We start from the raw sequence: 224202 nt of genomic DNA on the forward strand, positions 1-224202 counted from the left end.
GAATTATCCAACTGTATTACATTGAGTTAAATCCTCAACGCAGTAACGTATAAGTTAGATGATGCGATTTTGTATTTTTTTATTCAATAAACAGCTTTGTATTCATTATTATGTTAGATATATTCATTAGTAAAACAATTTCTTATTTTTTTATAGGATAAAATATGTTATTCATATAGTGTTATTTCGTACCACACACGTTGGGCGCCAGATATAGTGGGCAAGCTAGTCGGTATAGCAATTTAAAAGGCATAAGTAGTTGCCACAGTATATATTGCCACACACAAGAAGAATGTTGAGGTACACAATTAACAATACAAATTGTTTAGGTATTAAGGTACAGGCGAGAACATGGGAAAAGAGAGTATATGCACGCGTGCGTAAAACGGAGGTAAAACGGAATCGACTGACGCAGCGAAGTCGCGCCGGGCAAACCTTTGGTAAAATAAGTACCGCGCAGACGCATGCGAAAGCCACGGATTATGCCACACGCGGTAACCAATGGCAAGGCTTAGGTACTGGCATCGGTGTAACGAACCAGCAACTGATCACCGTTAGGATATCTTCTAATATAATGACTGCGTCTTGCTACGAATATATATTTTAAATTTTGATACGTAGTACTGAATTTAGTGAGAATATAATATATATTAAGTTTAGGATAAAAAAAATAAAAAACCCGCTTGACTAGAGAGACTATGTTTAAAGATCACATTGAGGTTAAGGAAACTGCCAGTAAGTCACTTTAAACTACGGTTAAAAAATAGTTACTTGAAAAAATTCAATTTACTTTTTAAAATTGAATACTTCAATAAACTTATATAAAATAATGAAATGTACTTATTCTGGTTAAATAATTGACACAATATTGTATAAATATTGATCTACAATTTTAAATTTTGATACGTAGTACATATATTAAGTTTAGGATATAGACAGGTTGATGGATCATCTACATTATTTGTTACTACCGTGAAGATGAAACTTGACGCAATGCAGTCGGGTAGTTATTGAACTATATAATAAGTTATCGGTTAACATACGTTATCGGTTTGAACGTTTACCGTCTGCTCTTGCCAACCTGTCTACCAAGCATGGCAACTTCTAGCAATCCTCCATGGGGGAGGTCTATGTCCAATAGTGGTCAATTAACGACTGGAATAATTGATATGATAATTAAATCTATTTGATATGATAATTAAATCTATTTGTGTTAACAATTAAATAATAAAAGTATGATGTACGGTACGGAAGTACGGTTTAGGAAGAATTATACAATATAAATTGAGAAAAAAGTAACTGATAACACATCTTGTCCTTTTTTTGTTCATTATATTAATGTAACCAGGAAAGAGAATTTATGATTATATGATATATAAGAGACTATACTAAGAAGATTTTTTTACGATATTAAGAAGATTTTTTTATAAAACAGATAACAATGTAATAATATAGGGTAATCAATTAATATAAATATATATAAGTACAACAAGAAAACAATTCTTATTTTAATATTTGTCCAAAAATGTATTTATAACATTATTATTTCTTCATCGCTAAATGATTAAATGCACTGATTTCTAATAAACTATGGATAGTTTATATTATTTATACTTTATTTGGAGTCAAATGGCATTTTTGACTTATCAAATGAAATTTAATAAATCAATATAAATTAATGATTTGAAGATTAGTACACTATTATTAACGTTATGCAACTAAAAAGAAAAAAAATATTCGTTTACGGATATCTTTATAATCAAGCCTATAGATTGCATAATCTATAACTTTCTGTCCTTGTTTCTGACAGTAAAGCTAAAAATAGATTTCTCTCTCTTTGTGTTGTCTAATTTGTGTACCTACTTACCTACCCAGTTTATTGTGCATTTCGAAATCGAATCTCCTTTCTATTTAAAAATTATTCAAGAAAACAAAATACGTATTAGTGATTTTATTATTTGTGTCAACAATGTCTGCTATGGATTTTGATTTGTAACATCGGCAAGAGTGTTTGTACGTTTAATGGACAACAAGTGACGCGCTCCCTAGTGTAGAAGGCAATAAACAAGCTATAAATAATTTGCTGCATTAGCAATTTGAAAATTCTAATTTCTTTCCTATTTGTGATGTTCCCGCATTCCATCAGCGCGGACGAAGAACAGAAGACGATTCTTATTCCGAGTGTGAATCTTCTACACTCAAAAAGAAAAGGAATATTTATACACCCGTCTGCTATGTACAGAAGTAGTGCACCGAGCTGCCAAAGAATATTATTGCTGCTGATAACGAGAAGTTTTAGTGGTTAAATTGTTGGCAAACAATTTTAGACACCATGAAACTTCTTGAGAGTGGACATTTGGAGGCTCTCAGTAGAGCGCTTTCGATCCTCAATGGGGACAGCGCTGTACAAGGTAGGGTAGAGAGCTACAGTTGCAAAATGGCTGGAACTGAGAAAGCTTTCTACAAGCGATTTACGGCTGATGGTGAGACCACTCATGATCTTCAAGCACTGTCACCTCCAGAAGGTGTTTCGTACAGGTACATTAACATTCACAGCACTATTTATGATATGGCATAAAGAACTCCAATTATTATTAGGTGCAATCCTATTCAGTCAGTGTGTTTGCCTACAAAAACAAAATTAATCAAATTAAGTTTATATTGCATATAAAAGTATGGGAATTAAATATAACAGACAATTAGAATAACAACATTAATTGAATATAATTATTCCAGAGACAAAATTTTAATAAATATAAATAAAATGCTTTATAAATAAAGCATTTTCTTAAATATTATTATATGTGATACTAGTATATATAGATAAATATTAGTTATAATATGTGATACTATGTAATGTTAAGATCATTGTTACTAAACAAAAAACCATCCCTTATGGACATGAGTAGTACTATGGACATAACAGTATACTGTTACGCCTATGATAACCCCCCCCCCCCCTTCCCCATGCATTGCTGTTCTTTACGATTAAGCTGTTATTCCTCTGTACCTTGTAAATTCACTTGGTAATAATGCATGGTGTGAAACCACTATTTTGATTCTATTAGCTACTACATGTGTGGAGTTCAGAAGTAGGTAACCAATGATATAGATTAACAGTATCAAGATAATATACACCATATTAAAATCTAACTTAAAAGTTAGATCCTTACAAACACAATTCTGAATCCAATTTGGTGTAGTATTTTTTGTGTAACATCAGAACAAACATGCAGACAGACAGATAAAATTTTTAAAATTATTGTTTTGGCATTTATTAGTCCTATTAAGACCCCTCATATTAATTTTTCTTAAATATCTTCCATATACAGACATCTTCTAGTTACAATTTTATTAGTAAAATTTATAAATAATAATATTTTAATCAATTTTCCAGTCGCAGTCTGTCTGGAGATGAAGATGGCGTTCTATGTGATACTATATCAAGGAAGACATTGTTCTATCTTATTGCAACACTGAATGCTGCATTTCCAGATTATGATTTTTCCATGGCAAAGGTAAACATTTTTTATCTATTTACATCTTAACATTAGGATGCACCAGCAATAAGATGAAATGACAAGAATTCCATTTCTAAATATGTATATCATAAATTTTTATGAGAATAAGAATGGCAAACAAGCTGAGACCAAACTGATGAAAAGTGGTTACTGTTAGCTATAAACATAAATAGCACTATGGACATCATAGAATAAATTGTGATGTCTACGGCACTGCACATGCATTACCATTCTTGAGGACTAAGGTTATACCTCTGTACCCTGTAATTTCACTTTCTTTATTTTGTACCATAATTTATTGATTTAATGAGTGCATATAAATTATACATTTTACATATTTCATAGTGTAATCAGTCCTATATGTTGTCTTTGCTATATAAAATCATATTACTTGTTATTACTATTAAAAAAATTAATAGGATTTAAATGCCACCTTACTGTTAGATATTGAGTTTTATACAAAGTCTGCCTGTTGATGTTTATTTATTATTTCATAAAATAAATTTTGCCATTATAGAGCAGTGAGTTCAGTGCTGAACCATCACTTAGCTGGGTGCAGGGCGCAGTGGAGGCTGCACTATCAACTGTGGGCGGCATGCGCTGGCGACAACTGCGTCCAGCTCTATGGGCTGCCATCGACAAAGAAGTGCTATTACCTGAATGCCGAATTTACAGTTACAATCCTGATCTGGCCAGTGATCCATTTGGGGAACCGGGCTGTTTATGGGCTTTTAACTACTTCTTTTATAATAGAAAGTTGAAGCGCATCGTTTTCTTCACATGTAGAGCTATGAGGTATGTTTATGTGTTATTTTATGCCAGATACAGATCAATGCAATCTATTATGAAATTTATCATTCTGTGTTTCAATGCATGTTTGCTACAAACGTAGGCGAACCGCGCGCCCCGTTCGTATATTTATTAATTCGTCAGTTTGTATATATATAGTTGTGTGCACTACGAATCAGTTGTCCACATTAATACCCTGCGCGCCGATAAATCACAGATCACTCAATGCGCGATTTGTAACGCCTGTAGTGTGCGCGGGGATGCTTATTCAGAATAAGAGAATTTGTTACAAAGTGTGTTTGTTATCTTTCATGATAAACAATCGTCAATGTGGATATTAAATTCTTTATGTCACCTTACATTGCACCTGTCTGTATGGTATTATGTATTAATTAATTATCTGTAATATTCATATTAAGGTTATAATTTATAGTTATAGTGGGCAAGCTAGTCGATAAAGCAATTTAAAAGGCATAAGTGCTTGTCACAGTATATATTGCCACACACAAAACAAAGTACACAATAACAGGGGGTACAAATTGTTTAGGTCGCAATAAACAGCCGAGAACGCGGAAACAGCAAGTATAAGTATGAACGCTTGCGCATACGGAGGTAAAACTGAGTTGACTGACGCAGGGTATTCGCGCCGAGGACACATTGGGTAAAATATGTAGGTATCGCGCATGCGCAGCGAAAAGGCGCGGATCAGGTACTGGCATCGGTGTAACGTGCCGGCAACTAACCACGATTAGATCTATGACTGCAACTTGCTTACTATGTGGCATGTAGCTTTTATTTCTTCTATTATTATATTTGTAATAGTGATGTCATTTCTACTTATATATTAATTCTAAACTTTATATATTTAATAAGTGATTTCTTATTTACAGTCCTGTGTGTGCTGTTGATTCAGGCGTAGACTTCGCAATGGACGAAGATGAAGAATATAATTAAATTTGAAAGGAGAGAATTTTATTGTACATTTTTTGCACTTTTTATTGCAATTATTAATTAATTTTTATATAAATTAATGACATTAACAGAAATAACAGCTACTTTATAATAATTTCTTACTAGTTGAATGACATAAAATTGTAGTCTGTAGAATATACAAAATGTTGTAAATTTAATGAAAAACATGTGAACCAATGAAAATAGCAATATATAAATATTTATTTTATAGAGTCATACATCATAAACATTATTATAATTATTTAATACCTATCTGTATATTACCTCTCAAATGTTTCCTTTTATATTTATTAATTAATAAAAATCCTTTATATCTCGTAATGGAACTCTTGAACAAAAATATTCTTTATCTAATATTAATATATTTGACTGTAAAATCCGTTAGAACAAACTTGATGTATTTTAATATTTTTTTATTTAATCTTATTTTCATCTGTCTTTATCTTTAGAAGGTGCTCTTCACGCACTGAACTTCATAAATAAACTCTTGAATTTACTAAAATTACTGTAATGTTAACATTCAGGCATTACATCATTTCAAAGATTAAATTTTTAATAGACCATTGAAATAACAAATATCATGAATCCTATACATATTCCATAAACATTTAGACCTCTCATCTACTGATAGAATCTGCTAGCAAATAGCACAATATGAACATCCATAAACGGTGAATCAAAAATTTTAAATTTAGAATAGTTATTTTCAATATTGTATTTAATTTTCGTTTTAAATATGGTCGTTTTATAGAGTATAAATGTATGTAACGGTATCGAGGTGTAATTTATATGTTTATCTATTCAACTTCGTGCATCGTATTCTTATATTTAAGGGGTGCGCAAGCAAATACTAATTCCACAGAGATATGGAGAGTTAAATAGGAGAAATACTAACATTTCTGTGTATGAAGTATGTGTAAGTGTGCGGTGTATTCAAAACACTGCATTTTCAAAAATATACTTCATCATATAGAGTTTATATCAACTTTAATAAATAAAGTGATACTTGCATAAATCGTGATTTTTGCTTGTACATATAAATATCAACCCTTACCAAAATGTATGTCGCAAACATGGCTGAGAGTAGGCGTCTGTCAGGCCTTTCGAGCGCCGTGACCGATCACTTTAACGGACTATAACATCTTATAACTGGTGTATTAATTTACTATTTTATTTAATTACATCTTACTTTATAATTCCAAAAATAATTTTTATATGAGTTATATAATATTGTACTATCACAATCCAAGTATTAATTTCTACTCGGTTTATATACACAAGATATATTGAAATGTAATTTACAACTTATTATTGGCAAAAAATTTAATTATCTATATGGCGCGTTGGAAAATCTGCAGTGATTAATGTTTAAAATACTATAATTAGTAACTAACATTTAATTATTATTATTCATTATAAGTGACTTCATTTACCTACGCCATACTTCATGGTGTTAGCGTAGAACCTAATGTATTTATAAATTAATATTGATTATATGTTCCACTCGCTTAATTATTCGTATTGAACACAAGAAACATTTTATAATTAGACTAGATTTTAAGAATTTGTTTTAGATGTATTTCATGCAAATACTTATTGTGCACTGGTTGACTTCTTTATTATTGTAAAAATTACATATTCTGTATTTTGATATATAATATTTAATTTTATTATCAGAAACAGAATATTGTCGGATGGTAATTAAGATAATCTATTCACGTATGTGTTATTGGTTTGTGATCTGATTTATGAAAAACGAGATTTTGTGAATAAGATATAATAAAATAAATGCAATTTTATAAAAATTTCGGTATTGCCAAGAAAATGGTTACATGTTGTATATGCCTGTACTTTGATTGATTAACTCACTGTCTAGTCTGGTAAGAAGCATGAAACTGCACAGGTGTTCCCTATGGTATATATTTAATTAGTACTTTTTGTTAAAGTTCTTAATTTAAAGAGACGAGAATTTAAAAAATAAATTAAGTTATGAAAAAAATATTAGCAATGGGGTCAATTCTGAAACGACATTTGTTTAAACCTATCTCTAAAATTAAAATCACAGCGAAATCTTTATTGTAAGGACCAATATGAAATCATTTTCTCATAGAATAGAAAAAAGTAAAACAATTTGAAACCATATATCTTTGTGTGCAATATAATAAAGTATAAATATAATATATATTTAGATTTAAGTCAAAGTTATTATACTTTTAAGATGGCCAAAAAACAGTAATTTCGCGAAATTGTCAAATTAAAATTATTAGGTTAGTAGATAAGTTTAAAGCAATGGCGCATCAGAATTAACCCAATGAGGTTGATTTTGCGGTACTATTGTCTCTTTTATGTTATATTTAATTTTTTTAATTTAAGAGACTGGCTTTCCCCAGTAAGATACTTATTCTGAACTATGATTTTTTTTAAATTGTACCAAAAATATGTGAATTTAAATTTAATTACAGAATGTAAGTTTAAACTATAAACATTTTTATCCTCTCTAAGTTTTTAACTAAAAAAATTTGAGAATAACAAAAATTGTATATATATTTTTGGAAATGTATCTTCTAAACTCATTGTACCTTTTACTCAGTGCTATTTTTTTTTACTATAGGAGACTTCTTTACCGTTATATTTATATATGTTTTCTTAGTATTTTTTGATATTTTCTATCGCTATAAATCTGTACGCTTAAGAACAAACCGTTTTCAATAAATATTTTATTATACCTGATAAACCAGCTTATATTTAAAATTGGAAACATTAATGGTATAGTTTTATGTAAGTTCATGCAAGCAAAACATGATGTTTGAATTGTAACATTAACCACGTTTAATGTGTAAATAACTAATTTAGCACTTCGAATTAATTGTTAGGTATAAAATGATTGGCAGTCTTTTTTACTATCTACTATCTTAATTGCATATGGATTTATAGAAACAACTCAAATTGTAATATTGCAATATTGCTATGTAACTACTTAAAATGTCGGGCATTTTCTGATCTCAATATTGTTCATTAATACCTATATTTAATTCGAGAATTGACAGTGTATAACTTCTATCGGTTATAAGTATCTTAAGTAAGTTACAATTTTCTTTCAACATTATTTTTCAAAATAATTTAAGTACCTATGTATGTACCAATGTAGAAATGACCACGCAAAGAAAAAAGGACTCATGTTAGTGGTAACTGAAGTTATTTAGACCATATCACCATACCACCTTGTCTTTCGTTTCGTTTTTCGTTTCGCTAGCCCATGAGTTAAAACTCAGTCTTCAATAATCAAAGCTATGGTCATTTTAAATTACTACTCAGTATCTACGTAATTCCGAGTCCGCGATTGATAATAATGTACACAAAGTAATGTTTTTATTATAACCTAATTTAGGTATAAATAAAAATGTATTACAAGTCAATGAAAACAAATAATACTAATTCTCTATTCTGTCCATCTCGTGGTGAGTTAAGCATGTGCTTTATAAGATTGATAGATCTGCTGACAATAGTATAGGATAACAAAGCGTCCGAGTCTTAATCAAGTTTTCCAAAGCCATATTCAGTTCCACATCTAGGTATTTAGATTGTGGCTATCATTTATTAATTTAAGATTACATACTGTTTTTAAATTGTCTATTTAAGCAGGTATATTAGTTACAATTTATTGTTATCATTGAAAATCGATGGAGTGTTTAATTGTCATGTTACTTACATTCTCGTAATATTTACACGAAGCCTGTTTTAAACAATCAAATAAATTAATTAATAGAATCCAATGAATTTGTAAATTTTCTTTATTAAAATTAGCGTAGTGTAGGTAGTAGATACATTAATTACGAAAATAATCCGCCTATTTTTTTTTTCAGGGCGTCGTTTTAAATACTTATTACTGAAATTGTTAGTGATACAAATATATTTTGCCTTATTGAACTGTTTTTTTTTTATTTCTTTTAGTAAGCTTGAATAAATAAACATAGAACAAAGGGCAATTGAAATTGGTGAAGAATCTACTACAGATTTAAATATCATGTAATATGCTAAAAGTTTTTTACATGATTTAAACACCTCCTATTACGCTTATTATTATTATACACCTTTTTAATAACAAATGTATATATGTCGACTGGGCAGCGTTCAGAAAACGACGCCACATCTCATGTAAAATACCTTACCAGAGAAGACCTATGGAACTGAAACATGGTCCTACAAGTTTGCCGGTATGTAAAGCTTCAAATTACTCTGCGAGTTATGAAGAGGGCTATGTTTGGAAGTTAGGATTACATAACATGTCTCCATACAAATGGTTCGAATAAAGCGGGTCAACTTTTTCATACAACTGTGTACGTGACGGGGTTACCAGATTAGAAATGATTATACTAAGGTAAATAAGTGAAGCTCGTAACTTAACATATTATGAGGATTAAATAATCCTTTATAATATTTAACTTTATTTATATATTTAATTATAGATTTATTTTTTAAGAATAATGCTTAGATAAAAAATAAGAATTTGATAGAATTTTATAATTCTTTCAAATTGCTCTAAAAATTAGTAAAACTTTTATAGCATTAAATTAAAATATATACGGATCCTTAGATAACGATCCGATATTTAAAGTATACACGGATTTTGATTTTGAAAGCAATTGATTAAATAATAAAGATCCTTTGGTAATAAAATATATATAGTGGAATTTAAAATCTCTTTGAAACTATATTATGTAAGAGAAAATAGCACAAAATATAAATAATAATTAAAATAATTCAGTTCTTATTGAAAAAAATTACGAGGAAATCTTAGGACACTTGCAATATTAAAAATGGTGCGAATTTTTTTTTAAATTTGAATATTTTTAATTGTATTTATACTTGAAATTGAAGATATTTACCGCTTATAAATGATTCTTTTATGAGTTCTATTTTTAGTCACATAATTTTTGCTCCTTTTTAAAGCTCAAAACATATTTATTAAATAATTCAATATAGATAGTAAATCAAGATAGTTCACCTAACAATAAGTATTTTTAGGTAATATTCTAATTAGTAATTTTGTTTTAAATTATTCGTTTATAATTTTGGTGGCTTGTAGTTGCCAAGTCATTGTCAATTATTATAAAAATAAAGATATCTAATATCAATACGGCCTCTACAAATGTTTATAGGCAATTCATAAGACAGTTGTTGAAAAGGTGCTTTGTATAGTCACTAAGATAACTGACTCGGTTTTACATGATACCTTACAAGTTTTTTTAATAGATGAACTGCGTTGCGAGCTTGGTATTTTGTTACTTTTTATGTTTTTGATAAGATATGCTAATTCTTGGAGGCAAAGTCAAAGGTTACAAGTAAACTCATCTACCTTCACAAGACAATTAAGACATTTTTAAACAGTTTTGATAATTTTAGATTTTTATGTAGATCCTTCTACTAAATATTTTCATTGTCTTCAAAGACTTACATGTAATTTCTGCGTTCAAAAATAGGCACCGTAAAATATTCCTTCCTTATTTTCCTATATAATTTACAGTACAAATGTAGAGTGGTTCGCATAATATGTAATTTTTAGGATCATTTCTATGTTGAAAAAAAATCCAAAACTTTACTAATATGATGATGACTATATATATAAAACTTACCAAAATATGCTGCCACAGGAACTGGCTGATAGTTAAACGTGGTACATTTACTATCCCAGATAGTACGATGTCAATTAAACAAAGTAGGGTTTATTCAAAGTGTTGAAATTAAGGAGTAAAATTTTTTTTTAAAAATATAATGATAGACATATACATAAACAATCAAATAAATCTTTATCCAACTATACAACAGAATTAAAGGACTCATAAAAGAATTTATAAAAATAAGTAGACAATTAAACGATTCCGAAAAATCTATATACATAGATTCAATTTGCACAACTATATACAAGTTTGGCCCACTATGCACTTCATTATAAATTCATCATGTCACATTTGATTAAGATACAGTTGCATTATCACTATTTCTCTATTTAATATTGACATTGCTCAGATCACTTACCAAATGGAAGATAGTGGAAAGATGTTCTTATTGACATTGTGCGCTAGCTACGTCTGAGAAAACGTCGCTAAAACTTCACAGTTCATTTCAAAGTTATTCACAGTACATTTAAACATCGAAAGTTTCCTCGGCTTCATACAATATCACCAATGTGCACCATCCACTGCGTTCGCCGTCTGTTACATACATTTGTCTATGTGTATGTCATTTCACTTACATAACATGTATAATAACATCGAGTAATGACACCTGTGAAACTGAACAATTTTCTCCGAGAACCGTAGGTTGAAATACGAAAATTACTTTCATCAGATTGCGAAAAACTATTTTCTTATTTCTTTCATAGAAAATAAAAATATATAAGCGGTTAGAATATACTACTACAGCAGATTTAATACGGCAACCCTAACGCAAAGAGATCTTTCGAGGCGACCTCGGAGAATGTAATTGTCAAAAAGATAGGTTTGCTAATAAAATTATTCAAGTTCACGAACACTATCACTACAATGGCTCGCCAATCCAAAAACCTTGCGATCTGATTAACCAATTCCGACAATGAAATAGTCAGTACAGGTCACCCGATTTTCGTTTCGTTAGATAGCCTCGCCGTAATCAATACGCGAACACCGCACCGAGGAACGTTCCGATAGAGGGGACTTAGCGCTTGTCCGGCGGCTGGTGCGCGAGGTGCGCGGGGTGCGGCGAGTGCGCGGCGTGGTGCGGCGTGGGCGGCGCGGGCGGCGGCGGTTCCGTGTCGGCGGACGGCGCGTGCGGCGCGTGCGGCGCGGTGGGCGCGTGCGGCGCGTGCGGCGGCGGCGGCGCGGGCGAGCGCAGCTTGGCGCGCGGCCGCCACGCGTCCAGCAGCGCCTCCACGCGCTCCTCCGTGGGCCCCCAGCGCGCGAAGCCGGCCGCGTTCTGCAGCCACACCACCACCGTACCGCCGCCCCACCGGAAGTACACCTCGTTTCTGCGCATAATACCCATCTTTATTTATTTATTTCTTTTATTTGCGATAACAACAGCTTTTTACAAAATTGAATTACGTTATATATGAAAATATATTATGAAATACATTCACTACATATTAGCCAATTATAGTCATACATTTACAGTTTTGTAAGATATACATAACGATCCTTCTAGTATCATTTTCTCTTTTTTTTTTATAATTGACTAATGATATTAATTTTAACTCACTTTGGAAGTACATGCTGGAACCCATGTCGATATTCATGTTCGAAAGCTGGTATCACAACCTAAAAACAAGATATTTAAAGTACACTTTCAAATAGCATCATAAACAAGAATACATGACACTTTTTACAATTATATTTTACTTTTGTCATATTGAGTGATATTAGCTAAAAACTTGAAGAATAAATATATATATATAGAAAACGTAATATAACTGTCAAACGCAAGATTTCGTGTTTGTTATATTTAGAAATTGATATCATGACTTGTGCAATTAAATATCAATTTCTTTATATTTATTCCTTCATATACTTAGATAATGACCAAAATATTAAATAAAACAACCTGTTAAATCTGATAAACATACAAATGAAACAGTGATCGCTAGAAATTATAACAATAATTTCTAGAGATCACACAGTAGACGTAAGTTACCATCCAGTCCCAAACTAAATCAAACTTATACCTGATAATATATATTTATTATTTAAAGACTGACTTTTTTCAGCTCGGTTAATTCCTATCAATGATAGGAATTTTAAGACGTTTTTTGTAACAATGTTTTATATTTCCTGAGGATATAAAGTATATTTTCCAAAGGAGATATATCGTTTATGTATGAGTGGACTACAACCATAAAATTAAATGCTGCGACATTTCTTCCTCATTATGACAAAATCTGCAAACACTTTTTGAGCATAAGCCTAATTGGGCCATATGCTTGTTTAGTTTGCAGTGTCCCTTGTTATTATATTCACATATTGTTTTTACTCAAAATAATTTATTTCTTAGAGTAATTTTTTTTATACAACTTAGAATGGCAAACAAGCTATCGGCCCACCTGATGGAAAGTGGTAACCGTCGCCTATAGACATGAGCAGTACCATGGACATAACAGAGTATACTGATTCGCCCATGATACCCCCCATGCGTTGCCATTCCTGAGGATTCAGATGTTATTCCTCTGTACCCTGTAAATTTACGTCATATCTCACCCTTCAAAACCGAAACACAGCCATGCAAACACAACTGCTTCACGGTAGAAACACGAATGGGACAGAGGTACCCAAGCAATCGACTTTTGAGTGATTTAATCCTGGCATCAAGAGCCAACTATTTGCAACTTCTAAGTTTTCGAGTTTGAAGTGTCTGAGCTTTGGGTTTCGAGGTATATCACATTATTATTACCTGATAGACAAACCTACATTATTTTTAAATACATAAATATTACCTATAGATAAATAGAACAATTCTAGAAATATTAAAAATATAAATAACTTATATTGCGTGAAGATAGATCCTTATGAGTTTTATCGACAGGCGAGTTAAATGTGAAAGGTTGTAAATTGATCTGGATATACCTGTTTTCTCTTGAAATGGCTAGCCTGCAACTTGTGCAAAGCGTGTGTCTGACGGTCGGGCCACTCGGGCAGCACCACAACGAAGCTGAGTGGCTCGGCTGAGTCCTGTAGTAGCCGTTCCATGTGCCGCAGCGCCGCCTCCAGAAGCTCCTCGCAGTACGGCGGGTGCGCTACCATCGATCCTGACACCGGCCGCAACTCAAGGAACGGCCTATCACCAAGCACGTGTATGTATTTGAATAAATATTTTATACAAATAAATTATATGTTGTACAATCTTCACTAAAGGGAAACTGTAAAAAAGTCGTTTGCTTGAGCACTTCTGTCCCATTCGTGTTTCTACCGTGAAGCAGTTGTGTTTGCATGGCTGTGTTTCGGTTTGAAAGGTGGGATATGGCAGTGAATTTACAAGGTACAGAGAAATAACACCTAAGTCCTCAGGAATGGCAACGCATGGGGGGTATCAAGAGTGAAACAGTATACTCTGTTATGCCCATGGTACTGCTCATGTCTATAGGCTACGGTTACCACTTTCCATTAGGTGGCCTGTTACCTTGTTTGCCATTCGAAGTTGCATAAAAAAATTTACACTCTTTGTTTTGTAGTTGTATAGGGGGATTTAGCTTTGAAGAACAGATAATATCGATAACAGTCTCGTAGTTTTATAAGTGGAACTTTTCGTCTATAGCATCATTACCTTTAAAATTTCTATAAACTAAATATATAAAAATAATATTTTTATGACTTTAAAATAGGCACGAGTGGTGCCGATTTTAAAATCATAAGAATATGAATGAATTCAATGATTGAATGAATTACAACACTACAATATCATTGCGAAATTCGAGCTGATGTATTCATATTTTATATTTACAGGGGGCAAACGAGCATGCGGCTCACCTGATGGTAAGTGACTACCGCCGCCCATGATCACCCACAATACCAATGGCAATGCAGATGTGCTGCCGGCCTTTTAAAAAGGAGCTCTTTTCTTGAAGGTTATGATGTCGTATCGGTTCGGAAATACTGCTACTGGAAGTCGATTCCAAAGAGTGGTTGTGCGTGGAAAAAAGTGCCTTGAAAAACGCACGGTGGAAGACTGGCACTCGTACAGATGGTTGGGATGAAACTTTAGTTTATGGCGGGTTGTACTGTACGGTGGTGAAAATTAGCAGCAGGTATCAATCCGAACAATTCCTCAGAACACTCTCCATGATAAATTTGGTAGAAGATTCACAGAAATGCAACATCTCTGTGCATCTTCTACCGTATAATGTATATTTATATTATGTTGTCTTCGCTTTGTACTAAATTTACCTATACATTTTATAGTGAATTTATCCAGCTATCTAGTTTGATCCTCATACAAAGTACTAAAAAATCTATTGATTAAATCGTTTCTAGCAAGTTTATGAAATAGAATAAGATGGCAACGTGCGATGTCTTATCCTATATTATATGAGGTTGCAGCAGCGGTTCTGTCAGTACATTCGTTTGTATCTTCTCTATAAAAATTGGCCGTTTTTGCAATCAGTCTTAAAATATACCAAGTCGCATTGTGAAGAACATTCCATGTAACAACAACAAATATATATATATATATATATATATATATATATATATATATATATATATATATTGTAAGTTACATATAAAATAATGTATTTATAAATGTTGTGAGTAAGAGTGGACTTATCTCAGTACAGTAAGAAAGTATTTCGTTAGCGGGCAGCTGAAGTGCCACAACTATTGCACGACGGACTGGTGGTGTAATAATCTAAACCGGGAGCGGAGCTACGATGGAGAATTGGGGTTATTGAGAATATTATAAAGGAAAGAAAGGATGTGCATATCATGTCGAAGTTGGATAGGGAGCCACTTTAACTGGTAACTTTACTTTAACTTCAACATAGTAATCTGTCAATCTGTTTTGTATTTGTACAAGGCTTGTTTCGGATTCTTTTCTAACACCTGACGTACTTATTGCATAATTATCTAATAGGTCCAATAGGTACACAAAATACAATAGGAATATCCATTGAGGAACCGTAAAACAGAGTTCCATTATTGTTCCGAAATTCCTTCAACGATAAACATGTTAATAATTACTTGGCTCAGATGGATAGTACGTAGATTAAAAAAAATTTTCATTCTCCTATTAATAACACATTAAACGAATTTCTGTTATTTTGCTTTTTGAAAAAGGTATACAACTTTCGCCCGTTTGTTATAAACTTTCGAGCTTCAATAAATATTTTTAGAGTTCCAAAGTTCCAAGTAACAAGACATTGGATGTCATTTTTTACAAGCATTTTGAAGAACTAGCAAAACATTTGTTATTATTTCGATGACGAGATGGAGAGTAAACAAAGGCAACACTGTTGGAAACTATTTAAACCTTTTTTTTGTTAAATATGTACTTACCCGCGCGAGCCAAAGTAGGAGTCGGTATCGGCAAATGCAGAACAATACTGGCGGAAGTAGCAGTCGAGCGGACTGGCGAAGCACTCGAAGGTGACGCCAAAGCAGCGTTGCAAGCACTCGAGCACGGGCACGGGCAGCGCCATCTGCGCCAGCTGCGCCTCGCCGCCCGCGCCCACCCACGCTGCGTACCGCCGCAGCAGGCACCACACGCGCGATAGGAACTGCTCGAACTTCTTGTCGTCGAAACAGCTATGTCTGTACAGGCACTCCTGCAACGTCATCGCCGTGGAATTAAGTATATAACACGCCCTTGTCTCCATTGCATGCAAATTTTTACTCCAGTAAGGTTTGAGTTTACTCGGATTCAAGTTCAAGTGTATTAAATTTACGTTGAAAAAAACAATTAATAAACAATTTTAGATAGATTTCTATAGGAAATTGAGTTTACTGTAAGAGATTGTTAGTAAAGCGTCGTAGCGGTCCTATTGCTAGCTATATACCCTGTCGGGTGGACTTCCACATAGTCGTTCCCCCTGAAAATCTTACCAAGTTGGGTCAACTGACCTGCCTTAATTCTCACCTGTCATCCCTTACTGGGATCCTATCAATATACCTGTAGTTAATTTTAAGCTTTCGCGTTTGTTTACACATATTTTAAATACACTATCAGGACTTAATTTTTTTTTATTGCACCACGTGGTGTTGTTATCACGACGTGATGCAATCCACGTCGAAACGTCGGCAATAAAGGAGCAGATATGTAGATACTATTTACCTGTAAAAATTGTTCATTGCTTTAAGTCCTGATAGTGTATTTAAAATAAATTTACCTGTATATCAATAGCGTAGACGGGGTTACTATTCCATTTAATATAAGAAATAAAGATCTTTTTTTTAATGTATTTTTTTACAAATATCTCAAAGAAATTGCTTACTAGTTTTTGTAGATACGTAGCATTGAGAATCTGTGTCTCGCCGAGGTACCGTAGTAGCGCCTGATCGCGATCGAGAAAATGTTCAACGAGCGGTGGTCGCGGCGCTGGCACAGCAAACTGAACCGGATAACACCACACTTTTCGTAATGCCGCCTGCTGCAGCGGAGCTGGCATCTCCTAATTATCGATTTTCAAATTGAGAAATAAATTCTTATTAATGTCCAACCGAAACTGATTGTATGGCTGAAACTTAAACTTTTTTCAAAATAGTTGTTTTGTACAATTTTTAAAGCTTCTGTTAATTTGAACTATTTGGAAAAGTGTTTATATAATGGAAGTAGGTAGTCATTTTGTAAAAATATATATTCCCTTAAAAAAATGTAAAAATATTCTATTCCTATATGAGAGAAGAAAAGCAATTGTTTCTAATAAAAAAATAAAAGGACCAATCTAGCAATAGTATTTAATTATCAATCGAAATCACACAATTCCATTTTTTTTTTTTGATATTAGACAGTTAGGTGCGTCGCCAATTCAGAGTGGATTATCTCAATTATTTCTACTTTCGATAGGGTTTATTCACGTGAAGGTTGTAATTTAATTTAGTGACGATTGAAGTTAATTTACTGTGGCTACTATTTTTCTGCAACAAAAAGCTGCGAATTGCGAGTTGAAATGTATAAATACGCGTGTTCACATTTTAGATTCCAATATTTCCAAAGATTTACCTATGAAAAAGGTTTTTCCAAATTGAAAAAAAAAAAATATTATATATATATTCTTTATTGTAGTCAGAAATACAGTAATAATAACAATTATTAAAAAGAATGTGAGGAAAGGTGAATTTATCTCTTAAAGATTATAGATTTAATATTATTTTACTATACATAATGTATGGTCAATATTAAATCTATTCGACAATAAATTATACTGCATATAACACTTAAAATAATAATTAATAAATAGAGTATATTTTAATCAGTGTACAACAAATAAAAGTTCTCGTTGATTTCGAATTTAGACTCACATGATGTTACGTTACGTTAATAATTTTTTAATTCGTATATATATCTATTTTCATGTAGAGTGAACACTCTACTCGAAACTAGATAGTTTTGAAAAAACATGCCAACCCTAAGATTTTTAATAACCTATTTCGGAATTAAATGAAACAGCCAAACTGGCAAACAAAAAAAAAATATAAACATATTGTAGAATCTACAATGTTATAGTTTCGATATGTTTGAATAGCTTGAATGATGAATAAACCTTATTACATAGTAGATAGATCTTGCCAAATCTCGCAGCTTTCTCTGCACGAATCGGTCAGTATATAAAGTAGATATTCTATATGTTATATATATATATATATACACATACATTTGTTGTTGTTACATGGAATGTTCTTCACAATGCGACTAATCTATTTCAGCGTATTTCAGGTAGCAAACATACAAACAGTTCTATAAACTTTCATGTATAAGATGAGATTGATGTCAATAGCTCTTGTAAGAGAGCTCCACCGACAAGAGCGCAGCTCTTAAATGGGATAGATAGAAGATGTCAATTTCTATAAGACTGAAAACTTAAAAAATATTATACCTGAATGCCATTCTCTTTTAGAAGAGTACTGTGTTTTTCTCTTATTTTACGAGCGTATTCTGCAGACAAGTGATATATTTTCAAACAAATTCCTTCCACTGAAGCTTTAACAGTCTCTGCTAAATGTGGTTGACATTGTCTCTGTAATAAAACAAATATGATCAAAACACACTACTAATAACAACAAATAATAGCAAAATAATCTTAAGAGCGTTCGAACTTTGTTTTTCCGAAGTGTGGCAATGTAGCAATTAAGTATCTGTCAACTTTTAAGAACACCTTCAATAATTCAGATTAATAATTTAAGTGTTCTGTTAATGAACTAAAAAAAACGTTAACCATATGATAATATTCTTATTAAGGTGAAAGTAAGGGAAGATTTAAGCACAGTATAAATAATTAGTACTAAAGTACAATAAAAACATTCTTCCCTCCCGCCCTCTGCGACTTGACCTGGCTCTGTAATACGCGTAAGCGCCCATACTCTAATCTACGATTCAGGTACCGCCGACGTCAAAGCAAGTTAAAGGACATATATAATACTGTGATCAAAAAGTAAGGTGAAATTGTCATTTAAAACTCCCGGGCAGGAAGCGAATAAAATTTTTTCTCGGTTGGTAAGACTGTCTATAGCATTTTCCAACATTACGTTACACGTGTTTTTATAAAACAACTAAAAGTGAATTTTTCGATTTTTTTGATTTTGTGAATTGATTTTGTTGAGTAAAGAACTTACTTCAAATTTTGTTTGCGGAATGAATATTCTTGTGCGGACATGTTGAAAATGTTACGAAAGGCCTTTGGTAATCAAATTATGGCACAAAAAAAAACGTTTATAAATGGTACAACAAGTTCAAAGCGGTCCGAGAACGCGTCAAAGACGAACCGCATTCTGGACGACTATCAATCTCTACCCACGACATCCAAGTTAAAAAAATCAAAGATTTGGTGCTTGGAAATCGTCGATTGACAATTAGAGACCTCGCTGATAGTGTTGGAATATCATTTGGCTCAGCCTAAACCATTTTGAAGAATAATAAAAAAGATAATAAGATATAAGTAAGATATAAGAATAAATATCATAATCAAGTCTCGATTTGTACCAAAATGGCTCAATTTTTGCTGCGGTTCTTCACGAATTTTTTGTCAAAAACTCTACACATATTGTTTCGTAACTACCGTATTCGCCTGATTTGGCTCCGTGCGACATCTGGCTATTCAGCAAACTTAAAAGGCTAATGAAGGAACGCCATTTTGACACAATTGAGGAGATAAAAATTGAATCGAAGGTCTGAAGACTGTACCGGAAAAAGACTATTCCGACTGCTTCAAGGACTGGAAAAAACATTGGCTAAAGTGCGTTTTATCGGACAGGGATTACTTTGAAGGGGATGAAATTGATTTGGAAAAATAAATAAAGAATTTACATTTTATAAACAAATTCACCTTACTTTTTGATTACAGTAGTATATTAGAAAGTACCTAGGGATATATATTTATATTATTGCATGTATTTCATCTCAATATGTATTAAAAATAACAATTTTCATCGTGCCTTCGATCAAACTGTCTACTGTGTGTGATCGCTGTTAGCAATAAGACCGTCTAATGTTTTCTCGGTATGAACATTTCTTGAAATTGTTTGTATATATTCATAATAAGTTTACTACTGTAATCTTTTGGAGGAAACAATAAAGAGTATATATCTATATAAATAGATAAAGCTCATTGTTCTTACTTATTAACCTATAGTATAGTTGAAAAACTATAGTCCATTGCCACATACATACGAATACCTCTAAGAATACTCGAACCGTACTATCAATCTTGTATAGATCAAGTATCCCCCGGAACCATGAATAGGGATCGGCTTTTTTATCGAGGCGGAAAAGAAATTTCGACGATTTCGCTTAACCACGTAACTAGCAACAGCATATATGAGGAGCAGCTCTTTCGATCTGCGACTACCGCCCGTATATCCGTTTTGAACGCTAGACATGATCTTATTTTCATACACATGACGAGAGAACTTAGCGCTTAGAACAGAAGTTAACATATTATATATTGTTTGTTAATCGTCGTGGCACGGTGTCATACAGTTACGCCTTCAAAGAAAGTTAAAGCGCAGTGGTCGAGCAGTAAAGTGAAGGGGCGGGGCGGTATTTAGATGGATCGTCTGTCTTAGGAACTAAATGAATGATCCCGATTGTATGGAAGTATAACAACGTCCTATTTTCAATGGCACTCTGGAATTGCACGCCTAAGGTCGCATTTTTTTTTTATATTTGTCCTATGGACTACACTTTTACGCGCTTCTCATAAAAGGTGATTCTGTTAATAACCAACCCTTTTAGAGTAGTCGGAGTTGCTTCCCCCATGCAACGATCTTCTGCTTCAGATCGATGCGCTCCATGGGTTTTTACCAAAGTTCGCCTGGGACAAACGTAATAAGAAGCTTAAAGCATTCGAAATGTTGACATGGTCCTCCATGTCCACAGTTTAAGTCCAGCTTTTATTTTATCCATTCTCCTGAATGGATAAGTTGGACAGAAAAAGTAACAAATGAGAAAATTTTGGAAAAAGTATATGAGAAAAGAACATAAATAAAAACAATAGAGAATAGAAAAGGCACAGACATGACGATTTTTGAAAGAGCATACTAAAAGGAAAAATAAAGGGCAAACGAGTAATGAGAAAACCGAGAAATTACTACATGGAACAGATAAAGGAAAAACTAGATGTTATGTCGTATAGGTAGGTCAAAGATATGACCTGAAATAGAGCTAGCTGAAAGGAAATACAAGAATTAATTGCCCAACAAGAGGAAACTCTTAAATAAAAAAAATCTCAGACGTGTATTGCTCTTCCTGAAGCAGAGCAGTCTACCAATGAGAACCTTTACTTGGGTGATACCATTCTTAATCCTTGTTTTGTAGGATAGTTTTACGATATCTGTTAGGATAATTTGGCCATCGCAGAGTTGCGCACGGCCATCGAAAAGGCCAACTCTTCGAGGGGAGTTCTTCTGTTCTCCAGAATCGACGCCTCTATGCTTCTCATACGCTCTAGATTGCGAGAAGTTTGTTACTCCTTAGCAATTTCCTCTATTGCGCGTTTGGGTAGATTACTCTACGATTACGAAGTCTGTTTTTAGAACAACTTCATTTCGCAATCGATCGCAAGTACTTTCTGAATCTTTTGTGGAAAAGAGCTATTATTTCGCTACTAAATTATTATTAATTCTAATGTTAATAATTGTAGTCATTTTTCAAATGTTGGCAGTCTTATACATAATAACAGTTGTTGAATTAATCAAAATAGTTCTAATTAACTAACCAGTGATATGGAGTGATACTTAGTTCAGTAACATCTTACGAGAATACATGCTGATACCAGCAATACCTTCAATTTGATATGAACCCAGAGAATTCTTTCATTCGACAGACCAAACGGAAAGATAAATGTAAAATTAGACTTATTTTTAAACAAAACTAACACGTATATACCATGATAGTGTTATAGGTTCTATTGGGGAAGACTTTAAATCTTTTGAAATTGACCATTTCCAAAAATATTTTATTTTAAATATATCTTAAAAAAATGATAGTTTTATTGAACTATACATATAATAATTTTCTTCTTCTTCGTTACCCATGGGTGACTAAGAGAATTTAATAATCGAGGGTGGGCAGCAGTTTCCCTCTTAAAATATCACTAAAGTCTAACTGTGGATGTCAACCCGCCTGCCAAGCGTGGCAACTGCTGGCAAAACTCCCCTTATGGGAAGGTTAATTTTCAGCAATACGCGATTAAGCAGCCGGATTTGTGAATTGTAGAGCATTAATCGTTGATATGGCGTGAAGTAATACTTCGTTCTATTAAGCACATCGAATTTTTTGGTTGCCAGCTTCACCTTATCTTCGAAGTGGCAACGGAACTGAGACTGAGAGACTACTACTAGAGATGTCGACACCAAGAATCCCAATGCTTTTAGAAATATTTAAAGACGTGCCTTAGAATTTTGGAGCCACAGCAAATGGTTTTTTAGCGGTGAACACTAAAGCTTGTGTCTTGTTTTTTTCGTTCATTTATCGTCCCCAATCAGAAACTAGCTAACGTTCTCTCGATATCAGATACAAGCTGTTCACGATAGTCCTCCACGATGGAACGAGGGACATTGATACGACCCGTATAATGGGCATCCCCAGTGCTATCATCCGCATAACAATGAATGTCGCTTAAGGTTAACATATCATTAAGCAGAAACAGCGTTGGAGATAGCACAGAGCCCTGCGGAACGCCATCATCGGAGCAGCAACCATCTACAACGGTTTTTATGTGTCTGCCGGACAAAAAGCTGGCAATTCCTTTACACAAGATGTCGGGAAGTTAATAGTAGGGCAATTTCGATAGAAGACCCCGATGCCAGAACCTGTAAAGTGCTTTTGCAATATCAAGACTAACAGCGAGCCCCTCACCTTGACTCTCAATGGCTTATGCCCATCAGTACGTAAGTTATACCAATTGTTTTCCCCCCATTATGTATCTATAATTTTCAATACACAATCAATTTTCAATGTGTTCCTGAATAGTTTTAATTTTTCTTTAATTTTGGACAAAAAAGTGCTTGCTCCATTTAAAATACTATTTTTTATATCCTTATAATGAGAGAGTTAAGCTCTAGAAGCAAAGCAAGCATAACAATTTCTTAATAAAATTATAAATAGAGCCTACATGTTGCATCGATTCGGAAATACTGCTGTGGGAAGTTGATATCAAAGTGTGGTTGTGCATGGAAAAAAAAGTGCCTTGAAAACACACAGTGGAAAACTTCCACTCATCCAGATGGTTGGGATGGAACTTTAATTTGTAGCAGGTATGGTGGTGAAAATCAATAGCAGGTATCAATCTGAACAATATCCTTTAGCTTTGAACAACTGATGGTATTGCACCAAGATGGCAAATAGCTGAATATAGAAACATAAGATGTCCTGACAGTGAGATACCCACTTCAACACACCTGCTTGTTAATTTCTTGCTTCAAAGAAAAATTTATAATTAACTACCTGACCTAACAAATGATGTCAAACATCTTTGACAAAACAAGAAAAATCAAATATAATATTAATGAAGGCATTAATATATGCAGTTATCAATTTTTTGGATCAGTTTGTATGGGAAAAAAGTGGTTCTCAGGACCTTCTGGTCAATTTTCCAATTTTTTCCTTTACATTTAACAAACAGCTAGAATCTGCTCTGTCTTCCTTAATTTCTGGGAATTTTTAGGGGAATTAAATAAACATGAATGTATAGTATATTTAAAGCATTGTCACTATAATAAAAATTTATTAGACAAATTATAACAGTATTTATTAAAATTTAGTGTTTAGTATTTTTTATATGTATGATATTCTGTCAAACATTCACCTTTATGCAGTGGAAAAATGTAAATCTACAGGGCCCATTAAGTGTTAAGAATCTTCCTTGAGCATCAATGAACATGTAAATCAAAAATAGCAAAATTGGTTCAATTCTCAAGTTTTGCACTTAGTTACACATTTAGTAATAAATTTTTTTTTCATATACATTTAGAAAGTGATAATGAAGAGAGTCAATACTGCAGAATTTCTTCTACAATCTCCATTATAGTAAAAATTAAATATTTTTAATTACTACATATTATTTTTAAAATGTCAACAAATTGACCCTGTCAGAGACTATATATTTTATTATCATAAATAGAATATTTATATTATATTATGAATATCTATATTATGAATCAAAAATTATTAGAATTTGAAATACATCAAGAGTACTCAAAGTTACTATTTGATCATTATAGTAGTAAAAATTAAATGGCACTATGATTAAAGAAAATTAATTAAAAAAGTAAAATCAACTTACAACTTGCATTGCTATCTACTAACATCAGTACAACAACAGAAATAAACAATTTATGTAATGCAACCTTTCTGTATTTATACAAAAAAATTATCAGTACATAAAAATATGCCTAGACAATAACTACTAGCTCTTGTGGTTTTTATGATCTTATACAGATTTAAGAGGACACAAATTTTAGTTTCATTTTAATGGTCTATTTACATGGTAAAATATATAGTATTCTATCATAAAAAAGTTTAACTTATGATAGACAGATGTTTCATACATGTTTAGATGTCTTACTACAAAAACATGTCTCAAAACTGTTTATTTCTAAAAATTTGTTTAAAAACAGTAATATATATATATTTTTTTACATTAGTTTATAGATATAGTCCTCAGGAATGACAACACATAAAGGGTATCATGGATCATACAAAATATTTTGTTATGTCCATGGTACTGTTTATATCTATAGGTGACGATTACCACTATCTATTAGATGGGCTGCTAGCTTGTTTACCATTCTAAATTGCATTAAAACAAAAATTAACTGATTTGAATTTTTAACTAAACAATGTGTAATCACTTAAACAGTTTTGTTAAATGCTGTTTAAATAAATATGTAAATTAAAATAATAATTTTTTAATTTACATATTTTTTTGTGGTAAGACTAATATTTTCTAACCCCCTAAATATATATTTTTTTATCAACCTATATAAATATTTTTAATCACCTTTATATTTATGCATTCACTTTGGTTAATTGAATATATTTTATAATTAATATTCCTTGTGCAAACCGAAATAATTGCTTAGAATTAACCCATAATGATAATTTCTATTTTATTACCATAAGTTTATATAGTTCATAATTCTTTTGTGAAAAATGCATACCAAAAATATTTCTTATGTAAGTGCTTTTACCATATTCTTCTAAATCACCTGTATCTTAAATAGGTTCTGAGCATTTTTCAAAAAAAGATCATGAAATTATGTATAACAATTTCTTGCAGAAACATAGACTTACTCTTAAGTGTGCCAGTCTATCTTGAAAGTCATCATATGTGGCACCAACTGTGCGTCTTAACCATTGAAATGTATCTTCAGCATTCCACTTAACCACTTTACGACTTTCTGGAGATGCATTTCTAGATTCAATCATTTTTTTAGCTGCTTCTGCATATCGTGACAACTGTTTTCTAGCATCTCCTGTAAACTTTGGATGTGTCAATTTAATTGGTATATCATTCATAATCTCTTCATACATAGAACGAGATATTTCTGGAAAACAATGACTGGGCAGTAAGGGATCAGAACCACCCTGATCATTAACTTTTCTTTCCATTAGCCATCTATTAAAGGAGTCTTTGGGTGCATCAATACCTTCTCTTGTGTGACATAACTCTTGATAACATTGTCTCAATTTATTAGCTAATGTAAATCTGAAACCTTCTATTTCAGGATGGGGGTGCGGGCAAATTGTAGGGGGACGTTCATATATTACAACATTAGTTGGTACTTCTATGTCCCAAGGACCAGCTAACACAAATTTCTTTGGAGGGGGACCATTGTCTTCTGATGGCCGACGTTTACTAGCACCAGGGGTCATGTTGCCTGCGTTAGGAGGACCTGTATGACAAATGCCAAGAGGGTCCGTTATGGGATCAAAATCTCTCTTTACTGCTGGCAATTCCCACATTGATTCGCCTGAAAGTTTATTCCAAAAGTAGGGTCTATTTTCCCTTTTTGACCAATATTTTCGCCAACCCTGTTGTAAGAGATCTGGATGTAAATCAGCGGCAAGATGTGGAGCAAGCGGAGCAGGCGCCCCTGGAGTCTGTGGTGTGTCACCACTTCCACTAGGTGATGATTGAATTTCAGGCGATGAATCGCTGTGCGTTGCAACATTTTCCCACGACGAAGAACCGGCAACAACTTTATCACGAACATCATTCATGTTGACAAATTGTTTGTAATCAGGTTTATGAAAAATCACAAGAATGAACACAATATCTGTATACAAAAAACAATGTATGTCTAAAAGTTTTTATATCACTTAAACTCTTAAGTTTCTTATATACATATTATTTTTATTAGAAGCAACAGTAATGTTAGCGCCAATACATTTATATCAAAGAATATTCATTAATATAAAAGAAAATCACTATAAAATATTCCAATTGTTACTTTAAAATTAAAAATTATAAATTAAGTAATATTTGTGTAATAAAAACAACACATAAACACGATAAACTATGTTTTGTGAATAAAATAACATAGCTCCCAAGCACCGCCATCACAGAATGACAAATTTTATTTGACGTGACGTATTGTATCATTTATTTATACAAGCAAGTAAAGGAAATAATATCATACAGTCTAATCTTTAGGTCTCATAAAATCTGAATTGATGCCTTGGAACCGTTTTCATATAATAGTGAACATTACGATAGCCGAAAATCGCAAGATATTTGAGTCTTTATTTTAAACACATTTTATATAACCTAAATACGACTAGGTAAACATTGCTGTAGTGTTTCTGTAAAAGAATACAAAGAATATAAATGGGTTTAATAAATAGTTCTGTTATAGGTATCTATGGTTTCGCTAGATTTGGCGCTATTTATCGAAAAGAAGTGCAATTTAATTCAATTAACTATTAAAAAGCAATCACATTCCATTTACTTTTTTTACTTAGCAATCATCATCTTATACTTATATTTATAATCAAGTGTTTATTTCATAGACGTTGGGCAAAGAGTATACGATCAAGGATGGACGGAGTGTAACATACTATAATGTAAGGTTTATTTAATTTTCAAATGCGCTGATATTTATTTTCTTTAATCATGGATATCCTTAATCTAAAAAGAATGGAATAAAACAACAGTCAGCAAATGTCAAATGCTATCTGAAGATCATACTGTATGACTTAGTTCCTTTGCCATTCCATTGTTGAAAATAAATTCTTCTAATGTGAAAAAAATTCTAACAATTGACTTTTGTCAAATATTATCTTGATTTTCAATTTTTATTTTACTAGTTTGTCATTTTGACAATATTCTGAAAATTCCAGACAAATTATCTATCTTAGCCTGTTCCAAACGGAACAAACGTACTAAAAAAAAAAAAAAAAAAAATATTCTGAAATATCTATCATACGGGTAGAAAATATTATGAAAATGTTTCTTGAGCTTTAGATATTTATTGAATCGTGGTGTTTATTTTTAAACTATGAAAGAAATTGAAATTGAACATTATGATTACACATTCAAATTCAACTACGACGATTGTGTTTGTATGGAATTGAACATTAATGAGTTGCAATATGAACATTTCTTTCAAAATTATATGCAAAAAAATATACCTTGCATTATTAAAAACGTCAGTTCAACTTGGGAATGCGCAAAAAAATGGATAAATAATGGTATAATAAATTATGATCACTTCAATGTTAGTTATGGTAATTTAGAAGCACCTGTCGCAGACTGTAATAAAATAACATATAATGCACATTGTAAGAGCATTATGAAAGTGAATGATTATATAAGTTATTTAAAGAAAAATGAAAAAGAAAAGCTTCTTTATCTTAAAGATTGGCATCTGAGAAAAATAAAACCCAATGATGGATTTTATGAAGTTCCTTTTATTTTTGCATCTGATTGGCTCAATGAATATGCTTTAGATCATAAAGAAGATGACTTTATGTTTGTATATATTGGTCCAGAAAAGTCATGGTATGTATTAGAATTATCATTAATATATGAAGTTTTATGAAATTACTGAATTTGAGAAGGTAACACTAGAAATGGAAAAAATTAGAGGAACCATGGGTGCCAGAGAGTATCCACTGGCCATTTATTTTGTACTGTCTATGATGCTATTCATGTGTACAGGTGGTACATTTTCCATCCATTAAGATCAACTCATTACAAATTGTGTATAATAAATCAATGTATAAAGATTTACTTCTTTCTATAAACAACTAATTAATAATGAATTAAAAAGGTTTTATATAGTTAAAATTATTGTTACAGGACGCCTTTACATGTAGATGTGTATAATTCATATAGTTGGTCAGTAAATATAGTGGGTAGAAAAAAATGGATATTATTTCCACCACAAGAAGAAGAAAAACTAAAAGATTCATTAGGAAATTTACCATTACTATTCAAATATGAAATGTCTGAAGGTATAAAATATTTCGAAATAATACAAGAGCAAGGTGATGCATTATTTGTGCCATCTGGTTGGCACCATCAAGTAGTTAATTTGCTAGATACAATATCTGTTAATCATAATTGGATAAATGGATGTAATTTAGAACTAGTATTTAAAGCACTACAAAATAGTTTAGTTTCTGTAGAACATGAAATTCAAGAATTTAGAGATACTTCTGAATTTTATTCTCAGTGTCAATTGATATTGAAATCACTGTTTGGTATGGATGTTACTACTTTCCTAATTTTTTTGTGTAATATTGCTAAAAAGAGACTTACTCAAATTGGTGGTGAAAATGATATAATATTTGGAAAATATAAATTAGGAAAAAAACATATAATGTTTGATTTAAATGTTATATTAAAAGTTATAAATACAATATTTGATCAACACACATTTTTAAATAACTATGTATCACCCAGTATTATTAAAGATTTTCTCTATATAAAAAACTTAATTTCACAACATCCAGATTCCATTATGTCTTAATAATATTATTCATGAATAAATTAGCATTGGAATTTATAAATTGGACTTCTGACTAGCATAAACACAGCCTTGCTTAATTAAATCATTAATTACATAGTCATCATACCCCAATTCTTTTAACACTTGAATTGTATGTTGCCCTGGTTGCGGCAAAGGCTGCAAACCAACTGATATTCCAGGCGTATTTGATAGCCCTGGGGCTGGCTTGGGTACAATTGTATTATTTGCATTTCTTTTGAATAAATTATCAGAAATGTAATATTTTTCATTATCAATGCTATCAAAATCTAATACAGGAGTCACACAAGCATCTAAATTATCAAATATCTGGCACCACTCATTTTGTGTTTTCTGAAGAAATACTTCTTCAAATATTTTCATATGATGTTCAATATCTTCACCTTGACTGTAATCATCTTCAGACAGACCTAAGCCTTTTAAAAAGTTTGAATAAAATTTTGGTTCTAAAGCTCCCACAGCCATGTACTTATTATCTTTGGTTTTATATGTCCTATAAAATGGGGCACCACCATCTAAAATATTTGTACCCGGCTCTCCTGACCATATAGGCAAATTTCTTGATCTAAATAACCAAGATGCAATGTAAGCTAGACCTTCAGTCATACTAGCATCTACTATTTGACCTTTTCCAGATTTTGTGCGTTCAAATAAAGCTAATAGAATTCCAAAGGCACATAAAACACTACCTCCTGCAAAGTCAGCTAACAGATTAATTGGTGGTCTTGGAGGTTCTTTTTTATTTCTTAATAATGAGAGTACACCAGATACTGCTGCATAGTTTATATCATGACCACCCTTCAGTTTTAGGTTCCCCTTTTGACCAAAACCAGTTAATCTAGCATAAATTAAACGAGAATTTTCTTCTAAAAGTGAATTTGGTCCTAGGCCAAGTTTTTCCAAAACTCCTGGTCTAAATGTATCCAAAAAAACATCGGATGATGCACATAATTTCCTTAAAATATTAACACCTTCTTTGGTCTTTAAATTTACCGATATCATCCTTTTTCCATTCGACATCACATCAAATGGAGAAGGTTCTATCTGAAAAACAAAATTTACTTATTAATATTATGTTAGTATGTAAGTTTATGGATGAATAATGTTACTCATACCTAAGTGTGAAAATAAGAATTTTTTTTTAATTGAACTTGAAACTAAATATCTATATAGACTCTATATCGAAAGAGTCTCAATATATGAAGGTTTTAGGCAAAATATGAGAAAAAATAAAGAAGAACAATAATATCAGATTTTTTTGTAACAGATATTCATTATGTTTATTGATTTGAAAATTATAATAGTATAATCTTGTAGTTTAATGAAAATATAAACAAATGCAGAGATATATTTTAATGTAAGAACAATCGAAGTTTGACTAGTCGAGTATTCTGGACTAAAATAAAAATAGTAGTCCCTGGAAGCGTCCGAAACGGTCCACGAAAACAACAGAAAAAGATTAAATAAATGACGAGTCGTTACGACGCCTGACGCTAGTTTTGTTGCAACATGAAAAATAATGCCCCCTCCCCTCTCCTATTATCTTCAATTTGAATAAAAATAACTATTAAGATTTATTAATTAACAAAACGAATTTTATGTCAAAAATATTAAATATTATCACTATTTGAGATGAGTACCTAATGGTACACATAATGGTAATAATAATATTATTATGGAATAATATACCTTCTGAACGACGGTAACGCTAGCTCCGAAGTCGGCTAATATTGATCCACAAAATGGTCCCGGAGCCAATCCCATCATCTCAATAACTTTAATACCTTTTAGGGCCATTATTAGCAATGATAGCGTCTGAAAATTAATTATTATCAGACCATAAGTTGGTGGTGGAAAGGCCTTTTTTGCTAAATAGAATTCCCCAAGAGTCTAAAGCAAGTAACTTAAAAATGAATCTTATGAACAAAACGACGAACTTTCATAAAACTACTTTCTGCCCCGAGTTAAACCATATATCTATAAGATAAATTTCAAATACTTGGTCCCTTCATTCCATTTACCAGAACCTCTATTCAGAATGTTTTTATAGTAGTAACAAGGCCGGACCCATATTATATCTAATGATATTGGTTTCTTGGTTTGATCTGGGTATGATCAATAGAAAGATTCATTGTGACGAACTAAACAGGACTGGACTGTAATATGAATACGAATATTGTTTCTTACATCAGACTGAGAACGAACCTACAACATCGTCACAAAATTAAAATGAAACTAGGTCCTTTGTGTAGGTACATTATTATTATTATTGTGAAAACCGGTTTAGAATCGGTATTGTATACGTAATGTACACGATTACCTACAACATTCATCATTATCACTGCTGAACATAAGCCTTCCCCATAAGGGGAGTTTTGCCAGTAGTTGTCACACTTGGCAGGTGGGTTGGCAACCGTAGTTAGGCTTTTAGAGATGTTTTAAGTGGGACGCTACTGCTTATCCCTCAACCATTATGTTCTTTTAGTCGCTTCTTACGACACGCACAAGGTAGGAAGGGGTGACCTATTCTATACCGGCACCACACGCAGTGGTATAGCTAGGTAACCAAAGGCCCTGGTGCAAAAAAATAAACTAGAGCCCCAACTAAACTATTTAAATTCGTTAGTTCCGTATTCGTCGTGTTTCGAATTCAACATACTTCAGATTTATCATAATCCAGATTCATGACAAACGTGCGCATGCTGTTGAAACGCGCTGTTCGATGGTGCGACTGTGAAACTAACCAAGGAATATAGGTTCGGAAATTCTGCTATATTTTTCCAAACAAGTTGCCATTATTATAGCCGCGTTCCTGGAATCTGGTTTATTTCTATACCGAATGTGGGAGAAATTTTCACTATAGTTTAATTTATGTAGTTTGTCAGAGTCCGAGGGGCCCCCTGAGCTTAAGGCTCCTGGGACACTGTCGCAGTACAGCCCTCCGAGAATTACGCCACTGGCCATGCGGCATTGGCTTTTTTTTAATGGATGATAATGGAATGATAGCGCACCAATAATACCCCACCCGCGCTATTGGTATACACCGGTGGGGCACCAGTAAAGGATGATAGGTGAAGATGAAATAGGTCAGTTAGCCCATCGTGATGAATTCAACAAGAATTGTTCACGATGGTTTCCAGGTTCCCCCTGGAACCCTCCACATGGAGGTTGACCTAATAAGGCATATTGCTAGCAATGGGGCTGTCAAACTCCACTGCTAACAATCCCTTTCCCCCCAGCCATCGTGGTTAATCGCAGTGGAATTCGTCACGATCACTAGTGCCTGTCTATCACTGGTGCCTCGCCAGCGTATACTGATAGCGCAGGCGGGGTTACCATCCCATTACCACCCTTTACCACCATTAATGATTCCTAAGTAGGTATAAATTTAAATTTGTATTTTTTTTCTTTAAGATTATTTGTCTTTTTAGTAACTTTTATCGGTATGCGCCAAATAAATATTTTCTTTTTTATTAATTCATCAGTACCTACTTAAATTTCATTTTCGTCATTAAAAAAAAACTAAGTTAAAACCAATTACCTCTGTAGAATAGTTAAGCACGTAATATAATTCCATATATTTAACTGCCACAGGTTTAAAAACCAAGGTTAATGAGTGTTATGTGAGAGGGAGGGGATTGATAGTAATGAAAATATAACCCGATTGATCCTATTGCGATTTTATTTTTCAATAGATGTTAATGGAATGATAATCCCAGTTCCGTTCATAGTTCAGGATGAAAAGACAAGTCAATTAGCTGATTTTGATAATTTCACCTAGAAATAATCACGATTATTTCCAGGGAGAACCGCAAGGTCAACTTAGGTTTTTTTATGATAAAAATGGAATGACTACCATGTCTGCGTTAACGGAATACGCTGGTAGGGCGCCAGTGAGTAGATAATAGATGAGAATGAAAACAGATCAGTTAGTCCATCATGACTAATTCATCAGGAATTAACCACGGTGATTTCCAGGGAATCCTTCTCCCCCCCGGGGGGGGGGGATTGTTAGTAATAGGGTGTAATGACTTCATTACTAGCAAAGTACCCTATCAAGTCGAGCTCCACGCGGTTCCTCCTGAAAACCATTGTGATTAAGTCGTACTGAATTTGTCACTATGGGCTAACTGACCTGCTTTCATCCTCACCTATCATCTCTCACTGGTGCCCCGCCAGTGTATACCGATAGCACAGTTGAAATTACCGTACCATTTTCACCCATAAAAAATAAATACTCAAGGGGGAACAGATTGTTAGTATTAGGGACTACCTGTCCCATTGCTAGCAATATACTCTGTCAGGTCGACCTCCACGTGGTTCCCCCTGGAAACCATCGTGCTTAATTCCTGGTGTACTCATTACGAAGTACTCACTGACCTGCCTTTTCATCTCACTTATCACTCACTGATGCCCCGCTCACGTATACCGTTAGCATAGGTGGAGGTACCACTCCTTTGTCATCCATAAAAAAAATAGACCTGCTTCATCATCACCTATCACCTCAATGGTGCCACACCAGTATATACCGATAGCGCAGACGGGGCTACCATTTCATTATCATCCATTAAAAGACTCGCCTTTTCATTCTCACATATTCCCTGTTCCCATTATTATTAATCCCTTCCCCATATACTCTATCAGGTCGACTTACACGCGGTCTCCCCTCCCCCGGAAATTACCGTGGTTAAATGCCGGTGAATTCTTTAGAATGGACCAATTCTCAATTCATTCCTTATACCAATTAAAATATACTGATAGCCTAGCCTGGGTTATTACATGTTCATTTAAAAATACCCTGTATACGGACGTAAGTGGATATGTACTTTAACCAGTTTCATTATTAACCTTAGTACATTTATATATATATCACTTTTTTACAATATGATATATATTGTAAAAAAGTGATAAGTTGAAATAAATTTCATCAAACAATGTAAAGTATGTGGATTCATACTCATTTATCTAAGTAGGTACTGTTAATTATAAGCGTTACGTCTAATTATGTAAAGATGTATTAGTTATAAGTATGACTTGTAAAATAATGTAAAGTAGGTAGATGCCGAGCTCGGTAGTTACTATTTTAGGTATTAACTACTTAAATTACACATATTTAAAACTTCCTAACAAAAGAAGAGGTCGGTAAGTACTGTAAGTAGATATTTTTAGGTACCTTTTGTAGTTTGTTTGTATTTTCGTAATTTAAGAAAACTCGAACTTATATGTACAATTATAAAAATACACCTAAATATGTTATTAAATTATCAAATACACAGATTATAGACTATCAGTATTGCCATATAAAACGGACCGGAATTGGTCAAAAATTAGACCTCAAGTAGTCTAAAGTCGCCTAAATTTTTTTGTTCCAAGGTAGCATAAAATCATCCAAATCTAACCCCACACACCCGTAACGTGTCTGTAAATAATTTAAGATTGAAAGAACTGACTTCAATTGTGCCAAAATTCTTTGATTTCAAAACAAGTGATCCGATTTTGAAATTTAAATCAAATTATGACCGACAATAAAAAAAAAAGCCGAATTGAGAATCTGATTAATAAGCTTGATTCATATCAACCGACTTCAAAAAGAAGGAAATACAACGTCGGATAAATTCACTGTTGGTCTAACATTATTATGTAGTACATTGTACTAAGTGTTTGTGTCAGAAACAATATGTGTATTCATATTACAGTCCAGACTCGTTCTGTTCGTCACGATCAATTTCAAAGTGACTACTACTTTACTATTGACCAAATCGAGATTAGATTATAAAGTATATAGTTTGGCAATGTACGAGACAGAAAATATACTAACCTGTATGTTAGAGTGAGAGAGACAATAGAATAATATTTTACACACCATAAGCTCGAAGTTGTTTTGGTGGGAGTATGAACTGAAAAAGAAATGGAATATAGTTCTTCTTTTTTTTTTCAGTTGTCTAAAAATTGTTTCGAATATACGTTGATACGGAATAATTCTTTATCGTATTATTTCGTAAAATCACAAATAATATCTAGTATTTTTTAAGTATTTAATTAGTTTTAAATTAATGAACTTAGAATTAAGTGTGCTTTACCTGAATTTCATGCTTTACGTTTAAATATGCTTGAAACATTTTACTTATTTAAATATAATATTTAGAACCATATTTTGCATATGAATCGACAGAGAAAATTATCACATTTAAACTAGTTAATACCTTGAGAGCTCAATGAAGGTATTCGAATTAAAATAATAACAAATACGTGAATATTCACAAATTTTAATTTCAATTCCCTAGAGATTGTCAATAAATTTCAATGGCTGCTAAATTTCAATCGATTGTATCGATTGAACAAGTTGACAAAGGCAACAGGCCATTATATATTCAATCATAATAACTATATATTAATTTGTTATATAAATTAAAACAAATAAATAAAAAAATTTGAATGACCACTGACGCAAAAAATAAAATGATACCATTTTTAATCTTTTATTGGTCGATTTTAAAAGAATAAATCAAAATATACTTTTTTTGTTGACATGAATGTTTTTAATTCGAATATATTTTTTATATGTATATTATACAATATCTTTGCTAATTATGAGCCGATTTTGATAAGTTTTTTATTAATAGAAAAAGTTATAATTCTGCATTTGTCGTATTATTTGTGTTTCGTTTTAGAGGGTGGGACATTTTTTTTTCAAATTAGCTGACTAGTTACTTAATTAAGAGTGAAAATCATCACTCTGTATCTGTATGAACAATACCATGTACATAACACAGTATACTATGTCGCCCGTGATACCTTACATGCGTTACCGTATAGCTGAAGACAAAACTGTTGTACCTATACCTAATTTTATTATTATATCAAACCGAAACATACACAAATTACTTTTGTGTAGTCTCCCTCTGGTAAAAAAAAAATGTGGAAGTATAACACCACAGTTTTAAAAAACGGCAATGTATTCACACATTTATCGTGGCAAACCAGTTATATTGATTTAAAAATCAAACTATTGAAGCGATTATAACAAAATTTTTATGGGACTATACGAGTATATCAGATAAAAAAAGGATATTTCCAAATTGGTTTATAAATAATGGAGTTCTAAGGTAATAAACATAAAAAAATCCAAATGAATTGCGACCTCCTTCTATTTTTAAAGTCGGTTAAAATACACTATTATATATTTAATATATAAAATCCATACAAATATTTGGTTTCTAAAAATGTAATTATTTTATAGCACAATTATTACATAATATGTATATACTACGTACTATTTATTACATGTGTACTGAAGTTTAATAAATAAATTACATTAACTTTATAAAATACCAATTATTAAATAATAATAAAAGTTTTGAATTTCGATTTCTAATGGATGAATCATGAATACAGAATGATACAGAATCGATGAATTGTGTAACAATAGAATTTGCATGGTGCAGCACTGTTCATTGTTCACATTTACATTTCACGCACACAAATGTAATCACATTTTCGTCCCGTTTTTGTGATTGCATTGCCAGACTGTTAGTACGTAGTATACTATACTAAGTCTATGAAACTGAGACCGGCATTAGTGTCGATTATTACTGTTACTACCTTAGATTGGTACGTTATAAAAAAGAATTAAAATAATTTATTATAAAGCATAAGTTAAAAGTATGAGTAACATATTTCTTTTTTACTACAGTAAAATGAATGTTATTATCTTTTTTTTGTCATGTGTAATAACACTCCGTCAAATTATACACCAATGCACCATATTGATAAGCTATATAAGCTGCATGCTTAAATTATATTAAACACTGAATATTTTATTGGAGCCAGGTCGACGTCGGCCTGACATAGTATATTTCTAACAATTGAGCTACTAATCTCCATCCCAGTCAGTTGGTTCTAAACAACCAATGAAAAAAAAGAATAAAAAAAATATCTCGACGTCGTTATTACTTGTCAATTTTCAGAAGAATTAGTTTCCGATTTAAAAAAATGCTCTGCCTATGAACTAAAACGTTAATCACAGAATACATTGCATATAAATCTATCATTAAAAATATGTACCTACTTTTAATGATAGATTATTCATTAAATGTTATTCATCAAACATCAAATCCATGATGTTTGCCAAAGTTTGTAAATAAATTACATAGTCCTCTCGTGAGAATGTTTACCGAGAGGACTAGATCATTATATGTGATTAAGGACTAACATAGTTTTTTTTTTTAAGTACACTTAACAAAAATGGATCCAAATTGTCTAAAACATATAAAATTAAATTGAATTTAATAAAACAAATTAAAATTCGACTCGTACATCAACGACTACAAATGAATGATATTAGTAGTCGGCTATCATTAGTAGTCGATTAAATAAAATTAGTTGTCAAATGATTTGCTCAATCGAATAAATAGTAGTCGGATTAATAAATTCGCGCAACGCTAACTGTTCTTAAAAAATATTGTTTGTCTTGTCTATGGTCCATGGGATTTCATATAACTTATTGCCTATTCTTATTTTTTGTTAGTATACTTTTTAAAATCTCTGAGACTGAATTAAGATCAAGAGACTGATAGTATTTCATGTACTGTAAATAAAAATTGATTGGAATATTCCACAATGTCCGTTGCTTTTGCACCACGAGGAAATAGACCCCCTTTAAGTCCGGCTCAAGTACAAAAGATGTTGGATGAAAATGCTCATCTCATACAAACAATTCAAGAGTATCAAGCGAAAGGTCAAGTTATAGAGTGTCATCAGTACCAGCAAGTCTTGCACAGGAATTTAGTTTATTTAGCTTCAATTGCAGACCCGAATCAAAATATGCAAAATTTGTTACCGGTAAGTGTATATTTTTAAGATTTTGTGTTACTTATAAGGTTCTTTTATAATCTGACCATTTTGCCATAACAGATATACCTAACAGAAAAGCAAAATGTATGCTATTGTGTGAAAGTTTTCGTGACATTCATATATTAACATTTATGGTCTTATTTTTTTTTCTACTTAATGTTTTGGTGTGAAAATGAGTTAAAAAATTCAATCTTACATATATTTGTATATACACCAATTTACCTATGATTAATTAAAAAATGAATAATGTTTTTGTAGTAAATCTTTTATTCATATTTGTAATAATAAAACAATGTTTATACCTAAAAATACTAATAAATGAATTTACAAAAGTATCTAAGTCTGATAGATTTGTTTTTCAAAAGTCAAACCAAAAAGTACATCATAAATAAGAAATCTTTCATCATTTTCAACTGATCATAACTAAACTGAAAAACACAAAATGAAATCCTAGTTGTTTTTACAACTATACCAAAAAGATGATGTTAGCTGTTAGAGTTTGAAATGCAACATGCTTGAAATGTTCAAGTTTTTTATTATTTAAATGAAGTAAACTTTTTTTTTTTTTTAATGTACCCAGATACATTCAACTTATTGTAAAATAATACTAGTTTTAAGAAAAAGACAATGTTGATTAATTAGATATTATGCATCTTATTTTTTATAGCAAATAGAATAGTAGTACTAGATACAAAAGTGTTTATTTTTTACATTTGTTTTGTGACATAAAACTCAATAGTGAAAGTAATTTTTTTGGTTTTACTTTTTTTATGCAACTTAGAATGGCAAACAAACTTTAAATAGAAATAAATATTTTCTGTATTAATTTATTTATATTAACTTAATTTATAAGTTTATATTATTCTTAAACTATATTAATATTTTAATTTAGCTTTATTCACAGTAAACATGTTTTGGTATAAATATTATCAAAGTGTTTAATATTTGTTGTAGCCACCTCATCAACTTGCTGCTGGTAATCCACCTCAAGGATCACTGAACCCGCCGTCAAGTGGAGCAGATGGTGTTAGTCAGCAGCCTTACCGTCCACCTTCTGGAGTTTCTACCACCCCTACACGACCAACACAATCATATGGTCAAAGACCTTATCCCCAAAATCAGTACCAAGGTCAATATCAGGGTGCACCTGGTGTTTATCCCCCACAAGGTGGTTATGGGCCACCAGGCCAAGGGTACGGCCCTCCTAACCCATCTCAGCAACCACAAGGTTATCCTCCAAACTCTACTTATGGCCCTCCCATCACTACAACACCTAGCAATTATCCTCCTTCTACTCATCCTGGATCAGGATACCCTCCTTCAACAGTGCAGCAACCATATGCCCCTCCACCTGGTAGTCCTGTAGCTGCAGGATCACCCTATCCAGTTCGTGTTGCTACTCAACCAGGATACACTGGTAACTCAACATATCCCCCACCACAATCTGGCCCTAACTATCCTAATGTAGGTGTTAGTACTTACAATTCAACAGTATCACAACCACAACCATATCAATCTCAACCATTTCCTAATACTACACCTACATCTGCTTATAGTTCAACTCCCACATCCCAACCAAATCGATCACCTCAACCTCCACCTAGTGGATATACATCACAAAATCCAACAAGTTCAGGTTACGGTTCTCCATCTGCACAATCACCCACATACAATTCAAGTTCTCATGGCAATAATGCTCCACCAGCTACAGTGGCTTCTGGGACTTCAACTCCAGCAGGTTCTACTGGACAACAATATCCTCCACCTGGTCAACCTTCACCATATCCTCCAGCATCACAACCTCCTTATTCAAATCCTTCATCACAACCTGGTAGTCCAGCACCATCTGTGTCTACGGCGCCTCCCCCTCAAACTTCTTATCCTCAAACTCCTCAGAATTACCCTCCAGCTGGTGGAGCATATCCACCACATGCTTATCAGCAAGGTTATCCTCCTGCTCAATATCCTCCTTCACCTTATCCTTACACGAGAGCTCCTGCACCTGGAGCTCCACCACCGGGTGGCCCTCAGCCATACCCTGTTTATGGTTTTCAACCGCCAAATCAACAATAGAATAGAAATAATTTTTGATGTAATTGATTATCATTAAATAGATTTACGTCTTTGTCATATGTATTAATTGAATTAGTTCGAAGTCAATGAAATGAATATTTTACGTAAATAACCAATAAACAATTAAATATTATTAGTATAAATAAATAAATTAATTCCCCAAGACCTTGTAAAGTTAATAGAAAATTAATAGGGTTGTCTTAACTACTCTCATTTTATACGTGTGTGCTTGTAGCGATTGGAACGTTTCATAATACCCAGTGCTACATATATATGTGTATTATCTAAACCAATATATAGAAAAACGTTTACCATAGCAAGGGAAGGAGAGGAATTGTTGGTAACGGTGACTAGCACCCCTATTAGAGGGGAAAGGGATCATTAGTAATCTAGTCAAAAAGCCCCATTGGTAGCAAAATATCATATCAGGTCGATCTCCATGCGATTTCAACTGGAAACCTTCGTGGTTAATTATTGTTGAATTTATAAGACACAATTTTACGCATTCATCGCTAAAAAACCCATTCGCTGTGGCACTTCAATTCCAGGGCACGTCTTTTAACATCTCTAAAAGCATTAGGATCCTTGGTGTCGATATCTCTAGTGATGTACAATTCCGTGGCCACCTCGAAAATAAAGTGAAGCTGGCATTCAAAAACTCTATGTGCTTAATGGATCAAAGTATTAATTCACGCCGGATCAACGATTAATGCTCTACAAATCGCAAATCCAGCCCCACATAAAGTATTGCTGTCACTTTTGAGCGGAAACACCTAGATACCAGCTTGAACTTTTCGACTCGGTGCAATGACGAGCTATGAGAACTGTCAATGATCCCAGGCTTACAAACCGTATCGAACCCTTAAATCTTAGGAGTGATTTTGCCTCACTCTGCGTGTTCTACCGCCTGTACAATGGATTGTGCTCAGAGGAAATGTTCAATATGATGCCCACAGCCACTTTCTACCATCGTACGGCTTGCCATCGACAGGGAGTTCATCCTCATGACCTACAGCCTCAATGGTCGTGTTCTGCATGGCTTCAAAAATGTTTCCTCCCACGAACACTCAGGTTGTGGAATGAGCTCCCTGCCGAGGTTTTCCCAAGAGACTACAGCATGGGGTTCTTCAAAAAGGAAGTAGAGGTTTCTTCAGGGTCGGCAACGCACATATAATACACCTGATATTGCAGACGTTCATAGACTGCGGTAACCGCTTACCATCACGTGGGCCATATGCTTGTTTGCCACTTCAGTGGTATAAAAAGAAATTCCTCACGAGGGGCCAACTGAACTGCTTTTATTTTTACCTATCATTTCCCACTAGTGGCCCGCCAGCGTAGATATGGCGGGGTTATCATTACATTTTTACCCATTAAAATGAAATGTTTGAAAAAAACTTAATGAAATGTTAAAGAAATTAATAATTGATTCGATCTTAATAGTCTACTGATGTTCAATAGTAACAAGTAAAAAACTCGTACGATTGATTGAATTCATTTAAGGCGTGTTTCTGTGATAATTTTAATAAAATTTTGTTTCTTTTTAATTAAGTTCTATTGAAATTTATATTATTATTATTTATAATGCAGGCGGGATTACCTTTTCATTTTCATACTATTAAAAAATAAATTAGCAAACTTTTTCCAGTAATTCTTACTAAAAAAATTGGTCATATACGAGTATATCACATTACAAAAAAAAACTAATATTGTTATAACATTTATATTTTCTTAAGCAATTTATTATTAATTCATCTTATTCTAATAGATTTTATTAGGCGTCATCCAAAGTTATAGTAGAGTCATCAAACGGATGAATCGATTCATCGTAATATTCTAAAGGTAGATCAGACATTGGAGGATGTGTTGGAAAGGGTGGGGCCGTTTTTAATTTCTTCAGTGGTAGCACAGTGTCATACAAATAGCACATTGCACCGGTTTCACCCGGTATTGCGACTCCAAGAGCCCATATAACATTATATTTTGTGTTGATTCGAAGAATTTTTACACCTCGTAAAATCCTCCACCTGAAAAAATATTTTTTTATCGTCAGTAAATAAATGGAATGCAATTTTTGAGGCAGATTCTATTACAAAGAGACTTTATTTATAACTGCTAACATACAGATAGCAACAAATACCTTAGCCTTATACACCAGCTATTGATTTCGGCTGTAGGTAACCAATTCTAAACGATTTATCAAGAAAAAGACAGATTTTTAAAATTAGGAACACAAATGTGAAAACTACATTCAATTTGGTGCATAAGTGATCCAGGAACAAACATAGAAAGACAAAAATCCCAAAAATTATAGTCTTCTATTGCGCTTATTAAGATATTTTATATCAATTTTTCTTAAATATCTCTTATGTACATACATACAGAGTGAGAATTTTATTATATTTGTAAAAAGCAATATATATTCATTCCTAAGATTCTTAGGCTTAAACTATGTATATATGTGTGAAATCTGTATAAACTAATGGAATATGCGTTTACATTCCTGTTTGTACGTGTAATATCTGTTACTTTTATTAGTATTCACCAACCTGTTACCCATATGTCCAGGCATTTTTGTACCAGGCCAGACACGGCCTTTTTCTCCACCTCCACCGATATTTCCTGGTCTTCTGTGGGTCTTAGTTACACCATGAGATGCAGGCATACCCTTAAATCCCCATCGTTTTATAACACCTTGAAAACCTCTATCAATACTGAAAAAGAAAACGCTACATAAATAAATGCTACCCAAAATTTAACCCTATGAATATTAATCATAAGCTTGACCTCCTCCATATTAAGTCCTCCATATAAGTCGCATAGAACGGAAGTTTTTAGTTGGTTTATTTATTCATAATAAGTTCAGATAATTGAAAAATGACGCGTTAAAAATTATCTATGTAAAAAAAAATATCCTCATTTGAATTTGCTGTGTACAATTAATCCTATATTTATTGTCTATAATCAACTTGCACGTAGTATACTTTAATGTTTTTATTACATACAGTGACGTTCAAAAGAGAACCGTGATCATATGGCACTTACACTAACAAAACAACATCAGAGAAAAAGAAGAGTAGTTAGTTTTTTCATAAGATGGGTACCGAGCGCAGTTAAAATATGTGCGTGTCAGTACGTACGCAATGTATGTGCATACTGTTATAATGTCTCGTTGCTATTGAGTACACAATCGAAAGGGCTATTGTTTGTCGCCTATGTGCATACTCATTCAGCGGCCAACATTAATTCACGCTAAACTGCATCAAATGAATATTCGAGTAAATATAATTATGTATAAATATGACCAATTAGGTGGATAATTCAAAACAGTTTATTAAAATATTTTTTTAAACAGGTAATTTAGAATAAATATTAACAAAACAATCATATCAGACAATATTACAAAGTAATTTGTTTATTTTTACACTATTAATTTGTGTTCAACAGAGGGAGACTTTGTATAAATGTCATTTGCTTGGGTATCTCTGTCCCATTCATGTTTCAACCGTAAAGCAGTTGTGTTTGCATGGCTGTTTCGATTTGAAGGGTGAGATATGGCGTGAATTTACAGGGTACAGACGAATAAGACCTGAGTCCTCAGGAATGCCAATGCATGGCCCCCCATATTATCTGTGGGAATGGCAACTCATGGGGGGTATCATGGACAAAACAATATACTCTGTTATGTCCATGGTATTGCTCATGTCTATAGATGACGGTTACCACTTTCCATCAGGTAAGCCGTCAGCATGTATGCCATTCTAAGTTGTATAAAAAAATTAAAAGACATACCAATTATATTTTCTTAATTCGAATATTCCTAAGTATAAAAAATTACTCATAACTTAGAAAATCACAAAATTGCAAAGCATTTTATCATAACATTATTTAAATTCTAAAAATATGGCCCTAATGATGTAATTGTTGATCTCTTAAAAAAGCTAGCACAGAACAACATATACAATAAAGTCTCTAAATGACTGGAGTTAACCTACTCATCTGTTCCTCTGCTGTGAATGTTAAAGGCAATCCTTGCAGAAGAGTAACAGTTTCATTTTTTGTTTTTATCACCTAACCCTGAAGTGAAATTCAGAATCAAATATGTGCATGGATCAAATGGATTAGTGATATGGTGTGTGTAATTCTTTTAAATTTTAAAGAGTACTAACGTTTTTGCTCGAATGTCTATATAATCTCCAACTCTAAAGTGTGTTGCAAACAATGGAGTTCCAGTGGGCAAGGCAGCTTCTGGTGAAATTAAAAATCGGCACAAATGCTGTTTTGGTAGCATTCCAACACTGTCGAATATACCACAATAATCTTTGGTCACAGTACTCGGGTCTATAGTTTGTGAACCAATTAATAAACATCCATGTCTTTGTGTTCTTATACCACTTTGCGTTGAGTTTCTCATTGGCTTATATTCTTCAGGAGGAATATACTTTATAACATGATTGTCAACAACCTGAAACAACAGCATTAACGGAATGTTAACTTTTAACCAAATATAAGTTTTTTTTTTTAAATAATGATTTAGCATACCTGTAATAAAGTAGTCTGTAATTTCTTTCCACTTTTATCCCACACAGGATAATTTCCAATTTTACGTGCTATGAGACCTGTTCGTTTGATAAATGGAGACCACTGGACAGTTTGTTGCACATCACCTTCAACTAATGGTGATTTCATTTCTGTTTGCATTTTAAGCTTGTCCTTCATCACTTCTTCAATAAATTGCTTATTTTCCTGAGTTACCATGTCATCAGTCATCTGTATAATATAAAAAATTAAATGTATGATTATTAGTTAAACATTGTAATTTTTTTTAATGGTGTCATTGATAACCTAATATAATAAATTTTTATTATTTAAGAAAAATTGTTATAAGGGGATAAAATCCAAAAAATAGAAGCCAAAACAATAATGTAATACAATTTTGTTTGTTTATATGTTTGTTCCAGTATCATGCAAGAACTATTGCATTTCATTATTATTTCAGTATCATATAATACTACATGAAAATGAATATGGTTTTTACAATTGTTTTCCAGAAGGTTAGAACTGTTTAAAAATGGTGTAATATCATTGATTTTACTACTTCTGAAATTCATACTTATGATGAAGTAGACAAAAGCTGGTTTATATTACATGATTGAATATTGTTTATGAATATTTATGAATCTGATAAAATAACCAATTATGCAATGCAATAAGCAATGGCACCATTGTGACTTCTAAAGGATCATTCAAATATGGAATTTGAATGTAGAAATTAATTAGTTATACAAAAAATACCAACTAAGTATGAACGGTGTGGACTGCCGTTCGGTGAGCGTGGACTGTAGGGGCGTTGGTTCAGGCTGGAGTGAAACACAGCGATTACTATTCTGAAGCCTCCGGTACCGTCTGAAGAGAGTATTTTTTCTTCTTGTCCTATTTCTTCTCGAGTGTAGTGCGTCGCTGCCCGGAAGCGAATGCCGCTCGACGGGAGGCGGCCTATCTTTATACCCGCCCGCTCGCACGATAATGTTTCCAACTCGCGATAGCGATCTGTGCGAGCGGGACGGGGCGAAAATGAACGAGACGCGTGTCTCTTCAGATCGGTACTCTATAGCGTCTATTTATTTATTTTATTTCAATTTACAATTTCTTAATTCTATTTATTGTTACAATTTCTATTCGTAGGTAATAACGACAACACGCAAAGGAATACTTTATTTAACTTACACTATCTTAAATCTATGTAAATCTATATAAAATAACAGAATACAGAAACGATTAACTAGGGACTTAACAACTATAAATTACGATATATACAAATAATGTCGCGAACATAATCTCCCGCCGCAGCTCTCGTAGCTGGAGTTAACTCGTGTTCGCGTCGCTCGATGTCGATGTGGGCAGTATGATCAGCTTCTTAGTGGGTCGCCGTAGGATGCCCTTGTTCGTCCGCACGTCGACCGCTCGAACCTCGCCGTCTGGTCCAGGGTAGGTCGCCACCACCACGCCTCGCGGCCACGTGTTGCGAGGCAAGGTCCCATCAGCTATCAAGACCAGGTCGTCCATTTTGATGGCTCCGTGTGTAGCTCGGGGCTCCCGCCGGTGTTGCAACTCGGGTAGGTACTCCTTCACCCACCGGTTCCAGAAGCAATCAGCTAGCCTCTGGCTGGCACGCCACTCCTTGTGTCCCGCCGCGTCGCTCTCGGTGAAGCTGCCTGGCAGTGGGACGCGCGATGGACCGCCCAATATGAAGTGATTGGGGGTTAGGGCGCTGTCGTCGTCTGCCGATGTTGACACGTGGGTTAGCGGTCGACTATTGAGGGTGTGCTCGACCTCGACCAGCAGAGTGTGGAGGACTTCTTCCTTGGGGGCCCGCTCGTTCAACGTAGCGGCTAGTGCGGTCTTCACACTACGCACCAGCCGTTCCCACGCACCTCCCATGAAGGGTGCGCTCGGGGGAATGTAGCGCCACCGGATGAAATGGACTGATGACTCTTCTTGGATGGCTTCCTCGGCTGCTTTCTTCAGTTCGACGTCGGCACCTTTGAGGTTGGTGCCTTGGTCGGACCATAGCTCAGTGGGACACCCTCTGCGGCTTATGAAGCGCCGCAGGGCCATTATGGCGGAGTCCGTGCTGAGGCTGCCGGCGATTTCTAGGTGGACTGCGCGCGTCGTTAGGCAGGTGAAGAGCACTCCGTATCGCTTCTGGTGAGTGCGGCCCACTGTCACGGTCATAGGCCCGAAGTAGTCTAGGCCGGTGAACGTGAACGGTCGTTGATGATGCGTCAGCCTGCTCTGTGGATGGTTGCCCGTTGACGGCTGCGCCGGTCTTGCTCTTCGTAGGCGGCACAGCTGACACCTCTTCAGTTCACTGCGGACGGCGTGTCGTAGGCGCAACACCCACAAGTGTTGTCGCACCTCGTTCGTGGTGATCTCGAAGCCGCCGTGGTGAAGTTTCCGATGCACCCATGCGATGTATAGGCGCACCCAGGCGTGGTTTCCGTCGACGATGGGGGTTCTCGTTGCTCGGCTGACAGATCGGCGGCGGCTGCTATTCTCGATCGAAGTCGCAGAATGTCGTCGTTGTCTATGACGACTGACAGCTGTATGAGTCGACTGGATGACGGCAGCTGTTTCCCTTGTTTCAATACTGCGATTTCGTCGCCGAACGCCTCTTGTTGTATCGCGCGAATCCATAGCCGTCGCGCGCGATCTAGGTAGTGTGTGTCTATGGGGATGAAACACACAGATGGACTATTGCTGTTCTTGATTTTCATCTTCGTCTTCTCTCTATCGACTTTCTTCGTGCGGGTCCAAGTGGGGTCGGCGCTCTCTTTCTTCTTGTTTCTTTTTCGGATGGCGGTACAGCGTTGACTGGTCGGTCGCAGGAGGTCGATGAACTGCAACACTCGTGCTGAACTGCGAACAAGTTTCAACCAATTAGAAAAACGTGACGGATCGGGTAATGCTATGGATAACTGCGTCGCGTTCTGTAGCTTGTGTACGCGTTCTTCTCCCGTTTCCGCTTGACTATCGTCGCTCGTACTATCTTCACGCGGCCACTGCTCTTCGGGGAGGTACAGGAAGTCCGGCCCACGGAACCATCTATGCTGCGAGCCGAAGTCCGTCGGTGGGTCGCGTGTGGCGTCGTCTGCTACGTTGTGCCGCGTCGGTATCCATCTCCACTCGTTCGTCTTCGTTTCTTCGACGATCTCGGCGACTCTATGCGCGACGAACGGCTTGTATGCGCGAGGACCGGTGCGTAGCCATGCGAGCACGGTGCGTGAGTCCGACCAGTATACTCGGCGAGCGGGCTTCAGGTCGTGTTCTTCGACTGCCGTGCGCGATAGGCGACACCCGAGGACGGCCGCTTGCAGCTCCAGTCGCGGTATCGTGGTCACCTTGCTGAGTGGGGCCACTCGTCCCTTTGCCGCGATCAGCGACACGTGGACCTCGCCGGTCGCGCTTACGGCCCGCCAGTACACGGCACAGGCGTACGCGTCCGAGCTGGCGTCGACGAATGTATGCAGCTCCGCTGTATCGGCCGTGGCTACCTCCGGGTAGCACCGCGGCACCTCCAGCGCGGACAGCCGTCGCACGTGGTCCATCCAGCTCCGCCAGGCGTCCGCTTCCCGTGGTTGCAGCTCGGTGTCCCAGTCGATACCGGTACGCCACGTCTCCTGCAATATCTTCTTCGCCTGTATGGTGATGGGAGTGGCGAGGCCCAGTGGATCGAACAGTGACATAATCGCTCGTAGCGCTTTCCTCTTCGTCGGCGTCTGTTCCCCGCTGGCTATCTGTGGCGGAAGCTTGTGTCCGTTGAAGTTGAAGCCTAAGGTGTCTTCAGAAGGTCGCCATACCATCCCCAGTATCTTCTCCGCGTCGAGTTGTACCACGCTGTCCCCGCCGGTGTCGGAGAACGCGGCGCGCACTTGATGCGAGTTCGACGCCCACCGTTGGAGATAGTAGTTGGCTCGACCGTGGATCTGTGCGACCTGTCTTGAGACGCGTACGGCTTGCTCTTCCGTGTCGAAGCTGGCGAGGTAGTCGTCGACGTAGTGGTTCATGACCACCGCCGTTGCTGCCTCCGGGAACTCTTCCTTGTACTGTTCTGCGTTCTTGTTCTTGACGTAGATTGCTGTACACGGTGACGATGTTGCGCCGAATATGACACTCTTCATCCTATATTCCACAGGTGGACCCTCTCGTCGATCTCCTCGCCACAGGAACCGTTGCATGTCCCTATCTTCTTCCCGTATGGTGACCCGCATGAACATGTCCTTTATGTCCGCCGCGACTGCCACCCGTCGTTGCCGGAACCGCATGAGGACCCCCGGTAGCGATTGAAGTAAGTCGGGGCCCGGCAGCAGCATGTCGTTCAAACTGATGCCCTTCGTCTTGGCTGCTGCGTCGTGCACGATCCGCAGTTTCCCCGGTTTCTGCGGGTTGATGACGGCGAAGTGTGGCAGGTACCACACCCGTTGGGAACTCCGTGGCGGGGCGACTTCAGCATACCCGTTCTTGAGTAGTGTGTCCATTTGCTGTTCATATCTCTTCTTGATTTCTTCATTCTTGTCGAGTTTCCTTTCGACCAGTTGGAGACGTCGCATTGCCGATTCGTAGTTGTCCGGCGGCACAGGGTCGTCCTTCTTCCATAATAACCCCGTCTCGTATCCTCCCGCCGGTAACGGACGAGTTTTCTCCTCTAAAATGCGTAGGGCGCGACGTTCCTCTTCATTGTAAGACCTCTTCGGTGCGATTCCCAGCGATTCGAGCGCGAAATGTTGCTTCATCATTTCTTCCATCGATTGTTCCTCTTCATGTGTCGTCACTATGTGGCTGATTCTGTGCACCTGCTGTCTTGTCCTGCCGCGACTCGTACCGTGCAGTACCCATCCCAGGTCGGTGAGTGATGCGACCGGCTGCGTGTCGGATCCTCTTCTGACTTCGTGGGCCAGCAGTAGGTGCCAGTTGTCTTGCCCCAGCAGTACCGTCGGTTTGCCCTCTTCGTAGACCAATTCCCTCTCTATGTCCCGCAGATGTGGACAGCCCTTGATGACGCTGCGTGGTACCGACTGCGGTGATAACTGCAGTCTGTCCATCGTCCGTGCCCCCACTGTGTATTCTTGTGAATTCCGCCCGCGGATCTTGAAGTGAACACGCGTCGATTGAGCTGCGTTGATCCGCGCCCCGGCCACACCTTCCATGTAGAATGGTGCGGGGGGACCCGTAGCACCGATTCGCTCCGCCACCGTCGTCTCGATGATGGTGCAAGTCGACCCGTCGTCCAGTAGCGCGTAGGTGTCGCACGTTCCCGTGGGACCGGTGACTCGTATCGGCAGGATCTTCAGGAACGCGATCTTGTCGTTTTCCCTTGCCGATGCGGTGACTGCGGCGGACTTGTCCTCGACGACGTGTGTCGTTACTTCATTCTCCGGCTGTTGTCGCGTGGTGTGCAGCAGAGGGTGATGAGTCTGCGTGCACTCATCTACTCCACATCTCTTGCTCTTGCAGGCGTGGCGAAATCTTCTTACTTTGAGGCAGCGGAAACACAGCCTATGAGTCTTCGCTAACTCCCATCTCGCCGATGTGTCTGCTTCCTTCATCGTCTTGCAGTCCGATGGAGCGTGTCCCTCTCGTCGACACATCGGGCACGGTGGTGTAGCGGGTTTCTCCTGCGTCGTGTATGTCTTCGCCGTCTTCCTAGGAGCGGACTCCCGCCGGTCTTCGGACGGTATCTCCTCGGCGGGGGCGAAGTTTCCACATCGTGCGGCGGTCCTTTGCAGGAACTGAGAGAGTGTTATGAGGTCCGGTTGTCCCTCCGGTTGGTCGTTGGCGAAATCGTAGTACTTGAAGCGTAGTACCGACGGCATCTTCTCTGTGACGTTTCTCACTATTTCTTCGTTGTATAGGTAGTGACTCTTGTTCAGCGCTCGTATCGTGGCGACGACGTTCTGCACCTTGCTTGCGAAGAGGCAGACGTCTCTTGCGTTGTCCGAGAGTCGTGGTAGCGCGCGGAGTTTGTTCAGTTCGGCTGTGACGAGTGCTCCAGGGCGGCCAAACCTCGCGGCTAACATCTTCATTACTTCTTCTGCGGTCGTAGACCCGACGAATAGGGAGCGTGTCGCGTCCTTTGCGGCCCCCTTCAAGCTTCTGCGCAGTCTTGCTAGGTTCTCTTGTTCTGTGAGTTGACTTGCGCTCTCTTCATAGGCCATCTTCCATGGTAACCACTCGCTCGACGATCCATTGAAGACTGGCAACTCGGTGACTCTTGACGCTGTGGAGGGCAGTATGTTGCGAGCGGCCATCTGCATGGCGATCGCAAACTCATTACAATCGATGCCCACCTTCAGCACCGGTTCTTCTTTCTTCATCGACTGCATCGCTGCTGCTATCGTAGGAATGGCGGCATGTGGGTCAACGTGGCGTGCGTGGTCCCGGTGAAGTGCGTCGCTGCTCGGCTGTGGCGGCGGCGCTCTCGAATCCTCTTCAACGGGTCTCGATGGGACGAACCCCTGACGCTTGCCGGTGACTTCTTCTATCTCTGGTACATGCGGCTCCATCGTGAGTGCTAGCGTGCTTCGATGAACCCAATCCGACGTTCGTTCTCTTCTGACGGTAGCGTCGTCGTCTTCTACTTCCTCGTTGTCCTCTGATTCGGCTTCCAGGGCGGCGACACGTGCGGCGGCCAATTCCACCTCCTTTCGAAGTAGCTCCTCCCGTGCCTTGGCCAGAGCCTTCTTCTTCTGCGAGGCCGTGGTGCGAACCGTGCGTGCCGTGCCGTGCTTCGGTTCCTTCTTCCTTGCTGTCTCCTCTGTCGTTCCTGTGGCTTCGGTAGTCTCCGTGGCTCCTGTGGTCGTCGTATCGCCGGACGTGTTCGTAGTCGATGTGGTGGCGGCGGTAGACGACGTGGCAGCGACAGAAGGCATTCTGACAGCCGCAGACGACGTGGTGGCAGCAACGGACGGCGTGGCAGCGACAGACAGCGTTCCGGCGGCCGTAGTCGACGTGGTGGCGGCGGACGTTGTGGCTTCGGTGACGGCGATTTTTTGTTGCGACGACTTCATGTTTCTCGTAGTCGGCATTTCAGCGATCCGGCTTCAGAATGGTCTTCCTCCAGCGATCCGGCTTCTCGATGTACCAACGGTGTTCCTCCAGCAATCCGGCTTCTCGAAGGACCACGTTGAACGGTGTGGACTGCCGTTCGGTGAGCGTGGACTGTAGGGGCGTTGGTTCAGGCTGGAGTGAAACACAGCGATTACTATTCTGAAGCCTCCGGTACCGTCTGAAGAGAGTATTTTTTCTTCTTGTCCTATTTCTTCTCGAGTGTAGTGCGTCGCTGCCCGGAAGCGAATGCCGCTCGACGGGAGGCGGCCTATCTTTATACCCGCCCGCTCGCACGATAATGTTTCCAACTCGCGATAGCGATCTGTGCGAGCGGGACGGGCGAAAATGAACGAGACGCGTGTCTCTTCAGATCGGTACTCTATAGCGTCTATTTATTTATTTTATTTCAATTTACAATTTCTTAATTCTATTTATTGTTACAATTTCTATTCGTAGGTAATAACGACAACACGCAAAGGAATACTTTATTTAACTTACACTATCTTAAATCTATGTAAATCTATATAAAATAACAGAATACAGAAACGATTAACTAGGGACTTAACAACTATAAATTACGATATATACAAATAATGTCGCGAACAAAGTATATTGTTCTTCCACACAGTGTCCTTTATCAGAAATACATTTATGTTATCAGGTTCTAAGCTTTTTAATTCCATCAATGAAGACAGAAAGTTGCTGCTACAGCACTTTGCACAAATATTCTTTGAATGCATTATCACCTTGAAATGCTTTTTCAATGGGTCAAACACAACAGTTCCATAAGTAACACATTTTGGACAATAAAGTGTTCCAGATATTCCTATGCAAATACTCTAGCAACAATTAAAAAAAATTCTGCACTCTTTGCCTCAGTGGTGGTGAAAATGGAGGTGATTGTGAAGAATTGTAGAGTTGAATACTTATGGAAAAGTTTATAGAAACTCTGTTATAAAAGGAACATAGCGCTACTTCGAGGAAAAAAAAGCATAAACACCAAAATAACGACTTTATAGGAGAAACAATAAATGTGAGTCAATAAAATTTTGACTCAAAAATATTTGCACAATTCCAACAAATACATACAAGGAATTGCAGTAGAACTATTGACATTTTTTAAATTTTATTATTATTATTGACATTGTTTATATTGTTATAAATTAAATTAAAGTTACTTTAATTTTATATTGTACATGCCGATATGGTAGAATGTGGAATAATGGACATGTAATTATTATTTTCATCTAATGTATGTACCCATATTCGTGCAATAAATGATTTGAAAAATTTGAAACTATTTCTTATACCCGTTGTATTATTTGATTAAATTTGTACATACCACTCTATCCTTAGGCATATACCAATGTGGAGGGCGATACCTTGGCTTATAGTATGAATTAGATCTTGTTACCATGTTATCTAATCTGTAATAAGGTAAATTTAAATCATATAAGTAACTTATATAATTCATTTATAAAACTAATTTTAACCTCAGGTTTTATCTGTACAATGTAAAAGTAATGGTTTGTTTACCTCAGTTTGCAAAAGTTACTGCATAACAGTTTAAGGTTAGATGTAGTCATGATTCCAATTGAAGTTTATTATAGATAATTATTATCACAATTCACACATTTATAAACATGCAAGAAAAGCAAATAGAAATAATTTTAAATTATTCACATAAATAAGTATAGAATAGCATATAATATATTTCAGAGTAAACAGAAATTAATTTTTTCAATGATGTTTGTTTTATAAGCAAAAGACAGGCTAAGGTCAGTGATTATTCTGCCTAAAGAGATTCATATAAGTGACTTAGACTAGTGGTGCTCGTATTTACTAATCCAATTATCAATTATTCAACTGAATAATTTATTCTAATTATTCTAATGATTTTCAAATCATTTGACTACTAATTTCATTCGACTATTAATTTTATTCATTATACATTTCTACTAATTGTTAAAATAATTCATTTGTGTTCATGTGCGAGTCGGTACGGACGTAGACGAGATCCAATAATTATCCACAACTTTGATATATATTTTAATTAATAATTATAACTTACTTTTTCAGAAATACGAATATATTATTTGTATGCATTAATAATTATATATTCTGTAAAAAACAAACTACAACTAAAATAAAAAGAATGTAAAATCACATACAAATTTTGCAATTTAGCTCTGTAAGAAAGAGGTCGTACAAAACCATAGACCTACAACTTAATTAATTAGAAAAATAAATACTTTTGTCTTGCCACAAAAATATTTTCTGTAATATCGTACGTAATAAAATATTTAAATATAAAATAACGTTATTGGTCTCCTGTAAAACTCCACATCCATCAGGTTATGGGCCCAGCACACTTCCATTATCCAAACATATCGATATCCGCCAACATTTTATAAGAGATATGGTGCAACAAAATATGGTGTAACTTTTATACCTAGGAACAGGGGATATGACAGCGGATATCTTTACAAAAGCTTTGCCTCGTCCTAAATACGAATACTGTCGCCAAGAACTGAGATTCCTACAGTAGGTAGATACTATGCCGTGAGGAGGAGTGTAAGAAAGAGGCCGTACACAGCCATAAACCTACAGCTCAATTAATTAGAAAAATAAATACTTTTGTCTTGTCACTAAAATATTCTCTGTAACATCGTACGTAATAAAATATTTAAATATAAAATAACATTATTGGTCTCTCGTAAAACTCCACATCCATCAAGCTCTACAACTTCCAAAGTACGTTTTCATATAGTTTGAAATATATTTGACAGTTAATAGTTATAGCTTTCAAACGTTTTTACTTTACTAAAACATAATTTGTATGATATAACGAGCACGGTAGATATAGAAAAAAGCTTTAAAATTTGCCATATTTTTTTCTATTCACCAAGCGAATTTTAATTAACCTCATTAGATGGTAACATACACTGACATATATGTCTGTATTACACAGAATAATATTAATTTCAAATAGTAGTGTACGAATCCGAATGTATTTGTTATTTGAATAATTAGTCATTATAGTACGGCCGCTCAGATATTGCGTTCCTGACACCTGTCAATTTGTCATGACTAGTGATGTACCATAAATAACATTAATAATACTTAGTAACGTTACTTATTGTATTCATTATGCATATTTATTCAATTTAATATATATTTTGTTATTTTTTATAGAAATTATGTTTCAAACACAATGTTAATTAAATTGTTAATGAATGAATTAAATTTAATCGTAGTTTCTGAATGTAACGTAGGTAAAAAATAAAAATACTGTATTTATTGGAAAATGTATATTAAGAAATACATCTTAAGCCTTAAATAATGAAGACTACGTCAAATCAAAATTTTATCTGACACCAATTCGTTTGAGGATTTACTGTCATCTTCACTCACATGTATTATTATTGTCAATCATAGTATCTATACAGATATCCTGGTCTATACAGTCATCAAATATAATCTTTTAAGTTTTTTCAACCACCTTCATACATCTCTTGTGACTTTTTCGCATACTTCTTGTAAAAGTGTCTTTATCTTTTTTATGTTATACGGTGAAGAAGTATTAAGGCGAGCTGCATAACCTTTAATTTAAGCCCAGATTAGCTCTATGGTATTGTACTGGCAGTGGTATGGAGGAATTCGAAGAACGCAATGACCGTACTCCAGAGCCAGCTCATCTATTTTATATCGAACATTTACCGGCTTATGGTCATTGACTAATTTCATCAGCTCTTCTTCTAGCATTGACATATTTGCGTCAACGCCACTTCTTTGCAGCTAAATCACCAATTCTTCTTTTCTATTAGCTTGGGTAGGTGCTTTATTTATTTGCACCGAATGATAAGAGGCGTTATCCATTAATATTACTTAAGAATCTGGAAGACCAGGTAGCAGCAAATCCTGCAAACATTTCTTGAATACAGCTGCATTTATTTCTGCGTGGTTGTCAATAAATATTTACATATTATAAATATTTACGTGGTATCAATAATAATTTTATCCCAAAATTAATACATTTATTATAAGTTAGCATAATTATTCAATTTTAAATGTTGTCACTTGTTATTCTCCTCCAGTCGGAAGTTACATAGCCTATTCGATCATGACCTGTCAGAAACGCAATCACTAAGCAGACAGACTATACTTACTTTATATTTCGACTACAAAATTAGTATACTAATTTTTGTGTACGAATGATTTTATTATTCGAATAATTAGTCATTACTAATTTTATAATTCGACTACTAAATTAGTAATATACAAATTTTCATATTCGAATGACTTTACTAATTAATAATTTGATCTAAACCACTAATAGTGAAAACAAATTTTAATTAAATTTACCTGTGTCCACTTCTTTACTAATAGCTGATAATGAATAATGATTGATGATAAAAAAGTAATATCTCAACATCCCATATTTAATTTAAAATATACTTCATAATCAATCACCACGAATTTGCTTTGATAAGTATCAAAGTTATTGATAAGTATCGGATTGACTCGATTACATTCATATCGACTTGTACATGAACAACTACTAATAAATTATTTTAGCAATTAGTAGTAACGTACAGCGAATGAAATTTGTAGTAGAATGAAATTAGTAAACAAATGAAATTACGATACACGTGAAATTAGTAGTCAGATAAAATTACTAGTTGATTGATTTGAAAATCAATCAACTAGTAACGGATTATTAAAGTCGCTTATTGTTAATTTCAAATTACATTTTAGATAAAACAAGCATACAAATTTACTTTTACATTTATTATTACTAAGGATTAATACATAGATCGACTCCTTGATTCTTGGGGCTTTACGACGACGAATCAGAATCAGTCGCATTTATTAAATGCTCACCGTATATACATATAGAGGTCAAAGAAGTATATACATATAGAGGTCAAAGAAAATGGAGTAAATTTTTTTATGGGTGATAATGGAATGGTAACCCCACCCGCGCTACCGGTATACACCGGCGAGGCACCAGTGAAGGATGATAGGTGAGGATGAAGCAGCTCAGTTAGCCCATCATGACGAATTCAACAAGAATTGTTCACGATGATTTCCAGGGGGAACCAAGTGGAGGTCGACCTAATAAGGCATATTGCTAGTAATGGGGTTGTCAAACTTTATTGCTAAAAATCTCTTTCCCCCAAAAATAAAGTATATTATGTCTAAGATTTTGTTTTTATTTTCACTATTGGTGTACTCACGTACTCGCAAAGGTAAGTAAACGAATGTCATACATTATTTATTTTTATGGTTATAATTTTAAGTCATCCAAGTGTTTATATTTATAAATATTCCGTTTTAATGTGTCATCCAAGAATAATTATTGTTATTTTATTTATTTATTTTTATCTAATATATAAAATTCTCGTGTCGTGTTTGTTTTTTGACAAATATTTTTATTTTTATTTTATTATGATTTAGCATTGAAAAATACATACAAATTCAAATTTTAACGCTTTTACGATTAACCCCTATTATTTAATCGCAATTTTTATATGCCATAATAGGGTTGCAAGATGACAATAGAATATAATAATTGTAGTACGATATAATTTTCATGTATAGTTTTAGAAATAATATATATGGTAAAACAACGTTTACCGAGTCAGCTAGTAAAGTTATATATTTTATGTATATCTAATCTTTTAAAGAATTTATAATTTTCGAATTATCTTAGTATAACGTTCTTACGTACTACGTGTAGTATTACTATAACGTAGTGATTATTTGTTCTGTAAGTATTACGTGTTTAATACTCAGATTAGTAAGTACATTATATCAAGTCCATACTTCAATATATGCATAACTAATGAATAAAATAAAATTAACGATTTTTCGTTAACTATCTATTTTAGATGGATTTAAAAGTAATTAACACAGACTAATTTACTTTTTTCATATGGCAACCTCATTGTTTACATTTTTCATTTCGAATTCGATTTCCATGTAATCTATTTAGGTGCTTATGTAGTTTTTAGTTAACTTGAAATACCTACATAATTATGATTTCGATTCGTAATCCATTATTGTTATTATTAATGTTACATGAAGCTATTCAGTATCACGACGGCATTTATGGACCTGGATTACATCCTAAGGAAGTTGTTATGCCGGCTAGATACTTTTTTGTTAATATTACTTCGATTGTCGGACAAAAGTAATAAGATCTTCACTATTTCAACACCGTAATATTAAATTTTAATGTATAGCCATGTTCTCTAATTATTTGCAGATACACTTCTAAGTTAAACAACGACTTTGCGGTAGAAATAGAGGGTACTTCAGCTAAAACACACTACTGTCGCATTTGGGTAAACAAATTAAATAGAAAAGATGGTACATTTATTGTACGATATAAAGTTTATGAAACTTGTAATGATTTATCCATCAGTTTATATTATAAAAGTAAGCATATAGGAGGTTCTCCATTCACATTTAAAGGTAAGTTTAATGTTTTTCATATTAGGTGCTAATTTATCTGCGATAAGGTATTTTATCTGCGACTTTGTCTGCATGACCAGGATAAAAAGTAGCATGTGTCCTTAATCTCCTATAGTACACATACCATAGCCGGAAAGGTGTCAAGATTGACAAATAAACTCATTACTACATTTATAATATTAGTAATGATTTGGTGCTGTAACAGTTTAAACAATCTTCATAAATAAAGGTCCAAACATAATATTTGTTATGGAGAAAGATGTCCACATTTTGTCTTAGTGAACCCCATCCACACAAATAAACTTTAAAGTAAAAAATTAGTTTCTAATATTTTTGAATTATTATAAAAGTGTTTTTTTATTTAAATAATTTTTTGAAGAATAAAGATTTTATATTCAAGTGCATACTGTGTGTACATAAGTGTGTACTTCTTCATTGATTTGTCTTTAGTAATTCTATCAATAAGTTTTTTCTAAATGCATTTCAATTGTAAATGACTTATCTGTTAGGTAGAACCCTATTTAGATTTTATAAACTTTTTGCCTGAGTACACACTTTCATAAAAATAGATATTGCCCATCATCAAGATTATTTCTAAACTAAGCTAATAATCTAAAGTTGAAAGCTGAAAGGATGTAAGTATTTAAATTTCTGTCTTATCTTGTTGTTCTAATTATTATTTTCATGTAAAAATTCTTTGTTCGATATTTGCATTTAAAATTATTCAGTAAAATTATTACTTTATTTTTCTTATGTGGTCAGTCCCAAAAAGGAAATATCTTTGATCAAAAGTGGGTTTTCATAATATGAATATATGGCTTAATTCATGAATTCTGTCTCTGAAACTATTTTTTTTTTTTGTTTTTATGTTTATTGCAATTATTATTAGCTACTAGCTAATCTAGCACATATTATTTCCCATTTTTTCTTATAAGAATAAAAACAATTTTAATTTAAGAGAAATTGGAACAACCATAATTTTAATTAAAAATGGTTTCAAAGATTAGCGAGAATGAAGATTAAAACACAAGTTTTTGTACAGGTGCAATCAAAATTATTAGCCATAACATAAAACTAACCATTTATCTGTGCTTAAGAAAATATTAGGACAAAGATGCTGTGAATCAAAAATAACACAAATCTTGAGTCTTCTATGCTCATAGCTGGATGAGCTGTTAATATAGTGGTCCCAACATTTTGCTTAAAATGTTCAGTTTCACTGCAGAAAAAACTTCTTTAAAAGAATTTTAATGATTTTGATTTAAATTTTATTTTATTAAGAAGAATGAGAATAAATTTAAATAATAAAATTAAGCACAAACTACTTTATATTTAATTCTAGGTAGTCTCTATACAATCTAAGACTTTCCATTTAAATCCATCTTATCATTCTAAAACCTAGTCAATTTAAAACATTCATTTTAGAAATAAGTTCAGAGAACTCAATGATAATTATAGATGATTGGTAATATATTTCAGGTCCTATTCTACCTGATCAATGTTATTGCCCAGAGAAGAATTTTGATAAATGGTTTAAACAGTATGATTGTCCCAAATCATATGACAAAGTTACTCACGATCTTGAGCTGTATGGAAAAGTTAACATGAAAACTCAATTAAAAAAAATAATTCATAGATTTCATAAACCAGAAAGTACTAGCTTTTGTCATTATGTTGTAAAAAATAACAAAATATACAGAAACTGCTATGGAAAACATGTTGGGTTTAATATGTTTGCGGACAATATTCTTCTATTTTTGGCCCGAAAAGTTGTCCTACCAGATATCGAGCTTATTATTAATTTGGGTGACTGGCCTTTGGTTCGCAAGGGCACTGAACCACTGCCAATATTTTCATGGTGCGGAAGTGATGAAACCGTGGATATTCTGATGCCTACTTATGACATAACTGAGTCTACTGTTGAAAATATGGGACGGTGAGTCATAAATTTTATTATCAAATTATACTTATAGATAAAATTCTACTAATATTTTAATTTCAACACTCTAAATGTTTGTTACTTATATATGCTTGAAGGCTGCATAGGTATTTAAATAAAATTTGGTAATTACACAGATCCAAACCAAGGATTTTTTTTTAATAGGAGAAGATCGAATGGTATCCCCGCCGAGACACGGTTGAGGATGAAGTTTTATAATGGCTGATAATGGAATGGTGTTCCCGCCTGCGCTGTCGGTATACGCTGGAAAGGCATCAATGGCAATAGCAATGAACCCTATAAGATCGATCTCCGCTTGAAAGCTATCATGGTTAATTCTTAATGAATTCATTACGATGGACTAACTGGCCTCTTTTTATCCGCACTTATCGTCCTTCACTGGTGGCATTATTGCTAAGCCAGCGCATACCGATAGTAGCGCAGGTGGAATTACCATTCTATTATCATCCATTAAACAATTATCCTTAATTTGGGGAAAGGAATTATTAGTATGGCGACTAGTGATTCCACTGCATTGTCTTTACTTCTTGGTAATCCGTTCTGATGGACTAATTGATTTGATTTAATTCTCATTTCGAAGTTTCACACCATATTCATCCCATAATCTTTAATCCATGAAGAAGATAATCCACCGTCTTATGATTGTCGCCAAACAAACAAATAGTCCTGTTCAATTCAAGACTACTACTACCTACTACTACAGTCCTGATTGACCTCATATCTCCATAGATCCATGTTTAGTTATAAAATTGTTTTGAACTTCTAATAGTATTATTTACATTTTCAGAGTCACATTAGATACCTTATCTGTGCAAGGTAGCATCGAGAGAGACTGGTCCGAGCGTGAATCCAAAGCAATTTGGCGTGGACGCGATTCACGTATTGAACGACTCAAACTTGTTGATATAGCACGTGCGAATCCCGACCTCTTCAATGTTTCTCTAACAAACTTCTTTTTTTTTCGCGACAAAGAACAAGATTATGGTCCTAAACAACCCCATATTTCATTCTTCAAATTTTTTGACGTGAGTATTTATATTTGTTTTTTTTTACAATAAACTATTAGATAACTTAAAATAGTTACCTGTAACAGAGTTTAAATCCAAATTTTACGGAATTTTAAAAAAGACTTTGCAAATATTTTTTATTTATATACCTAAAAAATGTGAAAATCGAGTACAAGTAAAAGGTAGTATTTAGATTGAACAAGGTCCATAGATTGCTTTTATAATGGTTAATTAATATATCCCGGTCATCCGGACATCAGGTAGAACTTTTAGTAATGTAATAATAAATATAAAAAATAAACAAACTTATACTACAAAAAAAAAATCTAGATGGTATTATTATCAAGTAAATACATTTTTTAGGAATTATTTTAAACACCACGCAGTCGAGTTCGCGTGCTCAGCTAATAATAAATACGAGTATAATTTAAATTTACAGTATAAGTACCAAGTTAATGTAGATGGAACTGTGGCAGCGTACCGATTGCCATACTTATTGGCTGGTGGAGGAATGGTATTGAAGCAAGATTCGCCATATTTTGAACATTTCTATGGATTACTCCAACCTTGGAAGCATTATGTACCAGTTGCAAGAGATTTGTCCGATTTGACAAAGCGTGTGAAATGGGCGCTCGCAAACGACAATGAAGCACGCACCATTGCTGAAAATGCGAGAAAATTTGCCAATAACAATTTATTGCCACAACATATTATATGTTATCATGCAGTTTTGTTTTCGGTTAGTACTTATACGCTTTTCATTATAAATAATGAGTGCCAAGTACCCTAGGGTTTTATATAGTTTTTTTTTTACCACCAAGGTGCCAGACAAGTATACAACAACCCGTCTGATGGTAAACAATCACTGTAGCCTATAAACGTTTGCAACACCTGAAGAAGAAATCTTAATATATCCATACTGTAGTCTCTAGGGAAAACCGCGGCAGGGAGCTCATTCCACAGCTTGAGCGTTCGCGAGAAAAAATCCTTTGAAACCGCACTGTACGGGACCATTTAGGATTTTTTATATGAATAATTGCCGTTTCTGATATTTATCTATAAAGTATTATTATATCTTTATTTTATGACATAATATCATACATAACGTGACTTTAAATAAAAAAAAAAAAAAACAGGAGAAAGTTTAAAATTTTTCAGAAAGAATTTCCTACTGTTTTCGAAAGTTCAGTGTTTCAGTTTTTGCCAAACTGTCACTTACGCTCTGTATATAACATAAAATAACTTTTATTCCATTTCTTACGCCAAATAGGCACCTAATAATTATTACTATTCATATTAAAATTTGTATTATTTTGGGTAAAAATAGGATAAAATTCTGGGTAAAAATTAGACCGGCATAACTCAGTTTTTTGACGTTTTATGTTAATTTTTCAAAATAACTAGCACCAGTTACGAACATTGTTTTATTTTCCCTGTAATATTCACATACACCTATATAAATAGTTTATTATTTCAGATTTTTTGCTTTATAAACTTCAGAGATAAGGGGAGGAGAATGTTTTTTTTTCTTATATTTTTGATCATAACCGAAAAACTATATAAGCATATAATAAATACGTATAAATGGGTTTTAAAAAAATGCAAATAAAGCCCTTTCACCGTCCTTAGACTTGTAAATCAATTTAGAATTTTTATGTATTGATTTTGAAACCTCTAGTAAAGAAAATAAAAATATTTTTTCAATTATTTTCATTATAATATGTGCGAGCTAAAGATGTGTAAAACTATGCTAAATTTCAAATCAATAGCATTATTAGTTGTTAAATATAACCTGTGATAGACAGACGGACGGACGTTTGACGGACAAAGTCGCATCGTAAGGATTTCTTCGTACCTTTTTGGTATAGAACCCTAAAAATTATAAGATTAGTGCGACGCAACGATGTTGATTTCTAATTTTAAATAGCTGTCCATGTCGATATAAATTAAGACTATCTACTTATCCTCATCATACTTCGTAAATATTGTATCCCCAATCCTTCTTTGATATCTGCTGCAATTGAAGCGTAGAATAGAGACATCCACTATAGTTTGTGTGCTGACGCGTATTTGAGAGGGGATAAGGTCAAATCGCAAAGGGCGGCAGGAAGTGTCCATACTGTATTAATACTAATACTGTGCCGTAGGAATGAGCATGCAGTTGCCATTGTTATTCATAAACTTAATTACAGTCTATTATTTTCAGGAATGGAGTAAAAGAATAGATAGTGAAATTACAGTAGACGATGGAATGACTCATGTCCCACAGACGCCATTTACATGCGACTGTAAAACTGACCAAAGGCGAGAAGATCATCAAGAATTATAATGTCTGTTATATTTTAGACAGACGACGTTGAAAACGTTATAATGCTGAAGGAATCATCTGTATTATTATCAAGAAACGATTCCTAGCAGCACCCTAGTGGAAAGTGTAAATCACTGAAATTAGCAATGTATAGACAATGCTTAAAAATCTATGAATAATAGTCTATTCTAACACTAAGATTTAATTTAATAATAGACTGATTAGTGGCGAAGATATTTACATTGACCTCGTCACATAGTGCAGTTTATGAAAACAGAAGTTTATTTCAGAAATTATATTTTTACGTGAACGGAGACATAGCTTTATGGTGACAAAAAAAGATATCACACTAATAAATTTGGTCCAGAATATTTTGGCTGATATTTGATAGTTTTAGTAAGAGAAGATGTGATATTATATTTCTGTTGTATATCATAGTTGTCATGGAATAAAAAGAAACATAGGTTTGAAAATAACTATTTATATTAGTAATAAAATATTTTTTAACATATAAATTACAAAAGTGTACTAAGTACAAATATGAAACTATTATTTGCATTCCTTTATTGCACTGTTAAACATTTATATACATATAATATGTGCTACTATATATTACAATATTGTTGATTTCTACTAACGTTTTCTTTTAATACTAGATGACCCGATAAACTTCGTATCACCTACAATGCCATATAATAAAAGTAATCTGAAGTAGCAATTCCTATACAAAATAATCTATTTTTAATTTTTCAACTAATCTTTAAAAATTTTCACACTTATTTCTTTTAAATCACCTCTGTATTATAATGAACAAAGTAAAAAGAAATATTCAAATCGATCAAGCCTTTTCAAGTTTTAGCGAGACTAACGAATAGTAATTGATTGTTATATATATAAAAGATAGATACATAATTAGAGGTGTGTCAGCTCAGTATGCTGTATGTTTTTGTCTGTATTGTAATACTGAAATGTTGGTTTTAATAGTCATATCTCGGTAACTAATCAAAGATTTAAACCGACGTTCATCGTGACGATCGAGCATTAAACCTGTTTAAATGGTAAGCAATAGACTATGTCCACACCTTATCATTTAACATTACAATTAATATACAATTGAGCATAAGACATCAAGACATGTATTTACAATCTAATACTTGGTAAAAAGTATGAGTCCATGTATATTGGTATGTGCCTATTGCTCGAATTAAAAGACGTTATTATTATTAAACCTATTTTAAAAAGCTGAATCGGTCGATTTCATACAAATACAGCTCCACTCCTTATTTAGATTTACATGGAAATAAAAAAAATCCTTATAACGGAGGGATGCTCGACAAGAGAGTGTATTCCGGTTTTGATTTCAAATTCTAACTCTTGGTCTTTTTTTTTTTTAAAGTAAATTCTAGTACATCGATCTCTAACTCATGGTGGTGCGTCGTGGTGGTGCGCGGCGGGCGGGCGGCCGGCGGCTAGCGGTACATGGCGACGTCGGGGCTGCGGTAGAAGCACATGTAGCCGTCGGCCAGCAGGCGGCGCGCGTGCGCGAGCTGGCGCGCGGCGGGCGCGGCGGCCGGCGGTCGGTACATGGCGACGTCGGGGCTGCGGTAGAAGCACATGTAGCCGTCGGCCAGCAGGCGGCGCGCGTGCGCGGGCAGCTGGCGCGCGGCGGGCGCGGCGGCCGGCGGCTAGCGGTACATGGCGACGTCGGGGCTGCGGTAGAAGCACATGTAGCCGTCGGCCAGCAGGCGGCGCGCGTGCGCGGGCAGCTGGCGCGCGGCGGGCGCGGCGGCCGGCGGCTAGCGGTACATGGCGACGTCGGGGCTGCGGTAGAAGCACATGTAGCCGTCGGCCAGCAGGCGGCGCGCGTGCGCGGGCAGCTGGCGCGCGGCGGGCGCGGCGGCCGGCGGCTAGCGGTACATGGCGACGTCGGGGCTGCGGTAGAAGCACATGTAGCCGTCGGCCAGCAGGCGGCGCGCGTGCGCGGGCAGCTGGCGCGCGGCGGGCGCGGCGGCCGGCGGCTAGCGGTACATGGCGACGTCGGGGCTGCGGTAGAAGCACATGTAGCCGTCGGCCAGCAGGCGGCGCGCGTGCGCGGGCAGCTGGCGCGCGGCGGGCGCGGCGGCCGGCGGCTAGCGGTACATGGCGACGTCGGGGCTGCGGTAGAAGCACATGTAGCCGTCGGCCAGCAGGCGGCGCGCGTGCGCGGGCAGCTGGCGCGCGGCGGGCGCGGCGGCCGGCGCTCGCCCGCCCTCCTCGCTCAGCCACGCGCCCAGCGACTCGATGCACACTATTTCCGGAATGTTGTAGCCGTTCCGCTCGCCTGCCAACATTGCACTACTTTAGTACCAATATACCGTTAGGTCGACTTCATCATTTCATCGTTCACTGGTGTCCCAAATACCATAGTATGTGCGGGTGCGTCATTCCATTTTCATTCATGAAAAAGAAAAACTAATCCCTTGATATTACTTGTCATATTTATATGTGACAATATACATTTATTTATAATTGTTAAAATAGCTTCGATAGTTTATCTGCAAAAAGAAAATGAACAGGAACTTTCGAAAAAAAGCCACAGATTTTTCCACACGAAATGCCTGTCTGCCGTTTCTTCTGATATGAAGATATAGAAATTCATTAGTCCCTTATCAATCTCAAATCTTTATACATGATTTTTGACAATGTTAATTTCATTGACTATTTAATTAAACAATTATTCAAATATTATTTATATTCTTTAGTAAAATATAAGCATACCTTTTCTATCGGCCATAGAATCGAAGAAGCACCACGGCGCGTCGTGCCCCACTCCTGCCTTCACAAAGGCTACATAGTGACTCGTTTCTATACATAGCACTGCAAATAGTTCCATATAAACTCTTGGAATTGGGCAAGATTCGAGAATATTTTCAAATTCTTCACAGACAGTTAAAGGAGTTGCCTGTAACAAAAAAAAAAAAACATTGTAACAACAAATATGAGCGTAAGTAAAAAAAATGTAGCCTACTATACTAGTAGGCTACATTTTTATATATCTGTGACCTTAGTCTATCTAGTGCCGCTGAGAATTTTTTTAATGGCGCTCAAAAATACCATAGGTTATGCTGAGTTATCCAACCATGCTACTAGTAGAAGGATTCGTTGATTGCACGATTTGTTTGTGCTCGAAGCGCGGCGCTGCAACTGCTGTCACTATGCAAGCGAGTTTCGCACAGTTGCAAGTGCGCGGCGCTTACAATATGTTTATTTCTAACAATATACCCAACCAGGTCGACCTCCTCACGGTTCTCCCTGGAACCTATCATGGTTAATTCCTGATGAATTCATCATGATGGGCTAATTGGCCTGCTTCATCCTCACCTATCATCTTTCACTTGTGTCCCGCCGGTGTATACCAATAGCGCGGGTAGGGTTACCGTTTCATTATCACCCATAAAAGAAAAAAAAAACATCTGAGTCCTCAGGAATGGCAACGCATAGAGGGTATCATGGACGAAACAGTATACTGTATTATGTGTATGGTACTGCTCATGTCTACAGGCGACGGTTGCCACTTTCCATCAGGTGGGCCGTCAGCCATTCTAAGTCGTATAAAAAAAATACCTGATGGTTGGGGCGCGCGGCGTGCGTGAGCCGCAGGCAGGCGGCGCACAGCGCGCCCGCCTCGAGCGCGGCGCCGCGGCTGCACTCGCCGCACTCCCAGCGCGCCAGCGAGCCGCACACCGTGCACTGCCGCGGCACTGCGCACACACACTCTCTCTCTTGTATATTACAATACACGATACACTCGGGGGGAAAAGGACTGGTTTTTTTTTAATGGACAATATTGAAATGGTTACCATTTCAATATTCTCCCGTTTACGCTATTGGTATACACTGGTCCCCGCCAGTGTATACCAATAGCGCAAGCATCAGTGAGAGATGATAGGTGAAAATGAAAAAGCAGTTAGCCCATCGTGATAATTGCACCTGGAATTCAGCTCGATGGTTTCCAGGGGGGACCATGTGGTGGTCGACCTGGTTGGGCGTATTGCTAACATTTGGACTGGTAGTCCGCATTACTAACAATCCCCCCCCCCTAAAAAAGGACTGTTAGCAATAAGGACTAGCGGCCCCGCAACTAATAAAAAAAAACCATGTCAGATTGACCTCCACGTGGCTCCCCTTGGAAACAATCGTGATTCAATCTTGATGAATTCACCACGATGGGCTAACAGACCTACTTTAATCTTCACCAAATCATCCTTCACACCAGTGAGGTGAGGGATGATTATGATCGATATAAGTATAGTATTATTAGAATTTAGAAAAAGAGTGCACATACATCCTTCGATGAGATCAGTAACGTCGAGAAGCGGTGACGGTAATACTCGTTGATAAAGCTTATATTGCTTTCCAAATCTGGGCATTTGAATTATGAAAGCTGCTGGAACCTGAAACAAATGGCACAGAATTGGACGTCTTGCTATCAGTATAACTACATTACCTAATTAGGTTAGCGTTACATTAGGTCGATATTTCGACCTAATGACGTTCGACGAATGATGGTCGACAACCTTTTATTTGTTACAACACATTACAGGGGAGAGAAAGGATTATAAGTTACCGAGACAAGCAACCCCATTGTTAACAATATTACTCTATTAGGTTGAACTTTACGCATTTCCCCTTGAAAATCATCATCGCAAATTATTGTAGAGTTTGTTACGATGGGCCAACTTATATCTCCATCCTCACTTATCATCCTTCACTAGTACTTCGTCAGAATATACCGATAGAGCAGACGGGGTTACCATTCCATTATCATCTATTAAAAACATATACATTGCAAAAAATTTATAATTATAAAAATACTAACTTCACTAAGTTTTACGCCAGATGTAGCAAATGACTGTTCCAGTAGCTGCTGAACAGTGGGTAGCGAGACATGTTCATCTTTTTCCACAAATAGTTGGTAACAATATGCTTCCTGCCCTGAAGACAATTTTAAAAATGGTTCTGCCCGTAATATTTGTGCTACCAAACCGTTTAAAAATTCTTCAGGATCCTGTAATTAATTTATACAAAAAACAATTTATTACAGTTACCTAGTTAGAACAACTTTACGTAAATAATTCCTCGATGATAATTTAAAAAGTACTATCATAACGGACATTTTAGATAAGTAGATGACAAACTTATATTGATAGACTAGCTGAATGCTAGCTATTGGGGGGAAGGGATTGTTATTAAAGGTGTTGTTTAGTCCCCATTGCTATCAAAATACCCTATCAGGTCGACCTCCACGCGGTTCCCCCTGGAAACTATCGAGACTAATTTATCATTGAATTTGTCACAATGGGCTAACTAACCTGCCTTTTCATCCTCACCTATCACCGCTCACTGGTACCCCGCTAGCATATACTGATAGCGCAGGCGGGGTAACCATGCCATTTTCACGCATAAAAATGCCAGCTACTTTGTACGCGTGGATTTCAAAAGTAGAAAAATTAATTAAATAGACCACTTTTTTTTACGCAACTTCGAATGGCAAACAAGTTGACGGCCCACCTGATGGAAAGTGGTAACTGTCGCCTATAGACATGAGCAGTACCATGGACATAACAGAGTATACTGTTTCGCCCATGATACCCCCATGCGTTGCCATTCCTGAGGGCTCAGGTGTTATTCCTCTGTACCCAGTAAATTCACGCTATAGATTTATTATAAGTATAGATAGATAGATAATATAGTTAGTGGACGTACGACACCGACCTTCTCCTCGGAGGTGAGTCCGGGCACGTCGGAGAGCCGCTCGAGCAGCGTGCGCAGCTTCATGACGCGGTCGGCGCGCACGTAGCCGTGCCGCCGCAGCGGGTTCACCACCTCCTCGCGCAGCACGCGCTGCACCTCCGAGTAGTGCGGCGAGTCCTGCCCCCTCACACCCATCCTTACTTGCACTTATGACCACCACCCCAGCGCAGTCGTATATAGGCGACTGTGTCCACTACAACGTGCTGCACCGTGATCGTAAGCGTATCGCCACCATTTTATTGGTGACGATGCGCTCTGAACATGATATGCGACATTGCTGTATCTACTACGAGTGATTCATGGACTGATTAATTCAGTAATGTTGAAACCATAACACGAATTTGTATGTGAAACCATATATGATCAATAATGTAATATAATGGTAATACAATAAAGAATAGAAATAATATTTATTCAAATAAACTCGTTACGTTGTTATCTACTGAGCAGAAACCGCAAGAAACTCAACAGTCCTTTTTTAATCGTTTATGTACCAATAGTGATGATCCATTATAGTGGCCATATCCATCCATATAGCATACCAGTGTTGGCAATGCTTTTTATGTTAAATACTTTCCTAAAACGACCGTAGATTAGTACGATATAATGCGCAGAGGAACATAGGCAAGTTGAGTAATGACACCTAGAATTCTATTCTCAATCGAATCAAATTATGAAAAAACTTATCTATATTGACTTGAGTCTAGGTGGTCTGAGTTGGTCCTCCAAATAGTCATAATCTGGTTTCTTATAACATTAGATATTCTAACCTTTATTTGTAGTACTATTAAAAAGCTTTAAGTGTTATGTAATGTTGTATACCAATTATAGGCCCTATTACGGTAGTTATAAATCAAGAAGTCTATGAGGGCGCAGAGTAAATAAATGCGATAAACATGATGCACATGTCTTAAATATTTGATAAGAGGACAAAAGAAGTAGAAAATAAATTAATGTAAACACGTAAGCCCAGGTATGCCAACTGATATTACTTGAGAGCAGTCGCGAAATAAATATCCGACTATTGCAATAGTAGCGAATGTTGCTTTCAACTTACTCAGATCTCGCTTAGCATCTTATAATCATATACAAATTCAATGTGTAATAGGCGAGCTTTATCAAGATTAGTATTTTTTATGGTGTAACTAATTACTTGTAATAGCGTAATAGTCTGTAAAAAATCTTTGTACTTTCTTACCTCGGCCTCCGGCGGGCGATAAAGTAAAGCATCGAAAACGCTAGTGAAAGTAAACATGGCAAACAATGTTGCGTCCAGGTAACACGAGTTGTGATGGCCCTGGATACCGCGGTTCTTGCCGGCCAGTTCGCCCAGTGAGCTCAGCGGTGGTACAACGCCCGGCACTACTGGACAATCGGGCTGTAAAACAAAAGACAGTAAGTAACAATAAAAATCCTGAACCTACTACAATTATTCAACGTGCAACTATTGGAATCTTACTTGCTCAAAGTCATTCGTCTCATGGAGGTCGGCACGATCTGGGGGCGGAGTGTCTCGGAATCGCGCATCGCGTCGGCATAAGGGCAGCGGTACGAAGAGGGCGCGACCGGGCGCACATGTAAACAAGCGTGTCCCACCTTTTGAACCGTCGCCTAATCCTGAGACATTCTGTTCCAACTCAACACCCGCCGTCGCAGTATCTGCAAATATGTCCCCCCATTTTAGACATTTGATCACTTAGACCAATATTCGTGACTATAATTACTATAGAATAGTTGATTGATGCGTTTACAAATAAAGAATTGTATAAACACATTATATATTGTAACACATATATTGGAAATTGATGTAAAGGGTTTATATTTGGTTCATAATTTTTGTGAACAAGATTTAAACTACCTTATTCATAAAAATTAAAAACTACAAATCTGCTTTAACTAACATTTACTGTTTTATCACTTTCTTTCAAATTAGGAATTTAGTGTAATAGAAAGAGACAAAATAGTTCAATAACTAAAATACGTTTACGAGAGGTTTGACATTTTAATGAATAAGGGAGTAAGTATTTATATAGCAATTACGGTCGTTCCATATAAAAGCGACTTTTGTAGCCGGTTACTCACAGTTAACTTTCAAATAGACGCGTGGACATTAGCAGCGACTTTGGCAACATGCTGGCGATCAAAGTCGCTACGATTTGGGGCCAGTATTAAGAAAATTAAGAGTTTTTAAACTAAGTAAACAGTTATCTCTAGCAATAATCATGCAAATTGCACGTTTTATAATAAATACTTACCATCAACTATGCCAATCCACCTGACAACTCCATAATAATGTTGATCAACATCCGTTGCCACTTCAACTAAGGATCCAACACCAATTTCTTCTTGTAATTGAAGTGGAGATGTCGATGTTGGCGCGACTGCTCGAGGGGACCCCAGTGCCGGTGTGTCGTACACCTCCTCCGACGGCGTATCGTCACTACGGACGTCTGCACAAAAAATATTTTTTAATGATAAATGCTGATTTTCCATATACATATATTATGAATCGAAAACATACTTTGTCCCAACTCAAAAACACATAACGGTACTTCGTCGAGGTCTAACTCCTGTAAATACGCGTAAGACATAATATTATTATTTTCGAACAGCACGATGCGTTCGCGCACGATGCAGAGCTGCCAGCTTTCGGACCGGCTACCGTCCCATATGCCGGCAACTAAATTTAGAAACTAGGAAAGATAAAATGGAACAACCTATAAACAAATGTGTAAGTGTGTAGGTACAGTACAGAGACGTCCATCTTGTATTAGAAACGTATTATCTGTTTACAAAATACTTTCTGTTTAACGTAACAGTGGAATTATTTGTGCATCATCCAGGATTTATTTAAAAATGGTAATTACAATAGAGCAACATTTATATAGGTAATTTTTAAATTAAGCACGATATAATCTATGTTTTATATAATGTTTACATTTTTTAGATGTTTTTCGCAATACGAAATGCATTAACGTTATCATCAAACAATACAGTCGTTCTAGGTACAGAACACCTAATGTAATTTTATGAATACATATATATATTTTTTTCAATTAGTGTAACAAAGTACCTCGTTGTTATCTTTTTTACGGATCCTAACTTTAAATTATAGCACATTAAAGCTAATAAAGCTAGAAATACCCAATTTAAACAGTAGATTGCTTTCATGAGTTATATAAGTAATAAGAAACGATTCTTTGAAATCCTTACATAAAAATAATGATCCATCCCCTAATTGTGATCAATAAGATATGAAAGTTAAAGTAAAAAATACTTTTCTACATTGATTAAAGAATAAAAATAAGAAAGTAATTGTTTTCTGATTCATTATTATTATCATGAAATCAGGGTGAAATATTTATTAATTATTAATTTTTATCCTCACAACAAAAATGAAATTTGGTACACAGATGGCCTTATCCTAACTTAACACATGTGTAGGCTACATTATACCGTTATAATAATAATGATGTATATATTATGAAGAGGAAAGATTTGACAGTTTATCTATAATGTATAAATTCAAAAATTACTTAACAGATTTCACCTATAAAAAGCTTCATTATTACCAAGTAACATATTTTTATACATATAACCTGGACGGATCATGGAGCATGCCCCTGGTTGAGAAGTTCTGCCTTTACAGTATTTTAATAAAACTGACACTACTTTTTAAATGAAACAAGAGCTTACCAACAAGGATGCAAGTACCAATTTTCTTAGGTTCTTGTACCATTTTGGACTTCTGTCCAGAGTTCTGTCCGACTGTTAATGGTGCTGATGTGGATACAGTTGGCTTATTGCGACGTCGTTCAGGAGCTAGATGAGCGAGCAAGTTCAAAGACTTTATTCGTTCATTAGGTGAATTATGCTGCATAGTGCGATTATGAGTTCTAGGGACTGACCCATACTCAAGTCGCTCAGGTGCACGGGGTGCTGGTGGCCAGCTCCCACCAATTAAGTTATATAGTTCAAGCTGTAAAAAGAGATACTTTTATTAATAAAAAGGAATTATAAAACTGTATTGTAAAATGTTTATTATACATAATTTACATTAAATTCATTAAGAGATTTAATATGCAAATAGGAAATATCAAACACAAAAAGAAACAATGGTATAACATAAATTTAATATTTATATGTTGAGTTACTGAAAAAAGCTAAGTTCAACTACAATATATCTAATAGTTTAATGGACAATAATATTCTTTATTAATATTATTCTTTATTAGATTGTCTTCTAAAAATTGTCTTGTTAGGTTTTTCATTATTGTTTAATATTATTTATAGTATTAATTTTAAATGACCAATTTTAACATGTCAAAATTACTAAATATAATGACTATAAAAAAATTATAAACAACAGTTGACCCCAGTTCAGCATTTTGACATAAGAGAGCTCACTAAAATTTGGCTTTTAGATAGTGTACCACAATAAAACATGTTTTAGATTGTGGAATGTCAAATACTTAAAATGTTCCAGATATGTAGAACACTTATAGTAGGCATTTAATACTGATATTCAAATATTTTTGCATAACAATTCAGAGATTTTGCCTTGTGAATGTGTAAGTAATAGTTTGCTATTTAATGGACTTACCTAACTCTATGAATTATTTCATTCTCAAATGTTGGGCTGTACACCCAATGTGCAATATAATCCACAACATCTGATATGGTTTTAGCCCACAAAGATTTGACATTTAGATTATTTTTTGTGACAAATTCCTGAGTGTTTAAGACTTTTAAGTCGGTCGAATGTCAAGCTTTATTTTGTACAATGTAATGTACATTCGGATTTACCAGGATATGGTAGTCAAAGACACATCTCATTTTTATAGATTCTTTATTTTTTATTATTATGTTTATTTTATATTTAATTTATAATAAATTTGAAAATTAGGTCCTAAAGATTAGTCAGTTATGAATATATGAGACTGAGTTTAGTATCATATGTCAGCAACAATTTTTTTAATAAGCATTTAGCAAAACAAACAAAAGTAAAAAAATATATATTATAGGTAAACATTTTTGCTTTTAATTATTATACACCTTAGTATATTAGTATTAATTAAAGTTAATAAAAATAAATAGTTAATATGAAATGGAATTTAAATGTGCAGCCAAACATATTAAAATGTGGAGTTAGATTATTAGTGGCACAAAGTAGTTTCAACAAGGTAACCTGAGCTTTATCACTGCAACTGGTATTGTCATTTTCTTGATGATTGTTATTAGTATTACTGTTCATTCTGTTGATACAGGTTGGCGGGCGAAACTACATTATTTGCTTGGTAATTTGGTATTCTTTTATTTCTAGTTTAAAATATTTGAAACATTTAAATACACAAATTAATAAAAAATCATTTCTATAAAAATATATATATTTAATTAGACACCTGTTTAGTAATAGAAAAACACTGCACACTTGTAAAAAAAACTGCAAATGTATACAATTTTTATCAATAGCAGAAGCAAAAGGCTGCAGAATGAGCATAAAAGTCTTGTATAATCCTAATTAGATAAAATACAATCACTACATGTTACATTACTATCGACAATAATACCTTAAGTTGCAATATTTAACAATATATTTTTTTCAATTATTAATACCTATAATCCGGGTAATTAATAATTTATATACATATAATAAATCGTGAAAACAATAGTGATTAAATAACAATTACCAGGTATAGAAAAGTGTTCTTGAATGATTACTGATTCATTGAAAACTAGTAAAATCAAAATAAATTGGTGAATAATAAGGGAATAAACAATAAAATTTTAGATTGTTGATTTGACAATTTAAATGTGTAAAGGAAAAGTAATCAAATCATTACGTCATTTAAGAACCAGCACTGCTCCTATATTAACGATACTGGAAAAATAATGTATGCAATCACCAAAAAATAATAAACATTACAACAGACTGCTTTGCCAGTCAAGGCCAAATACTGTCATATCAACAACAATAAATACCATGTCATGACAGTTAATGACAATGCCATGTGTAAGAAAGAGATCGTACACGGCTCAATTTATTAGAAAAATAAATACTTTTGTCTTGTCACTAAAATAATCTCTGTAATATTATACGTAATAAAATATTGAAATATAAAATAACATATTGGTCTCCTGTAAAACTTCACGTCCATCACCATGTATAAAAGGATTTGCTAAAATAGACAATACAATGCACAGTCAGAAATGTAAAAAAAAGCGATTAATTTAATAACTTGTTAGCAAGAGTTACCATTGTAATTGAGGCCTATAAAATCAAAGACAGTTAAATCCAAGATCCAAATCTCTGATTGGCGGGCATAATTTTTAGCTATATATGATTCTTAGTGGTTGGCATGTATTTGATACTAATGTTAGTTTTTGAACTGAATTTGCTAGAGATTTTGCTGCATTTGTTAGTAAACTGAATATACCGAAACATGTTTAACTAATTACACTAGATGGCGCCACAGTTAACTCATTTTAAGATTTTATGGCGTTTAGCTGCCTTTAATTTTATACGCCTCAGTTTTCGATTAGTCGTGATGTAAGGGATCATAAATAACTATTTAAAATAACAGCTTCTATATATTTTTAATTTCAAAATAACTGATATTAAAAATAAATATTTATATACCACAAATAATTTTTCGAATAAGTTCGTTGTATAAATTATTATAATAAAATAATGGAGTCGATTCTGAGACGTCGTTTCTGTAAACTTCATTGACTACATACGTTAGTGTACACTGTATACAATAAAGATTCATCGGTATCGTTGTATTCCGTTAAATTGTTTATATGTCGCTGTGTTGACTAACCAGAGATATCTATTATTTATTTGTGTTTGCGTACCGTTTGATATGTAATTTTTAATTATAAAACCAAACACATAATGTTTGAAATTATATGTGACTTATATCGCTAATGCATAACAGAAAGTTTTATGTACTTTCAATGTTTGTATGAAATTTTTGCAACTAGATTACTGAATTTGAAAATTATCTACTGTGAAGTATTTGTTGATATCTTGGATATCATGGTCACACTATTATAAATAATAATATAACACCATGAACATTCATTTATTTTAGTGTTGATACTTTTACTTGTATGCACAGCTTTTTTCCAGTTTCATAAAATATAGGTCAAGTGTCAAGTCTGAAATAATAAAGTAATTACTTTGTGACAGTAACGTCAAAATACAGAATAGCATTGCCAGGTTGGATATTTTTGCAATTTAGGGTAAAATATTTTTGTTTATAAAATTTTGGAAAAGTGAAATTATTGGAGAAATTTTTACGTAATAATAAATTAAGCACGAAGAAATCTGGGCAAGTTTTACAACAGTCTTGGTATTTGTAAACCGCATAATAGTTTATAAATTCATAGAATATACCAGTGAAGGTAGTATAATACTGTTCTGAAGGTAGAAACATGATATGAAGAAATTAGGCTTCATTAGGTTTATTAAAGCGTTGTGTAATGTATACAATCCCTTGGCAAACGTAGAGAAAAATAACGCAATTTTGTGTAGATTTTGCTTACGTATTTGAAGAAAAAATATTTGACATTTGTTTAAAAATAAAAAATCATATCAGGCAACATTGGAAACATCTTTCAATTTATAATTTCATTTTTATTTTTATTATTTTAATGAACATTTAACTTTTAAATGAATACGGACGGAGTGTGAACGTAAGTAATTCAGTTATTTCGTGATTTTGTAATAAAATAAAATAATTGGGTATTTCTCTACTTTTTAGACCTATCAATTCCCTAATTTTACATTGTAGTAAAAATATTACTCGAGTTTATTGTTTCTTGACTTCATAACAAAAAAGTTTGGTACCCATGTGTCATGTTTAGTTTTAATTTTTATATCTAAATCTATATAAATCTAAGAACAAGGAATTACTATAATTGTATTCCGAAAACTTTGATATGAATCTCACGGTCTTAACTACAAAAACACAGTGTTTTACTATTTGTCTAAATTACATTATAAATTTTTCTTTGTTATCTCTCATGTACTAATGTAGTCTAGATATAATTTACTATGTTAATAAGATACAGAAAAAGCAGTTTGTAAGTCATTCTTGATTAAAATACTATATAAAATATTATACATATATATATATATTATTTTTAAATATTTAATTGTTACCATAAACATGAAGCAAGTATGGTGTATTGAGGTAGAGAGACATGATATGCAAGATTTTTACATAACTGATCACAGATTTGAGAGATTATTTGACCATAAATTGATATTGAATTTGAAAGTAAAAGTGTCTTTTTATAGATAATATCATCAACAGCAAAATAAATTTTTTTAGGCTATGAAGTTTTGCTGTGACTTCTTATGTATTTTAATAATAATATAATATGCTGATTGTGTATAGAATATACCTATTAATGTTCTTTTCGTCATTTTGTAATGTTATAGGCAGATATCATATATTGTTTATTAATTTAAACTTTATTGACCAATAAAATGTGGTACAACAGGCGGACTTAATGCTACAGGCATTTACTAGTCAACCTTTAGGATGTGGAGAGATATTTGATATCTATTTTTTTTATATGAAAATAATTCGTATATTGTCATTTCTAGACATCTGCTGATAAAATGATTCGACATGGCAGCATTGATGATGTCAATGCTCACCAGTGCCTAAAGATTTCAAACTATGAAGATACAGTTAGACAATTGGATATTTACTATGCTATTGGTTTGTATTTTTTCATATATAAATAAAAATTAAGATTACTTATTTACACTATCAACATTAGAAATTAAAGGTGCCTATCATAAAGGCAAGTAAATGCACAAAATGAAACAATTGAAGTTATCTGACCATTAATAAAATTGCTACGTTAGGTTTGTTTAATTGGATTAATTAGATAAATTTTTATGAATGAATTTAACTGACTATGGTATATGTGTAAAATACATTAATTCCAAGTGTTTTGTTACAGTAAAAAGACAATTGCTGAGGTTCCAGAGTCCAATTACAGGACTTTTTCCAATGCTGTCTTCTGATCTTCACATTGGCAGTGTAAGAGATAGTATATATTGTGCAGTGGCAGTATGGGGTCTCTATCAAGCATATAGGTAAATTTATAATTTTATTAGCTAAGATTGTTACATGATTAAATTTTCAAAAAATTTCAAGTTTGTTGAGATTGCAGTAACAGAATGCAGTCATATTTTGTATAATTACTAATATTTGCTATAAAGTTACATGTATATTTCTTTAATTTGCCTAAATATGCAGGCGTATAGATGATGATAGGGGCAAGTCACATGAACTGGGACAGAGTACTGTTAAGTGCATGCGTGGCATCCTCGAATGCTGGGTAAAGCAGTCAGCGCGCGTGGAGGCTTTCAAGACTCGTCAAAGTGCAGCCCATGCGCTTCATGTCAAGTTCCATCTCACTACAGGCGAGCCTGTACTGACAGACGAACAGTACCATCACTTGCAGATTGATGTGGTTTCACTCTATCTAATTTTTCTTGTGCAGATGATAACATCTGGACTACAGATTATATATACACAGGTAATTTATATACTATAGAATGGGGTTATTATATCCTTATTTTATTTATTTTAGTGTGTATATACATATCAGATAAATCAAATAATAATCCTAAATAGTCATTTGGGAAATCAAAAGGTTCCAAAACTGGCAAATTGGAACCTTTGAGGAACTGTAGGTTGTGATAAAAATTATTTTTAATCATATAAATTCATCACACAATAATTTAAATTTATAAAATTTTTTAAATAATAATACTAATAACTAGTTATAGTCTCGCAATGCCATTTTTGGATTGCCAAACTCATCTTTTCCGCAAAGTATTTACCAGCTCTTGGGTCACGAGTAATCTCAATGAGGCGCGTTGCGATCGTCCGATAAAAACTATGTAATTTATGAAAGTATATTTAATGTATGAATAGAGGTCAGTTTCACCTTTATGCTTATCCTCTTAGGAGCCTGGCTTCAGATAACCACTAAGACTAGGGGGAAAGGGATTGTTAGTAATGAGGTCTAATAGCCCCGTTGCTAGCAATTGACCTTCTCAGGTCGATCTCCACGCGGTACCCCCTGGAAACCATCATGGTTAATTCTTGTCGAATTCATCATGGTGGGCCAACTGACCACATTCATTCTCACCTATCATCTTCCACTGGTGCCTCGTCGATGTATACCGATAGCGCGGGCGGGATTACCATTCCATTTTCATCTATAAAAAAAACCACTAAGACTGCAACAATAAAATCACCTAATGGTAGATACTATACCTATAAAACAGACTCACTTTTATGAGTTTTATCCACCACAACTTGTCAAACTTGATCACGCAATATTTTTCAAAGTATTTCGAACTACACATTATTAACATAATGGATAATATAAATAAATAATGACTATCTTTTAACTTGGACTTTCAATTTGACATTCTTTACAGGATGAAGTAGCCTTTGTACAAAATTTGGTGTACTATGTGGAACGTGCATATAGAACTCCAGACTATGGTATGTGGGAGAGAGGCTCTAAGTATAATGATGGCAAACCAGAGATTCATGCATCTTCTATTGGTATGTTATACATTAAACTTTTTAATTTTTAATCTAGCTCTTTAGCTGCATCTGAAAAAATCATTCAATTAATAACATATAAGTACATAACGTATAAATGAAAGTTGGACCAGTGGACATTAGAATTAAAATGTAGTGAATTTAATTTAATTGTAGGTAATTAATTCTACATTATGTATGTATATCATGATTTTTATTTTGATGAGTGAAAATGAAATAGCAACCCCGCCCTCGCCAACAGGATACGCCGGCGGAGCTCCAGTGAAGGGTGATAGATGAGAATGAAAACAGGCCAGTTAGCCCATCATGATGAATTCATCAGGAATTAACCATGACAGTTTCCAGGGGAAACCGCGAGGAGGTCGACCTGGTTGGGTATATTGCTAGCAATGGGATTCTCAGTCTTCATTACTAACAATCCTTTTCCCCCTGTATATCATGATTTTAAATATTCGAAATGAGCTAGCCCTTAAACGATGTTTTGAATATAATTTCATTTGATATAAAAATGTTCTTGACTATATCACACAGGCATGGCAAAGGCAGCTTTAGAAGCCATTAATGGATGCAATTTATTTGGCGATAAAGGGGCATCATGGAGTGTAGTGTATGTCGATATAGATGCACATAACCGTAACAGGAGTATTTTTGAAACTATGCTACCAAGAGAGTCAAGTTCTAAGGTAATCAACCGTCATAAAATAAATATTCATATTGTATGTATATCTGATCATTTTATATGTTTAAATCTGTGGTAACACTGAATAATAGTTAATCATTGACTATATACTTGCAAATACCATGAAATCGGAATATATGTGAACATGGTTGTCTGTGTGTGTGAATGTGTGTGAACATGAAATCAGAATATTTTTCAATGTAGAAAATATTCAATTCTAAAAAAAATTGAATTTAATTTTAAGAAGTTATAATTGATTAATAATATTGACTTTGATTTATTTTTTATATTGGCTTTAAACTGGTTTTGGTGCTGACTGTATTTGCATTGAATATTTTTATTGTTTTAATTATCTTTTATATATTTTTATTGTAGGGTGTCGATGCTGCACTATTGCCAACAATATCTTTTCCTGCCTTTGCGACGCACGAGGAACATTTGGTACAGCTGACCAAGGCCAATGTATTACGGCGTTTACAGGGAAAATATGGCTTCAAGAGGTTCAGTCGCGATGGTTACAAATGTGTACTCGAGGATCCCGGCAGGAGGTACTATCATGAAGGGGAATTAAAAGAATTTGAAGGCATCGAGTCAGAGTGGCCACTGTTCTATGTTATTATGATTATAGACGGTGTTTTTCGTACTCTACCAGATCAGGTAGAAGAGTACCAGAAATTATTGAAGGCTAGAATTTACATGGATGAATATGGAGGTTTGTATAAGCATTCGTAATCTATTAATTTGGGTTAATGCCTTGTTAATTTTATTGCTTAAAATTTTGTTTTATTAATATACATGTTCCAGATCCAGTGATACCCTGGTATTATTATGTGCCACGCGAATATATAGAAAATGAACGGAGTGAACCAAACTCAGTACGGAGGATACCAGCCAGTAAGTAATGACAGTTACTTATATTTCAGTAACTTATAATAAAATTAAAATAATTAATTGTTTTACTGGATATTGGTAATGAATTGAGGAATGTTTCCTTAAAAATGTTTTTAAATATTTGTAGAGGACATAATAAAATATTACAATTTTAATGTTATGTAAGAAATCTTATAAATTCACAACAATTACAGATTATCCGGTTGACCATGAAAATAAAGGTAATACTGTAGATACAATACCGTTGGCGGTATTTAGATTGACACACTGCTTTCTCTTTGTAGCGCACATCTATTTTCAATATGCTAACGTTCTAAATACTTTCTATTGCTTAATTTTAGAGTCTTGAAATATTTTTAGCATTTTTTTTGTAATTGCTTGCTTTTTATTTTAAATTATAATGTTCTAATTGTAATTTAAGAATAGTCTCTTGTTAAAAATATTTATTTTCTATCATGTTTTCTATCTAATTATTAACTTAATGTAAGTTTTATAAAATCTTAAATACATTTGCATATAATAGTGTATAAAAATGGTAGTTATCATGTAAAAAAAAACTTTTATTTGAGTCGCGTTAAGTCCCGAATGTTTAAAATATGTGAAAACAATGCGAAAGTATAATATTAACTATTTAAAAAAATCTTAATAATAATGGAATTATAATCAATGATTATTTTTGCATGATTCTTTTAATTTCTGAACGTGACTCTATATAGGAGCATGACTGTATTATTGCAAATGTGTGATGGCAATTAGAATCGGAGCAATCAATAAATTTACCCTCTTGTAAAATTCACACCATAACTGTACCGTTTTTATCTTTCTCAATCAACTTTAAAAAGAAGTAGGTTCTCAGTTGTAGTTTTTTCTTTTTTTTTTTTTGTTTGTTACCTCATAACTCCGTCAGTTCTATCATGTTTGTTTCCGTAAAATTGGCTCACTGATCTATATTTGTAAAACATTATTTTGGTAATCCCTTATGCACTCGCGCGGTACAGGTTCGTCTAGTACGGGGTCCAATGCACTCGTGTTGTATATTTTTTGTGTTTAATAAATAAATACCACTGTTGAAGTGGGATTTCTTTTGCAGAACACAATTATCTTGTACTTTGCTTGTACTTTGTACAAAAGTCGATTGCTTGGTTACCTCTGTCCCATTTGTGTTTCAACCGTGAAGCAGTATGTCCATGTTAGTCCTGAATCCATGGTATCATGGGCGAAACAGTACATCTGTTATGTCCATGGTACTGATCTTTATAGGCGACCTACCACTTTCCATCAGGTGGGCCGTCAGCTTGTTTGCCATTCTAAGTTGTATAAAAAAAATATATTAAAGGATGGTTGGATAGATGGTTGTTACTCTTTCACTCAAAAACTACTGAACAGATTAGAATCAAATTTGGCACACAGGTAAGTTATATCCTAACTGGGCTGAGTTAGGATATCTGTACACTCTACAGGATTATATACTGGTTCAGACTGGCGATGCTGCGAGATACAGCTAGTATTCCATAATCTATAATAAGCATTTGTTGCAATACTGTAGAAATAATTAAGCTATTACCAGCGTTTATAGCGTGATATTACTTACTTTTGTATTGTTTGTCAAAATCTAAGCATAACTGAATAATTTCACATATTTATTAATGACAATTTAAAAGTGTTCTTATAGTGTATTATTCTGGATATAGGTATTACTATAGGTATATAAATAAATAAATATACGCTATCCAGTATTGTAATAATTAATATTGTAATCTTTTTAAAATGCCCGCAACCACAAGGTGGAGGATTAAATAATTTTTTTTTTAATATCAGACATCAGTAAAGTTATAAATGGATGGCGGCAATGTGTGCAGACACAGGTGGACTGTTCCTGTGGGCGCAGTCGCTGTTTGTGCTGGCGCAGCTGCTGACAGGCGGTCTGCTGCATGTCAACGAGCTAGACCCTATACGCCGCTACCTACCGTCCTACAACCGCCCGCGCCGCGCCGGCAGATACTCCGCCTTTCAGGTGTTTAAATAGATGAATTTACTAACATACCACTTCTGCGTGGGGTTTTTTTTTCATGGATGAAAATGGAATGGTAACCCCACCCGCGCTATCGGTATACACTGGCGGGGCACCAGTGAAGGATGATAAATGAGGGTGAAGTAGGTCAGTTAGCCCGTCGTGACGAATTCAACAAGAATTGTTCACGATGGTTTCCAGGGGGAACCACGTGGAGGTCGATCTAATAGGGCATATTGCTAACTTGTCAAACTCCATTGCTAACAATCCCTTTCCCCCCTCTCTGCGTGGGGTTAAGGGGTTATTTTTTTAATGGATGTTAATGAAATGGTAACCCCGCCTGTGCTAACGGTATACGCTGACGGGGCACCAGTGAGGGGTGATAGCTAAGAATGAAAAGGCAGGTCAGTTAGATCATTGTGATGAATTCACCCGGAATTCAGCACGATGGTTTCTAGGGGGGGCCACGTGGAGGTCGACCTGACAGGGTATATAGCTAGCAATAGGACTAGGGGTTCGCATTACTAACAATCTCTTCCCTCCCTGAAATGGTTATTAGTAACTGTGACTACTGATTGCCAGTAATATATGTACTCTGAAACCGTCGTAGTTAATTCTTGGTGAATTCGTCAGTATAACTGACTTTACTTCATCATCACTTATTGGTATCCAATTTCTGAAAATAAATACATAATGCTAACTTTGGTATGAACACTCTTAAGTATAATATTATAATATGAGTATGGAACTAATAAGTACATTCAACTATTATTTTATTTCCACGCACAATTGCAGGCCAAGCCGACATTTGTAAGTATTGGAGCTTAATGAGGCCACATTCACAGCATGATACTCGTGTAGTTATAAACAGGCATATATATAAATCGAGTCTCGCTAATGCATGTACTATTTCAGCCCATTACCTAGATTTAGTAAATCTAAATCTAGATAAGGCTTAATTAATTGGCTTAAATATATTTTTAATTTAATTATCTAATTTATAAGATGATAAACAATAAACTGAATGAAAATAATTTATTAAGCAAGTTGGACCTGTTTATTTTGTTGTTTATTTGATATTCTATATGTTATGTTTTATAATACGCCTCTTGTCTAGGTGCTAGCTAATATTTACAATAATAAATTAATATGGTACTTACTATTGATAAATTAATCACTAATATGTGCTCGTTGATATAAACTAATCTCTTTTAGTGTGTTTGTACGATGTGTGACATATTAAAAATTTTAAAATTACTGCAGGTTTATTCTTGAATCTAATATCGATATCTTTTTTTTTTATACAACTTAGAATGGCAAACAAACTGACGGCCCACCTGATGGAAAGTGGTAACCGTCGCCTATAGACATGAGCAGTACCATGGACACAAAGTATACTGTTTCGCCCATGTTACCCCCCATGCGTTGCCATACTCGGACTAGGACTCGGATATTATTCCTCTGTACCCTGTAAATTCACGCCATATCCCACCCTTCAAACCGAAACATAGCCATGCAAACACAACTACTTCACGGTAGAAACACGAATGAGACAGAGGTACCCAAGCAATCGACTTTTGTACAAAGTTTCCCTCTGGTAAAAAGTTTTCTGCATTGGCGAGTTACACTGATCCGTAAGAATATTATGCAGCGGCGGCCTTAACCGTTGCGATGCTCCGGACGAAAGGTCTTTACGAGGCCCTTTGTCCTTCATGAAAAGTATCTGATGCGAAACTAGGTTTGGCTGTTTGATTTAGGTATTTGTTATTTTTGACGAGAAAAATTACAGATATACAAAAAAAAAATTGAGTTTTAAATTCCATTTATTTAATATATGTATATCAAATAAATGGAAAATTTCCGCTGGTTCAAGAAAACTATGTCTTATTATACATTTTTTTTACAATAAATTTTTTGTATTGTATATTTTAGTGTAAGTAGTTTTGTCCATTCGCGTTTAAAATGCCTAAATCGGGGAATTTAGGAAATGTATAGATGTTGTTCCGTGATTAATGTAATACTATGCTTGAATATTTGATGATGAGTATTGTTTGCATGTGCGGACGCAGGGTATAGCGACAGATTTGGTGGTGCAAGTAGTACTGATAGCGGAGTCGATGCGGCTCCAAGCTATGATGGGCACGTATGGCATACAAACGCAGACTCCCCACGAGGTTGAACCAGTCCAGGTGAGTAACGAGACAATATATGAACTAATGCTAATGAATTAACGCTCATGACTGTATAAAGTTGGATTTAAGTATTTTGTGTTGCTGTTGTGGTGACTGTAATATATTTGCTCATTATTCTCTAAATATATACATATAAAATATGTACGTATAGACAATGTTTTGATGCTGGCCAATTTTAAAAGGTGTTTGATATCACTAGAGTCTGGATAGTAAATCACAAGACCTAGTCATAGTTGTATGGAGGCATAATAAATTTATGAAATTTAAAAAATGCTCTTTTTGCAGTATGTTACCTTATAAAATTTAAAGTTATTACTCATGTAAACATTTTATCATTATCATATGTAATTGTTTTAGGTTTGCAGCTCTACACAACTAGTTCATGTTTACAGAGAATTAGGCGTTTGTCCTAAGTTGAAGCTCACAGGTCGTCCGATACGACCTGTTGGATCGCTTGGCACCAGTAAAGTAAGATGTAATTATAGTTATGTCATATATTGATTAATATTTAATTTCCTTTTCAAATTGATTTTATATAACTTTCAGATATACAGAGTGTGCGGTATGACGGTGCTTTGCTACCCTCTTATATTCGAGGTGTCAGAATTCTACCTATATAGGGACATGGCGTTATTAATCGACGATATAAAGACTGAGCTACAATTTGTCGGAAAGTAAGATTTTCAGTATTATTAAGTAGCTATTTATTCAAATAATATAATATTGAATCCTAGATATTCTGTGTCTATTTATGAAATCCTAAAGATCGCAGTAATTTTCATCATCACAGTAATCCATCCATCCATAAATAAAAAAAAAACATCTTCCAAAACCGATACGCGATTAAAGGAAGTCACGCTAATATTTCAATATACCAATCGAAATAGTTACCTTGACCGTATGGATATTGGTTAATGTCCGTTAATTTTATCCCTCTTAGCTGATATATTCTTATATCCTCGTATATTGCAAAATTAGTTATTGAAACGGATTTAAAATGTTGACTGATTTATCACTAAAACTATGCATAGAAAGTTTATATTTTATGTTCTAATTTTAATTTAAATCCCTTTGATTCATTAAGTTTTCAGTAACAAACATCCAAACGTCTTAATTTCGCTTGTAAGTGTATAATAGCGACAGTGTCTCAAGTAGCATACTTGTTTTAGATATTGGCGTTTGTCTGGACGTCCGACTGTGTGCTTGTTGGTGCGAGAAGAACATATGCGCGATCCTCACTTTAAGCAAATGTTGGATTTGTTCGCGATGCTTAAGAAGGGGCATTGCGACGGAGTCAAGGTCCGCCTCGGACGGCTCCAAAACTTGATTTCCAGCTCGTGTATGGGTTAGTAATTAGTAGAAACATAAAATTAAAATTTGTAATAAAAACCTAGGAAAAAAATTAACACATTCTCTAAGTGTATTATTATTATTATTATTATCGGAAGAGGGGCGTTTTTTTTTTATTTATTCCCTCAGTGTAGTTTTATATAAGTTAAATCCAGTTACGGTGCATAATAAAAATATAGAAATACCATAGCCGCATACGCAGACCGAGTTACCATACCATTTTAACGCATTAAAAAAAATCTTTATCGCATATCTAAGGCTGTCGTCATCTCTTTCTATTATTTTACACTATGGTAATTTGTGAAATAGGTAAATACGCTATTTAAATTTTGGAATGGGGTATAATTAAAAATATTACTTGAAAATTTATGTAATGTTTTACCTGTCTTGGGTAGGATATATTTGCACTTTATTAAAATTTTATACTAAAAAAAAAGACTACAATTGTGATAAAATTAGATGGTTCAAATCTGATAAACGTTATTATGGGAAATATACGTTAAAAAAGTTACTTAAAAGATACACAAAAAATACAGTCAAATTGAACATCTTTTCTTATTTGATATTGCTTAAAAAAATGGAAATCGTGCTTCTGATATAAATTTATTAGGATTATTGGAATAATTTTGACCAATTTTAATATTTTGTAGCTACAATTGTATTAATTATTATTATAATTATGGCATGATTCGAAAGCTTATGCTAATCTTTTTTTAAATTTTTCTATAAGTGACATATTACTTTGTCCATAGGCATTGAGTAGATATTTTGAGCGACTATCACGGACATTACGGAAGTGTTATTTGTTTGCACAGAGCACTTGGACTTCATGAGCCAGGGTGAGTTCCCGTCGGCGATATTCACGCAGTTTCGACAGCTGGAGCACGAGTACATCGGATACCAGGTACGGGTATTTTAGTGATAATATTCCATTTTCTTAGGTACTTTCATAGTTCCTTATACTTATAATATGTAATAAACTATTGTCTGCGTATTTTATGTACGTACCTAATAAGAAAAGGCATTCAGACATCTTTGTAGTAAGTCACGATACAAAATTTAACATATACTAACATCGTCACGCGTTTGTTAGAATTTGTTAGGATATCTGTGATCCAAGTGTCCGCTCCTCCCCTTCAATAGATGTGCAATTAAATTTGATAAATGTTTAAGACTACAAAAAAATCATCATTCAAAAGTATTGAAAATTGTTTATTTATAAAAATTGACAGGAGACATGCAATTACACTTGCATATTTGTAACGAAAAGTGATAGTATGTATTTCTTTTTAATGGATGATAATGAAATCATAACTCCATCTGCTCTATTGGTAAACTATGGTGGGGTGCTAAAGAAAAAGTAAAAAATGATAGGTGAGGATGGAGTCGAGTTAGCATACCGTGACTAAGTCACCAAGAATTAACCACAATAGTTTGTAGGGAGAACTATTTGGTCGTATCGCTAGCTACCGGGCTGCTAGACCCGATCAATAGAACAATCCTTTTTCCCCGTGTGACGGCGTGCTAGCGTGCTAGTATAGTGTACTGTGAATTCTGTGCGCAGTCGTTGACGGACGTGCCACGCACGCTGACGTATCGCGAGGAGGAGACGTGCTACGCGGCGCTGCGCGGGCGGCCCACCGCCGACGCGCTGCACGCGCTGCGCAACGCGCACGGGCTGTATGCGCGCGCGCAGCTGCTCGGCCTGCTGCTCGAGCGCGAGGGGCCCATGTACGAGGTGCGTGCCCACCGCCAACGCGACCATCGATGCAATGCGGTGTTGCCAATCTACTGTCCGCTCGCATTTCGCGGCGCTACGTCGGCGTAACGAACGATTTTCTGTCGTCCGTTCGGTAGTGCATGCGTAGGTCTTCAAAACACAAGTTCGGCGACGTCGCATTGCATACTTTTTTATACTAAAATTAATCTCATACTTTATATTATACGTTAATGTATTGCTTAAATGAGGTAAATAGCCAAACTTTGCGGACACTATTCTATAAACAGCAATTTTTTGTTTAAGGTTATTTTGTTAAACTTGGTCACTATGTATGTACGCGGTTATTTATTACTGTTTAAGCCTTATGGTGTTTTCAATAACAGCATCTTTAGACTCTGATATTTATTGCTTTGTACAGATAGTAGTCCCGTGTAGTCTCGGCATAGAATAGGACACCCCTTTCATTCCCGTGGATGTCGTAAGAGGCGACTAAGGGAGGGCGAGAGATAGGCAGCTGCGTTCCTCTTAAAACATCTCCAAAGCCTAACTGCGATTGCCAATGCGCCTGCCAAGCGTGGCAATTACTAACAAAACCTCCCAAGAAGGAGTCTTATGTTCAGCAGTGGACAGATAGAGGCTGATATGATGGTGTCAGATAAAATTACAGTGTAAAATAAAGGAGCGCGCGCTTATACTTGTATGTACGGAGTGAGGTGTTGCAGGTGAACGGCGTGAGCGTACTGGAGTCGCTGAAGAGCCTGTACCAGTCGGCGGGCGAGCTGCGGCACTGGCGCGCCGTGCGCTACTGCTCCTCGCTGCTCAACCACACCGTCGACTCCATCAGCCCCTTCATCACCACCGTCCTAGTCAACGGGAAACAGGCAAGCATTTTTGTTTTTATATAATAGCCGAGTAGTTGTACAGCATAGCTATACAACTACTCGGCTTTTAGAAAAAAAAAACATGGTCGCAATTGTAATGTTGCGTCACTTGTCGGCTGTTGCTGTTTTTTTTTTTATTGGATGAAAATGGAATGGTAACCCCGCCTGCGTTAACGGGATACGCTGGCGGGGCACCAGTGAAGGATAATCGATGGGGATGAAAACAGGCCAGTTAGCCCATCATGATGAATTCACAAGGAATTTACCATGATAGTTTCCAGGGAGAACCGCGAGGAGATCGACCTGGCTATATTATATTGCTAGCAATGGGATTCTTAGTCTCCATTACTAACAATCCCTTCAAATCGAATCGTCGAATTTATGATGAAACATGCAAGTTCACATCTACTTCGTTTCATATGTTTAGTTAATGGTGGGCGTGATCGGACAAAAGGAGACTGTGTTCGACAAACCCATGACACCCGGAGAGATACAGTCGGTCATGTATTCCACCATCCAGCCGTACGATGTTATCGGAGCCGTACTTCAACAGGTATTAGAAATTATTTTTGTTTTATTTTCCATTATCTATGACGCTTGCTTGTAGGCAGTAGGTATTTATTTTTTTCAATGGATGATAATGGAATGATAACCCCTCCTGCGCTGTCGGTATATGCTGGCGGGGCATCAGTGAGGGATGATAGGCGAGGATGAAAAGGCAGATCAGTTAGCCTACTGTGATGAATACATCTGAAATTCAGCACGATGGTTTCCAGGGAGGTCCATGTGGAGGTCGACCTGACAGGGTATATTGCTAACAATGTGACTGATTGTCCTCATTATTAACAATTTCTTTCCCCCTAGGCGTTATACATGGGAATTCAAAAAGAGATCTACTATTAACCTCTGCTTTATACTGCTATATGTCATCCATGTCTCTCATCACTGTTATCATATCATTAGAGTAATGGAATAAAAGTTATCCTTAAAAAAGGCAGTAAACAATACGCATTTACAAAATTTTATTAAAATAGGTTGAGTGGTATCGGGGTCACGGGATTTTATGTATCAATGCTATCATATGTATACATATACGTATATATATGCATCAATAGAATTGAAATGTCATTATACTATATATTATAGTATAGGTGTGTTTACGCTAGCAACGACTTATTTTAATGTTATATAAGTTGAGCGTTGAAACGACACGAAGCAAGAGAGGTATGCAAGCGCTGTTAACAATCTTATCTAGAACAAGAATGGTTGCCAGGATAACAGATACAGACAGGACGTATTCTATAAAACAATTTATCCATTTTGAAAAGGAAATCAAATAGATATATCTATAGCAACAGCATGCAAAGAGGTGTACTTGCACCCCCGTTAGGAAAAGAATAAACATACAAAAGATGTGATTTTTTTATTAAATTACTGTTTGAATAAAAACTTACGGTATTTAGGTTGCTGTTCAAGTTTGCTTAAAAACATTCATTTATAATTTATATTTTATTAGTTCATATAGAATAGTAAATGCAGCTAGATCTCCTTGGAAAGTAATCCAGGCGGCGCCCGTGATCTATATCTGAATGTGACGCCACTGACTACCAGGAGGTGGTGCTGTACTGCGGGCGACTAATCGGCACGAACCCGGACATGTTCCGCGGCATCCTCAAGATCCGCGTGGGCTGGGTGCTGGAGGCGATCCGCATCTACATGCAGCTGTTCCCGCGCGAGCGCCGCGCCGCCGACTCGCTGGAGAGCCTGTCGCCCTACACGCTGCGCGCGCTGCTGCAGCGCGTGCTCAGCGTGCCCGACTGGGCCGACGAGCGCGGGTACGCTTGTTCACTTCTCAAATGTCTCATACTACCTAATTGTGATAAGGCCTTATAAACGTATAGAAAGGTCCATCAGATAGAAAATAAAGTAAAAAAAAATTAAAACATTTCACGAGAATTATACTTGTATAAAAATTTGTTGAAGTGGATTATGTGTAACATATATTTTGATTAGACACTTGGAAATTTACTAGTTGCAAATTGTTATATGAATATTATTGAAGCATGAAAGTCATATTCTTTGTTATTAATTATTAAGTGACTGAAAAATATCAAAGTGTGCGGGATTTTAACTCGCACCTTAATTTTGTGGATGGTAGCTTAACAATTTTTTTTTATGCAACTTAAAATGGCAAACAAACTGACGGCCCACTTGATGGAATGTGGTAACCGTCGTAGAAATGAACAGTACCATGAACATAACAGAGTATAATGTGAGGATTATGGTTTGTTTTCATTTTTTTGCAATAGTAAGTTTTTTGTTTTATAGATTGACACCACTACAACGTCGGCAACTGGAGGGATGCCTATGTCGTGTGCCGAAACATTTCTATATACAAGTGTGGGATATATTATTACGAACGCCTAAAGGGATTATTATTCATGTAAGTAAATTGTTATAAATAATACAAAGTACATATTCCCTCTATGTACTATATGCTTTCAGATTGGTCCCATAAACATTTTATTGTAATCTGTGTAGTAGTTTAGTTTTTAAATAAAAATAACTAGATTTTTTAAATCGAAATAATTTATATTGTCACGTTGAAGTCGTTTTTTTAGTGGAACACAATCAAATTTTTTTTAATGGACGTAAATGAAATGGTAACTGTGCTTGCGATATTTATGCTAGCGGGGCACCGAAGGATAACTAGTGAAGATGAAGTCTGGCCAGTTAACTCACTTTGATAATCCAGTTAGCTGGCTTATTGCACTTTTCTCACGGTTGGGTTTGATTGGTGCAAGGGTGGGAGATTGTTTTGTCGCGGTTATGACCTGTGTGTTTGATTTAGCACATAGTGAGCATAGCGTCCGTGGTGCATGGTACAGGGGCAGTGGATCCCCGCGCAGCCGACGCTGGTGAACATGTCGCGGTCGGAGCTGTCGTTCGCGCTGCTGGTGGAGGAGGCGCTGGTGCGCGTGGCGCGGCCGGCGCGGCGCCAGCTGTGCGTGGAGCTGCTGTGCGTGCTGGCCACCATCCTGCGCCGCAACCCCGAGCTCTACCTGCAGCACGCGCTCGACCTCGACCGCCTGCTGGACGACGCGCACCACACCTACGCCAAGGTAATCGATTGACCGCAATAAAAAGTAGCCCATTCCCTTCTCCATCCCGTATAGTTCGTGTACAAATTTTATGTAGATTGATTAAAATACGTAATATATTACGTTAAGAGATAACAAACACACTTTCACATTTATAATATTAGTAGGAATTTGTAACAATCATAATACTGTATTTTAGACCAAAATCCGTAATGAATTAAATAAACAATATCGGTATGTGGTAATATTAAATTCATATATAATATATATATGAAACGAGAAGAAATGCATTAATTTTTAATATTAGTGGATTATTACTGGACGCCGATGTTATACAGATCTGTGTCGAAAGAGTGCATGGGGGTGCGTCGTCAATGTGGACACCTCTCGCGCCGATAACCTGGTGTTGATATCTTAATCAGTATGTTTCCGTTTCATAGTGACAGTACATCCCTTCCGTCTAGTAGGTGTGGTGTATACAATATGCATGTTGTGTGGTATCGCAGGACAGGGGGAGTGCGGGTGGTGCGGAGGAGGAGGAGGAGGCGTTGAGCGCAGCGCCGGTCGCCGTGACGGTGGGCTACCTGGCGCGCGCCGTCGTCAACAGCGTGCTGCAGGGCGCGGCCGCGCCCCATGGCCAACCCTCCTGCCTTGTTTCCTAGTTTCAAACTTTTCATGTTATGTCAATTTTCTCTTTTATATTTTAACACTTTATCCAAATTTCCATACGCGACAGTTAATCCACTGTTGTCGAAGAAAATATTTCCTAGTAATTATTAATAATTTTGTGAATATTGTTTCAGTAATCATCATTGGCATCCTCTATTATATAGGGGCATGTGCTCTTCTAGAATGGAGTATGTATTCCATTAGATAACAATATGCGTGAATGACAGGTCAGGTCATGAATGACTGGTCTTCAAATGACCCTTTATTATAAGTAAAAACATAAAATGCGGTAGAAATATAAAATTTTGCACAAGTTGAAATAGAATAATTTTGATTGAATGATGACGATTTTTTAAATAGAGTTGAATTTTTTACTAAAAATTCAAATTTTTCTATCTTCATACACTAGGTACTCCTAGTGTATGAAGTGGCTTTCACTCTCTAATGGAGAATGTTTAAAATGGTTATGAAGTAATAGGGATTTTAAAATTCTACTCTACTTCGCATATATTTCCTATAAGTATAGATAATTATATAAGACAAAAAAAGAGGCTGATAAAAAGACATTAAAATCTTGTAGGTCTTAATATTGAAATAATTTACTTGTTACCCAATAACTATAATGGTAGTTTTAACCCCTAGTTATGTTTATTAATCTTGGAGTTTGTTTAAATTTTTAGTTTATCGACAAGACAGCTTTATGGAAGTGCCATATTCTTTTTTTACAAATTCTAAAATATAAAGAATTTTGGTATTTCAGCTTACGAATATGTTTTGCAGAAATAAATAGTATTTTTGTATAATTTTTTTTATTGTTGGTGTAATGTGTTTACTGTATGTATCTTCTTTATTTTAAAATGTATCGGTGAACAATTTTGAGTGAGTAGGTTAATGTAATAAATACTTTTTATAAATATTAGTATAGATGTTTAAATATTTTTTTTTGTCTCTTCCGAATTATAGTTGTAGAAGAGAAACTTTCCTATTCGGGATTTTAACCCGTTTAATTCATAATAAGTTATAATAGTTTAAGCTTTAATATTCAAAATTGTCATTCCTAAACGTTTATATATAATTAATATTTGTAAATATTTTTATTTCGTGCCATGATCCTTTTAATCATGTTAATAAAATATCACTTTACTTTTTAATTAAATATGTATTAATTTTTATATATATTATGTAATTAAAATGCCGTTTTAATATTATTTTAGATTCATTACAGTTTTACATGTTAAATTGTTATTAAATATGGGAAATATTTTTATAAAAGATCGGGTTTTATTTATCAAGGAACACATTCAGGGTTGTAAGATTTTATTTTTTTTTAAAAACAATCACATTCTCCACAGGTAACACAAACTTAGTTTCAGATACACACTTTCTCCATAACATTGCACTCAATTAATTCACTACTTAAATAAATTATTGGCAGAATAGCTACTATAGTCCATTGTATATTTTGATATTTTGACTCTGTTTAAGTATCTTCCGGAGAGCTGAAAAATAAGAATAAATTTCTGGCATTAATACTATTATAGCCTGAATTGGGTGATTAGTTAAAGATTTATCAATGTAAACTAAAACTGTAGTGTAAAATTTAAATGGGCAAACTTTGCACAGTTGTATGAACATTAACAGTGCAAATAAATAAATACACCAATGAGATCTTGGATTTGATTCAGCTGGGGCAATTTAGGAATTGAAATTCTTTGGCTCCCAAAGCTCAGTCTTTAGTCTCTCCTAACAGAGTTTAGTTTGAATATTTGCTGGATCACGTAGCACTACTGTAAACCCATTAAACATGTCTACAATTAGAGGAATTTAAGATGTTAACTGAACATTAATATATGTGACATAATTTTTTTCTCTCACCTTCTTTGTCTTCATCACTGAAGTCCTGTTTAGGAAATTCAATATCAAATGTGACATAGAGGTTGCCATGGAGGTTGTTATTTTCAAAGTTTGGCATGCCTTCACCCTTCTTACGCACACGTGCACCAGCCCATGTTACCTTGTCTCGGGACACTGTCACCTTATGTCCATCAAGATGTACTAACTCCAATGTAAAACCAGTTAAAGCATCCTAAAATTGTCATCAATATTTTTAGTATTTATAAATGTATCTAATAAAAAAGATATGCACTCTTGCTTATAAACACTATTCAAACATAAGCATTACTATTTTCAGTCCATCTGTGATTACAATAACATCTGTGATACATAATTACAATTATATAAAGGTAGCTTATGTTTTTATAAATTAAATAGTGTGAATCCAATATAGGAAAAACTTTATATGAATGAATCTATTATGCAAGAAGTTATCCATTTTCTCATGGATTTTTAATGTAGATCTTCAGTATTTATACTATAGTTAATTAAGAGTAGATTTAAGGTGGCAATTAGTGTGATTTTTAGTTACAGTATTACTAAGTAAATGAAATAATAAATCTATTTCAGTAGAAACTAACCTGCAATGAAATAGTGACATTAGTGTACAAGTCATCTCCTTTTCGTGTAAATTGTGGGTGTCTCTCTGTTCTAAATACAATAACCAAGTCTCCAGGGTCCCCATCTACATGAGGCTCACCCTCACCTCTGAGCTTAGACTTATGGCCATCTGGAGCGCCTACTTCAACCTAGAAAAAATATTAGATGGTATTTAGATTTACTTAAATAATTGAAAAGGTTTACCATCTGTGGATGTTGGTTTGAATCCTACATAATACAAATGTTTTTTATATATGAGTATAAAGTCTTTATAAAAAATATTTTGAGAATTGGTAGTATAAGACTACCAGGTAACTATGAACCTATTAGGTACACAGGTAACCAGGTTTTATAGTAATAATACAATTTTTTAATTATGTGTTGTATATAATTTTGACTTAAAACTAATGCAAAGTAAATAAATTTCTTAAAACCCACCTCTATTTCTAAAAGTCTCTCTTCATTAACAAATTTAACATTAGGACATTCATCACAAACAGTCTGCTGCATCATTTGAAACCTTCCTGGGCCCAGGTTTCTAGTCACCATCTCCTGACGACAATTGCACTTCCTTGTACCTGAAGCAGGCTTTATTACTGGCTTGTTCCTTGTTATCTGAAATGATTGTCATTAATTGATGCATTATACAATGTGATTAATAAAAATTAGAATATTTAAAGCATATGTAAGAATAGTAAAAATATGAGTTATCAGTAAAAATAAATGACATAATGAAAACTATGTAATATTTGAATACTTTCTAGTTAATGATTTAAGATTTCTATGTTACCTAGCAAAAAGATATTGACTTACTTCTATGAAGTTTCCATTGTAAAGTTCTTCTAGAGTAACAGTAAGTTCCATAACAATGTCGGCACCACGAGGTGTTTCATGTTGTTGTGGTTCACCACCAAAATGGAAACCGAAATCTCCGAAAAAGCTTGCGAATGGATCGTTATTATTCATCATTCCATCCTTTTTAAGACAATCTTCGCCGCATCGGTCGTATAGTTCTCGTTTCTCCGGGTCGGATAAAGCTTCATATGCGGCGCCAAGATCTTGAAACTTTTGAGATGCATTTGGATCATCTTGATTTTTGTCCGGATGAAGAGCTTTTGCTAATTTTCTGTAAGCTTTTTTAATTTCATTCGTACTAGCAGAACGGGAGACACCAAGTATTTGATAAAAATCTCTTCCGGCTAGAGTTAAGACTAGAGCCGTAGTAAAATAAATTATACATATGTATGCCACATTATTAAACATTTTGCTGTTTTTATACCTAGGAACTATTTTAAAATCTAAAATTACGTTAATTTGTAATAAAATATGTTTCAACACATTCCGTCTTTTGACTTTTGCTCGACGAATTAAAATTGAGGCGTTCAAGACAATTCGTCTAGACGTAATTGGTAGATTTTAGTGATATAGAAAAAAGTTACAACACATGTCTATTGTAATGTAATTTAAAATTTATTTTCTAAGCAATAGATGATATTATTATTTTGCAAATTCTAGATCATTATTAACCAATCACATTTAGCCTCGTACTGTGGGGATACCAGTTAAAAATCAATAACATAAAATTACAAAGCAAGGAGTTTGATCGTTGAATAGGTTCAATTAGCGTTTTTTCATGTGTGGTTTATATTTTATCTGCGAATTCAGTGGATATCTAACGTATAGTCTCTGTAATCTGTGCTTTATATACTTTGCGAATTTCATTTTGAAAAGTCATATTTTTTGACAGAAAACATCTAGTTACAAGGCATAATTGTATTTAGTATTTTCGTATTCTTCTGTTTTTAATTTGAAAATAAAAATTAATAATTATAAATAACTGTAATAATGGCTTCTGTATTAGTTCCCGAAGTACCAGCGCCTGGGTTTTCTTTTGAAAACTGTCAACGGTAAGCTATTTACAATTATATATCAGCGATATATACTGCAAATGCATCCTCATATTTGATTAATTGATATTTCACCTTACAGAAATGCGTTTCTGGCGCAAAAAGGATTTCCTGCACCTAAAGCTACAAAGACAGGGACCACCATCGTGGGCATCATTTATGCAGATGGTGTGATACTTGGTGCCGACACGAGGGCCACTGAAAATACAGTAGTGTCTGATAAGAATTGTCAGAAAATTCATTATTTGGCGGGCAATATGTATTGTTGTGGGGCGGGTACTGCTGCAGATACAGAAATGACTACACAAACAGTGGCCTCACAGCTAGAGCTACAACGTTTGCACACGGGCCGCACAGTGCCTGTTGAAACTGCTGCTACCCTTCTGAAGCGCATGTTGTTCCGTTATCAAGGATACATTGGTGCTGCTTTAGTTTTAGGTGGTGTGGATCGTACTGGGCCTCATATCTATTGTATTTATCCTCATGGGTCTGTTGATAAACTACCTTATGCTACCATGGGTAAGTAGACAATTGTTAATGGATATAACTTACAAATAATAATTATTATTTTCCAGCGGAACTTATTTCTTGTAATAAATTACTCATACATTTTTTATATATTAACAAGGCCTCAACAGATATAAGGAAATATTGATAATACTTTTTAGGTTCGGGATCTCTTGCAGCCATGGCTGTATTTGAAGCAGGTTGGAAACCTAATATGACTGAGGAAGAGGGTAAAAAGTTGGTGCGAGATGCCATTGCTGCTGGTATTTTTAATGATTTGGGCTCAGGATCCAATGTTGATATTTGTGTCATTCGCAATACTGGCCCTGCTCAATATCTAAGAACATATGAAGAAGCTAATGTAAAGGTCAGTGAAGTACATTTTTACAGAAGTGTAACATTTTCTAATCTACTTTTGTTTTTGTAATAATGGAACATAATTTTGTTGTATTTTAGGGTAAAAAACAAGGGTCTTATAGATATCCTGCAGGTACAACGGCTGTTCTCAAGCAGCGTGTGATACCACTGGAGGTGGAATCTGTGGCAGTACATCCGGTGCAGGCTATGGAAGTGGAACCCTCACCCAGCCGACGTTAATCAATTATATCATTGTATTTTTAATAAATGTTTATGAAAAATAAATTTTTCATTTTTTTCTGCCATGATTATAAAAATTTTGTGATCCTTTAGCTTGGTTTTTTTATGTATAAAGATAAACAATGAACATCAGGGATAAAATAATATCTAAAGCTTTTTGTATATAATTTGAGATAAAACTGTATTTGTTAATAAAAGCATAAAGTTAAACTATATTACTAATATTAAAATTTATTAATTAAAATATATCTATTGGACGGAATGTAAATTTTATAAATTTATATTAATAGGTACTGAAAGCATGAAGTGAAACTGCATTATTAAATTAATATTAAATTTTATTATCCAAATATAAAAAAAAAAATATAAAATATATCTATTGGACGGAATGTCATTTCATAAAACTTTATTAGCACCTTTTAAAAAATTAGGATAATAGCACATAAATAACTGATGATTCTAATATTAAACTTTAGTCGCAACTGAGATTATTCATTAATATTTGAAAAAGTCATTATTAAAAGTCAATATAATCTTATCAAATAATAATAGTCAAAATAATATTTTTGACTATTCATATATTATTTTATTTATTCACTCATAACCCATTCTTCGTACAGAACACTCATCATCATCTTCCTACCCTTATCCCAATTATTATATGAAGTCGGCGTAATAAAGAGGGTTGACGTCAGGCAGGCGGCCGGTTGTAAAACTTTAAGCCAAATCTTTTTGTAATATAGATAAAAAACATTAAGCCGATCCCAAATAATAATTGGGATAAGGGTAGGAAGATGATGATGATTATTAAAAGTCATTATAAATGTTTAACCGCCAATAGCTTAAAAAACATCCTAGTTTTGATTTCAAATACGAAACTAAAAACTAGTTGATTTTATGATAAATACTCGACATACTGAAAGAGACCTGCAAAATAGGAAAATCTATTAAAGCTAATAGTGCTTAAACGTCGATATGTATAGTTAAGTATAATACTTATATAAGTAATGGGTGTACGAGTTTTGTGACAAAGATTTAATTATTTGATTTAATTTGAATAATGTACCACTGCTATTTTCCAAGGATATCCTATCCACATAAATGGCATATTTTAGTGAAAACGGAGAGTCATACTCTCCGTTTTCACTAAAATACATGCGATTGTGTATTTAAATACGTGTATTTAGATGAAAATGGTTGTGACGTCTTCATCAGCAAAATATTAATAAACAATTGAATTTAAACATTTTAGAAGTATTGTGTATGTAGAGCACACAACATATGGTTGCTGAAAACGTGGTGTTACAAGCACTGAACATAATACAGGCTTTTGGGCATTCATAGAGTCCAAATAAGTTTCCACTATTTTATAATGCAATAAGCCAAATTGTATGTTGCCTATGATAACATATTAACTAATATACAGTCTATAAAAATATATTTATTATATAGTAAATGCACTTGAGAATCTTTAATTGAGTATTCATATATTATTTTATTTATTCATTCATAACCCATTCTTCGTACAGAACATATATATTATATTTTTTAAATATGGACATTAGTCCATATTTAAAAATTATAATATAATATTTATATGTTCATGGTATTGTTCTAATAAAACTATTATAAAAATAATACTTTTCAGTTGTAATAAAGTGCAGAGTAGAAAATACTTTTAGCAATAGCAAGGTACTGTAATACCTATACTTAATAATAATAATTTAATAAAAGAATTAATAATTGTGACAAGATCATTACATGGCAGTAAAGAACAGGTAAACATTCGAATTTATATAACTAACATATAAGGATATAAAAATATTATCCTTTTTTATGTAAAATGAAATCCCATGTATCCTTCCATCTGAGATTCATAAGATCACTCTCAGTCAAATTAACATTTCCATAGTTAAGGACACTAAATTTTTTAAATGTAAGTACCACATACGCGAGCCACACTGCTACACATACAATGAATACATTTGTTAAGGGCTTAGTTTTCTCGTGTATATGCAGAATGAAATAAATATGATCAATTACATAAGACAATAGAAGTATTTTAAATATATAAGCAGGTAGATAATGATGAAGGAACAGTGTTCTATCCATAAAATAGTAAGGAAGATAGTGCAACCAGTAGCCTAGAAAGAAAATATAACCAGCGTCGTAGAACTGCTGTATCGCTCGAATCGGAAGATCTGCACATGCGCGCCTCCGGCGGATCGCATAGACTGCCAGCAGAACGCTGTACAACAAAACTGATAACGTTGCGGCGTACCATGTTATCAAATTTCCAATCAAGTGTATTTGAGCCTGTAAACATAGAAAATGGTGCATTAACAGCATCTTGCTGCGTCTACGAATTGCTTAATGTGTATTGTGTAATTGAAGTAGCATACTTCAATGGTAAAATATCATATTGTGATATCACAACGTTAACATTGCATATCGCATTTTTAAGGGACAAATGACATGACGAAACGTCATGTAATTTGTCCCTTGTATGGGATTTCAGTATCGTTCGAAAATAATGCTCGTGTATGTTGAACAATTGCCGTGCCGTGTGGTCTCGGCATAGAATAGGCCACCCCTTCCTTTCCTGTAAGTGTCGTAAGAATTGAATAAGGGAGGGCGAGGGATGGACAGCAGCGTTCCTTTTAAAACATCTCTAAAGTCTAATTGCGGTTGCCTACCCGCCTGCCAAGCGTGGCAACTACTGGCAAACTCCCCTTACAGGGAAGGCTTATGTTCAGCAGTGGACAGTTCGTCATGTCAAGAAATACATCATTCAAAATAAGTGGGGTGAATGGCAAATTCACTCACATTAGAGTTAGGTGATAACCAGTATGCAATTGAGCGAACAAGCAGTGGCCACTCGGGCGGTTCACTTGCAAACATATGGCCGTGGGGCGCGTCAGGAGCGTGTGCGATCATCTTGTATTGCAGCTCCGCAAATTTCTCCCAAAATGTGAGTTGTGTTACTGCTGTTGGTATCATTTCTGCTGAAACAAGTTCTCGCTCGCGTTCTCGTCTGTCTTCCGCTGTAAACGATATGTAATTATTATATTTACGAGAATAGAATAGCTATTAACAGTAGTATTCGTATTTGAGGGTTTTATTGGAATAATAATTAGTGAAATTAAACTTTTTACCCTAACCAAACTTAAAAATAATGGATAATTGTCAGAATTCTTCAACTCAGTATGTGCCCTAAAGTGGACAGTGTCTCCGAGGCTAGCTCAGGAATCGATGGCGTGGTGACGGACATATTTAAAAGGGACTGGTTGGAGGTAGCAGAGTGTAGGAACTTTCGGAAGAACAAAAAAAAACACTTGCCGACGCAGATGTACGACTACATGTATTAACATTATATACTAGTCATTCGTGGAAACTCCTATATCTGGGCTAGTGAACTCTGATAGCATTATACAGACATACATCCAAGTATTTTTATCCAGTTTATACTTGTGTAGGTATTATTTATATATTTACCTTTAGTGTATCGATGTTCCTCGACATTCCAAATACTATCTTGGTGTGTGATGACCTTGTCAGCTACTACTTCATGCTGATGAAATCCCCAAGCGGGTAGCTGACGTCCACTAAAGCGCAGCGCTGATCCCGAGTCAACATGTATCAGCCGTACCATAGAACGTATGCTGTCCCATGTAGCATCTTCGCTGTCTCGGTTCACAATGTCTACTCGCCATAGATTCTGAGCTGGCATTGACACATTATAGTCTATGTAGCAGGATACTTCCTGTATTAATAAACATATACAGGTATACAACAATATTATATTTGTGTCGTATTTAAAGTCAAATGTAGGTTTAAAATTATATCAGAATTTTCGTATTATACATTAATTTAAACAGTATTTTTTTTTTTACATAAAAGATGTAAGTTAAATATCCTCAAATAAACATATAATTTTTGTTAACAACCCTCCTCTCCCCCCCGAATAAGAGAGTTAGTAGGTATGGAAAAAAACTGCCTAGAACTATATTATTGGACTTACATATATAAAAACTTAATTTCCGTATCAACATATGTTTAGATTAAAGTCACTTGAGGTGTTTGTGGTTAAGTCAACTTATAATCATTATAATTTGTGTTACGGCAATAAAATATATAAACACTGGAAATGCAAAAAGGTATTAATAAAACCTCTGACCTGTGACTGTGGCGAGGCTGGCGCTGCAACATCGTGTGAATTGAGCGCCCTGCTCGTAATACCATGAAGTAGTTGAACGATATCTCCGTGACGAATAGCGTCAGGGGGACGGGCTACAGCTAGGGATGGCTGCTCAGGCCGTTTCACTATCCACCAGTTATTAACGTCTTTGAAACTATAACACGTTACTTGCTGCTGATGGGACGAACCCCGCTGGTCTGTGTATCGAACCGGATACACGTGTGCGTGGGAATGCAGCCAACATGTTCGTCCGTGTGTGTGCCTGGAAATGAGTGTGATGTATAATTAAGATGGATAGAAGAGAAATGAGAAGAACAAATAAGAAAAATCACCAATTACAGCAATTAAGCTGTTTAGCCATCTTATATGACGTAACAATTTCATAATGAACTTGGAAATCTTTCCAGACAGAAAATAGAAGGAAGAATGGAGTGGAACACTAATAAATAATGTCATGAATTAAATAAAAACTATGTACTTAAGGGATGTTTATATAGTCATTATATGTAGTCACTAATTGACAATGTGACTAAATTATATAGACTTGTTTAAAAATTTGCCAAATCTGACAAGTCTTTCAAGAACATTTAAAATAATAATTAAAATTCCTTCTTTTCGCAGGCAAGCATGCAGGTAGGTTGTTAAAGGTATATTCTTAGTTTATTATTTTTGTATTTTTTTTTAAATGAAATTTGAGAGAAATTGAGAAATTTCTAGGAAAAAACAAAATGTATTGCTAGACAGTGTTATGGCATTATAAATATATATGGCAGTTTGAATTATGTAATTTGCTCATTAATTATGACGGGCAACTCTCTATCTACTACAATCAGTAGGTGATCTTTATATAAGAAATAAACATATTGTACCTGAGAGTAATTTGTGATCCATGGGCAACATGTAATGGCTGGCCTCGCGTAATGCTCGCAAGTCCACCTTGCAGCGAGGCTTGAAATGCACTCGTCATTACACTGTCATGTGGGCCAGCTTTAGGTAACATAGCCAAGTGTGCATAGAATACTCCCACATACACTAACACCGGTAGAATAATTAAAACAATCAATCTCCACAGCACCGCTAATGCCAGACGCAGGGTTGATTCGGTGCTACCAACTTGTCGCCATATTTGTCGCCCGACAAGAAATAATGCCAGGTAATATGTATAAAGTCCCGAGTATTTCACACTGAAATCAAGAAGTCTAAATGAAGAGAACACAATAATATAAATAAATAATGTGGAGTGATATACAATATTATTATATTACATACGAAAAACAGCATCCAAGTGACACAGCAGCAACACAAAGCCAGATTACACTAGACACACCAGTTTTATATGTGCTTTTAATTGTACACAATATGCCACATAATCCAAATAGTATTTGAATGCTTTCTAGTAGCATGAATCTTGATTGTGCTAGGAAACAATTTTCTGAAACAGTAAATCACTTATAACTAGAAATACATCTAAGGAAATATAATGAAAATGCTACACAATTATATATAGTAAACTTTAAAATGTAAAATTGTTATGTTCACATTAACAAATCAGTGTGACTGTCAATAAGAATTATTAATAACTTTAAAGATATTAAATAACTAACCAACTTAAAACCATAAAACTCAATTGATAGGAAATTCTACTTCAGCAAGCCCAAAACTAACGAAAAACATGCACTAGGTACATATGCAAACATTGTCAACAAATTCGCTATTTAAAACAATGTTTTAAATTTATATTGAAAATAATGTTTTACTAACCAAATAAAACTAATAAACCAGCTAATATTGCCGTCCATTGATAGAAAGATATTTCTAACATCACTTGATATGTAACTGCTACCAAAAGACTGCCAGCCACAGCAGGCACCATGCGCAGAGCTCTTATTGGTACATTATGTGTATATGGTGATCCAATTCTATCAAACGTGAAATTTCCATCATAGCCAGCAGCATGGCCTGCTAAATACAGAAGCTGTTTACCAAGTGGTGGATGTGCATCAAAGAAAAACACCCCTTTTGTGTACAATGATACATATCTCCCATAATGTAGCTCATCAAATCTGAAACATTAATTATCAAAGTACTTAATTAAAAAAAAATTTTGTAGATTTAAAATCATCATCATCAATCATTAATAAACATGTGATATTTCTATATACTTATATTGATAAAATTTTGTTATCAAGAGTGGGGTCTGAACAAACCACTTAGTTCGATTTAAAAAGTAAACTACTAAATTGATTCTGATAAAGTTTCTATGGCATCAATTCTAAGTATATCCATGAGGTAACAAATATAAAAAAAAAGAAAAAATACAACCAAATTGAGAATCTTCTTCTTTTTGATGTCAATTAAAAATTGGTGTCATGGATTGTGTAAAAGATGGTATGATCAGAAAGGAAGTGAATACTAAGATGATTACAATTAGAGTTGACCAGAAGTGAAACTATTAAGTTTGTACTGATCTTTGGAAGTTTATTACTCAGACATGCTCAAATGGTTAAATGTATATGAATAAAATTTGGTGTATATCCTAACTTAACCCTTCTTTGCATACTGGTGAAAATATCCATCATAACAGTGAATGCCTAAAAATCATATAAAAGAACAATTTCACTTTAAGTTGATCTTGTCTGGATACCTTTTTAATGTCCATTGCAGAAAAAAAAAACATAGCTGTCAAATATATTTTTTAACCATTTTTCCATTAATTTTGAACATGAATTATATCACCTTGATTAAATTCACCAATAAAAAAAAATGCCACAAAGAAGGGTTGAGATACAAGATAAATTATATAATGATTCACAAGGCTAAAGTTTTGGAAAACAGCTGGTGAAATACTGATATTGTTTATAGACTATGTTTTATCAGTAGCTATATGCAGCTCCACTCACATCAATTTATATAAAAAATATCATATAATCAACACTAGAATGTTTATTTGAATATCAAATTTCATTCAAGTATGTTAACTGTTAAACATCTTTACAAAGATGTGATTGTTAGTAACATGGAGTGGCACCCACTTCCATTGCTAGTAATATCTTGTTAGGTTGATTCCCACATAGGCACTGCTGGAAGCTATTTAGTTAATACCTTATTTGGATTCATCATTATGAGCCGACTGAACTTCTTCCTCATCTGTTACTTTTACTGGTATCCTGTCAGTGTATACCATGTTTGTACTATTAGTATTCACTAACAGGGCACAATTTCATTTTCATCTCATAAAAAAAGCAATAGGTATTAGTAGTATAATAAACATTTTCTTACACAATGTATTTTGGTTCCTCCAAGCTGTATAGTCTAGTACTAAGAGCTAATACCAGTAGTCCTACAAAGACCAAGTCAACCTCCAAGCGTAGGCTTAAACGGGTTCTCTCTACATACTTGTCAGGTGGCATTTCTTCCTCATTTAGTTTTAATTTATTTTTTATTGGAGCTTTTTCCTGGTGAAAAAATCTTACTAATATAACAAAATTGTAACTAGATAAAGGCTGTACATGGGATATATTTAAGAAATATTAGTATAAGGGATCTTTATAATGATAATAGTAGTGAAAACAATAATTTTTAGAAATTTTGTCTTTGTTTTTGTTATATTTGTTTGTTCTGGTATCATGCAAAAACTACTGCACCAAATTGGATGCGATTTTTACAGGTCTAACTTAATATCTGGTGTATGTTAGTTTTTCTACTTCTGGAAACCACAAGGCGCAAAAAGTTAGTATAAAAGAAAAATTTACACTGATTTCACTATTTTTTATCATCATAATTTTTTATATATATAAATAGATTAAAAATAGAAAATGATAAGTTATTTCACTCAATTATATTTAAATAATACAAGATACCTATCATAAATAAAATTGTGATACTAAAGTGGGTCATTAACTTTATAAATTTATATCAATAACTATCTGAAGAAAAAACTGGACTTGTACATCAAGAACATGGGTTTAATGTATAAATAGTAAAAATAATTACTATGAGTACAAATATTGTTACAATTTTTGTTGTTAGTAGCTACTTACAATTTCCTTCATCTCCTTTTTTTTTTTTTTAGTACGTTTGTTCCGTTTGGAACAGGCTAAGGTCGGAGACCATGCTGCCTAGTCTTCAAAAAGATAATTTGTCTGGAATTTTATTTTTCTAATGTCGCTTCAATTATTGTCATAATCTTCAATATTTCATTTGTCAAATCCGGTAAGTACATTTTCATAAATATCTTTTCTTGAGTTTTCTTAAACCAGTGGATTTATCAAATTAAAAATAAATAATTATAAAAAATCATTGTCTTGCAATTCAATAAAAGTATTCTTATAGCTCCTTGAATGTTGTAGTAATATAAGTGAAAATAGCTTTGAAACAAGAAGGAAATCTTAAGAGAAGCGGGATTGAGTGCGGGATATTTTCGGGTTTTTTGAAGATAATCCTAAGTTCGTCAAACATAATGTGTCTTTGAATGACAAATTCAGAGCAATCAAAAAAAAGGTGATGTAGAGATTGGGCTGTATTTGAGTTACACCATGTGCATGATGGGGAAGCGATCATGCCCATTCGGTGCAGGTGTTCGTTGAAATGTCCGTGGCCGATTCGTAATCTACAAATATTGGTGTAAAATTTTCTGTTTGTGTCCTTTCCTTTGCAGAACCACGTTTTTCCAATACGCCAATTAATTTTGCGGTACCATTTGCCTTTAGTCTGTAATATTTGAGTCCAATGCTCCTCCCATTTAGTTGTAACGATTTTATGTATTCCAATACTACAATCTGAGTAACAAAGGGGTAAATCTTGAACACGAGCAGCACTTGAATTAATAATTTTAGCCAAAGTGTCTACTTGTTCATTCCCAAACACTCCAATATGTGAAGGGGTCCAGATGAAGATAATATCTTTTCCATATATAGTACAGAGATGATAATATTTATTACGAATTTCTTGAATTAAGTAGTTTGATGATGAAATGAATGTGTTATTTTTTAATGCCATAAGAACACTCATACTATCTGTAATTATAATCCATTTCGAATATAGTACCTGTTTTTCTATGTATTCTAATGCTAAAAATATAGCTTTTGCTTCTGCTGTGTAAATACTAGCCAAAGTTGAAATTTTATAACCGTGACCAAATCTATTTGACAAATCGTAAAAAGCCACTGAAGTGCTAAGTGCATTTTTGGAACCATCTGTATATATCTGCCTGTAGTCAATAAATTCTGATAAAGTCTCATACATATCGTGCTTTTCTTTTATGTCTTTACGTATAACAATTTTGATCTTACAGAACTTACTCTCATAAAGGCCATTATAACAAGGAAGTATCTTACTACTATAGATGTTATATTCATCTCGTAAATTCAAATCATTGACAATAGTTTTATTCAAAAACATAGAAATGGGGCAATTTAATAATTTGAGTATGAGTGGGTTATTGGAAACTGAAAAAACTTTGAAGAGAAATTTGAGTTTTAGGTATTCGAAACGAAGAAGGATAGGAGGCAAATTACATTCTACTTGCATTGAGATAATTGGAGAAGTATACATAGCACCTAAAATAAGTCTTAAATTCATATTTTGAATTTTTTTTCGAGTTTTTCTACTAATTTATGTTCTGAGGCATAACAAAAGAAAGCGTAATCAAAATTACTTCTAACAAGAGATTTGTAAAGTAAAAGGATAATTTTAGGATCAGCTCCCCAGTTACGACCAATTACAGATCTTATTATATTAGTGGCTCTTAAAGCACGATCTACTAAGCAATCAACGTATAGATCCCATTTTAAATTTTGATGAAAAATTACCCCCAGAAATTTAACGCTACAGTCTGTTGGAAGAGTTTGATTATTATATATAATATTCATTAATGGAACATATTTATGAACTTGATGAAAAACAACTACTTTACTTTTGGTTAAACTAATATCGAGGGAAAGAAGAGAAAAATATTTCTCAAGTCTTTTTAATGACTCATTTAACACTAATTGCATATCAATAATATTCTTTCCTTTTATATAAATTAATAAATCATCGGCAAATTGCAAGTTGTTCACACTGTTTCCTAAAATTTAATTAAGTTTATAGATATATAAAATATATAGTAGCGGGCTTAGAATACCACCTTGACATACTCCTTTAGAGCTTAACCTAGGTCCTATTAATTTACTATTTACTTTAACATACACTTCTCTATTACTAAGAAAATTATAAATCCATTCGATAAGTTTCATTGGAAGAAATGAGGATAAAATCGAAGATAGAACTGTTAAATTTACATTGTTAAAAGCTCCTACGACATCTAAAAAAACAGATAGAACATATTCATCGTTATTCAAAGCAGTACTAAGGTCGACATAGAAGTTCGCTAAACTTTCGCGCGCTGAATATCCACGGCGAAAACCAAATTGATTCGATGGTAATATACTATTACTTTCAATAAAGAACTCTAAACGCTGTTTAATTAATTGTTCGAATAATTTGCCTGCACAGGACGTCAATGTTATAGGTCTATAGGAGTCGAAATTTGTAGGATCTTTACCGGGTTTAATTACTGGAATCAAACAATCCATTTTCCATTCTGGTGGGATAATACAGTCCTTCCATAAATCGTTAAAAATTTGTAAGAGTTTAGTAAGGTTTATTTTATTCAGCAATCGAAACATATTGTATGTTAAGCGATCAAGGCCACTAGCTGTATCTTTTCTAGATTTTACTGCACTGGATATTTCATCAATTGAGAATGGGTCAGTGAGAAATTTTGGGCATGAATTAACAGAATTAAACTGTTTGTCATCAAAAGATGAGTGTACAAAATCAGGAGTATATTTGCGTAAAAAATCATTGACCCATGATATATCTTTAAAATGATTTTGACGATGTTTTGAATTTAGTTTTCTCATATTTTGCCAAACAGTGGAAATTGGTGTTAATCTATTAAATTTGGAACAAAATTCCTGCCACCCCTGTTGTCTTACTTGCTTAATTACTAACTTTTTAACAGCTTGAACTCTTTTAAAATTTATGTAATTATCGAGAGTTGGATTTTGTTTAAACCTAAGGTAAGCCGCTTTACTATCATTGACAGCTGTCGCACACCTGTTATTCCACCAAGGTACTGCAATATGTTTGTGCCTCTTTGAAGTATTTGCACCGCTATTTGATAAGTTCCTACGTGGAACGGAACGTTCCACAGCTGTCAAAATAATTTTACAGAACCTATTGTAATTGTTTAAGGGTTCATTGACATCATACTCGAAATCCAAAAGTAATCGATTAACAGTTTCAGAATAAAGATCCCAATTAACGAGACGTAGGTTTATACGATTTAACAAAAGTTTATTAACTTCATCTATAGAAGCATGTTGTTCACCTGACGGAGTTGATGAAGAGTTCTTTGTGTTTATTTTAGTAAAAGTCGGCAGGTGATAACTTCCTAACGGATCATCATGAACCGACCACTCGCATTTTAATGATATGGATGGGGATACCATAGTTAAATCAAGGCCATTGGGTCTCCAAATATGAGAGCCAACAGTAGTAACTTGCTTATCATTTAATAGTACCAAATTACATTCATCTAAACAATCAAGAATGTCTTTACCTCTTGTATTAGTGGAGGTACAACCCCACATAGTATGATGTGCATTTAAATCTCCAGATATGATAGTGGGTTTAGGAAGAGACTCCAAAAGAACTTAAATTTGGCTTTAGTAAAACTAGGTGTACTATTGGTAGGACAGTAAATACTGGCAACTGAATACCAAGAATTATTAACTTCAATACTAATAGCTATAGTTTGCAAGGAATTGTCGAAAAAAGAGTGAAGTTTTTTATATCTAATACTATTATGTATAATAATCGCTACTCCATTGTGGTTATTACCACAATCATTTCGTTCTATACAATAATCTTTAATTTTTAATTTGTAATGTGGTTTTAGCCAAGTTTCTGAGATGAGAGCAACGTGAATATGATGTTCATTTAAAAATTGTGTAAAAATATGTCGATTGCTCAGTAGGCTCTGAGCGTTCCACTGTATGATAGTTAATTGGTCTCGATTGAATTTTGTGAAATAGGTCTATTACCAAAAGTATCATATAACACATTCAAAACACTTTTAGTGTTAATAGATGTGTTCTTTGTGTTATGTAGTGAAATAAGTTTGATTATGCTTTCTATTAAAAGTGATAAACTCTTGTTATCAGAATTTAGAATTGAAATTAGGTCTACATTTTTTTTAGGTTTGTTACCCAGTTTAGGAAATATTTCAGTGCTAAGTATATCTCCAAAAGAAGCAGGTCTGAATTTAGATCTATTTTCAGCAATTTTCTTTTGTTTAACAGGGCATTGCGGTGATACACTTGTGTGATTTCCATTGCAGTGTACACAAATAGCGTTTTCCATTCCAGTTGTACAAGTTTTATAATTATGCTCACCTTTGCAGATGCTGCAACGCTCAGAATTCTTACAGAATTTAGCTAAATGTCCATACCTCAAGCACCGGTAGCATTGTTTAACTGGTGGTATATATGGAGTGACATTGTGGCGCCAACCTCCAATATCCAGATATTCAGGTAATACAGATGCAGCAAAAGTAATTGTCACGGTTAGAGTTGGCTGTAACACATATCCATGAGTCAAGGTATTTTTTCTTAAAATTCTTTTAATAGCAATAATTTTCTTAGAACTCGATATCATAGTATATATTTTTTTATTAGATATATTTGTAGGTACATTTCTAATAACGCCTGTAACTTCTGTTGAAGAAGCAGGAATACTGGCCTTAAAATGGTAGTCATTTAAAAAAGTTTTATTATTTAAAAAAGCATTGGCTAAGTCTGGCTTTTGAAAGTATACTCCGATTTTGAATTTATTTATAGATCTAAGATAAGTTACCCCTTTATTAAATCGTTTTAAACAGGAGGAGAGTGAGAGCAAGTCTCTGGATCCAATGGTTTTCTGACTATCTGAGGATTCTACAAAGACAACAAATTCTGTCCCAGGGGATTCCTCGGGATATCTTCTAATATAATCTGTGACGTAGTAAGGTTTATACTTATCGGCCTTATCAATTTCAGATTCTGAGTCAGTAGAAGTATCTTCCGAATATATATCCTTGTCATTACAAGGTTCATGGTCTACATCACCTGAATCGTCATCTTTTTTTTTCCTTTTTCTACAACTGCGCTTCCCCATGAATGCTAATTATATTACTGTCGCTGAATTTAGTGAAAATATAATATTTTATTCAATAATAAGAATTGATAGAGATAGTTTTAATAAATTAATAAAAAAAATTTAAAAAACCCGCTTGTTCTTATTCGAGTTTCCCGCCTTTTGTCTATTTGAATTTATTTGCCGTCAGTCAATGTCAATCAATCACAAACCTTTTTTTTTAATATGTTTTACGGCTCTGGATATAAATTCCATGAGTCCGAACAATCACAAATATTAGCCGTAGGGTTGTCAGACGATATTTAACATTTTTACCCATATCTTAAAAACCTATATATTTTATTTTAAAATTTGTCATTGGCAAATAATTAACATATCAAACATTTTCTATACACTAACCGGCTATGAATCCCATTGCTAGCAATATACCCAACCTCGACCCGGTCGACCTCCTCGCGGTTCTCCCTGGAAACTATCATAGTTAATTCCTGATGAATTCATCATGTTGAATTAACTGGCCTGTTTTCATTCTCATCTATCACCCTTCAATGGTGCTCCGCCCGTTAGCGCAGGCTTGATTACCATACCATTCTCACTCATCAAAAAAAACCTGCTATGAATGGGGAGAAAGGATTGTTAGTAATATGGGCTACCAGTCACATTGTAAACAATATTCCCTATCAAGTCGACCTCCATGTGGTTCCCCCTGGAGACTATCGTGCTGAATTCCAGATGTATTCATCACGATGGGCTAACTGACCTGCTTTTTCAGAGGGGAAAGGGATTGTTGGCAATGGAGTTTGACAGCTCAATTGCTAGCAATATGCCTATCAGCAAGACCTCCACGTGATTCCCCCTGGAAACCATCGTCAACAATTCTTGTTGAATTCGTCACGATAGGCTAACTGGTCTGCTTCATCCTCACCTATCATCCCTCACTGGTGCCCCGCCAGCGTATATCGTTAGCGCAGGCGGAGTTACCATTCCATTATTATCCATTGAAAAAACTTGCTATGAACTGAGAAAAATAACAACTAATGGTGTATGTTTCGTCCTCTTTTTACTAATTACATTTGCATAAGAAGAAACGAGACAACTATATGATTTACAGTTTTTATTATTGCTTCTACGTAGATTGTTCTTAGATGTAAAATACTGTGAACGTTATTTTTTTAATATTGGCAAAGGGCTGGTAATGTAAAGTAATGTAATAGACAATTGTGTTGGCTAAAAATTGCACAATATTTACTGTTTATTAAGTATTTAGCAATTAGGAAGAAATCTTGTTATATAATACAATCTTTTTACTGTTAAAAATCGCTTGTGAAATATTTGTATAGCATTATGTTAAAAGTACACTTTGTGTTAAAAGCACTTCTTTGTGACAAATAGCGATACTTTCAATCAAATGGCAATAGTGGCAAGTTAATAGTGGTAGTTCCTAAGTTTTCGCATTAAAAAATTGCACAGTATATAGATGTACAAGGACATGCTATTCTTAATCTATGACTACCTATAGAAGACAAAAATAAATATTATAAATAGCGGGAGTTTTGACTTTTAATTAGTTGATTAGCGCATCGATTTTAACATTCATCGGGGTGTTTGATTGATTTATTATTTCAAAACACAATGCAAGAAGATAAAAATGCAATTTTCCAAATGCGATTCCCACAAAAATTGTGGTATTTGTTAAACATGCGTACAGATGCTATACTATGGGGTGGAACAGGACGAACTATCTTACTAAATTATCGAATCCTCCACAATTATCTTCAATGTGATTATTCCATTTTTAAAACAACAAATATATCTAGTTTCGTGCGGCAATTGAATTTATATGGTTTTCGTAAAGTTACCTCACACTTGCAAGATCCATTATGCAACTCAAGTAATCCCTATATGCATGAGTATGTTCATGATTATTTCCAGTATGGAAGACCAGAAATGCTGAATAAAATAACAAGAAAAGCTTTAGCGATGAAAAAAAACTTCAAACCAAAGGTATTTTTCCCGAAAGTGTTCTTATGACATTTTCCTAAATACGTAAGTACCAAGCGGTGTATTGTCGTTGTAAATAATTAGACATTGGTATGGATAATAGAATGTTAGAAACCATAATATATATACATATTTACATTATTATATATTTACAATATGAAATATAATTTACGGTCGTTTATAGCCTTAATTTTTTGCTCCGCAACAAAAAGCAACTTTTATCGTAACACAACAAATACAGGGGTATTTTGTTATGATAGAAGTCGCTGTTTTGCGGAGTAAAAAATTAAGATTTTGGTGAATAGATCTACAAACTTATCTACCGATTAATAATAAGCGTTTCATTGTTTATCTTGTATCTAATTTATTGCAGTTATATGGGTATGTTTGGGTCCGCAAAGAAACGGCGACATTAATGGTAACAAAAGAAAAATATCTTGTCATTTATCAGTAGGTATATCGTAAGGGGGAGGAGGAGCTGGCTGGTGGGTTGTTCCTATCACAGGATTAGGAGTACAGAGACCAGATCCCCTGGAAAATAATCTTAAATACGCCAATACATTAGTTCGTCGGAATGTCAAGATATACATATCTGTCACGCCTATCTACCTATTGGGAGATTTGTTCTTACCATGATTAAAACGCCCTTTTTTGCGGAATACAAAGTATATATGTAATTAAAATGAACTAGGTACAACATATAAAACGCAAGATTGTTCATAGATATACTAGATTAAATATTTATGTATATAGAACACGATACCTACAATTGGATTCTTTAGAATGAAAATCGATAAAGCTTAACTTTTTAGTTCTTATTCTAACTAGTAAGACGCGCCGTAAAGATTACGCGCGCGCTACTGTTAAACTTAAGCGCCTACAAACTCAAACCCGCACCACAAAAAAGGGTTCACGATGATCACATAACTACCTAAACGTTATTTTTAAAAATACACGTAACTCAAAACGAATATTCTTATATTTAAAATAAAATGTATGTTAAAATGTTTCCTCCTCAAATGGTTTAGTTTCCCTAGTAAAAGGATGAAAAAAATTGCTTTATAGGTACCTTATTTATTTTTTTTATGGAAGATAATGGAATAGTAACCCCGCCTGCGCTAACGGGATACGCTGGCGGAGCACCAGTGAAGGGTGATAAATGAGAATGTAAACAGGCCCGTTAGCCCATCATGATGAATTCATCAAGAATTAACCATGATAGTTTCCAGGGAGAACCGCGTGGAGGTCGACCTGGTTGGGTATATTGCTAGCAAGAGGATTTTCAGTCTCCATTACTAACAATCCCTTTCCCCTCTAAAGCAGGTTAGTTAGCCCATTGTGACGAATTTCACAAGAACTAACCACTATGGTTTCCAGGGGAACCACGTGGAGGTCGACCTAAATATACCCTATATTGTTAGTAATGGGGCTGTTAGATCCCATTATTAACAGTAACTCCCTCCCCCCTTATTTTGTGTAGGTATACATAACTATGCTTAAGACTTCACCATTTCATAAAGTACCTATATATAAACATAACGGTTTATAGTCTTTCTACGGGGGAACAGAACAAATGCTTTATCTTACTCCTCTTCAAAAAGCTCGACGCGCCTTCCGGGAGGCACTAAAAAAAGCAGCTCAAGAAATGTGTATGCAAAATTCTCCAGGACAATTTTGTAATATCAGGTTTGAATCTGAAGGTAAGAAATAAGTGTAGAGTATATTGTATGATATATATATATGTTTTATAAAAACAGGAATAAAAAAGTAATATATTTCGTATGTATTTTCTTTCCCACCAAGGAGTACAAGTGCAAGTGCAAAGGGTTGCATCCAGCTGCCGAAATCCATTATAACTAGCTTAATTTTCTATGGCCTGCTGACGAAATTACTAATCCGTTATTATTCCGCCCCTAGCATGAAATGCTTATATTTCTTTCCATATACAAAATAAATCGTATTCACATCATCCATCATTTTAAGCATAATAATTATTTTTAGATGGTCAAGAGGACTACTGTGAAGATGAAGAAAATATGGAATTTGATTGGTTTATTATGAAAAATGCCCATAAAAATCCAGAAGATTCCCCTCAATCAGGTTACTTCCTTAATCCCTACTTCCTTGTGTATATTATTTTGATCTTAACTTTGTCATTATCCTTTTATCCTTCCTTCTTCTAGCAACTGGTGATAGTAATGACAATTTAATCAGCAATGAGACCTATGAGTAAGTCAATCATTATAATACATTCCATTATTGGCGTTACTTAAAAGATGACAGTTATTGGTATAATTATCTTTAATTGTAGTGCTCAATTTGCTTTATACACACTAGCCTTTACCTGTGACTTTGTCCGTATGACTGGAATATACACTAACTGGGATAAAAGTAGCCTTCTTCATGTCATACAAAGTACTAAAAAATGAATTAGTTTAATTTTTTCATGTTCTTTATAGTCATAACATATAGTAATTTTTTCATATTACATATATATTGTGACCACAGAAATTCATCACAAGAGAGTTTGATGCAATTTGAAGACGAATCCTGTCAACAGAACAATGATATATTCCCAGTTAAGTTTTTGAGTATGCCAGAACTAGATTCTGAACCGGTTGAGGCAAACACAAATGTGGAATTGTTAGCAGGGTTTGATATTGAAGGTGATAATCAACAAAATATAGTAACAAAAATTGTGGACTACAAAAAGGATGAACATAATTCATTAAATTGTGTACTACCATCCATAAGTAATGACCCAAATGATGTAACTATGACTTCAATGACAGAGGTGATTGTTTATATTTTTAGTAAAATTAATTATGTATCTAGAAAAAAAAATCTACAGCTTCATTCACTTGGATAGGATATATATTCTATAGGATTATGAGTGAATAAAGCTGAAAAACTTGTATGAATAGGAGTTACATATAGATTTCCAAAGATTTAATCATAAATGTTTTTAAAATATTCTACAGACAGAAAAGTCCAGGGCTACATAATTATATATACATCTGTCACTTACAAATTTTATATCAAAAGTATAAAATATTTCAGAAAAAAAATGATGATTCAAATCACTATCACGGTGAATGGGACCAGATGTTCAATGATATAATTACTTGTAAAGGCCCCAACCAAGAATGTGGCTCTGAATTGAAAGAACTATATTCCCAAATTTCAAGAACAATAGATTTACTTAATTCTTAGTTCATTAGATAATTTTATTTCTGTTTCCAGCAATAAAACAATTTAATTATTTGAAATGTATTCCTTAACATACCATGTTAAAAGAGAGAACTGAAATTATAATATATAATTAATATTATTTCTTCTGTTTTTTCTTCTCTGCCTCCTCTTCCTTCTCTTTCTCAATAACAGACACATAAGAATTGATGGTATCAGAGTCTAACATTTGCATAGGCTGACCACGTCTCATTACAGCTATTTCTAGATTCTTTTGTCCAGATTGAACAACTTCAAGGAGAGCCCGAATTGCAAGCTGTAAGAAAAAAATTACATTAATTAATCAGATTTTTCAAGCTATTTGAATGTTTATGTCACTGTCATATAAAAATGTTTGTCTCTACAGCCCTTTTCTATACCTTCTAGTCACTAAATTATACAGATTGCTAATTTATCAGTTTTATTTTCATACTAAACAAACATTTGATGGATGTAAACTAATATGTGCACAAATAGATGTTTATTGTCATTAATACTTAATATCCACAACTTTAAATTCTAGGTATTTAACGTAATTTTTCTTTAAAGTTGATTATCCCATATGTACAAAATAGCAGTACAAAGATTACTATTATTTAAGGTATTAATTATGAAATGAGAAAAATTTGTTTAGAATGAACAGTTGCGATAAAATGAAATATGAAAACAAACATTACCTTCACTGCACCTTTTTCTGTAGCGACTTCTTCAGCAGTATAATTTTTTTCCAAAACTCTCGCACTGTCTTAGCTGACCTACCAGTTGCATTGGCTTTCCATTCATAGTAAATACCTGATGGTTCTGTTTGGAACAAATGAGGTAATCCATCATAATCAAATCCTCCGATCAAACATGAAATACCAAAAGGTCGACGTCCATTGCTTTGAGTATACCTTTGCTTCAGGCCAGCAATGTATCTTGTTATGTATTCTAATGTTACAGGATCTTCAACAGTAAGTTTATGAGACTGACATTCAATTTGTGCTCTATTAATAAGGATCCGAGCATCTGCCGTTAAACCAGCAAAAGCCATCACAACATGATCGTCTAGGAGACATATTTTACGAACAGTTCGCTCTTCCTGTAGCTTCGCCACTGATTTCTTTTCAACGCCCAATACGACGACATCAGCTCCTCTTACACCAACCTAACGATATATAAAAAAATTGAAATTAATAAATATGCTTTGTAATGACTCAAATTACTATAACCAAATATCAACTTACAGCGGTAGATCCCTTACGAACAGCTTCTTGTGCATATTCTACTTGTAACAAATGGCCATCCGGCGAAAATACTGTAATCGCTCTATCATATCGGGCCGACATAATGCTTTTTTGTTAGTCGAATTAAATTGGTAAAATTAATGTCTATAAAGAATAAACTTGCGTTTTATTGCTGTCATGACTTAGTGTTGTATTCACATCTTCTAAATGTCAATTTTCCAATTCGATTAGCAATACAGTTAAATCGATATTTTGTAAATATATTTGTATTTTTATAGTACTTGCGTCATAAATTGACGTGACAGATATTTGTATAATATTTATACCAATATTTATTCAAAATAAAATAAAAATTTGTAATAAAATTAATTATAAAAACAATATAAAACGATAAGGCCGCCTTTTGTATCACTTCTCATTAATATTTACTGTATTTGTTATTTCTCTTTTTACTTGGTGCAATAAAGTGTAAATAAATAAATAAAATAAATAAATATCCAATTCAATTATTACAATTTAAAAATAGTAAAAATGAACATAATTACGTAAGTTATTAAGTAAATACAGTATGTTAAAATAAACGTGACAAGCTATTATTAATATAAGTTGCAATAACCATGAAAATAAACATGTATCTTTTTTTTTTTTTTACGCAATTACCTATTCACTTTTTCTATCTCTCCTTTAAAGCACATAGACCGTTGCTAAAAAATTCTTTCTTAGTGTCAAAATAGGCGTTATAATTGTACTTCTCATATTTTATAAAACAATTTCGATCTTCCAACTGGTTTTATGAACAAAAAGCAGTTAGATGGTTTTATATAAGAGGATTAAATATTAGAGGAAAATAAATAACAGGAATCGAGTGATGTTTTTAGTAGCAAGATAATTTTATTAAGGTATCAATTCAGTAACTGACAGGTACAATAAAAAAACTAACTACCAAGAAGTATTTATATTAAAACAGATGGTGCCAGATCAAGCGAACAAGGCTGATGCGGTAACAGTTCAAATTTACAGTCGTGAATTTCAATCATTGATTGTATAGATATGTAAACACAGTCATTATTTTGACGTAATGGGACTTTTTTTCATTCGTAGATGTTTTTCTTTCATTTTCTTATGTAAACGACGTAAAAAGATGTACCTAGTATTAATTGAAGTATATGATCTGACTTTTTTCAGGTTAATCAATTATAATTATATCTTCGAGTCTCAAAATACTGGTCATCACTTTTTTTGTTGTTTGAACTCAATAATGTGGATGGTTTTGATTTTAAGAATTTAATAGATCTGTCTCAGGTTAGTCAGTTTCAATCAACCCTTGTATTACATAAATGAATATACGAATGAATTCTTTATTTATTAAACATTAGTGATTGCTAGTACCTGATTTTAAAATTAATTACAATTGTATAGCAATATTTATCATTATATGGTGTGTAAATATTATTTTTGCTAATAATAAAATTCACCAATCATATAATAATATATATTAGCTAAACTATTGGATGTTCAAACGTCCATCCATTATCATTGCTTTAGTTATAAATAACAGCATTTATATTATTTTGAAATAGAAAATCAAAATAATTTAAATTTTCGTTTAAATCAATATTCATATATAATATTATGTTTAATCAATGTAGCACATCCCTTTAATCATGACATCGAAAATTTCAAGTTAGATTTCGTTCAAAAACTGAAATACACTCATACGCGAATTAAATAGTTTTGCTACGCTTATGAGTATTTTATCTAATATTATTTTGAGATTTGATTTGTATAGCCAATCGATTAATAGTAAAAAAATAATGTTTCCATGTAGAAAATATTAGATATTTTATTATAGTCGGGATAATTAAATGAAAATCTCAAGGTTGCTCGAAATACTGAAAGGAATAATATCCGCATTTTTATTGTTTGCATCCTCTATGTCTGTATTTTTCAAAATGTGGGTCTTAATCTCCTGAAGGGGTCTCTAAGTTTCTACAAGGGAATTGCGAAAGGTCACAACGCATGTATTTTAGCTATTTAGCTCTACTATTGTCGTATCGTTTTTCCATGGATGTTTTTTGCAACGTAATCAATGTCTCTGTTTTAGATACTTCATTATGTATTATTTATTTTCTTGTATTTAAGCGATACCTAACTATGAAAACAAATAAAAATGTACGGTTTTCATATTTATAATATAATAGAATATATTTGAAGGTTTGGAAACGTGGAGAGTAAGGGTCACAAAATATTGTTATAGATTAAAGGGATTGCGCCATGAAAATTTTAGAAAAACACTGCTTAATGACATTTAAAAAAAAATAGTGTCAACCTTACTACCAAGTGTGATTTTTTTAATCTGTGGTATCATTTGAAAAATATGGCGGCTGTGCTCGATTTTGAGCCGTGGCTTATTAATAAATTGAAATCTTTAAAAACTGATGAGAATGTATTTGGGACATATATATCAGGCATTTTGGATAGTGAAGATTCTGTGGATGACAAAAAAGATGCATTGGAAGGTATACTAGCGGAGATTGTGGTAAGTTTTCTATAGGCATGAGATTGATCGTGCGGTCTGTATCATTAATCACATATTTTATGAATTTAACAGGAAAGTGATATTTCTGTCCATGTAAATGAGATAATAGAGAAATGGGAATCCTCTAGGCCTAAAGAAGAAGCCCCTAAACCAGTCACCGATGTGGACTTACAATTAGCCAAATTATTAGAATCTCAATCACTTGCCACTACAACGCGGCGTGAATACACAGACGAGGAAAAGAAAATACGTGAAGCTATTTTGTCACAGTATAGTCAACTGTCTGACAATGAGGTATTGATTCAATTGAGCTTACATTTTATGTTCATCAGATATATTTGTTTTTATCTCCATGCTTTTAATGATTCTCAATGACTTTGTAAGATTGTACATGGCAAATAGGGAACTTATTTATTTATTATCTTCTAAAAATGGTTGTGGATATATTAGCAATTGGCTGTTGCCCGTGACTTCATCCATGTTTTCAATATTTTTCCTAAAATAAGTAGCCTCTGTCCTTCCTCACGATTCAGTGGTTTTGATGTAACAGACACATTTCCTTTCACTGCTCTGCTCCTATTGATCGTAGAGTGATGAAAAGTATACTATAACCTACAGGTTCAGGAGTATGAAGAATAATTGTACCAAGTTTCGTTAAAACCCGTCAAGTAGTTTTTATTTCTATAATGAACATACAGACACAATTAAACATTTTACTGATTGCATTTTTGGCATCAGTATTGATCACTAACTATCCCCTGATAGTTATTTTGGAAATATATTTCATGTACATAATTGACCTCTCTACAGATTTATTATAAGTATAGAATAGATAGATTACCTGTGGTCTTACATTAATTGTTTATACAATAATCTAGAATATGTTCATGTTTGTACTAAATTTCATTTCTTCTTCTTTTTAAAAAAAATGGATTCCACTGTTAAAGTTATATATATATATATATATATATATATATATATTTATTTAGGTCATTAGTGTCAGGGATGTTCTTCTCTAGAAATCTGATTCCACTGTTAAAGTTATATATATATATATATATATATATATATATTTATTTATTTATTTAGGTCATTAGCGTCAGGGATGTTCTTCTTCGATTCTAGAATAAGGGCATATGGGTATGCAACCCTGTTTGCCCTAATTTCCTTTACGCATTTCCAACATTCCCTCCTTTTTTTTCCTCAATCCTTTCCAGAAACCACCAATATATGCATTCCCAAAAAGGGTTGACGTCAGGCAGGCGGCTGGTCATAGAAATATAAGCCAAATCCTTTAGTAATATGGATAAAACCATATTATGCTGACCCCAAATAATAATTGGGATAAGGGTAGGAAGATGATGATATATATATATCAACAAACAGTAGACACAATAACAATATATATATATATATATACAATCAATCTAAATATCAATAATTTTAGTGCCAACAGCTGTCTGCCACCCATTACTATAAAACAAAATATGTAAAATGGTTGTCTGCAACTACTTGTATAAAATCAAATGCATACATGAATGACAGAAATGTACCAGTGATCCACTCAAAATCAAAGAACTTCCAAATTAGTATTAAATATTTTAAAAATTAAAATATATTTACCAGTAATAAATAAGTAAATACAACACCAACAACAAAATATCATTCCTCAACCACAAGTAGACCACCGATAAGACTCCTGAATGCATCAACACATTCCGAAATAATATTAACGGAGTAGAAATTGGAGTTATAAGCATTTACAATGCGATTAATGGGAGAGCTTTTACCGGCGTTGTGCCACAAAGTGAGGTAGCAAACAATTGATGTAGATTATGACAGTATAACTTAATGGGAACTCTGTAACATAACTTGTTGTTGAGCTAAACACAATCAAACCTGCAGTGACATAGGTCATACAAGAACATTGCCTCAAGTTTGAGATACCTGTTCTTCAATTTATAGTTAATCTTAACTAATATTATATGTTAGTTAAATTAATTTTTTATATCTATGTTTAATAACTAATTATATAGCTATTAATTTTAGTTTATAATTTATTACATTATTTATGCACCCTATATGTTATGCTTTTCCTGTAAATCCTTTAGATACTGTCTCCTGTCAGGTTCTCAAAATTGATTTTAACAAATCCTCTCAAGGGATAAATCTGCCTGCATACTTTGTTATTTTCTTTATAATCTGATATATATTAAACGTGAACCTACAATAACACCTATATAAACAAACAAACAGTTTTAGACTATTATATAAAAGAATCAGTTTAAAATATTGATGTAAAAATCCATTTCAGGAAAATGAAGTAAATGAAGAAGAGCCGGAGTCCCCTGACCTTGTTAAGAATACAAATGCAGCTGATGTTGCAGCTGCAGCACGTGGGCGCCGTGAACAGGCTCGCCAGGAAGCTCAGCGTAAAAAGGAAAAAGATAAAGAAGACAGGTATGGTTATATTTTGTAATATCCTTATTATATAAATTACTTGGTTCTTTATGGATCACCTTTTACGAGAAATTAGACTATGAACATCTGGTGAAACAGAACATTTTTCATCAGACTCAAATTTATTTAAAATTTTGCTCAATTTAACTCATTTAAATTCAAACCCAGGATTACAAGCACATGCCTTTATTTCCAATCATTGAACTATGTTTATGCCTTGTATCATTCATATTTCTTAACTTGTTTATAGATATTGCCGAGTGTGTTTAAATAATATTTCTTTAATTTTAGAGAGAAACAAAAGCAGCTAAAAGAAGAGAAGAAAGAAAAACGCAAAACACAAAAAGGTGAACGTAAAAGGTAGCAATCTAAATGTGTTAAGTGAATAGCATTGCTGTTCCAACTTTTATAGGATATTCTTAATATTACTCTTATATCCTAGTAATAATACATAGATGAGTAACATTTATTTATTTGTTTTGGATGTCAACTCACCATCATTGTCACAAGGTTGTTATATAGCCTTTGTAGTAAAAAATAACCCTGTTTTAACTATTTCTGTTTTAGTATATTAATGAAAGCATATATCATTGGTCGCATGTTACATTGTGTTCAGCAGGCCTGCAAGTGTTTGTAAGTATTATAACATGTCCAAAGGGTCATCCTGTCATCCTCGTGTATCAATACTAAATTATGCTTTGTTATGTTCAAAATAAACCTGCCTAACAGAGAACCATTTCAGACTATGTTATACTATATCTATGATTCCAGCCTTGTAGAGGTATAATTATTCTAATGCAGAAAAAAAGTATTACTAATCCTAGTCATTTTGTTCCTAATGTATATCATTGTATATACCTTACTATATTGCTACTGCTGATAGGTTAGTACAACAGGTCTTTGTATCTCTGTTTTACAAAAAGTTTTGAAAATCTAAGTTTCTGGGTGCATAATATTACACCTTCTTTAAATATAGATTCCATTATAAAAATATGTCTTCTGACTGATTAAAATGGCATATAACTTTTTATGAGTTGCAGTAAGAAGTTGAATTGTAAAGCTTGTTAGTTATTAAAAATATGGAAATTTGTGTTGGAATTCTGAACAGAGAAATATAGAAATAAAGTTGGAGCTATTGGTTAGAATTTAGAGTACTTTAAATAATATATTGCTGGGATATAAAAGTAAAATATCATCCAATAAATTGAAGTGAATATATATATAATTTTATTTACATCAACATAATTATAATATAAAGCTTTTTGTATGCATGCATCTTTTTAATAAAAAAATAAAAAATTGAAAGCAGAAATGAACTATGTATTACACAAATACATAGTTCATTTCTAAAACTGTGTATTAGACAAAATACATTTCATAATTGTGTTAAATGTGCCCCTTTTGCTTATTTTTTATCTAATAGTAAAAGATATATTTGTATACGAATTTCATTCAGTACTTTAAAATTGACTGAGAAATATCTGTACATTTGTAAAAGCAAACTTCTATATTGTGAATATTATGTTTAGCACATTATAGTATGATGCATGTGACAACTGACATTTTGAAGAAGACAATCTAATAATCGTAGTACATATTTGTTTACCTCTAAATGTTTATAAATTACGTTTTAGTAATTTTTTACTTGTATCATGTTGTAATGTGCAGTTTAGTAGGATTTGTGATTGCACAGTTAAATGCTTTCCAGTGAACACTGGATATTCATATCATTTATTAAAGGAGGTGTTTGATTTGTTACTGGAGTTTCATGCATTGAATGTAGTAGTAAGTTTACTACTGAGTTAAATAAAAATTAAAAACAAGTAAATATATATATATTAAAAATTCATAAGAAATAATGTTCTGTAAAATAATTGCAATATATTTCCAATTTTCTTGATCTGTAATTGTATTACAAAATTGAGTTTATCTAGGGCCTGCCCTAATGAAGAAATTGTCTTCAGGGTACTTTTAAATAGTGTGATATCTTTTCTTTCTATATTTGGTACAAAAAGTAAAAAAAAAAAAATTGCCATGTCATTTTATTGATTTTTAACAAAACAGTACATAGAATAAACAGAGTCAAAATATTTATATATTCAATATTTATATATTTATTGTTTCTATACTTTGAAATTATTACTTTTTGTTCTTTTTATTTATAAATTATTAAATAAAAAAAAAATAAAAAAAAACTAATATTGTTTACTAATTGTGCTAAGTGTATTTTGTCTTGTAATTGGAATAGAATTTAAAAGCCTGACTTACATTATGAAATTACTTTCATGTATGATGCAGCATATAATTTCATGACAAAAATTGTAAATAGATATTTGGAAAAAATAAGACCTAAATAAAATTAATAAAAATATATTTATTGAAAAATACTTGCTTTTTTTTTTAAATAATTTCAGTTTCTAAAGTTGATTTTATGCCATTTGAAGCAATTTATTAAATATGTAATTGCTTTTCATATTTAACATTTCAAAGTATACTTACAAGAAAAAAACCATGGTATAAATTATCACAGTCGCTGTAATATTACTAGTGTTATAATTAAGTATATGTTACATATAACAATGTGACAAATAAATTAGAATGTGTACATGTTTGACAGTATTTTAATAACATCCTTGCACTTATCTATTTACTAGAAAAATGATCACACTAAACGAAATTGACTAATAATCAATTAAGCCAATGACTGACTGACAAGCTATTTTGTTTATTAGAGTGTTATGTAGAAAGATATGCTAGTCTATAATTTTATAACATATAAAGAAATAGTTACACAATGTAATGCAAATAATATGCTATTATGTTTTGTATATGATGTTTATGATAATAGAAATAATTTTGTATATAGGAAATTCATGTCTATATTAATACATCATTTAATATTAAGATAAATTCATTTATCAATTACATCTGTATTTTTATATGGCATAATGGGAGAACTATGCTTAGCATAATAATTGGTGCATACAGTATTTCTTTACATCAGATGTAGTAAAAATCTTGGCACTCCTATTACATATGTGAGGAAGCTTTTGGTATGAAGATAAATATTTTTATAAATAATTATAATATAAACAATTTTTATCAATAAACAAATATACAAATCATATTCCTGTTCTTTTTTTAAATCCTTTACAATTAATTAATTGATACAGTATTGTTATTATTTTCAGTATTATCGCTATTTGAATCTAACTCTAAAGTAACAAAATTATGTGCTCCACCTGCAAAGATTCCAGTTATTTTATTTGTTCCATCTATGGGTACTAAAGTCGGTACAAAAACATTATTTTTTGAGTTTGTTCCTGTATTAGCATGTTCATTCCAGCCCCAAGCCCACAGAGTATTATCACTTGCTAAACAAATAGTATGCTCTGAGCCAAGAGCAACATCTTTGACTTGTCTGTTATCTGGAAAGTATAAATACATTATTATAATTAAATATGGTATTATAATATTATTGAAGTAACTTCAATTTTATAATTGCTAAGCTGACCTGGCAATTTTACATGGATTATTTTTCCTATAAAAGGCTCTTCTGTTCCTAATTGTCCATAATTATTTCTACCCCAAGTACAAAGTGTTCCATTATCAAGCCACAGTAAAACATTAGTCCATCCACTTAGCAATTTTTTTACACCATGCTTTACACCAATATCAATTTTTTGTGGTGTGAAGATTTTCTTATATTTATCAGTACTCAATAATAATTGTCCATGTTTATTGTCACCCCAAACATATAAGGCTTTCTCTTCTGAGCACCATGTTACTGTGTAGTTTTGTCCACATGCAATATGAGATATTGTTCCAAGTTTTGTTACTTGTTCAAATTTATCTAATGATAATTTGTCATTTCCCAACCCAAGTTGACCATGCCTTCCACACCCTGTAGTCCATACTTCACCTTTAGAATTTATAATAGCTGTGTGCCTTAAACCCATAGAAACGGAGCAAGCAATGATTGGTAATCGAAATGGTTTGATAATATCTGGGAAGTGATCTCTAGGCAAACCTAATTGTCCATTTCTGTTAGAACCCCAGACAAAGAGGAAGTTGCTATCAGTAACAGCACAACTGAAATCCCAGCCACATGCGATGTTTGTGAATGTTATACCACTTAGTTCCCATACCCTTACAAAACTGTGTGTTTCTTCATTTGTTCCCGATTGGTGCTTTGAATTCCACCCACAACTATACATTTTTCCTTCATTATCTATTAGGAGTGTATGGCCTCCACCACAAGATATTTGTTTTATTTGATTAAAATATAAGGGGTCTATCGTAACCTTTGTTGGATTTTCAATTTGTTCAGTAACTGTTCCTTGCCCTAGTTGTCCATGAGAATTTGAACCCTAAAAATAGAAATATATTTATAATAAATAAACATTTATTAATAAGAATATTATTAGTTGTATAGAAAAAACTTATTCGATAGTAAAAAAATTATTTAGTATATTCATACCCATGACAACATCTTTTATTCGTAAAAAAAAATATCGAATATAATGTTTGCACAATTTACCCTAATGATTACATTTTAAGGCACTAAGAAAGACTCTTTTTTATTAAATGGCCATTCATTAACATACAAATATATTATTTAAATAAATATTGTAAAAAAGGGATGACGTTTAAATAAATATGTTTTTTGCAATTGCATAAATCAAAACTTTAAACGACGACAGATTGAAATAATGACGGGATTGACGGTACGAACAGCGAAATTGATTGACGGACTACAACGTTCACGGCACCACAGAGCAAGTAATCACTTGCACGGCACCTCTACAGATATGTCTGTGGGCACCTAAGAACAAGGATTCCGAAATCTTTGGTGGGTACCGCCACAGATTAGAGAGACTATGTCTAAAAACACCACCGTAGAGAAAGGATAAGGTACTGACCATTAGAGAATAGAGAGACTATCTCTCTTACTCTGACCCTCTTACTATTGTTTTCTATGCTATATCTAAAATACGGGATTTGTGATATGTGATATAATGAATTATTAATAATTAATTATTAGAATTAGTTTACTAGCAGATTTGTTCTTAGCTAGCAGAGCATTTTTAATACACTAATCACTTTCTGACGACAGATGGGAGCGAGAGGTCGTGTCCTATTACCGCGACCACAGATAATATAATACTATACTACTACCATGTCGCGGCGCTCTTCTGCAAACGCAGGACAGGACTCTAGAACGTGCTGCGCCGTGTCCTGGTCATAGGCACCGCACTTTTTGCAGAATCTTAAATTTAATTATATTAATTAATCAGAAATTAATCTTAGAAGAGATATTGCGTCAATCAGTTTGTTCTACCGCTTGTACAATGGATAGTGCTGAGAGGAATTATTTAACAAGATGCCCACGGCCATTTTCTATCATCGTACAGCTCTCCATTGACAAGAAGTACACTCCTATATCTTAGAGCCTGGATAATCGCGCACAGCGTAGTTCCAGAGATATTTCCTCCCACGGACGCTCAGGTTATGGAATAAGCTCTCTATTAAGGTTTTTCCAAGAGACCACAGCATGAGGTTTCTCAAAAATGAGGTCAATTAGTTTTTTTCAGGGTTAGCAACACGTACGTAATGCTTCTGGTATTGCAGGCGCTCATAGGTTCGGTAACCGCTTATTATCAAGTAGACCGTATGCTTGTTTGCCACCTTAGTGATAAAAAAAAAAAACATTAAAAAATTGTTTGTTAATAGTAAAAACAAGTAATCTATTAACAATATAATATATTAACTATAAGTAACCCATTCGTAAAGAGATTTATCGAGCAAGAATGAATGGAGATGTCGGTAGGGGTCGCCCTAGACGGACGTATGTTGACCAAATAGGCGACGTGCTGAAGAAGGGCCAAATTAAAAGTACCCGTAACCGGCGAGCGTGTATGACAAGATTGATGAATGTGGTAGAAGCGAAAGAGGTTTGTTTGAATCGAAGCATTTGGCGTTCTATTGTTTCTGCCTACTCTAATGGGAGACAGGCGTGACAGATATGTATGTATGTATGTAACCCATTCGTGTTTCAACTGTGAAGCAATTGTGTTTGTATAGCTGTGTTTCGGTTTAAAGGGTGGGATATGGCAGTGAATTTACAGAGTACAGAGGCATAATACTTTAGTCCTCAGGAATGGCAACAAATGGGGGGCGGGGAGGGGGAGGTGGGTCATTAGCTTGTTTGCCATTTTAAGTTATATAAAAAAAATCTTAACCTTTCATGAAACATTTCAAAGGAACCGAACATAATTACTTCGTACGGACTCTACGCCGCGGTAAATAGTATGTACATGTTATTACGTATATAAAATCGTTAAATGTGTTACCAAAGTGATTAATCACATCTCGTCCACATCTGCCGAGTTATGAACTTTGTGCTTGTTTGTGGGATTTCTCGAGACCCAAACTTAGGAAGTTTATTTCGTAATTTGGACAAGTAGCAACTTAGTACAATTGCTTTGATACATATGGAATGAAAATGTTCTTGGTAATCTATATTTTTGTGACTTATTTTTAAGTAGGTTTACTTGTAGGTACATAGTATTAGGCTGGCATCTCTGAATAAGTACCCGTATGTATTATTTTCTCAGCATTGTGTTTATTCTTATATTATCTGTGGTATTGTGTAATATGTATATCTATGAACTTAATTTATTATTTTTAGGGATCCGTACCAAAATGGTATAAAGAATTCTTTATGGTACGACTTTTACAGCGCTTTATCTCGGTAACTACAAATGCTATCGATTTGAAAAATTTTCTTACTAATAAAAATAAAATTGTAACATGTAAATATTTAAGAACAATTAATATGACGGGACATATTATCTATTTGTATGTTTGTTCCGGTATGGCGCAAAAGTTCCTGCATCACAATGGAAGCGGTTTTCACAGTTATGTTCCTGATCTCTGAAGATCTAACTTAAAATATGTTTCATCTTTAGGTTACATCTTGATACGTCTTCTAAAAATGGTATACTTTAATGTGTTTTCTATTTCTGATATCCATGCGTACAAAGTTGCGGGCAAAAAGCTAATTTGAAATTGTTTTAGAGTTTTAGGGATAGTATTATTATATTGGCCCACAAATGTAGCAAACTAAATAATTGGAAAAATATATTTAGTGTATTTGCTCGGAGTACAGGATACTCAAAATTAATAAATGATCCTAAGATACACGCGGTACCACAAGGACCACAGTCATTCAAAAATAAATATTAAAAAAATATAAACTATGTGAATAAAATGGATCTTCCGTTTTATTTAACATTAATCAAACAAATTTTTATCTTTATTAAGAAATTGAACATGTACAATTTTTTATAAATATTTTATAATTTTACTTCAAAAAGGTTTTTTAAAACCATCTCTGTGGCTTTTATTAAACATAGCTTAATAAGGGTCGTTTTCTAAAATATATTTTTAAATATATTATAATAATAATGATGTTCTCCTTTTTTTCTATAAGCTTCATTTATGATTTTACAAATCACTCTTTTAATAAATATTTATTGTAATTAAATTGTGTTCAAAAAAAAAAAAAAACAAAATAAGATTTCAATTATGGCAAACCAGTTATTTTGATTTAAAATTAAACTACTGAACCGATTTTGATAAAATTTATATGAATTCAATCAGTAAGGATATTTTTTTAGACAAAAAAGCATTTTCCCAATCGGTTATGGAGTTATGAGGTAACAAACATTAAAAAAAACGTGCAATCGAATTGAGAACTTCCTTTTTCTTGAAATCAGTAGAAAAAGATGGACGATCCGATCATCGATGGACCTTATTAAATGAAATAAAAATCTAATATTAATGGCGTTAACTGTAATATTCATAATATATTCATAGCAATTGCCTTTAATAAAAATATAGAACAATAAAATATTTTTATATTTTTATATTTATATATATATATATATATATATATATATATATATATATATATATATATACCAGGTACCCAATTCATTTTTGTCATCATTTAAGCATGAGTAAATAACTATATAACTAAGTATTGTGAATGGTAGATATTGACATAGAACGAAGAGTTGAACTTTTGTTGAACTTTTACAAAGTTACGAAAAGTTAAGCGACGTGGGATTTTGTTTATCTTTCGGCAAAATAAGTTGCCATTGTTTGTGATCCCTTAATTTTATGTTATTTTATAAGTAAATTTAAATGGCTAAAGGAATTAGAATAAAAGTTTGAAACAAATATACCATATAGTAAATTACATTTTTTATAGCAACATTTTCAATAGTGACTTATTATAATATTTGTATAAGTTAGTTAAGTAGGGCCCAGCTATGGATTGATTTAACGTACTACAATGTATTATCCTGTCGGTATAGAGTAGTTCATAAGTTCATTTTTTTTTTTTTTTTTTTACAACACAGGGGGCAAACGAGCATGCGGCTCACCTGATGGTAAGTGACTACCGCCGCCCATGATCACCCACAACACCAGCGGCATTGCAGGTGTGCTGCCGGCCTTTTAAAAAGGAATATACTCTTTTCTTGAAGGTTATGTTGTCGTATCGGTTCGGAAATACTGCTGCTGGAAGTTGATTCCAAAGAATGGTTGTGCGTGGAAGAAAGTGCCTTGAAAAACGCACGGTGGAAGACCGCCACTCGTCCAGATGATTGGGATGAAACTTTAGTTTGTGGCGGGTTGTACGGTGGTGAAAATCAGCAGCAGGTATCAATCCGAACAATTCCTCAGAACACTCCCCATGATAAATTCGGTAGAAGATGCACAGAGATGCAACATCTCTGCGCAGTTTCAGTGGATCAAGTCGGACAGTAAGGCGTTGACTATCGATAATTCGAGCCGCCCGACTTTGAATGCGGTCTAACGGAAGGAGTTGGTACTGTGGCGCTCCTGCCCACAGGTGAGAACAGTATTCCATATGCGGCCTGACTTGGGCTTTATATAATTTCAGGCGGTGTTCTGGCATGAAATATCGTCTCACCCTATTGAGCACTCCTAACTTTTTGGAAGCTATCTTAGCCTTCTTCTCCAGATGACCGCAAAACTGGACGTCGCAAGATATATCAACGCCCAGAATTCCTAGACTCGACTTTTTATCAAGGGAAGTGCCCTGAAAGTGAGGAGATACGACAAACGGCGTCTTTTTTGCGGTAAACGCGCAGACTTGTGTCTTTTTGGGGTTAAATTGGACAAGATTTTGTTCACCCCAGATCGAAACTTGATGGAGTGAAGTTTCGATTTCAGACACAAGTCTATTCCGGTACTACGTGTTACTCTGTACTCGTCATTATTTAATCAACAGTATCGTTATAATAGCGCTAGTACTTTTTTATGGGCGAAAATGGCGTCGTAACCCTGCCTGCGCTATCAGTATACACTGGTGGGGTACCAGTGAGAGATGATAGGTGAAGATGAAAAGGCAGGTCAATTAGCCCATCGTGACGAATTCAACGATAAATTTGTCACGATAGTTTCCAGGTAGAACTGCGTGGAGGTCGACCTGATAGGGTATATTGATAGCAATGGGGACTAACCTCCCCATTACTAACAATCCCTTCCCCCCTAGTGCTCGTGTTGTATATACATATTACACTTATGAAGTACAAAAGACAGACTTATCGTTAAAGTTATCTCTTCCAGTCAACCTTTGCGTAGGGGAGAAAAGAAAAAGACGGTACTTATTTACAGGTATTAAATGTATTTGTTCGTACCATGACATTAATGGGAATGATCCTCCAAAATCCAAAGAATTAAAAATATGTTAGTATAAATATTTACAAGGTTTCGACTTAGAAACATTTCCTCACAAATACAAATAAAGCATCGCGTCTGTAAATGCTCATACACATTGAAGTAAAAAGTTGCGAGGGGCATGTCATTTTAATGTGATAATCTATATAACGGAGTAGCCAGGTATAAAAAAAAATAAAGGTATTAAAGACTTTTTTATTAGAGACAATACTCACTTTATTATTCATTGCATTAAAACAAATTGATGCATGCATTGCATCAAGATATAAACAGCGGAGTCGAAGGAAAGGAATTGTTGGTAATGGGTTATACCATTCCCAATGCTATCAATATACTCTATCAGGTCGATCTCCATGCGGTTCCTCCTGGAAACAATCATTATTATTGTGATATTAATTATTATTGTACAGTGATTACCATTATTATCGAATTCGTCACGATGTGATGGACCAACTGACCTGCTTTCATCCTCATCTATCATTAGCGTATACCGATAGTGCAGGCGGGGTTATCATTTCATTATCAACCATTAAAAACCTATATGACCCGTTTTTATACAACTTGGAATACCATACAAGCTAACGATTCAGATAACGGTTACCTAATTTACTATTGATTATAATACGATGTGTCATTGTTTCTTTTGATCCTCGAGATATCATGAGAGGCGATTATACTTATAAGGGAACAAAGTAGTGCAAGAGAACTAGTTCGAAATAAAACTATATAAGGCCGGGGAGACTACCTCAAATCCTACAAGTCCTCAAAAATGGCAATTTATGTAAATTATGAATTTAATACTAAGAATTGTTATCATAGTGTGTATGCGAGTATATGATTAAGTGGATTGTATGTTATATTATATGTAACAAGGTTTAAAAATAAATCGGACACGAGAATGCGAAAACGATAAATTGTTATAATAGTCACTATCTAGATTCAAACTAAGTTCAAATGACTTACCCTCTGATTTGCGAAAATTCCTTTAACTGGTTTATAACATACTCAAATCACTCAGTTAACTGAGATTACCTCATAAATGTTATAAGTACCTAAGTGTTTCGATCTTGAATCCTCCGATAATGTTTGAATTCTAGAAGTGTTCTTTTAGCGACACAACAACTAACTATTTGTGTAGTTTATATTGATAATAACAATAATATTAAATTCCGATATACTTCACAATTGTGGCATAAATTTTTTCACCTTTTAAATATTTAAAGAACGACAACGATAAAAAACTTAAAACTTAAAAAAACTTGTTATATTTCTGTATTAGGAACAGACACGAACAACCTTTTTTTTCTTTCTACCTCCAATAATTGATTTATTGCCACATACCAGAATAAAATGTTCTTATTTACTATCAAGAGTGGTGCCATTCAATTATTACATCTAAAGTGAACTGTGTGTCCATTGTTTTGAGATATCCATGATACTATCCATGCCTGTAGGTGACAGTACTTCATCACAGGGGCAGTTTTTGTACGTCATTCTAATACTGACGACATTTCAGAAACAGCCTATATATATAGTATAGCAAAAGTGGCCAATGGTAGACAAAGGTCTAATTGATCATGAAGGCGATAAAAGCAGTCTTTATAATAAAATGTAATAATTGAATAGTGGCAAGTCATTAAAAAAAATGTATTATAACGTAAGTGGGTATAGTTTGGGCCTTTTCACATACAGAGTTTGACTTTTTTCTTTTAGTACAACTTACCTCGTAATAGAACACTTTACTTAAATATTTTTTAATACAAGTACAAGTACCTACTGTATACAAGTTAGAAGTTCGACTAAACCTATATATAAACTAGGTACTTTAAACTAATGTGATATCAAATAATTTGAACCGAATAACTATTTTTATTACATATATATAAGAGCTTTTTCTAAGGTGTTTGCCATCATTTAACCGAATATTTTCTTTCTGGTTTTATGGTAGGTACATTTGTATGTGTCATTCGCGTTTTATGTCCGGGCCATAAAAGTCAGATGGCAGCCGCAAAATACCTACGCTGTTTTATCATTCGCTTTACACCCTTTAGCCGATTTGTATCGACTCCTTTCGATATTTATTTATTACCTTTTTATACAGACTTTTTATCGTCGATTTTATTTTTAGTTACTATAATTAAATTTCGTACTTATCCTGGAATTGTGACATAAACTATATATTTTAAGGATGTATCTACTAACTAGGTAGAGGTAAGTATAAATATTTATGTAATATTATTTATTTTTTATTTTCAGTATAATGAGATGTCGCATGATACACTACGATTTTCTGAAGAAAAAATACAAGGTAAATATTTAAACTTTACCTAATTACTAGCCAAAAATGGGTTGAAACCCAAAGCCTCATTTTAAACCTAATGTTTCTATCAATGTTTTACTAGCGAACTTATTTACTTTATATTATTATTATTATACATTTTACATTATTATTATTATATTATCAGTTATATAAGTAAATAAATAAAATCATAATTAACAATCCAGTGTTCTTTTGGCTAGTTCCACTTACCTTTAGTAATGTTTCCCCACTGGTATGCAAGAGTGGACTTTTTCACCTGTCCCTATTATTGCGCCGACAGTAGTCAAATGTAAATATCTGGGGCGAAGAGATTATTAGTTAATAGGATCTAACAGTTCCATTACTGGCAATATATCCTATTAGATCGACCTCGACGTGGTTTCCACTGGACACTATCCTGGTTAATTCTTGTTAAATTCATCATGATAGGCTAACTGACCTGCTTTCATTCACACCTATAATCTCATTGGTGCTATGCATACCGATAGTGAGTATATATATACCATTCCATTTTCATCCATTAAAAAATATTTATATTTTAATATTTATTCTTTATTGCGCTTGTAAGTTACATATATAATAATGTATTTATGAATGTTGTGCAAGGGTGTTTATTTATATGCAAATTTTAAGTAGGTATCTTACTAATATTTGTTACTTAAACTGCTGAACGTATTTAAGTAAAATTAAAATACTGGAACCTATGTTAAGTTACATTTTGTTTTAATTCACGCGGACAAGTCGCGGATTACAGCTAGTTTAACATAACTGGATGTCACAAAGAGAAAAAATGGCGTCAAACAGGAGCGACAGTAGGTACCTATCTGCGAAGGTAACGCTGTCTCAATGGTCGTTACTAAATATTTGAACGAGCCGCACTGCGCACGGCTTTAAATAAAACATGACGACCGACCGAAGTGAATTTTTCACGCAGGCTGGTCGCCCTATAGACTTAGAAGCTTTCTTTAATGCTTGCATCGCTCCCGAGTAAGTCCTATGATTTGCGGCTAGAAATATTATTAATAATGATGTGCAATATTAATAAACAAAAGTTTATATATTCGTATAACAATCGGGTTAATAGTATCAACCATCACTTCGGCTATTTTCTTTTCCGTGAATGTTATAAGAGGTGACTAAGAGAACTTAATGGTCAAGAGATAAGTAGCAGCCTCTCTTTAAAATATCAATAAAGCCTAATTGCGGTTGTTAACCTGCTTGCTAAGCGTGGCAGCTACTGGCAAAATCCTCCAACAGAGGGAGGCCTATGATCAGTGGTTAGTTAACGGCTGATATAATGATGGTGTGATGATATAGCTACAAATAAAGTGTACAAGTACAATGTAAAAAAAAAATACAGGGTATTTGTGACTTTGTCGTATTCACTTTGTTCGAATTCTGTTTTTCAACATTTAATATAGAGTACTGAATAAAATAATGGCGTCAGAACACCTCCCGCGGGACTTTTAAATGCTTATTACGGGTAAATGCTTGCGCAACCTCTTGGTTTTTCTATGTAGAACCACAGGGATTTCCTAAATGGTGATTTACATTATTTTCCACGTAGTTTAAATAAAGAGTAACCTACGTAAAATGTAAATTTGGGGCTCTCCTGAATGTAAAGTTCACACTTGATTTTATTTTCATGCCGTTGAGTCCGTCGGCTGAATTTTAAAATTCGACGGCTCTAATGAAATTTATCGTTTGCATAAAAGATAAGAGCCACTATTTTAATATTATTTACGTAACTTAACCTTTTAAGGCTACCACTCTTTTTTATTAATTTTATATATTTAAAAAAGTTCATTAGTTGAAATTTTGTGCAAACGGTAGTTTGATTATAACAAAATTAAATTACACTGCATTCGGTACGGATTAAATACTGCTAGCATTCTTGCAATTAGTTAAGAAATTTCACTATTTAAAGTATATTACAAGAATTTATCAAAAGAATTAATTTATTTAAAAGTACAAACATTTTGATGGGGTTTATCGGTACATTGTGGTTGATTACTTATACCTGATTAGTCATCAAATCTCAAAAATTATTTCAATAATAAAATATGTTTTTTTTTTAATATAGGAATTAAATTACATTTAGAATTCATGTGTACCTATGCAAACTAATATTCATAGTTTTCTTAAAAACCAAATCTTTTTTTAAGATTTTTGAAACAGGACTTTTTCCTTCTATACTTTAAACTAACTTACCTAATATACTTTAAATAATTTAAATTTTAGTGATCTTTGGGTGTAATTTTTTCAGAGGTTACTCATATTTAAGAATATAATATAGGTATATAAACGAAATAGTTTATTCGAAAGTTATAAGGATGGAAGAGTAGAGTAGAGTCATACCAGAAATATTTTTTATTATATTCGTATCTATTTGGAATATTTTTAATTTATCATTTTAATAACTATTATTCATATTTATACAAATAATTTTCCAAAAATAAATCTATTTCTTTTATATCTCATTCTCTCAATCATTATAGACTATATTGATTCTCAATTGAATTTAGAACATTATCTTCTTTGAGGTTGGTTTAATGTAGTGAAATTGTTGGTTAAATGTACTTGAAATAAATGGATGATAAAATAGATGAACAAAATGCAACAAAAGTTGGCAAATTTTGTGATTTAGCCTAATATATAACCTCTTAAGTACTAATCAACATTAATCGATGCCAATATCGATACGATATGAATTTCCACTTAGAAACTATGTACTTACATAGTTACATTTAATGGTTGGTTGATGCGATTTTACAATTTATCTCTCTTTGTTATTGTATGTTGGAAACGAATTTCCAATTACGGGAATTCCAGCGTTATTGTAAACGGTGTATCAAGTAGTAGGTATCAAATTGTTTCATCCTTTTATTAAGAGATATAATTTATGAGGAAGAAATTTTCGATTCATTTATTACTAGTTTTTACCCGCGACTTCGTCCGCGTGACTGGAATATATTCATTGGCCGGGATAAAAAGTAGTCATTAGTAATCTTGCTCTATACCATGTACTTGTATGTCAAATTTCATAGTACGTGGTTAAGCCGTTAAGGGGCTATGAGGTAACAAACAAACAAACTCTAATATTTATAATATTTGTAAGTATATATTGTACAATACGAAATATAACGGTCTAGTATCAAATGCCGTACTTCATTTTGTTGGAATATAAATTATTTTCTTGGATATTTTGTGGGTACAATTTCAAATACGAAGTCACGTACTCGCATTGGGTTGTTGGCAATGCCCCAGTATTGGTGAGTCTAAGGAAGCTCAATTTCAGTTCACACAGAGAGGAACCTCGAGTGGCAATATATTTGCAAAGGCGAGTGCTCTTGCAAATAAAAATAAATCTCTTCGACCTGGCTACTTCTAACTGCAGAATTAGTAATTATGAGATAGTTGAATCTAATATGTGTAATGTGGGGGGAAGGGATTGTTAGTAATGGGGAGGTTAGTCCTCATTGCTATCAATATACTTTATTAGGTCGACCTCCACGCGGTTCCCTGTGGAAACTATCGTGACTAATATATCTTTGAATTGGTCACGATGGGCTAACTGACTTGCCTTTTCATCCTAACCTATCACCTCTCACTGGTATCACGCTAGTGTATACCGATAGCGCAGGCGAGGCTATCATGCTTTTTCCATTCATTAAAAAATATGTGTAATGTATATATATATATATATATATATATTTACGAATACATGTATTGTAATATATGTAATATTGCAAATTTATAACACTGCTCCACTCTGATTGAAGACATTGATTGCGTAGTAGTTGGGGTTGTGGATATACAGAGTATACTTACTTATCTATCTATATAAAAAAAATGTACTATGTACTTATGTATTTTTTCACTGATTGCATAACAGCATCAGCACAAGTTCCATTTGTTATCTTACCTATTACTTATATTTTATACAAGCCGCTCTGCCTTCGTATGTTTTTTTTTAATAGAATTCATGTTACTCGCTTAGAATGTACGTAATTATTCCATAGGTGAACGATTTCTTAAATTTGGTTTAGTATTATTTGAGCTTACTCATTACAAATAAAAAATAAAATTATTACTCTTTATAATATTAGTTTACATAAGAATTTATTATAATGAAACAAATGAACAGACCTAGCTCTGTATATTTGTTCCCTTTAATAAAAATCTATTTACTCGTACTTTATTTCGTAAAAGTATCTATTTATACTCAATCAGCTTTTTATTCGCTATTATAATATAATGTTATTATATTATAATATAATATTATAATGAAACAAATGAACAGACCTAGCACTGTATATTTGTTCCCTTTAATAAAAATATTTTTTCTTCATTTCGTAAAAATATCTATTTATATTTAACTATCCTTTTGATCGCTACTTTGTATGCGTAGTTTCAGAAGAATGAAAAACAATGTTAGAAGCCACTTTTAGAAGGCGTATAAGATGTAACATACACCGGATTTTAAGCTAGACATCCAAGATTGCAATTGTGGAAACAGCATTCAATTTAGTGCAATAGATTCCTCGTGATGCTGGAACATACTGTTCTTATTACGACCCTTATACCAATTGTTCTCAAATATTTCCTATGTACTGACATCTTTACTGACAATTTTATTATATTAGTAAGACTATCGAGTAAATCAATATCTACCTATAAATAAACCACGTGCGCAATAATTGAAGTCTCGCTGGTATTCGTAGATACAACGAGGTACTGAATATCCAATTAAAATCTGATTACAGAAACCAAATTAAGATGTTTTCAAGGTATTAATCCGAATGATATGTAGGTACACCTGTACCTAATCTATCATCGCAATATAGCAACGGCTATAGACATGCGTAATATATATCTATATAATAAATAAAATGAATAGAGAACAGTCGTCGCTATAGTGCGTAGAGAGCAAAACCATTGTCTCGCCAGACAGTGGTTTTGCTCTTGCTATAGTCGGTCATATCTTTGAAAATATTATCTTACATTAACTTTTAACCGACTTCCAAAAAGAAGGAAGTTTTCAATTCGATTCTATTTTTTTATGTTTGTTAATTCATATTTCCGTCAGTTACTTTAGTCGTGTTATCCCGGTATTTTATGTCGGGATCCTAGACTAAAGAAAAAAAATTGATAATCTGACGGAAAATATTAATTCTCGCCTATAGACATGAATGATACTATGGATGTTATTATACACTGTCATGCTCATGGTACCCCTCATAAGATGTTATTTCTGAGAACTAAGGTGTTATACATCTGATGTTATAGAATAATTTTGATCTTTTCCATTAATATTATATTTATATGCCTATATATTTTTTTAATATGATTACCACTTTTACCAGATTGTATGCATAAATAAATATGGCAACAGTACCTACATACCTAGGTAATTTAATAAACATGTTCGTGGCAGGAAGACGTGAGTTTAACTTTACTAATTATGAAACGTTAATTTGCTTATCCGCAGAGCTGGAATGTGATTATAATGTACCACAGAGTGGATAGTAATAATTTTTATTTTTTTATTAGCTTCATTTCTCGCTACGTTTCCCTTTGTTTCTTTACATTCTTTTTACGGATGTGTCTGTACGTATCTAAACTACGTATGTGTGTGTATTCGGTAGCTATTTATGTAAGTGACTTTTAAATGTAGGATTTGCTGATATTTTTTACAATCGATAGAGTTTATTTCCGCATTAGTGTAGTCACGTTTGATGCACTTTACGGAACAACATGTAGATATTTTTGGAGACGATTTAGTTGTTAGTTTTGTATTTTAAATTCAAGTAAGTATACCTAATATACTATATTGGGGGGGGGGGGGGGTTGTTGGTAATGCGAGCTAGTAGTCCCATCGAACTCCACATGATCTCCCCCTTGGAAACTATCGTGCTGAATTCTAGGCGTGTTCATCACGATGGATTAACTGACTTGCCTCATTCTCACCTATCATTTCTCACTGATACCTGTCGGCGTATATCGTTAGCACAGGCATGGTTACCATTCCATTATTATTCACTAAAAAAATGTACTTCTCTTAATAATGAAATGATTTGGTTGTTATATAAGTCTAAAACAATCAATATAAATAAAAATAATCAACAATAATCCGTATTTATTCAGGCGGTCTTATTCCAATGTACTCAGACTACACAGAGATGTGTTTTAGTTAGTCTTGCAAGTATTTGGAAGAAATACACTATCGGGACTTAACGCTATGAAAAATTGCAGGTACATAGTACTTACTGTACATACCTGATTTTTATTGCCGACCTTTCGACGTGGATTCTACCACGTTGTAGTCACGACAGGACCGAAGTTTTTGTCTGGCAGCCCGCGCTGTCTCTAACGCGAAAGCTTAATGTTAACTATTTGAAATAAATTCTTATTAGTCGGTATTGACTACTTAATATTTAGAATATATAAAAAAAATCTAATCTCACTGTGTAATAAAATTAGAATAAATAATTTAGAAGTACATAACTATTAATTGGATGAAATTTTTATACAGTTCCATTATTTTAGGTAGATACATGCGGTCGAATTGATCTCAAGTTTTATTTTTACTAACAATATTACTTACTAGGAATATCGGATACATATAAGATTTCCTAAGTAAGTTTTGTAAGTCCTAAAAAGAGTGAACGAGAAGAGAACATTGGTTAAAATAATAAAGAATAGAAGAGGCAAAATGCTGGGCCACCTTATACGACATGACGATTTTTCTAAGAGCATAGTAGAAGGAAAGATATAGGGCAAAAGAGGAAGAGGAAGACCGAGGAATAACTATATGGGACAGATAAAGGAAACACTAGGCGTCATGTCTATAGGGAGATAAAGGATATGGCTTGGGATAGAGCTGACTGGAGAAAGATGCATAAATTAGTTGCACCGACAAGAGGAAACTCTTAAATGAAAAGAAAAGATAAGCTTTCCTAGATAATTATATATTTCTACAATTTTTTGTCGTTCACACTACTAAAAAGATTTATTCATATAACTTTATATGAATAGGTGTCGAATAATGGTAGTAGGTACTAACTTAAACAAAACTGGAATCAATGGAAAAAGCTGAGTGAAAAACTTTTAATATATTCCTCCTTTCCTGCCATAGAGAAAGTAATTTCTCGAGCATTAAGCTGGTTCGATTAATCTATCGATTTTATGACACTCGCACATTTTAGGGAAGTTTGCACTCTCTAGTAGATAGTGAATAATATTTTGATACATATATGAAAGCATATTTTAATGTATTTGAAATTATATTTAACTTTCTACTAGCTTTTACCTTTTACCTGTAACTTTCTACTAGCTTTTATTTGGTTTATGTGACTGAAATATGTTGGTTGACCACGACAAATAGTAAACTATATTCTTCTCTATTCTCATAAAATTTGGTATAGTAATTATACACCAAATTTTATAACAATTGCTTGAGTCGTTAATGCGAAAAGAGGTAACAAATAAACAGATAGAGAGTATACAGGATTTTGAATAATAATAGTAAAGCGAATTCGTGCGGACAGTTTATAATTAATTAATAGGTTCAAAGTATTTCCAAGCTTAAGTAATGGGGAAGAAAGGTTTTTGAGTGGTGACCCCGTACGGGCAAACGAAGTGTAGGATGACCCCCGTTAGATGGAGTCACGACCTCAAATGCATTGCAGGACGTCAATGGATGCAGGTGACTCAGAGTTGATTCTTATAGCAGTCTATAGGGAAGGTCTATGTTCAACAGTGGACTGATAATGGCTGAGATGATGATGATGATGATTATGAACTATTTCATAAAATATTTTATTTGTTTATTTATTTAATTCTTTATTGTACAGACCAGTTATAAGAATATGACAGAGGTAATCAAATGCACAAAGGCGAGCTTAACTCTAATAGAGTTTTCTTCCAGCAAACCCAAAGTGGAAAGAAGCATGTAAAATATATGGAATGCCACTTTATAAATATGGATTTGGATACCATCTCACCTACAGTTGAGTGGAGCCTACCGACACTGATATTACCTACCGACAAACACCTCCCTCTCGAATGTGTAAGTCAATATGTTTGCATACGTTACATGCCATACCTATAGAATTGTAAATTAATAGGTATTATAGATATTCGGGCCATAGGGGTTTCATATGAATTCGAATCCTCAATTAGCTAATTAAACAATAAAAATAAGTATCTATTAATTGGATTATCATTCTTATATTATTATTCTTAGATTATCATTAGTAGTTAACCATTTAATTGTTTGCACATTTCCTTTCCTAGGGTCCTTCCCCTTCCTATTATAGGTGTAAGAAGTGATTAAGAGTGATAAGTACGGGGGATGGACAGCGTCCCTCTTACCTCTAAACTTTACCAAAAGCTTAATTGCGGTTATCAATCCGCTTGCCAAGCGTGGGAAATGCTAGCAAAACCTTCCCTTTATGGGGAAATCCTATGTTCTGGACAGTTAACGGCTGATGTGATTATATACATATACAGTTCCGATTACATTTTAAAAAGTTAAATACATACTGCATTCCATCCGTCGGTATGTAAAATTTAAAAGATTCAGGTTTCTAGTAAACTCGATATTTATTCGTGTTATTGTTTATCAACCTACGGAAAAGAATTACAATTTCATTGATAAATGATTTCTAATTATTTCGATTTCACTTCGTATGTGGTTCGATATATGGTGTATTTACATATACGGAACAGCAGTGATCATTCTCATTTCAAGTTTGTGGGTTAAGGCGTTTAAGTTCCTGACGCAATCAGCACTTAAATAATTGTTTGATTCCAGAACTTCTGCTGGTGGGTTGTTCAAATTCTAAGGGTAGGGATAATTCAGGATCGCAGTGAAACCTGTTAGCAGGGAGACAAAAATCAATTATGCTGCCTAATCTATTAGAGCTCGTATGTCAGTGGATATCTTCAATGCATATAATTAATTGAACTTTGCGTTTTATATTCCTTGTATAGTATTAAATAAAATATTTGTTATAATTGACATTATAAAGCACAGTTTAGGTGTTGGAGCACTTTACTGCAGTCTGAAGAACCTGGAGTAGCCTATACAATGATTGGAGGCAGCTATGTTGGGAGTATCGCTATGTTATAGAATTCGAAATGAAAATATCCGTGGAAGAAACGCATGTGTCCTAAGGATGAGCAAGCTGAAGCGACTGAACTGATGGATTACAGGGAGTAAATAAATGCAGGTGCCTGAGGACCGTTCCTCATGGTAGTCTTCGAGAGAGATCTATGTTTAACCGTAACTGTGAAGTGTCGATGATGATATCGTCATCATTATACAGATATATACTGTATTTATGGTTATGATGCTATAAGATATCAGCATCATAATTGTAAGTGCAGTATATATTTGTAAATTTTTTTAAGGATGATAATGGAATAATAACCCTGCCTAATGGAATAATTAACCATTATGGTTTCCAGAGGCAAAGGTGTAGAGGTCGACCTGATAAGTATATTGCTAGCAATGGGGCTTCAAGGACCCCATTACTATCAATTTCTTTGCCCCCTATATCTGTGAGTTAAACACACATTTGATTCTAGTGATACATAGTAATATCATCATATCATCACGTTACTTAACAAAATAATCCGACATCGTGGCACTGTTATCCCGACGTGACTAACGAAGTTTAGTTACCCCGGCCGGTACGATCCAATCTCTGCCAAGTCTAATACTGTAAACATGGAACATAGATTCTAGATGTACTAGCACTTTGTCATTTTTCTAATCTTGAATAACTGTTATGATTTATCACACTAACCCATTTTCAGAGGGTGACTTTGTATAAAAGTCATCTGCTTGGGTACATTTTGTTCCATTTGTGTTTCTGCCTTGAAACAGTTGGGTTTCGTATGACTGTTTTGATTTGAAAAGAGGGATATGAAATTAAATTTAAAAGGTACGGTCGCATTAATACCTTAGTTTTCAGAAAACACAACGCATCAAGAGTAAGGACGTCATAGTGTACACTGTGATGCCCATGGTGCTGCTTGTCTACAGGTGATGGTTACCATTTTCCATCAGTAGGACTGTCAGCTTGCCATTCTAAGTTGCATAAATTAAAGACTGTGTTTTACAAAAAAAAAAGCTGTTTTCAATTGTAGCAAAACTAGTAATTTTGATTTTAAAGCTACTGGTAAGCTAAGTATATCCTTTCAGAAAATAAAGAATGTTCTGCTGACTATCTCACGATCATTAATTTTCCTGAGTCACCTCTTACAATACTTACAGGAAAGGAAAGGGTGGCCCATTCTATGGCGGGACCATATGGCAATTTTGAATGTAGGTTTTTTTTTTAATTTTCTGACTCCAGTGATTATGATTGCGTTAAGGAAAAAAAAAGCTGGAGATAGTTGACTCTTGGTGGAATTTAGTATTAATCTATACTATACTATAAAATTTTGTTCAAAATGTTAACACATTCCCAAATTGTAGGAAAAATATTGTTTATATTCTTACATTTTAATTATATTTACTTATTAAATTAATTATTGTAATTTATAGCATAATTAAAATTTAATTTTGTATGTTACAATTTGCATGCCTACTTATAAAACAATTAAGTAGCTCTGACAAAATGAATTGCACGTGGGCAATTAATGTTACATTATAAGTATTAAACGCATATACATTTTATTTTATTTGTTTAATAGCCATTTTTAGGGTATGCAATTTACACGAAATAACCTGGATGTTCTAGGTTTTTTATTAATCGTTTATTATCAGGCGAGTCGTATGCTATTCATTTGGAATTATTATTATTAATTAGTTCATCAAAGAATTTTTTATTCAACTTGGTATAACTACAGATAATATAGTATTAGGTGTAGCAAACAAACTAGTAGCCCACGGAAAGTAGCAGAGGGAGACTGTATAAAACTCATCTTCATGGATATCTCTAGCCTACCCGTGTTTCAGCTATGGAGCAGCTATATTTATTTCAGTTTGAAGATTGAGATATAGAGTGTAATTACATGGTATGGAAGCATGGGCCATGGATCTACTACTATTGTTACTCTGTTCATGTCTAAAGGCGATAGTTACCGCTTTCTATCATGTGGACTGGACCGTCAGCTTATTTGCCATTCCAACTACCATAAAAAAGTAATAATCGTTGCGCATTGTTTTAGACATAGGACATTACGAAATACAGTTTGAAGTTTTTAGTTCTCTCATGCGTTATTTTTCTAGGTATCATGCCTCTATACTCTGTGATTTGATTTACAATTGGTGTTTAATATTAAATTGTTACACGTGTCAGTTATTATTGTATCCTAGATTATATTGCTATATTAATGTCACCTTGTAGAGACGAGTTTCGTGGCTTAGAGGTTGTTCACTTTATTTATTGATATAATTAAGATCCAGACTCCGAATTAAGAATTCTATTTACATTGAATTGGTAAATACATATATTTAATCTTAATGAAGGACTCTCACTCATTCAACATATTCTGAACTAATATATAGCTTAATTTTATCCTAATTCCTGTGAGAAAAAATATTAATTTTGTATTCGCTTTAAGTCTTTTTCGTTGCATAATTTATAGTTAAGACTAATTTTATAAATGTAAAACTTTATTGATGTCTAGATGTTTGATACTCATCATCATCATCATATCAGTCTTCAACTATCTACTACTGAATATAAGTCTCTCCCTTGGGGGGTTTTGCCATTAGTTGCCACATGTGGCAGGCGGATTGGCAACTGCAGTCAGGCTATAAAAATGTTTTAAGAGGAACCCTGCTACCCATCTCTCGCCCTCCTTTAGTCGGCTCTTACGACACCCACGGGAAAGTAAGGGGTGATCTATTTTATGCCGGGACCACACAGCCAGTTTGACGCTCAAGTCGTCCTTAAATGGCTAAACGGATTCGAAAGACATTTTGTAAACAGATAAATCAATTATCCTAAACTAACAAAACGAAACTGGGATATCGTATCTAATAATCAATTTACTTCGGTGTATAATTCAGTCACTTGGGATATTGCAATTTCCACCTAACTCACGCCCACCGTGTCTACATTCTATTTCATATCACCGAATTTACACCAAGTGGCATATGACTATTTCGTACATTCAGTACAATTCGAACGTTACCTTTATAGGTACTTACATAGTCAGTCGCCTATCTAACCTATTTTTTATAAAGTTAGAATGGCAAACATGCTGATGGCCCACCTGATGGAAAGTGATATATGAACCGTCGTCTATAGACATGAGCAGTATCATGGACATAATAGAGTATACTGTTTCGCCCATGATACCCCCCATGCCTTGCCTTTTCTAAGGACTGAGGTGTTATTCCTCTGTACCCTGTAAATTCACTGCTATATCTCACTCTACAAACCGAAACACAACCATGCAAACACAACTGATCCACGGTTGAAACACGAATAGGACAGAGGTACCCAAGCAAACGACTTTTGTACAAAGTCTCCCTCTGGTATTTTTTATAATGGTAGTCATTAGCGTAGATAATATTATACTATCCACTAAATACCTATGACATCACGAATAGTAAGTAGTACTTATTAACAGCCAGTATATAAAAAGGTATGAAATTGTTTGTGACTGTATTAAATAAAAAATGATAAAGAACTTAAATTGTTCTTTACTTAGAGACTTTATATATTTTACATGCCTTCTTTCATATAGATGTAGACTATAATAAACAAACAAAATAAATTAAGGAAGTTAAGAAAACGAGTCCGATTCCGTAGAAGAAAGATCAGGCCATTACACGAAAAGTATGTTTCTATTTGCATATTATTTTTTCTCCGGTGTATCTTATGATTATTAATGTAGGCTACACAAAACATTTTTCTTTGGTAAATAAGACCCTTTTCTATGAAAACAAACACTGTAATATATTTTTAATTTTATTCACAATTCGCGTATTGTTCTGGCATGGAAGGGTCGGTTATGTGAGGCTACCTATATTACCTACTGGTACCCGACCGCAGGCCACGATGTTTTATTTAATATCACAAAGGCTCCAATATTCATCAGCTTGCTCCAAACCCTTCGCTCTTGAATAAAATATATGATTTTCGACGCAATATTAATGAACGCGTCACCGATAAGAGTGATAGAATCATTTTTCGGCGATGAACGATATATAACATACTGAGTAGTATGATGAAGGGATTTTATTAATTTTGTTAATAAAATAAAGAATTTCAGGATTTAAAATTATAATAAATAAAACGTAATATTATTTTATGGCTCAGTAATGAGATATTTTATTACATATTACAATAGTGAAGATTTATAAAAACGTTTTGATGTCTGTAATCAACTTATTTAATTACGTTAGTTGAAGTGTAGGTTAGCTATTTTTTGTCGCAATGTAGGTATTAGCAGTTTACAAGTGATTACATTACAACCTTAACAGTATATAATTGCATAATCCATTGATGCTTTCAAACGACAAGTGAAAGATTATCTTTTCTCTTATTATATTATTCTATATATTCTATATTATTATTATTCTTTCTCTATCTGATTGTTTTTTCGTTTCAAAAATTGGCATTCTTTATTTATGTATTTATATAATTATTTATTTTATGATAGTTTGTTTTCCTTGTGCCTATAATTATTAATATATGTCTATATATGTCCTATATATATATATATATATATATATATATATATATATATATATATATATATATATATATATATATATACCTGCTTGTACAACAATTAGTCCATTACCTTAAGGTTGTCTTGAAAAGATTGCTCTCAGCAATAAGATCGCCTTACCTTGTAAATTGTCTTCCTTATTTCCTATATTGTATAATGCAAATAAAGTATATTCATTCATTCATAATTATAGAAAGCGGATCCATATATTTTCTTATCCGTGGTTGTACCTAAGCACCTATTTCATTTATTACTATAAAGTTAAGACACTTTAGACGTTTTGTAAAACAATGCATGAACAGTATCTTCGAGAGTAGCATATTAAGATGATATAGTGTTAATACGTTATGAGAATGGAGTTTACATCATATCTATTCAGAACTAAAACGTTATTATTCTTACTTATTTGTGAAAATTAAAATATCAATAAAAAATATATTTATTCAGTCATCATAAGTATTCAATGTACAGAAGAATTGCATCATTATGCAGCGCACCTTGTGCACCACCTTAGTTCTAATTAAATTAAGTAATTAATTCTTATATAAAATTTAATTAAGAATTCAGTACTAAGGTGGTGGTTTGACAAAAATGGAAAGGATGCATGAACAGACTTAAATTTAGCTGAAAACAATTTTCCCAACCGCAAATTAAAAACAAATATGTTTGCTACATATATCGTAATTGAAAAGGGATCAAAGACAAAGATGGGTAGGGTGGCAGAAGAATTAATTAGGTATGCAAATGTAAGACTGCATCGTTTGTACTTAAGCCCCTATATATATTATAATCGTAGAGTAACAAGTAAATTAATTATTTTTAATAGATATTTTACTTAAGTAAAAATCCAAATAAAATAAAATTATTCACCACCGATTTAAAGAGTTTCATATAATTTCTTTGATTTTCTGAGACTCTTTAACTTAAACAGTGGGCAAAACAGAAGTCAAAAATGACCTTTGCTCATTTAAAAAAGTTGCTACAGAATTACAATTGCCTCATTTAAAAAAAAAATTATCACAGCAGAAGCGACTTTTAGAGCTAAATGGTTATTTTCCGAGTTAGTGAGACAGTGGCAGCGTCGTCGACGGTACGTGACCGCACTGTTTAAGACTGTTTTACATCTTCACTGGGAAATTAAAACTAGTTGAGTTAGTGCGTTCACACGAACACAGTTATAAGTCGTAGATATTACCTATAGCACTTGAGGGATTATTAGTAATGCGGAATACCAGTCCCATTGCTAGTAATATCAGGTCAACTTCCACGTGGTTCTCCCTGGAAACCATCGTGCTAAATTTCAGATGTATTTATTCATCACGTTGGGCTAACTGACCTGCTTTTTGCCATTCTCACCTATCTTCCCTTACTGATGCCCCACCAAGTATATCGTTAGCGGAGGCGGAGTTACCATTCTATTATCATCCATTAAAAAAAGACCGATACTGATGAAATAATAATATACTAGTACCTATACCAATTTTTTATAATAAGTAAATATCTTGTTGAAACTGTTAATTTTTAAGAACTTTCCAAGAAGATGTTTTCAATTAGTATTTTTTGCGATATATATTGTATATTTAATTGTTCTATCTTAAGCAAAATATGAAGTAGGTACAAAGTTTTCGGTAGTAGATTTAGGTGCATGCAACGTCTTTTATGATTGTTTAGTTCACTGGCAGAGCATTTTTTAAATAATGAGAAATATTTAAAAATATTAAATTATTTTTAAAAATGGAGACATAACTGCGACATTGCGATAAGCTAAAACATGAAGTCCATGAACGCTCTTAAGCGTGATTGAGTAACAAATATCAAAATATCTAAACAGCTTCACCGACATTCACATTTATATGGATTCCGATTTTCTCGTCAACGTTTTTTCCATTTACAGGAAAAATACAATATTCCTTTGCCGCGTTCTCAAAGAATAAATAAAAAAAAAATCTTTGTGAGGGCACCGTGGATGGTATCGAGTGTTTATACAACAAATATTATTGCTACAACTGTTCCTCTCATGTGTTAGGTAAGGAAATCTAAACAGACGCAAATCTAAAGTAAATGTTACTGTTATCATAAATTTAGGTACCACAATATTCGATAAGAAAAGATTTAGGCATTGATTTAATGTTATTACATTACATATCTCTGTGCCGAAATTTAGGTGTGAAATATATGAGTTCTTGTTGTTTCTACTTCTTTACCAATATTAAAGATATGAAAGTGAATTTGTTATCTCTTGGTACTTTAAAGGTTAACCAGCCGTCATGAAATTTGACATATAGTAGTACTAGCCATCTTTGTCCACGTGACCAGCATATGTTTACAGACCGGGGTAAAAATAGCCTGACTTTCTTCATCTCGTATACTGCGGTATACCAAACTTTATAGGGATTGATTCTGCCATTAAAGCGTTAAGAAGTATTACACAAATATAGAAACAAATATATTCACTTTTATATTTATAATATAAAATTATCATGGAGAAGGATATAAAAAAATGTACTACTTTTTATGTGATCACGTTGATAAAGTCATTATCTATGCTTACACAGTTACCAGCCATGCATACTTAGTTACAACAAAAATAACCATTGTAGCCATTTAAAAATCAAGTTCTCCAAGTTTTAATTAATCTCCTGATTTTAACCGTTTTTATGGGCGACTAAAGGAGGGAGAGGGATAGGCAGCAGCGGCTCCCTATAAGTCTAACTGCGGTTGCCAATCTGCCTGTCTAACGTAGCAACTACTGGCAATACGCCCCCAAGGGGAAGGCTTACGTTCACCAGTGGACAGTTAAAAACTGATAGATTGATGATGAAGATTATATATTTTTTAGTTAGAATCCCATGTGTTGCATTAAGATATAATTTACCTATGTACCAAATTACATTCAAATCCGTTTAGTTGTTTAAGCGTGAATACGTAACAGACGTATAAATATTTAAACATATTTACACACTTTTATATTTATAATACTACTACAATTAGTGCTTAAAATTTTCCCGAAAACAATTCAAATTAAATGTTGTTAATCGTCTTTTGTTTAGAAAAGTTATTATCTCCATTCAGTAAATAGTCTGGCGACGACTTAAGCGAGTTGGGCACCGCAAACCTAGTTGAGAGCAGTCCGCACCGTCAGCCGGTTTAACCGCAGCCTTGGCCTGAAGCGCCTTGCAACTGCAGAGTCGACCTCTTATCTTCACCAAGTTTGCTTACTTGCGACTTAAGGGGAGTTGATCAAAATTTACTACGCAAGCGAAAAGCTATTTTATATAAAGTACGACGTTGAAATCGTTATAGTCATTTTAACAGAGTGTTCTTTCAGTCAAATTGAAAATTGTTCTTACAGGAATATACGACGCGGTCAGCTATCAATGGAAGTATAAAAAAAAATATATTTATGAGCAACTCTTCAAGAAAAATATTATATTTTACAGGTAGAAAGCTCTCTTAATTATAATGATTTCTTTTTCAGCCAGTATATTCTTAGATTGTGTATAATATATCACAAAAACAAAATATGAACGTCGAATACTTTACATTAATCCTTTACAAAGAATACTTGGATATTGTCAGTATAAAGACAAACGTAAAATGTGCCTACAACATCGTCAGAAATAACGTTGTATTCATGTTTTGAAGTGTCAATAATACAAGAACTGATATAAAGAAAAGGTTAGTCAAAGACTCAAAGGTGAAAGGTATGAGGTACGTGAATATCTTTGTATTTCGAGATCAAAGATAAGGGCCGGATTGGAAGGACAATAAGGTTATTTTCTGGTACTATGTAATTGACAGATTATTTTTGGTAACAATAATATAACAAAACAACACGAAGTTATACGTAGCAATTTGTTTTTCTTAGTTGTATTTACTAAACTAACTATAAATAACAATACTTATATAGACTAAAACAATTGTAATTGCAAACAACAATAACAAAAGTATATGCAAAAATGCTCTCTTTGGAGAAAGCAATATTTTCGGTTAGACATAGGTACGTACATATCTACATAATATTAGAAGCATTTTATATTTCAAAATTTTTCCTTCAATTATATCTTTTATTTCGTGCAAGTATGAATATAGAAGTTTCATAAAGTGGACACATGTTTTGGTTATGTTTGGGAAATTAAAGTAAAAAATATACTATAAATTTTATTCATGAAAATTAAAAGAAAATATTTAAAAAACACACATTATTAAACTAATAAGTTAAAATTGTTGTAAACTATTCATTATTATTTGAGTGGTCAGGCGCGGCAACTACTATTTAAGAAGTAAACAATTAAATATAAGTACTTATTATATATTAATATACTGGTATATACATTCTATACGTTGTATATTTTTATAGAATGGATTGTCTAGTATGAACTAAATCAAACGACATAAAGACAAATCGTTTCTACAAATGTTATTTGGAGTTTTCTAGCGAAATGTAAATCGTTCGCGGATTCTTTTGATCACAATACAGTTCTCAATAGAGGCACCATCAGCCTGTTTAGAATTCGAATTTTTATAAAGGTTGCGATTTAGATATACGATAAGTATCTGAATTTATTTTTATCTTTTTATATTGTACGTAGCAAGTATGAAAAGTAAAGGAAACACACACAAAGAGAGGAATAAGATGAACGAAATTTATGCTTTGGTTATTAGAATAATAATAAATTCATTGCTCTTAGAAGTTGCATACCATAGGTATTTTGTCCAAGATTAACTCTTCAAGTAATAAAGAAAATGAAAATGTAAAGCTTTGGAAGGGTAGTTTCTTAGTTGAATTGACATACGGGTTGTGTTTTATTATTCAACCATGGAAAAGAGTTATTAGTTTTTGGTGTATACTAATAGATTTTATAGCCCCTTTATTTGATAGTCCTCTAAGATGACCTATCGCGTGGAGCACGTAGTTTTCTAATACGAAATTAGAATTTACCATTACCATACATACACTACCTAGTTAGTTATTTAATGGACTATCATATCAACTTCAGACATTTTATCAAGACGTGGCTCAACATTGTGTAACTGATTAAAATTGAGTATTTTAATAATTTATAATTACGTATTTTGACTACAGAGCGGTTAAATAGAAGGGGTGGAATGCTTTTAATTTCGCTAACATTTTGTTTATAACAATTAATGAAAATTGTTCATTTTAAACGACATGTTTTATGTAAATTTAACATAAAATTTCTGTTTCGTTCGTCCTCGAAATTTCGGAAAATATTTCATGGTAGGCCCCCCTAATTCAATTCGACAGTGTTGCTAGTAACAAATTATTGCGATTATAAAATTCAACTGCACAAACTAATTTATGAGTAAATTCTTCTATTACGAGTATAGATGTTTAGATACAGCGTGATAAAAATTATACATTTACTAAGAAAAGTAACATGACGAGTGACGAAGCGCTTTATTTCTGCATGATCGTCATAGTTGAACTTCGTGGGAGGGAACCACTTCATCAATCATACTTTGGCATTCGATTTTTCTCCGTCAAAGCAAAGATAATGTTAGGATAAGTTTGCAACATTGTCGAGTTAAAAAATAAGTTACGATCAACAGATTCGATCAGAATTCAACAGAGTCGATCAGAGTTGGTACATACGATTATGATTAGAATTGCTACGGATATCTTTTTGTATTGAATGTAAAAAGAATATGTATTAATTTGTCAAACAAGCTAACTTTTAAATCTGTTAGCCTTTTTAAAGAAATAGTAAAAATATATGCTTATTATTATAAACTATATGTTAACAGAGTAGTGGTCAGAGGTACTTTTTTCAATGTGTGAAAACGGAATGATAACCGTGGCTGAGCTATCAGTATAGGCTGGCGGGGCACCAGTGAGGATGAAAGCAGGTCAGTTGGTCCATGGAGGCGAATGCAATAAGACGAATGGCATAATAACCACGATGATTTCCAGGAGGAACCGCGTGTAGGTCAATCTGGTAGAATATATTGACAGCACTGGCGCTGTTAGATTTCATTACTAACAATCCCTTTCTCCTGAGTCAGAGGCATTTGTCGGATATCGTCATTACATTAGACTCGCTCGACATGTTCATATTTGACCGAGATTATTATAATCCAACGTGCTGGGGGCGACCCTACTGCCATCTGTCACATTAACTTAGTGTCATAACGGTATTTTCCATCACTGGAAAGTTAGTATATTACCTATCCAAATTTCCTCTGATTTTTTTAATAAAAGAAGAAACCGCTAAGGTTAAGAAAGAATTTTGTAAAAAGGTTCCTTATGTAATTTAAGTGACCACTAAGAACGGATTATGAGCACTAAGAAGGAATTACCCAAGATTCCCACGGGAATGGAAAATTGGTTCGCGTGAAGGAAAAGGCCATGATTTACCTGCTGTCCTAACTAAAGGCCAATGGTCGTCAGTTCAAATTTAGAGGACACTGAAAACTGTATGCTTCAATTTAAATTTCCCACTAAATCTCTGGCAATGGAAACAACGAAAACTAAATTAATCCAAACAAAACTATTGGTTATTACTGCAAATATGTATTTTGATATACGAGAATATTCCGTAAATTGTGAGACAAAAAGAGTGCTATCTGTCGAAGTGAAACCCATTAGCAAATGCACGGTACCTGTGCCTTATATGATTACAGTTGTGGTCCTACTTTTTTATATTTTATTTATATATGTTCATTCATATTATATTATCTATATTTTTGAAAAAATTTAGTGAACTTTACGTATATTTCGTACTATATAAATATGTTTGAAGTAATTTTTGAACTTATTTTTTGAGCATATACTCGTATAAATCAAATGAATGTTGTTAGTCACTTTAATTCAAAGAGCTTTAGTTGATTCTGAATAACGTAATTATATACGAAGAAATACCGTTACTTGCTATTAATTTTTTTTTAGTATTACTTGCGAGGTGGCGACATCAGGCATCAAGAGTGTTTTATCAACTTGTCCTATTCACAATGGCATCATTCGTTTGCTTCGCGATATGTAAATGCTGTCAATATCATCAACATTAATTGTCCATTGCTAAACATAAGCCTCCCCCTTGGGGGATTTTGCCAGTAGTTGCCACACTTGATAGGCGAATTGGCAACCGCTGTTAGGCTTTATCGATATTCTAAGAGGGACGCTGCTGCCCATCCCTCGCCCTCCCTTAGTCGCTTCTTACGACACCCATGGGAAAGGAAGGGGTGGCTTATTCTATGCCGGGACTAAACGGCCTTACAAAGTATTTAATTATACTCGTATACTAAAAATTGATTAAATACTTCTATAATCTGTTTCAAAAGAATATAATAATGACGTAAAAAAGGAGTAATTAACTAGATTTACGAATAATTGATAGTAGAAAAACTTGATTATCTTATTAATAAGTTCTGTTAATACAGACTATTAACACACAGGCTATTACAGTTTATTGACAATACAAAGGTACTTCTGTATGTACACATCAACATACGTTTCATATATTTGTCAATTCAAACGTTAAATTTGCATCTCGCGTTTCCATTTACTTGATTGAATGTAAACCGAATGAATGAAATGACAGTTCAGATAAATTGATACAATATTTAAAGGTATCAGATGCTGGATTCGTTCACTAATAGAGTATCTAAAACGATATTTTTTTATCTTTTTTATTTATGTTATGTCGATATAAAAGAAGAAAATAAAAGTAGTTTTGCCAGAGGGAGACTTTGCACAAAAGTTGTCTATTATAAATCTGTATTCTGAGTGTTTCTCCCGTGAAGCAGCTGTTTGTAGAGCTGTGTTTCGATTTGAAGGGTACGGAGGTATAATCCCGTAGCACAGGGGGGAAGGGGTTATTAGTAAAGCGGACTACCAGTCGCATTGTTAGCAATATACCCTATCAAGTCGATCTCCAGGCGGTTCCCTTACTGATACCCCGCCAGCGCATACCGTTAGCGTAAGCAGGGTTATTAATTCATTATCATACATTAAATAAAACCCTGTAGCCCTTAGAAATGGCGATGTGTAAATATATGTGAAGTCCATGGTGCTCTTCATGTCTATAAGCGACGATTTTGTCAAGTGGATAGTCAGAAAGGAGACTTTAGATAGAACCATCGTGTTAATTTTTTTTATTGAATTTATCGTGGTGAAGAATTAACCTGATTCACCTGTCATTCCTTACATATACCACATCAGTGTAAATTAACATACATACATTTTACACAAGAAATTACCTATTCTTCGTACAGGGGGGAGAAAGGGCTGGTTAATAATGGGGTCTGACAACTCCATTGCCTGCAATATACCCTGTCAGATCCTTTCTGGAAACCGACGTAGTTAATTTTTGAAGCATTTGTCACGATGAGCTAACTGATAAGATTATATTTTCACCTATCTTCTCTTATTGTTACTTCGCCAGCGTATATCGACAATGCAGGCGGGGTTACCATTTAATGAATTCAAGTGCTCTATAAAGCGTTCTTTTTATTCTAATTCATAAAATCAAAACGGTAGGATCATCATCATATCAGCCTTTAACTGTCCATTGCTGAACATAAGCCTCCTTCTTGGGGGTTTTGACAGTAGTTGCCACGCTTGGCAGTCGGATTGGCAACCTTTAGAGATGTTTTAAGAGGGACGCTACTGCCCATCCATCGTTTTCCCTTAGTCGGCTTTTACAATACCCACAGGAAAGAAATGGTTACTTATTCTATGCTTGGACAACTATACGACCAATATGTCGATTTGCAAACCAATATTAGTTTCGATAAAATTAGTATAGGTCCATCATTAAAATATATCGCGCAACATACAAAACCGAATCACCAGAAAATAGTTGAATTAAGAACACCCTTATTCTCTATATAATACTGTCACAGCTTGGTACATTTATTATTCATATCACAGGCATTATGATAGGGCTCAAATTTTATAGTACAATAAAGTTATGGTCATAAGCAGAGCAACAGTAATGCACAGGCAGGCCGCTGTATTAATCTGGACGCTCCCGGCGCACCCATGAATCACGGCCGCCCGACGCAATTTATCGCTTTGGCTTCTCACGCACTCGCGTCGAGCCTTTTTATTACATCATAGATATACAAGTACACGCCACCGCTGAATATTTTAACTTGCCATCCCAGTAACGCCCACCTCCACGCTAATGGGGGAGATGAATAAGTTTCTAAAAAGATTTACCATGACCCTTACGAATTTATGACTCGAAGGACATAATGTATATTCTGTATGTCTGGGCTATAATGTATGGAAAGTTTAGCCATTTACTAACCACACGTTTCGCAAATAGTCCTGCCTGAGGCACGCTAGAATAATTCGAATATACATTGTTTAAAGTTACGAACATTGTTGTACTTGGTTCCCTTGAGATTCGATTCGAGCACAAAAATAAATACGAGCTGGGCATGTTTTATAACAGATAATAATAATGTAATACTATACTGGTAATAGTAGATGTTATAGTAATTTCATATTTTATTCTGCAAACATATAGATTTCAATTTTGATGGAACTAGTATGGATCTTACAAATACTTTGTATGAAAAGAGAATAATCATAATAATATCAAGTAACTATATACACAAATTTTTTTTTAATACATTTGAGAACTTTTTCACTCTTGAAGTTAATTTTAAAAACATTATTTTTAAACTAATTAATTTAGTTAGAATAGAATATTTTATTTGCTTACGTGATGACAAAGATTTTATTGAATAAGCAAACAGTTAAATTACGTAAGTTTAAGCGTGGTTGAATAACTAACATTCCAACATTGAATCATGCAAACATCCAAATACCTAACTGTTAAAACATTTTACAATCTTTCACATTTATAATATTAATCAATTTAAATAATAAGTTCCAGTTTCTAGAATAGGTAACGTATATTAATTTTCCAAGAAAGAAAATCTAATTTATTTATTAGACTTACTGTTGCAACCTATCAACGTTTGTTCAAATACACTTTGCAATAAACTCGAATAGGTTCCTTGTTCTTAATATATACAGGTGAATAAGAAAAGCAAAGTAAATTTAAAATTGAAAAGCTATTTTTCGAGGTTAGAGAAAAAGTTTGTATTGGTCGATAGAAACACTCAATTTTGCAGAAAGCAATAGGGGGTTCCTATGAAAACAGAAAACAGATTTTTTTATTATAAAACACGAGGTAAGTATCCTTTTAGTTAAATATGAAAGCACATATGTATGCCCTTTTTATACAGAGAAGGATTTCCTTAACTGTATACACACACACTCAGCAGCACATCTGCAATGCCTCTGGTGTTGCAGGTGATCATGGGCGGCGGCAGTCACTTACCATCAGGTGAGTCGCATGTTCGTTTGCCCCATGTGTTTGTAAAAAAAAATTACTGGTAATGGTATTAGAAAAAAAAATATAACTAACTATCAAGTCCTATTTGACTAAGAGACTAATAAATTTATAAAGTTTTTATTTTTAAACGTTTTGCATAAGCAAAAACAATATATAAAATATATAAAAAGTTTGAGGACAAATAGAAAAAAAAAAACATCAAAAAATAGATTAACACGGATATTGAAGTATGATAGATTGTATGACTATGACGTAGATCATAAATCTAAACAGTGACGTGAGCCTCTCGAGTGATTGCCGTAATAATTGAATAACATTGAAAGTGTTAAACATTGGTTTTAAAACATAGCTATACCTACTTATATAAATTAGAAACAAGTACATTTTGATTCATAAGAAAATAAATCTTAATTATACAAGCCCACCGTTAAACGAGTAAACCTTATTAATTACAAAATATTTGTTAAGAACAGTTCAGACGTAATATAGTAACAGAAAATTCAGTCGAATTGTTACCGCTTTCTTTTTGAAGTCTCTTAAAGCTTGAATAGATCCACAAGGGTATAATTATCCTATAATTTTGTGTCCACAAAAAGTTAGAAACTAATAACTAATGTTTATTTAAAAAAAAAAAAAATCATTTGAGAGTTAGGCACATAATCATGAACTTTGAAGTTGCAGGATTCCGGGGACACCTAACAGTGCTGATCTTCTTTCTATCTCACATTTTAGTAGTAGTAAAATAGTCTTATAGACAGTTAGTAGATAGTATTTCTATATGTAGCAACTTATTAATAGTAATTAATAATATTTGAATTATTATTTTTAATTAAATTATTTTATTTTAACGTATCATTCAAAAGATAATATATACATATATATCTGTCACACCTATCTCCCATTAGGGTAGGCAGAAACAGAGATAAGATACAAAATACGAGTATATTGTATATATTTCGTGTTTTCCCATACGTTTTTATGAATTTAAATAATTGACCCTTATCAATTACTAATTTTGAAAAAATTCTATTTTAGTAATTCAACATACCTATGTATATATAAATACCAGGTTCTATGCATAACAAATGAGTGCACTAGTCTGGGAGTTTGCGAAGCAAGTTTGGTTGTGAAATTCAATTTACATGGCTGTCAGAGTCAGCACCTGTATATAGTATCTAATAATATAATGTTGGTAAACCCATATATAAATAAATCATACTAATCAACTAATATTTATTTTTTAATTATGAATAGATATAACTAAATAGGAAATTTTGATCTTATAAAAGTACATTTGAATAACTAAAAATGTTAATAATTTGTTTTTAGAAAATGGTGTAATATTTTAAAATAAACTATCAAAATTTTTTTAGTATTTACCCGAAAAACATTTTAAAGCTGTACTTACCTTTGTAAAAAACCTATCAAAAAATAGTCAATAATAAATAAATAATAGTAATATAATATATATTAATGAGAAACGTACAAAATTAAAACAAGTTATGTTCATTATAATTCAATGTTGAGACTGGTGGCGACGTGAGCCGGGGTATATATATATATATATGTGTATATATATATATATATATAATATTATATTATAATTCAGTTGGCCAATTTCACTGATTTATTTTTTTATTTTTCCACACATAGAAAATTCTTTCAAATCAACTTTGTGCTGCGATGTGTATTTCCTTTCCAGGAAAACCATTTCGTATGTGTCGGTACAGTTAAAGCCATTGGGAGAAAGTTTAGGTATATTATGACTTTCTAAGGAAATATTTTACGGGTATTCGAGTCCGTGTATCCTTTGAGACTGGTTTTTATGTCTTTCGTTCGGATATTGAACCTCTGCCTGAATATTAACACAGGCCAAATTGATATTGCTGCAAGGATTACGTACATTATGTAAGATCATATTTTTATTTACAGAAATATCTGGTGCTTTTCATGAAATTATGGTTTTGATTTTACAATAAGTATTTATCTCATCGTTTAAATACTATACGAATATTTGTATGCCAGGAATAATATAAAGTATGATAACTAGTTGTCCACGACTATGAGTATTGACCAGGATAAAAAAATTAAACACGAGCTATTTACAATCACACAATAATTTTAGACTAATATATTTCGTACATAATATTTTGTACACTTTTTAGAGTAATTACTACATCTCTAGCTTTATCTGAACGTTATACTGGTGGTGAATTGACAGAAAGGCAGTCTAACAAGTTGTTTGAAGAGTTCGTAGCTGTTTTTCGTTCTCATTCATAATTCTGAAATTGCTCGCTGTACTGGAAACAAAAAGTGGGCCAACTCAAGTGCGGAAAACGGCTGCCTAGGATAATATTTTAATTTTTTCCGTGTTATGCGACCCTCGTTATTAGATAACGTTTTTGTGGTATTCATATTTCTAACAAGGGATCTGCCGTGTGTTTTCGATATTTAAAATGTCATAAAAATTGCGGTATCTGTGGTCTTTACCTAACCCAAAAGAGAAAATTATGTGAATTTATAATAATTTATTTATAACAAATCGTAGAACAATGAGGCTGTTCTCCGTTATTCTGTACAAAGGGGTTTTAATTATCACTATGAGATTGAGGATCTAAATTTAATGATAGATGTTGTATGTTAAACGTCAGACTCGTTATTTCTGAACAGGATTAAATATACTTTTTACATTACCTTTAAGATTTCATCATATCATCATCATCTCATCCATTATTTATCCACTGCTGAGTATAGGACTCCCTCATAGGCTCTCATAAAGAATGTGACCGTTCCTTATAGTAGTTTACAATTGGACGGAATTGGTAATATAACCTGTACACTTTATGCGGTGTACATGTCAAACTTTAACTGAATCTTACGTTATGTTACATTTTTTATTTATTCCTAAATAATTAAAATAAATACCTAATAAGCCGCTCAAACGAATTACAATGTTGTTATTTTTACAAAATCATTTCTCTTTGACATTTCTTTGCGAGTAAATTCAAATTACAGAAATTGTTATTGAAAATGACTTCTTAATTCGAACAAAGTAGAATTTATTTAAGGTAATGAAAGGGACTACTTTATGTATAAGACCGGCAGACATTTTTCTGCAGAGTGCAGAGAATAACAATGAGTCGTGCAAATAGCCGTAATAATGGCGCACCTCTCCGCCAAGAAATGATGTCTCATTCGTAGTATTTACACCTATACAGAGCTTTAAATCCTTATCATAATAACATAAGGTTCAAATTTCTAACAACAATTATAAGTTTGAAGGGATTGTAGCGTTACTATAAACAATGATGAAGACTTTGCAATTCGAGAATATCACTTAATTTTAATTTGCTGGTGACATTAATATGTTATGCTTTTACCTACGTCCAGGAATTCAAATTGTATGTTACTCATATATAAATTTGTATGAATATGCGATGCGCGCTCTGGTGTCTCTTTTTTATTTTTAAGTTTACATGTTCTAATTTCAGTTAAGTTAAAAATATTAAAAGTAATAATATATATTCATTATTACATGTATGTGTACATGGCGGACTTAATGCTAAAAATAATTCCAAAGGAAATAACAATTTCAATTCCACCTTTGCAGTTTTACGTTAATAATATACGAGTAGGTATGTATATTTCCTCATAATTTTATTTATACACGTAAAGAAAGAGCGCAAAATACAACCCACATTAATTTAAACTGTCACATAAGATTGTAGGTGTACACCTAAAGTATACTTAGTATACCTACAACAAAGTAGGAGGTTTTATACGATAAAAACTTTCCGTGAATTCAGCTTCATAATTTTTATTAATTAGGCAGCTATTATTCTCAGGGCGATCTCCCCGAGCTTGTGAAGTACGCTCATTTGAACAACGTCTAATTTAACCTCTAGGAAGTAATTTTATTAGGTAGGTATGCTCAAAATAACCAGCAGCAACTTTTTCAAGATTTTCATTGGTTACTTCAATGAAAAGGGTATTCAATTTTTTATGTTTTCATAGCGTATAAATTAGTTATCAGAGGCAGAATTATTATACCTGCTTACCTACTGTTTGTAAATGAGTTCAAAATTTTAGGTACCTACAACATTTATAGTTAACAACAAAATTTATTATTATTTTTGGAGAATAAAATGTGTCTACACTATTCATTTTCTTATATTATGTATGCGATTCGAGCACAAGGAATTTGTTATATTAAGTTCTATTCTGAGACGTGATTTATGCCTAAGGTATATTTAAAATTAGAAAATCTAAAATTAGAATTAAATATTTGCTCCTGCCTTTGTAAGAATCTTATCAATTTCATTGTTTTGTAATTATCTGAACAATAATGCATTAATGCATATGCAATGTTTTCTATGATGGCTAAAGAAATTTTAAAAATTGAAGATAGAGGGCACACCCCTATATCTATCTTATACAGGTACAAATAAATTTTGTTATATAAAAGACTAATTTTAATCATGGCACAATGAATATGATTTAAAAAGAATTATCAAAACTTCTTCATTTTTAATGAAGATATCGTACAATACAGCTACACACAAAGTACATTCTTTTTTAATTCATTAAAAAAATGTAACGTGATTGAAATTATTTTATTTTTAAAGTAAGCACATATTTTCGAATATTAAATTTTAACATTTTAAGTAATATATAAAATGTTCTCATTTCACGATTGTTCAATTTTAATGGATTTAAATTTATAAATTTTACTTTTTATTTTTTAATCGACGTGGGACAGGCGAAGCCTGTCTACAAATTTCCAATAATAATAATGAAAGCTATTGAAGTGTTTTGGTTAAACAAATTAATTAAGGAAAAATTTATTAAACATTCAATTAAACCGCCACTTGATATTGTAAATTTTAATTATTTATTTTCTTCAAGTAGTAGGTAAGTACTATATGGTAAAAAGGTTCTGATTTCTGATAATAGTAATAGAAATGTAAAATTTCGTGAAACAAGGCTATGCCAATTTTAGATTTTTAATTATATGTGATTAGAATGTGTATAGTATATGTGATTGACATTTTATAACTGAGAATCTTATGATATCTTACTTATAAATTTTACATATTTAAAGTAATTATTTTAAAAATATGTTACATTTATTATTTCAGATAATAATAGTTTAAGTGTCGGCCAAATTTGGAATTGCAAAAAAAGAGCTTGCGTGACTTTTCCGATCATGAATCTGACCGACACTAAAATGAATTTGTGTATAAATTTAAATTTTCATTTAACTTTCCAGTGATGGCAAACATCGTTAATAAACCAACTTTATTTCAGTGATGACCGGTATGCTAGTTTTCTGACATGTTGGGTTCAAATCCATATTTTATTTTATTATACGGCTATAAATATAATCCTATTAATATTATGAATGTGAACACATAGGAGATACTGATTCATACGAGCAAAAATACATGAAACAACTAGTATAATGTGTAATACATGTAGTATTTCACTACATATATCTATAGGAAATTCCAGACCAATACATCAAACTCATGAATACAATGTTTACATTGTACAGGGATCGAAACTGTGACAGTCGAATGACTAGGCAATATGTTAAACTACTATAGTTCCCCGGTCGTTAATTATAAATGTAATTTGATAATATTATAATATGTCATTACAAGTTACGACCTTCATAAATAGTAGTAATAAGGTTTTATTATCCTTGGGTGGGGTCAATTTAGGTAATGGACATTTTAAATTAGCTCGTTCGTATCGTGAGCGGTGTCTCCTGATTGGTTATTGAATGGTTTGTATAACCATCTAACCAACCGTAGTGGGGGAAAAGGATTGTTAGCAATGGAGTTTGACAGCCCCATTGCTAGCAATATACCTTATTAGATCGACCTCCACGTGGTTCCCCCTGGAAACCATCGTGAACAATTCTTGTTGAATTCGTCACGATGGGCTAACTGACCTACTTCATCCTTACCTATCATTCTTCACTGGTGCCCCGCCGGTGTATACCGATAGCGCGGGTGGGGTTACCATTCCATTATCATCCATTTAAAAAAAAATCTAACCGTAGTATCTAAGTGTGAGGATTAATGTTTTTACAAGTCATAGACAACAACAAATATATTTTATAAACATAAAAAAAAAAACAATGACTTTAATTGTAAACACATTTACACATCGACAAACAACGAGATGTTTCGTAAATACTCTTATTAGGTTGAAAATATTTCAATTTAGAACACAGAATGCACAAATTGCAATAAATGTTTTCCATGGTTAATTCCCTGTAAGTACCTTTTTAATTACACTGTGTCGAAACAAATGACATTACCCTTTTGTTAAAATTAATCGAACCGTTTTTTTAATAGATGATAATGAAATGGTAACCCCGCCTGCATAAACGGTATACGCCGGCGGGGCACCAGTGTGAGATGATAGATGAGAATGAGAAGGCAGGTCAGATAGCCCATCGTGATGAATACACCTGGAATTGAGGAATGATTTCCAGGGGGGACCACGTGGAGGTCGACATAATAGGGTATATTGTTGGTAATGGGGCTGGTAGTTCGCATTACTAACAAACACTCCCCCCCCCAATCGAACTGTTAAGTTACACCCTGCAACAAACATAAACATACATACTTACATATATACCTGTGCCCGAAAGATGTCTTTATAATCTTTTTCCCTGGTCCTTTTTCCATAGTTAGGTGAAACAAAACATAACAGAACAGAGAAATTTAAATTTACGTATTAAATTATTTGCTACATTAAGAAGTTCCGATGGTATTAATACTACCTTATCCATCTAACAGGATCAATCCACTCTTAAACGGGAACATTGAACTTTGACTTTTATATCTTACATAATAAGGGCACTTAGGTGAATCTGTTTCGAGTATTTCGTACATTTCCTGCGGAAGTGTAGGATTTTTATGAAATAAGTTCTCTTTTCGTGCACCCTCGTATTGTATTTCCATTTTATTTGCAAAAGCGTATTTAATGATAACAAGGAATTTCTCATAACTTATTCAAAGACGAGTGGTGAAATAAAATGTTCGTCTTTGTAAGTGAACGAGGCCCGTGGAGCCCTGTGGAACGATTACAGCGAACTGCACTTTATCCTATTCAGAGGAGAAAATTTTTAATTTAAATTTTTTTAAGTTCGGTGTAATTTCTGCTTTAAGAGTATGTGAAGCCATTTAATAGTTCGCTGTAGATTTATGGTAATGTAAGTACTTTGTTCGCTTCATCCTTTTATTTTATCTTGATTACTTGTAATATTATAAATGTGCAAGTAATTTTTTTTTTTTATAAATTTTCTATAACTTGTGAAAGAAAGGTATGTATGTAGGTCTTTCTCTTTGGTAGATACGTATTTTTTTATTCTCTTTCTTACTAGTTAAAAGATTTGTCCTTAAAGGACATGCCAGTCCCATTGTACTTACACTCGACGTTTTACAATTTTACTCTACAAATCAGTTATAAATGCTAACTCATCCAGCATTTTGGTACTCGAATGTGAGTTGGCCTAAAAAATTCTACATGTATCCAACATCCGTAAAGTTGTTGTTCGGTAAACCACGTTAAAGGCCTAAACGAAGACACCTTAGAAATTTTAGATACAAGGGGATGGCACCCTCATACGTATAAAGTGGTAATAAAGAGACGATCATCGTTATCACGTACATAATTTTCTATCACCTTTGCCCTCAAATGAAATTAAACATTCTCAACGCAACACCAAGGGAGGCGAGAGTCTATAAATAAGAAGTTATAAGTTATACACAACGTTATCGCAAACAGAGGCTATTTATCAAGTTGAATAGAACAGGGGCGGGGTAATGAGAGAACTTAGCACGATTAGAAACGTTATTGTTCTACCTCCGTTGGCAATTATTGTAGCAGACACAGAGCTTCGCTTAACCGCTTCCCGGTTATTCGATCGTTAATGGCATTGTTAGGTGACCTTGTTTATCTTCTAGTTTTGAACCTTAAATGATAGTTGTTGTTAGCTGAAGACTAGGTGATTTAGTATAAACGGTAGTAGTTTGACAGCTTTGCTTTCATAAATTTTATGTTGGACTAGTTCAAGTAAAATTAATGTATCCTTTAATAGCCGTAGATACAATGCTGTTTTGAGACAACCGTACCGCTTAACCGCGTAATCGCTTCGGACACAACCGCATCAGAATAAAAATATTTTACTTACATATTAAGTTGGGTGTTTCCTGTCTGCCAAATATAAATTAAATCTATTATTAAGATATTTGTGCATGACTAAATTAAATAAAGGGACTGTTATATTTTTAGAACATACTTCGTGTATTCGAACTTAATGCGGTCTGGAATATTATCCTCACCTATCATTCGTCGTCGGTACTCTATTATTAACTAATAGTGGAGACAAGATTACTATTCTATTTCATTTACGAGTATTATAAAAACACAGAACGGATTTACAAGCATAAAATTTTGCCCAGAAATTATTAAAATAAAATCTTTGATGCTATCGTACAATTTCTGGGGTTGAAAATAATTTCTATAAAGTATTTTTTTTTTCATATTTAATCAATCGGCTCAAGAGTCGATATCGTTAAAGTGGACAATAAACACGGGACAGAAAATTATCACGATGGTATTAATAAAATTTAAGAACCCACAAAATGAATTTGGATGAATTGTATTCGTCAACTGAATTTCTTATCCGATTTCGAATCTATTGTTTCGTCAGATAAAGGAATTGAAGTTACGGTTCGATAAACCAAAACAAATAAACCAATTTATTTGAAACATGGCTGGCCCCTATTTACAAGCTTTTGTTTCACTTGGAAAATTTATATTATTGTTCGTAGTTAAGGATTTCGAATGTAACTTTAGAATCATTTCCTTAATCGGGACAGGCTGACATTTGCGAGACATATTAGATAAACATAGTGACAATGTAAATTACTAAAACGCTCATTTCAAGTGCTTTCATGGCACGTAGTGTTTTATGCGTAAATACAATATTCCTAAAGCGAATAGTACTAATCCACGGATATAGATATAGATATAGATGACGCAAATACCTCAATTTATAATAAAAACTAATAACCTTGCACAGATGAGGGACATTTTATTTGTGGACAAAATTTTGCTTCATTTATACAGGCGTTTAAGTCTAACGAGAGACATTTTTCTTAAATTTTACTTATAAAAAACTCCTTTTAAAATTTTATGCTATAATGTACACGATAGCATAGATATAACAGATGATATATTGACTCGATGGAGTCAATATATGACCTCATTTATAAATTCAATTAAAATATTATTTACTCAAGTTAATAATTGAAATTATGATTGTTATGAAATATCATATATCACCGTCAATACATATAATAAAACCGAAACTGGTCCCTGTCTGTACATGAAAGATATAACAATAATAGATAAGAAAAACTATTATAGGGGGGGGGGGGAGGGTTATAATGCATTCATAGAAACAAAACAATGATTGTTAGAATTTTTGTCCGTTTGTCTGTATATCTGTTTGTGCGTATTGTGTGTTTATATAAGTTTGTCACTAATCTCATAAATAGCTTAACCGATTTAAATGCGGTTTTCACTAATGCATTGCGGTTTGCTCCACTTAATATTCAGTGTTTGTTTTATTTCAATCGCATTTTTTATCGCATAAATTTTTTTATAGCATTTTATATGCGATAAAAAAAAATAACTGATCAATTGAATTGGTTGAAGCTTTATGAAGGTATTAGGTACGTAATTATCGTTTAAATATATACATACAATATAGGACCGGATTCATGAAGACTTCCAATGGAAATAATATACGGGAACTACATAGAAGTGGGTAACGTCGCGGGAAACGGCTAGTTTGGTAATAAATGTAATATTATAATATTGTGCTGATGTTGTGATTTAATAAAAATATTGTACAAGTGTTTTGAATGTTTTTTACAACAGGATAAGTAAAATGATACTTAAGTAGGTACTATTCTATGAAATAATATAATAAACATTACGTTTATTATTTGTATTTATTGTAAATTAGTTTAAATATAATATTTAAGACATGTGAGTGATATAATAGTAATTAATTATTGTTAGATGGTATGGTTGGTAACAATTACCCCAGCTGGTATCATAAATTAATGAAATATATATTAGGACGCCAGAAAAAAAGATGGGAGGATGACATAAAAAGAACAGCGGGAAAGTTGTGGTATAGATTAACGAAAGATAGAGAAAAGTGGAAGGATCTTGAGGAGGCCTATGTCAAAGAACAAGCTGGAAAAGTCGATTAGAATTCTAGTGTTAAATGTTTGTAAAATGTAATACTTTCAGCAATAAAGGCTTATTATTATAATTGCTTTATACTTTTCTTTATTCATTTATATAATATTTACATTTTACACATCTTATTTATGTATTTATACTTGTTTTATTCAATAGTAGACATTACTCTTAATAGAACGCCATTTTGTCATCTTTTCTCTACTCTATAGTCTATTCCTTATGGTCTATTACTAATGTTGCAATATATAAAAATAATTGTAAGGACTGTTATAATTAAATATTAAACTTAACATTAATAACATTACTTTTACTACGAAAGTGTTGTTGATAAGTATTGATTTGATTATTATTGAATAGTATATAAGATATGATATTGCTTGTATTAAGGACAGATATTCAGACTCGTGTCCGATTTGTTATTGTGAGTTTTGTAGTGATCCGTCGTACTTTAAGGTAATGTTTATTTCTATAATTTAATGTCGTTATTGTTATTTTGTTCTAAATTAATATATTAATATTTCTAACTGCTTATTGTGAGATTTCCTATTATATTATGTAATACATAGATAAGAAAAGAGTAACTGCTGAGTTTTTTTATAGTTTCTTTACAGTAGATATTTACATTCCGAAATTATATTACATTTACTAAAAGAATATAAAAAAAAGATAAAGAGATATTAAACAAGATTAATTAACGGAATCAATCTATCCTTATTTATTTATCTTTAATATAGATTCAGTTATGAGTAGTGTTTCATTAAGACAAATCAATATTACAGCAGTATATACTTAATTCTTTATTTATTATTTTTCTCTATTTACTTGAATCTAAGACACGCGTATTTTATTAGTATACTACTACATAAGGTAAAAATGTCCACCATTTGCTTAGGCCTTTTAAGTACGATACTAATAAATTACATTTCGTCATATTGCAAAAGCTGTAATCCTGTTTTTATCAATCTTCTATACATTTTCGCTATAAAATATTTATTTAGGAACTCTGAGACGATGTTTGACTTAATATATGCTAAGGACATGTACATGTATTTGCGTTATTTATTTATGAAAATAGTTTTGTACATTATCACTGCATACGATATGTTATATGTCATATATTGCGTATAATGCTACGAAGCATCTAATATTCTGCAAAATCTAATACGCATTATACCAACATAGTGTGTGCATGAACGTGCCATAATACCGCTCTTGTTGATTCCATGCGCGCATAAAATGTAAGCCCACAATCAGTATTCAAATGAGCTAATCCTATTAATTCGCGTGTTTACTGCGGGGTTGACGCGGTTGACCTAGCAACCTTGTTTTAATAATGAATGCGGTATCATAACACTGTCTAGATTCAATTAGGCTTATTATAATTGGTTATATAAGTTTGCCTCGCATGCTCGTGTGAATTAAAGGTATAGTTTACTTGTAGATTGTGGTGAGACCTATTATAATATGTATGTCAGAATGTTGAAGAGGAAAAAAGACACATTTATTTTATACAAAGTATTTACACAAAGCTTTATACTATAGAAATAAAAAATATAGAAATTGAACGAGTAAAGAGGCTAGATATTTTTCTGTGAGTTTCTCGGAAGCACTTATGTCAGAGAAATTTACACAAAACCATCGTAGAAGGTATATACATGTAAGTACATATAATGCGGTGAGACAAGGGGCATGTCGGACGTAATTAGAAAATCTTTTCGCTTGTCAGAACATGGAAGAGGTAGAGGACAATCTCCCCCTTATATCTGGTGGACCAGTACGGTGAAACTTTTATAGGAAACAATAAGAGTGTGCTGAACCTGCAAAATTAGGAGAGCAGTTTTGACATAAAATGGGAACGAGCTAAGGAAAAGAAAAAGTCGTAGAAGTTTCATTTATTTCTTTAAACTTTATGGATCACTAAATGTGGTACAAAAGGTATACTTAATGTTACAAGTATTCTCTACCAGTCAACACTTAAAATTTGCGAAAATACTCGATTTATTAACGTGGGTGTAGTATTAACCTCATCAAAACGGTCACACAGCAGTCTATTGTGGAATGTTCTCGCTCGGCTGTGAACAGAAGTAGATGGAGACATATTACGAGGACCTCAATCACGAAGGAGAGCCTCATCGACGATCCACTATCATTGTAAAAACCACGACCACTCTGTCAAGAGTGTACGACTGAAGAGCGAGAGTATTGAATAGTATGTAACTGCGTAGACTTAAGACCAAACTCACATATTATACTTTATACTTTTATTTATTAAACATCATGAGAACTTACTTATTTGTCTTTAAGATTTAATTTACTTTAATTTTCTTTTATTTTTGTGCAATTGTTTTTATGTTTTGTTTTTACCTATTATGAATTACATTTTTGCATTTGTATATTAATACATAGCTATTATAAGACCCTTCACACTAACCTTGGTCTATCGGTTAAATTACTATTTTGAATATTTTAAAATAGGTTCAAGTATTGTATTTGTAAAAAGGCCTTTTCAGTAAGTTACGGATTGCAGTCTCAAGGGTAATCTGGTGAGACTCCTATCTCACCGGATTACTAGATAGGAATCTAATACATAAGATTAAACCATTTATTACTGTAAGAAGTATATTTAGGCAATATCTAGACGATAAATACCTACAGACAATTCTTCGAGTACACGGTAAAACTAAGCAATGGTAGTTTATGTTTTATTTGTGTTATGTATAAGTATGTTATAACTATGTAATAAATAAATAAAGAAAAATAATTATCAATTATTTAAATTAGAATATCATTACTCTTTATAATTAGAGTATGATATAGAAGAACAATAGGGAATATTCAAATGATAGATCCCAAATAAAAAATGGAGCTGGAATATTAATTATTGTGAAACAATTATACTACAGAGATAGTAGATATCCTAATGAGATGTCATTTATTTTGCTCTACATTACACTTTATTAATATATTACGTACTTAACAATTATAGCATCGTAAATGAAAGACTTTCATTGTAATAATTAATTACTTGCATAATTAATTACACACGTTCGGCTAAAGTCTGTCAAAATACAAATTTAATCTGGAACAAACGCGAAGAAAATGAATTTGTAAAATAAACTGAATACACAAATAGTAAGTTATTTTGTAAGTGCATTATAAGTTATAAGGTACATAATACTTATAAGTAGAATATTTGATACTCGTATGAATGATAAGTTTGGGTATTTACAAAATTTTTATTTCTTTTTAATATGTCGTCTACAACTCTATAAAATGAACCATTTAAAGTAAGCAGATGTATAATTTTCATTCTGTACATTCTTACTATCCTTATCACTCTCCAATCTGCGTCACTCATTTTATCTAGAAATGATTTCTGTTAAGAAGTCGTCCCCGGTTACAGTTATCGAGGCTAGTTTCGGATTTGAGGCTGAAAGTGTGGTGTTATTATTAGGAGGAGAGTGTAGCATGTTTGGCATATTTTAAATATTTATTTATGACTCCTTTTTATCTTTATAGAGTTACCTTGATAGATACTAACCACTCCAGCTTTATATCACCTCACAATAGTTATCGATCATTACCAAATTGTAATTAAAAGTATATATATATATATATATATATATATATATATATATATATATATATATATATAATATAATATAAATATAATTTTTGTCTTGAGTATGTATCCGAACGTTGTAGTCTATGGTATATGAATATAATTTTTATAAGTAGCAATGTAAATGTCAGCCGTCATAACAGTCGTTACTTTTTAAACCAATCGGCTGTTGTGTTAGATATAATTTTAATGATATTGAAACATCTCACCGATGTAAATATTATGCTTGTTATTCTAAATCTTCCCAAAATACGTCGTCCAATCCGATAATCAAGATGTGTGCTGTGTGTGTGTAATGAGTTAATTTACAGTTCAGTTATTAAATATTTTACCACTTTTTAGAATCATTTTCGAGAGGTATTTATAATATGTGTTTACTCATTGAAAACCGGAAGCGGAAGACCAAGGTAAATAAAATGTACTTAATAGAAATTTAATATGAATCAAACAAAGTCGCCATTTTTTTCATATCAGGGAGCAACTAATGCACCTGAGGATATTTCACATTAAATCGTAAAATGTATATTATCGAGTTTTATAGCCAATGCCATATTTTGAAGACTCATAGTAGATGATCGCGATCATTTTGTTGCCAATACACGTACACAAATATGACGCAGTTTCTTCAGGGTTGTGTCACATTGATCTTATGATTTTTTGTCCCAATACATATTCTTTTTTTCTGAACTCAATTTAAATTTAAAAAGTTACTTTTGCTTTTTAATTTATCAGTTTCCTGAGTATGCCTAAATCTACTGATTATGGTGATTTTTCCATGTTTTTGACATAATTCAATTAATTTTGCATTAGTAAAAGTAAATTAATAAGTAAAACAGGAATTAAAAATAATGTAACTAGGAAGATTACATTAATATAAATTGAGCTTATGGTGGAGGGATGGGCAGCAGCGTCTGTCTTAAAACATCTATAAATAGCTAACTGCGGTTGCCAATCTGCCTGCCAAGAGTGCCCACTACTGGTAAAACTCCCCTTATAGGGAAGTACAGTCATGCAAACACAACTGCTTTACGGTAGAAACATGAATCAAACAGAAATATCCAAGCAGACGACTTTTGTACAAAGTCTCCTTCTGGTAGTAGAGCTACTGAGTGCTGCTAAAGACTTTATTAAAGAAAGTATTTACTTTCAAGTCTTAAAAGACACATTAAATATTTCGCGAGGTCGTAAAAATGTAAGATAATATCTTTCATGTTGTTAAAGGAAATTACCTGTTTTGCTGTAAAAGAGATAGTCATCGTGGGGTATTAATTAGTAAAAATTTTTTCACAACAAAAAGTCCATTATTGAGTCAAACCCTCTTTACATGAAAAACACTTTTTATAATAGGTATCTTTGAAGTACTTAATTAAGGTCGCTTTGTTTTATCACACAACGATGGTTTTGTGTCTAAATTATTCTACTTATTTAGTTTCGTTTATGTTGAATTTAATTGGATAAAGTGTTTTTATTTATGGCGGCGGTATGCCTCGCTAATTTTTATATATTGTTTAGTAGAGACACAGCATATATTATGATTGAAACTTCCTTTAATTGTTTTCCTACCATCAAGTCAATCATCCTTCTATTGATTTATAATCCATATATCTATATACTAAATATTATAACTACACTACTTCTATTTTACTATTGCTGCTAGTAGTGTCGTTGTTCTGTGATGTCACGGATTTCAAGACCGCCTTTATATATGAACTAGCTTATGCCCGCAACTTCGTCCGCGTGACAGGGATATCCTCATTAACCAGAATAATATGTAGTCTATGTCCTTGTCCTCATTTCATATAGTACCTGTATAGCAAATTTAACAGTAATTAGTTAAACCGTTAAGGCGCCTGGAGGTAACAAACAAACAAATCTGACGTACATAGTTTACCGGATAACAGCTTTACGTGCCATCCGAAGTATTAAGCAAAACGTGACAATAAAACATGAATTTGAGTTGAGAAGGTATTGATAATCTACCTTGAGATTAATAGAGTCAAGCATTGTCCGATTGAGCTGTAGATTTTGACATTTAAAGGACGAGTATCAATGTTCATATTATAGTTTAGCAGTTTAGGCGCTGAATGGTTAACACTAGGCTCCTAATAGCGATCTATTAATTTGCCTGAAGATACCTCATTTAGAGGTGAAACACGTGTCGCAAAACTTGTATGCACGGATTGGCGGTCGGAGATTGATGATTAATATGAAGGGTTGTGGAACTTCTGGCAATAATAATAGTAGTGAAGCTTCGCGTGTTGGCAGTCGCACGCATACTCATAGTAGCGGAATAAAATAAAATAATTGTAACCACTAACCACTACATTACATACCCTGTTTACTTAAATCATGTTATGCATGTTCGCTTCTAAGCCTGCAATTAATAACGAAGTGTCTTTTATGTTTTCTTTAATGTTTTAAAGCAATATTGTATTAAATTAATATAAACAAAATTGATTTCCATCAATGCATATTTATAAATGATATTATTACTTATCAATATCTTATTTATCTTATATAATCCTCATGTTGTGTTTAAATATAGAATTCCACTATATACATTTTGAAATACGGGTGCCAACCCTTCGCATTTTTACGTTGTAAGATGTTGTGAGATTTTATAAACCGTACGCGTCTTATACTCATATTCCACTTATGCTTGATTGTTCAATCAATAAATAAAATAATTCTAAGCACTAACCACTAACATAAGGATAAGGATTCCGTAAAACAACACCTAGTGCAGTAAAATTTTTATAATAGTTTATTTCTTTATGGATTTCGCATTGTTAAGGACAAAGGTTTGAATGAAAAAAATCAATCGTCACATCTTCTATAGGAATATCTATTTTCTTCTTTTTTAAAAGAAAAATAGAAATTATAATTTAAAGTTTATTTTGTCAATTTATACTGTGTATTAATATAGGATTGATTTTTATTTACAATTTAATAATTGTAAATAAAAATCAAGTAGGTTATAGTAGTTGGTACTCACAAGACGAACCCGTGCTAATTACCCATGGATTGATAGCCCGGAAAGGGATAAACTGCAAAGTTACTCATGGTTTACGATTTACCTGGTCGAAACGTAAATTGCTTAAGGTAATAGGATGGTAACCAGAGGGAGACTTTGTACAAAAGTCGATTGCTTACCTCTGTCCCATTCGTGTTTCAACCGTGAAGCAGTTGTGTTTGCATGGCTGTGTTTCGGTTTGAAGGGTGGGATATGGCGTGAATTTACTGGGTACAGAGGAATAACACCTGAGTCCTCAGGAATGGCAACGCATGGGGGGTATCATGGGCGAAACAGTATACTCTGTTATGTCCATGGTACTGCTCATGTCTATAGGCGACGATTACCACTTTCCATCAGGTAGGCCGTCAGCTTGTTTGCCATTCTAAGTTCTATAAAAAAAAAAAAAAAAAAAAAAAAAAAAAAAAAAAAAAAAATAAATAAATAAAAAAACCACAATATAACTACGCCTCTTAATATTGTAACAAGAGTTTTTGGTTTTAACGAGATACGGAACAAGTTTATGATGCAACATTTACTTTCTAAGGATTTTTTTTTATTGGTGATGGTATTTATTTCCTTATAAGTTTATAAATTATACTATTTAATATATACAGATAGAATAAACATTCATATCTGACTCTTGGGTACACGTGTCTTTACATTATATAGAGTCTACTGTTATAGTTAGATAGATAGATAGATAGATATTCTTTATTGTTTCCTCCAAAAGATTACAATGTTATCATCCGGGCGTAAAGGGATTTTAAGAACAAACTTGCCAAGTACACGGAATTGACACCCCTTATGAATCATCACTCGGTAACCTGGTGTGCTAGCTTCTTTTGATACACTAACAAGAATTATTGTGAAAAACCTTAAAAAATTAAACGGCACCTAATTATTACATTTTATTGGGACTGACCACTTTATCCTCAAATTTATATGTATAGTTTATTATATATATATATATATATATATATATATATATATATATATATATATATATATATATATATATATTAATATATATATTTTATATGATATTTACATCTATATATTATATAAGTAATTTATTATATACATTAACTTTACGTGAAACACATTCCATTGAACGACATACTTCTGCTGTATCAAATCGCAGTTCAAGTTTGTAACAGCAAATAAACACAAGTGTGCGCCAGAAATATAAGTAAGAAAAACAGTGAAACAAATAAGATAAAAAAAGGGATTTTCAGTAATAAAGTCTAAAATACTCATTACTAGCAATAGGGTATATTCAGGTATATCAGGTTGACTTGCATCCGGTTCTCCCTGGAAATCATCCGGGTTAATTTTTTCTAAATTTGTCACAATAGGCCAACTGACCGACTTTCATATTCACTTGTCATTTCACACTGGTATATTGCCAGTGTATCTATACCAATAATACTCGTACAGACGGAGTTATAATTCCACTTTTGCCCATTATAAAAACTATTATCACCTTGACCTTGGTTTTTAAATATATGTTTTCTTTCTTTTGTATTTGTTTATAATGCTTTGTTTTCTTAGTTGTTTTTTCTCAAATATCCTTATAATAAAACAATTCTTTTACCACCTGAATATTATTCCAAGTCATTAATTATATTACCAAGGACGTTTTTAATGCCACTTGATAAATTTCCTGGATAGTTAGTTATGTAGAAAAACGACAGTCGCGAGATCAGCACTAATCTGTTTAAATACCGGGCCTGCTCAAATAAATCCTGTTTAAATAACCGTAAAACTGTCCGTGTGCGGATCCCTTTAATCCGTTTGATGTGGATAGCTCCACGATCGAATTTCGCTTATTACATACCCTGTTTACTTAAATCTTGGATATCTGCATGTTCGCTTCTAAGCCTACAATTAATAACGAAGTGTCTTTTATGTTTTCTTTAATGTTTTAAAGCAATATTGATTTAAATTAATATAAACAAAATTGATTTCCATCAATGCATATTCATAAATGATATTAATATTTATCAATATCTTATTTATCTTATAATAAATCCTCATATCGTGTTTAAATATAGAATTCCACTATAAACATTTTGAAATACGGGTGCCAACCCTTCGCATTTTTACGTTGTAAGATGTTGTGAGATCTTATAAACCGTACACATCTTATACTCATGTTCCACTTATGCTTGATTGTTCAATCAATCTTTATTTATAAACAATATTTTCTTTCTATTTACCATATCATATCAGCCGTTAACTATCCACTGCTGAAAATAGATCTTCCCCCATCTATATATATGGGTTTTGCCAGTACTTGCCACGCTTTGCAAGCGGGTTGGCAATCACAGTTAGACATTAGTGATGTTTTAAGAGGGACGCTGTTACCTATCCCTCGACTACTCAGTTCCCATAGTCGCCTCTTACGAGACCCACGGAAAATAAGGGGTAGCCTCTTCTATGCCGGTACCACATGGCAGTTTCAGTATCTATATATACATAAGTCTGAAATTTAAATATTGCCATTAGATGTTTATTGTGCAAATAAAAAAAATGTTTTATATTTACGAAGAGTAAAGGAGGCCTACAGTTCAGTTACACCTGTTCGTCGATTAATTTGAATGGGCCATCTAATTAATTTGAGCTTTTCTCTTTCCAAAGGCTCAATAATTGTAATGAGACTATATATGTCTGTAATTATATTTTTACTAATTACGGAATTGTAATAATATGACCATTGTACTATGGATAAAATATAAAGGCAACTAATATCTTTTGTTTTAACTCATGCGACAAAACTGCGAAATAAGGTTAGTTAACGATATATTATAACATTATTTGAAGGTTAAACGGCTCAGAATAAAGCAGGAGCCGATATTGTTCGTGATCATAATGATCGATCAGGCGTGAACATAACACATTAATTCAGACAAAGTTAATGTGTTATATTCGGAAGGAGGTATTGATGGTCATATTTTATGGAAATGTGAGAAATATCGTTATTTCTGTTACACTTCTCCAGGGAATTGTCATTTTATATTATTGTACAATTTCACTGCGTATTATATTCTGTGAAAGCTGTTTGTGCGTAATGAATATTGTCTACGACATAAAAATAATATGTGTCAATATTATTTACTACAATGCATATATGGGGAAAAAGATTTTCACCTTGTTTTCTTTGCATCATGATCTCTGTTTCTCTCTCTCTCTCTTATCTCTCTTGTATTAAATATAATCTTATAAGTACAGACACATTACAGTGACTTAAATAATTTAAGCTTTCATTTATTAGTAGCTAATATGTGTGTGTGTGTGTGTGTGTGTGTGTGTGTGTGTGTGTGTGTGTGTGTGTGTGTGTGTGTATATGATATTATATATATACGTGTGTGTGTATAAAAAATATTTAAATTAATTTTATTTAGAAGTATCAACGACTCCACTTAAGTTGATGTCATCATTATATCAGCCGTTAATTCTCTACTGCTGAACATGGGCCTCCCCTTAATGAGGGATTTTGTCAGCAGTTACCACGCTTGGCAAACGGGTTGGCAACCGCTTGATTGCTTTTCTTTGATGATTTTTTAAGAGATACTGAAGTTTGCATCAGAATAAATGTAAAAAAATAAACTCTTATAGACTACTCCACACATAAGTTGTCTACAAAGTAATAACCTGCGCTGAGTCAGCAATTCGCTGTGACGTGCTTAAAGTGTTCGTCATCGGAAAAATTGCAAGCGACTGCTGACTCGCTGACTCGACACGAGCCGTGATGAATCGAACACTTCTCCGTCGCGAGGGAATGTTCATTTACTCGAACACCGTTCAAGTCTTACATCCCACATTTCAAACGTTGCGGCTTTCAAATGTTAATGGATTTTCGATTTATTCTGTTACAGTCGGCAGTAGTCTCTGTAGACATCACGTAAATATTTTATTTTACAATGACAGAGTATGTGTTATTTTCGACAGTAAATTATTTGATAAGTGCTTACGGAATTTATTTGGCATGAAAATCTCATTGATGTTATATCATGCTTAATGATGTTTACATATTGATATTGGGTCCAATGTTAGCTTTAGTAGTACTAGCTGTATCCCGCGACTCTGCCCGCGTGAAACAGTATATAAAGTGTCAAAGTTAGGATCTAACCTATTCGTGAACCTAATTTTCAAATCCATTCCTTAGTTTTTGTGTGAAAGAAAAACCAAGATCCATCGATCGTTACAAACTTTCGCATTTAATATATTAATAGGATATACCACCCTACAAATATTTTTAAAGTCGATTTAAATTTAAATAAATAAATTATAGCATTCAAAATATAAGAACTATAGGATTTATTCCTGCAACAGTTGTATACAACAGGTATGTTATATTACGAATACTTTCGGAGACAAAATATTTTATTTAAATTTTCCCGTAGATTTTTCGCGTCTTAATAAATACCGCTGAGCCAATTAGTAGAGAATAACATTGTTCGACAACAACAAAACAGAATAGCGGGCAGCGGGTAATAAAAGTTAGTGAAACACGTAGATGTTACTGGCTTTTTCCCGTAGCATTCCAACCCCATTTCCGCTGGAAATATAGCATATATTACTTACTCAGTGGGCTGTAATATACAATTATAGTGAAAGACTTTTTAGAATGAGTTCAATAGTACCTATCAGAGATTATTTCTTTCATACATTTGAAAATTGTAGAGCCAAATGCTAATAGTAATGTTAAAATTAGGAAAAGAAAAAAAAAGGAAGAGCGAAAATAAAGAATGTTTATTTTATTCAGTTTTAGCAACAACAATTAAAGCACCAAGATGTAACAAATAAACATATATTTGTTACATCTTGGTGCTTTAATTGTTCCAATATCAAACGTCATGAAATTTGGTATACGGAGTATTTTGGGATAGAGAAGCACATAGGCTACTTTCTGTCTCACGCATATTGACAAAGTCACGAGTAATAACTACTTATTATGTAATTGTTAGGTGTTTTTGATTAAATAAGATTATGTTTCACAAAAAAAAAAAAACCTATTTCGATTGTGGCAAAACCAGTTATTTTGAAACTAACCTACTGAACTTATTTTAATAAAAAAATCTATAGGACCAAACTGTAAGCATGCCTTTTGAGATAAAAAAAAAAGAATTTACCAAATCGGTTTATAACTGACAGATTATGAGGTAATAAACATACTCGTAAAAATATAACCGAACTGAGAATCTCCTTCTTTTTAAAGTCGATTGTTAATCTGGACAAGATTGAAGAAATATATTATTGCATTTCAATTTCATGTCATTCAACAACAAGTATTCTTTCCACACAAATATTTCATGAAACTATTAATGTAATCTTTTAATGTAATTTCATATAGTATATTTAGTAATGTAATGCATTAATGTAATATTTCGTTAAGTACATTATTATGTTGTTAATATACTATGTGAAATGCCAATAACGTATTTAAACCGTGGTTTTCAAAACCGCTGCATGAAACCACTCAACCAAATTAAATATATTATATATGTTTGAATGGATTATTAAGATATTACGCGTTATATCACTTACTTTTATTTTTGCTATTCCTTTTGAATATTGTATGATTTGTTACCATCATTAATATAAATTATTATTGGCAAAATCCCTCAAGGGGGAGGCTTATGTTCAGCAGTGGACAGTAAAAGGATGATATGATATGATGAATATAAATTATAGGTTTAGATAGATAGATACTCTTTATTGTTTCCTCCAAAAGATTATAATAGTAAACTTATTATAGATACAAATAATTACAAGAAATAATCACAATTAGAAAACAATAGGTGATCTTATCGCCAAAAGCGATCTCTTCCAGGTAACCTTTGAATGGAGAGGAGTAATTATAAACATTTTGATCGGAGGCACGATGAAAATAATATTATTTCTTAATATGGAGAGGTAATAAGTAGTCTATGCTCTTATTTATTCCAAATCGTACTTGTATATTTATCTAATTTCATGAGTAAAGAACTAACGAACTCAACCACATTTACGAACTCACGTACTTAACCATAATGTTAATATTATAAGGTAAACTTTGATAACTTACCTGAGTTATCTCGACATTTCGATAACTGAAGTAAATTATCATAGTTTACCTAAATGATTGTGTTATATAATGCTGTAAATATTATTTTAAAATGGAGTCCAGTAGTGGCACTTCTAAATGTGAGAGGCAAGGTTCCGTACAACAGATTATCAGGATTATATGTTCTCAGCGGAGCAATACACTCTATATAACGAGGCGAAGAATCCACAAGGTAGACTTACAGTTTAATTTGGATAATGAATAGAAAATCTTAATTTACATTGTGTTTTACTTCATTAAAACACAAAGAGATTGTAGGCGGTTTAATATTTAATACAGTGGAGTAATTAAAATAATTGCTAAGTATTTTGGAATTTTCATATAGGGTTACCTCATCACTTAGGGCAATCTAATTGCAATCTAATTGCAGAACACATTTTCTTTGATGGCTTGATAATAAAATAAATAATTAAAAATCTTTTATTTTTAATAGAAAAGTCCATATTATGTTTTTATCCACTATATTGCTATTTTTTTTTTAGTATTTTATAATTTAGCTCCTAGAAAAATTCATCCAGTCTGATGATAGACATGCAGATAGATAATGAAGAAGGTGTTTAATTAATTTATATTTTATATAATTCCATATTTCAAAAAATATGGAAATATATAGAATATAAATACGTGCTGAAGAAGGGCAAAAATGACGGGTACTTATAACCCGTCACCGGTGAGCGTGTATGAAAAGATTGATGAATGTGGAAGAAGCGAAAGAGGTTTGTTTGAATCGAAGCATTTGGCGTTCGATTGTTTCTGCCTACCCTAATGGGAGACAGGCGTGACAGATATGTATGTATGTAAATAAATGGTAATAAATAATACGTTTAATTTATTGAATTATCCGGGTTCTAAATATTGTCTTACGTATTGGTGTTCACGTAGAATAATTTATTATGATTTTTTTCAATTTATATATCAACCATATCTAAGTACAATTGTGTAAAAAGGAGAATCGCGTTGCATCAACATAAGAGTCATTTCACTTAACGCGCGACCCACATCCGCACCGCTACCGCCCGGCCGGTTCCGTTTTTCTCCAACCGGAAATGAGATTTCATAGCAGATATAATAGCCTTCCAAGGATTATGTCATGCGAGATTCCAGTTTAGAAAGATCGCTTGAATTATATATTTTTATAATCTTCTAAATATTTATATTTCAATTTCATATGTAATTTATTATTACATGAAATCTGTATTGAAACTTAGACAAATGCGACAAAAGCATGCCAGCAGTAAAACGTATAATTGTTATTTTTTTTATATAATGCAAAAATTAATGGTTTATATAATTAATAATTTGTATACCCTATGATTACGCAGTGTAGGACGACCACTAGATGGAGTGACGACCTGAAGTGCATTGCAGGGAGTCAGTGTATGCAGATGGCCCATAACTGTTCTTTATGGTAGTCTACAGGGGAGGCTTTTATCCAACAGTGGACAGATAATGGCTCAAATGATGATGATGATGATACCCTATGATGCTGAAACATAGCGCACTACACTTCTACAACATCAAACTTAGAACTATATCTATGTTTATACAAATAAATAATTGATTGATTGATATAGTGAGTAAGAATATCAGAAATTCAAAATCTGAAGAGCTTTTAATATAGGCAAAGTAACACCTACTTTACCTATCTTAAAAATGTCAGTTTTATTAAAAAACAGTTTTTAAAGAGTTTGAAATCTTTTGTGAATTACATTTTATGCAAAATTTTCTACTGATATAAACTATAAAAAGGAAATAGACTGTTACAGGTTCTAAAGATAATATTTAATATGTTATTTATTTCTTAGCTGTATAGGCCCCGGCATAGGTGACCCCTTACTTTCCTGTGGATGTCATAATGTTTATGGTCGAGAGATGGACAGCAGTGTCCGTCTTAAAACATCACTAAAAGTCAAACTGCGGTTGCCATTTCTCGTTCATTTTGGCAAAACCTCCAGTACGGGGGAGGCTATGTTCAGCAGTGGACATTTAATGGCTGATACAAAATAAAAAAAAGATTCTTAAATTTAATAAAGTGATTGAATTTGAATGAGTTTTATACATAAATTAATTATATCTTAGAAGGTATCTGCGTGTTCTGCCGCTTGTACAACGGATTGTGCTCAGAGGAATTGTTCAATATGATGTCCACGGCAACTTTCTACCATCGTACGGCCATTCGACATCGACAGGAAGATTACTCTACAGCCTAAATGGTTGCGTACAGCGCGGTTTCAGAGATTTTTCCTCCCACGAACATTCACGTTATGGAATAAGCTCCCTGCTGAGGTTTTCCCAAGACTTCAACATGGGGTTCTACAAAAGGGGGGGTAAAGAGGTTTCTTCAGGGTCGGCAACGCGCGCGCAATATACCTGGTATTACAGGCGTTCATAGACTACGGTAACCGCTTACCATCAGGTAGGCCGTATGCTTCTTTGCCACCTCAGTGATATAAAAAAAAGGTATTCATAATCATAATTCATACAGACAAAGCTAGTTAGTAAAAAATAAAGAAAAAATAAATCGATTAGAAATGAACTGATAAGATTTAGTCCTGTCAATAGACTACAACCCACTCTTCAATATATTTAATCAATACAAGCCATTGAGAAGCGCAGTGAGTTGTAAAATGTCTTTACAGCCAGTTTAACTTAATTCGATATACTTCACGTGTAATAATGAAGTATATGTCTAGATAATAATATACCAGAGGGAGACTTTGTACAAAAGTCGATTGCTTGGGTACCTCTGTCCCATTTGTGTTTCTACCGTGAAGCAGTTGTGTTTGCATAGTTGTGTTTCGGTTTGAAGGGTGGGATATGGCGTGATATTACAGGGTACATAGGAATAACACCTGAGTCCTCAGGAATGGCAACGCAGGGGGGGTATCATGGGCGAAACAGTATTCTCTGTCATGTCCATGGTACTGCTCATGTCTATAGGCGACGGTTACCACTTTCCATCAGGCGGGCCATCAACTTGATTGCCATTCTAAGTTGTATATTTAAAAAAATATAGTATCTGTATAGCAAATTTAACATTTATTAGTTAAGCCGTTAAGAAAAGAAAGATAAAGTTTTATACTTTGTTATTAATTCAAAGATTTTTAACATTCATTTGTGATACTTAGCATGGCAAAGAAGTTGAAAATCCATTTCATGTAAAGAAGTAACCGTTCTATAATAACAGTATCATGGACATCCTAGAATATACTCATGGCACGCCTCCCGATTTGCTATTCCTAAGGAAATCGATGTTATGCCTCTATACCTTACAATTTCACTACCATATCTCACCCTTTAAATCAAAACCTACCCATGCGCATCTGCTTCATGGCAGGAACACGAGTAGAATTTAAGAACCTACCTATGCAGATGACTACGCAAAGTTTCCCTTTGATATCATAAATCGTGAATTTTCAATAATAAATTGTTAACGTAACGTATAATATTACAGTATCAAAACCAGATACGGTTTAATTTATTTTACTACACGTAATAATATTTTACTCACCTTGTTCAATATCCGTTGTATACCAAAACATTACGATAAGATTCGCTCAAGCTTTTCAAATGCAAGGCATTTATTTATCCCGAGGGGGTGCATTGAATTGGAACCCGGAAGCACACCCCGGAGACGAATCAGTCCCCCTCATTTACTCCGTATAGAGGGATTATTACAATCGCAGGTTTCTATCGAAGGAGGAAGCTGCCGTGTAAACTTTGACCGCTTGGAACTATCTCTCTAAACTATTCAAATATAAATTATTGAAATTTAGATACGGATAGAATAGGTATGCGAAATTGTACTTTGTCATACAAATATTATGAAACTTTATTACTAGCTTGAAATAAATGAGAAGATATTTTTTACAGAAGAATTAAAAATCTGAACAAATGAGCAAATTGTTTTAATGTACATTAGAAATATTATGAATCAGTCTTGACCCAGAAATCTCTGAAAAAAAAAAATAAGTAAACGTACGTTATAAAAAAGATACTCCTTTAAAATGTGCCCAACTATGCTTTTTAATAACATAAACAACCACCCAAACGAAAACGACTTTGCAAATTGAGTGTTGCTCATAATGACTCTTTTAACAGCAAAAACTCGAGTCATCATGAAGTGAAGTTTTTAGAAGGACAATTAAAGGAATGAAATTATGCGATGGGAGACAGAGTTCTCACAGACGCCATTAGCCAATGACTCTGCGACAGATGGCTGGCATAATAACACGATTTAATAATTTGATTTAGTAGTATTAAGCGGTTTTTGACAACATAAAATCGACTTCGAGTTTCGGTGGCATTGAGATCCCTAATGTTAAGGTTTGGTCATTATTCACTGGTGTTCAACAAAATTTGCATACATTTTCATGGGTCGGTTCACTATAATGAAACGACTTAAATTTTAATTAACAACTTTCAAGCGATAAAAAGCAGTTATGTACTTTAATAAGATGGCCTTAAAGTTGGAAAAAAACCTTAAAATCTTCAAGATTATTTGTAAGTAATTACATTAGTTATTTATTTATTTTATTACAAAAATTATCAACTATTGTTACATTAATACTTTTTTGTTTTTGTTAGTACAAACAATTAAAATAATGCATAATAAATTTAAAGGTGACATCACATCTATGAAACCAGAAAAGCTAAGATATATAATACTAGTTTTTACCCACCACTACGTTCACATGACCGGGATATGTTTACTGACTAGGATAAAAAGTAGCCAAATTCTTCTCCATTTCTGTGTATACCAAACCATTACGTGTATACCAAATTTCGTAGTAATTAGTTAAGCAGTTGAGGCGGCTATAAGGTATTAAACAAACTCACATTATTTCAAAACATAATTGTAATAAAGTTTAATGTATTTTTTTTTACAACACAGGGGGTAAACGAGCATGCGGCTCACCTGGTGGTAAGTGACTACCGTCGTCCATGATCACCCACAACACTAACGGCATTGCAGGTGTGCTGCCGGCGTATATATATATTATTTGTTAAGGTGTAGTAATATATATTTATTATTTTGTAAAATTTTGCTCGATAAATTAAAAATATTATGTCTATAGCGATGATTCAACATATCTGCGTATATATACCAAATACCGTATTTAAGTGTATTAAGACATTACATCGATAAATAAAAAAAAAAGTAATTATATATTTTCAGCTTTCTTTGTACGTCTTATGATCTAATTTTATATTGAAAATAATTTTATTATTTTTCCAATTTCTAACATATTTCCCCTGTGTTACTATCGCTGTATTATATGTTAGCGTCTGATACAGCATCAACATTTTAATAATAAAAATGATAATGGTTACAAAATCACTAATATTACCTTTGTGCGTAAAATATACAAATTTCTCTGTACGTATTATATACTTGTAGTCATTCATCAAAGTCAACATAACCGAACAAAAAGGGCAAGAACGCTTCTTTAACATTAAGCCGACATATTAATTTTAATTACAATGTTCAGTGATTATGTATTAGAGACCTGTTCATTGTGAACGAGATTACTTCATCATAGTAACTTCATTGTAATCTTAATTAATCACGAACTTATATCTAACAGTAGTCAGTTTGAAATAACGGCTTATATTGAAAACGTTTTAAATAAAACCTCATTTGTGTTAATATATTACTGGTAACAGCTTTAATAAATATATTTACAAATTTACATATATATTTAATAATAGTTATGAGTCTTATATCTACGAATAAAATTTGGTTGGGTCGATTTGGCAATTTTTAATTTATATCTAAATTAATTTTTAACTTGGACAGGATAACATCAAGTCGATGGGGGGAAAGGGATTGTTAGCAATGGAGTTTGATAGCTCCATTGCTAGCAATATGCCTTGTCAGATCGACCTCCACGTGGTTCCCCCTGGAAACCATCGTGATTAATTTATTGTTAGATTCGTCACGATGGGCTAACTGACTTGCTTCATCCTCACCTATCATCCCTCACTGGTGCCCCGCTAGTGTATACCGATAGCGCAGGCGGGGTTACCATTTCATTATCATCTATTAAAAAAAAAACATCAAGTCGATAATACGAGTATAATTACCGCTTTTTTATAATATTTTTATCATGGTTGGTATACCATTGAAAATCATAATAGTATTTTAAGTAATGTACTACAGGGAGACTTTGTATCAACATCTTTTTTTAATGGATGTCAACGGAATGGCAACGCCTAAATGGAGTCTAATTACAAAGGGATTATTAGTAATGATTAACAATCCTTTCCCCCTTGTATAAAGGTTGATTGCTTGGGTATATTTATCACACTTGTGTTTCTGCTATCAAGTTAGTCTACCTGGCGTTTGAATGGCTGTGTTTTGGTTTGAAGGGTGGGATATGGCAGTGTAATGACAGGGTATGGAAGCATAACACTTTAGTCCTTACGAATGACAACGCATGAGGGGTATCATGAAAGTCACGATATATCCTGTGATGTTCATGATGCCGTTCATTTCTCTTTGTCGGCGACGTTTATCACTTTTCATCAGATAGCTTGCATTCTAAGTGCTTAAAAAATATAAAACTACCTTCCCATAAATATTTTATACAGCATGGTGCTTTAGGGCCATTATGATTAATAAATAATGCTTTATTTTAAGTAAACGTGTTAAAAAATACTACGTAAAAATCTTGCTAACTTAATTAAAAAAAAGTCTATTATTTTGTCATCCATATTAGAACATAACAATAACAGTGTTGAATGATATTTAGAATCCATTAAAAGCTTTTGACATGTTAGAAACTTGTCTATAACCGAGAGTAGAATGAAATAACTTGCAAGAACACGGCACGGACAAAGGAAAAGTTCGGGACACTGTCTGAAGTACTGAATAGGTACATTCAAGAATAAATACCCAACAATCTTACCCAACAATTATTTCCCGAGCAAGGAATTTAGGGCTGCTATGTAAATTATGTGAAATATTCTTGATATGAGACGCTCCAAACTTTGGTATTCAGTCATAGTTAAAATTTGTGATGATAAATGAGGTAGATATGATATAAATTACTTGACGCCTTACGAATATTGAGGAGAGAATTGATACCAAATTTCGTTTGTTTAATTCAACAAATATAATTTATTTAATAAAATATACGTGAAATGTGCTTGATTCATGGGGCTTGTGGTGTTATTTTGGTATATATTAATTATTAATTTATTGACGTTTGACGCGATGAATAAAGATACGTTTTAATTAGATATATCTCAAGGACTAAATATAATATTAAGGAGATAAAGCCGAAATTGAGAACGAGATTGGAATTTATAATTTTAGTACGTATATCATAACGTGAACATTGCATTATATTTTCTCTATCAAGTAAATATTTTTTATATACTTCATATCGTATAATTAAATATAATAATATGAACGAATAATACAAACACATATTGTGTTTGTATGTTATCTCTTGGCGACTTAACGTCTAAACAGATATTATCATTTTGTTCAATGTTCTTTTATTTCATTCTCTAATCCAATTATACCAACCGATATACGCAAAAGTATGTACAGATATGACAAGGGTCCTAGTTATGAGAAGAGATTATCACCGAGCCCATGACTGTTATAACGATTATCCTGATCGGATGATAACAACCGAGAGCAATGGCCTACCGTGCCTTTTGAAGTACGGGGTGGATTTCATTATATAGGTGCATTGATTAGAGATAAAAAAATATTTTATGATGCTTTACACAAAATTGAAATTCTGCTCTTCTGTCGCTGTCAATAACGGAGAGTGCTGAACCCGTTAGTACCGCTGGGCGTTACCGATATCTACTAATCGAATCTGAATCTAAATATTTGGTACATGTAGTCTAAACCAGAAAGAATATAAAATACTACTACCTATGTCTAAACTTTGAAAAGTGTACTGTTATATTTTTATTGATATAATAAATGCGAAAATTTGTAATAGTGGTTGGATAAGTGCATGGATGTATAAATAGATGACTGATATTTGATGATAGTTTGTTACTCTTTCCCATAAAATCTACTGAACGGATTCGAATGAAATTTAGTATAAGGATGGTTTTCATCCTAACTTACCACATAGTTTGCTTTATATACCTATTCACGCTGGAGTCGCGGGATACTAGCTGTATCCCACACCATACTATAATAATAACAAGTGCCACGCAATCACACCGATTATGTTGTGATTTAGTAAAATTTCTCTTTCTACAGAACCACTGTTACAAACTCTTTTGTAATTTGTGTTTTTTTTTATATTTATTCTTTTTATATATTCCATTTCTTACTGTCTACAAAATATATATGTCATTAAAATGTCAAAAATTATTTGAGTTATATATTAATAACTTTTACATAGTTCACTTATTTGTTTCATATTTCCGTAATACAATAAAACTCTTTCTAATAAATACTTGAAACTTCCTATCTTTAACATTGAAGTGGGTACATACTTTCATGTTATATATTTACATGTAGTACTAATATGTCTAGATACCCTACTTCCATTCTAAGTATCTTAAAAAAATTCTAAGCATTTATAGTCTAACAAAAATAGCAAAACAGAAACAAAATAGAAATGTTTTGACTTGCTCGTACATATATGCATACAAATAGATTTGCTACTGAGCCTAATACATATCTGTCACCGGAAAATAGCATATAGATGGAAATAGAGTTCATTTCGTCACGGCAAATTGAGTTCTATCCGGAATTTGTTTTCGGCTGGAGCCAGTATGAATAAATTGAGCACCGATACATTTTAGCGCGGCGCTGCGGCGTCGGTAGGGGGCGCGGGCGGCGAGCGCTGCACCGACCACGACCGCTATCTCAGACTTTACGAGCGCGCTCCGAATCGTTTGACATGGCGCCCTTATTTCCATGTCGCTCGTATTTTTTCGTCGTTACGGTAAAATATGGTTGATTAAAATGTACTACAGAGGGCATCTTTAAATATCTAGGTGGATGCTTTTTAATCAAGTAAATAGGAATTTTGTTGTTTCCTTCTATTCTGTACTTCTGTAACTCTATTTACAAAGCTATTTAGCACTACATTAATATATTTGTTAACGTTAGATGACGTTGTTAATGTCTAGTATAAAACTAAGACCCAAATTTTAGGTAGACGATCTTATTTACTAAATTAAAATTAATAGTTTAAAAAATATTTTTCTTTTACTGCACTAAATAGCAAAAGATCTTTGTCTTTTTCTATGTACCCAAAGGTTGTTGGAAGAGAAATAAGGCCGCCTTTTGTATTTCTCATTAATATTTACTGTATTTGTTATTTCTCTTTTTACTTGGTGCAATAAAGTGTAAATAAATAAAATAAATAAAAGAAAAAAAAATCAAAAAGTTTTCAATTTACAAATCTTTCATTTTATTAAACATAGTAGTAAAATACTTTTTATTTATTTTTTTCATTTTCCAAGGAGACTCAATAAAAATATTTATTTTATCTTTTTTTGCTTATTTTTATTCTTATAACATTACTAACACTTTATTATTTTATACACGTTTGTCATTCTTGAGCATTTTAATAAAAATAAATAATAATACCTTTAATATGAAGTAAATAATCATATATTCAAACATACCTATATATTTATGCATGCCATCTTTTTTATGTTATTTTAGCTAAAATAAATAAATAAATTATAAAGTATTCCTTTTCTTTCGAATAATTAATGCATACCGTGGTAACCAGTAATTAAGCCAACACTATATATCAGAACTTGAGATAAAAAATGTAATCATAGTGGATGTCTTGTTGGTTGCTCTAATAAAAAATAAATAAATATTCTATCTATTAATAGATATATTTTCGCACGACCTTGGTAATAGTCACACTACTGGTTTTATTGGCTTCGTCCTCGGTCGACTTATAGAAAAGTGAGTTTACGAATTTTTGTGGTGCAGTTGAAATAAAAGTAGGTATACGTATTTATTTGTTGTACACTTAAGTAGAGCACACCAGTTACCGAAAAGTATTTGATTTTTTGAACAAATTATTTCTGTATTATTTATAATATAGTGTATTGATGTACTTATAAGAGGAAGAGGAAGAGGAAGAGGACGAGAGAGAGAGAGAGAGAGAGAGCTAGCTTAGTGACTACTATAAAAAGTAAATAGAATTTTTAGATAAATGGATGACGACTTCAAATGTGTTGCATTGCAGTCAGGACTTTTATTTGTTATTGCTTAAGATAATTTGTCGACATGATGATAAAGTAGATTTTTTAAAATTTTGTACTTGCATTTATTATCATATTGATGTCACCAAAAATGAATGAATTGCATTTGCGGCTGACCTGATGCTAAGTGACTACTGCCACAACACTCGCGACACCAGAACAATTACAAGTATGTTGTCGGCTTTTCAGAAAAGACTATGCGATTTTCTTGAAAGTTTCGATACCTTTTTATTAGGAATATCAGTAAATGTTTTATTTGTAAAGTAAATGTATTCATATACACAGATCTTCTATCTTTATTATTAATATTATAAATGTGAAAGTGAGTTTGTTTGTTTGTTTGTTTATTATCTGTTAGCGCTTAACTAACTTAATGGCTTAACTAATTACTGTGAAAAAAAATCGGTATACATACATTGGTATGTAGAAGGTAATAGGCTACATTTTATACTGCTCAGTGAATATATCCCAGTTACGCGGACGAAGTCGCTGGAAAAATAAATAGTTTTATAATAAATAGATGACCACAAAATATGAGCGCGCTTTTTTACTTGATATAAACGTTCTGCACGTATTATACATACACGTTTAAATACACAGTGTAGGTATATGTGTTGTACAAGTGTGTGTGTGTTTGTATAAAAATGTCATTATCAGAATAATATCTTAATTATTGTAACAATACGAATAGTATATACGTGTATCTATTAGGTATTGTATAAAATTATTGATCTTTAATTTGCATTAATTTGTACTTTGGAAATCCATTTGTATTTTATTTATATTTGACTAGCTTTTACCCACGACTACGTCCGTGTAACCGGGCTATGTCTACAGACCGGGATAAGAAAGTTGCATATATCCTTCTCTATCCCATATGATACGTATGTACTAAATTTATTAGTGATTGGTTAAGTCGTTAAGGCTCTGTAAGATAATAAACAAACACTCATTTTCACATTTTTAATATTCGTAAGAATACATGAAAAAGACATAAAAGATGATAAGTAAGTAGATATATATTTTATTTTATCGAAGTATTTGGCGTTCCATTGTTTCTGCCTACCCTAATGGGAGACAGGCGTGACAGATATGTATGTATGTATGTATGTATTTTATTTAATTATTTTTGGAATATTTACTAAATAATCTTGTTAGCTATTTATTAAAGTTATTATAAAAAATCTATTCACAAAATAATCAACAATTACAATAGAAAGTTTTTTCTGTCATAATCTAAAATGTGTTTTGTAGTAATCTGTATTCATTAATCTAACGCTATTAAAAGTAATAAAGATTCTCATAAATTTTTAATACCACGGCACCGATGTGTATCGTAATTGCGAACGATATCGCCACAGTTCGTGGTTTAATCAGGTTTTGTGACGTATTTATGTTAGAGATTAAAATTTTATGAATATTTTATATAGCCATTAAGTTACTCTGCTTGTGAATTGAATTTTTATCGTCACCATTCACTCGGCTCGTTGGTCTAGGGGTATGATTCTCGCTTTGGGTGCGAGAGGTCCCGGGTTCAAATCCCGGACGAGCCCAATTTTTTTACTGAATAAAAATGTACAATATTTTTTTATATGTAAAATATTAAATATTTTCTGGAAATAAAAGATTTAATATTGTATTAAATATTCGTACTATCAGCTTGTTTGCCATTCTAAGTTCTATAAAAAAATAAAACAAGTATTTATAATCACTTAAAGAATTGTAAAATATGAACGAAGTATCTATATTTGTTGCAATAGACAATTAAAATAACAAGTGAAAAAATGAAAACTCTAAATAAAGCTATACCAAACCACCCGGTCAGCGTGACAACAATAGGCTATACTTATATATCAAATGCAATTATATATTGATGGATTGGTAAATAAGGAAATAAGCATTAAATATTACTGGCAATATTATTTAATAACTCATTCGGATAACTTACAGGAAAATTAATTTTTAAAGGTTTATATTTTTATTTCTTTTATTCAACTTAGAATGGCAAACAAGCTGACGGTCCACTTGATGGAACGTGGTAACCGTCGCCTATAGACATGAGCAGTACCATGGACATAACAGAGTATACTGTATCGTCCATGATACCCTATGATAAAGGTACGTTAGTATTAAATATATCAGTACGTGTTATGTTAACAACTATGTTTATATTACACGTGCGTATTATTGCGATGGGTCTATTTACTCAATTCGAGGACTTATCCCCAAAATACATTTTGAGCGTAAGTTCTCCTTTATATATTATTACATAATTGTTTTCATTGTATCCGTATTGTAGATAAATCGTACTTCACATTAGCAATGTTCAGATATCTTATCACGTATGTAACTAAGCGTATTGACTTTACGAATTTGGTCAAAATTTAATTTTGTTTCGATATACCAGATATATTCTATATTTGAATGTATAATCAATTAATACCTCTATGCTAAAGATTATTTATTAAAACAAATTACAGTTCAATTTTCAATAACGTGTTATCGTCATAAATAGAAATTAATCTAGGTATTTAGGTATATACTAAATACATTTACTTGGGGGGAAAGGTATTGTTAGCAATGGAGTTTGACAACCCCATTGCTAGCAATATGCCCTATTAGGTTGACCTCCACGTGGTTTCCCCTGGAAACTATCGTGAACAATTATTTTTGAATTCGTCACGATGGGCCAACTGACCTGCATCATCCTCATCTATCATCCTTCACTGGTGCCCCGCCGGTGTATACCGATAGCGCGGGTGGGGTTACTATTTCATTATCATCCATAAAAAAAAAATACATTTACTTAGGGCAGTTAGTTATCCACCGTATTCTATCTGCAGTAGCTTTAAAAAACATTGAATGGATTTCATTTCAATTTAATCTACTTACATTTCATAAATAATTAATATTCTGCAAAAATGAATGAATGAAGTAAAAAGAGGAACAAAATTCATATTGATTTATACATTTCACCACAAAACTTTATATTTTAATACTTATGGGACATTTTCATTTCTGTTAAATAAATAGATAGATACTTATTATTTGGTAAAATAAAATGTTACGAGAAAGATTGACCATTTTAACTACATACATAGATTTAAATTTAAATTGATATATTTTTGAATTTAATTTAGATTTGTTTGTTTAAAAAAATAGGATTTTCACACACATATAATTTATATAGATAAATTTATAAACTATACATACTAATTACATTCACTTTCGCAAATTTACTTTGTGAACTGACTTACTGACTTACTTTCTTAGACATAGTACTTTTACAATATATCAAATATAGTTAAAGTAAAATATAGTTACATAATAATATTTAAATAAAAAGTATTATATTATAGGTAGTATAGTAATATTATATTATCTGTGATATTATAATCAATAGACCACTTAAGCATGCTTAATACTTTGTTAGATTATTAAAAATTACCATTTAATAATAAATTATATTGAGCCTTATTGATTTTATTTATCATGATATCGTACACCTAACTGAAATCTAATTTAAATTTCAAAGACAACCACAACAAACGACAATGTTTTAGCCTTTTATTGCCAATTAATTGTTATCTTACGTCTTTTTCGAAGTAGGTAGGTATTTAAAATTTTATATCGCTCTCAATTTGTGTCACTTTACCATAGACGCACGGTCATATCTGACGGTATAGTTTCTTGACCTTTTGAGTTTTAAAATATTCATGTATGGCCAGTCAAACGCCTTTCACCAATGCATTGCGTATACGCAAGTAAGAAGTGGTATGTGATATTGATTTTCAAATTATTTCTTAACCGGCTCGTTGGTCTAGGGGTATGATTCTCGCTTAGGGTGCGAGAGGTCCCGGGTTCAAATCCCGGACGAGCCCAATATATTTTGTTGCTGTATTAAGCTTCATCAGTTTCGTTTGTTTAATATATATTTCATTCATGTTTTATATATCTATTTTAGAATATTTATAATTTTTATAAAATTCAAATAGTTTATAGCATCTATATATTTTCGGACACGAATGCAATATTAGGTAAAGTATTATTTGAATTGTAAATTATTTAGCCCTTCATGTAATTAATAACTTTCTTTATAAATAATCCGAACTATGCATATAAGGCACCCAAATAACTCTGAATACCCTCCATTAATAAAATATTTATAATAATAGACTATTTTCTATTTATATAATTAATTATTTTTTGTATATATTACAATAGAGTAGAAGTAGTAAACTAATAAAGTGCTACGTTAATGTAAAATTAATAGAATAGTATATTCAATATGTTATATATATATATATATATATATATATATATATATATATATATATATATATATATATATATAATTATAACAGTATAACAGTATATTGCCCATGATACCTCCCAAATGTAATAGGTGTTTTTTTTATATAAGTTCACTGTCATATCAAACAATATCAAACTATGATCAGAGGTATTGTCTATCATCGTAGATTAAATAGATTTAATCAATTTTATTTCTTAAAAAATGCAACATTTGTACATTCTAAAATACTAATTGTTAAAGCATTAACAATATGCAATGAATATTATTCACTCCTGCGTATAATGAAGCGGTTTCAGCGGTAAAACCAATGGACGACAAAACAGATAACATCAACCAGTATATACATCGCGAGAACGCCAATCATAACGCAGGAGAAATTTACATGACCTTTCAGGTTTTCAAAATTGTAACTGACTCGCAAAACAAAACTTCAACGCATAACATCAAATTTATATTACATCAGCTTCAAATTATTATCTATTTTATCGTAGTTAAATAGATTTAATCAATTTTATATTCATCATAAAAAATGTCATCATCATTTGTCACATTCAAAAATTAACACTAATATATAATAAATTTAGATTATTGTTACAAACCAACTCCTAATAAATGTTTTGCAGTTAATAATTAACCAGGTATCTAACGAAATTACTTACGACCTAATTAACTAATTAGTCTGTTTAGTAACACGATGTATAGTATTGTAATACTTTGCTTAGATTAGAAGAACAAACGAATTTTTATTAGATTTATACGTTATTGAAACGGCTCAATAGAATTGAATGAAATTTTGTAAAAATTGACTATGTAATTTTTAGTTTAATTTACTTGGGTAAAGGCCATAAATTATGGCTACCATTTTAGTCAGACAAAGCGCAATTTGCACACTTTTGATAAATTACTATCCTAAACTATATTTATTTTGTTAATGAGCATAATAATGCTAAATAATAATGAATTAAATGATAAGTAAAAGTCACGGCTTTTTACATTAGTTGTGGTAAATTTAATATCTAACCGACAATTTTAAAGAATCTTAATGATTTTAAAAAACAAAAAATTATAATATCAGTTAAAAATTGACGAAGATATAACATATATTACAAAGAAAAAAGTACAAGAGTTGATAACTCTGTTCTCTTGAAAGTCACCGTCGGGTAATAGACATGCATGTACATCAAGATAAACAATGCTGACTCAGATCCTTATTGTATTATGTATGTACATAATCTATGGAGAGAGACACGATTCGGTTTACTACATTGATTTATTATGCAAACAAAGGTTTCGGACCGTCCTTATCTATGATTCGACTCATGTAAGATGAACGAGGATATTTTTATGTATTCTGTGATATGGTATAGTAGATAAACAATCATAATATAGTATATCAACAAAATCTAAAAACATATCTATTTCAATTTTGAGGAAATTAATGTGTGTATATGTATATTGATAGGATCGATCCCTTTATTGATTATAGAATTTGTGAAAATATCTTATCACTTAGGATAAATAACCAGTCAAATTGAGAACGTTCACATTCAAAGTTAGTTAATGTAATATAATTCTTTTAAAGTAATTTTTTTTTCTCCTTGCTTTTATAATTATTGTACAAAAAATAAAAATGATCAGTTCCAGAAAGCTAGCATGAAATGAAATTCCGAATTTTAAGACTCAATTTCGTGGTTTCGTTCATACTGAAATCGGTCCAGCAAATGAAGCTTAACTTTTTGTTCGGCATAAATCCTAACATAAAAGTTCAAAGTATTCAAAATATTCAAATATCGTTCATGCTTTAACGTTTTTAAATAGTACGTATTGTGTAATTTTTATATGAAAATTGCGTTTCGTTCAACCACAAAATTCCGAAAAACATTACATGATAGGCCCTCTGAACAAGGAATCTCTTACTTTCAAATCAACATTCTGAAGCCACTAGACATAAATTCCTTAAAATCCTTAATCGATTTCCCAACCACTAGAAAAACAAGAAATAGTAGAAATAATAAAATCCTTTTTCTCATTGGTCTACTTCAATTTCAGTCACTGTGCATTGTTCGATATTCCCTACGACCCGCGAGGGAGCCGGAGCTTGGGCGTATATCTTTTTCTGTGTGGTTTCACGTGACGTCAATCGGCATAGATAACTCGAAATAGGACCGCCAGGATGAGCACGACATGTCAATTTGTCCACGTCAATCTCTGGGGCCGTGGAATTGATACAGGACCGCTGATTCCATATTAGTATTGATACGGATATCTTCAATTGTATTTAGTAGCTGAATTAGTTTAAGCATAACATGTGGATAATTTTAATAATATTGTTATTATTAAAAAAAAAAAAACTAATTTTGAAATAAACAGTTGGACTTAATTAGGATTTTAACGGTTTCAAGAACAATAGCGGTTCCTTGAACTGTTAATAGGTGTAACCTTACATATTATAATTATTAATAGTTTTCAAACTATTTACAATTAAAAAACATCAATAAATTCAAAAAAAATTCAAACTATGGTTCTATGCGATACTGATTCTATTTACTACTAACTAACTTACTTACTAAAATCAATTTAGAAACGATTTTTGAATTGATTTTATAATAATTATTGTACTCTCATTTCAGTTTCAAATTAACTGTGACGAAGTTTTTTTGTAAAATTTGCGAAAAATGCTCATTGTAGACACTCAATTCCACATTTTAAATTCAAATATTTCCAATATAATGTACCTATATCCTATATATCTCATTGTTCATCGATGTATTTCACACTGTAAGTCGTTGTTTTTTTTTATGAAGGAGCAAAATGTTATTCTAAATTTCTACACCGCGTCGTTATAAAAGGAATGAGTCGTATTTGAAGAGAATCCGCCGGCAAGCTGTGTGAGGGGGGACGTCATTGTGTCAGTATAAGATGGCGTGATGGAGATATTTTAATTTATTCGCGACAGCCGAGTGCGGATAAATTGAATGTAGACTTTCGTTCACCACTGCCTGCAGAATTATTAAGGAACCTAATTCCTTAACCTCCGTGGTATAAACAGTAAATGTGCGAATATATTCTTTTGCTATAGAGTGTTTTCTATTTTTTCTTTTATTTAGTTATTAAAATTTATTTAAAATTCATTTGTGCTACCTATTTGTAATGCTAACCCAGTAAATGGGAGCTTCATATTTATCATAGCGCATCTACTATATCTATATATAATTATTTTATCTATACAAATATTTTCATGTTTAGAGGAAAGATTTGATTGTAATAGATAAACCCAAAAACTATTAAATCTATTTTAAAATCTTCCACCTATAGAAAGTTATATTATGAACGAGTAATATAGGCTAAATATATTTTTCAAAAATTCTGTTACCCGTGCAAAGCCGGGCCGGATCCCTAATATAATATATATAGATCCTTAATATTATATTATAAACTAATTATATTTTATCTATTAAATGTAGGTACTGATTATGGATTCAAATAAATTGAGACTTTTAGCTAGTACCAGAGTTAATCTGTACAAACTTTAAACACTACTACTAACTATTAAGCGTATATCTTAATAAAATGTATAAAGTAATGAATCTATGATTTTATTATCACAATATAATAGGAGAGCATGATATATGCAAAGGTATAGAGACGTTTTAAAATTTCCATACGTGTTCTCGATGTCGTCGCGGAAAATTAATAGCATCCTCATATAACTGTGTATAGGTACATACATATTACTATTCTATTAAGCCGTGACGATGAAATTGTACGTAGATTTGATGTAAAGTTATAAATCAAAAACATGAACTACACCATGGGTATCATTAAAGTATATATCATTATGGTACCATTAAATACAATGCTATTACTGAGGATAAACGGTAAATTCCATGCTTCAAATATGCACAAAATAATTTGTTTTTTACACTATCTACTTCGCTAGATATTTAAACCTGGGGCCTTACAAATTTAACGAAACGTGCATTGAGCGCAGCAGTCCAGAAGGTCGAGAAAGCCGACCGTCATTCAAGAAACATCCTTAATTCACTCAAGTCAACGCAATTTCGTTATTGTGATGTCCCGAAGTGATCGTAGAAAGCGACTATGGAAACAAAGCACCATATACTTGTGGAAGGAAAAGATAAAACTCTATACCAAACTCTGTCGAGCTTAGTAATAGTAGACTTACATTCTTCTGTAATAAGAGACCCGTGCTCAGCAGTGGAAAGTTATTTCTTACGATAATACAGTAATGCAGTATTCTTGACGGTCACCCCTGTTCCAGTTTCTCTTTTTTTTTTTTATTACCAGCGGTAATTACTGGCTTCATTATTTTTATTAATTAGGTTGAACACTACATATATTGATTTTTTTTTAATTTATTTTTTAATGGATGATAATGGAATGGTAACCCCACCTGCGCTATCGGTATATACCGGCGGGGCACCAGTGAAGAATGATAGGTGAGAATGAAGTAGGTCAGTTAGTCCATCGTGACGAATTCAACAAGAATTGTTCACGATGGTTTCCAGGGGAAACCACGTGGAGTTCGACCTAATAAGGTATATTGCTAGCAATGGGGCTGTCAAACTCCATTGCTAACAATCTTTTTTCCCTACATATATTGATTAGGTATTATTTCAGGGCATACGCCATCTATGTATCAGGTTTTACACAAATTAAATTAATCTATTTAGCTGTTTAAGTATAATTGAAGAACATTCCATCCCTAATTCTCTATATTCCTTTTATAATATTAGTAAGATAAGATTTTACATGACTATGAAAACACATATCTTTTAGTGGTTGAAAGGATACGAGGGGATAAGCTTCATTATAGCCCTGAGGCAAACCACAAACAGCTTTCGCTAAGTAAGTTCAACTATCTCAATTTGCATATAAAATTATGACGCAGTTAAAATAAAGCGAACACCCACTATTACAACAGCGAAACTAATAAAATTATGTTACCTCATTTGTTACTTAGGGTGGGCTCCCGAGTCTTCACCGTGAGAAATTACGGGAGCTTCTGAAGGCATTTATTTGTGTTCTACTCTTGAATAAATCTTCGTAAGATTGGTCAGGCGACGTCCCTAAGTCGTTGTAAAGTAATGTTGGAATCTTCAAGGATAGTTTGTATGAAATATATAATTTTGTATTATAAATGACATGAAATAAGCGGATTGCTGTTATTAAAAGGTGATAATTACTGTATTGTAAGCAGTAATTATGGATAGTAATTATTTCTGGTGTGATGACGAACTAAGATACCTTAATATCACTACTATTTTTCATATCCTAGAGCAAGAAGCTTTAAGAATGAAAGAGGAGAATCGAGTACATCAGTGTAAGTGAAGGAATAAAACTCTATAATTCAGCTGCTTGGTCAGCGTAGTAAAAGTATACTAACAACAACTTGCTGAGCTAATAATGTAAACATTTTTTATTATAAATTAACGAATTTTAATAGATTATTGTCTGACATCCCAAACACATAAGGCGATATAGAGCCAATTATACTATGTGAAATGATATAATATATAATCGCATTGCATACATTGTATTTATCGACGGGTAACAGCGAATATTTTCTAACTAACATGAACAAAATTCTATACAGAAAATATCTAAATTATACATATTCCAAATACCAAAAGTTGTTGGTTATAATATCAAAGATAATTATTTCAATATATTAATTTTTACAATTGTTTTATAAATATCAATTCGAAGATATTAGCAGTTACACGTCATTATTGCTACTTTGTTTGTATCAAGTCCAGTACATTATAATTCACAACATAATGTGGATGGACTTAATTAAAAGCTAGATGTACTCGTAACTGTATACGAAAAACTTTCCATTGTAGCATATGTATACTTTATGTATGCGGGTGGGGCAGCTGAAAATAGACGACGCCGTGGTATAAACACACAGACAGTAGTTCGATTAGTAAGTTCGATTAGTTATTTTATAGGTGTAAATATTACAATTGGATTTTGTTATAATATTTTTTTCATTGGAATGTGGAAATAGATGGTGAAATATATTCTTATTAAAGGTTTCTGTTTATCAAAGGGAACTTGAGCAAATTTGTCTGCATGGGACTACCCAAATAAGTTTTGATTATCTCTCTTAATCAGAGCTCAATTTCACTAATTTTTGCTGTAAAGCAGATTACGTTTTTATGGGTTAGAGTAATTATTAAAGTCATATACCATCAGACGAGCTTTCTTGTCAGCTCCGTATCAAATTTATTAACTTATTTTAGAATTATTTTAATAGGAAGTTAAATTTTTGTTCTACATCTGTAAAAAATAAAGCCCATCTTATTTATTTAAACTTTAATGCATAGTGTTGTCATACATTTGGTGGACTTAACACTGAACATTCTACTTCTTAAAGTGAAATAAATATGTTTAAAAATGGTTTCATAATCATCATAATTTCAGCTGTTCGCTCTCCACTACTGAACTATTTAATATAGTTCACTGGTTTATATGTATTGTTGGTAAAGTTCAAAACACGTAGTAATCATAATTTACTTAGCTCTCAGTATGAACTCCAAAAGCATAAAGAAAAGGGATATTTAGTTCATCTATTAGTCCGAAGAGTATTAACGTAATAAGACTCTACTTTGTACATATTATATATTGAGCTTATTATAACGAGTGAGATCCCCTCTGAACAATATATTTAAGGTCATTAATAGTTTACAGATCGAACAATTGAAAAATATTTTTCAACTGTTCGATCTGTTTGGATTTGAACCTACATCTCTCAGCTATCCGGGTTGAACTACGGCCTACGTTACTTTTAGTTTAGGTTGACACATATCCACCCCCGTCTAGCGCCAGTCGCTAATGACTCTGATGTCCCCACACGTCACTTTAACTCGTAATCACCTGTTTTAGTTTTCTGTTGTTTCTAAGTATATTAGGTCGTAGGAACTAGATCAGGGTCTATTTGAATAATATTATCTAGATCCATTATTCTAATTACCTGTACGTTTACTAAAAACTAAAAAAAAACATAAGTATTGAATATATTGTTTCATATATAACTGAGATTTTAAACAAGCTGATGTTCAACTATAGTTACCACATATGTACCATGTATAAATATTATATAAAAATACACAGTGGTGTATCTGAGGATTAGTGTGTTATGCCCTTGCATTGCAATAATTTCACTGCCATATTCGACCATTTAAAAATCGAATTGTACAACCGTCATTTCTTAAAAATATACTGAGTATGAAAAAACTGACTATGTAAGTACTTACTCCGTATATGTAGGTATACGAACATAAATGCTTTTTTCTTTTTAATTTGTATTTTTAAAAGACGTCAAGCTATTTGGAAGATTGTTTGCTATGATTTTCTATTATGACCTAAATTAGAGATTTAATTACCCCTTTTTGTTATATGTATATACATATAACAAAAAGGGGTATATGTATATATATATATATATATATATATATATATATATATATATATATATATATATATATATATATATATGTATATATATATATATATATATATATATATATATATATGAACATAGGCTGTCTCTATAAGGGGAATTTTGCCAGTTGTTGCCAAGCTTGACAGACGGATTAGCAGCCGCGGTTAGCCTTTGGTGATGTTTTAAGAGAAACGTTGCTGCCCATCCCACGACCATTAAGTTCTTAAGTCGCTTCTTATGACACCCACGGAAAAGGTAGGAGTGGCTCATTCTATGTCGGGACCACACTACTTTATTGATATAATAATCAATAAAATTTTGTTCAAAGTGAATGAGATATTATTATAATAATACAACAATTGAATCCAGCAAGTAATGAATTTGAGTTACAGTCACTAACGAGCGCTATTGTAACGCTCGAACAATAAGTCGAGAATGGCCTATTTTAATATTCAGATCACCGCATGCCGCTTTTATTGGGAATGAGCATATCTTTTGATTTAACAAAAGAATTTATTGACAATTAAAAAATAATTGTCTTTATCTTGAATGTTGTACTATAACTATAAAACTTTAGTATTGCGGAGAGTTTTCGTTTGCCTGCGTTTAAGTTTTATAATTAACAAGTAGATATAAAATTATATAAAACCTAACTTAATTTCTGTCTGTCTGTCTCTATTTCTAACAAGATTTGTAAGTTTTTAATATGTAGTATAATGCTTTGAAATTTGTTTTACACTATGGTCATGTATTCTATAGCACTTCTATAATTAAAACAAATACAACGATATTATTTATGTTATTGCGCCTAAGATCCAGCCATAATATCTAAAACATAATATTATTTCCTTGTTTATGAAGTTACATACAGTACGCTCAAAAAACATTAGTTTATTTGTTCAGAAATCAGATAATTAAACGAAAATTAAATAGAAATTTATGCTATGACTAATTTTATTAAAATTTAAATATCACTATGATAAGATTAGCTCTATCTAGTGTATAATCGTATTTAAATCTCATTAGTTATAGGCGATAATGGAAACTTGAGAATTTCTCATTAGGGACACATCTTTACTCGATCACGAAGGAGCTCAAAGATACCTTAATTTGGCTGCACGTACGTGTAATTACGTTCACTTGTCAGGCAAAAGGAACATACGTTTAACAGATTTTACTTGCTGAATTAATTATTTCCCGAATTGAATGTAATGAAGATCGTTGGCAGTGTTATTTAGAAATTTCACTTCTCTGCTTGAGAAATGTGAGATTTTACTCGCAATGTGCTGTAAGTACAGGCTGACCTATTAAATAACCCACAAACCCTTTAACGCTGAGGCTTATAGCTTACTTAGTTCAACTTAATTATAACTCATTTGTAGAAAGTGACGGCAACTTAACGTCATAGTAATATTCTTCATTAAATATTAGACAATTATATTTGAGGTATGGTTACAATTAGGAAATTTATACTTGTTGTAATAGTACATTATTGTACTTTAGTAGTATTATAAGTTACATTAATTTTTATTCTTAACTATACTATATAAACGTTTTCTTAATTCGCTCATACTTTACTTAGTTTGTTCTCATTAAAGTGTAAAACGACGAGCAAAAGCAAGACTGTACAAAGGAAGGAAAGGAAAATACTTTCATTCGTTTTACAGATGAGAAAATAAGATGCATTTGGGGCGTGTGAAGAGACGGAATTTTTCCGTTTTGACGCTTGCCGCCTCGAAGCGTACAGAGTAGGTCGCTGGCAATAGAATAAACAATTTGTAAAAGAATTTTTCAAAAGTGAATTCATTTCGATTTATAGCCACAGATAACCTTCATGTAAAATTTTTTATAACTACCTACATTTTTTAAACTATTCGACATAACTGTATAAAATATTCCAGCTAGAAGAGATTTAAAAAAGGGGTAGGAGTTCCTTCAAGGAAGTCAATGTACCTAAGCCTCTGCCTTTGGTCTTATACTCGTACGTATTTGTAGGTTAGGGTGACACCTTAGGTTCTGGCTGTACGCTTGCTTATCACCTATTATTGTTTATATGAAATATATTAAAAAGACTGAGTGTTTTAAATTTATACGGTAAAAAGATAATATAAATACCTCGATGTAATATACTTCATACACATGATTTTAAGTATTTTGTATTGTATTATAAATTCATAGACCAAAGTACTAAAATTGAGAGTCAATTCCTAGTTTCACAATATAAAATATTAGATAAGATGAAATTAGATTTTAGTATAGCTATGTTGCCATCTACCTGTCGTTCTGAATTTACAATTACTACTGCACAATGTTATTAAGATAAAATTGTGTCAGTGTGAATTATGCATGAGATTACATCATCCATAATTCACACTCACGTATTGTTTGAACATACGGAAAATAAATTTTATATATACATTCCCATAATAGTAATCTAAAACCTATCTCGTATACTATCTGACTAGATACAAACTTAGCTATCTAAATGGAAGACGCAGGTATTGGAGGAGACCTAGATCAGAATGGTTATACCACTAGAGTCTGAGGAAGACGTCAAAACTCTGTGGATTCAGTATAGAAACGTCTCTAAAATTATTTATAAAAGTGAATAAAGCATAAAATAGAGACCTTTGCGATTCTGACTCTATTTACCCCGTATGGCACTCGATGTCAAGATAGATTGATATACGTGAACTGGTTACTTAAGTAGGTAACTTTAATAAGTACTTAAACCATAAAAATATTATTCTTATAGATAAAATTTAGGTAAAGCTAATTGGAAAAACTAAGTTAACTGGTTATGACTTTTAAGACTTATTTACTTATAAAATTAGTTTAAAATTTCAAGTCTTTTAGAAGTAAAATTTTGCAATGGCACTAGCGAACTTAAAACGTTACAACTTAGTAGAGAGGAAATTTCGCAAGATACGTACCCAACATCTACTAAGGCACTTTACTTAGCTAGTTTCCTCCAACGTCGCTGTATACATAAGCTTGTTAAACAATTGAAATTTAATATTTCATGTGTAAAATTGCGCGCAGTTTACTGACATGAATAGAAGCAACGTTGCTAACAAAGTACTGCGCGGAGGAAAAATAATGCTGCTTAATTTATTTTAGAACTTTCTCATTAAAATATGCATCAGTGTATATATTAAAAAATAGTAGTAAAGTACTATGAGCAAATTAACTCGAGTAATGAGAGCATATCAATAAAAAGGAGGAGAGTCTCAATTAGTCTTTATTTTTTGTCTGGAACTTAAGCGATATCATTGTTGATTCTAAACCGATTTTAATTCTGTATGAAATTGACAGAGTATAGGAACCATTATTATGGTTATTATTATTATACATATTTGTATTATAATAATAAATTACCTTTTTTAATTTATCTCTTGTGTTGTGAGAAAACTGTAAAATTATAATAGTATTTAAGTAATTAAACTAATTAATATCAATCTTACAAAGTTGATGGATGTGTACGTTAGTGGCATACTTTGGTGGAAGTCGGTTTCCCTGTCAATATTTGTGAGCGGCGACAAACAGGCGGGCGGGTAAACACGCTGCCTCCTAAGACGGCTTATAGATGGAGTCAATTAGGTAAGGCCAACTCAGGGTTGCTTAATGCGATTTTTGATCTTTACCTAAATGTTTAATATTTCTTCCTCAAATCGATACGATTTACTTTTACCCAAACTCGGACTTTTATCGAATTTCATTATGTTTAGCCATGAATCACAAAACAAATGAGGGATAAACGTCAAAACAAAACAAACACACAAAACATCGCTGGTGCAGTGACATAATTTGCTTATTTAAAATAGTTAATAACATAATTGATTCATCTCCTCTTCTTTCAGCCATACGCCTTAATACAAGATTTAAGTCAAGAAATGCTACTCATAAATTATTTACTCTTCAAATTTCACGAAACCAATACTTCATACTATAATCCACTTGTTAGAATGTGTCGACAATATAATGTTTTTATGTTAAACCACAAATTCTTTAATATATTCAACATGAAGCTGTCATCATTCAGGAGGTGCATGAGCCGTTTGACATGAACTTGTACTTTTACTAGTATTTAGTGCTGTAGTTCATGTTTAGGATGGTTTGTCTGTTTTCCTTGTATGGTGATAGTTTTATGGTATAAATTTCATCAATATAAATTATATATAATGTTATACAGCTGTTTACTAATTATTATGTTTTCCACCTGTCGAAATTCAAATGTCATGTCTAAATGTTAATCATGTTGTGTACACTTGTTTTTGGATTGTAACCTAATATAAAAACCATAATTACTTATATATAAACCTAACATGCTTATAATTTGTTATGTGTGCCTCATTAAAATAAATAAATAAAAACGTGCTCCCGTATGTTTTCTACTTTTACCTTCCTTGTCTTATTCCATCTTCTGTTGCGTTTATTCATTCATATAATATATATACCGCTATACGATTTACAAGTACAAAGCTACCAAAAACTACCCACATTCTTGCAAGCCCCTTTCATATTTCTCCAAAAATTTCTCGGAGAATTTCATTTCCCCACAATTTCGCGAACACAAATATTTTTATCTAAAATTGTAAAAAAATGAAATACCCAATCTGGTAACACTGAGCCAACTACTATCAATGTATAACGTATTCTGTAGTATTTTCAAACATTTGTTTTTAAAATTTTGTATCTTTTATGGATTTTATCATGAAAATATGGCAATCATATTGTTCAAATATAATTAAACTATTAAGACAGTGAATGATAACATCAGAAGTCAGAGTCTACAAGAAACTAGTACATTCAACAATACTTACATATTAATTTTTAAAAATATAAGGAGTCTATTATTTTATCCTATATATAATGTGTTATTTCATAGTTTTCTTTTTACACTTTTGTTTATTGTATTATATGTTTTACTTATTATTGTGCCCCATTTTATTTAGTTTAATAACGTTTGCTAATAAATGTAACGAATATAAATATAACGAATGTCGTTGTTGTATACGTATAAAGCTTACCAACAAAATGTATGAGAAGAACACGGAAACATAAATGGGTCCTTGTTATAATTTACTTACTGGTAGACAAGGAGAGCCCAATGACAACATCCTGGCATTTTCGTTAACTTTCATAACTCGTCTCATAGAAGGGAAATGAGAGAGAGGGAGAGAGATTTGTAGACTCATAAATTATTTCTCGAACAATAACAATCTAATCGTATAGGTAACCATTAATAATGATAATACATTATTATTGTAAATTGTGGGTAAGTTTACAATGATCTTATAGAACATAGTTCGCTCACAATCTGCCTTCCTGAGGCGCACAATAATGAAAAAGTTTTAATTGATTTGGAATAATTGTTTAAATTTATATAAATATAATTAAATTGATATACTAATATTAATGCCATTTTACTAATATAATAAAAGTGTTACTAAACGATGTCTGTACATGTGAGATATATAAAAAAAAAAAATATGGAGGGTCTTAATAAGACCAATAGAGGTCATAACAACAGTTTCTAGAAATTTTGCATGTCTGTCTGTTTGTTCTGGCATCACGAAAAAACTTTTACACTAAATTGAATGTGGTTATGTTCTATGTTATATGTATCTATATGAAAGTCTAATTTAAAATTTGGTGTACGTTTCGATTTAATACACCATATAGAAAGGATCTATTTAATTGTTTTTTTTTTACTTCTGAAATCTATACGTGCGAAGTAGCGGGCACAAAAGCTAGTAAATTATATATGAACGGTGTGGACTGCCGTTCGGTCGTGGACTGTATATATTGAAACACAGCGATTACTATTCTGAAGCCTCCGGTACCGTCTGAAGAGAGTATTTTTTCTTATTGTCCTATTTCTTCTCGAGTGTAGTGCGTCGCTGCCCGGAAGCGAATGCCGCTCGACGGGAGGCGGCCTATCTTTATACCCGCCCGCTCGCACGATAACGTTTCCAACTCGCGTTAGCGAATCTGCGCGAGCGGGACGGGGCGAGAATGAACGAGACGCGTGTCTCTTCAGATCGGTACTCTATAGCGTTTATTTATTTATTGCAATTTACAATTTCTTAATTCTATTTATTGTTACAATTTCTATTTCTATTTGTAGGTAATAATGACAACACACAAAGGAATACTTTATTTAACTTACACTATAGGTATCTTAAATCTATGTAAATCTATATAAAATAACAGAATACAAAAAATGATTAAACTAGAAACTTAACAACTAACTATAAACATTGCTATAAATATCGCTATAATTACACATATACAAATAATGTCGCGAACATAATCTCCCGCCGCAGCTCTCGTAGCTGGAGTTAACTCGTGTTCGCGTCGCTCGATGTCGATGTGGGCAGTATGATCAGCTTCTTAGTGGGTCGCCGTAGAATGCCCTTGTTCGTCCGCACGTCGACCGCTCGGATCTCGCCGTCTGGTCCAGGGTAGGTTGCCACCACCACGCCTCGCGGCCACGTGTTGCGAGGCAAGGTCCCATCAGCTATTAGGACCAGGTCGTCCATTTTGATGGCTCCGTGTGTAGCTCGGGGCTCCCGCCGGTGTTGCAACTCGGGTAGGTACTCCTTCACCCACCGGTTCCAGAAGCAGTCAGCTAGCCTCTGGCTGGCACGCCACTCCTTGTGTCCCGCCGCGTCGCTCTCGGTGAAGCTGCCTGGCAGTGGGACGCGCGATGGACCGCCCAATATGAAGTGATTGGGGGTTAGGGCGCTGTCGTCGTCTGCCGATGTCGACACGTGGGTTAGCGGTCGGCTGTTGAGGGTGTGCTCGACTTCGACCAGTAGAGTGTGGAGGACCTCTTCCTTGGGCGCCCGTTCGTTCAACGTGGCGGCTAGTGCGGTCTTCACGCTACGCACCAACCGTTCCCACGCACCTCCCATGAAGGGTGCGCTCTGGGGAATGTAGCGCCACCGGATGAAATGGACTGATGACTCTTCTTGGATGGCTTCCTCGGCTGCCTTCTTCAACTCGACGTCAGCACCTTTGAGGTTGGTGCCTTGGTCGGACCATAATTCCGTGGGACACCCTCTGCGGCTTATGAAGCGCCGCAGGGCCATTATGGCGGAGTCCGTGCTGAGGCTGCCGGCGATTTCCAGGTGGACTGCGCGCGTCGTTAAGCAGGTGAAGAGCACTCCGTACCGCTTCTGGTGAGTGCGGCCCACTGTCACGGTCATAGGCCCGAAGTAGTCTAGGCCGGTGAACGTGAACGGTCGTTGATGATGCGCCAGCCTGCTCTGTGGATGGTTGCCCGTTGACGGCTGCGCCGGTCTTGCTCTTCGTAGGCGGCACAGCTGACACCTCTTCAGTTCACTGCGGACGGCGTGTCGTAGGCGCAACACCCACAAGTGTTGTCGCACCTCGTTCGTGGTGATCTCGAAGCCGCCGTGGTGAAGTTTCCGATGCACCCATGCGATGTATAGGCGCACCCAGGCGTGGTTTCCGTCGACGATGGGGGCTCTCGTTGCTCGGCTGACAGATCGGCGGCGGCTGCTATTCTCGATCGAAGTCGCAGAATGTCGTCGTTGTCTATGACGACTGACAGCTGTATGAGTCGACTGGATGACGGCAGCTGTTTTCCATGTTTTAATGCTGCGATTTCGTCGCCGAACGCCTCTTGTTGCATCGCGCGAATCCATAGCCGTCGCGCGCGATCTAGGTAGTGTGTGTCTATGGGGATGAAACACACAGATGGACTATTGCTGTTCTTGATTTTCATCTTCGTCTTCTCTCTATCGACTTTCTTCGTGCGGGTCCAAGTGGGGTCGGTGCTCTCTTTCTTCTTGTTTCTCTTTCGGATAGCGGTACAGCGTTGACTGGTCGGTCGCAGGAGGTCGATGAACTGCAACACCCGTGCTGAACTGCGAACAAGTTTCAACCAATTAGAAAAACGTGACGGATCGGGTAATGCTATAGACAACTGCGTCGCGTTCTGTAGCTTGTGTACGCGTTCTTCTCCCGTTTCCGCTTGACTATCGTCGCTCGTACTATCTTCACGCGGCCACTGCTCTTCGGGGAGGTACAGGAAGTCCGGCCCACGGAACCATCTATGCTGCGAGCCGAAGTCCGTCGGTGGGTCGCGTGTGGCGTCGTCTGCTACGTTGTGCCGCGTCGGTATCCATCTCCACTCGTTCGTCTTCGTTTCTTCGACGATCTCGGCGACTCTATGCGCGACGAACGGCTTGTATGCGCGAGGACCGGTGCGTAGCCATGCGAGCACGGTGCGCGAGTCCGACCAGTATACTCGGCGAGCGGGCTTCAGGTCGTGTTCTTCGACTGCCGTGCGCGATAGGCGACACCCGAGGACGGCCGCTTGCAGCTCCAGTCGCGGTATCGTGGTCACCTTGCTGAGTGGGGCCACTCGTCCCTTTGCCGCGATCAGCGACACGTGGACCTCGCCGGTCGCGCTTACGGCCCGCCAGTACACGGCACAGGCGTACGCGTCCGAGCTGGCGTCGACGAATGTATGCAGCTCCGCTGTATCGGCCGTGGCTACCTCCGGGTAGCACCGCGGCACCTCCAGCGCGGACAACCGTCGCACGTGGTCCATCCAGCTCCGCCAGGCGTCCGCTTCCCGTGGTTGCAGCTCGGTGTCCCAGTCGATACCGGTACGCCACGTCTCCTGCAATATCTTCTTCGCCTGTATGGTGATGGGAGTGGCGAGGCCCAGTGGATCGAACAGCGACATGATTGCTCGTAGCGCTTCCCTCTTCGTCGGCGTCTGTTCCCCGCTGGCTATCTGTGGCGGAAGCTTGTGTCCGTTGAAGTTGAAGCCTAAGGTGTCTTCAGAAGGTCGCCATACCATCCCCAGTATCTTCTCCGCGTCGAGTTGTACCACGCCGTCCCCGCCGGTGTCGGAGAACGCGGTGCGCACTTGATGCGAGTTCGACGCCCACCGTTGGAGATAGTAGTTGGCTCGACCGTGGATCTGTGCGACCTGTCTTGAGACGCGTACGGCTTGCTCTTCCGTGTCGAAGCTGGCGAGGTAGTCGTCGACGTAGTGGTTCATGACCACCGCCGTTGCTGCCTCCGGGAACTCTTCCTTGTACTGTTCTGCGTTCTTGTTCTTGATGTAGATCGCTGTACACGGTGACGATGTTGCGCCGAATATGACACTCTTCATCCTATATTCCACAGGCGGACCCTCTCGTCGATCTCCTCGCCACAGGAATCGTTGCATGTCCCTATCTTCTTCCCGTATGGTGACCCGCATGAACATGTCCTTTATGTCCGCCGTGACTGCCACCCGTCGTTGCCGAAACCGCATGAGGACCCCCGGTAGCGATTGAAGTAAGTCGGGGCCCGGCAGCAGCATGTCGTTCAAACTGATGCCCTTCGTCTTGGCTGCTGCGTCGTGCACGATCCGCAGTTTCCCCGGTTTCTGCGGGTTGATGACGGCGAAGTGTGGCAGGTACCACACCCGTTGGGAACTCCGTGGCGGGGCGACTTCAGCATACCCGTTCTTGAGTAGCGTGTCCATTTGCTGTTCATATCTCTTCTTAATTTCTTCATTCTTGTCGAGTTTCCTTTCAACCAGTTGGAGACGTCGCATTGCCGATTCGTAGTTGTCCGGCGGCACAGGGTCGTCCTTCTTCCATAATAACCCCGTCTCGTATCCTCCCGCCGGTAACGGACGAGTTTTCTCTTCTAAAATGCGTAGGGCGCGACGTTCTTCTTCATTGTAAGACCTCTTCGGTGCGATCCCCAGCGATTCGAGCGCGAAATGTTGCTTCATCATTTCTTCCATCGATTGTTCCTCTTCATGTGTCGTCACTATGTGGCTGATTCTGTGCACCTGCTGTCTTGTCCTGCCGCGACTCGTACCGTGCAGTACCCATCCCAGGTCGGTGAGTGATGCGACCGGCTGCGTGTCGGATCCTCTTCTGACTTCGTGGGCCAGCAGTAGGTGCCAGTTGTCTTGCCCCAACAGTACCGTCGGTTTGCCCTCTTCATAGACCAACTCCCTCTCTATGTCTCGTAGATGTGGACAGCCCTTGATGACGCTGCGCGGTACCGACTGCGGTGATAACTGCAGTCTGTCCATCGTCCGTGCCCCCACTGTGTATTCTTGTGAATTCCGCCCGCGGATCTTGAAGTGAACACGCGTCGATTGAGCTGCGTTGATCCGTGCCCCGGCCACACCTTCCATGTAGAATGGTGCGGGGGGACCCGTAGCACCGATTCGCTCCGCCACCGTCGTCTCGATGATGGTGCAAGTCGACCCGTCGTCCAGTAGCGCGTAGGTGTCGCACGTTCCCGTGGGACCGGTGACTCGTATCGGCAGGATCTTCAGGAACGCGATCTTGTCGTTTTCCCTTGCCGATGCGGTGACTGCGGCGGACTTGTCCTCGACGACGTGTGTTGTCACTTCATTCTCCGGCTGTTGTCGCGTGGTGTGCAGCAGAGGGTGATGAGTCTGCGTGCACTCATCCACTCCACATCTCTTGCTCTTGCAGGCGTGGCGAAATCTTCTTACTTTGAGGCAGCGGAAACACAGCCTATGAGTCTTCGCTAACTCCCATCTCGCCGATGTGTCTGCTTCCTTCATCGTCTTGCAGTCCGATGGAGCGTGTCCCTCTCGTCGACACATCGGGCACGGTGGTGTAGCGGGTTTCTCCTGCGTCGTGTATGTCTTCGCCGGCTTCCTAGGAGCGGACTCCCGCCGGTCTTCGGACGGTATCTCCTCGGCGGGGGCGAAGTTTCCACATCGTGCGGCGGTCCTTTGCAGGAACTGAGAGAGTGTTATGAGGTCCGGTTGTCCCTCCGGTTGGTCGTTGGCGAAATCGTAGTACTTGAAGCGTAGTACCGACGGCATCTTCTCTGTGACGTTTCTCACTATTTCTTCATTGTAGAGGTAGTGACTCTTGTTCAGCGCTCGTATCGTGGCGACGACGTTCTGCACCTTGCTTGCGAAGAGGCAGACGTCTCTTGCGTTGTCCGAGAGTCGTGGTAGCGCGCGGAGTTTGTTCAGTTCGGCTGTGACGAGTGCTCCAGGGCGGCCGAACCTCGCGGCTAACATCTTCATCACTTCTTCTGCGGTCGTAGACCCGACGAATAGGGAGCGTGCCGCGTCCTTTGCGGCCCCCTTCAAACTTCTGCGCAGTCTTGCTAGGTTCTCTTGTTCTGTGAGTTGACTTGCGCTTTCTTCATAGGCCATCTTCCATGGTAACCACTCGCTCGACGATCCATTGAAGACTGGCAACTCGGTGACTCTTGACGCTGTGGAGGGCAGTATGTTGCGAGCGGCCATCTGCATGGCGATCGCAAACTCATTGCAATCGATGCCCACCTTCAGCACCGGTTCTTCTTTCTTCATCGACTGCATCGCTGCTGCTATCGTAGGCATGGCGGCATGCGGGTCAACGTGGCGTGCGTGGTCCCGGTGAAGTGCGTCGCTGCTCGGCTGTGGCGGCGGCGCTCTCGAATCCTCTTCAACGGGTCTCGATGGGACGAACCCCTGACGCTTGCCGGTGACTTCTTCTATCTCTGGTACATGCGGCTCCATCGTGAGTGCCAGCGTGCTTCGATGAACCCAATCTGACGTTCGTTCTCTTCTGACGGTAGCGTCGTCGTCTTCTACTTCCTCGTCGTCCTCTGATTCGGCTTCCAGGGCGGCGACACGTGCAGCAGCCAATTCCACCTCCTTTCGAAGTAGCTCCTCCCGTGCCTTGGCCAGAGCCTTCTTCTTCTGCGAGGCCGTGGTGCGAACCGTGCGTGCCGTGCCGTGCTTCGGTTCCTTCTTCCTTGCTGTCTCCTCTGTCGTTCCTGTGGCTTCGGTAGTCTCCGTGGCTCCTGTGGTCGTCGTATCGCCGGACGTGTTCGTAGTCGATGTGGTGGCGGCGGTAGACGACGTGGCAGCGACAGATGACGTTCTGACAGCCGCAGACGACGTGGTGGCAGCAACGGACGGCGTGGCAGCGACGGACAGCGTTCCGGCGGCCGTAGTCGACGTGGTGGCGGCGGACGTTGTGGCTTCGGTGACGGCGATTTTTTGTTGCGACGACTTCATGTTTCTCGTAGTCGGCATTTCAGTGATCCGGCTTCAGAATGGTCTTCCTCCAGCGATCCGGCTTCTTGATGTACCAACGGTGTTCCTCCAGCAATCCGGCTCGAAGGACCACGATGAACGGTGTGGACTGCCGTTCGGTGAGCGTGGACTGTAGGGGCGTTGGTTCAGGCTGGAGTGAAACACAGCGATTACTATTCTGAAGCCTCCGGTACCGTCTGAAGAGAGTATTTTTTCTTCTTGTCCTATTTCTTCTCGAGTGTAGTGCGTCGCTGCCCGGAAGCGAATGCCGCTCGACGGGAGGCGGCCTATCTTTATACCCGCCCGCTCGCACGATAACGTTTCCAACTCGCGTTAGCGAATCTGCGCGAGCGGGACGGGGCGAGAATGAACGAGACGCGTGTCTCTTCAGATCGGTACTCTATAGCGTTTATTTATTTATTGCAATTTACAATTTCTTAATTCTATTTATTGTTACAATTTCTATTTCTATTTGTAGGTAATAATGACAACACACAAAGGAATACTTTATTTAACTTACACTATAGGTATCTTAAATCTATGTAAATCTATATAAAATAACAGAATACAAAAAACGATTAAACTAGAAACTTAACAACTAACTATAAACATTGCTATAAATATCGCTATAATTACACATATACAAATAATGTCGCGAACAATATAATTCATATATATTATCAGATAAGCACTTAGAAATTTTTGATACTAGAGGGCACTAACCTTAGTTATTACTAATCGTGCAAGGAAATACACTACGTCTACGGAATTACACTAATCTAGTACTATTGTACTAGATTAGTGTAATTCCTTGTTACTTGGATCCTTCCATAGGATATTATTTTCATCGTAGGTACTTCTTTCAAAAGTAACTTTGAATGTGCATTTGAAATCAACTTATGAAATAGGGTATAAGCAATATTACTATATTCGTTACTATCATCAATCTATCATTATTTGAAAATAAATCATAGGTATTTAGTGATGGGTCTAAACTTAAAGTGTAATCAAGAAGAAAGTGTAGACCGGCATTCCGATCATTAATCGAAGTCAATCGACAATTTCAAGTTTCGTTAAAAGCCGTCATCAATTGAATAGATGATAGGTTCTATTAACTGTTATTCAGTAGTTGTTAATCCAAAAAGGGATCAAAAGCTGCTTGAAAATTTTATGTGTTTCATCAATTATTACAATTCAATTAAACCTGTCCTACTCTGGTATACTATGAGATCTGTAAGCTTTCTAAGAAAAACTACTCTATGGGTTTGCACTCTTTAATCTGCAATTTTTATTTATTTCTATACACTTTTTTCCGTATTTTTTTTTATTGTGATGATAATGGAATATGTAATAACTTCGCTCGTGATGTCGGCCCACGTTTTCTGGGTACCAGTGAGCGATGATAGGCAAGAATGAAGTCAGGCCAGTTGGTACACCGTAACGACTTCACCGAGAATTATCCAAGATAGTTTCCAGGGGACACCATGCACATGTTGACCTTGATTGTTAGTAATATAGCTGTTAGATCTCATTACTAACAAACTCTTTATCTCCATTTTCCATAGATTGTAAATGTAAGTAAAAATTACAAGGAAGTTTGAGATTTGCAAAAGTCGCTTGAACCGGATTATACCACATACGTTTGTCAAGTCAAGCAACTTCAAACGCAAGGAAATTCTATAGATGTATATACAGCAATAATATATCAACTTATGAGACGGATAACCCATATATGATATAAACGTAAGCTATGACATATTGTACAAATTCAATTAATATCTATAATTTGCATTTGCTACTTGTTTGTACTTATTATTTGAGATTAACATCTACTGACATTAAAAATATAGTAATAAACTTAATTGTGACACTTAATTTATTATTTCTAATTATAATGTGTATAAATATTAATATAACATAATAGGTACTGTATATTATGAATTATAAATTATTAATAGTTGTATTTATTAAAGCTTAAATTATAATTTGCATGCTTAATATTAGCTGAATATGGAACTGTTTATGTATTCTATAGAAACTTCGTCATCTCCTATTCATAGCAAATATTTTATAAATTATAAAATTTTTGAGTCTTTCGTACTAAGACGATTACATATCTGGGTGGTTCATAATATGAAACATTAATTCTTTGCACATATCGAAGTATCTTGGGCTCTCGTTATCCAAATACTGTAACATACCATGCCATATCAACCGTTAATTGTCCACTGCTGAACATAGGCCTCCCCCTATTGGAGGGGTTTTCCAATAGTTACTACGCTTAGCAGGCGGGTTGGCAGCTGAAGTCAAGCGTTGGTGTTTTAAAAGGAACGCTGCTGCCTATCCCTTGACCATTAAGTTTCCGTTATCCAAATCAAAGAAAATATTGTGATTTTTTTAAATCTGTAATATTGATTTTAAGGTGAGAAATTTTTTAAAAGATATCCGCTTATTTCTGTAGAAATGATATGTGAGTATACATATTATAAAATATAACATTCTTGCCATCTTAACGACGCTTTATAAGTTGATAGAGTTGAGATTTCATTGACAAAACTTAACATATTAAACGTCACATCTGTGACTCTTAGAAGTAGTTTAAAGTTTTACTACTTATGTAAAAGCATTGCAGGAGTCGGCGAATTGTTACATTTAATGTATGTATATTAAAGCAATATTCACGAGAATGTAATGAACATTGAAGAAATAAATATATTCGTCATGCCCATATGTTATATCTTAATTTAATATTGCTAGAGTTTGCCTCGCTCAAAGTCATATTATATTTCTTCATGCACGGAATACGTTCCGTTTTGGGATGATATAAACATATATCATTTGATAACTACACCCTCATACACCATATCATACTTTATAGAGCATATTATGTAACCCATAAAACGTGATAGTTACATTACAGCACACCTGCAATGCCGCTGGTGTTGTGGGTGATCATGGGCGGCGGTAGTCACTTACCATCAGGTGAGCCGCATGCTCGTTTGCCCCCTGTGTTGTAAAAAAAAAAAAAACATATCTGATATTAGTTATTTCATATTATAAATTGTATATTATAAAATTGCATGTTTAAAATAGGTACTATCTAAAAGAAGTATGAAATATTATTATGTATTTTTATTAGTTTTAAGTATGAAACTCAATGAAAGAGGTTACGCCACTTTTGTGATTGATGTTTTGATTTGTGTATATCCCCGACTCCCAATCCGAGTCAATGAGAGAAACCTTAATATAACAAATCGGTCCGAACTGGAATCAAACCCGCTATTTTATTACTTCATCATTTCAAAAGAATATACATAATTAAAAAAAAAATACCGGCGAATTAAAACATTTTCTATTTTGAGGGGTTGCTTTAAAGAAAATGGGTACGGGTACGCTTTAAAGAATATGGTATGGATTTGTAACACAATATTACATTGTGTAACTAAAGGTCTCCTAATTATTATTAAGACAGTAAATCGGTTAGATTTTAAACACTATTCTTTGATGTCCTGTACGAAATTTGAGAACATAATAAAAAACCATTACTTTAATACGATTCTATAACGAAACTCTTTCAATAATATTAAACGGTTTTATGACAAATATTAAAGTAAATAATTGTACGATGACGAGTCACGTTTATAATCACTAATTGAATAATCACTTCAACCACCAAAGAATTAGTCGGAAATTTAAATTGACATACAGACTTTTAGGTGATGAACAGATTTGAAATCATGGCTTTCACGGTTTATTAAATGAGATACTTATTGACAAAGTATGATGACGATGATATCAGCCGTTAATCGTCCAGCGCTGAACAGTGACCTCCCCTATAAGGTGGATTTTGCATGTAGTTGCGAAGCTTGGCAGGCGGGTTAGCAACCGTAGTCAGGTTTTGGTGATGTTTTAAGAGGAACGCTGCTGTCCATCCCTCAAAAATTAAGTTCCTTTAGTCATCTCTTACAACACCCACGGGAAAGAATGGGGTGGCCTATTCTATGCCGGGACATGACGACCAATTGAAGTTGTATACCACTCTCATTTTACGATAATAAACAACTATTATCATAAAATGAGAAAATATAAAACGTTATTTAAAAAAAAAAAAATAGAACACTGATTAAATGTAACATTTTTCACTATTTATAGCATCATTCAACAACAGGAGAGCAATAATAAAATGTGTCATGCACGCCGAATTCATGTTTACGGTTGGATGAGAACATGGTGCTGTACATACAATTTATATAAAGCTATATCGCCCCGTGGTAACACAGCTACCAGTGATATGCTTTTAAATAGATGTCGCACCTGTGTGTGATCTGCATATAAATTTTTAGTCGTAAAATAAAAAGAGCGTGTCTCCCGATAAATATGGATTCGAAGTTTCTACACGAAAAAGGTATGGGTAAACTTGGCTTCGTTTTCCACTTTTACCTTTAGACTGTAGTGGCCACTCGTATAAAGAGTATGTTTTGGTATTTACTATGTAGCTTAATAGTTCGGAAGTATTTGAGTTCAGTCAGTGACGCCATTGTATCGTGTAAAGTTACTGTTTCACCTTTACATTTAATAAGATTAAAGGACAGCATTACAGATTATATTTATAAAATAGATTGGTTAATTACCAAGTAGTTTAATCCAGATATGCTTTATTTTATAAAACAGCGCAAGTGTACCATCTATCTCTATCTATATCTGTGTTGACTACATAAAACATCAGCCAGAAGCGTGGTATGCCAGCGAGGCGCAAGCTAAGTGCTCGCTTAAATTGCTAGACGACTAAGCTGCTCCAACTGACTTGCACCTGCTGGGTTAATTGTGCACACTGCCCGTACAAATAAATTGACGTTCATTACGGTATTTAAAATTACTGAAGCAGAGTTTTTTTTCACTAGGCAAAATACATGCTGGTTAATTGTAGTTATTGATCATTTAAATATCTACTAATAACGCAATAATAACTATATAAGTCAAAATCAGCAAAATTTTACACATTTACCATAGGTAAATGTATACACTTTCACACTCTCAGAGAACAAACTCAGAAGTGAATTTTTATAAATGTTGGAATGTGTACTTTTTTTTTATCAAAAGCCTTTAGGCTTTAATAAACTTTCGTCCTACAAAAACAACAGAATTTCTATACAAATTTTCATTGTCCATTTCACCTCCTTAGGGGTCTTCAAAAAATGTTGACAAATATTTTATGTATTTCTAATTAAAGATCTAAAAATAAAGTATCGTACTTCTAGCTTCAATTAGAACAGAATTCCTATACAAACTTTCATCATCTATTTCACCTCTTTAGAGAAGAAATTTTTAAAAGCCAATATGCATAGGTATAATAATAATTTTTATTTTGAACCAAAATCATAAACTTATTTTAGCTATTGAATTGTTTAGTCTCTTTCTTTTGTACTAAATTCCCAAAAAAAAAAGACAAAACAATGGGTAAAATAGTTTTATAGGAGGTTTTAGTTTTTATCAATAAGAGATAAATTTCTTATTGTTCAACTACGTAATATAAATTTTGAAATTATGCAGAAAGGTTCATCAGAAAATTTCAAGATTTTAGGTTCAACTGTTTTAGCTATGCGTTGATGTATGGGTTAGTAACTCAGTTAATCAGCGTCCTCTTTTCAATGTATAAAATAGATCACATCCTTAAAATAATATGAGGGAAGTTGTATATTTATATTGTTTATAATGTTAGTACCTACTTACATTGAATTTTATTATCCAGAACCATAACAATATACATATTTGCATTAGGGGCACAACAGACATCTCCGACATAAACGTGGCGTAACAGAGTAGTGCTAGCAAAGTGCTTGGCTAAATTGCTTGAGACGGTTAAACGCCCTGAGACTATACCTATTGGGTATATATACACTCGTATACGTAGCATAGATTAATACAATATCTAGATATGTGTTTCTCTACAAACGCTCATTAAAAAAATAGGCACAGCCCTACTTTTTGTTCTTGTTTGAGCGACTATATATCGTTGACTACATGTAGATTTACGCAATTCGTCTGTTATGTTTAAATAGGAATACCAAAATATTGCCTGTATGTATCTTTACTGTACTATACTGTTATTTTGATAGAGAACAAAGTTGGATATTTAAGTTTAACAACAAATATGATTAAATTTGTTGGTTATTTAATAATAAATAATTCATCTTTGCAAATATAGATTATAAGTGTACAAACCTTTCAAATCCAAAGTATTACTGTAGTCTAACTATTTATTTTATAACTAGTATTGTAGTTTTTATAAATTTTCATTCTAATAATAATATATTATGAATACGCATGTCGTGGCGGCCTTTAATAGAGGCAGCATTTTATAATGTAACCTGATTATAATGTATTTTAAGTAGATATAAATGTATGCTTTGTTGGTTGTTCTTAAATAAATAAATAAAATATTAATATCGAGAGACATTATAAACGACTAACCATTTTGTAATATAAAAAAATTAAATTTAATAAAAATATAGTTGCATAGATTTCATGCAAAAGATTTTTATACAGAGTGACGTGAATTGGCCGACCATTATTTGACATTTGATGCTCCATCTAAATGTATATGACCTAGATACTTATATAATACCCTCAAAGCAAATTGGTTCTTTAGTTTAGTGAACAGATATAATAGCTACATTGTCAGGTAAGGTTAATTTAATTGACAATGCAGCTCAGTAATGTTATTTCTGATAAACAATTGTAATTATTAAAGACCAGAGAATCACAAAGGCAATTCTGGTACATTTCTGGTTGTTAAACTACAGGCAACACTTCATTTAAATAACAAAAGATAGTTCCAAACTAATGGTTACCTACAATACTTGATCAAAGTTCGCTTTGTTATTCTCTGGCTGTAATTACAGACGTCAAAGGTAAATTAAATTTTCTTGAATATCGTTGTATTAAATAAACATTTGTACAATTGTAATAATGTAACCAAAACAATTCAT

The 224202-nt window shown here is 33.7% G+C and overlaps 17 protein-coding genes and 2 non-coding genes across 27 annotated transcripts; 11 read left to right on the forward strand and 8 right to left on the reverse strand.

Annotated features, from left to right (window-relative positions):
- Nucleotides 1-1810: 1810 nt before the first annotated feature.
- LOC113516828 (repressor of RNA polymerase III transcription MAF1 homolog) lies at nucleotides 1811-9070 on the forward strand. The gene is made up of 4 exons (XM_026901303.3): nucleotides 1811-2538; nucleotides 3398-3518; nucleotides 4039-4316; nucleotides 5201-9070. Exons 1-4 carry the CDS (start codon nucleotides 2333-2335, stop codon nucleotides 5262-5264), a joined length of 669 nt encoding a protein of 222 aa, XP_026757104.1. The 5' UTR covers nucleotides 1811-2332; the 3' UTR covers nucleotides 5265-9070.
- A 1953-nt stretch (nucleotides 9071-11023) lies between these two features.
- On the reverse strand, nucleotides 11024-27013 carry LOC113516824 (mRNA (2'-O-methyladenosine-N(6)-)-methyltransferase). Its single transcript, XM_026901300.3, has 7 exons — nucleotides 25749-27013; nucleotides 18835-18975; nucleotides 17233-17409; nucleotides 16298-16566; nucleotides 13874-14084; nucleotides 12516-12574; nucleotides 11024-12285 (listed from the first exon to the last, which is right to left on the reverse strand). Exons 1-7 carry the CDS (start codon nucleotides 26676-26678, stop codon nucleotides 11976-11978), a joined length of 2097 nt encoding a protein of 698 aa, XP_026757101.2. The 5' UTR covers nucleotides 26679-27013; the 3' UTR covers nucleotides 11024-11975.
- Nucleotides 27014-27865: 852 nt separating this feature from the next.
- LOC113516683 (2-oxoglutarate and iron-dependent oxygenase JMJD4) lies at nucleotides 27866-29690 on the forward strand. Its single transcript, XM_026901141.3, has 2 exons — nucleotides 27866-28458; nucleotides 28759-29690. Exons 1-2 carry the CDS (start codon nucleotides 27956-27958, stop codon nucleotides 29429-29431), a joined length of 1176 nt encoding a protein of 391 aa, XP_026756942.1. The 5' UTR covers nucleotides 27866-27955; the 3' UTR covers nucleotides 29432-29690.
- LOC113516684 (alpha-methylacyl-CoA racemase) lies at nucleotides 29285-34761 on the reverse strand. Its single transcript, XM_026901142.3, has 3 exons — nucleotides 34623-34761; nucleotides 31139-31264; nucleotides 29285-30493 (listed from the first exon to the last, which is right to left on the reverse strand). Exons 2-3 carry the CDS (start codon nucleotides 31244-31246, stop codon nucleotides 29465-29467), a joined length of 1137 nt encoding a protein of 378 aa, XP_026756943.1. The 5' UTR covers nucleotides 31247-31264; nucleotides 34623-34761; the 3' UTR covers nucleotides 29285-29464.
- Nucleotides 34762-37907: 3146 nt separating this feature from the next.
- Nucleotides 37908-40508, forward strand: LOC113516900 (basic proline-rich protein-like). Its single transcript, XM_026901394.3, has 2 exons — nucleotides 37908-38290; nucleotides 39257-40508. Exons 1-2 carry the CDS (start codon nucleotides 38069-38071, stop codon nucleotides 40373-40375), a joined length of 1341 nt encoding a protein of 446 aa, XP_026757195.1. The 5' UTR covers nucleotides 37908-38068; the 3' UTR covers nucleotides 40376-40508.
- A 1576-nt stretch (nucleotides 40509-42084) lies between these two features.
- LOC113516661 (39S ribosomal protein L3, mitochondrial) lies at nucleotides 42085-53757 on the reverse strand. The gene is made up of 6 exons (XM_026901117.3): nucleotides 53519-53757; nucleotides 53325-53409; nucleotides 44918-45145; nucleotides 44545-44840; nucleotides 42925-43089; nucleotides 42085-42402 (listed from the first exon to the last, which is right to left on the reverse strand). Exons 1-6 carry the CDS (start codon nucleotides 53566-53568, stop codon nucleotides 42150-42152), a joined length of 1077 nt encoding a protein of 358 aa, XP_026756918.1. The 5' UTR covers nucleotides 53569-53757; the 3' UTR covers nucleotides 42085-42149.
- A 4190-nt stretch (nucleotides 53758-57947) lies between these two features.
- LOC113516848 (protein O-glucosyltransferase 2-like) lies at nucleotides 57948-64370 on the forward strand. Its single transcript, XM_026901325.3, has 6 exons — nucleotides 57948-58178; nucleotides 58254-58462; nucleotides 59942-60398; nucleotides 61210-61447; nucleotides 61869-62168; nucleotides 63636-64370. The coding sequence occupies exons 1-6, from the start codon at nucleotides 58024-58026 to the stop codon at nucleotides 63756-63758; spliced, it is 1482 nt and encodes a 493-aa protein (XP_026757126.2). The 5' UTR covers nucleotides 57948-58023; the 3' UTR covers nucleotides 63759-64370.
- Nucleotides 64199-75377, reverse strand: LOC113516825 (ubiquitin carboxyl-terminal hydrolase CYLD). 4 transcript variants are annotated; one of them, XM_052902685.1, is made up of 12 exons: nucleotides 75221-75377; nucleotides 74719-74849; nucleotides 73227-73509; nucleotides 71786-71980; nucleotides 70990-71189; nucleotides 70729-70908; nucleotides 69492-69647; nucleotides 68596-68784; nucleotides 68062-68170; nucleotides 67341-67477; nucleotides 66495-66678; nucleotides 64199-66057 (listed from the first exon to the last, which is right to left on the reverse strand). In XM_052902685.1, the coding sequence occupies exons 2-12, from the start codon at nucleotides 74782-74784 to the stop codon at nucleotides 65867-65869; spliced, it is 1890 nt and encodes a 629-aa protein (XP_052758645.1). In that variant the 5' UTR covers nucleotides 74785-74849; nucleotides 75221-75377; the 3' UTR covers nucleotides 64199-65866. The 4 variants fall into 4 exon arrangements, with proteins under 4 accessions (XP_052758645.1, XP_052758646.1, XP_052758647.1 ...); XM_052902686.1 differs by lacking the exon at nucleotides 74719-74849 and having other exon boundaries at nucleotides 75221-75372; XM_052902687.1 differs by lacking the exons at nucleotides 74719-74849; nucleotides 75221-75377 and adding an exon at nucleotides 74134-74254.
- LOC128202380 (spidroin-1-like) lies at nucleotides 65162-65801 on the forward strand. The gene is made up of 2 exons (XM_052902555.1): nucleotides 65162-65761; nucleotides 65793-65801. The coding sequence occupies exons 1-2, from the start codon at nucleotides 65162-65164 to the stop codon at nucleotides 65799-65801; spliced, it is 609 nt and encodes a 202-aa protein (XP_052758515.1).
- LOC113517108 (probable phosphorylase b kinase regulatory subunit beta) lies at nucleotides 72371-94841 on the forward strand. Of its 5 annotated transcripts, none has more exons than XM_031908011.2 (23): nucleotides 72371-72389; nucleotides 78151-78268; nucleotides 78516-78651; nucleotides 78815-79097; nucleotides 80011-80140; nucleotides 80672-80823; nucleotides 81195-81531; nucleotides 81624-81713; nucleotides 81905-81931; nucleotides 83570-83724; nucleotides 84517-84531; nucleotides 85791-85910; nucleotides 86271-86381; nucleotides 86460-86587; nucleotides 87083-87258; nucleotides 88079-88167; nucleotides 88828-89001; nucleotides 89706-89864; nucleotides 90292-90417; nucleotides 91476-91699; nucleotides 92193-92307; nucleotides 92753-92986; nucleotides 93472-94841. In XM_031908011.2, exons 1-23 carry the CDS (start codon nucleotides 72387-72389, stop codon nucleotides 93625-93627), a joined length of 3258 nt encoding a protein of 1085 aa, XP_031763871.2. In that variant the 5' UTR covers nucleotides 72371-72386; the 3' UTR covers nucleotides 93628-94841. The 5 variants fall into 5 exon arrangements, with proteins under 5 accessions (XP_031763871.2, XP_031763872.2, XP_031763873.2 ...); XM_026901682.3 differs by lacking the exon at nucleotides 72371-72389 and adding an exon at nucleotides 77072-77231; XM_031908012.2 differs by lacking the exon at nucleotides 84517-84531.
- A 93-nt stretch (nucleotides 94842-94934) lies between these two features.
- Nucleotides 94935-97528, reverse strand: LOC113516653 (dnaJ homolog shv). The gene is made up of 5 exons (XM_026901107.3): nucleotides 96941-97528; nucleotides 96566-96742; nucleotides 96109-96276; nucleotides 95510-95720; nucleotides 94935-95133 (listed from the first exon to the last, which is right to left on the reverse strand). The coding sequence occupies exons 1-5, from the start codon at nucleotides 97388-97390 to the stop codon at nucleotides 95078-95080; spliced, it is 1062 nt and encodes a 353-aa protein (XP_026756908.1). The 5' UTR covers nucleotides 97391-97528; the 3' UTR covers nucleotides 94935-95077.
- Nucleotides 97529-97695: 167 nt separating this feature from the next.
- Nucleotides 97696-99183, forward strand: LOC113516726 (proteasome subunit beta type-7-like). The gene is made up of 4 exons (XM_026901188.2): nucleotides 97696-98034; nucleotides 98117-98553; nucleotides 98703-98908; nucleotides 98998-99183. Exons 1-4 carry the CDS (start codon nucleotides 97973-97975, stop codon nucleotides 99136-99138), a joined length of 846 nt encoding a protein of 281 aa, XP_026756989.1. The 5' UTR covers nucleotides 97696-97972; the 3' UTR covers nucleotides 99139-99183.
- Nucleotides 99184-99463: 280 nt separating this feature from the next.
- LOC113516753 (protein O-mannosyltransferase 1) lies at nucleotides 99464-107389 on the reverse strand. 2 transcript variants are annotated; one of them, XM_026901221.3, is made up of 9 exons: nucleotides 107377-107389; nucleotides 106616-106791; nucleotides 105098-105399; nucleotides 104606-104768; nucleotides 104206-104520; nucleotides 103316-103598; nucleotides 102634-102901; nucleotides 101965-102182; nucleotides 99464-101454 (listed from the first exon to the last, which is right to left on the reverse strand). In XM_026901221.3, the coding sequence occupies exons 1-9, from the start codon at nucleotides 107386-107388 to the stop codon at nucleotides 100963-100965; spliced, it is 2229 nt and encodes a 742-aa protein (XP_026757022.2). In that variant the 5' UTR covers nucleotide 107389; the 3' UTR covers nucleotides 99464-100962. The 2 variants fall into 2 exon arrangements, with proteins under 2 accessions (XP_026757022.2, XP_052758644.1); XM_052902684.1 differs by lacking the exon at nucleotides 107377-107389 and having other exon boundaries at nucleotides 105098-105298; nucleotides 106616-107206.
- Nucleotides 107390-113836: 6447 nt separating this feature from the next.
- Nucleotides 113837-117848, forward strand: LOC113516963 (heat shock transcription factor, X-linked member 4-like). Its single transcript, XM_031907971.2, has 6 exons — nucleotides 113837-114520; nucleotides 116067-116217; nucleotides 116519-116617; nucleotides 116701-116746; nucleotides 117026-117311; nucleotides 117578-117848. The coding sequence occupies exons 1-6, from the start codon at nucleotides 114149-114151 to the stop codon at nucleotides 117728-117730; spliced, it is 1107 nt and encodes a 368-aa protein (XP_031763831.1). The 5' UTR covers nucleotides 113837-114148; the 3' UTR covers nucleotides 117731-117848.
- LOC113516962 (proteasome subunit alpha type-7-1-like) lies at nucleotides 117772-119166 on the reverse strand. The gene is given in 4 exon segments (XM_026901471.3): nucleotides 117772-118022; nucleotides 118423-118475; nucleotides 118478-118892; nucleotides 118972-119166. Coding segments are annotated over 4 exon segments (747 nt in total). The 5' UTR covers nucleotides 119074-119166; the 3' UTR covers nucleotides 117772-117845.
- Nucleotides 119167-121323: 2157 nt separating this feature from the next.
- LOC128202413 (coiled-coil domain-containing protein 43-like) lies at nucleotides 121324-126072 on the forward strand. The gene is made up of 4 exons (XM_052902661.1): nucleotides 121324-121510; nucleotides 121583-121804; nucleotides 123825-123970; nucleotides 124262-126072. The coding sequence occupies exons 1-4, from the start codon at nucleotides 121349-121351 to the stop codon at nucleotides 124332-124334; spliced, it is 603 nt and encodes a 200-aa protein (XP_052758621.1). The 5' UTR covers nucleotides 121324-121348; the 3' UTR covers nucleotides 124335-126072.
- Nucleotides 126073-126089: 17 nt separating this feature from the next.
- On the reverse strand, nucleotides 126090-128707 carry LOC113516906 (uncharacterized). Its single transcript, XM_026901401.3, has 3 exons — nucleotides 128451-128707; nucleotides 127485-128340; nucleotides 126090-127398 (listed from the first exon to the last, which is right to left on the reverse strand). Exons 1-3 carry the CDS (start codon nucleotides 128460-128462, stop codon nucleotides 127127-127129), a joined length of 1140 nt encoding a protein of 379 aa, XP_026757202.2. The 5' UTR covers nucleotides 128463-128707; the 3' UTR covers nucleotides 126090-127126.
- A 66137-nt stretch (nucleotides 128708-194844) lies between these two features.
- Trnap-ugg (transfer RNA proline (anticodon UGG)) lies at nucleotides 194845-194916 on the forward strand. Its single transcript has one exon. It is a non-coding gene; the product is annotated as a tRNA-Pro (tRNA).
- A 2256-nt stretch (nucleotides 194917-197172) lies between these two features.
- Trnap-agg (transfer RNA proline (anticodon AGG)) lies at nucleotides 197173-197244 on the forward strand. The gene has a single exon. It is a non-coding gene; the product is annotated as a tRNA-Pro (tRNA).
- The last annotated feature ends 26958 nt before the right edge of the window (nucleotides 197245-224202 follow it).

The sequence above is a fragment of the Galleria mellonella genome, unplaced genomic scaffold (genome assembly GCF_026898425.1).
Source record: "Galleria mellonella isolate WM207_F2 unplaced genomic scaffold, CSIRO_AGI_GalMel_v1 utg93, whole genome shotgun sequence".
NCBI lineage: Eukaryota > Metazoa > Arthropoda > Insecta > Lepidoptera > Pyralidae > Galleria > Galleria mellonella.

Coding starts and splice junctions, on each gene's coding strand:
- LOC113516828 (XM_026901303.3), top strand. CDS start 2,333: ATGAAACTTCTTGAGAGTGGACATTTGGAGGCTCTCAGTAGAGCGCTT. Junction 2,539..3,397: donor CCAGAAGGTGTTTCGTACAG/GTACATTAACAT, acceptor TCAATTTTCCAG/TCGCAGTCTGTCTGGAGATG. Junction 4,317..5,200: donor TTCACATGTAGAGCTATGAG/GTATGTTTATGT, acceptor TCTTATTTACAG/TCCTGTGTGTGCTGTTGATT.
- LOC113516824 (XM_026901300.3), bottom strand. CDS start 26,678: ATGAATGATGTTCGTGATAAAGTTGTTGCCGGTTCTTCGTCGTGGGAA. Junction 12,575..13,873: donor GCCATTTCAAGAGAAAACAG/GTATATCCAGAT, acceptor TCTTGTTTTTAG/GTTGTGATACCAGCTTTCGA. Junction 12,286..12,515: donor TTCCAGCATGTACTTCCAAA/GTGAGTTAAAAT, acceptor TATTATGCGCAG/AAACGAGGTGTACTTCCGGT.
- LOC113516683 (XM_026901141.3), top strand. CDS start 27,956: ATGAAAGAAATTGAAATTGAACATTATGATTACACATTCAAATTCAAC. Junction 28,459..28,758: donor ATTGGTCCAGAAAAGTCATG/GTATGTATTAGA, acceptor TTATTGTTACAG/GACGCCTTTACATGTAGATG.
- LOC113516684 (XM_026901142.3), bottom strand. CDS start 31,246: ATGGCCCTAAAAGGTATTAAAGTTATTGAGATGATGGGATTGGCTCCG. Junction 30,494..31,138: donor GCGTTACCGTCGTTCAGAAG/GTATATTATTCC, acceptor TTTGTTTTTCAG/ATAGAACCTTCTCCATTTGA.
- LOC113516900 (XM_026901394.3), top strand. CDS start 38,069: ATGTCCGTTGCTTTTGCACCACGAGGAAATAGACCCCCTTTAAGTCCG. Junction 38,291..39,256: donor ATATGCAAAATTTGTTACCG/GTAAGTGTATAT, acceptor TATTTGTTGTAG/CCACCTCATCAACTTGCTGC.
- LOC113516661 (XM_026901117.3), bottom strand. CDS start 53,568: ATGACTACATCTAACCTTAAACTGTTATGCAGTAACTTTTGCAAACTG. Junction 45,146..53,324: donor ATATGCCTAAGGATAGAGTG/GTATGTACAAAT, acceptor TATATTATACAG/ATGACTGATGACATGGTAAC. Junction 43,090..44,544: donor ATAGACATTCGAGCAAAAAC/GTTAGTACTCTT, acceptor TTTCTTTTTCAG/TATTGATAGAGGTTTTCAAG.
- LOC113516848 (XM_026901325.3), top strand. CDS start 58,024: ATGATTTCGATTCGTAATCCATTATTGTTATTATTAATGTTACATGAA. Junction 58,463..59,941: donor TTCTCCATTCACATTTAAAG/GTAAGTTTAATG, acceptor AATATATTTCAG/GTCCTATTCTACCTGATCAA. Junction 62,169..63,635: donor ATCATGCAGTTTTGTTTTCG/GTTAGTACTTAT, acceptor TATTATTTTCAG/GAATGGAGTAAAAGAATAGA.
- LOC128202380 (XM_052902555.1), top strand. CDS start 65,162: ATGGTGGTGCGTCGTGGTGGTGCGCGGCGGGCGGGCGGCCGGCGGCTA.
- LOC113517108 (XM_031908011.2), top strand. Junction 80,141..80,671: donor GATTCATGCATCTTCTATTG/GTATGTTATACA, acceptor TATATCACACAG/GCATGGCAAAGGCAGCTTTA. Junction 90,418..91,475: donor TCGGAGCCGTACTTCAACAG/GTATTAGAAATT, acceptor ACTGACTACCAG/GAGGTGGTGCTGTACTGCGG.
- LOC113516825 (XM_052902685.1), bottom strand. CDS start 74,784: ATGAACAGTAATACTAATAACAATCATCAAGAAAATGACAATACCAGT. Junction 71,981..73,226: donor TGGTACTTGCATCCTTGTTG/GTAAGCTCTTGT, acceptor TTTTTTGTGCAG/ACGTCCGTAGTGACGATACG. Junction 68,171..68,595: donor CTGGCGTAAAACTTAGTGAA/GTTAGTATTTTT, acceptor CATTTGTTTCAG/GTTCCAGCAGCTTTCATAAT.
- LOC113516653 (XM_026901107.3), bottom strand. CDS start 97,390: ATGTTTAATAATGTGGCATACATATGTATAATTTATTTTACTACGGCT. Junction 96,277..96,565: donor AGAGACTTTTAGAAATAGAG/GTGGGTTTTAAG, acceptor TATTTTTTCTAG/GTTGAAGTAGGCGCTCCAGA. Junction 95,134..95,509: donor CAGTGATGAAGACAAAGAAG/GTGAGAGAAAAA, acceptor CTTATTTTTCAG/CTCTCCGGAAGATACTTAAA.
- LOC113516726 (XM_026901188.2), top strand. CDS start 97,973: ATGGCTTCTGTATTAGTTCCCGAAGTACCAGCGCCTGGGTTTTCTTTT. Junction 98,035..98,116: donor TCTTTTGAAAACTGTCAACG/GTAAGCTATTTA, acceptor TTCACCTTACAG/AAATGCGTTTCTGGCGCAAA. Junction 98,554..98,702: donor ACTACCTTATGCTACCATGG/GTAAGTAGACAA, acceptor AATACTTTTTAG/GTTCGGGATCTCTTGCAGCC.
- LOC113516753 (XM_026901221.3), bottom strand. Junction 104,769..105,097: donor TGGTTTATTAGTTTTATTTG/GTTAGTAAAACA, acceptor TTACTGTTTCAG/AAAATTGTTTCCTAGCACAA. Junction 104,521..104,605: donor TCACTTGGATGCTGTTTTTC/GTATGTAATATA, acceptor TCTTGATTTCAG/TGTGAAATACTCGGGACTTT.
- LOC113516963 (XM_031907971.2), top strand. CDS start 114,149: ATGCAAGAAGATAAAAATGCAATTTTCCAAATGCGATTCCCACAAAAA. Junction 114,521..116,066: donor AAAAAAACTTCAAACCAAAG/GTATTTTTCCCG, acceptor AACGGTTTATAG/TCTTTCTACGGGGGAACAGA. Junction 116,747..117,025: donor ATCAGCAATGAGACCTATGA/GTAAGTCAATCA, acceptor TTGTGACCACAG/AAATTCATCACAAGAGAGTT.
- LOC128202413 (XM_052902661.1), top strand. CDS start 121,349: ATGGCGGCTGTGCTCGATTTTGAGCCGTGGCTTATTAATAAATTGAAA. Junction 121,805..123,824: donor GTCAACTGTCTGACAATGAG/GTATTGATTCAA, acceptor AATCCATTTCAG/GAAAATGAAGTAAATGAAGA. Junction 123,971..124,261: donor GAAAAAGATAAAGAAGACAG/GTATGGTTATAT, acceptor CTTTAATTTTAG/AGAGAAACAAAAGCAGCTAA.
- LOC113516906 (XM_026901401.3), bottom strand. Junction 127,399..127,484: donor AATCCATGTAAAATTGCCAG/GTCAGCTTAGCA, acceptor TATACTTTCCAG/ATAACAGACAAGTCAAAGAT.